Consider the following 277,698-nt stretch of genomic DNA (forward strand, 5'->3'; position numbering starts at 1 on the left):
CTGTATTGAAGTGTAATGATATGTGATGAAAGATGTTGCATGAGCGAGTGAGCTTGGAGATTGCATGATACTACTCATTGCATTACGAGTACTTGGGTTTGCTATGACTTTCATTTAACATCATTTTTCAATTTTAACGGTAGAAGCTTGAATCAAGGATAAAAATGTAACACACATTGACAGTCCTCATCATACATACTACCTAAATGTGGTACAATCTTCCACTGGAGAAGAAGCACGTGCAATTGTGTAACGAGGGGGTAAAGAAATGTAACGAAAAGTAATAAGGGGTTCGTGTTGTGTCATCTATTTAACAGACCACACCACCAAGATATATAGATCTTCTCGAATCTGATACGTGTCAGAAGGAGATGAGGATTTCCTGGAGTTTGGGGGCTGTTGGAATTGTCAGTGAGTGATTGGATGAGGCTTCGCTGGCTCTTTGATTATTGTAAGATTACAAAGTAGGTGAATTGTGATATTGATGGTTAAGTAGAGAAATGACGCTCCGCTGGCTCTCCGAGGGCCATTGCCATGGAGGCCGACTATTTAGAACGGGATCCTTGGGAATATCTGAGAGGTGTATGTATATATTATATGAGATATTTCCATAACGTTAGACATTACCGAATTTCGAATTCAACAAGCTGTTTAATCATGGTATACGGAGTTGTACGTTGCTCGAATACTAATATAGTAGCTATGTCCCTTTCAGCCATAGCCTTCATACCTCTCTTTACCTACCTAGGTAGTACTTTTTGTACTGAAAACGGACTCATTGTTGTGTCTTTCAAGCGAATAGAGTAGCCGTACAGTCAACGCCAACACATTTGCCAGGGTGAATAGTAACATAAAGGTATTGATAGTAAAATTCCAAGTAATGGACTGTATAGAATAGAATAATAGGAATTCATTAAACGCTATTTAAAACTTAACAAAGTTTTATATAAATCTGTCTGACTGTATAGGTTGTTGGCTACTTATTAGCACATCATATCAAAGTTATCCCTCACGTTGACCTGCCATCTCCTTGAAATCTTATGTAATCTCCTAATTGAGTCAAGCGCCACTATTTTCTAGAATCTAACCTATTGGGAAAGCGAGAAATTGATAGTATCGAAACCTCAACTCATCAAATCCTCCATTCCATCAACTTCAACTATACATATTCACGAAATTACCAACCCCCAGCGTCAAAAGATAGATCTCATATCTGTCGCACAACACTTAATTTTGATCTGCCAATATTCGCACATCGATATCGACGAGATATTCTATACTTTTATCATCATATAAGTATCGGCAATACTTGGTCAAATCTGTTCCGAGGGAATTGAATCGCGTCATTACCAACCGCTTTTTGCGCGTATTGGCCATCTGCCATTAACCCTTTTAATGCATGCAGTCGCACATTGATCTTTTACAAAGAGATGGTGGTTGGCAGAAGGAAGGAGAGGTAGATTAATACAGTCACACGATGTCTCGCGCATCTGGGGCGAGTTTCGCACAATTCTTTCCATCGGCTCCTCGAGCTGCGAAAGACAAAGCAAAGGAGAGGGAAAAGTCAAAGGCACAGCAGGCAGATTCGCCTACCACCCTTTCTGTCACTGATACCCAAATTAATGCGAAAGCCTTAACTGACAATGCTTCTATTACACGTCTTTCAGAAGATATATCAATTCCAATTGCGGATCCTCCTACCCTGACGACAGAAGATAACGAATCTGTACAAGGCGATATTTTGAATGGTGTAGGCTCAGCCAGCTCACATTCAAGCTCTGGATCATCCCTTTTCAGTGTCAACAATCAGCTTTACAACAGCATGCAAGCATCTGCTGGCTCTCGAAATATCAACGATTTAACACCATTGACAAATGCCGACTCATCACCCAATGGTGTTGCAAGTCCTGGCAATGCCAAGGCTGATATGCCTGTCACCGCTACAACTCGCGCCGCTCTTGATAATACAAAATCTCGGCATGCCGTTGCTATACCCAATTCTGCCCCGGCAGAGCATACTTCCACCGAGCCACGAGTCCTCGCTCGAGACCCAGCACGAGGCGTAAAGGGGAAAAAATGCACATATGATCCCTTCCACGATCCTCATATACATTCGACGAAAGAGAAACATAATCGCCGCCCACATTATAAGGAGTTTGGTTTGGTACGTATACAATCTGCTGCGGGGGGTGTCATCTTTTGCGTGTGAGAACGTCTGGCTAATAGCTTTTCAGAAAGATGACGCTCCCCCAGCGGATCCGCGGTTAGCGAAAGGAAGCAGATTGTCGTATATCAATACCGATTATCATAATGCGTTATCGCGACTCAACCATTCGCCGTTTATGCTGCCAAAGTACAAATATAATCCCAAAACTCATTATGGACCTGGCCCACCAACGGAAATTGTTGTTACTGGATATGATCCATTAATAAATTTTATGAAGGTCACTAATGTTTTTACTCATTATGGACAAATCGCAGAGAGCAGTAATAAACTACATCCAGAGACAGGAAGTTGTTTGGGCTTTGGCACATTTCGATATCGAGATACTAAAAGGAAGGATGGTACAATTTTGACAGCGGCAGAGGCTGCCAAGAAAGCCGTCATGAGAGGTAGCAGTGTGGTAGGGCTGGGACCGAGAATCAAGGTTCAATTCGATCCGCAGGGAAAACGCAGTACTCGCATGCTTGAGAATGCTTTGGAAAAGTCGAAACCCGAACCTTTACCTTTACCGCCCAAGGAGCCACCACCTCCCCCTAAGCCTGAAGTTGTCAAATCCTCAGGACCCCCGCCAAGTGCCCCCAAAGGACCTGCTGCCCTCTCTGGCAGGCCACAGTTTAGACCAGGCAGCATAGTACAAGCTGCGATTCCTACGAAACCGCGCCAGCAGACATTGATCGAGGATGAACCAATTGCGCAACAACTCGAGGATGAGCCCTATATTTTTATTTCGAAAGATTATGTTCCTGTTATTCCAGCGACAATCCTCCATCTGAAAAAGCGGCTTAAGAACCATTTCCTGGAGGACGTGAGAGTTGATAGAACAGGTTATTATGTGGTCTTTGCGCTTAGTGACGAGGGGAGATTTGAGGCAGACAGGTGTTACAATTCTTGCAATGGCACTGCGCTGTTCTCATATGAAATGATTATGAAGTTATACTTATGGGGCACTGGAGGTCGACGACATGAACATCGCGATCGCGCATCCGAAAGAGGTCATCACCGTCGCACTCGAAGTCCTGACCCGCGCTTGACTGAGCAGAAAAGGAGGAAGGAGATTGAGGAGATCAGGAAGGAAGAAGAGGCTGATCTTGAGGACGAGAAGCGAGAACGGGCAAAGAACTTCGATCCTGCACGCGAAGCTATTGAAGTCATCAAACGAGAGTTAATGACACATTTAATGGACAAGGTGAAGGAGCGGATAGCAAATCCTTGTCTGCGAAATTTTATGGATCCAACTAATCATGTAGCAAAACGACGCAAGTTGAATATCCATGATCCTAATGCCAAGACGTCCTTCATCGACGACGAGGAAGATCAGGATAATAGTAACGCTATTGCTACACCCAACTCACGGATTGAGGACCGCAATTCCCTAACTGCAGGGAAGGTTAATGTTACTGCTCTACCTAGGATTCGAAAAAGGGCGAAGGCGGAAAAGAATCGCAACGTTGGATTTACTGATCCCTTCGCCAGGCCCACCCGGAAAGCTTACGTCCGACCCATGCATTTCCTCATTGGTAGGGAGGATGAAGATTCCGATGATGACAATGAAGCTCGTTCCAGGACAAGAGGTACTGAAGAGGTTGAGTCACACCCGAGAAGTCGTGTGGGTACTGACGATGAAGCTTCTGATGATGATACGGATTCCATGAGCCGAAATGTGAAGGAGAGGTCCCAGTCATTGGACACTCGAGATGGGGAGTCTGCAAGTGAAGTCAATTTCTCTGAACCTGCCGTATCAACGAAGAAGAGAAAACTTGATTTGCATATGGAAGCTGCGAAAAAGCGACAGAAGAAAACCGACGAGGAACTCTTTGGTGTGCCTGTGGCGAAGATTGAGCCCCTTTCAGAAACTCCCACTGAGGCAGGTATTTCTGAGCTTGACGGATTCCAAAAGACAGAATCCGAGACAGAAGCTGCTTTGGCTGCTGTGGCGGCTAGAAAGAAGGCAGCAAAATCGGCAAAGAGGAAGAAGTCCAAGAAACAGATTTTCGAAGAAAGGGAGGCTCTTAAAAGACAACAACTGGGTACTACGGAAGATGAGATTATTCCAGAAGAAGTTGATGAGGAGTCTGAATTCGAGGAAAACATTGTCGATACAGCTCCCGTGGTAACATCTGTCAAATGGGGCATCTCTAGTGATGCACCCTATCCCACTGTCGACGATGACTTTGATAATATTCTTGATATTGACGGGCTACAAAATATCCTCAAGGATGACGAAGACGCTGGACCCGCACTCAAAATTTTCAAGACGGATTTCAAACTTAGCGATCCTGCTACCTGGGCATGGAGACAAGGGCAAATCAAGTCACTTAATCGTAATGGATACAAAGGCATTGTTAAAGATGAGACAACTATACCTGGATACTACGTGGAGACTTCGACTGGCTGTGCTCGTACTGAAGGTACGAAGAAGATCCTGAATTCCGAAAAGTCTCTCTATCTTCCTCATCGTATCAAAGTTCAAAGGGCACGTGAGGAACGTGAAGCACAAGCGAAACGAGCCGGTAAAGATGTTGTCGCAGAAGCAGCAGAGGCAGCTAAGATTGCGGCAGAGAAGTTACTTGCCCGTACATCTGGTCGTGCCACCCGTGTCAACAATCGTCGTTATGTGGCCGATCTCAATGATCAGAAGAAGACTCTTGGTGGTGATACTGATGTCTTGCGTTTCAATCAACTCAAGAAACGTAAGAAGCCTGTCAAGTTCGCTCGTTCTGCTATTCACAATTGGGGTCTATATGCCATGGAGAACATAGCGATGAATGATATGATCATTGAGTATGTCGGTGAGAAGGTTCGACAACAAGTTGCAGATCTTAGAGAAAATAGATATCTCAAGAGTGGTATTGGAAGTAGTTATCTGTTTAGAATCGATGAAAACACGGTCATCGATGCAACAAAGAAAGGTGGTATCGCAAGATTCATCAATCATAGTTGTATGCCCAACTGTACTGCGAAGATCATCACGGTGGAGAAGAGTAAGAGAATTGTCATTTATGCGCTGCGTGATATCGCACAGAGTGAGTTTATATTATGCCCAAAATTTTCAAATGATTTTACTAACATCCCGTTCTAGATGAGGAACTCACCTACGATTACAAATTCGAGCGTGAGATTGGTAGTACAGATCGTATTCCATGTCTCTGTGGTACACCGGCGTGTAAAGGATTTCTTAACTAATTCAATTACTTTCTTTTCATTCCTTAACATCATACACTTTTTTCAACATTCGGCATTTTTGAGAGCCGGGGTTCGTGATTATACAATAAATTGGCTCAACTTGATCATTACGGGAGTCATTCATCTGTGCTTTCGGCATACAATCATGGGGATGGGAAAGGTTGGGGGTTATCAAAAAACAACATGTACTCTTTTCAACATATTGAGTCGTTTGGCGTTAATTCTGGTCTGTTTTTCTTTTCTTAACTTTGACTCTTTTGATTCGCAAAGTTTTTTCGCATGAAGAAAGATAATGAATGGCATTTTCCTCTTCGTTTGTAATTGATGGCGGAAACCTGATACGATATGATAGCAATGAAAGGATGAGAAGATGGGCATAAGTCAGAGGTCGGAGATGAGAAGTCGGAGAAAAGACTTGCGAAGCGGAGTGGAAAGATGCCAGAATGGGGATCTGGTATCTCTTGTATTTATTGTAAGATTAGATTTTTTGCTCCCTTAACTTAGAAGGGGCGAAGGCGCAATCATCGGTCATTGAGGGAGAGAGACAGAGAGAGAGAATGGGGGTGGAATTAAGAATGAGAGGGGGTTCATCCGATTTGGGTGATTGCCTGTGATTAAGTCAGCGGGCTACGAGCGAGTGAGCGAGTGAGCGAGCGGGTGAATGGATGAGTGATGAATAAATAAATGGGCGAAGTGGATAGGAGGGGTGTCAAAATAGATGGGAGTTTTATATCGAGAGATTTTTTCAATTGAAATTGAAATTGAGATTGAGATTGAGATTGAAATTCAAAATTTTGAATCCAGATCTTTGATGTGATGTTTGTTTGATATTGTGATTCATTATGTTTATTTTGACTCGAGGTTTATCGACCGACCATCTTTGTGGAAAGTGAAGAGAGTTCGGTTTTAGTGACTACCTAGGTAGGTTATGTGTCCCGCGATCTTAACTCTTTGTTACATGATTGGGAGTAAGTGTAATCCAGAATCCAGAGTATCATCTGTATGATGGTTGCGTGCGAAGTGCATTAGATATCACGAATAATACCAATACTGACACACCATGATTAAACAATGATACTCATGCAAAATCAAGACTCTTCGATATATATCTAAAGACCTTAAGCTCAAGCTCAAGCTCGACAGTAAATGCCTGCCGCCTGTTCGATTTTACTTTCTAAGATATCTATTTCCCATCCACACCCCAAGCATGACATTGACCATTGAATCATTTGACGCTTCAACTACGGCTACCTGTCTAATCAAGCGAGGCAAGCGAGGCAAGCATATCAAGCAGAACCCTAATTTTTCATCTCCACATCACTTTCCTCATCCTCTTCGCCATCCTCTTCACTGCCAGATTCCTCATCTTCCATATCCTCATCCTCGTCTTCTTCATCTCCATCTTCGTCATCTTCTGGGGCTGCTAAGCCGTAATCATCTTCGAAGCTTGCGAGGGTGCGGACTTGTGTTTTGAAGTTTAGGGATTGGAAGTTCTTTACTATTGCCTTTTTGATGGGGATGTTTGTTAGTATTTTTGTGTGTATGGTTTGAGGATTGGTTGAAGGAGAAACAAGTGAGTAAGGTAGGGGTGGGGGGGGTATGTGGAATGATGGGAGTACGTCGAGAAGCGAGAAGGGAAAAAACATACCTCTTCCATAATCGGTGCACAAGTAACCATAACATTACTCATTCCCGGCTCAAAAGCCTTCAACAAAACTTCCCTCATAACTTCTCTAATCTCCTCTCTTCCCACATCCCTAACCTTTCTCAACAATTCCTCGTTATGATTCTCAGGTAATCCCTTCATAACTCCTTTGACAAATTTGTCTTGCCCAGCTTGATCCATTGTGATTTGTGTATTGACAACTTCAACGACTATATCACTAACAGCCGCTTCTAATGCTGAATCTTCCATTTTCTTCTCTCCTGAAATATATTCCTCGAGGATTTTCTTACCAGCGGCAAAAGCGCGGAAGGCATCTGGAGAACGATAGACACTGAATTGAACAAATCCGGTATCAAGATCATTATGAAATGAAGATCCATATCCCAAACCTGTTCCACGGATAGCTGTCCACAAGGGACCTTCGACAGCGCGTAGGAAAGATAGAGCGACGCGGAGTGCAGGGAGTTGAGGATCAGTGTAAGAACTTGGGCCACGAGAATTTGTTAGTAGGAAGGAAGAATCGCTGGTAGGCATTGGGATGATGATAGCTCCTGCTTGGCCAAGATTTTGTCCATCATGGGAAAGAAGTGTGTGTTGTTTGCGGATAGGAAGGATATCAGTTTCGGGGGTAGGGTTATCGAGGGAAGAAATGAGTGGGTTCCAAGCTTGTACTGGGGATGGAAGCTTATTAATATCTGCAACGACGAGGGCCCGGATGTTGTTGAATTTGAAAATAGATTTGCGAAGAGATTCGAGCCAGCCGATGACAGTCTCTGGTTCTTTTTTGAGAAGCTTCTTGAGACGCTTCATGTATACTGACTTGACAAGAGTAGTCCTTGCTTTCATGCTCGATTCGTTGGACATGTGAAGCATACCATCAGCAGTGTAAAGCATACCATTACCATCGCGCTTGTTGTCGGGAATATCGGCGAGGATCTTGGTAACTGCAGTGCTGAGACGTGTAGCATCAAAAATACTATCGAACATCATGGTGCGGATCCATTCGATGGCTGTTTCGTACTTTTCTCGCTCAACTCGGAATTGAATCATAAGACCTTCTGCGTCACCAAGACTAGAGCCCCCTCTCATTTCGTATCTGATAGTGTCATGCTCTAATTCTGTGACGACTTGCTCAAATTCTACTGTCTTTCCGTCGCGAAGAATAGGTGTATCGAAGAAATTGTCGATGAATAAACTGAGCAGTGGCCTATGCTCCAAAGGGATCTCTGAAGTGCCAAAATGCATTGATAAGTGAACGAAGTTTGTTGGAACATGCTCAAATTGTAAGAACAGTGGAGATTCAGATGCTTGCGAATCAATGACCTTTTGAATTTCATTGGTAGGCGCGCCCAATTTCTTGGCCAAACCAGATCTAGCGGTGGTTGATTTGTGAAAGTGGATTGAATCGGTTCCAGGAACGGAAAACTTCTGTAGAAGTGAAGCAGGTATTTCGGCATCATTCTTTGCAATTGCTGCCTTGAGCTTTTCGGCCAATTTTTTGAGCCCTTCTGGCCCTAACTTTTCCTTTCGCTCTGCAACTCTGGCCTCCTCTTCTTTCTTGATTCTCTTCGACATCTCTTCAGAAGGAGTTCCGAGTAAAGAAACGTGAGGTGCATCGACGATCCATTTCTTCAAAAAATCTTTCCATTGTTGCTCACTCCACTTATCAAGTGTATCGAATTCTGCGTGTGATTTCAAATCCTTCAAAGTAGAACCATCTCTGTTACCGAAAAGGAAGTCATTGATGATGGCTTCAGCATAGAAACGCTGAGAGCTTTCGGCTTCGAAGTTGCATTGTCTGCGTTCTCTTTCCAGACAATTTTTCATGTATGTCATATCAAGGGGTTTCTCTAGGGCCTCTCTAAGAAGTTCAAACAGACGCTTCTCTACGAATGCAAGCTTTTCGGTTTCTACTCCAGTAGGTTGAAACCAAATCACCGAATTTGGTCTCGCATCCCACCAATATGAAATTGAACTCGCAAGCTCTTCTTTCTCAACCATGATATTTTCAAGAATCGAAACAGAAGATCCAGCGAGATATGCAAGGATAACATTAAGAGCACCTGTTTCGACAGCATCTTTGCAATCAGGGCCAAACATACCAACCCAAATTTCTCCCATTGACTCATCTTCCTCTGGGAAGTACACAGTCTCTACTATGGTTTTAGTAAGCGGTGGTGGTTGAGCAGAATCCACCCATGGCCTATAGGGATTAGAATGTTATTTACTGATGGTCGAACTTGAACACACTTACCTCTTGAATGGAGCAGTTGGAGATGGAATATCATCCAAGATACCTTCCTCAAAAGTGTCTAATATTTCAAGCAATTCCTTCTGGTCGATTTCACCAATCAAAACGAGACAAAGGTTTTTAGGTTGGTACATCTCCTTGTGGAATGCACGAATTCTCTCTGGGGTTAAGATGCGCAAGTTTTCCATCAAACCACCGGTCTCATAACGAAATCCGATGTTTTCTGGATAAAGAAGTTGCCTAGCACGGAGGTCCATGATATCGGAACCAGTGTTTTGAACTCCTTGCATTTCTGAATATACAACACCTGCATCGTTACCTTCACCATCAACATGATGGACTTCAGTGTAACAGCCTTCTTCGGTAAGTGTTGGTAAGATCAAGTGCTCAAGATAAACAGGAAGGATTTGAGAAAACCCTTCCCATCCTGCTGTCTCTAATGTATAGGCAGTATGATCCGTAGCAGTCCATGCGTTAGTATTAGAGTAAGCTCTAGTGGCAAGTTTATCGAGTAAGCCTTTATACCGGTAGCTTTTTGATCCCATAAAGCAAAGATGCTCCAAGGTATGTGGTGATCCAGAATCATCGAAAATTTCAGTAGCCAATGCAAAATATCCATTAACTTGAGGTCCCTTCTGGTCAACCACAACAACATTCATGCCAGTACGTTCCGAGACATATTGGGTAATGTTCGTAGGGGCGTAATCAGTTTTGAAATTCTGCACCGTACGGAAATAAGTTTTCTTCGTTTGACTTGGCATTTTTATGAAGGAGTTGGGTTTCCAAAAGTTGAGGAGCTCTTTGCGAGAAGAGTACCTGGAGTATTGTTAGATTGAGGTTGATCGAACAAATTTCAACATCCATAAAAAGTCATGTGTCAAGTTTAAAGAAAAAGGCGTGAGATGTATTTAGAAAAGAACGAAAAGAGAACTACAAATTTTCGCCTCGGAGTGGTTCAATGATTGTAGAATCTAGCTATAGTCTGCACCACACAAATGACAAAGTCTTTGGAAACCACTAGAGTTTCAAAGCCGGACTACAGTGAATGAGAGGATGTGTAGAATCAATTGGAATAGCGCAGTAAAGCATACCAGGACGAATCCACCGCTTGGTAAAGCACAACAGCAAATAAAGGAATGATAGCAATTGCCATGTACCAAAATTGGCGGGGGAAATTGTACCCCGCCATGAGAATGATTGAGACAGAAAGAACAACAAAGATACTATTCTAAAGAGGACAAAGATCTCTTGGAAAAAGATTTAAAGAATAGGGGGAACAATGTGATTAGAGAAAGAAATCTGATACTCTTGGCAAGTATTGTCGTACCTTTGTTGGGTATTTTGGGATCCTAGCCTGGTCCAACGGGAAAACTGGCGAATTGAGGTCGCCAGGGAAGACGAGAAGTAGCCTCCAACTAGATAGAGAGGCAAATAATGAATGTATCGCCTCTTATTTAGATATGTCGTTGAAACTTATGATTTTCTTCGCAAAATAGAGGAAGGCCGAGATATTGGTGAAAAGGTACAGAGATGAATAGGTTGAACGATGAACAATATAAATAAAATATAAAGTTAATAGCCTTACAACGAAGGAATGAATAGACGCCCTAGATAATTATCATTGGGTGATAACCCACCCTTACCGCATCAGCTTAACCGCGCGCTTGATAGCATAATTCTTAGTCATCGGATGACTATGCCATAGTGCCATAGCTTCTGGTTCCACCTTGTCATAATCTCATTGACCATGTTCTAGGAAAAATAATAGTGATGTTCAGATAACTACCAGGTACCTACATGAGTTTCACATCCTCAAGTCTTCGTCGTCTCAGAACTTACTAGAAATAACGGCTCTGTGCTGGTTGAAATATCCGACACGTTAAGATTGCCAGCAATTGAAATTCAATCTCCAAAGACTTTGACAACATGGCATCGACATTAGGAGTTGATCAACTTAGTAAAACTCTCATTGGTTTTGCGTCAAATGGTGAATTTCCTGATGAGGAAGTCTCTGCATCTGCGCTTGGGAATGACGCTCTTCCACTAGCTATAGAAGCTTTGGGTGAGGCTAAATTATCTCTCGAGGTGTGTCTCCAAAACTTCCCAGCTTTGTTACTCACTATCTACCACTATTCTTTTCACTGACCATGTCTCATACAGACTGAAGTTCGTCAAATCAGTAGGGATTCCGCTGCTGATATAGATAAATGGATACAACATGCCCAGGCTCTCCAGGACGATATCGACAAGTCAAGGAAATTGGCGAATGAAGTCGTTCAACAAGCAGAAGCGGACGAATCTCGAGTTACCGATGTACGCAATCATGAAAATCACGTTGAACTTTTAGTGAAAGAGATTGAGTTTAATGCACACTTACTGGAATGTGCACAATCCATAAAGCGCGCGAACGATTCCCTGGACAAAGTTGTGGAACAAGCGGACAGACAAGAAATACATGAAGCTTTGAAGTCACTCGATGTTGCGGGTCATCAAATTGCGGATATTCCAGCGGAAACCACTGTAAGAGCGGTCCGGCTCCTGGATACACGATATTATGAGTTGAAGGATTCTTTGAATGATCAGCTCAGTGAGATCCGGAAATCATTGATATATATTCAACCCAAAGAAGCTTCAATTACGATCCACAAGAAAATCGACGGTATTTCAACATCTTTAGATGATGTTGCAATTGGGTTGGAGAGATTTCAAGAGCTTGACGAGTTTGGCAAAAATTTATGGGAGCAATTGTCTGAAACAATTATACGACCTCGTACTGGCCTGGAATTATCACCTTCTGTTTCCCAAATATGTATTGAGAATAACACTTTGCGTATTACCGAAGATCGTGCAGATACTAGCATAAAATCTTTGTTCAAGGATATCTTAGACATCATTCGCTTTTTGGACGAGAACTTGCCCAAGACAATGGTCGAAGCCTTATCTAAGGCTATGATGCCTGATCTAACTGAAATAATAATCGGAACATGGCTAGAGTCATCTGTACCAACATCCTTAGACGATATGGTCGATTACCAAAAGGCGTTAGGTCGTACAGGTGAATTTGCCGATAATTTGGGAGCATTAGGATGGCCAGGAGCAGAGAGATTCCATGAATGGGTTGCTAGTGCCGCAAGAATTTGGTTGACTAAGAAGCGAGAAACATCACTGGACCGAGTTCGTAATGCTTTAGCCCTTGGTATGTTCACCTCACTTCACCTCTTCATCTCCCCATATAGGTCCTACGTTTATCTTCTATGTGTTGATACTAATGACTTCTAATGTTAGGCGTTGGCCAACCTCTTGAAGCTAAACGAGTGGAAATGCGTATGGTGACCAGGGAAGACGGTATGCATGTCACTTCAAATGGTGAGACTGTGAAAGATGAGTGGGGCTGGGGTGAAGAGGACGAAGAGGAAGAAACTCAACCTATAACAAGAAGCCGAGCTTCTTTTGACGAGGAACGAAGGGCAAGCTCACTGTCCATTGCTCCTGATCCAAATATTCTTCAAGTAGATGAAGATGATGCATGGGGTTGGGGTGATGATAATGAAGTTGCTGTCGGAACGCCTATCGATGAACTCCCCGACACACAGAGGACCCTAAGGACTCCTCTTAGTCCTACTAGTCCTACCACGTTACATGATCCAGCAGAGATGCGAAACGTCACTCTCTCAGAAAAGTATTGGACATCTTCTATTCCTTTGACAATATTTAACCATGTTGTCACTATCTATGAAGATGGCGCCAAATTGATGCAGCCAGAGTACGTACATGTCACCTTTAACCCAAGTCAAATTCCTGCAGATCACTCATCAACATTGCACAGATGCGACTCTCTTCCTGTATCACCTGCAGCTGGTGCTTTGTCCAAGATTCCTACCTTGATTTTAGCAATGTATCGTGCGGTATCTCCATGTTACTATGTCGACGATCCGAAAGGAAATATGTAAGTCCTGAGTTTGGTGTTGCACTCTCCATATTACCATCTCGCTGATGTTATCTAGGTTTGCTTACAACGATGCTACATGGTTGGTTGATAAATTGAAAAGTTTCTCGGAAGAATGGCATCTACGAAAAGACATACCCCCTCGAGCTTTGAATCTCGTCAATATTGATTCAGAGATTGGACCTCTTGAAAGTTTTGGAAAGAGAGCTTATAAAAACGAGATGGATACACAGAGGACAATCTTACACGATTTACTTGGTGGTATGTATACATAGATACTACTTTGTGCAATTGTTAACATTACTTAGGTTCTCAAAATTTTGTATACAACGACAGCGAGAACGCAATTCGTGCTGTTATCGGTCATATTAATCAACAATCTGCCTCGTGGAAAGAAATACTTCCATCTTCAACTTGGGCATCGGCTGTTGGTACATTGGTCAACACGGTAGCTACTAAAATTATCACCGATATTTTTGAACTCACAGATTTGGGAGTGGATGACGCTGAAAGAATAGCAGCGCTAATTCAACAAGTTGAGGCTCTAGAATCTTTATTCAAAGAAAATGAAATTGGAACTTATGCAGGGAATTGGATAAAAATGCAATTCCTGAGTGAAGTTCTACAGAGTAATTTGAAGGATATCAGATATCTTTGGTTTGAAAGTCATCTTTGCTTGTACTTTTCGAAAGATGAGGTGCGAGATTTGATTGAGTTGAGTTTTGAGGATAATCAGAATTCGAGATCGTTGATTAAGGATATTAAGGAGAAGCCATTACCGGATGTTAATCGTGTGTGAGGAATAGGGACTGAATTGGAGGTAAAGTCAAAATGGATGGGGAAGACGAGCAGGACCCAAGCCAGCTTGTATATACCCTCGATACTACGTTTCGAGCTGGATGCCTAAGGAAAACTACGAATAGCTAGATCACAATATACTTCGCTATTTCTATCATCCTGAACTTTTTAGATTGAGTAAAAATGTATGAATGGAATTCCGACTAATTACCTAGTATCCCTATCTCTATTTCTCTAGATAAGTCTAGACCATAAGATTGCGCCCTTGAATGATAATCTCTACTTGTGAGTAAGCGGTGGATTAGATGTCCCTTTTCCTGTTCGTGATTCTCGAAAGACTTATGGGTTGTGGGTTTCATTTATGGTGGTGTCCACGGGTATGTACGACATTTGATTAGGCAATTTCTTCCCAAGCCTTTTATTATCGTATTCCGGCTCACCAATTCTCAAATGCATGAGGTTGAATGACTGGGTGAGAGGTATGATAAGTGAAATGGGTATGACAGGTTATAACAAGTCAACCGTCTCAGCCTCTTTATGCAGAAGATTTGACGCGTGATGTGATGTGATGTGATTAAGTTTTACCTCGGCAATGAACGCCGAATTCGAGGAAGACTCATGGATCGGAAATATTGGATGAGGGATTTTGTTTGCGATATCTTTTCGGAGGGGGAGGTGTTGTATACTATTCTAGGTGAAGTAATGTAGTATATACGGATAAATAGATGGAGCATCCCTCGACTTTCCTGTTAAGGTTACCTACGTATAAAGTTTATTTAACATTGCGATATCGTGAATCCAACACTTCTCGTAGCGAACAGACTCTACAGTAACAAAGTACCAAAATAGCGAATCTTCAAATAAGTAAAATAGATAGATAGACAAATACCCTTCCATCTCAATCCTCAATTCTCATTCCTCACTTCTCGTTCTCGCTCTCGTTCTCGCTCACCCACCGCATCGAGGCACCATTTCGCAGCTCGCATAACACATCTCGCATACCTCGCACTCTCATCTCGCTCTCGCACTTTTCGATCGAACCCCTGAAGCACAAACCACGTGCACAACAATAGTGCCAGTCTTCGTATTCTCTAGATCATCATTCGCTTGTTCGTAAAGAATTATGGAGACGCTTATGGAGTACGACAATGCAGGCGTATTCGATACCTACGTCGTATTAGAATGGGTGTACGATATACGTAAAGCGTATTTGACGGATTGGAGGTATGTTTTTGGACTAGCGTGCCGTTAGTTAGGGCTGAGCTGAACGTGTTTGATTGCCGGTGACATTTATGAATGGCTTTGGAGGGGTCGTTCAACAGTGCGTTACGCTGTGCTGCGCTGCGTGGTTTTGTGTTAAGGGGAAGGGGATGTGTTGAGTTTAATTGAGGCTTGGCTTTGATGTATTTATATGTACCGGTAGATATGGATGGGTGGGTTGGTGGATAAGGGTTTGAGTTTTATATTGGTAGATGGCAGGGAATGTAACATCAAAGGTATTTTTATTTTATAGAAATATCATGCGGTTTGTCTTTTGATTTTTTGTTTTTTCATTGCAGAGATTGGATTTAACTATTTATTTATCCATTTGTCTTTCTTTGAGCGTTCAACATACTCTACTTGGAGCATTGGGATCTCATATTCTTATATACATACCTATGTATTTGAATACATCTCATCTCGAGCCCACCAATCACCTAGATATTCTATCGACGATGGACGACTCTTCGCTCAGGGAACTACAGGGTCTTGATCTCGAATACCAAAGCCAAGTCATCTCATCTATACCTCTCAATCTTGCCTTCACGAGTTTTCTAATCGAAAATTTATTTGCCTGGTTTTGGATGATTGGGATTCAATATTTCCTTTTTAAAGTGTTGTATCAACATCAACCTCAAAATCGATCTCGACATCGAAGTGAAAAATCCCTCCGACCCTCACGCTCCTCACATTGCGAAAATACCACATCAGAAACCCAAGCACCTTCTCCCAGCGAATCATACCTCCTCATTACACTCTTCTGGCTCCTTCATTCTCTCCTCAATACCCTTTTGATATCTCTCCTAAATACTTTCGTATCCCTCCTCTCCACCCCCGAAACCACACACACTTATCTCGAATGGCGTTCTACAATCTACAACCTTCACTACTGGGCCTTTAGCACCGGCGACGAATCTTCTATTTACAGGTTTGCAAAGCTTCTCGTGCTGGAAGTGATATTTTCCTGGTTGCTTTCACAAGTATCTCAATGGGTGATGGAGACGATAATTCCGTTTTTGAGGGAGCTACGCGGAGATTATGATTTTCGAGGAGTGTTGAGAAGCGTGGGAAGAAGGACGAGGGAGATTTACAAGTTCATGCTTGATGTAGATTGGAGTCATGATTTTGAGTTTTCTCAATCATCGAATGCTCAAGTGCTAAATGGTGGTGACGCATCGACATCGCCCGATGAAAACCACATACAACAAAAAGAACAAATCATCGAGCTATCGCGTCAACGAAGCGAATGTCTGAGTACAGAGAAGGGCACTCAGGAACGAAAATTAGATTGGAAGTTGATTATTGATGCGTCGGCGCTGAATGAGATGAAGGAGATGTTGGGGCCGGCGGGGGGTTTTGGAGAGTTGGGGTTTAGTGTGGCGAGGGATAGGGTGTGTTTGGGGGCGGTGAGTAGGGGGTCAAGTTTTATGGTTACGTTTGGGTTGGAGGGGGTGGAGGGGGGTGATTGTGCGGGGGATGGGAGTAAGAGGAGGGGTGGGAGTGGTGATAGGGGGAGTGAAGGAAAGAGAGAGGAGAAGAGAGAGAGGAGGAGGGGAACGGAGATTAGGAGGAATGATGGAAGGATATGAATTTAGAAAGTCGAATTAACCAAATGAATTTAAAAGTTTGATACAGTTATCGAAGATTCTTACTTTGCTTCCCGAGTCGATAAGATATCAAGCCCACTAGGTACTTAATCGATGCCGACCATTTCTAAGGTTGTCCAGAACGACTTCCAGCCTGCCCCGCCCTCCTCATAGAAAAGCTCGCCAAAATTCCTTGAATCTCTTCCCCTCTTAATCCCTATACGATAACCCCCTTTACAGATTCTACAACATTATTAGATCTAATAGCAAGTGCCAACAGACCTCTTTTTTGAGTAAATTAAAAACATCACTCCTCAATATTGATAACTTGAAATTATATCCAGCACTTAAAATCTATGTCAAGAAGTAGAAAACCAGTACCATGATATTTCAATCCTCTATCCTATTTCATTCTCTCACATTTCATCTTCCATAAATGTTAATTACTACTACACAAAATACAGATTATCCACCATCCCAAACCCATTTTTCACTCTTCTTTTCCATTCACACTCTGTCTTGGCTATTTCGAATTTCATCTCTTTACACAAGTCATCTCGTCATAGCTCTATTCTCGAAGATTAGTATTTCGGATATAGAGAATCTCGTATGTATAATCACTTTATCTTCTTATATTCCTCTTTTCTAGATATACGGACTGAATGCTTTTTTTGTACGTGTTATATATAGAAAGGAAATCCTGCTTTTGGACTTGATCATACGATTGTGGTTGAAACATAAGTGGTTTGTTTCGGAGCGTAGCGAAAGAAACTTATGCGTCGGATTTTACGGAATTTTTATATGGCGTAATATATATCATACTTTCTATACCCAGAAATCCAATTTATATATAATCATATAATCTATATATAATTATATCTTTTATTACAGGTTTAATAAAAAATTAAAAGAATAAAAAATTGAAAAAATAAAGAATAAAGTTTATCTTTAATTCTTTAATACTAAAGACTTACTAATAACTTACTAATAACTTACTAATAACTTACTAATAACTTACTAATAACTTACTAATAACTTACTAATAACTTACTAATAACTTACTAATAACTTACTAAAAGCTTACTAAAAGCTTACTAAAAGCTTACTAAAAGCTTACTATTAGCTTATTATTATTAGTATTATTATTATTATTATTATTATTATTATATTATTATTATTATTATTATTATTATTATTATTATTATTATTATTATTATTATTATTATTATTATTATTATTATTATTATTATTATTATTATTATTATTATTATTATTATTATTATTATTATTAATTATTATTATTATTATTATTATTATTATTATTATTATTATTATTATTATTATTATTATTATTATTATATTATTATTATTATTATTATTATTATTATTATTATTATTATTATATTATTATTATTATTATTATTATTATTATTATTATTATTAATTATTATTATTATTATTATTATTATTATTATTATTATTTATTATTATTATTATTATTATTATTCTAATTCTAATTCTAATTCTAATTCTAATTCTAATTCTAATTCTAATTCTAATCTTGATATAATAATACATAATATATATAGAGGTTAATTCTTAAACTCTTAAGTCTTATAACATTAAAATTTAAATGATTTAAATGATCTAAATGATTTAAATGATTTAAATGATTTAAATGATTTAAATGATCTAAATGATTTAAATGATTTAAATGATTTAAATAATCTAAATAATCTAAATAATCTAAATAATCTAAATAATCTAAATAATCTAAATAATCTAAATAATCTAAATAATCTAAATAATCTAAATAAGAATATAGAAAAAATTATAAAAGAAAATTTCTATTATTTCTCTTATTTCTCTCATTTCTATTATTTCTCTTCTTTTTATTATTCCTATTATTTCTCTTATTTCTATTATTTAGATTATTTCTTTTATTTCTATTATTTCTCTTATAAAAATAAATGAATAAGAATAATAAGAATAATAAGAATAATAAGAATAATAAGAATAATAAGAATAATAAGAATAATAAGAATAATAAGAATAATAAGAATAATAAGAATAATAAGAATAATAAGAATAATAAGAATAATAAGAATAATAAGAATAATAAGAATAATAAGAATAATAAGAATAATAAGAATAATAAAATATTAGGCGCTCCGAAACACTGGCGAGCTAGCTCGCCCCGAAATTTGGTATTGAGGAGTTGATCACCTGCAGCATCAGATTATCGAGGTGATTTTTTTGTGTTGGCGATGCATCGGTGTTCTTTCTTCACGTTTGTTTTAAAAGAGACTGATATGGCAAACGTATAGGTATGAGTTTCGAAATTTTGCTTTAGTAGAAAGAGCTAGATGTATAACCTTAAATCAAGCTCGAAAAGACTAAACTGGGAGGTCGTTACTTACCTGAAGACGATTAGTCGAAGGAACATGGAGATATATAAGATTGTATGATTGATGTTTGTCGAGAGGTGGAGGTTTTTTGTTATGATGGATTTGTCGAAAATAGAGTGACAAATCGTGGTATTCAGTGTACTTTATATTGCGAAGATACAAATGATGGAAAGAGGAGAATGAAGATGTGGACTCGATATTCCGTTATTGGCTGACTGGTTTTTAGGGGTCATGATGTATGCGGGAGCGGGGCTAAACTTTGGCGTGGTAGAATGATACTACTTGATTGATGTTTATTATTGTATCATCTAATCATGACTCTCTTATCCTCCTTGTGACGGTAAATCTTCATGGGAAGAAACAACTTGAAAATCAGTTTGACAATAGAGCTGTTTCTCCCTACCCACACTCCCACATCCTATGCCTTCAAAGTTCCCCTAAATTGCCATTTTAGTACCAACTTTAGGAATTCGCAACAATTATCCACTCATCGCATAGCATGCTGGTTATTCACATAGCTAGAATTCTACTTCATTGCTTCTCGAAGAGATGATGTTGAGTTTTTCTTTTTTTTCTTTAGCGTTACAGCCTATTACTAAGTAGCCATACCCTCTTTCAAGATCTATCCTCTAATTTTCTCCCGGCTTGTATCTATTCTTCCCTTCAGACAGAAAATATTTTTCTCAAGATTCAACACAGCTAAGTCCTTTAGCTATCATGAATTACTTTGGAACAATGGATTACGCACATGACCTTTGTTCAGTGGTTACTGGACCTGGTCGATATGGAAGCTCAGTTGACCCAAGTACTGTATTCATTGCGATACCGAGTGTACTTTTCTCAGTATACTGTCCAGCGTGTTGCTTTGGCATGATATAGAAATACCTTTTCTCAAACGAGTCTCGGGCTATATCTTACCGGAAAAGAACTTGATATTCGTTTGTTTGTCTTTTTTTTCCATTGCTAGAGCAATTGAGATACCTTGTTTGGAAAGAAGATCTACCGGGACCACGTATCGTTCATCTAGGACGTCGATTACTCCAACTACAAAATGGGAAATCAGGTTTTAGAGACGAAGCACCTAGTACCATTCACATGGCATATGTATTTTACGAAGCATATATGGTGGTATTGGAAGAGTACAAGCAGGTCTTTGATGGGAGTGTTGGATTTATTTCTCAGATATGGTTTGATTTCGATATCGATACTCTTCATCTCGATGGTGGTCCGACTACGAAACATTCACAAGTAGAGATGAATAGTGTGAGCTGGTCTTCTGATTTTCAGAAAGTCAAATGTCTTGCTGTATTCAGTTATTCAGTAGAAACACATGGATTCCCTCATCATATCAGGAATTTCTCCATGCGTGACTTCGCGTCTAGAGATTGGTTGTACTAAATGCTAGTTCGTGGTAGTATTACCAATGTTATCCTCATCATTAGGCACCATCCCTTGACTGTCTATGATAATCTCACGCTTATCGACTTACAAAACACTGTCGTATCATTGGCCATACGTGAGAGTCCATACGATCCCACTATCGAGAGGACACTACAACGAAAACAACAATTCTTCCGCAATCGATATTGTCCTCGTAGTATCAAGCTAGGACCAAGCTTAGCAAACATTGGAAGTTGGAATGAATACTGTAAGACAGCAAGAAGCTGCTGCAAACGGCGGTGTAGCTCCTTTTGAGATGCCCATAGTTGAATGCAAAACCATGAAGACGAAGGCGATGGACATGAATTTGAAGGAAGTAGTAGCACAATATCAAGTGAAGAAAAATGAATATGAAAGGAAGAGAAGAGAAAAGGGGGAGAATAGAAAGGGGAGAGATGCTTAAGGGAATATTTCTGCCTTCTAGACTGATGGGAATTGGAAATTAAGTGGCTTGAAAACATGAAGATTTGTGATATGGCTAGAACTTTGCAAAATCACATTGGCCAGTGAGCCATCTTGTTCAATTTCAAAGTTAATTTTTGTCGTCAGGGTTGGGAATCGGATTTGGAACGTCTGATTGTGTGATTCTTAGGGAAGAGGTATCGAGAGAAAGTTTTCCTTTTCTTACCTTCTTAGAATTGTGGTTTTTGTTCATCTGAGATGGGAATATTTTCATTCACTTTTCCATCGACTAGCCAAAGATCTTTTGTAGCTTGACAACCACAGCAATACGATATACAATTACATATCCATGACTTTCTAGTGCTATCCATACTTGGCTCTTAATCCCACATTCATGAGGTTTTTACTTGAAATGAAAGTGCATTGACATTACTCGTATCATCTTCCAGCGTAGGAGAGAAGGCAGTCCCAAGAAATTTTTAGACATAGTCCGAGGAATACGTCGTTCGAGAAAGAATATGGCGTGAATATTCAACACCGATGATAATGCCTTGAGTCTGTCAGTAGAATACTTATTTAGTGAGCCAAGATTACTTAGAATCTATTCTCTTGTTCGGAATTAACAGTCATGAAAGCTCTCGAAATCCGGGCAATCAAGTAGCGAAAGAATCAATGGGACCCAGACAAAGATGAGCTAAACGGTGGATCACAGTTAAGCATGATCTTGGCAGGCACGATGTTTTCTTGGAGAAACAAGCAGTCGGTAATTTACCGGTACCGGTACTGGTTTGCCGAAGATTATGATCTGTCGAGGAAGGAGAGGGGGCAGGCTGTGCTTAAGCGAATATTCGAACATTGGTGGGACGGTTCGATTAATATATTTAGGTTCGGGTGTGAAGATAAAGGTATGAGTTGTGTCATGCGGAAGCTTTAGAAATGGGTAGTGAACCGATTCAATAATTGACAAATTGTATGGGGTTTGTTTTTTTGTGGATTTATAGTGTGGTGTTTCCTGTCGATCAGTACCTGGAGGGATTGAAGAAAGTCCGCATTCCGGACAGCTTTTGGTGATGTTGAAGAAGGAGTGAAGGTTGTTTCTCTGTACTCCGTATATTTGTGATGGGTGGTTTGTATCTTGATTGCTTGAGTTCTACTCCGCATACTACTGTTTCGAATTGAGATACTGGTTCATTGAAAATCCATAGTATTTAATGCGGAGTTTATGATGTTCCAGCTTCTCCGAGGACACAATTGCTTTGTTCTAACTATAGTCGGTGCTTTGGACGAACCGCCCATTCAGCACAGGTGTAACCCTGTATTCCAACGATTTTGAGTTTTAACCACAAACATGTATCTGGGATTGTCAGAATTGCGTATTCGAAGCATAATTTCTATAATTTTACATTTATAATTTGTGCCTAAAATAAGGTTAAAAGAATTTAAGGTTAAAAGTTAAAGCCAGAAATCCACTGTGATGCCAAGCGAATTTATGGGTGTGAAATTTTGATACGAGCCTCATTCATTTCACGTGTTTCTATAGCTCATCTGAAATGGTCGATCGCATATCGTATTCGGAAAAGGCCAAGAGATTTATATACAACGTTGGACGATTGTAGTAAAGATGCGATTGCCAAGATTGCTGAGTACTTTACATTGTCATTGTGAATGTCACAGAATGTGGATAACCAGAGATGAATAGTTGCTTGGAGAGAAGTTACGGGAATGGAAAAAGCCCGGCCTGGGTAAATACCGAAATTGAAGCTCTTGGATGAAAGAATTGAGGCAATGCAAGAAGATGTTGCTGTGAATTTTCTGGGTGGATATACTTCTTGTGCGGATTGAATGCATCGAGTGATGATAGCAAAATAGTATATAAGTATCGACGATGTTCTCTCTTTCAATTCATCATCAGCATCATCAGCATCAGCATCAGCTTCCACATTCATTCATTCATCCATTCATTCATTCCAAATCACCACAATCGTTAAGATCAGCAATCTGATTCAAGATGTACTTCTCCAACGCAAAATTCCTTTCTATCCTCGCTGCCGCTGCAGCAGTCAAGGGTGCTCCCATTGAGGAGAACACTATTCAAGCTCGTGCCGTCGTTGATCATGACTCTATCAATCCATGGCCAGAAAACGTACCTGGTAACGCCTTGGGTAACACTTTGAAGAGATTCGAGCCATTCCTTCACATTGCTCATGGTTGTCAACCATACAGTGCGGTTGATGGTTATGGAAATACCAGGTATGAAAACTACTTTTTCCTTTCCCTTCTGATATCGCTTTACTAACACATTCTGTAGTGGTGGACTCCAAGATACTGGCAATGTCTCAGCCGGTTGCCGTGATCAGAGCAAGGGTCAAACCTATGTCAGAGGTGGCTGGTCTGGAGGTCGCTATGGTATCATATACGCCTGGTGTAAGTATCTCCCCCATTCTCCCCCACTCATTTCACACCTTCTAACCCTTTTCAGATTTCCCCAAGGATCAACCAGCGGCTGGAAACGTCGTCGGAGGCCATCGTCACGACTGGGAGTACATCGTCGTCTGGGTCAACAACCCTTCCGTCGCCAACCCCACCTTGATCGGTGCCGCCGCATCTGGTCACGGAAGTGTGAAGAAGACGACCAATCCCCAACGCCAGGGTGATAGATTGAAGGTCGAATACTATGTCTCTTTCCCAACCAATCACGAGTTGCAGTTCACCGACACATTGGGCAGAGATTTGCCAATGATGTGGTACGACTTCTTGCCAGCTGTTAGCAAGACAGCTTTACAGAACACCAGCTTCGGAAAGGCCGACTGTCCTTTCAATGACCACAACTTCGCCAACAACCTCGCCAAGGCTGCAATCTAGATCAGTGTAGGCAATAGTATTTCCCGTAATCCGTATACGGGTTAGATAATGGTACGTATCGATTTTTCTTCGAAATGTGCACGTACGTGGTATGGAATTCGATACCACTGATAAGATACGGGAATACGGATCTCTGATTGGCACGGAACAAGCCGAAATACGCGAATTTGAGGTTATTCCCAGATTTCAATAATATCCAATTATATATTCAATTGAATTATTATTAATTGATAATAAACTATATATTATTGAATATTTTGATTTTTTTAAATGTGAATATCAATACTTTTTACAAATTCGATTGTTTTGAGAGGTTTAGAGATAATTAAGTAGTATTTTTTTTTTAATATTTAGGCTTTATTAGATTTAGTTTTCATTTTTAGGTTTTTGTATTTCAGTTTTTTTGTATATCTTTGTAGATATCTGTTTTAAGTAATATCTACGGCAGTGAGTATTCAACTGTCTAATATACACTATCTATTATATCAAAAGCTTCATACACGCCACCGTTTTACTATAGTATACTATTGCCTACACTGATCTAGGTGTTTTTCATGTCAGAAATTCTTAGGTGCATTGTTCAGGGACTTTCTTTTTCTGATTTTCTTGATGTTTTGAAGTGGGAGTACGAGTCATGCATTCAATGGGAAGGCTTTGGAGGATGAGATGGGTTGGGCTCCGGTTTATGTTTTCTATTGTATCTCTTTCTTGAGTCTTAAAAAGAATCTGTAATGAAATTAGTATACTTCTGCAAGTACTACTCTGTCCAAAGTCTCCAGCTTGACCCTGAAGCCAAAATTGGATGACCACGTGGACCGGAGCTTTAGTACCGCGCAGGGTAAGCTTTAAATAAACTACCGCTTTAGGGCTGAGATTTATTGTGAGCTCAATCGAGTGTTAAAGAGCATGAGATCAGGGGTACACGTGACCTACATTCCTCCTGCTCACATCAGATGGCATGGTTCTGGATGTCATACTATCCCAAAGGAAACCAAAAGGTTTTCATCTTTTTCCCCTCTTCAAAATCACCTTTCTACCTAGTAGTTTATTGCGACGTGTAAGTAGATATACACGTGATGCTGTAGCGCTAGCGCGTGTTGAGTGCATGTAACCTTACTCGTCTTTCTCGACCCCAGAAAAGTATTAACAATGCAACTACCACCCTTCAATCATGAAACCTGATACCAAAATATGTATTATTCTACATGATATTAGAAAATGATACTCATATCGCTCTCTAATCAATTTGTCCAAATGGCCAAGTCACACATAAAGACAGTCAACTCGAGGTCTCGAGCCACAGGAGTAAATTATGAGTTGCCTCTTGAGATATGCTTAGTTGGCAATATGTCCTCACCCAGCAGATGATGAAAGTCAGTAGCATGCCTATTCTTTCTCAATTCAGCCATACTATGCAAAGTGCAAGGATTACATGCATTATGTGTCCTACCTTGACATAAAGCGCCACCAAACATTCGCAGAGCGTTTGTCTTTTCGTTTGAAGGTTATTGTTACACACAGCGGGGAATTGCTATGACAATTCCGCTAGACTCTTATGCTTCAAATTTGTTGTTGGTTTCTTCTAATTATAAAGTCGGGCTGTAGCGCGGTCGTAGAGCTCGGGATATATTTTACTGGCATCTTAAAATGGTGCTTCGCAGAATCACACAAACTCGCACAGAATCGCATCAAATCTCACAGTCAGTCTTGTTTATACTTCGATCATGCCAAAAAAATCGATGCCTCCCAACCCTGGTTTGCCTACGCAACGTATCTTAAGGTCAAATGTCAATGCTCATGCTGTATATTGCATGCACTGCGACGCTGAATATGAGATCTTGGTTCCGAAATGTCCAAATTGCGCACTACCTCAATACGAGAGTTCTATCCGTCCTCGAAGACCTGCGAATTACTACGATGACGACTTTGATGACGGGGCCACGTTCACTTGTTTCATGAAACTGCCGCTCGAGATTAGGGTTATGATTTGGCAAGCATCTTTACCTGGGCCACGGATTGTGCTTCTTCGCCCGACCCGGTTTATTGGATGGAAAAAGACATGGTACTTTGGGTCGCATGAAGTTCCAGATGTCCCAGACTATGTTTTTGAATCATGGAGTCCAATCACAGCCTTGTATGTCTGTCGTGAGTCATTCAATGTTGCGTCTACGAGATATACCCAGGCTTTCGCTTCGCTAGAGTCACCCTTCAAAACTTGGTTCAACTTTGACATCGACACCTTGTATATTCGTCACAGGGAAGTTTTTCCTTATAAAATACCTGGGATCGAGAATTTAAAACACTTAGCTGTATTTGCCAATCCTCTTCCGGTAACTGCCCTTGATAAGGATTACGACACGGAAGCGTGGTGGGACTTTCTAGACTCTGTCGTCCTTGAAGTGTTTCTTGATGGTTACCTAGTTGACGCAGGAAATCTTGAGGAACTTACACTCGTCACTCGCCGTTACCCATTTAATGCACGTGCCTATGCACCTGATGGATATGACGATCTCTCATTCATTGACCTTCAAGATATCGACGCTTCTCTAAATTTCTACAAAAGCCCGTACGAACCGAAGCTTGAGGAGTCTTTTCAATCCACACAACAAGAATATGCTGCGCAGCTTCGAAGCCTAGCATCGATCAAATTTGATGCTTTGGGGGAATACCGTAATACGAACTATGAAGCACCAAAGTACGAGATGCCGGTCATCAGAAACATGATCGTTACAACTACATCAGTGAAAGCAAAGCTTGAACGAGCCAAAGTAGCATTCGAAGTGAAGAAGGCCGACTACATGAAGAGTAATAAATTGCTTGCAATATAAGGGTATACCAAGCATTCGCAGGTGACACAGTCTCTTGCTCCCCTCAATGACGGTTTTGCTTTGGTATCAGGAGCGGGGGATCTTTCACACTTCATTTCTCTCCAATTTATTGGAAATATTGTTATTTCATTTCCGGACCTGGGATTTCTCATTTACTGTTTTATTATGGGTATTTTGCTCTTTGACGTTGAATCTGAATGTTCAGGCTACATGCCCAACGTTACTTGGTTTTCTTTTGCATCCCTGTAGTGTTATTTGAGCATCCGTTTTTGATGGTCTATTTTTTTGGAAATTATGTGACGGCTGGACGTTTATCATTCTCAAAATTTTCTTTGGAGTCTTCAGCGCAAGTGTCTGTTATTACAATTTCGATGCCCTTCTTCTAAATGTATCAGGTATTCTAAAAGTCTAATGACCAGCCTACTTTGAATTTTTGTGCTTAATAATGTGATGCATGCCAAAATCCATAAACTGCTGCTTCAAATCTCGTTGAGGACTTCGCTGTCTAGCTCCAATGGGTCACCGAGTAATTTGAAGTCGGTATCCGTCAATTTGAATGCTCCATTCGCTTACCCGTCATTGCTACTCCATGCATATAATGGCGTTTTCTTTACCTGTATTTTCAGTGGGAGTTGTGTTACACTGAGCGGGGATGTGATCACGGCTTGTGCCGTATTTTCTTTTGGTTGCATCAATACCTTTATGGCATGTCAATCATTTTGCTTCTTCCAGTGAGTCCAAACACCATGTCAAACGCATAGGTAGAGAAATGACTAGTCATCTTACATTTTGGACACTACTAATGCTTTTTGTCGAATTTTCAGAACAATTTTTTCCTTTCTACTTTGGTTCCGAAGAACATATCTGAGGGGCACCTTCGTGTTGTAGTCAATGTTTCCTGGTGATTCTTTCTTTCCCTCTGTTCAAACACTTCAACAAAACGAGCTGCTTTTACCAATTGGGAAGAACATATCCATAGGCACCTTCGTATCTCATTCAAGACTGTCCTTTCGTTTAATCTTTCTTCATTTGATTCAATCCCCCAAGACAGGTTATATTCTACGAACTCCTTATACCATGGCTCATAGTCAATATCCACACGGTGTTATCGAATCTGCTAGTAAGCAATCTGGCCTTCGGTCAAACTGCTCCCCTGCTTCAATATACTGTGTTCATTGCGATGCTCAATACAACCCCTCAGACTTGGAATGCCCCAAGTGCGACTTAGAATGTATACCACCATCGCTTACGACTCGCAGTCATCGACCTAGAGAGTATTATGATATTGTACAAACAGAACCAGCCGAATCTGAGTCATTTCCGCACTTCAATAAACTTCCCTTGGAGATCAGGATTAAAATATGGCGGCAGGCATCTTTAGCGCCATGTATATATCATATCTACGACTCTCGAAAATTTCGTGCTTCTCCGTTGTGTATACCAATATTGTCCGCCTGCCGAGAGTCCTACGATGCCGTACATGCGCAGTATGGAGGAGTTTCCATCATCAATCGAGAATTCTCTTTTTCTTCTGAATGCATGCACAATTGCGACATATTGTACTTTGACAATATATTTGCCGAAAATTCGAGTCGTTTTGATCGATTAGACATATTTTTACTTCAGCGCCAAATTGGAGAAATCAAACATTTAGCTGTTTGCACATTCGCCTTGAAACGAAATGCGTTTAGACCTTTCTCAGATACAGAGTACCAAATATACTTTGCTCTTTGGAAAACCAATATTGAGGTACTTACCATAGTACATCGTCGACATGGCGAGAAGTACTGCCCTACTTTGACCTTCATTGAAGTTCAAGACATTGACCTCTCTCTCGAATTCTATCAACAACCCTACAATCCAGCAAACGAAAACACCTTCAATCTCGTGCAAAATAATTATAAGAAACAACTTGAGAGCTATTTTCCGATAAATAGAGAGGGTCTATTCGAGTTTGGCCGTGAGCATTCGCAACGAGAAAAGCTTCCAGTCAAAGATTTCCAAAGACCTCTCATCTTTCGACAAAAGATTGCCACCACGATGGCAATGGAAAGGAGGCTGAACAGAGCAAAAGCACAATTCGAAAAGAGCAAGTCTGAATACTTGAGGCAAGCTGCCCAAGAGATATCACTGGCGGAATAAATGTAAGTTCTCAATCTCTGGAGTAGTCTAATGCGTCATATGTCTTGGACATTCTGACTTCTGTTCAGGAGTATAAATTCGTCAATCTACATACCGCACACCGAAGTCTTGGGAATATGGTTAGAGGTTCATCAAGTGGTGCTGCTCATCGAGTAAGCCATCATCGCATATGAGTAGAGAAGGACAGGAATAAAAGGGGTGTGGATGTATTTGGTGTTTTAATCTCTTTAAAAAGTGGTATTGTGTGTGGTCTTTCATTACGAGGAAAAATTTGTTGTTCTTCTGCAGGGTATTGTCTGTTTTGGTTTTTATCTTTGGCTTTTCGGCTATTCTTTTGCAAGAGATATCGGGTTCCAGTTCGAGAGTTGAAAGTGTGTCTAAGAGTGGGCTGCACATTGCGACAAGATGGGAGGATGGTCTTCATACCACGTTTCAACATTCAAGGATTCTTCTTTTACAGACGCTGAGTTTAACGACACAGTAAATTCTGCATTTCTATTTTGCTTGTTTTTTTGCAGATCCAAAATCTCCACCACCTCTCACCATGTCGGTTTTGCACAATTATTAAGGGCTAGCGAGACACTGTGCATTGAAGTGACAGTTCTAGCCTAACATAGGTTACCTTTTTTTCAAGGATCATGATGATTATTTTTAGCACTCCTATAGAAATTGCAAATTTGATACCAACACTGGCAAATTCATTATCATTAATATCAAATCAACATTTAAAGATTCTTCACAATTCTCCTCCACAACGGCACCTTCTTACCCACCTCACTCCCCTCTCCATCCTCCAAGCTTTCAAATCCTCCCGCTTCCGTAGGATCTAAATCATCTCTCCTCCCCTCATCCAAATCAATCTCTCTCAAATCCCAAATTTTTGTCCGAAACCAGAGTTTATACCCCACCCAAATCAATGGAAAAAGTGCCAACAAAATATACGCATCGACAAAGTCCCCCGCACTAAAAGGACTCAAAGTTGTCCACCCTTGCACCAATGCCAAAAAGATATTTGCCGCCAATCCAAAATACGCATTATACGGATACGCGAAAGAGACAAACGGTAGATCAGAAATCCTCCTTCCTTGCGCTTTCCACGCCGAGCGAAAACGGATATGAATGAATGAGATTGAGCCCCAAACAAGAAACGTCGAGACGCCGGAAAGGTTAACGATATAATTGTAAGCGGCTCCCGCCCCGGAAGAAACATTCATCATACTCAACGCGCCGAAAAGATTCGTGAAGACAATCGCGTAGATGGGAACTCCTCTCTGATCCGTGAATCTCAAGATTCTCGGCGCGTGTCCTTCCTGCGCGAGGAATAATATCGTTCGAGAACCTATGTAGATAGAACTATTCACCGCGCTCAAGCACGTCGCGAGAATAAACGCATTGATGAGATGAACGCCTCCTTCCCACCCTGCATTTTGTATCGCAACCGTCATGGGACTTCTGAGGGCTTTCGATCCGGCACTTGCCAATCCCTCTGCATTCCACGGACAGGTCATTCCGAAAAACAGGGCAGAGCCCATATAGATAAAGATAATGCGCCAAAACACCTGTCGAATCGCAAGAGGAACCGCATGTTTCGGATTGCGCGTCTCGGCCGCCGCAACGGCAATCGATTCACAGCCCGCGTAAAAAGTAGAGCAAAACACAAAGACCTTTGCGACTCCTCGAAACCCGTCTGCAAACGCCCCCGGATCATGCCAGTACTGGAACCCCAACGTGTGATCCTGACCCTTCAAACCCCCCGCCGCATAAATAATGGAGAAAATAAAAAATGCAACCAAACCCCCCAATTTCAACAACGCGAGCCAGAATTCCGCTTCGCCGAATGCGGCTACACCTAACAACTGGAAGGCGAGAAAGGCAAACCAGAAAATGAGGAAATAGCCCCAGAGAGGAACTTTGTCGCTCCAGAAGATGAAAATGGAGGAGAGGGTGTTGTATTCATTTGCGAGTACGGCAGCCCAGATGATGAAATAGTTCCAGCCGACGGCGACGCTGAAGGCGGGGTCGAAAAAACGTGATGTGAGGGATATGAAGGAGCCGGACGAGGGATAGAGAGTGGTGAGTTCTCCGAGGGATTGCATGATGGAGAAGGCGATGAGACCAATGACTCCGAAGCCGATGAGGAGGGATGCTGGACCACCGGATGCGAGGGCACCACCTGCGCCGACGAGGAGACCGGGTCCGATGATTCCTGGGGTGTGTTAGATTGATGATATAGAAGGTGTTGGGGGGGGGATGTAGTTACCTGCTAATGCCATCATACTTAAATGACGAGTTTGGAGACCTCGAGAAAGCCCACTATTGGGGTCAATGGGAAGGATATCATTTCCCACATCATCGGATGTATTCTGAATATGATCCTTTCTATCTGGAAGTGACATTTTTGAATATCTCACAGATGAGTATTCTATTCTACAATACCCCAACAAAGTATATTTGGGGGCGAAAAGGTAACCCCGCGTAATACAAATCAATGAGAATCTACAAAGTGAAAATCATTTCGATTTCAGCGGTCATTGGGATGTGGTATATAAACATGATCACTCTACGGGATGTCTGTGGTCGATTTTCACCACAATTGGATAAAAAAATGATGCCATACTAGCCCAATCTTTACAATCGCTTGAAGTAAAAATTATGGGACTAATGACTAAAATTGGAAAGGATCTTTTCTATCTTGACTTATTTAACATTTTAAAAACAAGAAAGAGCCGTAACATGGCCATGATAGCGTTTAAAAGGGCGTATATGAAATTGGACACGAGAATTGCTATGCGCTATGCAGAGATTTCTTCTAAAGTAGACAAATTTGCAAAAGTCTAGACATAGGTAATTACATGCATCAAATAAACAGAATTGTTTTCACGTGATTATCTTTCCAAAATTCCAAAGACTGTTGTGCAAATCAAAAATCTTATATCAAGTATAAATCCACTTGGTTATTATAATGGGTATATAAACTAATTTTCGGGTCTTGTAACACCTCTTCCCCTATTCACTTGAACCATTTTATCTTCACCAGCACTAACAATTCCAACATCCTTATCCCAATTAACATCGAAAACCTTCACTCCCTCACCACCAACTGTCTTAGTCGTCTTATCTTTCCTACTTTCTCTTTCAATGATATAAACTGCCTCTCCAACAACACCAAGTCCTTCATCTTTCGTTCCTTGTCTTGTACTTCTAAGATCCCATACCCTACAGGTTCCATCATGACCTGCTGATACTAATCCATAGTTGCTATCAGGATCCGCAAATATTGATGAAACGAAGTTGGTATGTCCACGAAGTGTCATGGCTTGTGTTGTAGCAGCCGAAGCTCTAGGATCAATGAGAGCGATGTGACGTGCGGTTGTACCTGCTGCTATTATTTGATGACCAATTCCTGGTAGAGCGCTTAATGAGAGTATGGGATTCAACAGAGTTCTCGTATCGACAATGCTAGAAGTGGTGATATCGAGTGTTTTGATGGTATGATCTTGAGAAGCTGAATATGCAACGGTAGGATCCTGAGGGTTGAAAATGACGGCAGTTGCAGGCCCATTGTGACAATCCATGAGAGATAGAGGACCGCGTTGAGGAGTGGATGTGGAAGTTGTAATTTTGCGACGTTTGGAAGATGGTCCAGAAATAAGGCTGGTATTTACTTCAGGTGCCGAAGATTTGTGTGAAGTCCAGAAACCAATTTGTCCATCTGCTGAAGCAGATAAAATGCGATTTGATGGTCCATGAACTGCGATTGAATCAATGCTACCGGTATGGCCATATAATTCCATAGTTGGCTTCAGTTGCGCTGAGAAATGATCCTCCGATTCAGAATAATTCCATATCCTTATTGTGCGATCCAAACCTGCCGACGCAATTTGTCTGGCCGAGAGCCATTTCGCAGCTTTTACTCCAGAAGTGTGTCCACCAACACTGGCAGGCGCAGATGTTGCAATGGCCTGACCTGACTTGTTCCAAACTCTGAGAAGTCCATCGTAAGAACCTGACAATATGCGCTCCTGTCCTTCGACGATTGAGTTTTTACCCCAAGTTCCTACAGCAGAACTACCAGATAAAACATCAACACTGCTAACCCAATCATCATGCTCGAAACTTGCTTCATAAAGCGGAGGAATCAAACTTCGGACATATTGTAAGTTTAATGTGGTTTCGGAGGATAATCCATTCGCAGTAAGATATTCATCGAGGGTCGTTCGCAAGAATGTGCCGTTGATCAGGAAATCGAATGGTATCGGCGAAGAGGTATCGAGCATCGCCTCGGAATTGAGAATTTGTGAAAGTCCATATCTTCGTACATCTATTTGATCGTTAGTTTTGAAAAAGACTTCAAGAAGACCTGAGGGAAACTTGGAGTAAAACTTACTGGTAGGAACGAGCAATTGCTGTTTTCCTTCAGGTAATTCAATATCTGGGGATGTGGTACTGAAATGCACTTGAACCTGTCCTTGCGCCATGTTTGCGACTGGAAAGTGTAAATAGTTGTAGATTGGAAAAGAATTGATGATTTCTTTGCAGGAAGTTTCTTGCACATGAAGCATTTCGAGATGGATTTTTTTTCCGGCCGTGCATTGATACCATCAATGCAGTTTGGTGGTCCACGCGTGTTCGAGGCGTCGCGGGGATTTTACCAATTTGATTAAGTCACGAAATGTGAACTGGGTACACTTTTTCGATCAAGCATCGTTTGTGTATGCGTTGATTTCATACAAACTTCATGAGTCTGTCATGCAGGATGGTATGAGCTCTTCAAGAAGGCAAATACTCATCATCGTTTACATCAGCATCAATGATTGTCGTTGGTCAAATATTTACTAGCTCTTGCGAGGCGGCAAGGGCACAGAATGTCAAGACCTTTTAGATTCACAAGCGTTGACATCGAAGCACAAGAATACTGAAGATCTTTGGAAACAATGGAAAGGGAATACTCAAGTTGCATCATCCATGCCATGTTCAATAGCTCACGCAAGTGCACTCCAGTCTCGCGATTTCAAAGTTGTCGATCGGTTCTGCCAATGATCGGGGTCTGAAAACCCTCATGTCACAATCTTGAGCTTTCTGAATCTATTGTCAAGTCATTACAATGGAATTGTATGGACTTGCAGCTCAATAGGTGTTTTTCAACAAGATATTGGCTAGTTATGTTGGAGAGAAATCACACGTTCACAAGGGTACAACATCAGGTCTATATCCCTTCTACAACATGACATTCACTCAATATGTTGACAAACCATCGCCGTACGAGGTCGGCAGGTATAAAGAGGTATTCAAGCTCTGTTAATCCGATCTCTCGTTTTCTTTCCTCATACGTGTGTTGATCCATCGACTAAGTGTAAACCTCCATACTTCCCAATGATGCCTTTACTTTCTATCCGCGCTGATGCTCTGCTCTGCTCAACCAGAGATTTATCAACCCTATAAGAATATCTGCTCATTGAGTTCAGACTTGATAACTTGGACAGAACAACAACTTTGAGTTCTCACACGATCTTTATTTTCCACAGAAAATCTCCTATGTACTCACATGCCCTAAAAGTTCAGATGAGTTTACTCTCATACTTCATGTATTAGAATCTAGACTACTAAGTCTAGAATCTCTCTCAAAATTGTATTTACTGATCCACGATTCCTGGAGTCTTCAAGTACCAAAAAATGCCCAAACATTAAAGTAATAATATCATCGGAGAATCAGCCCCTACCCTGAGATCTAAACTTCCGCTTCCCACAATAGAATCTACCTTTCATCTTCCCGCTATATAATCTAACCCACATCATGTATCACATTCTCCCACTATACAATCTATCACAGAATTCAACGGATATGAGAGTAGTTAATTGTAATTTTTGGAATCTACTAAAGGCCTACTAGTCGCTGCATGGATTGACGGGACACTTCACAATTTTAGAATTTTTTCAACAAATTCATTCTTCAAATGTTTGATATCAAATTTCATCTTTTGATTGTTCCATTTCTAATGGATAATTGTGACAATTCCTAAGATATACGAATTGAAATATCAGACGATCTCCACGAGCCAGCTTTTTGTAGTGGTGTCCCGTCAGTCTGTATACCCACTAGTGGCCGTGCAAGTGGCCGGGGGGTTTTTGATATTTAGAAATCACTTTTCGGTGCAGTGAATATTCATTATAGATTAGGTACATTTGAATGAATATTGAAGCTATGATTTTACACAATGCGACACCTCTCGAATGAAATTCGACATTGAGCGTCTAAAAATGAAACCCACACATATACAGAACATCCAAATCAACGAACAAATAACAAACATTCCATATACACACGCAGATACATCTAAACCACAAATCAGGAAAGATCATCTTCTAGAGGCTTCTCCCCCTTCGCCTTCAACTGTGCAGAAACTTCATCGACATCTTTCCAAACTCTTAATATATTACCGCCGACAACCTTTGCAGCATCTTTGTCGCTGACTCCTTGTTTGAGAAGCTCGGCTACTAAGTCTGGAAACTTGCTTACGTCGTCTAGTCCCTTTGGTGTGTCGGGGATACCGTCGAAATCACTACCGAAGCCTACGTGGTCATAGCCGATGAGATCACCGATATGCATGACATGTCTGGCTACATGTTCTAAAGTTGAGTTGTTGGGATAGAAATCTGGAAGTCCGTTTGTATTGGACGAGTTTGCAACGCATGATACGAAGTCTGGCGAGAAATTGACCATGACGAGGGAATTTGTTTTCTTGACAAGTTGTAGGACATCGTCAGGTACATTTCGTGGATGAGGACATACTGCGTAGGCGGATGAATGACTGAAGATTACTGGGGCAAGACTACCTGACCAGTCGGCTTCCCAGCCGAGCACAGCACGCATTGTGTCTTGACTAGTATGCGATAGATCGACAATCATTCCTAATCTATTCATCTCATGGATAAGCTGACGACCAGCGGGGGAAACACCTCTCCAGTGAGGTTTGGATTTCTCGATACCACCCTCTGGGAGCTCAACCAGTGCCGCATCTGCGTAGCGATTGTGACAGTTGTGTGTCAAGGTTGCGTAGCGAACTCCAAGGGTATAGTATTGGCGGAGATTAGATAGGGAGTTTCCAATTTGGTGCAGACCTTCAATGATATATGGTGATATGAGTTGGCCGTTTTGGAAAGCAGTCAAGGCAGTGCTACTGTCTCCTGGAGGTGCAAAATGAGAGGGGTAGGCAGCTTGGAGACGAGCGAGAAGGTCAAGTTGTGTCAAAGTGAAGTCAACGGCTATGTTAGAAAGTTAGTTCAAGGCTTACAATCAATCTGAGAGAAAACCAATCTGCGGAAGAAGTCGCGGAAGACGTCATTGATAATCGTAGAACAATATTGTATAGAGAGAGCAAGATGTAATGAGGGAAGTATAAAGAGTGCAAAATGAATCAAAACACCAACGGAATATCACTAACAGGAGTCATAATTTGGGGTAGAAAAATCACTCCAGTTTGAGGGACATGGAGCAAAGGCACTCCAAAAAGCACCTCCATTCTTTCCCGCTTTCAATCGAGGAAGATCCACGTGATAAGCCATCCCACCATTCTCAAACTTATTGGTAAACTTGTCATCATAGATCCGATTTTTATAAGCAGATCTTATGAAGATTGCAAGATCATTGTGTCCATCTATATTGTGTTAGTTGAAGTGATGAAGAGTTATGATCTATGTTATCCGAGATTCCGAGATGGTCATACCTATAAGGGGTGTTTCAGTCAAGATTCTATCCACTCTCTCGTCAATTGTCTTTGGCTCTTGATTTCCAAAAGGCCAATGATGATTCAATATATCATCAACAAAACCATCAGGTATGATGAGCATAGTAAGTATGAGCAGAGAGCATAGTCCCAGAACCACTGCCATTAGATCACTGAATTGTCTCTTCCCCCGGCCATTGGTTGGTTCCAAGCAGGCATTTCGACTTTCTCTTGAGTCTTTGATTTCTGGTGATGATCTATCTCTTGGTAATAGAGGATCTTGTTCTGTATGAGGCATAATTATACAATAGCAAGAGTCAAAATGGAAAAGTTGGTGCCGGTGACAAATGAATGAGATTCATCAATGTACCCAAGTACCAACAGTCTCAAGTCCGGGTCCACCAGTCTTGAGATAAGGAATCGAATGGATGAGATGATCACATGATCAAATGATATCAAATCGTATCGTCCACCAGTCCATCTTCATTCCCCCAGTTTGTGCCAGACTCCAACACCCTCGCTCGTACTTACGTATCCATTCTCGAGCTACCCTCTGAGCCACTCACTCCGTACTCAGTCCAGTCAGTCGGTCCAGTCAGTCAGTCCATGAACGTGATTAATTACTAGGTTGGCATGAATGCGCTAAGCCCCTTTAATGGATTACCGGAAATTCCCTGATTTAGCTATTTTTGGGAATGATTTACACCTGAGATTTAAGGTTTGCTACTGGGAGGTTTTCATGTAAGACCCTGCACGTCAGTTACTAATTAAAGTAGGAACGAAAATCCAAGGAATGGAAGTGAAGACTGGAAAAGTTTAAGTGTTTTTTAATATTTACTCGTATATTAAAATTGTCGAAGGGCCCTAGTAGGTATATATAGATATATAGCATTGAACCTACTAGGTATGAATAAGGAGTAATCGAGTAAATGTCATTTTTATATAATACATATAATACATACGTACGTATAATACAAACAATACAATATCATCTCATCGTCTCATGATTTACAACTCTCTCCCAAACTCCTTTTTTTCTATGCTGTCTATACATGTCTTTGTTTACCTACTCATCACACTCACACAATCCCCATTTCATTCAATAAACTCTCCAACTGAATCATATCCAACGCCTTTGCTGATAGCTTCACCCATCTCAACATTCTGAAACCCCCGGGTAAACGAGATCAACGGTCAACCTCGTTCCAAAGGGCCCTTGCACAACCAAAAATCCGCAATCCTTCCTTCGATTTCCCTGCCCAGCTTTTTCGACTTCGTCCATCATAAACTTCTCCAGTTCTCCAACCAATCTGTCATTCGTTCAACAATCCCTCTTCCTTTCCGCAAGAAGGATTTTCTCTTCTTTGTTTTGTCTGTCGAAAGTTCTGAACCTTTCGAGGATCAACGAATACATTAATCCCTATTATTGAAGTCACGAATCAACGATAAGAGTACATAATAATGGCGCCCAATTTTGCGGATTCCTTTTGGTCGGGAGATTATGCTGGAGGTAAGGGGCTTGACTGTTTCTGCAGAATGTGTCCATCCGTTCCTGCATTCATGTACTAATTCAACTACATCAAAATAGGTCTTGGTGTTCTATTCGGCAAACTGCAGCAAGGTGTCGCCGAAAACCAACAAGTTCTTACCATTGCGCGAATGCGTGCGGAAGCCGAAGATGTCTATGGGATGAAACTAGGAGATATTGGAGCAGCAACGGACAAAATAACAGGCGGTTTCGGGAGAGATGATGGAGCAAGTGTTAGAAAGGTATTGATACTCAGGAGATTTTCCTTCGTTTTTTCGAGGGGCTGGTTGACTGACGCAAGATAGGCATACGATGGAGTACGGACGGAAATGGAAGAAGCTGCAAAAAATCACCGCAAAATCGCACAAAGCATTCGAGATCTAGTCGTCGCCCCTTTTTCGCGCTGGTGTGATGCACACGAAAATCGAGTTCAAAATTCACAGGATGACCTCCAGGCCCGCATAAAACTTCACGACAAACAAGCAGAGCTGGTCAAGAAGTTGCGTAGTCATTACTTTAATAAGTGTCGGTTGGTTGAAGATATTGAAGAGGAAAATAAACTTGCTTTCCAGGATCCAGAAACCAGTCCGAAGGCCAAGATTCCAGAGATTAAGGTTGGCGATAAGGACGATGAAGAGGATGACCAGTCTTTAGAGATTGGTGATGAAATCTACAATTCGGAACAAGTCAAGAAGATTTTGACACACCTTTTACAAACAATCAAATTGGTCGATACAAAAGTTCCAATCTTGGGCACATATCAAAATACAACATGCGGTGCAGATATAGTGGAATACTTTCAGAAATTCATGGGAGCAACAAGTGTCAGTCACGCTGAACGTATTGGACAGGATTTGGTATCGCATGGCTTTTTACGATTGATCGGAAATGTTGGAAATGTTTTCGCAAATAGTTCCAAGATGTTTTACCAATGGCGACCAAAGGGTTTCCAATTGACAGGAATCCCCGAAAAGAAGCCCCAAGTTGGCCGCACTTTCTCTGTCGCATCCAATTCCGATTTTGCAGATTCTCCTGTTGTTGGTTCGGTCTCTGAATATTTAGCGGGCTGGAATCCTTTGAACAATCAACATCCAAACGAAACACCAGGCGATCGTCTTCGTAGGGAAGCCGCAGAAGCAGATGAGAGGTACAAGCAAGGTGTTAGAAAATTGGATCATTTGCGATGTCAATTGGAGGAGGCTATCTTCGAGCATTTGAGATATTTGGAACGTTGTGAGCTTGACAGACTCAAGGCTATCAAGACCATTATTCTCGACTTTTCCGGAACGATTAGCAATGTCATTCCTAGCCTGCAATCGACAGTCGATAAGATGATGCTTTACCAAGAAACTGTACAACCTCTTGGAGATTTGCGATATCTTCTCGAAAACTATCGCACTGGTGGTTTCGCGCCAAAGGTTATCGTTTACGAGAATTATTACAACTCTGCAGATGAACAAACTTTTGGTGTTGATCTGGAAGCCCGGGCTCGCGGGGACAGAAAGAGAGTACCTGTCATCATTACCACTATTCTCACCTTCCTCGATAACAGATATCCTGATCTTGAAGGCGATCCAGCTAGGAGAAGTGTTTGGTTGGTTGATGTTCCCCTTCATCAAACTCACCGAGTACGAGATGTTCTCAATACCGGTAAACCATTTCCCATTGAAACTTTGGAGCCATATGAAATTCCTATTATTGCAAGCGTTCTTAAACTGTATTTACTGGAATTACCAGGTAAGCCCAGCCCTGCTGATCATTTTATGAAATGTCTCACCTAACTCCTGGTCATAGATTCTTTAGTGTCATCTCATGTTTACGAAATTATGAAAACGATCTACTCAACGCCAGCATCCGAATCTACCGACTCGGCTCGAATCTCAGTTCTACAAAATACCCTCAGTCAACTTAGGTTGGCCAACATTGCTACCTTGGATGCCCTCATGACCCATTTCACTAGATTAATTGAACTCACTTCCGCTGATGAGACTTATATTTCCGAACTCGCAACCATCCTTGCTCCATGCATCCTTCGACCAAAGACTGAAACCTCAATGACCATGGAAGAAAAGTATTCATACCGTTTGATTCGCGATCTCTTTGCTCACAAAGACGCCATCTTCTCTGAACTTAAGCGAGCTTCATCCCTCAATTCTGCGTCAAACATTGATACTAGAAGACCTAGAGCTATCAGCACCGACGAAAGCAACAGACGAGCCAACATGGAAGCCAGACAAAAGGCAATTATTGCAGCTGGTGGAGCAAGAAGTCGCGCCACTAGTCCTGCGCCAAGCCCACGTGGTCACCGTAGAGATAGAAGTTCAGGACCACCCGCAGCTGAGACTCGATTCCCGGTACAAACATCACCCACAGCTACAACCGATTCAACTAGAAATTCCCGAGGAAGCGTGAGACAAAGTCTTGAAGTTCCATCGTCAGCCGAAGCTAGTCCAGTTGTCGAACCAAAACCTTCACCTTTGTCACCATTGGCCAATGGAGCAGAAACTGGCACCCCCAGTGTTACAAGTGCTACATATATGCCTGGGTCTGGAGATGGATTGGAGGAACCCACTGTAGAAAAGAGGACTAGTCTTTCAAATGTGTCTAGTCTTCCAAACGTGGAAAAGAGAAACAGTTTAGGACGAAGTGGTCAAGTTTCGAGGAATAGCATAGGAAGAAAACCCTATGGAAATGTTGCAAGAATGAGCAAGAACTTCGATATGGTAGCAGCGGGTAACAGAGATAGTGTAGGAAGTATTGGCGAGGTGCCAGAACCTGCTCCGGAACAAAAGGTTGGGGTTAGTCTTGAGGATAAACCTATGGATGATTAGAAATGGTCACTTTGGAAGGGAGGTATAAGAAAGGCAGGAAGGGAAAGAAGGATGGAAGGATGGATGAGCACAAGCATGAATGTTAAATGAAAGAAAATCATGTACGATAATACGGTATGATATTTGCGACTGGCTGATTCTTTGCCGATAAAGCGAAGCGGGATGGTCTTTTGATACCCTTCCCTTAAGAGGTTGTTTTTTTATCGAAATGTTTTGGCGAGATAAATAGAAAAGAATGCGGTTATGAATCTGTATGTGTCTTATATTGTGTGGTTGAATTTGTATGACTGAGATAAGTGTGAAGTGTGATGTGAGGTTTTCATTTCTTGGATTTTTCGGCTGATGAGTTTCTTACCTCCTAACTTCACTCCCTTCACTCTTCATTTGCTGTACTTCACTTCATTTCACTTTCTCGAGTGAGAAGACTAGCGTTGAAATTTTGAACGCACATTTGGGGATTTGGGTAATTGATTTAATTTGTTTTGTTTTGTTTTTAAGATCGTTAGTTTTAAATTCCAACCTCTCGTCCATTATCAAATCTCTACTTCCAATCAAACAATCTAATACATACAAATCGAGAATTACGCCAATATTACCATAACATAACAGTAAATTTCTTGTTACTCGATAGCAAATTACAATTACAATTTCGCAATGTCATCCGACTCGTGGGAAACCCGCGACTTTGTCGGGGGGAAAATCCTCGACCAATTATTCGACGATTGGAAGAGGAGCTTCGAAATGTTGAAGCTGGAATATCTATTCGGAGGAAAAGCAACGTTGGAGATTAAGATGACAGTCGAGCTGCCAGATCACATGAGCAAACACATGTGTAAGTTATTTCATCTCCTATGAATTTCTATCTATGCGATGAATGCTAACATGTTGTGCTTTTAGGGGGAGAACCACATGGGGACATGGATTTTGAGCAAGAAAGCGAGGAGGATGGCAATGTGCATGGCGATGCAATTGCACATCCAGTCCGAGGAGAGAGCAATTTGCATGTCGAAGCAAATGCTCCGACAACAAAAGGAAAAGAACAAGATGTTAGCAATGCGCATAGTGGAGCACTTGCTTCCATGACACCACAATCTCGCAATATGCATATCGAAGCAATTGTTCGGCCTGCACCAAAGACATCAAAGGGAAATAGCAATTTGCATAGCGAAGCAGTTGCTTCGACACCACAACAAAATCGCAATTTAAACATCGCGCCAAAAATTGGGCCCGCACCAAAGACAGTCCAGAATAATAGCAACATGCAGAACAGAGCACCCCCTTCGATATCACAAAGCTCTCGCAATTCAAACGTCACACCAACTGCTCGCACCACATCAAACAACATGCGTAGCACAGCAATTGCCCCGACCACACAAAACTCTCGCAATCCAAACATCACATCGAATGTTCGGCCCACACCAAAGATAATCCAAAATAATAGCAATATTCATAACGGAGCAATTGCTCCGACAAACCAGAGACCGGCAAACAATCAAAACCTCGCACCAGGACGAACCCATAAATCCTCGTCCTCCGCAAGAACTACCCAAAATCCGCCAAGTTCTACAACCCTCGGATCTTCAGCAAATTTCAACCTGCCTTCACGCTCTGAACTTCGGCAACCTGAGCAAGATCGTTTCAATAGTGCTCATGAAGAAAGTCACCGGCGTTTTCGGGACCGGGAGAATAGAGAATATGAAAATGCAAAAAGTGGAAGCAAGAGATCAAGGGATAGTGATGCGGAAAATGAACGCCGCAAATATCGACGCGGACATTATTCATCTCGGAGAAATTGATGAAGGGGTTATCGGGTGAGCAAGGGAATTTAATGTACTATATAGCAAGTTTAGTAGATAGAAAGATTCGGCAGATAGCAAGATTAGTACATAGCAATTCAGTCAAAGTATGTTAGATAGCAAGATTTCGTTAGCAAACTAATACGATGAAGATCTTGAAGGATATATCATACCATACCATGATCAATAAGAAGCTTTTACTGATGAACCGTTGTAATTGTGATTGCGATTGTGTCCTGTATGCGTGATTATGGTGAAATGTATACCGAAGGAGACATTTTGGATTGGATGTGTCTGTTAATCAGAGAATGGTCGTTGTGTGATGACTTCCTGGTGAAATTTGACATCAAGACGATAAGTTCAACACCCTTTTGCACTTTCAGTAAATTGTACCTTCCAAAAGAGAAGTGTTGTGACAGGAGTGAAGATGCACGTGATTGCATACCAACGCACTCTCTGTGTTGCATATAACTCTTGTAACCGCTGAATCTGACATAGTATGTACACCAATACCACGAGATGAATCATACCACGATAACTCCATAGTCATAATCGTGGTGTTATCAGCAGAGCGGATGACTGATAAGTATTTCTTCGGACTGTGGTTGGGTGGTATTTCATAGTGCTGACCGGATAAAATGCCCTGGTGCGACAAGCGGAGCTGATATGCTCATATATACATATCCACTTTCCAAACAAACCTCAATTCTACTCGCCACATCGTCATCTTCACTATAATTTGTTCCACTATGGCGAACAAAATGTATCAATACAAGCCGTTAACTGAACATGATTCGATTCGACTTTTATTTCTACCACCTTCCGCTGATAGCGCCGCCGATGTCCATTGCACTTTACTTACAACCACATTAAGCAAATTGGAAAACGATCCGTTTCATGTATATACAGCCCTATCTTATGTTTGGGGTGATCCGGAAAAGAAGAAAGTGATATACATCGATAACGAGATTATTGGGATCACGACTAACCTGGATTCCGCCCTGCGTGAGATTCGTGACCCTTTGAGGGAACAATATTTATGGATAGACGCAATTTGCATCGACCAGGCGAATTCTCCCGAGAAAAGTAAGCAAGTGATGCAAATGGCAAAGGTTTATCAGATCGCTCGAAACACGATTATTTATCTTGGTGAGTCTACCGAATCATCAACACTGCTTCTGGGAGCAATTTCACGTGCCTACAAACAGAAGGCAGGATATATAAGGGCAAGGGCAAGACAAATGTTAAATTTTTTGTTCAATGACATCGCTACTTATACGAAAGAGCATTATGAAAAGTTGGAGAAACTCTTCTTAGAACTATTGGAGCGACCTTGGTTCACAAGAGTCTGGGTTTTTCAAGAGTTGCTCTTTTCAGTGGACCCATGGGTGCAGTGCGGACGACAGCATGTCAGTTGGGGACACCTCTACCAGGCTACTGAAGCGATAGCAGTCGCAGGCTTCGCTGCCTTCCAGAAATCGGAGGCATACCGTGTATTCGCTGCGATGAATAAAGAACGAAGCAATTTCAAGTCAGCTAGAAGACCCTCCAAGATTTTGGCAGAGAATTTGATCAATCTTTTGACGGCCAGAAGAGGACTGGGAGTTTCTGATCCTCGCGATATGGTCTTAGATTTTATCATATAAAGAAAACTGCAACCATTCTCTTGGACTACCTTCATGGGTACCTAACTGGACATTGAAAGGGTTTCCGCATCCTCACCGACGTCTGCGAGAAATGGAACATATGTGGGGTAGTCCTATGCCCCCTGATCTGTCTGAAGAACAAGTGCACACTTCTCCCACCTTATACACGTGGATGAACACATCTTTCGCATGCCCTGGTTGGCGGGCAGGCAATATTACAAAGGTTTCCAGTGATATCACTCTACATCAAGCTGACTGGAAGTTGCCAAGAGAACATCTTCGTCGTCTATTTCAAGAAGGCAGTTCACGCGAAAAGCTCTGGATTCATGCACTGAATTCATTGTATCGTCACTGGTGTGATATCTTGGGACCGCTTTATAGTGATGCCAACGTCATGAAATCAAACCCCGAAGACTCTACACAGCGTCGCCCACAACCACTCATTGATATGTTCACAGCGCAATCACAGAGTCTCAGAATGAAAAAAATTGACGAGATTGCCCAGACTCTCTCTCCACACAACATATTTACAAAGATGAATGGAGATTTTCTCGAGAGCAACGGGGAGAATGCGAGCCTGCTTGCTTCTACCATGAGTGTTATCATATGGGCTCATACTGTTATTTTTGAACGTGGAATAGCTGAAATCGCCTTTTCAGAGGTTCTTTACGACAGAAAGTTTGCCACATTTGAAGATGGAACTCTAGTTTTAGTGCCAGTAACAGCTATGATAGGAGATGTTGTTTGTTGGCTCCGTCCCGATCTAACCACCCCTTTTGTTCTTCGGGAAAAAGCTGAGCCACCTGCAGTTTCGGAAAACACGATTAAAGATCTTGATCGCCCAAGTTTGAGAGATTCTGAGCCTGCGTATTCCAAATATACCTTCGTGGGCGAATGTCACATCGACACTCCGATCTACAGTACCGTTTAGAAATCAACCCTATCACCTCCCCCGAAACCTCGTTCAACACAAGACGATTATTTCGGAAGGAACCCTGGTTTTAGCAACCACCATAGGCTTGAGACGTTTCTCATAAGCTAATCAATCTATCCGAGCGTTCGGGAAGAATACATTGATTATAAATATCATTGTAAAATCCCACACTGGGGATTAAAATCAATGTCCACGTTAACGTTGAAGTGTTATATCGAAATTCAGAATAAAGATTGTGAAGATTGCTACGTGGTAAGCAGATTTAATACGGCTACAATAATATTGTCGAATGAAACTCGCCAATTTCAACTATCATACTCCTAGCTTCATACCTAGATAGGTATTTCATGCACTCCGAGGTCAGTCCAGAAATTCACTCCGAAGTTGTGAGGGCAGAGATTAAAAGAAATACGGGGTGAGTTTAGTGGATACATCGCTTTTTCGCTCTGAATAACAGGGGCTATGCACTACACTATGGATACAAACACCCTCTCATCCCTTATTCATGTCTGTGCAGATATTGATCGAACGCCTTTTGGTAGGCCAAGAATTTACCAATCGGTTTACTAATCCACAATTGAAATAACTCATCAACTTCCATCTAGACTATATCGCCGTACTCTCATTAATTGCAAGTTAATTGAGATTTGCCGAAGGTCAGTCTTTAAGCGGAAGCGAGAATAGAGAACCGACTATACTGTTGATTGGTTTCGTCATACGTGCAATACAGCTAGATGAATGACCCCCACTTTTAGGTGAATGACTTCAAATTAGCAATTTTGACTAGCTCAGGGGCATATAGTCTTGAAAGTTCTCGACCAGCTCTCGAAAAGCTTCTGGAAACAACCATCCTCTACAATTCAAATAACTCCTACTACCAAACCTCAAACATGGCAACCTCAAAAGTCCCTCGGAAAATCCTTTTCCTGACAAATAGCGAGTATGGCCAAAGTAACGTCGTACTCGCAACCGCCTACGAGCTTATCCTTAACAACGTAGAAGTTCACATTGCCTCCTTTGAAGCCCCCGCTATTGCAAAGGAAGTTTCTGATATCATCGATTATGGAAACTTCCGTTCACCAATTCGAACCCGCGTCGATGAATTGAATGCTGGTGATTATGGACCAATTCCTCCTGGTAGTATCAAAGCAGTTTTTCATCCGATAGATAGTCCAGGAATGGTGGAGAAACTCGCGTTAGTTGCGCCGGATCAGGAAGCTATGCGTCATGGGGTGGGATTCCGAGAGGCGTGGAGAATTTATGCGAAGATTCCGAGTATTTTGTCTTCTTATACTCCTGATGAGTATGTGAAGGGAGTTCATTCTTGTGTTAAGATTGTTGAGAAGGTTAATCCGAATGGGATTGTGGTAGAAAAGCTTTGTGCGCAGGCTTTTGATGCTTGTGCTATTTTGGGAAAGAAACCTATGAGTATTACTCCAAATAGTTTTAAGGATACGTTAGCTCAAGCTCAACCGAATGGGTTTGCACTATGGGGTATAGCTGCGTAAGTTTATCCTCTTTCCTTCGTGATCTACCATCTAATATTTTTGATTAGCGATTGTTCTGGCTATAATTTTCCACTTCCATGGTATCTTATTCCATTGAACATTGTACTAATGATACGTCTGATTATCATTGTCGTCACATCTCCAAATATCAAAGCTATCGAAGCTGGGCGCAAAAAGGCAAATATTCCAGGCCAATATCCATTCTTTGTTCCATACTCCAAAGATGTTCACTACTTGCTTCCTACGGGACGAGAATTTGATCTTCAACTGCCACACATTCCCGAAAATGTAACGACCTGTGGACCCCTCACTATACCCTCCTATCCACTCTCTCAAACTGATCCAGGACTCTTAGAGTGGTTAGAGAAAAAACCTACCGTTCTTATCAATCTCGGGTCACACGTATACGGAAGCAAAGAATTCAACCGCAACATTGCCACCGGAATTCGTATTCTCCTCTCTAGAAATCCCTCCATCCAAGTCCTCTGGAAACTCAAGCCCACAACACCAGGACCCGATCCCGCCATTGCCGAAATTCTCGCACCAATTGCCTCGCAAGTAAAGCTCGTACCTTGGCTCAAAGCAGAGCCAATATCTATTCTTCGCTCGGGTTACATCATCGCATCTGTTCATCACGGCGGTGCGAATTCATATTACGAAAGTATTGAAACTGGGACTCCGCAATTGCTATTGCCTTGTTGGTTCGATACCTATGATTATACGGAGAAGGTGGAGTTTTTCGGTGTTGGTGTTTGGGGAAGTAAGGGTTGCGCACCTGGTGTTGAGGGAGAGGAACTAGGAAATGCGTTGATTAGAGTTACGGAGGATAATTCTATTAAGCAGAAAGCAAAGGAAATCGGAGAGTTGGTTAGTAAAAAGTACGGAGGTCGAAGAGATGCTGCGAGGAAGATATTGGAGTTGGTTGAGGGAGAATTTGGTTTGCAGAACAAGTTGTGATATATTTGGTTGGAAATTAATTCGAGCAGTTGTTCTGGAGATTGGAAAGGATAGGTGGAGGGGAGGGAATGAAAGTGTGGATTAAGAGAAGTCGTAATTACCATGTTTGCGTTCCAGGCGAATGTCATGCATGGTATTTACTACATGGTCTTCCAAAGAAGGCGAATTCCTGAAGAGATATTTTGGATTTTGGATTTGATTGTAAAATATTTAGGATACCTTTGAATAGCAAGATTTACAGAAATACTCCTATCGTTCAATCTATAAGCAATATACTATACTTCTCTTCCATCCATCATTACAGCACAAGCCGCCCCAGCCCATTAAAAGAAAGTGCAAATCGTATTCCCAAACCGATAATCTATCTCATCGTAACGATCTCATCTCGTACAACACAACACACATCGTACCGTATCCATTGCTCATCTCATCATCTATCACCCATACATGATTCCCTCCCAGCCCAACCCAACCCAGCAGCGAACCCAAACTTACCTCAAAACATCACCACAGAATCATACAAATCCAATTTTTCACATCGATATCCATCATCTGATGTTCTCAAGTAGGTAGGTGTCCAAACACGAAGCTTACATACCTTCATGCATATCCATACCTAGGTACGCATATCTGCAGATCCCCTCATGTAATCCGATACGAGGCGGAGATCTCGTTTGTTACCCGTTACTTGAGAGGTTTATGTTTAACCTGATGGCTGTTAGTTAGGGTTATTAGGTTAGTGATTATTAGTGTGAGGGATACGTTACGCAAGTAAGTAGATAGATAGGTATATAAATAAATACATAAATAAATAATCAATAAACCAGGCCAGGATAAGGATAAGAATATGCCACGCGGAGAATTAATAATCTTCACGATACGAAATGGTGGCACATATCTAGATACTAGATACCTGATTTTCGTATTTCCAAATCGGTTGGTGAGTGTACAACCACAACACCCCGGTTCTGTACGATGCGGGATCGAAAGAGGTAAGATTACATTCTAGCGATTTTTGTGGAAGGGTTCACCAGTTGGATGCACAGAGAGGTACAGGTACATAAGCTTAAAGAGTATCTAGTATGGTTAAAATACCTAGTATGCTTTTTTGTATTCTCCGGTTGCTTTGGGGTGGAGGGTGGAATACGAAGGAGATGGATGGATGGATGGATGGCATGGGGTTGGAATGGTGGCTCGTAATGGTGATGGTCACACATGTCATGCATATACATACACGAGTGAGGTACTGTGACGTTGGAGAGTAGGGAGGGGGTACTGGGAGTGCAAGTAAGCGAGAAAGAGAGAAGGGACGAAAGAATTGTTTGGGATAGCTGGAGTGGCGGGAAATATTGAGTGAGGATTTTTGTGGTATAAAGTCTCTGATGGATGGTGTGGAAGTAGTTTTTTATTCTCATTCTCATCATCTTCATCTTCATCTTCATCAATTTTGCATACACCCATTAGATTTCTAGACAGACTTAAAGACAACAAACAAACAAACAAACATCATGGTTTCAATCCGCAACTTCGCTTTAGCGATATCGAGCATTCTCGCTTTCGCTTCCGCAGCTCCAACGATCGAGTCCAGACAGGATACCTGGGTTCCGGGTACTTTGAACAATACTCGAGAGTTTTATCTTCACATGACGGTTACGGATGGTGATTATACGCATAATGGATGGGTTTGTAAGTAGCTTTCTATTTCTTTCTTCTTCCCTTCATTGGGTTCCACCTCTACCATTCCTTCACTCCGTCTTTCTCCACATACAACTCACACCCCCCCCAGTAGAAGCCTGGCACACGGGCGCCGGCATGGCCGATCCCGTTTTCGTCGACTCTTCCAATAACACCGGATCCCGCATGTATTTCAATTCCTCGCAGCTGCAATTCGACGTGTCTCCGTATCCATTCAGCATGAATGCTTTTCCCTCCGACACCAACTATGCACGGTGGGAACCGGTGACGATTACGTCGGGATATGGAAGTGGAAAGTTTGTTAATGAAGGGAGTGCGGGGTTTCAGGTGGATGAGGAGGAGGCGGATGGGTGGGTGGTTTGTGAGTGGTTTCATGGGTTGAATGCGCCGCAGCTTTTTCAGATGATCAAGTATTTTGATGCGCCGAATCCGTATGATGTGCCCAGTAGTTGTGCGAGGGTTTTGTTGTTTCCGGTTTGGATTTAGAGGGGTTTGAGAGAGGGGGGGGAGGGGAAGGGAAGGGAAGGGAAGAGATGAGATGATAGAGAGATAGTTGCTTGGTGGATGGGTTGGTATTGTGAGAAAGAGAAGGATTTGGTAGTATGATGAGCTTTGGAAGAGGTTAATGTGGTGATGGGTTGGATAGATTAGATAGGGTTGTTGAGGGATTGATAGAAGAGAGCGATGTGTGTCACATGATTTAGAAGTAATTATACCTAATTTGTTGAGCTGGAAGTGTTATTGAGTATTTTCTTGCGAATAATTTACCACGGCTCCTAATTCGATATCTCGAATCTCAACCTCATGATTCCCATACCCCGAAATTCAAACCCTGATCACACTCCCTCTACAAACTCTACTTCCCAAGCATACACACAACCCCACCAACACATCTATTTCGGAATATCGCCCTCCCGATACTCGGCACAAAATATCGTATACTCTTCTTCGGAAAATCGACCGCGTAGATACAGGGCATAAGCCAAATCACCTTTTGTCTTGAGAGACACTTGTTTGTATTCCAGGAGCTCGGCGTCGAATCTGGTATCGCCTTCTGAAGCCTCCTAGGACATATGTTAGTCAAGTAATACAGGACTGGGTGAGGAGTGTGGTATGTTCTTCGGAATACAGGCGGGGTGCGAAGTAGGGAGATTGACACTTACGATTATAGTAACAGACTTAGTGGGGGGAGGTAAGAAAACAGGTTTCGCTTTTACAAGAGCAGCTTCCAATTCGGCCGTGAAGCTGAGTTCAGGAACGGGCATGGAGGCAGCGGGATATATTGCAGGAGTATCATGCAATTCATGTGCATATGAAGGCGGAGGTGAGGTCGGGGTAGATTCAATGACTTGCGGAGATGGAAGTAGTTGTCATGGTAATCTTACAAGATCTTGCTTTGGTGCGGCGAGTTGCTTTGATGTGGTGACTTGCTTGGCAGGGACGGCTGGTTTGTCCACGGAGGTGTCGAAGAATTCTAAGCAAAAATTGGCGTATGATTCGGCTGAAATTCTGTTTCTTTTGTATAGAGCCAGGGCAATATCTTCCCTTGGCTTTTTTAAGACAGGCTAGTCTGTATTCTAGTAGTTCAGTATCGAGGTGTGTTTTGTTGAACTATAGGTTGAGATAGAGTTAGCTAAGTGGTCATACCATGGTAAGTATATTTCACAGCTGAGGAGAGCGGAAGGCCAAATCTTTACCAATTTCTTCTTGACTGTGGACTTTGGAGTATTCTCCAGTCTTTCGACTTCCATGCTTGCTGCATATAGGATCGGGAAATACTTCTTTTCGAACTCTAATGGCTTCAAATTGACTGCACCAAATGATCGTCAGTTGAGTAAAGGAACCCACGTCGAAGTGTGACTTACAAAAACCCATCACCATCTTACGAGTAATCATGTCAATGTCTTTGGGATGTAAGCCAATTAACATTTTGTGAGCAGTGTTAATGCGTTGCTGCGTGATAATTTCTCCTTTGTCGTCTTTTTCGCCAACGGCCCAATTTTCAAAGGCTTTGAGAGTGAACATTTTGAATGAGAAAGACAACTCGATGCGAAGTTGTTGCTGGATAGCGGTCAGTTCTAAGAGACCAGTGTAAAGTCTAATGATGTACTGTATCTCAGACTCAGAGTCTTGTTGTTGTCCTAAAAGAGATCAAGTTCAGGTTGAGGTGTAGCAAACTCAAGAATTTCCCAAAATCTCATTGCAATATAACAGTTTTAAATGAATCTTTGGTGCACTTTCAAGCGTTCCACAGATAATAATTCCAAGTGAGGGGTCCTCATCACTCCAGGTGAATTTGGTAGGGAAAATCTCGTAAAGACTGCAAATGCCGACCAGTAATTTCTGATAGTTGACGGAGGCGCAGAGTAATGGATGTTCGGTAATTACTCCTGACTTCACTTTAACGAATTCACTCAGAACTCACTTCCTAATTACATTACACTTCAGTCCAAAAGAAGTTAAGAAACTCGGTAACCTTACCGCCTTTCAATTGAAATTTTCTTTTCCTTTTTAAAGCTCGCACTTTTGAATATTCTCGTTTTCAAACCATCAACAACAACCACCACCACCACCACCACTACCAATAAACCATCATTCAAACACACTTCCACATCAATCTCTCTTTAAAAATCAAAATCTATAATCAAAAGCAATAATTTGCAACATACAATATGATAACATTAGATGTTGCCGCTGCCTCAGCAGCAATTGAAGCAAAGGTCATCGCCGACTTGCGCGATGAAATCGCAAAGGCTATGGCGAGTGCAAATGGTGATATCAATGCACAATCGGAGCAATTTAGCAACTTATTTAATGCACGTTGTAAGTATTCCTTTTTCTTTCACCATCTTTCATTATTTTTGCATCGCTTTAGAGGAATTATTCATGGCGACTAACATGTTTTTGCAGGGCCTGCCGAGAATCCAGATGAATTCTTACAGCAATTTGTCAAATTCAGCTTTGGCAAAGCTCCAAGCAATATTTCGCAAGATAAGGGCAAGGGAAAGGCGGATGATGAAGCAGTCGCTTCACCAGCCCCCGCAATAAATGAGTATGTTACTCCGCGGGCGGTCCTCCAAACAGCAAATGACACCATCAAAGTCGAAGATGGAGATGTCATCGCGCCAACACCACCCAATCCCTCCCCCTCAGCAATCTCAGCAATCGACCGCCGCCCAATCCCCGGGCTGTATTTACCAGCAATGTCGGCCCAGCAACCTTCGCAGCCCATTTTCGCAATTTCCCGCCTTGCCACATACTGCAGGCAAATTGACACACGCAATGTTCCATCATACGGACGCATCTTAAAGCAACACAATGCATTCCCTCATTGCGGGGGTCGCGGCATCACCAAGCCCATCGGGGAGCAAAAAAGCGTCAACTACATTATTGACATGCACCCCGAGATGCAACTCCAGTTTTGTTTTTTGCAATTGAAGCGTGTGGATGCTCCCAAGGCATGCATTCTGTGGCCTCAGCCATATGGTGGAGTTGACACAAGCAATGTGGATGCATGCACAGAGTTCGCAAAAGTTGAGCAATTCTTAGACTGGCTGCAGGATCAAATCCTTCCCGCACACCTCAACATCCGCGATGCATACATCAAATTCACAAATGATCGTGCACATCTTGATGGTGCCAACACAGCAAATAATGTAGCAATGAGAGACATGGGCGCAAGACAAAATGCGTCTGCGGGTTCATCCAGAGCAATGAATAGCGAGAAGCGTTCGCGGGATGATCGCAGTGAGGGGTTTTATCCGGATAGGAAGAAGAGAAGTTATTGAGGAGGTGATGCAAGGATACATGGGGGTTGGATTGGATAGAGGGAGGTTTTTAATACAGCAAGGGAATACAAAATAGAGAAATGATACACAGCAAAGAAAGAAAGAATATGGTAGTAGAGAGGGGAGGGGTAGTGCAAGGATACTATATAGTCAGGTTCATCAAAAAGCAAAGTTAGTTAGCAATAATTCCACAACAAAATGACAAGCTTGAAATGAAACACTTATACATATCTGCTGCCTCATTGAAAACCATGCCGTGAAATTGAAGTCTTCATGATTTTTCCGTCCTCCTATCCGCTCTCACATACACCAGTATCAGACATGTTTGTATTATCTTGAAATTTATATAGAAACCCCACTCCACATGTTAAATGAATGAAATCCAAAGAGTGTCTGAAGTCGCGGTGCTGAAGGCGAAATGATACTGGGTTCATCATACATTTGTTTCATGGCGCGTAGGATAAAAGAAACTCATTCTCTTCCTCAACTTGTAGGGCTAGCAGAACTGAGATCTTAGCACCTATAAATGCGATATAGCATGCCTGTATAATTGCCTCAAAATAATGATCCAGATGGACAGAATGTTGGCTTGCGCAACGCGTCAAAATTGCTGCGGTTGTGTATCACGTGAAATTGCTGCGGTTGTGTATCACGTGATGCAACCACAAACTTTGACGACCGCATTACCATTTTTCATTGGGAAAGCAAACAGACAACCGTTACAACGTCGCAATCCAATGAGTCGGCTCTGTCCCGTACTACTTACATCAACTGGTTGGCTTACGCCTAGTCCATCGTTTTTTATGAAGAAAGACAGTTCTCCAGGTCTCCGAGGAAGCTTTATCTGTTGAAACGAATTCAAGCATTCATGATCTCAAAGATGCTCAATCATTTAACTGCAGTTCGTAGCACCCAACATCATTACTTTTTTCTTTCAAGAGAACGCTAAACGCCTCGATTGTTTCTAGAATCTTAGTGCTCTATTCATTCTACCTCTATTACAAAATGCTTTAATATGATCTGCAAAGGAATTATTCATATAATATTCCTGTACTGTTGCCTTCGCCATTGAGCTTCCACATCATCTAATCTTCTAAAAATTTCACCCCTTCGATCCATTGATCTTCTACCTCCAGTAAAACTATTGACCGATTCTTTCCTCCTCATCGATCCACTACTAGAATCATCTCTATACCAAGACTTTCCATTATTAAGCGCATGGACTTCTTCTTCTCTTTCTTGTGCATTTTGCGCAACATCAAGTTCAGGATTCTGTGTTGGGTCGTTATCTGGATCTCCATCCTGTCCAGGATTTGCCATTTCGTACTCCATCAGCTTGATCAATCTGAAGAAAAGTACTGCCAGTCCCGCGCCCAGAAGTGGTCCAACCCAGTAGATCCAATGTTCTCTTGGAAAGTTCCAGACAATGGCTGATGGACCAAAACTACGAGCTGGATTTAAAGATGCTCCAGTAAATGGAACCGCTACCATGTGAGCAACAAAAAGAGCAAGCCCGATTCCGATAGGAGCAACGAATGTAGCTTTGTGTTTCTCAACAGCTAACATTATGATCGTAAAGATCAAAGCGGCTGTAGTAATGGCTTCGATGACGAATCCTTGAGCCATAGAAGTACCACTTCCAAGTGTGGTGGCAACTTCAAGTTGCTTTGGAAAAATCTCTTGCACGAGAATGGCAGCTAAACACGAAGCGCCAAGTTGTGTGATGACGAGAAGAACAGCACGAATTGGTGAGACTGCTTTAAGTATGGCAAGTGCCAAAGTTACCTATCATTGTTAGCTTAAAAATTACTCAATTGTCATGTTATACTTACGGCTGGATTGAACAATCCTCCACTGATACGAAAGAATATCCACGCAGTAACCATAAGACTGGCTCCGAAAGTTGCGGATATGTAAAATAAGACTTCAAGATCTGGTGGCTCACGCCCTTGAAGTTTTGCAACTTCAATACCTGCGTATCCAAAGAAAAGAAAAAGTGTCGTTCCAATTAACTCTCCAATCACAGCGACGATATCTAATACAGTTAATGAAAAATTCCAAATATAACTGTGTATTTACTTACGATTCTTCCAATCACTATTCATCCATTTCATCCATTTCGTTGCCGGTCTTCTTTTCTTGTATCTTTGAATTCTATCCTGTGTCTGCAAATTTTGCATCCATGGTCGACTTCTACTAGCTCTCTTGTTTTGTGCCATGTTATCTCCATTGGTTAAACTGACACACCCATCCTCACTCGTTCTGTAAGGATGTAAATCAGGGTATATTTCATCGACGACGGGATAATGTCTTGGGATATCGTGTGATTGCTTAGGAAATTCGAAATCTTGCATCGGGATTGGCGCAGGAGTGTTTCGCTGTACCACTCTTCTTGGTGGTGGGAAACTACGATATCGACTGTCATCTAGACGGATTTGAATTTCTTCATCATGAGCTGATAGAGGACTCGCTCGTAATGGTTGGGGATGATCGCTCATCAGCGGGCTTCTCATAGTCATTATGTTTATATCGATATATTATAAGTATTATAAGTCGGGAAAATAACCTTTGAATGGGAGATTAGAACACGTTATATGACTTCCGGACATTGATATGGTTTCCGAGTGTGTCACTTTTCTCCGTTCTCTTTCTGCGGCATAAGCATTGTCCACTCCATCTTCAAAGCTTGAAAGTTTCTTTTTCCCTATCTGAATCTTCATTCTTGGCATACCTAGTTAGGTACATCTCGGCTTCTGAAAGTCCAGGTTTCATCAATCGAAGAGACTTCTCAACGTTGAGTAAGGAAAGTTCATGCAAAGCCATGTCTATAAGGTACTTCCCTTAAGAAGTATTTACGCAAAACGTAAATGACGATGATGTCTGAAGAATCGGAAAGGCTTTTGCGGGGTTGAGGGATATCGGCAACGATGGATGTTTGAGAGAGAGGCCAAGCGGGACGAGAGAATCTGATACAAAAATGACGAGATTTCGCACAGACATCCGGAGCAAAACCTCAATCGTATTCTTTAACAATGGGAATCTCCATTGCGGTTCTCCATCGGGTGCTATTGTGCGGGAAACGTCTTTTATCATGTAAGCTGCTCGTCGTACTAAGAAGTACATTTCATTTAAGTTATCATGGGAATATCTCAAGAGGAATGGAAGTCCACATGTGTCGTCAACCATGAAACAATCAGCTAAGCTTTCCTAATCTACATACGCTTATTTTACGAACCGCTGCCGCTAATGCACAGGCGATGATTTCTTGTGGGTGGACGTCATTGTCTGTGCGGAACCTGGGTGATCGACTGATGTGAAACATCGTTTGATCGTTCCGAGGAGACGATGAGAGATTTAGATTGCCGACGTGATGTTATTTTGGATCAGAAATTCATAGCATATCGGCACATCGAGAATTTTCTAATAATAGTCTATGTCTACCGGTAACGGGTGTGTTTGGCAAAGAGGGTTAAGAATAGACTAGTAGCATTAAGTCTAGATTCTTACCCTGACGATTCGATTGTTGAGCAGGGCATGTGAGTCCCGATTAAATATTGCGGTCGGAATCAATGGTATCAAGGTGTCTAGAAGTACGAACTGCAGTCCAACAATGAAGATTATGAAATCCCTAAAATAAGTAGAATATTTAATTCATCTGAGATATTGGATTTGATTAGAAGATTGAACTATTTTCAAACTTCTAATTGCCTTTAGATATTCAAACCCTTATATTGTTGAACTACAATCCGGACAGTCGGAATATTAGATACCGTAAGCTGCGGTTTGGAGTTTGACACGCAGCTAGAACTATATTACATGAAGTTTGATGTAGTATCTGATCGACAACGAACAGTTTTTGATTATTGTTCGGGAGCTTGAATTTATTCAGAATGCTAGATTCATTCGAGATTGGAAACTCTCCAATAACTCATAGGTCTTCAGACTTTGCCTTCGTTTCAGACACCGAAAGCTGTTCAAACATGGAAGGAAAATGATTGAATAGGTATTGAATTTTGAAATCTCAAATTTTATTCTACTATTTTTGACCATGACACCTCATTAAAAACAAAATTACACCATAATTGTATCTCCAGCACCATCCATGGCTCCATTCTCAATGAATCCAAGACCATCCATTTCCCGCAGCGTGTATTCTAAAAGATAACTCTCGTCAAGCAATTCTTCCATTCTCTTGTAATGTCTATCCGTATAAACTTTCAAAGCATCAATGACCTCCTTCAGACTCTTTTGACCTTGTGCCCCCTTAACTTTAAGATTCGATAAGCGAGAAGCGGGATAACTTTTGACGAGAACATGTAAGATTCTTTGTGCGACAGATGCTGTTCTAGCGTTGGTGTTCCAATCACGGACTCTGAGAAGTAGGTTGAAGATTTGAGCATCTGTTAAGGAGGCTAGGACGGTATCAACAGCTTTGAGACCTGAGATACTTCCTTCTTCGTGAGTACCGGTAACGACGGTTGTGAAGATGGAAAGTAATCGTGCGGGATGATTGAGTGTAAGTGCAAGAATGATAGCTTCCCTGTAGCTACCAGCATGTATGAAGTTTTGTAACTCCTGCTCTTGCTCCACGAATTGAGTATTGGCCGCTTCCCTAGCAGCTATTGTTGCTGAGGTTGTGTCCTTCCAAAATGTGACAGTGGAATCTCCACTTCCTGATACTATCATGTTTGTTTTAGGGTGGACAGTGAGTGCCCAAACTCTATCTTCGTGATTATCTAACGTGCATTCTGACTCTCCGTTTGTTGCACTCCAAACCTTGACAAGACCATCTCCACCAGCCGTGGCTATTTGAACATGTTTCCTATTTCTGTCTTCTGGTGCTGGTAATTTCAACCATGCCACTTTGAGAACAGAATTAGTATGCCCTTCAAATGTTCGTAAGCAGCTGTAGTCGGAAAGATTCCATATCTTGACAGTTTTGTCTCCACTTCCAGTAAGAATTAAACCTTTTCCGGAAGCTGGACCGGACTCTCCTTGAAGAGTTGGGGTGTCTTTTGGCGCGAACTTTACAGACCAAACACCACGACGATGACCACGTAATACACCTTGTACTTCTAATTCTTTGGTCGACCAAATTTTGACGGTTTTGTCTTGAGATGCCGATGCGAATAATTCAGAGTTGTGGTTAATGTCTAATGCGTTGATATCTTTGTCGTGGGCTTTTTTGGTTAATGAAGCTCTTGGTGCTTTGCCAGTCGCTGTCTGAGCTTGAATGTCCCACCGCTTAATAGTCTGGTCTTGAGAACCGGTCAACAAAAAGCTTGGTGGATGGTCCAAAGGTGACTTGTAAGCCGGTGAAGATTCTGGTGGCGGAGTATGAGGAAGTGCAATAGCACCAAGAGATTCGGCATGTCCAGTAAAAGTTGTATGACAAGTATATGAATCGTTTTCGGCATCGATACGCCAAAGTCTAGCAGTATTATCTTTAGCACCAGTGGCAATCCAGTGGCCTGACCAGTCAATATCTAAACAGATGATGATGTCTTCATGTCCCTTAAGTTGAGCGACATCGGCACCAAAATATGCGGCTGATTTTCTAGAGTCGTTTTCTGAACCTTGGTTCAAGGAGACGATACGAATTTCTTCCGAATTGGTAGCTAAAGCAAGGAGGGATTTATCAGGTAAAAGAAATCCTAAATCGATGATCTCGTCATGAGTTCCAGAGATTCGCTGGACTTGGGGCAGAGCCGGAATGGTGATAGTGGAATCCGCGTTTTCCATGGGAGCTTTTGAGTGAAGGATTAAGGTATGATCTGCTTGGATTGACAGAATGAAAGGAAGGTCGTGGTATGAGAGCGCATCTACAATGGCATCTGCCTCTGCACCACTTTTTTGTGGTTTTGTGACCTCCCTACCATTTTCCGTTTGCCAAACTCTAATGGTTCCATTTGATCCTCCAGTATATGTGAACTTCCCGGCCTCAATAAATCCGGCAGTTTCCACTTCCTCAAGTACGGGTATAACTTTTCTAATCTTCCACGTCTTCGCATCCCACCACATTATTGTCTTATCCCGACTTCCGGTAAGGAGCGCATTTTCTTCTGGTGAATAATCTAAAGCTCGAACATCCGATACGTGTGAATCTAAAACCGAGGCACAATTCCTCTTGTAAAGATCCCAAATACGGACTTTACCATCTTGACTACCAGATGCAAGGCGGAACCCTCTCGCTGCTTCGTTCCCACCGTTGTCATCATCTGCTTGACTTTTTCGGCTCCCGTTCTTTCGGTTTCTTGCTGAAATGCCCAATTCCTCATCCCTACCGCTCGCAACCAATTCGAAGAAGTGTAAAGCGGATATAAGTACATTGGGGCCTCGAAATGTATGTGTGACGTAACCTCCGGCGATATCCCAAACTTTCACTACTCCATCTGCAGCTCCGGTTGCTAGCAGAGTACTCGTCTGGTCTACAGCTAAGACTACTACTGGGGTAGAATGCGGTTTAAGCGTTCGCAGAAGTTCGTAGTTGAGAGAAACATCAGAGGCAGGTGAAGGTCGTAGGGAGTAGATTCGCATAGACAATGATCTCGAACATATGATGAGATGGGAAGCAGACGGCGTGAGACTTAATGTAGAGATGACCTCTCCATCTCCTTCTATCCTAGCCAATTCCCTCCCTGTATTCAAATCTGTCAATAATGCATCCTCCCCGAGTGTTGTAGCAAGTATGCGACCCGTTTGGTCAAGTGCAACACTTCCTCCGGTGTAAATTGGCTGTATAGTATGCTCAGGTTCGAATGTCGTTTGGTAAGGGGTCTTGGTTGCCATGATGCGCCACAAGCTTGGTATCTCAATGTATGGCTTTATTATAATATTTGGCTTTCTTACAGCGTGCGATTTTGTTATATTTCCTGACTTTATTATAATGCCTGGCGCTCCTAGAATCAATTGGAGGTGAAAATGTTGATGACCAAAATATTTTTATTTTCACTTGAATCAAAAATATTTTGATGTTGACAGGGGTCGACGATAAGCTCAATCTTAGCGTTCTATATCACGTGTAGACGTGTATTCCTTCTCCATTGCGATCATAAACCTTTCTTTGAAGAGAAGAGTAAAACACTTGAATAATTTCATCGAACTCATCAGACCATGACTGTATGGTACAGAAATAGCTACTTGTAACCATCACAGTAGGAATACGATGCGTTGGTGCATGATATAGAGCATCTACAATCAGCAACCATGGGCAGGCTAGAATCATTGACTGCTTGGGCATTGGTACGTTAATGCCTTTCCCTTATTAGTCGCAGGCGGCCAAGTCTTTTCCTATACATCCAATTTATTATAGCTGTTGGAAATCTCGAATTTGTCAAAACGCTCGACACCCATGAAGCTTCATACTCACACATTCTAGGGTCGAACACCATATGAAGATCAAGTAATCTGGCCAACTCCACCAGATATTTCTGAGAGTGCTGGCTACACACAGATATATGATGAACATGGCCATCCAAGAAATCCAGAGACTAAACGGAGGGAACGAGAAAACATTCGTGCAGCTAATGAAGTGATGCAAGTCACGGGTATTGTTGAAGATTTAAATGCTGTGAGAGAAGCTGCAATATTACATAACTCGAAGAAAATCGAAGAGACAATTAGAGGTCTAAGGATATTGGAAGCTGGTCGTGCTACACTACATGCTGGTGTCTGGGGTGCTATTGGGTTCAGGCGAAGAGTTTTGGTATGTCGATATATCAATTGAATAAAGTGTCATGCTTACACGTTGAAGCTCTACAGATCGTATTCTGAAATTGGAATCCTAGCGTTGATCCAGCACGAGAGAACGAGGAGATCTGTCGCAAACCTATTTTTTTCCGGGCTTCCCACGGTCATAGCATATCATGTATCAGACTGGGTAGGCTGCTTCTTGGAAGTTCTTCTAGATCAAATGTTTGATGAAGATGAAAGAAGACTCACCTCTCGAGAAGTATGGGTCAAGTTTATTGCCGAGAAATGGTGAGTATCTATACAAACACCTAAATACTGACGCGACTGATGATTTGTAGCCTCAACTTAAGCTTTCGTTATATCACATTACACTTAAGAATGTTTGCTATGTTGCATCAGTTTGGATTGGTCGAATATAACCAATTCTTACCTCCATTGATGTCGTTGATTCCATTCTCAAAAGCATCACTACTTCAAGCACCACCTCCACCTTCAAGAAACATAGGTTCAATTATTTCATGGGCATTAGCTTTGCTTCGTTCCACAACCCCAATTGTGGCAGTATTATTTCATGGAAAGTTCAAATACATCGTTTCGCGACTCTTGTATCGACCTATATTCAAATCTCTACCTCGACCAAAAGGAGATAGTATGTTTGCTGGATTTGGAGTCGAAGCACCAATACTGGAATTTGACACCCCGGACGACCCCGAAGAGAGTCGCCCAGTTCGAGGCGGAGAGGAAGATACTTTACGAGCCCTTGAAGGCTTACCGGCGTTGGATAGAACAACACCTCGACCTCGGCGCCATACTAATGCCTCGGTGAGTGTTGATCCTGGTGAGGATGAAGACCCGCGACCGACACTAATCAGCTTTGACGTTGATTCTACATCTACATCAGCCGAACCAACGGTCGGTCATGGGGCATGGTCGGCTGAGCTACGAAGTACAAATGTTCCAGGAGAACCAAAAGTTGTCAAATATCGCAAGACTGGACTTACCATGCTTCCAACAATACTTGCCGCAGAAGGATTTAGAGAATTGGCTGCTTCCATTCTTATAACGCCACTTGAGGCTATAATGCTGCGATTTGTCGGTAGAGCATACGGGAATAAAGTTGGTATCAGTCTGGGCAACTTCTACGAAATAGGCGTCCAGATGCCTAGCTTGAAGCATTTGATCTCTTCATGGGCTTTCCAATTCATCGCAACGGGAATTGTATGGGCTGGATTCACATTTATTATTGAGTATGTCGCAGATATGAAGAAATCAGAGCAACAAAGATCAACTTCCATAGAAGCAGACTCTGACTGAGATAATTCACCTGGTTTTAATATTGACGCTGGGAACTTTCACATAGCTGTCGTTCTTTGAACTGTGTAATCGGACCGAGAGCATCCCCGCGAACATTCGATTGTTGGTTCCACAACTCAAAAGCTCTGGAGGTTGGGGACTGGAGACTGGAGTATTGGGGCAGCTGCATTGTTTCACTCTTATGGGCTAGGTTGTCGCGTGGAAGACAAACTTTCGCTCTTGAAAACTGGATATCAGGGGTGATCCAGCATGTGGAGTTGCGGAATCATGATCTTCTGACTCGAATACGATTAACGCCTTGACAGATGCAAGAAGATAAGTTGGTACGGTCAGGGAATACAATCAACAACGATTTGAGCGTGGTTCGAGTTTTATGGATCCAAATATGTTAGATTCGGCCTCTTTGTGGGTAGTAGGAGTTTTCCAGTTTGGCTTGATGCCAGGATAGATTAGCTTCCTCTGGTCATTAGGAATTTGGAAGTGACGAGGCAATACTTGCGATGGCCAGAGTTTATTCCAGGAATGCATAGCATAATAAAATTGACTTTTGGAAGACACGAAGAACAATTGATTGATCTGGGTTTGTAGAACTAATGTTTATTTTCCGGAAAGACGCGTCCAAATCAGATGTGAAAGCTTGAGTAAGCCATCCGAAAAGCTTTCAACGGCTTGTCTAGTGTCAAGACTTTGGACATATGCTTGACTCGTTATAAGCAAAACAACAAGACCATACGAAGTGCGGAACAAGGAAGCTTGGGTTCAATAAGCTTTCACTGAAAAAAGTGGTTGATCTAGAGTGAGCATGGTTACTCTAAGCCGAAATCCACCCGCTGGGATATTGTGGTTATGCGGAAACGACGACTGATATGGGATTATTCTTTTCCAACATGATTTTTGTGTCTGCTCATCTCTGTGATGTACGACTAATTGTACTAGACAGTTTTATCGCCACTTGGCTATTTAAAAGTCTACCAGAGCGACGGAACTCCCGAACACTTCAACCAAACAATCATTGCATGGGTGTCAGTCTTTATAAAAACTTTTCTCGTCCTATCCGGAGAAGATTTTCGACAACAGAGCTACTTGGATAAAGTCCGTGCAATCAACAATTATCTTCGGCGTTTTTGTGGATGCTGTACTAGGATATCATGCATCCGATTAATGAATTTATCTTCCATTTAGGGCGAGAATTTGAGCGACTAACGAATCATGTTACTAATGATTCACAAGGGATGAATACTTATGCGATTTATCTCAACTAGTTTGGTACTTTCTCGTCTTTTACTCCAATCAGAATAACGGAAAAAGATGAACTACCGGTGAACCGCCAGACGCCGGTCGAGGCATCCCTCTACGCATGCGTGGCATGGTTGCATGCTTAAAAATCTGACGTCAAATTGGTTTACGAAGTACTCTTTTATCCCATCAACCGCGTAAATACAGCAAAACCTCTCTATAAGGATACCGGTTTTTGTAGTCTTTTTTAAGGATATATAGAGGTATCCTTATATAGAGGTATTCGACTAATCCCGACCTAGTAGTAATTAGCTTCCGATTAGTCCCGATCGGGTCATATTCCGTGACAATTTCGGATTTTTTTCTAATATGACTAAATTCTCTATATAATATTATATTACACCTCAAATCCTAACGATATTATTGGCCCAATAAGGATATATGTGATCCTGGGACCGAGAAATATAAGGATATCCTAATAAAGAGGTTTTAAGGATATAGGCCTTTTTTAGCCCTAAAAATTTTTGGGACCGAAAAATATATCCTTATAAAGAGGTTATCCTTATAGGGGGGATCCTTATAGAGAGGTTTTGCTGTACTTCTGTTCAATCATAATTGTTCAAGCACAAGTTGTGCAATGAAGTATTGCCGAAATTCTACCAACCCACCAGTTTGAAAATCTCCACTCTCCGCCTCTCCAGACCCCAACAGACTCCATGGGAGGGGAAGTCATGAAATTTCTTGTGGGGAATCGAGGGGATTCTGCAAGATCTAGTGTGAATCGGAGACCCCAGGGGCAAAATTTTATTCAGGAATTTTAAGAATCTAGTCCTATGATCCAAGTGGCTGAACCGGTCTAGCGCCTGTTTTGGTAACTCGTTCAAAACTTTCAGACTTTCACTACCCTAAGATTGCGGAAAGAACCCAACGTCAACATGACATCCTTCTACCACCTTTCCTTAATAGGTAAAAGTAACAGGTAAGCTCTCAACTGACAAGTTGGAAACTTTAATCCTCAAAGGGAATGTTATTCGGTTGCGACTTTGGGATAAGATGGCTATTGAGATGCCCCGGGTCTTCAAATCATATATCTTCGCTCATTCCCCTCATTCTGCATTTACCCGTTTTCTATACCTTTCTAATTTCTCTTCGCGCCTTTCTATTTTTCTGAAAGGGTATTCTCAAATTTATCTGAGTGGACAGTTCCCTCATAACTCCCTTTCTTCTTCCACCGGATATTTTTTAAACACATCATAATATAATTCACAGTCATGTCAGATCTCCCCACAAAGGAGGTCGCCAATAATGAAGACGTCAGCTCTTCTCATTATAACACACCTGCTAAGATGAGTGAAGAAAATGTATCAGATTTCGGTAACGAGAAGGGTGCAGCTCAAGCTCGTCCAGGTCATATCGGCCGAAGGGTCTCAGAGTGGGAGGCTCTCCAAATCGCTGCTGCAGGTGACATGGAAACCATTGATAACGAAGTACAAGATTTGGAAGCAGAGGTTACAGCTCGAGGCAAATCTCGTTCCGACGTATTCCAGTTGAAGTTCAAGGACCCTAGACATTACACCTGGTATGTATTTTTTGTGCAAGAGATTCAAGAAAATTTCTAACTGGTATTGTGCAGGTTGTTAGTCGCTTTTGCCTCTATGGGAGGTCTTCTTTCCGGTATCGATCAATCTTTAATCTCGGGAGCAAATCTATACATGCCAGCTTCGCTTGGCCTCAACACAAGACAAGTTAGTTTGGTCAGTTCTGGCGTACCATTAGGTGCCGTCGGTGGTGCATTGATGCTTGGACCATTGAACGAAGCCGTCGGACGAAAACAAGCTATCGTATGGTCTCTATTCCTCTACACAATCGGAGCAGCACTCGAAGCCGGTGCCGTCAACTTTGGCATGATGATGGCTGGACGTGTTATTCTTGGTCTTGGTGTTGGTCTCGAAGGTGGAACTGTCCCCGTCTACGTCGCAGAATCCGTCGCACCCAAATATCGTGGAAACTTGGTCTCGCTGTACCAATTCATGATTGCGCTAGGAGAAGTTCTCGGTTACGTCGTCGCTGCTATTTTCGTCGGGGTTAAATCTGGTGGTTGGAGATACATGTTGGGATCTTCCCTCGTTTTCTCCACAATCATGCTTGTTGGTATTCTCTTCATGCCCGAATCACCCCGTTTCCTTATGCACAAGGGACGTACTGCGGATGCTTGGGGCGTCTGGAGTCGTATTCGTGGTACAGATGAAGCTGCTCGTAAGGAATTTTTCGTCATGAAACATTCTGTCGATTCTGAGCGTGAGATGGAAGGTGCTCGTAAGAGATTCGCATGGCTCGACTTCATCACTGTTCCTCGTGCTCGTCGTGCGATTATTTACGCAAACGTCATGATTTTCCTGGGACAATTCACTGGTATCAACGCTATTCAATACTACATGGCCACACTTATGCAACAAGTTGGATTCAACGATAAGGAAGCTGTTTTCATGTCGCTTGTTGGAGGTGGAGCCCTTCTCATCGGTACCATCCCCGCCATTCTCTACATGGAGAAATTTGGTCGTCGTTTCTGGGCTATTGCTATGCTTCCCGGTTTCTTCATCGGTCTTGTCATTATCGGTTGCTCATACCTCATTCCTTTGACCAACAAAGCGGGTTCCCAAGGTACATATATCACCGGTCTTATTCTCTACGAAGGTTTCTTCGGTTCCTACGCCTGTCTCACTTGGGTCATTCCTTCCGAAGTCTACCCTACTTACCTCCGTTCTTACGGAATGGAAACTTCGGATACCATGCTCTTCCTCTGTTCTTTCCTCGTTACATACTTCTTTGCTGAAATGCAAAAGGCCATGTCGAATATTGGTTTGACATTGGGTTTCTATGGTGGTATTGCAGTAGTGGGTTGGTTTTACCAGGTGCTTTTCATGCCTGAGACTAAGAACAAGACGCTTGAGGAGATTGATGTTATTTTCAGTCAACCTACTAGTCAGTTGGTCAAGGAGAACTTGAGAAGTTCGATGGTCACTGCTAATGACTTTATTCATGGACGATGGGGTAAAGTCTTCTCTCCTGTTTCTGAGAGTGATGTCTTCAGAAAGGAGAATGGGCATAAGTCTGATGAGGGCGGAATGGGAAATGTTAAGCATGAGGAGTTGATGCAACCTGAGTCTTTGTAGGTGATGGATTGGTATGGTCGTTGCAAATATGACAAACTTGTCACACGGGGATGATTTAATGCTTTATGGAATGATTTAAAGGGAGGATATTTGTTGGATCATGATTTAATGGCATGAGATGAGATGATTGTATAAAAAAGTCGGATGAACGCATGGTTGGATATGAAGGAAAGGTTATATTCGGATGAGTAATGATTGATATGTAATAGAAATGATATCCCTTGATTTTAATAATACATGATACCTTTTCAACATTAGCTTCCCATGCTATTGTGTTTCTGTGCCATTTACAGTGTAAAGTCGCATGAATGGATGTGTAGTGTAACATTCGAACCACAACCTGATGATAATGGAAGTCCAGCTGTAAGGAGACATTTGAATTAAAGTCAGACGATCAAGAAAAAGGGTTATGGCAATTAACAGCTGATAGTTGAGATTCTTCAAACGTCTAAACGCAATCAAAAATTTGAAAATAATTCAATCTTCTAATCGAATTCAATATCTTAATGTGTCTGATAGTCCGAACTGCGGACTAATAATATGAAGATTTATAACAGAAAAAAGTACTCTTTAAAAAAATACTATCTACTCAGCATATATAGAAAAGATACTTCATACCTCTTGCATTATGTTTAGATCCTAGTCGCAAATCCCTCTCTCGTTCAATCTCTGAATTCCCAGACCAACCATAATACATGGATACACATAGCTTCCACCCAACGAACCTCCTCGACCATTTAGCAAATAAGGTTCTGTCGGGTAGAGGTCACTAATCTCAGAAATTTCTCACATCTTTCTTTTTTTACACATATACATCATCTGGCCTATTATTCTATCTAGTACAATTTCTCATCCTCAAATATACTTCCCAGACGATCACTTTTTCACAATAGGCTTGGAATCAGATCAAATTAATTAGCCCACCATCACATGCGCAGTATCATACTCAAAAATCGAATGATTTGGAACAAATATATATTTACAATGATTTTTCTAATAACCCAAGATTAATAGCTTAAAGTTACAGTCCAATTCCCCCCCTCCACATTCTCCACCACATACCTCCCACTCGTCGCATTGCCCGCGGCGATTTGCCGCGTCATGGCGACTTCTTCTCCATCTCTACTCTGCAAACTCATTGTTGCCGTTTGATTCGTATATGGCACGCTTATGGAACCCGTTGTTCCCTTTGGAGTCGTAATCTCAATACTGTCCAATCTCCCCGAGCTTCCTGACGCTTTAACTGCAAAGCTACCGAGATCCGTCTGGAATCCCGCTTCGATATCCGTCAATCCTCCAAGATTGGGCGCCACACTCCAAGCTTTTCCCGCTGCCTCTGTAACTCTCAATCCCGCTCCATGGAATGTCAGAGCAGAAGTTGGTCCCGTGCTCCAGCCATGCGCATGAGATACTCGCGGATCATTCGTATACGGCGCATAGTGTAAAGTACCATCCGTAGAGTATCCTTCTATAAACGTACTGTTCGTCATACGTGGATCGTCCAGCATGAAATCTCCCCACATGAATTTGATTAAATCGACAGCGCGATCGGCTCTTCCAGCCATATAGTGTGCTTGGATTTCGAAACTGGTGACGAAGGGGGATACGACATTACCGCCGCCTTCGGGAGCGGGAGCACCGTATTTACCCCAGCGTGCAGCTAGGGAATCGGAGACTTGGAGGGCTCGGGCGGGAGTGGAAACAAGGCCGGAGAAGATAGCCCATGCATTTCCGTCTTGTGGATAGAGTGTTGTTAATGGAAGTGTATCATTGTCTCTAAACAGATTTGTTGTGTTATCCCATAGCGCAACATTTGCGGCCGATTTGATACCAGCGGCGTATTCTGGCCATTTTGAAGTGGAAGGTGAAGAGTCATTAAGTACTTTTGCGAGTTTCGTACCCAGATTGAGAGTATAGTAAAGAATAGAATTTGCCTCGATATTATGACCACCCATACCAACTCGTAACCAATCAGGGTTATCTGGAGGAAGATTGGCCATTTGTGTCTCATCGATAAGACTTAAGGAGAAATTCATTCCCAATGTGAATTGTCCCCAATGTTCTTTCAAATACTCCTCGTCGCCGGTAAATAAATAATAATCGTGAATATCGATCAGTGAATGGAGGTGATAGGTAAAACTCCAGGTTGAGATAACTGTGGTAAATGGAATACCGGCATATGGTAGTGCACCTGAGGAATTTTGAAGTACAAGTAACGAATCAAGAGAATTCTTGATGGTTGGCATATCGTTAGTTGAAACGAAGACCGAGGGACCAGAAATTGCTATATCTCCAGGCCATACGAGACGATCTCTCTTGGCGCCATCAGTAAGAACACTGGTACCATCTGATAGTTACTTGTCAGTATTATTCTCGTAACACGGAAAGAAGAACTTACTCGCAATGGTGTAATTGTTCCACCATGTTACAGGTTCTGTGATGGTGCTATTTGAAGTGATCACGCCTAGATGTACTAGAGAGTCCCCAGTTGTAGGATCAATAGTACACATATCATTAGTATAGGCTCCAGCGTACCATACTCGATTGACCTGATCGTCATTGCAGTGAAAGTAACCTGTGTAGGCTCTGAGTTCGTTTTCTGCTTTATGAGGTAAAGCAGTGTATTGTATAGTCAGATTTGAGACTTCAACAGACCCGGTGGTATTGTGATAGACATTTAGATATCTAAATCCACCTCGTTGTTGTTTCTTTTCCGCTTGATAAAAGCCACCACTGGTGACTGGATACCACAAAGCTTCATCGATTCCTCCATCGGCTGTAGCATCACATCCTTTATCGCTGATCCACAGTGAACTTTCAGTAAAACTGATTCCAATGAATTGATCGCCATCTCCATCGATGGTGCCAACATTGAAGGAGACGATACCAGCGATATTCTTTCCAAAATCGTAGGTGATAGCCGAAGAGGGACCGAATGTCGCTGGATTTGAGGATCCAGTAGCGGTCAATGCTTCTGCATTGGTAACTGAGCCATTGATATTGTATACTGATACTGGTGATAGCGTTCGAGAATTTGGCGTAAGAATGTATTCTTCATATGGTATAGCTTTAGTTGATACCACACACAAGCCAAGAAGACTGACAGAAAAATATGAGAAAATCATCGTGGGTATTTTCGACATGAATCTAAACGGAGATGTATAAAGAACCCATGAGAACTTTGGCCAAGATTGAAGACCAAAGGCTTCCTGCGTAGAGACAATCAGCATCTGGTACACTTCCTTCATCGTAGCTATATATATTTCCAAATTGACCAAAAATATGTCATCTCGTTTTCAATTCTCGCAGAATTCGGTATAGCAACGGACGAAAGTATGATTTAGTTCATCTTATTCAATGGAGATGCCGTTTAGATTTTTTTACCAAGGCAATTGTGTGGGGCTATACCGCCTTCTTTTCGCCCATATGAATGGGATGGCGAGGATGGCTCGATGGGTGCCATTGCGAAGGCTCGCGGAGAAGCTCGTATAGAGGCTCGTAAAGCCCGCTTAACCCAATTAGATCGTTTAGCTCGCTTGACCAGAATCTTCCCCGCAGTGACATCTAAAATGCGGGGAATTGATGGGGCCGGCTCAAGGTCGGCTCGAGGTCGGCATATATTCTCAAAATTTATGGTAAATAGTAATCTTACCATAGGACTACGAGTAATCGTTTCCCGTCAGATGGTAAAGAGTGTAGGTACAAAAGAAGGAGCTAGACTGAAATAAGCATGCAATGTATGATCAGATCGGGTCTAGGGCCCTAAGGGGTATGGCTGGCACAATGGCAGTCAAGTCCAATGTAATAAAATCCATCTTTCTACCATGTACTCGGTATTGCAATTGCACTCGGTATTTTAAGAAACGAACACTAGGCAAAATCAAGGCTTAGTACCTATCAATTTATAAGCCTACGAGTGGAATGATGATGTAATGTTTGATTTGTTAGACCAAGAGCAATCTTCAGGAAGGCTAATCGATATTTGATACAAATTTCCATTATGCTGATTTGTTTTCTCTTATAAGTCTTTGAGGATCGAATAATCATTGAATTTTGGAAAGGGATGATTCTGATTTTGTTTCGATTCTGGACAGGTAAACAGGCGAATTTGCGAGGCATCAGCACGGCATTAATTACGACAAGAGCGAGTATATTGACATGCAGCTTAGTTTGATTGTCCAAGAATTACGGGTGAAATCACATGTGGACAGCAAACTAGTCTAGGGTTTAGCACCATCTGACTGGTTACTTTGGAATCGGAATGACCCGAGCATCTTCTTGTTTTCAAAATCAGATTCATGCATTGAAGAGTGTGGTAATGTATTTACTGTTGAGAGGACTTTTGGTTGTCTAGTTTGATTATGAAGAATAAGAATTTTATTGCATCTAGGAAATCTAGACAATGTATCACTATCTCCTTTCCAATACTTTCGATTGTTTGTCTTAATTATAAATCAAAAAAATCTATTATGTGTAAGAAATCTAGAGAATATTTTACTACCCTTTCCTCTATTTGGTGCTTTCAATTGCCTGATGTGATCATAAAGCAGTTGACGTACTGCATCTACGGAATAATGCCATTATTCTTTTTACCCTAGCTTCATCACAAGTTATCTTTCCATTCAACTTCACATCTCCCAGTACTTTTGTATCTTAACGAAAAAAACGAAGTGACATTTTATACCCGCTCGAGCCGCTATCATAATTAATGTACATACGTATGCCCAAAATACCCAATCCTCCATGTTCAAATCATTGCGTGCCTGTTTTATATCACAATTGCCAAGTCAGGCCTGTCCATCTTCTCATCATCCATGTTTGGGTAGTAAGGCACGATAGCATCGGCTGATAATACATAAGCGCTGTTGTAAAGCGTCCAATAAGCTAATGGCATCGTCAGCATCAATTTAGTAAATATATGAGAATGTAAGAAGAGTGACTCACGTTGTCTAACTTTGCGTGCTGGGTGGAACAGACCAGCCCAGACGTAGTTGAGAACAAGACCTGGTCCAATTGCCATTCTGATAGCCTCAATGGCTTCAACGATACGATCGATAACGTGAGGACTGGTCTCGAATAGGTTGGGGTATAGTAAGTTGAGAAGATGAAGCATTGCATCTTCGCAGCCAAGACCAACAACGCCCAATGCTACGTGCTTGACAACAGAGGCGGCAGTCTGTCTGTGAACTTGATCACGATCGATCAATGCATCTTCGAGTAAAGGCGTAATAGCATAAACATAATCTTTGGCCATCTCACCAATATATTCGAAGAGGAAAGAAAGTGATTTCAGAACACCATTCTGAACATTGAGTTCGGGAACACGATATTCATTCATCAAAGCTGGGAGAACTGTGAATGGAGCACAAGTTTCTGCAACAATACCAATTGCTACAGCAGTACAGACACGAGATTGACGTTCTTGAACTCGGAGATTGTTTAGAAGAGTAGCGAGAACATCCTGAGGTCCAATAGCTTTGGCGATGAAACCGAATGTGTTATTGGCAGCACGACGAATACCTTTCTTATGGGCCTTGAGCATGTCTAGAAGTTCGAAACAGATTCTCATCCATTCTCTAGCATTAACACTCTCAGGTCCACGATCAGCGATACGACCAACCAAATCAATGGTGTTTTCTTGTACCTTCTCGTGTCGATTTCGTAGAATTGGTGTAAGTCGAGGAAGTAAGTCCTTGATTGGAGGTTGCATTTGATTGATACCGACCACAGTGACAATAGAACGCAAGGCACCAAGGATAGAACCGAGAACTTCTGGATATTCTTCACCGAGATATTCGTAAAGAACGATACCTAGCTTTCCCATCAAAGCATCTTCACCACATTGCTTCATAACCATTGCAATACGAGAGATCAAATCCGCCGCTTGTTGTCGAACAGTCGCAGATTTGTTGTTTAATCGCCACAAAATGGTACTGACAATTTGGGGGAGGTATGGTTTACATCTCGTACCAAGAGCGTTAACCACAGTTCCAAATCCATTCAACATGACGATATCCTCGACACTCTGTTCCTGGAAAGAGTGCAAAATACCATCGATAAGTCGTTCTTCAAGTCTCTCACCAATGTCTGCAGCACCGAGACTTGCAATAACTTTCTCAATAGTCTCCACAGTCATTTTACGATATGCTTCACTTTCATCCTTCAAGTTATTGACGATGCGCTCCACAATCTCGCCGACACCGACTTTTTGGCCGAGATCAACAGTAGTCTCAACCACTTGTCTATAGTTACGCTTGTCCAATGCCATTCTTCGAACCCAGAAGCTCTTGAAAAACTCATCTAACACATTCTCCTTCAGGTATCCTGCTGTTACACCATCGGTACCAGCGCATTGTGAAACAACTTTGAGTACTACTTTTTTCATTTCCTCATCGGGAGATGAGAATTCTCTCAAAAGAATCTCCATGATTTGTCCCGTGTAGTAGTTGGCGTATTCTTCGTCCATCAAAGGGATGATGTATCCAACGGCCTTCAAGAAACCTGCAAGACCTTTTCCACGTTGTTTCTAGTTGTGTGTTAGTAAATTGTTATTTAATTGTTTGGCAATAAAAGAAAGGGTTTGTACTAACCCTAGCACCTGTCCATAATGGATTGAGGATATCATCGAAGCTTTCAATACCATATGGATTTGCTGCCTCTGCTAAAGCCGCAATTGCCAAACTGGTAACAGTTCGAACTTTTGTTTGATCGTCATTAAGATTACCGCCGATACAATCAACCAAACCTTTTAGATGAGGAAGTACAGCACAACCCATTAAGATAGGAATCTGTTGAACAATCTTTACACCAGTATGTCTTGCTTGCCACGATTTCTTACTTCTACAAACTGCTCGTAAGAAAGGAAGAAGTGCAGGAATACCAAGTGCAGAAGCGACGACAGCAAATGCTCTAGCAGTTGTGTTTCGTACATATTCATCAACATGATCAATATCTGGTCGCATAGTACTGATCATGTGAGCTAAACCGGCAGCTTTACTGAGATTGGAAATAATTTCTCGACCTTCCACTCGGGCGTAGTAATCTTGATCGATAAGCAATGGTTCGATGACGACCAAAATCTTGTGAACATAAGGCCTGACAAGATCATCAAGTTTGTAGAGGATACGATCAATAACCTTGACCAACAAATGGCGCTCTTGATCCTCCAATGTCTTTTCCATGAGCGATGGAAGAATTTGGTTGAATAATGGTCCAGCGCCAAATTGCCTTGCGTTATCCGTAAGTTGACGCAAAGCAGTCTTTCGCATAGGTGGAGTTCCATTCTTGACTTTGAGTAGAAGCCTCATGATCTTCCTTTCTTTAAGCTCTTCGACACTCATAGAATTTTCGTCACTACCATCTGTGAGCTTTCCGAAATATGCCATGTCCTCCGCCTTGAAGAATTGCAAATCTCCCACGCCGGGTATTTCTGTTGGGAGTTGTTTTGCTAATTGTCTTCCACTTTCTGGATCTTGCATCATAAACCCACCAGTAGGCAATGGAGTAGACATGACCTTTTGCGCAATAGTTCGTATTGGGGCGTAACCTGGCGGAGGTTCTAAGATTTTGTAGCCTTCAGATGGTAACATCATATCGAGCTCCTCATCTGAAAGTGGAGCATTTCTCGATGATATATCAGTTCCGAATGTAGTTGGTATAGATGGACCGCCCATTTGTGATGGATGCATTGGTGTTACTAATCCTTGATTGCCCATGGGGGTGGCAGCAGGTGCTTGATCCCATCTAGACCTTCTCCTAGGAGTTTCGTCAACCGCGGCGCCTCCAACAGCTGGTGTTTGATCCCATCTCGAACGTTTGGTTTTACCCTCCGCTGATGGTGGAGCCATGCTAGTATCTTCCTCAGTGCCAACATCCCATCTCTTCTTTCTTTTGCGTCCACTTGCGACAGCTTCCGTGGAACCAGCTTCGTCGTTTTCCTTATCACCAGGAGAACCACTACTTTCCTTGATCAGCGTTGCAGTATGGTGAATGACTTCGCCATTCGCCTTCTTTTCCTCAATGGCTTTCCTGACTCTCTCTTCCTCACGCTCAAGTTCTCTTCTAGCCATGACATCTCTGTAGCTTTCAGCATTTCCATCAGCTCTTGTAGGTGTCAAGACTCGATCGTGTCGACGTTTTTGATAATCAGTTTCGCGATCGGAAATTCGTGCACTTTTCTCTCTCCCTAAGAGAATATCTTCCTCCTCGACCCCATTACCCTGCGCGAATTCGTTCATCTGTTCCTTGGAAGCTGTGTATTGGCCTACCAATCTTCGGCTGGTATCAGCTTCCTCCATTTCATCATCATCATCACCATCTGCCACTGCGATGGAAGTATTATAACCTGCGAATTTATCACCGCCATCGCGCTCATAAAGACTGGTATCGAAGCTTTCTGTTAAGGAGGCCTTGGTGGAAACATCAGTTCGCTGACTTGATGGATCAAATGTCTTCGATCCCTTCTTACCAGCAGAGGCAGCATTCCTCTCAGCCTGTAGCTTCCTGATCGTCTCGAAGTCGGTGTCGGACATGTTGGCGCGTTGTAGTGCTGCGCATTGGTGTTTGGATGGGATAATTTTGTATTGATTTTGTAATCGAGAAGGTACCTGGTAGCTTTGATAGCCAGCACTAGTTCGTGTTACAAGCCACCCGCCACACGAGGCTAAAGCTTGATGCATGTATCACGTGATATACGATTGCCCGGTTTTAGTAGATGTCTTTCCAGCAGTGCAACTGCTCACTCATTATCTGCTCAATGGAATAATTATTAATGGCTTTGTAACATTCCTTACACATTTAAAGTAAATATACCTACCTACTGTTTGTTCCACGGAGTTCTCACAATAAAATTTGATTTGTCCAGGTCGAGAAGTGTAATGCCAATAGACAGACAATTGAAAAGGGGAATGTGTCAAAGAATCACGCCAAAATCACAAGATATTCAAGATGGTATCAACTCACAAAACAAAAACTCCTAGAAGTTTTGTGGTATGCAATATCGCTCAATTTCAATTTTCGTGTCATACAATCACCTACCCCAAACTCCCAGTTGTCTTCAATCCTTAACCTTGGACCTTGAAAGTGCGTCCGGTAGCTGTCTTTCTCTCTTTCTCTTCGTTCTCTGGGCGTGCTCTTCTCAGAACTACTAATCGTCAGTAATGTGCAACGTCCACTCTTCAGAAATAAGAGCCCACCTTGCAAGAAGTCTGCGGTACGTGTACGCATTCTAGAGTGAATGTATGCCTAGGAGAGGTTAACACTGAATCATGTATTGGTCGTGTTTCATGCAAATACCTTTGATGCTTTGATATGGTAATGGAAGTAATCACGGAAGGTTTGGATGTGGGAAATAACTTCATCTCTTCGTTGAAGTGTGAGGTGGCGTGGGAATAAAACTGTATGAGTTAGCAGGGTGAAATAGAAGCTCACGATACCACAGAAGAGTATTTGAGCTTACCAAATGTAACATATCCAATATCTCCACTGCCATTATCCTTTACTCCTGGAACTCCTTGAAGTTCCAATGGCGGGTCGGTTCTGAACAATACTTGAGGAGCGTTTTGAATAGCTCTCCTTCGGGCATCTACGAACTCTTGAATAAAGACCCTTCCGAATACTCTATCTGTCTCTTCGCGGAATACTGTACTGAAGATAACAGTAACTCTGTCGTGACTGGCCTTGATATAAATCGCTTCTTCATCACGGTAATGAATCGCCATAACATCTCCACCTTCTCTGACACCCTGGGGAGCTTCCTCGGATGTGAATTTCGATGCTTCCTCCTGTAATTTGTGGAATTCCGTGAAGGCATGCTCGAATGGCGCAGCCATGGCATTTCGTTTCAATAAGGATATACGTCTAATCAAATCATCTCGGGCTTCTGGAAAATATATTGCATCAGCATATGCCATACATAGTGACTAGAATTCATACCCTTCTCTTCTGGCAGACTTTCCAAATCCACTTGCACCGAGAAATTGTAACCACTTTCCGGCGCAACAACGTATGGACCATATTCACGCTCAAGAACCTGCTGAGCGCCATATCGTACAAGTTCATCGTAGCATTTGACTTGTATGGAAACGAGAATTTTTGTCTTTGCTTCAGGGGTCGAGATGTGGAAAGTAACACCGTCGAAATCGGCTACAGTCTGGTCAATGTTCACCGGTGGTGCTCTGATTTGAATTAGTTTTGGCTGAGCGTCAGGATACAGGTTTACACAAACCCTGAGAATCTCTCCGTGAGTACGGATTGAATGAGTACATTTTGGTAATCGAGGAGAAGCATTATGGTGGTGTGTGAGAGACTTGAATTTCCCGTTGTGATGTTTCCAGTACTACTAATGCACTATGGGGAATTAAGCTGCTGCTCTCCTGTTGTGTTGTTGTAGCTCAGGTTGCTGACGACGTGGGGCGGGTGGCTTAGCTTTGGGTTTTAAAGCGGCATTATATCTTTGGACGCTCTCGCGTAAAAGCGTTTCATTCTGCGGCCGCTTTTAATCCCGTCAAACCCATGCTTATCGGTAGCACTAAGGAATTTTATCGCATAGGTTAGAAAAAAAGTTCTGGTTCTCAAACTGCATATGAGTACTTTTGCGCCAGTTGATAAATATGGTTAAATCTTACTTGTGAGTCCTCAAAATGATAAATACCAATGAGCAATTATTGACCTACTTACTTCTAGGAAATACGAGCATTCGAAATCATTCGGTCTTGTCAATTCGAGTACTTCAAATGTTGTTTGGTCAACAGATGGAGCCGGCGTCTCGAGTCGAAATACAGGTTCGGGAAGAGCTATAGTGGCTGCCAATGAGGAGGTATTATGCTGGGAAATAAAGACCGGAGCTCTTTTGAGTCGATGGAGAGACAATGAATGTAAATCTCAAGTTTCAGCCATTGCCCAGAGTAAAACAGACATAGACATTTTCGCCGTCGGATACGAGGATGGTAGTATACGACTATGGGACTCGAAAATTGCGACTATTCTAGTCAAGTTCAACGGGCACAAGTCTGCGATTACTACACTAGCATTCGATAAATCCGGAGTCCGACTAGCTAGTGGTTCGAGAGATACAGATGTCATTGTATGGGACCTGGTTGCTGAGGTCGGCTTGTTCAAATTGAGAGGACACAAGGATCAGATAACCGGACTCCAATTCATTCAACCCAGCGCGCCACAAGAATCTGGTGAAGACGAAGAAGTAGTTGATGTGGAGGACAGTTCATCTGAGGGATTCCTTCTCACCACTGGCAAGGATGCACTCATCAAACTCTGGGATATGACATCTCAGCACTGTATCGAAACCCATGTCGCTCAAACAAATGGAGAATGCTGGGCTTTAGGGACTTCACCGGATGGTAGTGGGTGTATCACGGCTGGAAACGATGGGGAAATGAAAGTGTGGTCTATTGATACAGCCGGTCTATACAAATTATCGAAACAGGTGAACGGTGCAGTTGAAGCTCGATATCTCCAGGGTAGAGGAATTTTACATCGACAGGGAAAAGATAGGGCACTCGAAATCAGTTTCCACCCACGCTTAGATTACTTTTCGGTTCATGGTTCGGAAAAGTCGGTTGAAATATGGAGGATACGATCAGAAGAGGAAGTAAAAAAAAGTTTAGCAAGAAAGCGCAGGAGAAGAAGAGAAAAGTTGGCCGCAACTGAGAAGTCAGCTATGGAAGTTGACGAAGTGGATGAAAAGGTCGAAGACATTTCAACTGCTGATATCACAGACTTTTTCGTCCCATACGTCATTGTTAGAACGGGAGGTAGAGTTCGATCCATTGATTGGGTACGCATCAAAGGCACCAAATCGATACAATTGCTTATAGCAACTTCGAACAATCAACTGGAGGTCTACACAGTAGTCACGAAAGAGAAGAGTAAGAAATCTAAGAGCGAAGAAATGCCGGATTACTCAAGAACACTATCAGTCGAAATGCCAGGTCACAGAGCAGATATAAGAGCGTTGGCACTGAGTTCCGATGACAAAATGCTGGCATCAGTATCCAATGGTGGTATCAAAATCTGGAACGTTCGCAAGGGAACTTGTATACGAAGTTTTGAATGTGGCTATGCTCTATGCTGTGCATTTTTGCCGGGAGATAAAATTCTAGTGGTTGGAACAAAATCTGGGGAACTGGAGTTATTTGATGTAACTGCGACTGCAATGATCGAGAGTATCAAAGCACATGAAGGTGCCATTTGGAGTTTACAAGTACACCCAGATGGACGTTCTGTGGTATCCGGAAGTGCAGATAAGTCAGCTAAATTCTGGAACTTTGAGGTGATTCAGGAGGAGATCCCCGGAACCACACGAAAAACCCCAAAATTACGACTCGTCCATACCAGAACATTGAAAGTATCAGATGATATCTTGAGCTTGAGATTTTCACCAGATGCACGTTTGTTGGCTGTGGCCCTCCTGGACAATACCGTCAAGGTTTTCTTCGTCGATTCTCTAAAGCTCTTCCTAAATTTGTATGGTCACAAGTTGCCCGTGCTTAACATGGATATTTCTTTTGATAGCAAGCTCATTGTTACTTGCTCTGCTGACAAGAATATACGCCTTTGGGGTCTCGATTTCGGAGATTGTCATAAAGCTTTCTTTGGACATCAAGACAGTATTTTACAAGTCGCATTTATTCCACATAGTCAAGATGGCAATGGACATCATTTCTTCAGTACTAGTAAAGACAAAATGATCAAGTACTGGGATGGAGACAAATTCGAACAAATCCAAAGATTAGATGGTCATCACGGTGAAATCTGGGCTTTGGCGGTCAGTCGAACAGGTGACTTCTTTGTCAGTGCAAGTCACGATAAAAGTATTCGAGTGTGGGAACAAACTGACGAGCAAATATTCCTCGAGGAAGAGAAGGAGAAGGAGTTGGAAGAGTTATATGAATCAACTTTGACAACATCTCTGAATCCTGATAAGAACGAGGAAGATGATGATAATGAAGTTGGAGCCGCCGGAAAACAAACAACCGAGACTCTCATGGCTGGAGAAAAGATTGTCGAAGCTCTTGAGATCGGTACTGCCGATCTGGAACTAATGGCTGAATATGAACTCGCGAAAGCCACTAATCCTAATACCGCTCCTCCAGCCCGCAACCTCCTTTTCATGGCTCTCGGTAATATCAGTGCCGAAAGACATGTTCTCAATACTCTCCAGAAAATCAAAGCCGCAGCTCTTCACGACGCATTGCTCGTTCTTCCATTCTCTACTCTCCCCATGCTCTTCACATTCTTAAATATTTTTGCCCAAAAAGAGATGAACATACCACTTACATGTCGAATATTATTCTTCATGTTAAAGACACATCAAAAACAGATTGTTTCAAGTAAAACTATGAGGACTATGTTAGATGGTGTTAAGGAGAACTTGAGAAAGAGTTTGAAGAGACAGAAGGATGAGATGGGATTTAATTTGGCAGCTTTGAAGATTACTGGAGAGAGAGTCAAGGATATGGGGTCTAAGGATTATGTGGATGAGGAGACTTGGGAGGAGGACGATGGATCGAGTAAGAAAAAGAGAGGATTTGTTCAAGTTTCTTAAGATGTTTGAATTTAATTGTGGCAATTCGTGGGTGTAGATTTAGGCGGACATCAAAAATGTAAGATGTACAAATTATGGTCAAAATGGTAGTGTGGTGGGAAAATTCGATGGCACTTATTTGCATAACCATTAACTGTAGAAAAGAATGAGATGCGTTATACCAATCCAGATTGCAGCCAAGTAGTAATTCCCTAAGTTTTATGTTCGCAATTTTCAAAGCAAATGAACCAAAATACGCATTTCAAAGAAGCCCGAAAAAGAAGGCATATCTCGAGTTGAACTTTGTGAGAATGTCTAGTTGCTTCGATCAGTATCGACTGGAGTTTTGAACTTGTACCCCCTTATTGTACGTAGATACTTGTGTGTTAAAGCATATTTGTTCTATTCAATTCTGGAAATTGAGATCTTATTGTTCTATTTCATCTTAGACTTTCTTATTTATTCCAGAGTATCTATCACCAGTGGATGAACGAACTGACGGGACACTGCAAAAAGTGGACTTGTGAATATTTCTTTACATGTCGATTTTTGTATTCCGAAAATCATCAAAATCATTTATTAGAGATGGAATAATCGTTGTACGAATTCCAATAACAAAAAATTGAAGGATGGATTTATTAAAAATTTCGAAAGCTGAGAAGTGTTCTGTCAATACATGCACCTATTGATGTATCTTCATTACTATAAACTCGAAGGAGATAGCTCTCTGTCAGTCTTCATCCCTCTGGATGTTTCGATGAAGTGTTTCTTTGAACTTCGAATGATCTAGATTCATAATGATTGTTACGAGAGGATGCGTGCCAAAATGTCTTTCTTTTCCTTTCAAAGCCTAACACATAGATCTAATTTTTGCGTTTCAAAGCAAAACGTAAAGAAAAAGCAGAATCAAAAAATGGTAGCAGTCCGTGAATTCCATATTCTGAATAATATAAAGAAAAGAGGTATTATTTAATACCTTTCTCGTGTACAACAACTCCAACACGTCATTTCACCCCAAACGAAAATGTCATCTTCACCCCCTTCCCGTACTCCAGTCCTACGTCTCCGTCCGCTGTCCGAATCTGAGAATCCCTCTCGAGATTCCATACACGCCAACGTCGCCAGGGATGTCGCAAGATATTACAAGAAAGCAGGATCGGCATCGAGTCCGATCTCTTTCGATATTGGACCAGCGTATCACCCACGATTCAACCACCGGAATTCCTGGGAACTAGAGTCTCCTAAGAGATCCGAACCCAATTCACCAATCGAGCCATTTTTGGCTTCTCCCCATGAAAGTCGCCCTTCCTCTCCGGTGGGATCGACGGGTAGCATGGTTACTCACACTTCCTCTCAGACGGACGACTCATCCACAGAATCTGGAGACGCTGCACCGAGAAACGAGGATTCAATCAAAGAGCGAGACGAAGCAACTGAACGCTGCTCCAATCTCCTTGAACAACTCTTGATGGAAAAGTCAAAAAGCTTAATCTTAGAAAAGGAAAGAGATGACGCAATTCTCAGTGCGGCAGAAACCAAGACGAAGTACGAAATCATAGAGAAGGAAAACGATGATACCAAGCGCAAATTATGGGAGATGCGGTATCAGCTGACCAAATTGGAGAAGAGGAAGACGGGACTTTTCGCCGGCGAGAAAATAGCGTTGGTGCAGGCGGAGAGAGATCAAGCTATTTTGCAAGCAGAGGCGAGTTTGAAATTGCAGAAGCAAGCGGAGAAGGAAAAGTATGAGGGAAAGCAACTTATCGTTGAAGTTGCAGAGTGGCAGAGCGAAAAAGTGGAGGAGATCAATGAAGCGAGACGAGTCGCAGCCAAGAGATTTGAAGATATGGAGTTGGCAGAAAGAGAAAGAGATGAGGCATTGCAGCTTGCATCTGAGAGATTGAGTCGAATGAATGACGCGCAGCGAAATGCATTGGTGAGATTGAGAGAGATGCAGCTGGCGCAGAAGGAAAGAGATGATGCCCGACAACATGCAGCAGAGAGCTTGGGGAAATGGATTTGCTTGGAACAGAAATATGAAGAAGAAAAGCATGAGGTCCATTTACTACGAACGGAGATAGAGAGGATGAAAGAGGAGAAGAAGAGGCGAGGTTACTGGACATATTTCCTTGGTGCATTGTTCGATTGAGAGTATTTTGGGCAACGGTGCTCATGCTTTACTTTTTTTTCGAGTCTTGTTGCATAGGTATCTCAAGGCTTTTTCACATTCATTTAGCGAGAATTTCATCACACTCTTCTCTCAATACGCACGCAATAGAATGATTTTGTTACATTTGTCATAATTCAATAAATGTTTTGACGTTTCTTTAGTGGTGAAATCCAGTATCAAAATGTATCTGTTAAGTCAATGTGATGCGATTGTCCAAGACAATAATTCTAGAATCTCAAAGAGATTTCATGTATGATCCTGTCCTCTCACGAAGCTACGTAGATATGTCTAGAACATTTCTTCTTGAACGTTCTTCTGATTCTCCATATAATCCTCAAGATTCTACAATGCACTTCTCAATAATTTGAAACAATAACACAACATCTATTCAAAACTATAATGAGACATCATAGATTTAAACTCCTATAAAGACCCTCGATGAGTTCCCATTGTTTCTTACTGCATACTTCTCAGCACTCTCTACCAAACATACATACATCAAAGAATAATCACAATGCCAGTCACAAACCCAGTCCCAGTCTCGGACTCAACCCAACCTCCCACAACAACTTTGGAATCAACTTCAACTTCGTCATTGACAGTCGTACCAGCAACATACACAGAGAACTCGGTAGCTCAGTTGTCAACTAGGATACCACTTGTACCTCGACGATGGCGATCCCTGGATTCGACTACAGGTAACATCAACAATGGCCGTAATTTAGAGAAAGAGAGATTAGAGAAGATTGATTTTCTTCTTCGAGAAATCTATTACGTAGAGCAAGAATTGAAGGGCGCGGAAACAAGAATATTGAAGCTTCGAGATGAGCTGTATGCGTTGGATGAAATAGAATGGAGTGTTCAACGTATTGAAGATTTCTTAAGGAAACTGGAATGGATAAAGGAAGAGAGAAAAGAGGTCCAAGGAGAAGGGAACGAAGAAGCTGGAAGCGATGGATCTTTTAAAGGGGAAGTAGAAAGAGATACTAGTAGTTGAATAGCTGGAAAGGATGATTAGGAAGTAGACATACATTTCGAGGTAGAATAATGAGATAGAATTGCAGTCAAAGAATCTACTTGTGCTACATGCTATACCATCTTTGTTCCCAATGGTTGAAAGGACACAGTTATCAAAATTCAATTGACGCAGTGACAATCAACTGCCCTCGGTCACATGGTATTTTACTTTCAGAACGAATTGCAGATCTCGCAGGTATCAGGAATAGGATACCGAATATCATACGGTGTATTTCGATGATTACAAAAACTGACCTCTGATTGTTCGATTCAGGGTGTCAAATAGTCCTTCTAGCCTACAGTCCAACTACCAAGAACGTTGAATATCCAATCCTTTCTGAACAATAAAATCATTTCGTGCATTGAGATAATCTTAATGTTTGAATTGATCCGAAAGAATGAATTTATGACATCGATAGATGTACTTTCAAAATCCTCAAAATAGAATCCTATTAGACTACAGTCTGGACTATTGGAAGCACTGGAAATTTATGTAAAGCCAAGACTATTAGAAACCTCGAGTTGGTATTTCTATAGAAGTTTAACAAAATAAGAATAATATACAATGATCATATCCAGCGCCCCCTTCCATACATGGACAACCCAACCCATCACCATAGTCAATCATCTCCAAGCCCCTCTCCGCATGTCACAATCCCCATCATACAATCTAACAACCTCCTTATCTCTCATCTCAACCCCTCTAAGAAGGAATCTTGAATCCACCCCAATTCAAACGCGAAAATGCACCCAGAGGATCATATTTCTCCCTAATCGTGATCATCTTCTCCACATTTTCCGCTGGCATGGTAGAAAATGGATCTTGCCATCCTCCAGCATCACCCATATAGATGAAATCTGTTTCGTCGCTGGAGACATTGTTTGCAATAGCAAAGTTATGGATTTCTCCCATGACTTTTTGAATCCATGTTGTCATGCGGAGATCGTCTTGTGCTAAATCCCAGCCGGTGCTCATTTGCCACCCTTTTTAATGTTAGTATCTCTTCAAATCGAATAGGGATTTTTACAAAAAAGAGAAGTGACTCACAGATTTCAGATTCAGTGTCATCTCTTCCCCATACGTTGCCAATACCGTTGGTTTTTGCGATAGTGTTGGCGCTTTTAGGATCAAGATTTGTGACGAAAGTTGGGTAGAAACCAACAACATCTTTAACATCTTCGACTGCAGCTTTCCACATTTGCCACATTTGATAGAGAACAGTTCCATTTGGTTTCATGGAATGAACAGCAAATTCGACTCTGGAGTTATACATTAGCAGTGATCATTTCATGACAGATTGTGTGAAACTTACCGGAACATTTGCAGAGGGGAGTCGAGTTGTGCTGCAAAAGTAGCCATTGAAGAAACATTATTTATAGATTGTAATGCCGGGATTGCGGTAAAGTTTTCGAATCTAGATGGTGGACTTTCGGTTCCAGCTTGAACACCTAGAAGGGATGCTGACATAGCTCCTGTAGTGGCATTGTAGGTAGTAGTAATAACTGCTCCAGCTGCAATCGAAGGATCGTTATTGGCAGCCAAATCACAGGTAGCTTGAAGGAAAGCTTCAATTCCACTTTCGTCGAATACTTGGATCGTAGTGCTGACGAGAGGGATATCGAATGTGTTGAGTGTGAATTTGGTGACGACACCGAAATTATTGGCACCACCTTTCAATGCCCAGAAAAGATCGGGGTTGCAATCTGCGGATGCTTTGACTTGAGTACCATTTCCAAGAACAACATCATAGTTCACAACGTTATCCATTGCATATCCATACTTGTTGTTGAAGTAATGGACACCACCGATAAGAGTAAGACCAGGAACACCAATGGTTTTCAGACGACCCCCAATGACAATACGACCATAAGGTTCGAGATAAGAGTAGACATCATACCATCTATTACCTGGACCAACATCCACAGTGGTATTATCGGCGGAAATCTGAAGGTCATTAAGGCCCGCAAGAGCTACCATTACACCAGCATTGATATTGTTGGCTCCAGGGAACTATGAAATCGTCAGCGGAAGACTCCTAACCTCAAATGTACTAAGAACTTACATTCATATGACCCCCACCACGAATAGCAAATTGAGCATCACAAGTACTGATAATTCCTACTCCCGCTGCCACTTGATCGGCATTGATAGGACTGAAGATACAAGCCGGGTCCGCATTAGTTCTGATATCCCATGCCTCAAGGTTGTAGTAAGTGTAGTTTGAGGTGTTTGGAAAGTAGAGGTACTCCGGATAACTAGATGAGAGTTGAGAGCATGCACATGCTGAAGCTTCCGAATAGGTAAAGGTTCCGTAATCGGTCGTTACAGTTGTCCCTGCAAGGGAGGTTGAAACATTAGAAGCTGCGTAAACAGCTCCTACGAAAGTAGATCCTGCGAGTAGCAAGGAAAACATGATGAAGAGAGAAAAAACCGATTAAAGAAAGTGATAGACTGAAAGATAAAGTTGTAAGCTGTTGTGATGAATGAGGAAGCCGAATAGAAGTTTCTTATATATTTCCTTCTGAAGACATGCATATTTCTTTCCAGAACGAGTTTTCCATCTAATATTACCCAGAGCCACCTTCCAAGGCACAAATTATGGCTATGTACTAGACTGACAGGATGTTCTACTCAGATCTTCTACTCAAATTGCTAAGATGCGAATACCCTCGCATTCTCGCATTCTCACATTGAGGCGCATTACGTTCAAGTTAGCAAATAAGAAGAATCACGAACCGTCAATCTAAAGTGATGAACAGAATAAAGAGAACAAACCCCAGAAAATGGACCATAATTGACTAGTTGATATGCATCGTATTCGGACTGACGCATGGAAGATCACTAGTCAGGGGAATATCGGAGGATTCGCACATTTGGGTATGGTCCGAGCTGACCGACCTTTGACGTCGACGTCCGATCATTTGAGATATATCTGGGGATGACTACCATCTTGCCAGCTGAAAGTTTCGATATTGCATGTGTCAGTTTGATTATAACTTTATAATCAATTTTGATGTAACGTGGAAGATTCAATGGTAATGCCACAAGGAAATAGTTAGTCAGACAAGCGTCGGGTTATGCATAGTCTACCGAAGAGTATTCTACTTTTGACATAACTATCACATCAAGAATAGAATAAAACATGTCATTATGTATAGTTTAATAGAAATCCATGGTCCTATTAGTTGTGACATTTCTGGATATAGTACTAAGTCATAAGTTTATATCGGCTTGAGAAGTATACTTCACTCGCTTCAATGCAGACGGCACCCCATCATTTCCTATCCTTTTGGTTTTCTTTTGATGTTCTTTAACCTATGACATGGAAAGATCACTATGATCTGATACCAGGTATTGTTACCATGTAACAGCACAATTGATATGCTCATCATACCACAACCCTATTACCAGATAACAAACGAACAATCCGCATCTAGACCATCACATCCCAAAATCCAATCCTAAGCGTACCAAAATCCCAAAGTCTTGGTAAACTCATCGAGCAGGCGGAATAAACCCATCAAAGCACAACAAGGAGTTCCCAGTGCGTGCCGTGGTACACAAGCAGATATAAGATCTTACAAGATAATATACCCAGATTGATCTCTTCCCTCTCACCATCATAGCTTTAAACTTCAGGTTATCTTCTCATTCGGATAAGGTTATCATGAGAAATCTCGGGTAACCTATAGTATTAAGCTAACCTAGATGAAAGATTCGCTCGAATACCTACCTATAGATAGTATAAAGGGGCAGCCAACATCTCGCTGCACGTATACATCCGAATCTTAAGAGAAAACCTTTAGTTCTTCTTTTTATCAATCATAACTACCTGGGTAGATAATCATCTTTTCTATTACCACAACACAACACAACACCCCCTTTTCCGTACCTGAAGATTTCCACTCTATAATAATAACAAAAACTCAAGATTTGGTGTATACAGTTCACAACTCTATCTACCTACCTACCTACCTACCTACCTACCTATCTCCACATATCAAATCCCCGAATAGATTCCTCCCAGAGATCTCCTCTCGTCCGAAAGCTTCAAGTTATTATCCAACCCCCATCCAATCATTCTCATCATTGGAAATACTCACTTCACTTCATGTCAGATATCGTATACGTATTTCTTCAGAGTTGAGAGTCGAAGATTTATATATCATAACATCACTTACATCCAATAAGAATCTATTCGGCCTCCACGGCAGTGGCTCCCGGAGGGCCAGCGGAGCGTCAGTTGGAGATGAATGAATATAGAGTATCAAGTATCAAATAGTGTTTGTTGATTTGGATATCGTTCAATTAGAATTATCTATCTCATCCTACTCCATCCCATTCCATTCCATTCCATTGCACCCCTTCCTCTTTGATTTCTATACACAAATTTTATCGTCGTTACAATATCTCATTTCATTGCATCCAATACACCCATCATGAAAATGACATTCAAACGCCTTCCAATAACCCAACTACCCATCGCCAATCTATGAAGAAAAAACCCCCCTCATTCTCACTTCTCCTTTCTCCTATCATCTCTACCACAACCTCTCCCTACCACCTCTCTCAAAATCAAACCCTCTCCCACCATCCCTTGCCAACCTCTCACTCGCTCTCCTTCTCCACGGACTAGCCGTCGCCGTACTAACTCTATGCAACTCCGCATATTCAATGTCTTTATTCATATCCTCTTCATTCAATTCCTCTAATCCCTCGACAATAAATGTCTCATCCATTTCTCCTATACCTTCCATGGTTTCCAATGCGCCAAATGCACTCATGTCAATGTTATTTGATTGTAAGCCAGCCCATGGTTCGGAGCCGTTATTCCCCATTGCGAGATCCATGTCCATACCAATATCAAAATTCATAACCGCATTGGCATTATTGAATGGTGACAAAGCAGATATACATGAGCCAGCAATAGTTGCTAATGGCGTCGAAGGATGATTTGAGAGGAAATCCATGTTGTTGGATGAAGAGGTGTTAAACTCTAAACCCAAATCCATATCTGTATTGTTGAGTAATTCCTCATCAAAGGAAGCCAATAAATCATCATCGTTAAGGAAAGCCGGTGTTTGATGTGTTGAAAAGGAAGGGATTGATTGGGCTTGTGGTTGATAAGTTTGAGTTTGAGTTTGCGAATTTGGCGAAGAACTTGTTGAATAAACCCCATAATGGGTTTTAAATTTCTCCAAAAGTTGGCTATCATCCGCAGCCGTATTTGGCACATTCAAAATCTCTCTTGCTTTAGCCCTGAACAACTCATCGGATGGAACGCGCCCTTGTGCCTTTTCCGTCTTGACCAGATCTAGTAATGCTTCTTCCAGTTCTCTCGAGCAAAACACCTGTGCGGGCATCTTATATCGTTGTTTAAGACTTTTGATGTATCCATTTGCGGTTTTTCCTCTCAATTTCACAATCTTTTCACTTTCATCCATATTGGCAAGATTGACTTCGAACTCTGTTGTATCGCATGCCTTGATGTCTTTTCCTGGATTTAGATAAGGTGGGCAAAAGCCTGTGCCACCCAAAGAAACCTTCCAGGAGAGATTTCCCGTCGGAAGACCTGGTCCGGATTCTTGTGGTGAGAGACCAGCATCGCGTTTGAATCGCATTAGCCATTCGGCATTGTCTGCTGCGGTTTGATTCCATGGGTCATCGTCATCATAAATCACCCAGCGAGCTTGGTTTTGAAGTTCGGCGTCTGTTGGTACCTACTGAATGTTAATACACCAAAAGAGAATATCAAGGATTAAGGTGAGCTTACATGTTGATTTGGATTGTTTGGTGACATACATCTTGCCACAAATCTGGAAAGCTCTCGGACTAACCGAATATAACAATTTGCATCGTTGAGAAAATATTTTAAAGGTTGTGCAGGGTTAGAGTTTGCCGACGGCTGGTTGGATGCTGTGAGTGTATGAATAGGCTGATTGTACTTAGTGTTTGGTGAAGCTCCTTTACTTCCTTTACTTCCTGGACGACTACGAGTTTCATAGTTCTCCAATTCCCAATGTAATGTTCGTGATGGAGACGATGTAGCTTGCCCAGGAGAATTAATGGCTGTTGGGAACATAATGGAAGGTTTGTTTTCTGCAGCTGGCGCAAGTCCGTTTCTGGTCTTGAATATGTGAAGATACAATGGATCGTCGGCCCAAGTTTGATTCCATTGATCATCACTTCCATAAACGATAAGTCTAGCATGTCGTTGAAGATCAGAATCTGCAGGCTTTATACCCAACGCAGCTTGAAGTTGCACATAATCTTTCATCTCTGCTTCGAGTCTTGCGTAGTTGTGTATGGCATGATCAATGGAAGTTTCATCCTTTGATCTTACTCCTTCGTTAGCCATTTCAGAACTCCTAGGCAAGCCCGCACGTCTTCTAAAATCAGCGAGCCAGGAGGTTGAGTTCTTTATCAAATATTTGAACCAAGAAACAGCACCTTTGCAAGGTAATGTAGCTGTTAATTCGGCTTCATCAATAATTCTGCATGCTTCAACTTGTAACTCAGAATCCGTAGCAGTTAGACCAAGCATTTGTCTTGAATCGACGTAACTTCGTAGGGCTTGTTCCTTTGGACATTGATGAATTGATGATGTTGCACCAATTAATGAATGTTGAGCTGTTTCGAATGGTTTCTCTCGAGTCATTTCAAGTGTATCTTGTTCATCTGCTTCGTAGTTATCCGAACCAGAGAACAAGATCAGATCTCGTAACCAAGATCTATCGGGATATTGTGGTGGATCCGAGACAGCATCCAGATTGCGAATTATTTGACGAGCTATACCGAGTAATTCTTCATCTGTAGGAGTTATGCCTTGTACAACTTTATCATTGACGTATTGTGTGAGGCCACTCTTGACCAAATTTTCTGGTGTACGATCTTCGTTGTAAGGATCCTGGGAGGCTTCGAAAGGTCGTACGGTCATTCGCTCTTCATGAATAAGATCTATTGTAAAGTCAGTGATTACGAATGGAGAGATTAGAAAAGGGAAAATAAACTTACAGGGAGGAATTCCGTTTTCAACAATGTTAAGAATTTGTGGTTCAAAACCCCAGTCACCTTTCCAGTCAACCATACTTTTACCACTTTTGAAATGTTCTGCCAGATGATCCACTCTAGCAGTCCAAGAATCCATTACAATTCCACAGAAACCACATCTAGAACGTATTTCCGGTGTGATAGCTTTCCAACTTTCCATACTCCAACTAGCAAATTTTACATCATGAACAAGGTTGAGATGTTGACGTAGGTGATCTTTCCGGTAGAATGTCCTTTCTCCAATTGGCTTTTCAGCACAACTTGAATGGTTATGTGATTCTGCATGAGCGGCGGATGGGTTCGGATGATCACAATACACGCAACCTGGACGTTCGAATTCTTTGTTGTACTGTATGGGTCCATTGGGACAACAGATCCACCTCTCTAGTGATAAATGTAGTGATTTTTCATGCCTCTGCCAATCATGTTTTGTCTTGAAAGATTCAGTACAGAAGGTACACTGAAAGGTTCTCGCGGGACCTGGAGCTATGACCTTTGCTGCTTTGGGTGCTTGTCGACGACGACGACGTCTACCCTTATTTCCGAAAGAGCCAAAAGAACCAAATGACCCACGAGATTTATGAGAGTATGCCGATGCAAATGAACCAGCACTAGAATGAGAAGTGCCCAAACTACTCGCCGATGACACATTGTAAAGGGATCGATTCGATCCATCATCAGCGTAACTTGTGTATGGACTGTCCATACCAGAGCTAAAACTAGAAGCAGTGACGGCCTTTGCAATAGCTGTTTGAGAAGCAGGTTCGTGTTCGGGTGGAGAGTGTTCCCAACGTTCCAAAGGATTCATATGTTCCAAGGCAGGAGTAGCTTTCCTTGGAATGTCCATGGCATTTGCATAATTACCCACGGTTGGTGGAGTGACAGTTGGCCTAGTCTTTCCTCTACGACGTGCATTGGCAAGCCAATTTGTGATTTGCGTTTTGTTCAATCCCGTTTTGGACATTAGTATCTCCCTCTCTGAATCAGTTGGATACGGATGACGATGATGTGACCCCAACCAGTCCTTAAGAATTCGTACCGACTGTCTTGAAAATCTCGCACCAACTTTGGGACTGTTGTCTCCAACATCCGACTTAAGATTTTCTGTCGAAGTTTGAAGAGCTGGCAGATCTGTTGAAGAGTTGTTTTGAGATACAGAGTGAGAGCTGTATCCTTCAAATGGTGATGTAGGTGATGTGAGAGGATTGCTTTGAGGTTGCTCTTTTGCCACTTTCCAAGAATCACCGCAATATACCAAACTGCAAAGTCGATCTGATACGAAGCAACTTTGACAAGCGAGACTTTCTCCATCTCCTACTACTGTGCATGGCTGATCCAATAATTTGCAGTACTCACACTGCTTGACTGGGGGTGTAGATGCATCTTCTAAGATGCCAAAATTGCCTTGGCCATCAACCGCATAATCAATCTTGCCCGAGGCACGATAATCATATAATTTTTTACTCCTGATGTTGAGATCTTGTGTCAAGCTGCATGTTCTTGCAAGAGCCACACAACAGGTGCAAGAGCCCTTACGGAAACCCTCTTTGATAACTTTGCAATGTGTATTTTCCTGTCGACATCGTGAACAAGGTTTGATAGGCTCGGACATGCCATCAATCCATCTTGGAAAGTCTTGAAAATCGTGTGCTTCAAGTGTGGTAGTGTCAAGTGCCGGTGTGACCACCCCAGTGTCCAAATCTTGAGAGACTTGTTCTTCTGGAGCCGAGAAATGTTGTAGGCAAGTAAAGGAATTCTCATCCCCTTCAGGATCTGCAAAGGCTAGGTCGATGTCATAAGGACCTGCACTTGAAACAGTAGTGAGATGACTAATATCATAATCGAATTGATCAGTAGTCGGAGGGGTGGCCGCATGAGTGGCATCATCAAAATTGAAGAACTCATCCATCTCGTCAATTGTGGTCATCTAGAGGGCGTGAGGGCCGTTCGGATGAAAGTGTAATGATATGTAAGACTCAATTGAGTAGGTGGAACGCGGGGAATGTACTCTGATAGAGAAACAACCCACTATCCTGTGCAGAACTGTCTAGGTGCTTGATTGAGTCAGGCAAACGAAAATGAAGATATTGATAAGAAAGAGTCCAAGAAAGGGCGTCGAAAAGTAAAGATGATTAATCCTTGGGTATATATTGTTCACAAGATGACAGATAGATGTAAGAGTAAAAGAATGAAAGAACGAATTATCGAATAGAAAACACATCCCAAAGATGATACAATAGTCAGTCACCTTACCCCCCTCCTCTCCTCTGGAACAGTCATCTTCATGGATGAATTGGTTATCCAGGCTCGCCAGGTTATCGTCAATCCTTGTCGGAAAATGTCGATAACACGCCCTTTGACAACCACATCTGTTCTTAGTCAGTCGAGTCAGTCCACAAAAATGGTGCATTACTTACCAAACCCCACACAGCATTGTAAAGATTGTGGTAAAACTCCGATTGGATTGTGAATTCTTATTAGTATTGGGATGAATTTGCCTAGGTAGGTAGGTAGTCGAGGTAGGATACAAAGTTACCTAGGCACTTTGTATACGAAGTAGTAAAGTACTCAGCGACTCAGCAAACTCAGCGAGCTACGAGACTATCTAGGTATAAGTAATGAGGAAGAAGATGGAAAGCTTTTTCCTCTTCTCCCTTTCCAGCTTTTCCATCGCTTAATTATTCTTTTCAGTCTATGTGTATAAGTAGGAGTCTATCTGTATAGATAGTAATAGTAAATTGTAAATGAATTATATAAATTCAAAAACATAATAAGAAATATTGGCTTTATTATTCAAATCATATGTAAAAAATACATTTCATATAATGTTTTCCGAAAATCAATCAGTAAGTTCACTAGGTTATTAAAAGTATTTATTATAAATAGTCAAAATCCGCCTCTTATTTTCTATACGAATAGGAGGAAGTTCAAATCTTAGGTATCTACTTTCTATATCTACTTAACATCCGCAAAATCATTCCATCAATCCATAAATCCAAACATGTTACTTATCATAACTCCCAGTGTCTGAACTTCATATCAAACCCCAGGGAAATAATTCATTCGTTGAATGCATTGAATGATTGAAAGCATCAAGAACTAATCAACAATCATCCATCGGTATAAATATTCACTACCCCATATAATATCGGTACTTATTCTCACCACCCACCCATCCATCCCCCATTCCAGCAAATCAGTAAATCAGCACTAAGCCAACCGACTCACCAATAGATCCAACACGCCGACATCGCACTTCCCCATTCATCCCCATCCCCATTCCATCCCATCCATCCCATGATTCCCATCCATAAACTCAAAGCCAGCCAACAAGCCAGCCTAAAATCTGCACAAATATATCTGCCGACGAGAGCTCGCGAGCGAGCAATGGTTATTATTAATACGGGAAACACACATACATATATATATACATACACATATACATACAATACCCCATACTTCCCCCCTCTCGACATTCAGATGCAGCAGGCAGCAGCATATCAAAATAAAAATAAACTTTTCCTACTATAGTCCTGACTCCTTAGCGATTACTTACTTACTTACTTACTTACTTACTCAATATTATTTTAAATAAATACCGACCTTAAATTTAAACGAATTCTTTACTAAAATTCATAATTATTCAGCATTTTCAAAATTTAATATCAAACGAATTAATATAAATTTTCTTTTTGATTCTTTTTTTGATAAAATTAAAATCTATTATATAATATATTTAGATTTTAAATCTTCAAATATAATATTAAAGAAATAATAATCAAAAAGAAATTAGATTCAAAAAATAAAATTTTGGATCTTGATTTAAAAAATTAAAGTCTGAAAATTCATAAATTCTATTTCTATATCATTAATTCTTTTATTTTTTTTAAAAAAAAATAATTCAAAAGAGAAATAAAATTATTTATTTTTAAAAAGAGATATACAAAATTTAATTAAATATCTAACTAATAATAAAATCTAATATCTGTATTTTTTTGCTTAATTTGATATAGAATTTTAAAATAAATAATTTGTAGTAATTTTTGATATATTATATACTAATTAAATTAATATTAGTAGTTCTTTAAAATAATATATACTAAGCTTTCTTTCTATCTTATCCTATTACTCTCGAGTAGTCGAGCTACTTACTATACTCTACTCGTAAATCATATTATAAATCACATTATAAATTATATCATAAATCATAAATCAAATTATATATAAATAAAAGAAACAAAATAACGAAAACAAGCCGTTAGATATAATATTACCTAGCTACCCTTCTATCTTAATCTAAGTACCCAGCTCACCTAGCTTACTCAGCTCGTAATAATAATAGTTATAATAATAATAATAGTAATAATAATAATAATAATAATAATAGTAATAATAATAATAATAATAATAGTAATAACAATAACAATAATAATAACAATAATAACAAGAATTCACTAATCGATTCCTATTATTTAGACTTCTAGTTTAGACTTCTAGTTTAGACTTCTAGTTTAGACTTCTAGTTTAGCTTTATATACTTTACTTCATATACTTCACTTTATATACTTCACTTTATACACTTTAGCTTCATACTTTAGCTTCATACTTTAGCTTCATATACTTCACTTTATATACTTCACTTCATATACTTCACAATTCAATTCAATTCAATTCAATTCAATTCAATTCAATTCAATTCAATTCAATTCAATTCAATTCAATTCAATTCAATTCAATTCAATTCAATTCAATTCATCTCACTCTTCCTCTCACTCTTCCTCTTCCTCTCATCTCCTCTCCTCTACTCTAGACTCTCTCGATATGAATTTTTTTTTATTTTTTTTTTATTTTTATAAAATCTCATTGTTACTAATTACTACCTACCCTACTACCTAGTACATACTACCTACCCTACTACATACTACATAGATACACATAAACAATAATTTCACTCCCTCCCCCCATACATGCATGTATCAAGATCCAAGATCAAAGATCAAAGATCAAACATCAAACATCAAACATCATTTCCCATATATGTAATCATAATCATAATCATATGTGAGCGATTCATGCCATCATGTCATCATGCCATAGGTATGCATGCAACCCGCCAGCCGCCAGTACGTACATAGGTACCTAATAAATATACCATGTAAGTAGGTAAATTCCTCCACGTCAAAATTCGTACAAGGAAAGGGAATTCAAATAGCCACCGGCGCGGGATACTTATAGTGCGGTTTAAAATACAAAGGGGTGCTCCATGCGGAGGTGACTCGAAAGAAAGAAAATGAAAATGGTCGAATGGTTTGTGCTGCGTAATTATATTAATGCCGGGAGATTTCTCCATCTCCTTTGATATATCCCCGCCATTACTCCAATCGCAACCTCCCATCGCAAGTCCCGTGTTTCTCTCACAAATTTGGGTATCATCTTCTTCTTTCACCTCTTCGACCTTCTCCACCAACGACTCCCCCAAAGCTTAATGGGTCTACAGTTCTGAATCCACTGTCTCGCTCCGCCCGCTCCCCGCGCTCCCCACGCTCCCTCCTCTCCCTCTTGCTCTTCGACCTCCTCGGTGGGTCATGTTCTTCAATGACGACGACTTCATCACTACCCCCACCACTTGAACTCGGACTTCTCTCCCTACTCCTCCTCACTTCTCTCCTCTCTTCCACAATTACCCTCTCCACAGGTGGTGGAGGCCTCCTCGTTTCCTGTCGCACTTCCTCCCTCACCACTCTCACCGGAGCCGGGCTGCGACTGCGTTGACGCCTAATCTCCACTTTCTCCGTGGTGCTCACTCTTCGACTATGCGGTCTCGAACTCCTGTGCGAATTGTGTGATCTCCGCCGGACATTCTCACGGAACGTCACATCTTCGGTAACTGTAGATTGCGCCGATCGACGACGTCCCAATGTGCAACATGTATATAAGAGCCAGAGAAGTAGTAGAAAGCCTCCCACCGAACCCAAAACTATGCCGACGATTGTGCCAGGCGAAGGAGAATTGTTTTGTTGTCCGTAGGTAGTAGGAATTATACTTGGGTTACTACTCGTAGTTTGTCGCGAGATTAGGCGAGTCAAGAGTTTTGCCAGATTGGAAGGAGAAGAAGATGACTGAACATGTCCTGGTTGGAAAACTGTAGAGATTGGCTGTAAAATGGTCGTCGTCCTCGAGGTTAACGAAGCCGAATGCGAAACATGCCTTGAGGATAGTGAAATTCCCGAGAATTGAGAAATGGGAATGGGGGCCATATTTGATGATGAACCTGCGAGCGAGATGACGCTCGAGGCGTAGAGGAGGCTTCTGGAATTTATTCCCCAACTATGCGCCGGAAGTGTGATGTGTTTTCATATGCTGCGTGTTGATATCCTGATTGATTGTTTACGACTGAGCTGTTTAACGATGCTGGTCTAAGCTTGACGGGGTGATACGATACGATTAATTTAATTCAAGTGGAGGGGTGATGCTGGAATTTGATAAGCTGATTCTGGAAGATGGAATTATGAGGTGGGTGAGTGAATACAAGAGGAACGAATGGAGGAACGAGGAACGAGGAATGATTGACTGGAGATGTCCAAAATGAAGATATATTATGTGAAGGAAAGAAAAAGGGAGGGGAGATGGGTAGGTAGGGAGAAAGGAAAGAATATCGAGAAAGTTGGAAACCCAGTCGTATGAGCTAAAAGTAGATTTATCCCATTCCGAGGATTCCTTCAAACTATCCCATCCATCCATCCCATTCATCCATCCATACATACCGAGCATAATGGTACCTATCAATGAACGCTCATACATCCGTTTTCTATACCTACCCTACCTAGTCGTTCTAATCGCTTGCGCGTAGTTCTCTACTTTTGGCTTGCGCAATCTAGAACAACATGAACAAGAACTCTCTGGGGAAATAGAGACAAGGCAGACTTTTCCGCTTTTCTGGTAACCTTACGATTCATGATTTGTGAGTGGTTGAAAATGCAGATGGCTGGTAGTCTCTTCATGATATCGCGCTTGATTAGGTAGGTATCGTGCTATCGTTGGTGCGATGAAAATTGGAAAATTGAATTCGTTGACTTGGTAAAAAGAAAGAGGCTGGCATGGGATTCTCTCATATCGAGGGGTCGAGGGTCGAGGGTTGAGGGCGCTTGTGCATGTGAAGATATACAGTAGAACTATCGTAGGTACCTAGCTCGCGACCTCGAGAAAAAGCCGGACACCAACCCTGCAAAAATAAAAGAGAATCTAGAAATAATCTTTTTCAAAATTCAATATAAATTTCTCTATATTTTATAATATTCTAAAAATTAAAGCTTTAGAATCTTTCTTTAATAAATTATTAATATATATAATTTCAATCAAAAAGTTAAATCTGTTGTTTTGATATTAAATTTTGATTAAGGTATAGAATTTTGGTGGACGGCTTTTTCTCGAGGTCGCGAGCCTAGGTAGTTATGTATCTAGGACTCTCTCTGCTCTGTACATCCACATCCACATCCGGACTTCGTACTAAATTCGTAGTCCTCTGTGCACTGAAATTGATTCACCTTGCAGTTGCCCCTTCGCCGACGTATCACAATGTGTATGGGCTCCACCAAATAATTAAAGTACCATGGCCATGGTTATGGTTATGGACGAATAGAATAAGACATAACAATTCCTAACAAGATCATAATCACATCCCTTCTCACATCCCTTCTCTTTACATATTACATTTGCACTTCTCAACAAACACTCATCTCCCTATCTTCGATATTGGCATCACATTCTCCTCCTGTTGAATGATGAGGCGTGTGTATCGTCTCTCATATCATAAGATGTACTCGAATGAATCGCTGGTACGAGGATAGTTGGTTGGTATTATGATCTTGTGCTAAGCCACCATCAAAGGCCAAGTTTGCGACAGTAAATGTATTATCTTATCGAAATATGAAAAGCCCAGAAACTCCGAATACCAAGCATTTCATTTCATTTCATTTCTTTGTTTCTTTTTCTTTTCATTCTCATCTTCATTTAATACTCAAATCCATATCCAAGGTAATCTCGACAACCTCAATAAATTCGTTTTCATCTCCTTTTCCTTTCAATCGGTGTTCCTGCCATCATATCCCAATATACCTACGGATTCGTCGGCCGAACCATCTCCATATCCGTTGAATACGAAGTCAAACATACTTTGGATCTTCATTAATTAATTTAGCCATCTGGTATGACGTTGATCTGGAATTATTAGATCGTACCAAGCGCCACCATCTAACAGATCTGTCTTAATAGTACAAAGACTTTCCATTCTACTAGGTATCTACGAGTACAAGAAGACTTCACATCACGATCCGTCAGTCTCCGAGAATTACCATACCAACACCACCAACGTCGCATTCCATCTACCAAAACTCAATCAAAAATGTCGAAGAAATACGAAGAAGGTCCTCCACCTCCAGCATATGGCTCGGATGGTCCTAGTCAAAACTCTGCACCCATCCCCCCTCAAGCAGCATATATGCATCCTTCTCCCTCGCCTCATCCTCAATATCAACAGCAGCCATATCAACAACCTTACCAACAACCATACCCGCAAGGTCAATACCCTCAACAAGGATACCCACCACAAGGAGGATACTATGCGCCAGGTCCGCAGATGGGATATCAGCAACAACCTCCATATGGATACCAACAACAACCTTATGGATATCAACAGGGATATGGCCAACAGCAGAGAGGTTCCTCTAGCGATGGCTTTTTGGGGGCTTGTTTAGGAGCTATGGCTTGTTGTTGTTGTTTGGATTTATTGTTTTAGAGGAAGATTGTATGCAGAGAATGGGAAAGGGATCCAGTGGGACGGTTAGGTTGTTTACGTTTGGCAGTAGATGGATTGAGGAGGCGGGCATACTGCAACTCGGATTCGACAATGGAAACGAAGTGGAAATATACGATTGGGAGTATCTCGAGGACCAAGCAGGCATATTCGACATTCGCTATTTGAAAATTGAATGGGAGGTCTGTATAACTACATAATCGGCGTATTGGGCTCTGGCTGGACCTGTCTTGGAAGAATTCTGTATGCAATGGGTACAAGGGATTCAGGTGTCTGGATGAGGCTATTTATCAAATACAAAGGAGTTATGGGTGGCTATAGTCCGTCTGGGCAATGAAGGACATAGGTTCTCGATTTTATATCTTTCTTAATCAAACACTTTACCCAATTCCTAGAAAAGATATTTCCATTCCCAGATATTCTGCCTCCACGGCAGTGGCTCCCGGAGGGCCAGCGGAGCGTCATTCTCTTCATGAATATAATTGTAATTAACTTTTAATTAAATGAACAATTATGTTGCTATTATGGGGGCAAGCCCCCAAACCCCCATAGCTCGCTGCGCTCGAAAATACCTACCGTATATGACTTCTGTTGTATCGACTTGTATGGAGATGGAGAGTAACTCTTGCATACATACTACCTAGGTCCACACATACATATATACCTGCCTAGATAAATAGATACGACCCGTGGACTATCTAGTCCGATAATTCTGTTGCTATCGCACATCAATCTCATAAATTGGGACACTATTGGATTTGGTAAATCCAATTAAAACATTCTAATAAAATATTTATCGTAGATGGTTCCTCGTATTTCCTTGTATATAATCCTAAAGCAAGTAAGCAAACCTTATAAATCTATAAATATATTATAATCCAATTTTCCTGCGGAGATATGGAGAGATGGGACTTTTAAGAATTCCACTTCTGGTCCCTGCCAAGTCTGCTTTAGCTTGCTTTGCCCAATGAGAAATCTCGTCGACCACTTTAAACAGCTCAGTTTGAAGATCTTCCATTATCACATACATAATTACTTGAACTGTGCCGCACCACAGCCTTGTGCTGAGGTATTTCAATTCCATTCTTTACATTACATCAGTTGTCATGAATCCTTCGATAATAATCAAATCCTGATTTCGAAAACTTCATCTTAATGTTTATATCACAACTCTTTCGTTTTTTCCCAACCTTTTAATATCCAATATTCATCTCACTGTCGTTCTCGCGCTTCGAATTCGTTGTGACACGCAGCATACATCAAGTGAATCATTTAGGCAGTATTCTGGCCCCACCTTCAACAAGTATTCCTTCTGTTTTCTTGGCTACTACATATAATCTCGCTTTTATCCAAGGTCGGAAAAGTTACTACAATCATATCGCACATGATGGCCGATGTTGAAGAGCCACAGTTTACCACCCTCGCGCAACGTATTGCTGCATTGAAGCAACAACAAGCGGGGGACTCTGCCCCTCCGAATAATAGTTTGATAGTAGCCAAACGACCTCCACCACCTCCTATTCCCAATTCCGATAGACCTCCTCTTCCTACAAGACCAAAGACTGCCAACAATCCTCCAATTGTCACATATGGTTCTTTTGTTGGCCAGAAACCATTCAATGAGCCTCTTGGCACAAAAGCCAACTCGAATCCAGTCAATGGCAATGCCCCAGTTAATAATTCCAAGAGTCCTGCTCTCCCAGCTCGAAATGCACCTCCTCCATTACCCACGAGAAAAGCCTCGACTCCAAATCTGCCACCAAGAAGAGCATCTACTTCTACACAATTGGCAAGGAGAGATTCGGGGGACTCAACCATTTCACAAATGTCTACGGTCTCGGCCATGTCATTGAATAGTTATGGCAGACCTGCATCTTCAATCACATCTATAGGATCAAAAGATGGGAGAATGTTACCTCCCCCCTTGGATATGGCAAAACTTCCACCTCTACCACCTTCAAGAAGAGAGTTACAAGAGAAGGCAAGGTTAGAGCAGAAGGCTAAATTCCCTCTCGTTTCTGTAAGTATTTCTAGTACTATCTCTAGTCTTGGTTTTGGGCGGGCGATCTCATCATCAGAATTTGTTCCATTTCAGGTTGGACGTAGAATTCCAGGCATATTCATCTCAACTTTCCTCCTAGCTCCAAACCCCTTTATAATTACAAATTTAACACTTTTAAAAAACAGACCAAGTCAGCTCCAGTTATTCTCAAACAACCTCCAGTCGTTGAACGTGAATTGCCACCCAAACTGCCATCAAGATCAAATGGCCCACCTAAAATGCCTCCTAGACCCATTGCAAATGTAGAAGATGAGAATTCAGTCTCTCTACCACCGCGAAGATTACCACCTCCATCCCATACTCGTTCTGTTCTATCCCTAGGATTTGGTAACAAATCTACCGAAACACCAAACCCATCACCAGGACCAACACCTACATACAATAGGCCCCCCGGTCCTGCTGTTCAAGAATTGAATGCCAATAATTTTGATCGTATTATTCTCTCCGGAAAATTTGCTCTTGTGGACTTTTATGCTCCATATTGCAAGTATTGTGTCGAATTGGATCCACATTATAAACAGCTTGCCGAGGATTTTGCATTTGCTTCTGACAGAATTGTGATTGCAAAAGTTGATGTTGATGCACATAAATCTTTCTTGGCAAGATATGGTATTGAAGGATATCCGACCATCATGTTCTTTGACGGAAGTGGAGATGATCCGGAAAAGTACCAATATATGAGAGAAACGGACGCCATGACAAAGTTCTTGACTGAAAAGACTGGAATATCACCATCTGATGCACCAAAACCTGGGGGAGGAGCACCACCACCTATTAACCTTCGATCCAAGCCAACGTCGGCTCAAGTAAAAGCTGTAAGTGTTGCTCCAACTACATTATCTTCTCCATCACAGGGCTGCCTTTTATGTCGAGACTTTTCTGGTCCGGATCAAATTGCATCAAAATATTCAAGGGAATTCCTTCCAAGGTCCCCTGATAATACAGGATATCTTGCTGATGTTCTTTGTCGTCCTTTCAGCTCGCCCACTGATAAAGCTCGTGCTATCTTCGTTTGGCTTCATCATAACATCGCTTATGACACTGGAGCTTTTTTCGGGAACCGAGTCAAAAATGTTACACCTGCCGATACTATTAAAACTGGATTAGCTGTCTGTGGTGGATATGCTGGTCTTTTCACGGCTATTGCACTTAAAGCAGGACTCGAAGCTATCATGGTAACTGGTCATGGAAAAGGATTTGGTTATACACCTCTTAAACCAGGAGAATCGTGTCCACCGCCTAATCCTGGTGGTCATGCCTGGAATGCAGTACGTATCGATGGAGGGGAATGGAAGCTAATTGATCCTTGTTGGGGTTCCGGACAATTAGGAGAGAATCAAATGTACAACAAAAATTTGATCTCATCCTACTTCACCATGTCGAATGAAGAATTTGGCCTCAAGCATTTTCCAGCCAATAAGTCACATTTCTTTAGGAAGGATAGGAGAGCTTTAACGTGGGAAGAATATTTCATTGGAAATATTGGTGGTGAACCATTACAGATTTTTGGTTCTGTAGAAGATTGTCATGGTATCTCACAAACTTCAATTACTCCACCTCAAAAATACATACAAGCCTCACCCACATCCAACGATATGATGCGATTTCAATTCTCAAAAGTCTGTGAACATTTTGACTTTGAACGAAATGGTCTCGGTAAACCTTATTGTCTAGTTTTGAAGATAGGAGGAGTGGATGGAAGAAATGATGATATGGTAGCATTTGATTTTGACGGGTTTTGGTGGTGGGTCGATGTGGGAGTTGGGGAATTGGGAGTGAGAGGTCAGACGATTAGTTTGTATGCGGTTACGGTGGTTGATGGAGAGGATGCGAGGGGAATGACGAAGAGAGGGTATGAGGGGAAGAAGGGGAAGTGTGCGATGGCATTCGCGGGGGTTGCGGCGTGGGAGTTGATTTGAATTGATTTTGTTGATGATGAGGTGGGTAGGGGTAGGGATGGGGATAGAGGTAGGAGGTTATATGATGAGCAGGTGAACTGGACTAGTAAGCTTTGGATAAGTTTACTTATTAGCGATTATTATCTTTTGTTTTTGTTTTTGTTTTTCTTCTTCTTCTTCTTTTTCTTCTTCTTCTTCTTCTTCTTCTTCTTCTTCTTCTTCTTCTTCTTCATTCGGCTCAGCTTGGCTCAGCTAGTCTTGCAGGTGGGTTGTGGCGTTATGGGATCGGGTATGGAAAGGTATACATACATACATACATACATAGGTACATCCATAGGTACATCCATCCATACATATGATGGACCAATCGAGATAAGATTATAGCGTTCTCTTTACTTACCTATCAATCTTCGAATCCTGTAGATAGATAGGTACTCAATGCAGTATAGCGTGATGCGCGAATATATATATCTAGAGAGAGAGAGAGGTGTATAGGTGTATAGGTGTATATATATATATTATTTCATTCTTAATATTATTTCATTCTTGATATTATTTCATTCTTAATATTATTTATATTGATATATCTATTTTAAAGTTCTTTTATTATTTAATTATTTATTTATTTATATACTCATATAGATTCTTTTACGTAGTACTGGATATATATCAGAGGGAGGGGAGGGGAGGAAAGGAGATAAGAGGGTTAGTTTTAGGGGGGTTGTTTATATAAAGTATATGGAGTGTATGGAGTGTATGGAGTGTATGGAGTGTATGGAGTGTATGGAGTGTATGGAGTGTATGGAGTGTATGGAGTGTATGGAGTGTATGGAGTGTATGGAGTGTATAGAGTATATGGAGTGTATGGAGTGTATGGAGTGTTGTATAGTATAGGTAGCCTAATCCTAATTCTGATCCTGATCTGATCTGATTATAAGATTAAAATTAAGATTAAGATTATATACCTAGGTGAACAGATGTAAATGTAGATGTAAATGTAAATGTAAATGCAGATGTAAATGTAAATGTAATGCTTGGAAATAAATGTATGGATGTGTGTGCGCTTTTGTGGTGTTTGATTTGTAATGAGGGATGGATGTGGGATGGGGGATGTGGGATGTGGGATGAGGGATCTGTAATGTTGTGTAACAGCAAGCTTGAATAGATGGGATGTTTTAGTGGTTTTATGGGATGGGATGGGATGGGATAGGTTGAGGGAAGAGAAGGGGGAAGAGAAGGAAAATTGGAAAATCTGGATTGGGTGTGGTTTGGATGTGGTGTGAGAGTGAGGGGAGAGTGAGGGGAGATTGAGGGGGAGAGTGAGGGGGAGAGTGAGGGGGAGAGTGAGGGGGAGAGTGAGGGGGAGAGTGAGGGGGAGAGTGAGGGGGAGAGTGAGGGGGAGAGTGAGGGGGAGGGATGGGATAGGATGGAATGGGATGGTATTGGATTGGATGGTGATTGGATAGTAATTGGATGGGATAGGATTGATACAAGATATGAGGTGTAAGGTGTAAGGTGTGAGGTATAAGATGATTGGATAATAAATAGCATAAGCGAAATCAAGAAGCAGATCGAATGAGGGGTAGAAGCGGAGTAAGGCATACAAGAAGAGGGAAAATTTATATATATATAATGTGCTGAGTAGTGCTTCTGCTTTTACTTGCTATGAATATCTAGATATTTAACTCTTCTGATTTTGGAATTTTGTGAGATAACCTTACGATTTGTGAGATATTTGGAAGTAAGTTGGTGAGTTGGTGAGTTGGTGAGATTTGTAGTTTGTTTTAGTGTTGGTGATGTTGTTATTGTTATTCTTATTCTTATTTGTTTTTCTAGATATAAGTTTATCGAATTGAATCAATATCCAGAACATATCAACATCTCGAACGAAACAAGAACTAGAACAAAACGAAACAAAAATACCAAGGAAAATGAAACCATCATCATCATCTATTCTTCTCATCGCAGTCTTCGCAGGAATAACAACTGCAGGACCGATTGCATACGGAGTTTGTCAGAGTGGGTGTGCGGCGGTGGTGATGGCTTGTTATGGGGCGGGGGGAGCGACGGTATGAATTTTATATCTTTTCTTGTTTTTTTGATTTGGATGGAGATGGAGATGGAGATGTGATTCAGATGTATAACATAGGTATTTAATATATATACACATGCTAATGTGAGAACATAAACACAGTGGGGAGCGACGGCGGCAGCGACGGCGCCGGCGACTATCGTGGCGTGTAATACGGCGTTTGGGGTTTGCAGCGCGAAGTGTGCGGTGTTGTTGGCGGCGCCTATTCCTTGAGTTTGATGAGGTGGGAAGGGAGGGAGGAGATGGAGTTGATGCAGATTGAGTTGATGGAGATGGAGTTGATGGAGGGGAAAATACAAATGCGAGATTGTGGTGATGAGCTTATGATGTGGAGACCTCTCTATTATGGTGCTTCACTTCTGATAGGTACTAGGTACTTACTTGCAATTGGGGATTTTTGACGATTAATTGCGTATACGAGTGGAATTGGGAAGGGTCGAGATTGGATTCTGAGGATATTAAGTTTTGGAGCTTGGGAAAGTGATGGTGATGGTGATGGTAATAATGATGGAAATGGAGATTGAGATGGAATGGTTTTCTGTTCTTTACTTGAGTAATGATGATTGATGATTGATACTTTTGAGATACTTGATGTCGATGTTATGTGACTGTTCACTGACTGAGTAAGTTATGTGTGTTTTGTTCACTTAAGCATTATACCCGATTTCATAACGTATGTCCAAAACGTGACTTTTTTTAATCTAATCAACTTTTTGCTAAATCCAATATAAAAATAATTCAATTACTTTCAATTCAATCAATATAATTCCAAATTGGAAAAACTCTATATAGAAATATAGATCTCAATTGATAAAATCAAGAAATAAAATATGAATAGAATTAATCAAAAATTGATTGAATTGAAGATGGTTGAATGAAAATTCAATTTTCGAAAGTTTAAAAACCTGAAAACTATTTCAAAAATCATAATTTCATTCAATCACTTCCAATTCAATCAATTTTTGATCAATTCTATTCAGATTTTATTTATCGATTCTTTCAATTGATATCTATATTATGATACAGAGTTTTTTCAATTTGAAGCTATACTGATTGAGTTGAATTTTTCAGTTTTTGGAATTTCGATTAGGTGATATTGAAAAAGTGCTTTTTCTTTTGGACACACGTTATGAAATCGGGTGTAGGGGGTATGAATGAAAAGCATTCGGAAGTGAGGGTTCGGATCTCCATGCAGGGGATAGAGTTTTCTTCATTCTTCATTCCTGATTCTCACTTCTTTGACTTTGCTCATGGCGATTTTGGAATGATGTTACGGAGCTTTGGTATCTGGTCTTGTATGTTATCTCGCTTTGACACTTGATAAATTTCATGTTGGATATCGTACACCAGATCCTGATGGAGAGTTAGGTGGAAGGTAAGGCATACGATGAGATCAGATGACTAATTTGTAAGAGTTGTCAGACTTTGAGGGCTTGAGGTTTGCGATTTTTGAATAATAGAAGATGAGAAATAGAGTTTTCGATATTCTGGGACGGTAGCTCAAATGATTACTTAGGTAGAGGTGCTCAAAATTACAGACGAAGTTCCCGATCATTTGGACTGTATTTTAAAAATCAAGGGCTTGCCTCCTTGATGATAGGTATGGATATGAAGTTTAATGAAGGGAGGGATATGAGGATTGGAATGAGGTATGAGTACTGGATACTGGAGTTTGAAGTGTAAAGTATAAAGTTTAATGAAAGAAAGGGATATTTTATTAATGATTTCGAAGAGAATCTCTATCTAGACGAAAAAACAGACGAAAATTGAGTATTCTTTCAAAGGACTTTTTTAATAGATTATAAATTCATTTCAAATTAAATATTAAAATTTGAAAAAAGTATATGAAGATTCGAGTCTCTTATATATTGAAATTTAATATTTTTTTTATTTAATATTATATTAAAAAGAGATTTCAGTTATTAAATTTCTTTTAAGAGTATATTCGAATCGATTTATTTCGACTTATTTTAATTATTAAATCTAAATTATTGAGTAAATAAACTTAAATAATAGGTTTATCGAACGTTCGAGATTTTGAAATAAATTATTAGAGATTATTTGATAAATAAATATATTTATTAAATGCTCGAGATTATAAAATAAATTCTAATAATTTATTTAATAAATAATTTTTAGAATAATAAATCCTCTCAAAATTCTTATATATTTATCAAATAAATCGTGATATAGTTTTTTATAGTATTAGAAAGATTATTTTAATAAATCTTTAACAAATTTTCATTTTCATCTACTTCTATTATTTTTATCTACTTCTACTACTTTTTAATATTATTAAAGTATATTTCAATATCATTTAAATATATTAGCCTAAACCTTGCTATTTTGACATTATTAGATATTTCATTAAATAAATAAGAAATCTATTCGAACGCATCCTAAATAGTAATCAATTTCTACTTGTTATTTTGCTAATGTAGAGAGAGTATTTCATTCTCTTTTTAAATCCCGTGACATCGCTCCCCGCAATTCGCTGGTAAGCAGGCCCGCAGGGTAAATCCCTACAATAATAACCCCGCATTTACTAGCAATCATTATCTCAGCCTTGTAGTACATATGAACGAAAAGTACCTACTAGGTAGGGAGGTAGGTATCGTTTGATCCTACCTATCAAAAACATCGACACGGAATCTCATCTAATGCGAGAAAGAATTTTTCACAACAGGATTTATTTGTGAAGCGGATCTCTGATAGGGTATTTGGAAAATAGATTTATTTAAAACCATATCGCATATCGAATATTGATACGGAAGAGAAGATTACAGATAAGGAAGGATAGGGATAAGGAAAGAGATTCTTGAAGGGTTGATATTGCGACTACGACTACGACTGCCACTGCGACTGGCAAGATTCAACCTTCTCTCTCTTGATGAGATCTATCCACTCTCCTTGAATTGAAACATCGATAACCTCTTTGGAATCGCAGAGAAAATGTCGGAGGAGGTGCAAAATGTTGGTATTCTTCGTCTGCCTTCAGAGGTTCAATCAGGAATCTTGGTGCATGTAAGTCCTTCAATTTGTTTTCTACTTTGAATGCTTGACAGTCATTTGCTTTCCAAATACATTTCAATGTGCGATCATCGATGCGACGATGCTAACACTTCTATCCTAGTTGGACACCCCAGAATTGCTTCAGTTGTCCGTTGTTTCAAAGCATTTCCGCGACCTAGCCGCCGAAGAGCTATATCGAACCTTTCATATTGTTTTTCCAGATCTCGATGAAGAAGAGGACTCAAATATCGATAGTCTTGCGTCCGGGCTGGACACATTCGTTACGAGCGATTATGATTATTCGAAATATCTGAGACATATTGTTCTGGAACCTTTGAATGGGAGTTTGAAGGGGCAATTCGCATATCGTTCTTATCTTTATGATACTAGCTGTGGGAAATTCATGAATACCCTCTTATTATTGACTTTACGGAAAGCTAAAGCTCTTGAGGCATTCAAGTAGGTTGATTGTTTTATCCTCTTGGTAACAATGTGCACTTGCTAATGTATGAATCTTAGATGGGACCTTCGTGTGCAGTTGAGTGGGCAGGTCTTTAAAGAATTACATCGTATAAGCTCTCTACAACATTTACATGTTCGAATGCCAGCTGTACAGACCTCCGTCACCAATGCGAATCCATCTTTGACCTACAACGTTTCAACGCCGATTGTCATTCCAGCTTTTCAAAACACCCAGACTGACTCTGCAGTTTACGATATTACAACCCATCCATATTCATCTTTTACGGCGAATAAATCTAAACATAATGGCGGAAAAGGATATACTCCAATTGTCAATGGAAAATCTCCAATATTTTCAGCCTTCAAAAACTTGCAAAGTCTGGCAATTCTTGATATGGATAACTTGGATGATCTATCTGAAATTGGAAAATGTTTACGGAACTCATCAACAACTCTTAATTCCCTCAAGTTATCATTCTCGGAGGTCTTTGCGTCTAGATCTAAAAAACCACCCGTGTCAGCTCCTGTCGAAGATGACGATGAAACTGAAACCGAAGATGAGTTTGGTCAATTGACATCAGTTCCTAATCCATTTTCGCTTACACCTGATCCATTGAAAGGAACTACGGTCACAGAGGAAAAGAAAGCACAGGAAGCTGCGTTGGGAAAGATCTTTAGTATCGATTCCAATTCAAAAGGCAATACGGAAACGTGTCAGAAGGAAGACGATTCAGAGATTGAAGCGGAGGGAAACAAGAAAAATTCTGCTTCCTTGGCTGCCTTTGTAAAATTGATGCAAAAATCGGCGAAAATCATTGCTGAAATCGCAACTTCCGACGCGGAAAGGGAACAATTCGTCGAGAAATTGATTAAGAAGAGTACGCAGGCTTACATTGACGGCTTGAAAAATGGGATTGAATCTTCTGATAAGTCAGAGGCTAGTAATGTGGAAGGCAGCAATGCGGAAAGTAGCAACACACCAGTCATTACTACAAATGAAAATGTTGAAAAGGATGCCAATGTGGAGAGTACTGATTCATCAGCTACAACGACTCCTGGAGAGGAAGAAACTACAGATGATACCGAATCTGATGATCAACCTAGTTTATTTGACGAATCTAGAACGCCAACACAAGCACCTAAATCCAAAGAGATTATAGATCCTGACGATATCGATATAGAGGAACCTGATTCAAAAGAGCTTATGATAGATTCCGAAATTGTTGACGATGTCACTACTGAACCCGAGACGAACTCAGATTTGGGAGATGACTCTACTGAGAAAGTTGAACCACCTCTTAAAGCAGTCGAGACAAGTAGCAACGAAGATGGAAAGGAGATTGAGGCTCCTAGTGTCAATCTCGACAACGAGATGAAAGATTACGTTCGAAAAAGTCGTGGTCTTGCCCTCGAGGATTTGTCACTCTATCAAATACCCATGAAAAATTCCGTCATCTCAAAAGCCATTGACATTAGAGTTTTGAAAAGCATTACTCTACTTAGTGTTGGATCTCAAACAACATTTTGGAATATGGTAGCACGCGAAAATAAAGTCGCTCCACTTCCACTTCATGAAATTTACGTCGATACTGTCACTGTACATTTTCTTGAAGCTGCTGGTCAACTTGCCAAAATAACCGAACTTTGTTTGCTCGAACGATCTAATAGAACCAAAGTCGATACTGAGTCTAAGATTATAGTCACGATTGAACAAATCAGGAAATTGGTTCTTAGGAAACATGCTCAACATTTAAAGGTTCTGTCGTTGCATCTGGAGGGGATTCCTCATCAACAGAGTCCTTTTGCGTGGGATTTAGATGCTAAGACGGCGATTTTACTTTGTAGGAAGGGGAAGAATTTAGAAGAATTGGCGGCCTCTTTTGATGTCAATATTTTGGTATGTTATCTCAGTGCTTTTCTTTTATTGTTCCTATGGTATTTGAACATTCGAATATTCCTTTTCTTGTCATTCTAGCAATATCTTTTTGCTGGTTCATTTGAATGAATGCTGGATCAGGCAAATTTGTCTAATTGCACATGACATGCATCGATTCCCATTCTTGCACGTGTCAATCATCCATTTCATTCAACGCATCCACACATTACTAACACTAAATCAGCACATCATCAATCAAAACCTTTCCGCCCTCACATCCCTTCGCGCTCTCCACGCAACTGAATTCCGCTCAGAAGATACATGTCAGTTGGTTCGAAACGAACTTCGAAGATTCACCATGGATAGCGTGGCTCATACCCCAGAGTGTAAATTGGAGTATCTAGCTTTCAAAGGAAGCGTGAGCAAGATTGAGAGAATCAAGAAGAAGGTCGTCAAGCCTGAGATCCTGAGCTTTGTGGAATTGTATATGCAGAGTGGGAAGGGCATGGGCAGTGATAGTGACAGTGAGAGTGAGAGTGAGAGGTTCTTTTCCGGTGGTGATTGCTTGTCCAGAGGTTTGAAGATGCAGAGTTTGGATGGCTTGAAGTTTCATGATATTCCTGGAGTGAGGATCTTTGAGAAGGATGTTCTTTGGAAGAGACTTTAGGGGATGGGGGATAGGATGGGGGACAGGGGGGGGGTGGATGCGGAGTTTGATCTTTTTCGGTTTGGTCTGGTCTGGTGGGTGGGTGGGTTACGCAGGGCGTAAATTGGTGATTAATTAGAATTTTACATGGGGGATTCGTTCATGCTTTCTTTCTTTCTGTCTTTCTATTTTATTTCTTCCACGCGATATCCCCCGAGCGAAAATAGGAATGGGATATTGAGGGGACCTCGTATCATATCACAGGTGGGGATATGTATAGCTTAGCTTAGCTTAGCTTAGCTCAGCTCGGGTTTCCATACATAGCAATGGAAATGATGAAAATTTATATTTTAATTATGGAGGGAATGAAGTATTCCACAAGAAAAATGAACGACCATTAAAATTCCCATATCATATACTCACTCACTCACTCACTCACTCACACAATTCCAATTATTCATTTATTCTCCATTGCGATAAACCTCCCCCCTCCCCCCAACACACCCCCCTCTCCCCTACAATTTCGCCCTCTCCCTCTCCCTCTCCCCCTCGCCCTCCTCCCTCCCCCTCCTCGCCACCCCCACAAACTTCCAACACAACTCCCCCATCGGCCACCTCGCCCGCGCATGCACCTCGGCCATCGCACTACTCGCCTGCCTCACGGCCCAGCGCGCCGCAATCCCCTGATAAATACACGTATTCCTAAAGAAACCAAACGCGACGCCCCACGACAAATCGGGCTCGGGATCCCAGCCCGCCGTGTCCCGATACCAGGAGAGGAGTTCGGATTGCGCGGGCAGACCGGGGATGTCCTCGTCGCGAAATTGCGGGAGCGAGGCGAATTTTTTTTCGTGTCGCACGCTGTGTGGGGAGAGGAGGTTGACGAGATCGGAGAGGGGGTGGCCGATGGTGGACATTTCCCAGCTAGAAGGGGGGAGGGGATGTTAGTTTGGGGGTTTATTTATTTTTATTACTTTATGCTCACATGCATCGAAAATTATACGAAGAGAGGGGGAAAAAATACATACTCCAGAATCCCAATCACCCTCGGTTCCGTCTTGTGAAAAACGAGATTATCAATTTTATAATCGCCATGCACCAATGTTCCTCGATCTTGTGGCTGATATTTCTTGTCTCTAAAAAATCCCAAGATCTCGTCAATATGTGGAATCTGACCCACGGGTTTCTTGGTCTCGATATCCACCGTCGAAGCTTGCGCGGCGCTGATGGTCCCAAACGTTTTAATCTGGCGATCGTAGAATCCGTTTGCTTTGCCAAAACTCGTCAGGCCGGCTTCGGATATATCCACTCGATGGAGTTTGGCTAGAGTACGGATAGCATCGTGCCACCTATTTATTCATTAAACACCACATTAGCATTTCCCTCTCCCATAACTTCAATTGTCGAATAAGAAAAAGCCAGAACAAGAAGAAGAAGTAAAAAACAACAACACACATCTCTCTCCTCTCCACCTCTCTCACTCCCGGCATCCCAGGATCCTCAATAATCCTCCCATCCAAAAATTCCATAATATAAAACGGTGTACCAATCACCCCCTCATCCTCACACAAACAATACGTTTTCGGGACCGGCACATCCGTCTTCCCCAACGCATGAATGACGCGGTATTCGCGCTCAACCTGATGCGCCGTTTTCGAGACGAGTTTTCCCGGGGGTTTCTTGCGCATCACGTATTTGTACCCATTGGAAGACTGCAGTTGGTATGTAGGATTTGATTGTCCGAATCCGAACTTTGATGAGATGAAATGAATTAGCATCTATCGAGTATCGAATATCGAATATCGAATATCAGGTACCGCAAAGTTCACGAGTTGCAATGAGGAGGGAGATAGAAGAGAACAGCATACGCACTTGTGTAATCTCAATCGGGGTGGTGATTTCTGGAACATGCGTCTCGATATATTTCTCCAGAGCCGGGAGATCAATTGGTTGTCTGACGGGTCCGGCCATGGTGAATAGACGGTCGTTTTGAGATGGGATGGTGTGGAGGATAGATAGGATATGGGTGGAAACATTTTGGAGAGCTGGATGTTGTATTTATGAGACAAGATTGAGGTCGGACAGTTTTGCCTCGGCCTCGGTTCAACAGGGATGTGGAATGACGCTAACCCCCGCGGAGGCGGGGAAAGCTTAAGGTTATTGAAGATACCGACTACTCGTAGCTCAGCCTACTCAGGAGAATAGTCAAGACTATAAGGAAAGGCTAATGCTAGTGCCAATTCTATAGATATCAATACATCCCTCATATTCTCAATCACCAACCAAATTCAAGCTTTAAATCACCAATCCTCAACATTGTCATTGATCTAATCGATTTACATAACATTACCCAGTTTCCAATACCTAGGTACCTAGGTAGGTAATCAAGAATAGATTTGCGACTCTTGATTCAATCTACCACGATTCAATCTACCACATGCTCAATAATATCACCAATCCAACATGACAAATTGTATAGTAAAATAATAACTTTGAGATGAGACCATTTATACATGTATTTAGGTATATTCAATTCCTAATTCTTCTTATTGAAAATCCCCGCCAAACTAGTTGCTCGCTGTGTAAAGATAAATGCTCAAACATCATTTCCACCCACACTTCTAATCGCTTTTCCCCCCTATTCACATCTCCTCATTCTACCACTAAATAATACAATAATACGAAAACACAAAAAGGGAAGCCGACCTCGAATTAATCGGGACACCCATTCCCCTCCTTCCTCTGTCCACAATCGTGGAAAACTCCAATTCCATTCCGTCATCCAACCCAAACTCCATCCAAACCCCTCTATAAATACATTTGGAAGAAAACTAACAAACGAGATCTGACAAAAAAAATATCAAACTTTCCATGTTGGAATGACCACGAGGTTCATGATATGCAGATAAAAGGCAAAGGCAAGACATGCTCGAAATCAGGGTACTTATAATATAATACAGAAATGCAAATGCAGGAGAATGGGATATGAAGGAAAAAATAAAAATAAAATAGATGTTCATGGTATCATCCTGAAAGTCAAAATCAAACAAGGCAAATAAATGATGGGAATCCATACGCGATGAGGCAACCGAGATATATAAAAAATCATCCAGTTATTTCTGCAGCTCTCCTTTTCTTGGATGGTTGGACTTTAAAAGTTCAAACTAGGTTGAACACCCTTCCCCATCGTGATCTGGCTTAAACTCAACGTCCTTGCATCACCATTCCCAGTGTCGACAGTCAGTCTTGAACTGCCGCTTCCGTAACCCTTTCCAGTCCCAAAAACTTCATCTCCAAAGTTCTGACCTCCTAATTCTTCTTTAGGGGTTTGAAAAAATTCGGAACCTGCTGCGTATGCGTCATCATCACTTTCCACGCCAAAGCCTTCAGATGTGCCTTTGGACGATGATGTGGTATCAAGAATAGGGCCACCTCCAGTAGCAGAGTCAGGGGTGGGGTATGATGTGGATGCTATCGAAGGATAAGAAGCCATTTGTCGTTGTAAGGTGAGGACAATGCTTTCAAGTTGTTCGCGAGCTGATTGTTCCGCCAAGAACATATTTGTTAAATTGTTGTAGTGCTCCATTGTTAAATGGGCATCTTTTTGAATGGTAGGAGAGCTAGATGGAAGACCTCGAATAGTAGTCGAGGTTGAAAGAGGTCGACCAGTGGTGTGGGAGCTGCTTAAGTGCACACGTTCATCTGTCGTTGCGGCATATGGAGCTTGCATTGTATCATCAAAATCAGGGTGGTAAGAATTATGAGACGATGATGTTGGGCGGTGAGGATTATTATTCGAGAGTCGGCTCTGAGCTCCAAATTCGTGCCAATGTCGATGCCGGGGTAAGCCTGGTAAAGTCGTTTCTGAATTATCAGTTGGAGGACGACGAGCAGAAGAGCTGCGATCTCTCTTGCATCCTTTGGGGGGATCTTGAAGTGTGACATTGTCTCCATTTTCGTTTAGTCGCCGATGAATCTGAAATACCGTCTTCTCCATTTCGACCAATCTAGACTCGATACGATCAACTCTTGTTGCCAGGTCGGCAGCCTGGGTGATCTTCATGCCACTCAATCCACTCAGATGACCAAAATTGAAAGGCTGTGGCTGGTCCTGAGAATCTATTAATCGTGGACTTTCCGGTTCATTTATTGACCTAGGCTCCTCCACTTCCGCTTTGTCTGATGATAATGGAGATAATGGCCCTGGATCGTAGCTGGCTCTCCAATAACGAATTTCATCGCTCCGACGTCTATCGATTCCTCCCGCAATTCTTGCGGCTTCACGCAATTGACCAAGAGACCTTGAACGCCTGTTTGGGTGACTGCTAATTGTAACTGCCATTCCAATTGAACCAGGAAGCGCCTCGTCAGAGGGAGCTTTACTGCTTTTAGCTTGAGCACTTGCAGGTCGTGGCGAGAGCCCTGTCCAATTCACATATCCTGGTGTTTTATCTGGAGTGTATAGTCTCCCCGTTGTAAGCCTCGTTCTTGTCGTTGTGCTTTGTGTTTGTGTGGATATACGGTTTGGGTCCCGCTCTGTGTTAAGCTGTTCCTTCAAGCTGGTATCTACGAAAGGAGAATGCGATCGGAGGGCTCGATTAAACTCATTGATCGGCATGGAAGTAGATCGTTTGGGTGAGGTCGCGGTGTTCAGTGGACTTCGGCTGAGCGCAGATGGGTCCTACAAATTATTAGACAAGAGTAACGTAACGCAACATGCCTCTACTCACGCTGCGGTGATGCTGTTCACTCTGCAGAGCACCAACGCCCTGCTTTTTATTTGCAGCATCCTTCTTTTTCTTGCCAAATATTTTGCCAAACACTCCTTTGAAAGTCGACTTCTTTCGCGCCGGCTTCGAGAGTACTGACCCTGATGGTCTGCCAACAGGCGATGAGCTCCTTGGAACGCTGTAATCCTCTGTCCTACGTGAGGGGGCATTATATGACGGCCGATCGGATGGTAAAGGGGTGGTTCCTATTCGCCTGGGCGGTTCGATATAACTGCCAGTCCCCATCTCTCCATGTGCCAGAGCACTATCGCGGCCAGAAATGGCGGACCCCCTCATAACTTTTTCGATTCCATCAGAATTGAGAGATCCAAGAGGCGTTGCTATACCAGTTCCTGGAGAGCGAATGGGAAATTCGTCGTCGTCCTGGATGGGGATAGGAGCAGAAATCTTTCCACGAATGGTCGAAGCGGTATTTGTTCGACCTGAAGTTTCCGTCTTCCAGGTCCCGGCCTTTGTAAATTTACTCATTTTACTGAGAGCCGGATATTAGAACGGGTCCTTCAGTCTGCCTGTATTCATAAGTGGGTCGAGGATGAAGGATAAATCTATTGTGACAGTGGATTGTTTGATAGATGTGGAACGACTCCTAGGCATATTCGCAAGTTCCGAACGACGAGAAGTTTGAAGAGTCTCAGTGGTTTCCCCAGTCGAATTAGATGTTAAAATTTCATCATGGCTCCTCAGGGTTGAATGTACGGCAGTCGAGTATAAATGTGAGTATATATATTATCTCTCTGCCCTCTCTCTCTCTCTCACTCTTTTAAGCAACTCCGTACTATTCAATGAAATGGGTCAATGGGTCCCTTTACCCAGGGAACTTTATCGATCCAGGGCGCATCACACGTATCATATATTCTGCGACAGAAGTAAGCTACTGACAAGGAGCGACCATGAAACAAGATAAATGACAAGAAGGAAAATTGAAAGGACGGGGAGATCGATTCAAGAATAGAACTAAAAGATTCAAACCAAACCCACAATGGTAAGGTTGAATGGAATGATCGTTTTCATCCCTGTTGAGGCGGCTGTATGGAGCATTGAAGCATTGAAGCATTGAAGCATTGAAGCATGCATTGAAGTGGGAGGGAGGGAGGAGGTGGGTTGAAAAGATTGGTAATAATACGAATATCTTCCAGTATCTCGCAGTATCTGAGCCAGCATCTCCCAGCGTTTCTTAGTATTTTGTAGATTTTTTTATTACATTTTTTAGCATTTCTTTGCATTTCTTCGCCTTCTTCGCATCTCCTGTAAAATGTATTGACAAGAACAAGGAAGAAGATATTGTACCAACCTACTCGAGAAGCGACTGCACGAAATAGTAAGGGTAGTATGAATAGTATGAATAGTATGAATAGTATGAATAGTATGAATAGCTTGAATAGTGTGCTTAAAGCTAGGAACCTAGGAAGGTATGAGTTGTTGTCTGCAATGCACAAGAATTTTACCCCACGAAGGCTTGAAGCTCGAATGCTCAACTCGAGAGGGGTTTGGTTAATTAATCAATCAATCATATCAATTATATCAATCACATCATACATATATCCATATATCCATACATACACATTCATCCTACTTCCTACATACATATCTCCATCCATCCATACATACTCATCGCCCATCAACTGGAATTCAACATTTTAACTACTCAAGACGAACACAGTTAGACAAGTACATGTCAAAAGTGGAAATCCGAAAAAGGGAGAATCATGTACCGAAGAAGAAGACGAAGAAGAAGCAGAAAACAAGCTAAAAAGATCTTTAAAGAAATAAGAAACCAGCTAATAATAATAATCTCAATGAATCAAATCAATCACCGAATCACCATAATCTTCCGCGGTATAGCTTTACCTACCTAGGTCGAACCAAACCATGCGAAAATTCCTTTTTCTTTCCGTTGATGAACGAACTCACAACATCATCCGAAAAGAGTTAACGTCCCCCGGGAGAGAAAGGATAGCAATCCTTATTCGTGCTTGGTGCCGCGAATCCACTGTGTTTGCTTTTGAGCCTTTCTATCTTTGAATGAGGGAGAGAGGAGAATACTTGTGATTGATGGATGATGAGTGATGGATGATGGATGCGGATGGCGGGTGGAGCATTGGTGATAGTCTATTCATGCAGGGTGTGTTGGAGGTTAAGTGGTTATGGATGTAGCAACCTTATCATGGTTAGTATGACTGGTATGGATGTTATGGATGTTAATCATATTATGAATATGTTCTGTAAGTGGAAGTGGAAGTACCAAGCAAGTACTACTCGACTAAATTAAAATTCAACCCCTTCATCCAAAGCGAGATACTTAGTATTATTACTATCGTCCCTATGTAAATCCTGTCTATGCCAATCCTGTAAATCCTGTAAATCTCTTTACATAGCGACGAACTACTTACTTACTCTCAGGTAATAAAATATTGAAGTTACTCACACATATACTCATACTCACACTCCATAAAACAAAATCACACCTCCTATTCCACCCTCCAAAATCACAATCACAATCACAATCAACAAACCTACATCTTCACCAAACTCTATATACATACATACATGCTTCCCTCTACCTAGATATCCCAAGATACTATTCGCAGCACAAACTCAAAGCACAAAGACCACACTATCTCAGATAACGGTTAAGTTGAACATGCACCTCACTGCACCTGCACCTCACCCATCCATCCATTATCCCTCCCACCTTGCATAGTATACCTTACATAGTATACTATGCTCTAGATATACTCTCAAAAGATCCTCCTTCTTCCCACCCCATGGGATACATAAGACAGCGCCAAGCAGTCCTCCATACTCCATACAGATAGCTACCTACCTACCTACGAGCCTACCTACCTATAAAGCAGTATGTATCGCATAAATATCCAGGGGATGCGTTCGAGCTCGTATCTCCAACCGACGAATGAATGAATAAACCCTTTCAATTCTCAATTCTCAATCCTAAATTCTCAATTCTAAATCCTGCAGCAAACAGACAGACTCAAGATAATCTTTTATCTCTTATAAAAAAATACAAGCAGAGTTACGAATTACAATTACAGTATGTCCTCTGTATATAGGTAGTAAGATTACACATTCAAGAAAATCCTATAACTACATAGCATAAAATACTATACCATACCACACCATACCAACAATCCTCCCTCCATTCATGCTACTGCATACTGGTATATCTCTCAAATCTCGACTTGATGTATCCATATCCATATCCATATCCATATCCATCTAGCATACCTACCGATACCGATACCGTACAACCCAAGGTTACTGAAGAGAATAATGGATAGATATACTAGCTACCTAGCCTAGGTATATATATATTTACCCGAATTTACATACTCACAATACCTACACATACGATACATGACATCTTCCTATTCTTCCCATTCTCCAAAGCAAACAACACAAACCCCAATGATCCGCGGCCCCAGCGGCATAGCACAGAAAATGAATTACCACCTACTCCATACCTAGAAAACATACACACACTATCAAAACCGATCAATAGCGCCAGTCCAGTATCGCTCATAAAAATAAAAAAATAAAAAAACCCCTCCTAGCTCCTAGCTCCTAGCTCCTAGCTCCTAATCAACCGCAACCGCGACAAAAAGGTTCTCAAGAGTGGGTTGCCTCGGTGCTTAGCTACCTCCGTTACATATTACATTGCATACTGTACATCTAGATCTATCCCCCAAACGAGCAAGTCCGAAAATGCAAAAACGGGAACTCAATCTCCAATTCGCGATTAGCTTTTTCCTGCACGCACGCACGCGGCATAAATCTATCTTTCGTAAACTTTTTAGCCTGCCTGCGCGCGCTTCGAAGGAGGATATCATATCATATCATTATTATCATATCATGTCATGTCAAACATTGCATTCGACACTAAAAGTTCAACCCCCCGTATGCATCCCCACAATTTTCTCAATCGTTGGAGATGCGATAGGTCATGTCGTCTTCATACTTTCCATGCAATATACAGATGTGACAGCTAACGCCGCCATCCATAATCAAAATTTGGGGGTCTTTGACTCTTTGACAAGAGAGAAAAAAAACGGGTTGATTATCAAGTCTTTTTGGAGATGGCACCAGTGGATTTCGTGAAAAGGTTCTCGGTACGAAGCACACCTTGGGATCCGTGCCACTGCCAAACTCTACATGAAACTACAGGGGGTCCTTGAGATCGAGTTCGTCATTCGTCTGATGCACACCCTCTTCTCGAAAGGGAAAGATCAAAATCGCGTGGCACGACAGCGATGGTGTTTATGGACACTTTTGTGGGTCGTCAGCAAAGACCAAAAAGAAATGCGAGGAGCGAAAAGCTTCCGAGGCACATCCTCCAAGCTCCATGCGTAACTGCACTGCATAATTTCGTTCATGGATCTCAAACTTTGGGACGGGAACTAGAGTGCCATTGAAGGCGTAACGGTTTTTGGATTTTTCGACCGAAATCCTAATTGATTGATGGTCATTACGAGTTCAACTCCGCTACGGATGGGTATCGTAAGTCGGCATTTTCTTCCAGAAAGTCCATCCATCGTTTGAGAAATTTACTACCTCTGCATCGATCATACATCAATTGTCAGCATATGGTCTCAACCAGATTGGATCAAGGAAATAAATATATACAGAGTATAAGAAGGTGAAAAGGAGGTCTGAACTTACCTCGAGACAGTTTCCGAATCACCAATGATTGTCAGTGAGCGTCGTGGTCGGGTCATAGCGACTAGATTTTGCAGGTTATATCAGTTGCATGATCATGATTTCCTCATTATTACTTGTGCATAGATATTTGGAAGTGCAAATGCTTAGCATTCGTTGTGTGAGGTCGATTATCAAACATGCTATAGCCCAAGAACCGTTTGATTTGGTTTGCGGGAGATCTGCTTTAACAGTGATCATGCTGGGATGCGGGAGCGGGTGTTTAACGAAATTCATGCAAAGAAGGGTTCAATGGTTCTAGAAGTAGAGAACAGATGAAGAAATTCATGCAAAAGGGAGGACGTACCGTTCAATCTGCGCCTCTCTCCTAAAAATCCCACTTCGCGTTCGCTGTTACTTCGAACGAGGGAAACAATGATTGCTTCTTTTTCCCTTCCTTGAAACCCATCAACACTGCCCAGTTCGATGCCGGGAAAGGCCTCCTTCATCGACCGAGACATTAATGCGAGCTTTTTGGGTTAGTATTACTTCAGAGGAAAGATTATGAGGCACAAAAAAACTGCTATCATTCTCACCTGAGCGTTGTATGGCGTTACAACTGCAATATCCTCTGGCTTCAACCCAGCATCGACAAGATTCTGGACATGTCGTCTCACGAGAACCGCTTCCATTTCGTTACTTTTACTTTCACCTAACATTCCCTTGCCGGCTTTCTTATCAACACTCTCCTCTTCGCTCTTTTCCGGGAAGTCACCACCCTGAGTGTCGAAGAATATCAGGGGCTCAATAGTATCCTCTGTTTCTTCAACATCATAAGGTAGTTCTGTGAGAAGTCTTGCCTTAACTGCTTCAGCTGCGACAAGTTTTGATTCATATAACTCGTCCGAGGGAAATCTCATGATCTTTTCATGCATGCGGTATTGTGTAGTAAGCATGACTTTGATTCCAGTGCCATGTAATTTTAGTAATCGGTCAAACAGAGTGGTCTCCAAAGTCATCCCCTTAATGATACCCTCTGTCTCTGTGTCTTGTGATTTCGTTTTAGTCTTGGAATTTAGTGATTTGATTGTTGGGGGCAACTGGAGATGATCTCCGGCAAGAACAACTTTACTAGCTGATAGCAAAGGTACCCAACATTGAGCTTCCAAAGCTTGACTATAGCATAAGAAGTTAGTAATCATCTTCTAAAGGGGAATCGCTGAGAAAAACGAGAGACGATCAGAAAAAGAGAAAAACATGACATAGATGATTGGAATTGGATGCCGCAAATTCAGAGAAAACATTACACTCTTACCTCGCTTCATCAATGATCACAACGTCAAATTTCTCATCCCTCAGTTGAAATCCTCCAGCACCATGCAAGGTTGCAAGTACGACTTTTGAACTGCCCACTAAAGTATTGACACATTTCCTTTCCCGTTCTCGAAACTCTTTACGAAGTTCCTTGAGATCGCCATATATAGCTTTTCGTTCTCTGCCACTCTTGGTCTTTTTTATTGAAGCTTGTTTGGTATCCATTTCTTTTCGTACATCTTGCACAATCGCAGCCGCTTCTGAAGTCTGTGTAAGGACATCAAGAGAATGATTGACAACTGATGGCAAAAGTCTCGCTGGATGACCCAGGCGTACAATAGGTACCTTATGTGGTGCAAGTCGCTCAACAATATTATCCACGGATATATTGGATGGCCCACACACCAAGACTCTGAGATTCTGCTTGAGCATCTGCAGAATAAGTTCAATCAAGGTATGGGTTTTACCAGTCTATCAACTGTTAGCAAGTTTCTCGAGCGACGTGATTCCTCTATCTATTATTCTTGACATTTTGATAACGATCCGTTGAAACTGATTGTATTTTGCATGATTCAAAAAATTGCAACCACAGTGCCATCATCCATTAATGTGGAGATATTTGATAGTACTTTGAAATGACCCGCTGAATGCCAGAAAAGAAATCTAGGATACTCACTCCAGGTGGCCCATGAATCAAAGCCATCTCTCTCGAAGCAAGTGCAAACTTAATGGCATGCTTTTGACTATCATTTAAACTTGGATCCAGCCACTCAATTCCCGTATCCCCCAGGTTTTCTGGAACTGGTGAAGGTGATGACAATCCAAATAAAACCCTCACGAAATTCGAATATTCCGCTTCTTGCATCTTCCCCAATTTTCCCATGGTACCATTCATTCTAAGTTACCAATTAGCAACCCACCCTATTCTCCTCTCACTCAATCGGCTATCAATCCAACAGATCAAATCAACATAGAATAAACAAACCTTTTGTACGTGACATCATTTGCGAGCTTGACCACCCAACACCTTTTCATACCCCCAACATTCTCCTCGCCCTTCCCATTCTCATCCAGCGCAACCCACACCGCACTCCTCCCTACTTTCGTCACCACACCTCTACTCCCCTTCTCCTCTAACTCTTTGACTTCCCTCTTCTTTGCACTACCACTGGGCTGTTCACTAACCGCCACAATATCGCCAACCCGTATCCCATGTTCTTGTAATTCACCTTCTCCCGAGCCCCCACTACCACCTTTACCTTTGGCTCCAGAGCCAGAACTAGAAGTTGCCGGATCGGGACCCAACTCAACAACGGTTTTTCCTCCCAATCCCGTTCTTTGAGATATCAAAACGAGATTTGTAATAGCAAGACCAGCTCGTTGAAGGGAAGTGGGTGAGGTTCCAGTTATGAGGGTCGAAGTTTCGGACAGCTCGGATTGAAGTTCTTGGTCCAAGAGGTGGAGTTGAGTTGTACAGAAGGATGGAACATCTACTGGTTTTAGAGTAAGAGCCATGATTTTACTCGAAATTGTTGACAGGTGGGTGTGTAGAGGAATTCTGTTTGCGAGGTGTAGAGGTTGGGTAACTAGCACGTGTAGTGGGTATCTCCTGTTTAGGTAAGGGAAGTGGCTACCAGGTAAGTTTTTATCTCGACCCTTTCCTGTTTGAGAGTGTCAAAGAATGATTCGAGAATTCGACGACAAACAGAATAAAAATTGTTGTTCATTATCGAGACCAAAAGTCTCAGGGGATGAGAGGGGGTTGAGGTTGAGGACTTTAAATTTCAAAATTGTGGTTGCGTCAAGTCACACGTGACTTTGAGATGTTATCGATAGATATGCTGTTGATACCTACCTACCTAGGTATGCACTCAAAATTATCACCTACCGGTACACATTTTCTTCCGTCACTCGTTTGCACACTCACTGGGATCGTGTGATGTTTCATCAGAGTATTTCGCCTTTTCATGGTAATTAATAACGGAGGAGAGTTTCCTCAAATCAGTGATTTTTGACCTACTTCGGAGAGCAATTATCCCGTTCCATCTCGTTATGACACAACTTCCCTTTTCTCTTCATTAATCCTTGGATTCTTGACAATATAAAGTATTACAAGAATCACCAGCGTGACTCTATTATGATATTGATTTCTAATTCTCGATCTTTCCCGTCGTTCGTCACATGCCCCGCCCAATCAAAGCTCCCGAGGTCATTCTTCATATCAAAAAGTCTCCGAGTCGGGCGGACTTTTCTCCTTCGATAGTCTCCACCTAGAAAATAAGTCCCCTTTTAATTCCCTCTGTTTTCAATATCAGTATATATTGTGGTAAATCTACTTCTTTGCGGTCCATCTTTTCTATTCCGAGTCAACTCTACTCTCTATACTTTCTCCGTTCCTAAACAAAGATGGAATCTAAATTCGCCACCAAGGTTCCAGCAACAATGCGTGCACTCGCTCTCTCCAAGTTTGGAAAACCAGATACATACGACATAGCAACCATTCCAACTCCGAAAATCACGCATGAAAATGATATATTGATCAAAGTGGAAGCGGCTAGTGTCAATCCTATCGATGTCAAGATGGCTGGCGGGTATGCAAAGATGATGTTCGATGTTAAGTACGTACTTTCTCTACCGTGACATAGATGGATGAAGGAAGTCAATCCTATGATGAGGAATGTGAGAATGAGACTATATCAGGTAATCATAGTCCACGCTATGTCTGAGATATTCTCATGCGCACGAGATGGTCATTTTATCCAGCCTTGCGAATGATTCACACCCTTCAAGATCTCCTGGAATGTGTATTGTCATGAAATTCAGGAGAACGGATGTAATTCTGCTGCAATTCCAGGCGATCTTGCATCGACTTTCGCTTTCTCTGTGTTATCTCTACTTTTTTCTGATATTTTCCAGGTTCCCCTACTTGATGGGCTACGATGTATCGGGTACTGTTGTCTCCACTGGTTCTTCCGTCACCCACGTCAAGCCTGGCGACGCAGTCTACTCTCGCGTACCTGAACGTCATCGTGGAACCATTGGTATGCGCTGTCTCTTTTTTCGTTTTCCGGTCGTTGGACCCCCCTCTTCCCAGCTTTGAAAAGTACTCCGGTGTTTAATTAACATAATTGACTTCCTATTTAAGCACAATACTGTCTCTCGACTTCTGCAGCTGTAGCTCAAAAGCCATCATCCCTTTCTCATTCCGAAGCTGCCGCTGTGCCACTCGCAGCACTGACAGCCTATCAATCTGTACTCCGAGCAGACAGTCAGTTGCCAGGCGGATTAAAAGGTAAGACTGTACTTATCCCTGCTGGTATGAGTGGAACGGGTAGTATCGCTGTTCAGCTCGCCAAGAATGTGTTTGGAGCCGGGAGGGTCATCACCACTTTGAGTACAGGAAAGATAGGTAGAGCAGAGGAATTGTTAGGGAAGGGAATTGAAACAGTAGATTATACGAAAGAAGATGTCGTCAAGGCAATAGGGAAAGAGAGTGTAGATTTTCTCTTCGACACAACATCCTGCTCACTTTCTCTTGGTTCTCTTGTTAAAAAGGGGGGAGTCATAGTCTCCATTTCTATGATACCCGGTGGCACCAATACTATCGAGCGTATGAGTCGCCATACTGCTGGGGTATCTGAAGGAGGTGTCAAGGTCAAATTAAGTTGGTGGATGGTCAAAATTATGGATTTCTTAGATTGGAGTTTAAGAAAGTGGGCCAGTTGGAACGGGAGAAGCTATAGCTATCTGATGATGGAACCAAGTCGGGAGGACTTGGAAAGGCTAGGAGAGTTGGTTAAAGAAGGAAAGCTCAGACCGATTGTAGGCTCTGAAGTTAAGCTTGAGGACATTGATGGTATTAGAAAAGGTTGTCAAGAGGTTTTTGCTGGGAAGGGTGGAATTGGGAAATTTGTTATTACTCCTTGAAAGGTTGTCGGCACTTGAGGAGTAGATCAATAATGCACTATGAGCTTCGTTATTTGAAGAATAGCTCGAATCACAACAAGATATTTGAACTCGTCCCATCGCTCTTAAAAGTACATATCTCATCATGTCTTTCCGTCTCTGAAGATCTATCATCTTATTATGCGCTCAACAGTTTCACCGAGACAATGGGGCGTGTCAGAAACAATGTCTGCTTTGGGCAATTCGCCAATCCCAGACGCACATCACTTATGAAGAATGTGTATTTTTGAAAGACCAAATTTTGATAAAACACTTAGAAATTGCGAATTGGGAATTCTTTGGGGGAAGCGGGGGGGAAGGGGGGTTAATGAGATTTAGGGGTATGTGGATGGAAGTTTTTGAGATAGAAAGATCAAAATCGTATCGAATTCAGAGTGCTTATATCTGATATGATTCTTACAAAATGTATAGGTGTAAATGAGGAAGTTTTGGGAAGAAGTTATGAATGGAAAAGAAAAAAATTGACTATGATCATCATACATACTATACTGTATGTAAGAGTTCTGGCCCCTGCTCAATGTATATATAACGCTTTTCCAACTAAAATATATAATTATTCAGCTTTTTATATTTTAGTTTATTTATAAATATATAAAATAAAATTGAATATAGTATTATAAAAAGATTTAGAATTATTCAAATTATACAAAAAAATATATCATTTATTTTTAAATATTTTTTTAATAATATTTTAAAAAGATTAAAATTGGAAATTCAAAAAAGTTTGAAAAATTCGCTTATTTTGTATAGGAAAAATATTATATGTTAAAATTTTTGGAAAAATTTGATTTCAATATTATATAACTATTCAACAAAAATAGTGAAAAATATTTCAAATAATTTTTTATATTTCAATTCTGATTATTTATTGATTCTAATTTTTTGAAAAAGAAAATATAAAGATTTGAATGAAATAATCGATATAATAATTTGTATAAAAAAACCTCATTTTCGCAGGGATTTTATCACATTTGTCACAGGAATGCGGTGAGCAGGGGCCAGAACTCTTATATACACTCTGTACATGAAAAAGTAAAAAGTATCAGTTCGCACAACCAACAACATGAAAAAAATGATGCGTTCGCCGGGAATCGAACCCGGGGCCCATCGAAGTTGTGATCGCACTCTTCTGATGAGAGAAGGGACAGATGGCAACGATGGATTTTACCACTAAACCACAAACGCTGTTATTTGATTGGTTGATGTTCCTCTCAATGATCTTTGAGTATATATTAATGTGTGCGGATGTGTAATTGGATGAAAAAATGGAATCAAAACTCTTTCTTTGTTTGGTGGGGGCCATGAGGTGGATATAAGAAGTGGGGTTGGAGAGGGGGCGGGGCTTTGTTTTAGCGACCTCGGGAGTGAAATTGATGGGTTGGCGTGTTTGGGAGATTTTTTACTTTGGGGATTATGTTAGTGGATGGAGGATGTAGGTTTTCTATGATATGGAGTGAGTAGATGAGAGGGAAAGATGGGTTTCGGTCTCGAGAATTTGATGGGTTTGTTTATGGGTGATTGGTGAGATGGAGCTGTTCATGCGATGCTGCTAATTTATTTTGCGGGTCTGAAGTTTGGTTGTATGAATGAGGTGAGCGTGAGGAGTAATCAATTGTGTAAGTCTCATTCTGCAAATTATTCCAGGTAGTATAGTATCAGGAACCATCATCTCAGTATTCCCGTCAATGTTGAATGATTACGTCTGAACCTCCCCAAAAGAACCGATGCAGTCAAAACTGGGATTGTTCTTCTTGGAAAAGAACCTGAAGTGTGAGCTGAATTTCTGGTGGTGGTTTTCTGGTCTTATACTCACGTATAGGATCTCTTCTTTTGTGGGAGGATTAATGCCGTGCCTGGAATTGATTCTTCTATTCCGATGGGGGCCGTTACGTATGGAATTGCAACTATGGAAGAATATCGAGATTCCGGACGTATGCAATCCGGTGCATCTGTATTGAGCAGTCGATCCAGCGCGTTTGCAGAATTTTGTTGCTAGGGTTTCTAGTCTCAGAAAGGAGGTAAGTATTGTTTTGTCTGGAAATGAGCGGGATATGTTTATTGAGCTTACGTTCGAAAGGAAGCTTTTGTGACGAAGATTTACCTTTCAAGTAGACTTCATGTAAATATCTCCTCGCTCTTATTCTAATATTTCTCGAGCTACTTCTCCCCCTTCTCCCCCTCCATTCGTGCCGCCTCATGTGCTTTCCTCCATGCTTTGCGCCGCGCTCCTTCAAGGAGCTCTCGTCTCTCATCCGAATCATCAGAGTTCCACCACTTTTCCTCCCAATCAAGCAACTTTCCAGGAAAGAACTCCTTTACAAGAGCGTTACCTCGCCCGCGATGCTTTTGCTCAAATTCCATTATCGTCCACATCACTTTCGGCTCTGCAAAGACTTCCGGAATAACCTGGTCTTCATTTCCACTGCTAACGAGCTCGATGGGTAGACCATGCGCTGCGGGAGTCCGCGGTACGCTCGCGACTATCAAGTTTTGCGCCATACCCAATCCACCGACGGCGAGCAGATACCATGAGTCTGTTTTGATGCCACAGCATGTGATTAACAATACCAACCAGAAGACAGCTAGGATAGAAGTATAGATACGCGTGGATAGTAAATCAGGGGCCTTTCCAGTAGCTAGATCTTCCATGTCTAAGCCATGCTGAGTACCCAGAATTACTATCACGTGTTTATTTCCATTGCCTATCGTCACAGCTACATCCTTCTCTCTGGTTGCCGCGGACCATTTTTCTTGACGCCATTGGGGTAGGGAGGCGGAAAGGTAGGCTAGTAATGCTCCGATGGCAGTGGCAAGAAATATTCCCCAGTTGGAGTGAAGACCCCACGGGATTGCCGCGATACCTAATTGTAGCAGTGAAACAAAGAGACCACTCCACCAGGCCCAATCACGAGATGGTAGACCTGGAACCGCACCATCAATCCATTTAAAAACAGCAATACACAGCGCGGCATCGGATCGACCCAACGTCACAGTGGGTTCAGTAGACTTCTGAATCGCTGATGAACCCGAAGAAATAGCTTTAGTATGACTATTCTCCTCATCACAACGCACACGCGGACGCAGAAGTCGCTCCTTAACATCGCCAGGCATCCAGAAATTATAATCCTTGATGAATCTCCCCAGCAGCCATGACTTGTTCTCGCGACAGTATCCATTCTTCAGATTAATTACCTTCAGCGAGATCTCTGGTGGACAGCGCACTAACAGCTTGTTTTCGCCAACAGCGACTACAACGGCGGAAACGGCATATGCAACCCAACCGAAGGAGAAAGCGATAGGTGTGAATGTCCTACCGGTGAGACAGGCCAGAGCGAGGAGAATAACGTCACCGCCGACGATGAGGAGGACGGAGAAGACATCGCCGGGATTCTTCCACTGCTCGAGAAATTGCGTGTTGATATCGTCTGGAACATCCGACATTGCAGGAGAGAATCAATTGTTATCGAAAGGGGTGCGGATACAGGTGATTGCAGTTCCAATGAGACAAATGGTGTAGAGGTAGTATAAAGCTGTGTCGAAAAGTATCCAGTTACACAGCATAGTAAGCGTATGTTGAAATTCTCACTGAAGCAGGATTATGATTGATCTTGACCAATCAGATATCTTGCACTCTCTGATTCGAGGTAGAAAGTCGTTTTCACCAATCAACTTATTATTATTCTAGAGCCCGCTTTGGCTCATCAAGTTCTGATTTGCTAAATTTGGTCCCAAAGTTTTGCAGGGGAGCATTGAAGCTCATTGAAACACCAAAAGACCAAGCTCATAAATCTAAGCAGATGGATATAACGGCCCATCAGGCTCGTAGGAGACCGGTAGTTGATAAGATCCGGCCCCATAGTTCGGATTTTGCGGGGCTATAAGACTATTTCTGTTGCGGACTGGACGACTTTGTCCGGAAGCCCTGTACGGCACACAGTACATGTTATAGAACCTCGGATCGCTCTTCCCTTTATGCCTCATTTGGACATACATGACGCGATAACCAAACACAATCCGTACCTGGTATTTCAACACTGGTTCGCTATTACTCCACGGATTAGGTATCATGAGGCCCTCAACATTGCATTTTATGAGCTTGATATGTACTGCTTTCAGCCAATCCCCGTAACTATAAGTCATGGGCATCGAGCCTTGCTGTAAGATCTTGTAGGGTGTCGGTGTTGTGCTGGTTCGCGGGGTACGGTTCTCGTCGACGATGCAGGATAGGACTCGCAAGTGGTGGATGTGTCCTTGTTTAAGTAGATCGTCTAGTGGCGCATTCTCTTCTTTTTCGATATACGCCTCATCTTGATGATCCTCTTCATCTGAATCATCGTCGTTCTCATTCACTTTGTTCATAAGAGAGACGAAATTTTTCAACAAATCGTAATTGAACTCAAAGTTTCGCCACACAAGGTCAGAAGCCATAGGGGGTATGGAGCCCTAATATGAGGAAGCTTGTTAGTTATCTCTGATAGAATGCACCACAAAACTTATAACATGATGGGATGCAGTTACCTTGGATCCAAACCATTTTATTTTCCTTTCCCTGGGGTAATCGCTTAACCATCCACGCAAGGGTTCTACTCCATAACTATGCCTAAATAGCTGATACCTCTGGTCTACCCACACATTGTCATCTGCCGACCATTTCTTCAATCGCTCTTGTGCACGATAACCGACGTTGAAGATTGAGCGACTAGATACAGGAAGTTTCCATCCTGTCGATGGATTCCAAGCACCATTTGCAACGATTTGCCATTTCTTTTCACTCCTGGAATATTTGAAGAAGAGGAAGTACATTCACCCTGTATAATTAGAAAGAGGTTTAGCAACTTCGACCGCTGTGCTCATATCACCAACCTTCCCTACAAAGACGGCCTGAATACTTCCAGGCCGGCTCCATGGTCCAGCGAGGTCGCCGTTGTGAACACATCGCCCTGAATAATTCATGAGCTTGAGCATAGAGACTGTTCTTTTCACACCTTTCCGGCCAGCAGTCGCAACCGGTCTCGAGCCTATTAACATGGGCTTATGGTTCACAGGAATCATGGTCGCATTTATGATATGTGGCTGAGAATGGGTCATGAAGTTGATATTGTGGCTCGTACTGTAAGAGCCTGGCGATGTGACATAGAACGGGGAGTGATCAACATGATGACCAACCCATTCCCACCTACCTCCGAAATCCATCTCTGGAGGCTGATTGGTCGTGGAAGCAACCTTCGCTTCATCGTGAGGGAACCGTGGAATTATTCCAGATGTGGTATCCAACGGGATGTCGCTACCAGTAACTCCGCCAATAGATAGCCACCCCCATGAGCCAATACTTGGTGTCGCTCCTGTCTTCCGGGCCAAATCATTGAACATGAAAGAAGGATCGTGGTTCTTTTTGAATGGGTCGATTACTAGGTTAAATATCCCCATGATGCTGTAGACAACGTCAATAGACTTAGTCGATGTTCGCATAAACATGCTCCTCCACACGCCTGTGTACTTTATCGCCAGAGGGGAGTTTAAGAATGCTGCCCGTAGCGCTAGTCTTGGTGCACTACCGGCCTTGAGCGTCATTCCATCGAGAACGCTAATTTCTGGACAGCCTAACGGCTTGATTTGAGAAAAATTCACATCAGCCATGTCGATTAGGTCTTTGAGAGGAATGAGGCAGCAAACGTCCCCAGGCGAGATTCTTGGCGCGGGTCTTGCGGCTATCACCGGTTGAAACTTCCACTCGACGGGTGGTACTTTGGAAATATACGTCACATTTCTCTTAGAGTTTGGCCACAACACGCAAACAAAGGTCTTCCTGTTAAGGATCGCTTCTTGAAGGGTCCAAGCTCTTTCCATCCACGGGCTAACTTGATCGGTGTGCTTAACACAGCCAGCTCCGCCGACCATAACAATGACATTGTTCGCGTGCCGGTAGATATCGGCCATCATTGATATCTGAAACTTCGTCTCGTTGTCCTTCCTATCCGGTTGGTCGATACAGCAAAGATCGAGCCATATGTAATTGGAACCTTGCATCTTGGCAGCATTTGCCATTTGGTCCAGGCCAATCCAACTAAGATTCACCAGTCTTAGTCCTGTTCCGTCATACAGAGGATCAAATTCTACCCCAAACAAGTCCGTGTCAATCATAGCGTTCATTTGAAGTTCAACCTCAGGGGAAGGATTCCAGACATGGCTGATTGCTGTGTACTTGATGCGAGACATAGGAAGATTTTTGAGCTTGCGTGCTGCATTATGTCCAAATCTTATGTCGGGAAATTCAACGATATTCAGAACTGGAAGGCTCAGCGTGAGACCCTTGACTTCAATAAGACGAAATGCGCCCTCTGTGCGATTTCTTCCTCCTTTGAAATTGTCATAATTTAGTGGGGTTGCTGGTACTTTAGTACCCTGCGGGAAAGTGAAGAGTGTAATGTGTTGTGCCATAGCACCGAGCTCATGAGAAGAATCGGGCGAAAATATAAATATTTTAATGTTCGTACGTTGAACAAGAGTCACAAATTACACTGACCGCGAGTGAGCTTTCTTTGAACAAAATAGCCTCAAAGTAAACTCAAGTAAGAAGCGAGAATTGACTTCTGTGTAGCACTAAAGATTAATCGCCAACCACAGAATAAGTTGACAGTGTCTCTTTAAGTTTCTTTCAAAAATACTGAGTTGAATGTAGAAAGCTGCAGCTATCTAAAATAAGAAAACGCCGTTGTATAGAAGTAAATCAATTGGTGGTATATGTCAATCAATAGGTAGTCATAAGTCTGACATGCATCTGCAGGTAGGATTGATCGAAGGTGGTGGGGTCTGAGTATAGCTGAAATACGACCCATATCTGTCAATGCTAGTCCATAAAACATATAGCCGCAAATGACGAAAGCTACCGTTGTATGGAAGTAAATCAATAGGCAGTTTTGAATCTGACATGCATCTGCAGCGTTGGATAGCTGTCCACTACGGAGTGCTGATTGCCGATACACAGGCAAACAGTGGATAGGAAGAAGATTTAAAAGAGTTCCAAAATCCTGCAAATGAATTGAAAATTAACCATCATATTAGTCGAGTGTCGGCTAGATCTTCAATTCTTTATCTCGGGATACCAACGTTTCCCGTGGCGACTGCTATTGCGCATCGTGTTTTTACCATGACTTCCTCCAGTCCATTCTGGGAGAACATCTTCCTTTCTGTTCGAGCGGCGTCTAGATTATTCGCAGCAAGTAGTACTGGTAAGTTCTGTGAGAATTACAGATTTCGTCGGACTGATAGCTGATCATTATACTTGAGTAGGCCTCATCATTTCCGTTATAGTCTTGTACTATCTTTCCAAATCCAACGCCGATGGGTTGGACCTCGAGCCGTTCAAAGATCCCACTTTTGTGGCCATTCTGCTCGTAGCTCATTTCTGTGGCTACTTGAAGCTCCCTGATATCAGTCTGGCCAGCGATAGTCCAGAAGCGTCTCGTCCGAAAACATCTGGCACAAACTTTGTCTTTTGCGGGGCGATTTTGTATCTACTCCATACCCTCCGCCTCAACTTAGTAGATTTAGACCCATTTCACAACCCAGCACTCCTTATAGGTCTCGTATTTGCTTATACGAAGGGCTATCTGAGATTTCCCGAAAGCAGTTCAGCTGAGGAGAATCCAGAAGTGTCTGAGTTCAAGAAGTCTCTACCGGCCATCGAAGCAGTGGCTACACGTTTAGCACCCTACGTCAAAAGCGAGTCTTCTAAATTTGTAAAACTTTTTAGCTTGTCTTGAAAATCTTACTGGATCTAACTCTAGCAGTTGGCTCGTTGGTGGTTTTACTAACGTATAGTTCCATCCATTATGGACTCGCACTTCCCTTGCGACCATGGATCCATGTCTCCCTCCTTGCAGGCATAGCCACCATTGGCTTCTTTGCACCAACTGCAAAGTTTTATGGTCCATTTCGCTTCGGTTATCTAGAATACTCAGAACACATCTCTCGATTGTATAAACTCCTCGACTGGTGGTGCTGTGTTGCACTCTTCCTATTTCCCTACTTGACATCTTTCCATGGGGATATACCCGATTTCATAACGTGTGTCCAAAACGTGACTTTTTTTGATCTAATCAACTTTTTGCTAAATCTGATACGAAAACAATTCAATTGCTTCCAATTCAATCAATATAACTCCAAATTGAAAAAACTTTGTATCATAATATAGATCTCAATTGATAGAATCTACAAATAAAATTTGAATAGAATCGATCAAAAGCTTATTGAATTGAAGGTGGTTGAATGAATTTCAATTTTCGAAAGTTTAAAAACCTGAAAACTATTTTAAAAATCATAATTTCATTCAATCACTTCCAATTCAATGAATTCTTGATTAATTCTATTCAAATTTTATTTATAGATTTTATCAATTGAGATCTATATTATGATACAAAGTTTTTTCAATTTGGAGTTATATTGATTGAATTACATTTTCCAATTTTCCAATTTCGATTAGGTGATATTGAAAAAGGTGCTTTTTCTTTTGGACACACGTTATGAAATCGGGTGTATGTTCTATTTAATGCTCCTGCCAATTGTGAGTCTCAGTACCGTCGCTATGTTAGTAGCTGCATGGATCTATGTATATGTCGAATATCGCAAACAGCTGCTTGCTGTTACGCACGCAGTTGCAGCTGATCTCTCTCGCATCACTATCGCCGCCTCTTCTACAAGTGAATTTGCGTCAAAAGTATCCGAGTACGATAAACAGTTATTTGAGGCTGCGAAAACCGCCAAACGCGACTCCTTGAAAGCCACAGCAATTCGAATCACAGACTTCTTTGTATGCGGAACTACTGCCTGGGCCTCATTTGCAGAGATTACAGAGGGAGCGCGACGAATAACAAGCAAGACCAATGCTATCGTAGAAGCAGCAACCAATGTGGAGGACGCAGAGAAACCGGACCATGCTCCTGGAGATGACGATGGTGAAGATGAAGAGGACGAAAGCCAGACGCAAAAACTCTCGCGCGAATTACGAGAACACGCAGAGGTAACTTCAGCAAAGGTGGAAGATGTGTTATTAAGAGTCGAAGCTGCCCAGGCAAAGGTCCGCGAGTGCGATAACGCTCGAAAGCAAGACATTGCTGCACGTGCCATTGCCGAAAAATACGCAACGGCTGCCAGTGATGCGGTAGTAAGGCTAGATATAAGTTTGACAGACTCTCTAAATGAGTCTCTGGCAGTAGTAGCTGCGGCAGAGAGAGCACGAATATTGGCTGATCAAGCTATCACTTCTGCGACATATGGAGAGATGGCGACAGCTAGAGGAACTGCAGCTTCTGTAAGAACTGAGGCTTTCACTGCTGAGCTTTCGGTGGAGAGAGGTCGTAGGGCCATGGATACCGCCCGTGCGATCCTTCTCGGATGGCTACAAGGAAAGTAGAACAGAGAACCACCAGGGAAAACATTCTTTGAACGTATATAGTTACGATAGGGAAAAGACTAGATGGAGAACAAGCCGTTGCAGTCATAGTGCCTGGGGATAGTCGCGTTGAATTGTAGATAATGTACGTACGTGCGTAAACTTTGGGGAAATTTTTTGAATCTGATATCTAATTAATAATGGTATTGTGATTGATCAAAAGTTGTCAGATCACAGGATTAAACATAATTATCCGAAATTGCACCAGGCGACCCAATCACCCGCACAAGAGCTCTTCGACTTCCGAGATCCACGGGCTCTCGTTGTAGATTCTAAGGAACAATTGAGTCCTTTTAATTCAGTTCTTGCAGGTAGTCTGCAACAGAAACAAGATGATTCGACAAGCGTGTGCGCCGGAGATCGAACCTAGAGATTGAATGTAGGGTATCCGAACGAAATTGTAATATAAGGATAGGGGCGAAGAAGAGAAGACAAACAATTATTCACCTCCCTCATGACGATACTGGCTCTGCAAGCTGATAGCTTTATATACCTCCCTGCTCTGTTGAATTCTTCTATAAACCTAGGCTACCTAGTCAGAGGGAATATGATATTTTCCCCGTATATGTTGCTAAAGCGCTGGAGAGAAAAGTAGTAAATCGTGTGATTGGGAATTGAGACTAAATATCCCGTCGAATAATGAGAATTAGGGAATTTGATGAAGGCATTTGCTGATATCTAAAGAAGGTTGTTATGTTACGAGCATGTTCGGCGAGAATGTCACCATTCGTAATATTGGTGCCGAATGCATCGATCTATGAAAAGCTAGGCTGAAAATGTCTCCATAACAATAAATGAACTAACTCTCGTCCTCAGTGTCTTTGTCCTCAGTTTCTTAGTCCTTCCTCTTTAACTCCTGAAAATCAGACAATAATAATCGTCGTGAAGACTCCGGCAAACCCGATCGATCCAGTAACATATTGAACGCCTCATCTCCAGGGTCGCGAAACCACAACTGAGTACCTTTTAAGTATGGCTTGATAGAAACTTCCTTCAAAAGAGTATTGATGGCGCTTTCTGTCACTATCGCATCAGGTTTGCCAGGTTTGCTTGACAGAACTGCTATAAGTGCCGTTGGCGTGCATTCTGGGATGAATTCTAGCATTCCCTTTTCATCCAGTCCAGGGCTGCTCAATCGTTTCAACAGTTGATGTAAGATAATCTGGTACTCTGTGTTTTCATCGGAAAGTTGAGAACAGATGCTGCCAAAACAGGAGGCACTGAGTATCAAATCTGGTCGTGCTTCTAACGTAAGCTGAGCGAGAGAGGACCCATGTACCATGGAACGCCGAACGGCACGATCCGTCAAACTTGCGTGAAAAATACGTCGTAGAAGTATATCGAACAACTGACAATGCAGTCCCTCGTCAGCTGCAAAATATTTGAAAGAAACTGTCTCGAGCAGTTTTTCCGTGATTGTAGTTTTTGGCTGTAACTCCAAGACCTTCAATATAGTACTTATTGTGTTGTCCGAGCCACGATTTTCCTTGTATAGAGTTTCAATGACCTCAGCAGAGATTGTTATCGAAGGTCTTTTTTCCATAAGGATATCGAATTTTTGTTTATCGCTTAATGCGGCCACCAGAGCTTTCTCTGACAAAGGTGCGTTTGGCCAACGATCAAGCACTTGTTCCATGATCCACGCCCGAGATTCACAGGCTTGGTAGACAGTTTCATTCGATAATTCCAATGATTCTAGCGCTTTAGATAGCAAGTTGACTATAATCGGTGATATGTGATCAATGTAGCGGAGATAATGATTACCTAGAGCTGCCCGTAATATATCATCTGTAATTTCCACAAGGTTGCTCGAACATAAGATCTCGTCTACTACCTGATCCGCGGCATCTGAATGTATGTTTCCCACCAACTGCCAGGTCAATCTAATACTCGGGTTACAGGAAAGTAGAAGTTTAAGTCCGCTAAGGCTTGGTTGTTGGTAACTTCCTATGGCTACGGTAAATAACTCCTGACCGATAGCCACTTCGGGGCAGTATCTTAGGAGAACTGCCATGAAATCGCTCGCCATAAACTCGCCAAAATCTAGATAATAATTGTCATATGCCTTCTCAAAATCTGAAATAGAGAAATTTCGAATAGTGGGGTCGTGTTGGAGCAGGGTTTTGATCACATCGTCCTCCTCTCTAAGCCAATAATTTCCAATTGTCCATAATATCGTTTCGTCCGATATTTTCAAAGCCGGGGCTTTTTGGAGCAAGAACTCGATAAAAGGAATTTTGTTTGTATCGTTTTGCATTGCGGCCCTCAGGGCCAGTTCGGATATCAAAGATGAAGGATCTGATGAGTTCAAATCTTCGACAATGTATTGGGCTAATTCAGAAGGCTTGTTTCCATCATATTTTTGAAGAGCAATTAGCAACGACCGGGATTTTACCAAATCGGGATTTAGCGGAAGTAATAAATCGAGACACAATCGAGTATTGGACCAAGATTCAGTCTCAGAAGTGAAAAGACATTCGAGGGTGTCGGTTGTTACGGATAATGAAGAATTTCGTTCGAGAAGCAGTTTGAGGATCCGAGGTCCTCCACTGAATATTAATCTTAATAACATGTCCGAATACTGGAAATCCGATGAATAGTCGAGCAACAAGTTTAATACTCGGCTGTTGGCCTGCGAATCGAGCTTATGATATATTCCCCTTACCTCATTCCCTTTCCCCAGAGCCACTTCCAGTAAAGGTTCTACAGTTGGCAAACTAGTATGCTGTAAGAACAAACGAAGAATATCTGGTCGCTGAGCTCTAATAGCCGCGCAAAGTGGTGATTGTTCAAATTTATCGGTTAATATTTTTGCTCCATGAGAAAGTAAATAAGAGACGAGCTCCATATGATTGCCAATGCATGCATGTGAAAGCCCTGGTCCGAGAAGATCATCTGTGAGATTTATATCCCAACCTTTGCACAAATAGCTTTCTACTGTCTCTCGGAGGTCATACTGACAGGCTAGGAAAAAAGCTGTTGGCTCCGAACCAATAAATAACGATCCTTGGCCTCCGGTTAATATATGGGTAAAAGAATCTTGGCTTGCAGGTTCGTAGTAGTTCATTGAATATGCCCATGCTTCGAAAGGGGTTACTTTCCCGTGCGTCTTAGAAGACCAGAATTCGGATAATATCTCCACAAGCGGCGATTTCTGTCTCAAACTACCCGCCTGAGAACAATGAATCATCCAAGACTCAGTCCCATAAGATTTGAAGTTGTATTTCTGACCGCCTCTGACCCGGCGCCGGCCTCTCACATAATAGTCTGACGGACTGCGACGTCCACTTTGGTCATTTAAGTAAGAGACACAATCAGCGGCAATTATAGCATTTGCATGTTGAAACTCATATTCTACCAAGGTCTGAAGAAACTCTTTCACAGAAAAGTGAATTATTCTAAAATTTCGGGTCTCTGGATCCAACTCAATGAATGTGGAACATAAATCCAGAATGTCTTTTGCAGATAGCTTTAATGTGGCCTTGTAGTTAATTGCCGAAAGAAACGCAGAGGCCTTAAAGATTTCATCGTGATATCCGTACAGGAGAAAGCAAAATATCTTTTGAATGATACCTATTCTCTCACGGTTTTGTCCCTGAAGCAGGGAATTGTACAGCTTTTCATAGGCTTCTTTGAGATCTGAAGGTACCGTTTTCAAATCTTCAACAAACGTGGCGGGGTTTTTAGCCTTCATTCCCATGATATACTTCAGGGACAGGTGCACCCAGAGGAACCTGACTTGTTAATAAAACCTGTACCAACGGGAAAGATTCTAGAGATTCTTACATTCCGTCTGATCTTTCCTCTAAGATTGACTCCATGTCACGCTTTATATCCTCCGGGATTGGTTTAGAAAGCGTGTCCTCTACATCCTGCACACGACTTGTAATGAACTTCTTAATGTCTTCATAATTGTTCCTTGCAACAACGATTTCAGCGCGATGAGGAAAAGTTTTATGTAAGAGATCGTGTATGTTGACGTGATCTCGGCTCGATATAAAAATCTTTGCCACTGCACCCTGTAACCCATCAAGTATTTGTTTCAAAGAGACTAATAAGTCCGATCGAACATCATCATCCTCAAGCTCGTCAAAACCATCGATTATGATATTCGTCTGTCGAAATTCGCTAATGATATCAGTAAGCAGCGTGATGCAATCCTCTTTATGGAGACTAGAGATATCTCGAAGCATGTCATATTTTGCAACAACGGGCTGCAGCAGGAGCTCATTATCCTGAATTGCGAGCTGTTTGAGTAGGGATCTCAAAATCGTCTCTGCGGATTTGGTATGTTCCACCCGACGGGTATTATTGATATAGAAGAATGCTGTACGCTCCTGGTCATTCGTGCAGATTTTGAGTAAATGAGATATGATGATAAACCTAAATTATCTGTCAGAGATTTCTGCACGTATCAAATGCGAAAATTTGGAGTGGCTACACCAAATTAGACTTTCCTGCACCCATTTTGCCACGGAGCCAAAAAAGTCTCGATTTCTGGGACTGCCGCCATTTTTTCCAATCCGAGTGATCAAGGATCCATTCCCCAGTCCCACCCAGGGGTTTATATTCCTGATGATGATCCATGTGCAATATTGGCGAAACCCAATTCAAGACACTCGAGTATCTATCTCTATCAATGTTCAAAGCCACATCCAAAACCTGTTGCATCTGACTGCCGATCTGGGCAATTGGCTTTGAGACTTTGAGATTGATGTCTTCGAGTAGTTCGAGTAGCACCTTTCTGTCACTACTATGCAATATTGCCTCAACTTCTGCCGACTTTTTCTGGATCGTACTCGACATTTCTTTGAGTTTGTTAGGCACTAGACTTTGTATGCCATGTGTAATTTTGCCTTGCTTCCAGAAATTGTAGATAGCCATTTGGTAGAGAATGACTGCTGTGTATAATGACACTATCTTGCTTTTGACTGCCTCATCAACCTCATCTGGGGTTCCAGACATGTTGAGATACAAGTTTTCAATCAGAGCATACCGGGTTATCAAATTCGCAATTGGCTCTTGATCAATTGCCATGTCCCTGATTTCATTGTATACGACAGCTCTCTGTTCCGAGTCAGTTAATAATTGCAAGATACATAGACAATCATACGTACTTCGACGAAGAATTGCACGAATCCCCAAACTAACGCTGCAGCTTTGGTAGGATCGAGAGCAGCCAGCTGGTTGCCGGGGTCCTTGAAAACTTTCACCCATTGAACGATGCGTTTTATGACATCTCGAAAATAAAAACTTTCATGGCCTGAACCTTCCTTGTATTTCCACTGTCTTCCTAGAACTTTCTCCTGGAGTGAGACCAAGTGCTCGGATATGGCGTCAGCTAAGCTCGTGGATTTTTTGTTTTCGGTGCCACTCTTATTCAAAATGTTTTGGTTGTTGCCTTGACACTCCAGAATCGCTTCATCATATTCACTTTTGTGAGCTTTCCAGTCTGCGGACTGCTGGGCTTTGTCCAATGCTTCTTGCCATAGGTCGAGCTTAGCTTGCAATTTAGGCGGCCTAACTTCGTTTGCAGTTGTGTCATTTCGGTCAATCTGATCTTGTTTTTTGGTAGCAGCAGTGGAGCTGGCAAGGGTATGAACTTTTTTCTGTGATGGCTCAGGCTTCTTCTTATCACTTGATCTGAATTTTTCCTTAAAGCTCCTTGCGAAGCGATGTCTGAAATTGGGCTTGATAAGTTTATCGTCGGGATTCATTCTAGCAATGATTTTGTAGTAATCTTCAGGATTTTTCCGTCACCGAAAATCAAGACTGTCGACACGATTAACAAGTGTTTGCAGTTTCATTTCATTGAGAATCCAGCTGAACGAGGTCAGGCAAGGAATCACCTGCTGACACGTTGATGCACCAGTCTTTACCTGATAAGGCAGTAAAGAGGTTTGAGCTGTACTTTCAGAATGGTCAACGGGAGCATGGATTACAACAATTATCCACGGTTTGGGATCGTTGCATATTTTCGCCTAATCAACCAATAGGTTAATATAACAGATCCGGGCTGAAGATATATGGACTGCTGCGCCAGGGAAATACACCCATCGTTATCGTAGAAATACCGATATTGGAATCCAAGGTAGCCATTTTATATGGCCTTTGTGTTAAGCCTTGCAACATGCTCTTCGACGCAGGCTTTCCTTTGCTTCCGTTCTCCTTATCCACAACGACGATGATGCTCACCACGCGATCGACAAGAAGCACCTGGATGCTCGACACAGCTTAGGGTATACTCAAGGTAATATCTCTGCATTCCGCCAGAGAAAGAATGTGGTGAGACCAAAGAGGCCGTGTAATAGCAAACTTGCCACATTGGCGTCGTGGGTAGAATTCGCGAGTGCATTTCTTCATGAATATATATAAAGAATCATTAGAACATATAAGATGAATATCGAGATCGACTTGAGAAAAAAATGATGATAAAGGATAGAAAGTTGCATTGTAATGGATAAAATTTAAAAGACTGACGATGTAGTTGGACATTCGCCAGTTCTGCCTTGTAATTCAGGAGTAAAGCTTGCTGAACGTGATGACACACTCGAGAGCTTCACGTGAGCTTCAAAGCTTCGTGGACTGACGTCTGCAGCAATTCAATCATTCAATTCAATCATTATCGAATACCCAATCGTTGATTTGTCCATCATCTCCCCGAAAAAAGAAACTTCGTTCATAGTGTTCAAACCTCCAAAATCCATCCAATCAAACCCCACCTATTTCAGTACAAGACCTGTCCGACCAATAAACGCTCGCGTAATTGTAAGCAATGGTCATCAATTGACGTCCAACATACCTAGTAGCTTCTAGTATCAATAGGTAGCCAACTTTATAGTACGGGAGTGAAAGTATATAAAGGACTTGTATTACTGCATTATCAACATCAATTCAATACTTCACAGTTAAGCTTCATCTTTTCGTCGATAAATACTCTCAAGAAACAACTCGAAAAGCTCCACTTCAACGATCTCGAAATCAACAACATTGAACTTTCAGAACTTCGATAAATAATATCAAACAAAATTCCAAGTAAAATGGCTCCATCAACATGTTGCAAGAAGGGCGAGAATGCTGGCAATGGTTGTGTTTGTGGTATGTTCCTATCTATCTATTTTTATTCCTCTCTCATTTTCCCCTTCACCTCTTCCCCACCTTCCCCATCACGATATTCATCCTCACAATACATCTCGTGAAAAATCACATGCAATAAATCAAATCACACAACTAACATTTCCTCCAGCAACCCAAGCAAAGTGTTCCTGCGGCGAAAAGAAAGCTCTTGAATGCACCTGCGCTAAATCCGAGAGTGAGAATAAGGTCGAGGGTGCCAGATGTTCTTGCCGTATGTATTATCCTCTCGAAAACATTTTCTCAGCATCACAACTAACAATCCCTCAGGTGCCCGTGCAGCCGGAGCTTGTACCTGCGAGCGTTCCGCTGAGGAAAACAAGGTTCCTTCTGGAGATCTCTGTTCATGTGGTGCTAGACCTGCTGGTATGTTTCTCCTCATCTTCCCTCTTTAAACGAGGAATGGAATGATATGTGAATTTGAGTACTGATGGAAATAGATGCATGCACCTGTGAGAAAGCCACAGATGGTGGATTACTTCCTACCGAGACGGATTTCACTACTAAGGCTTAGGAGGTAGATGGAGATGGAGTGCTGGATGAATGGTGAACTCGGAGTGGCGTTTGTGGGTTGAGGGAATATGTTGCATTGGGTTGGCGTTTGAGTGTGTGGTCTGGATGATGTGGATTGGGGATTATGGATTGAATTGGACTGGACTGGACTGGACTGGGTTAGGGGCATACGTATCCAAGCATATATAAATAATCACAAGATCTTGAGAGTGTAATCAAAGAATCAAGTGCAATGCGGAGTGTGAAGTGTGGAGTGGTTATGGACTATGAAGTCAAGAGGGACTTCCTTGGATGGGTATAGAATGGGTGGGGATTGAGTATGAAGAAACGGAGATGGAATTGTAAAGCTACGAAAATGAAAGGGAAGTCGTGAATGGAAGATTGAAGAGGGTATGGTTGAGGAATGGAGGGACAAGGGGGTGTTCAAGATGCTGATTATAGATGTCGTGAAGAGCCAGTAAACAATATTAAAGCCACAGAAATCGCGAGGTGGTAAGATGGAAAAACGTATTAGATATCCTACTGCGTAGACGGTATTGGGACGTTTGAAGGGAGGTTAATGAGATTATGCATCGGGAAAAGGAGTCAGAATATAAGCTCCAGTCTCACAAGCGAAGAAGAGTTCAGCCTTTCAATGAAAATCTAGTTCCTCGTATATCTCAATCATATCAACACATGGAAGATTCTATTGATGTAATATATGACTCAGTATGAGGTGTTCAAGATCTTGAATAATCGAGGGATTTTCGGCTGTCAAATAGGATTGATTCCCCGCAAACTCCGACTATAGTATACTGTCTAGGTACTTGAAGAAGAACACGGTGAGACGATTCACAAGGTAGAATGACCATTCTTTCTACGTAGTACTTCAAACATCAAAAGAATGATGTTATTGGCAACCCCACCTCCAACCCCATAAACCAGGGGCTCAATGTCCGGCTCTTGCTCGGCTATTGATGGGGACCAACGTCCCAAGAAACCGATTATATGGTACGACAGTCATTCATGGGGCAAGCATTGCATTCAAATTGATCGGCGGCTTGAAACTTCATGCCAGCAATGCAGTACAGCGCAAATCATCTGGAATTCCTTGATTTTGTTCCCACCGTTTGTACGCCCTATTTATACAGAGAGGATGGTGCAGTTCCCATAAGTCGGAAGTTTCAGAGGAGTCATACAGGTTCGATACAACCGAGAAAGTCTCGACGTACAAGCGTCAGGTTCGTTCCACTTACTATCGTAAGGATGGAGATGTTGGATCCACTGATACTTCTTTTGGGCAGCCTTATGACTGACTATGTGATGTTTAGCTCCGATCGAAATCCGGTCACGTTTTGCAGGAAACAAACATCGGAATCGTGGCTCACGTGTTATTCTTGATATTTATAGGGATGCAAATTGTCCAAATCCGAGTCATGTCCGTACTACCTGCTTGTGTTGGGCACTTCTGGCTGTGATGTAAGACCGCATAGCTGTCAATACCGAGGTCTTTTGATACGGAAAAGCAGAATTTTCTCATGTTGGGTACTCGAGAACTGGTACTCGAGCAATTTTGAAGACAAAAACTTTGGATATATGGTTATTACACGCTTGGAAAGTTACCTTGAAGCTAGTATTCAACTCGATCTCCGTTGCATCACGCGTCACTCTTTTCCTCGTACCCAACACGAAAAGAGGGGTTGGATATCTGTTGAGCTTATGTAAGTACAGTATGTAAGGTACTCCAGATCTTACCTCCGATGCGAGGACAGATGCCTCGGGAGCTGAAGTGAGGCAAGGAACGAACTCTTTGGCGGATATATTGAGATCGTATTGTACCAATAGAGTAAAGACGATATCCATTCGATTGATACCCAACTTGGAAAAGAAATCTTCATTGCTTCATAATCGGAAGACGCGGTGGAGGGGTCTTTTACATATCAAGATCTTATCAATGTATTTACTCCACCAGGTCTCGCAAATCTCATCGAATGATCAAAATAAGGCATTCTCGACATTGTAATATATGAAAGTGGTTGGTTGGCTTGAGGTTGGTACTCAGCTGGTCCAAGCTCAAGACACGTCCCTTCACCGCCAGCAAGTTGTGTGTTATGCAGTTTGCATTTGACCCTAAACTTGCATCGAATCCTATCGAACCACTTGATCTCTCTCGTTCCATCACATCCACATCAAACATATCCATTTATACCTCCTCCCGCCTTTTCAACTAACCTGCAGTACATATCTGTCATTCATATTTGTGTATTCGTTGTTACCCCTCATTTCGATATCTATCTATTCATCTCATCATGCCTTTCATGTCCAAATCTTCCTCTCCTTCGACCTTTGCGTCTTTCCCAAAAATGACGGATATTCAGTTGCCTATTCGTGTGGCCCAGTGTGTTGGAATCACTGCTGCAGGTGCTCTGGCTGGTGCCAACCTCAGCATTTCCTTCATTGCCGTTCCGAGAATACTCGAATCTCCACCGCACCTTTTACTCAAACAATGGAACAACATGTTTCAACAAGGAAAGGCGTTCTTCCCAATCGCTTCGTTGATTCCAACAGGATCGTTCCTCTTCCTCGCATACAAACAGACCGATAAACTTAAGATGAAGTTGTTTGGTGCTGCCGGCGCGTTGGCTCTTGGAATGATCCCTTATACAGTTTTGTTCATGTTGTATACAAACTCAAAGTTGTTAGGAAAGGTGGATGAAGCACAAGTCGGCTATGCCAATCAATCTGGAGGAGATTGGGATGATCTTTCATCTGGGTCTGGTCGCAAGCACAAGAAATCATCCAAGGACCGCGAGAGAAGCGATAGGAGTTACAAGAAGAGTTCTTCCAGCAGGAGAAAGGAGGCATCCGATGAAGATGAGGATGTTCGAACTGCTCACGAGCTGGTTGATCGTTGGGCATTGTTGAATTTGGGAAGAGGTGCTATGATGTTGGCTAGTGCGGCTATCGCTACTTGGACTGTGGTTAGATATTCCAAGAACTAGAGGGATTTACGAATTTCTACGATGAGGCACCTACGATAGACGGTTTCGCGGATGATGATTATACACGGATATGGATATGGATACGGATGGGAGGGCGGTGGTTTTGGGTTTTAACGACTTACATGATACAATCGGATGATACGAAATATGATATGGCATGCGTTCAATGAGAAAGTGGCTTTATGAATTGGAAAAAAATGATGGATAGTGTATAGGAAACGAGGAGGATATGTTGGACCTTTGAATTTATATGGGAGTTAAAAATCGCGATTAGAAACGCAACTCAACCATTGTTATAGACCATTGGTGCAGATCAAAATACCAAAAAAATAATCATTTTTCAGCCTCAATTTTATTGCTTGGACAACCTTGGAAATCACAGATTAATAATAAAAGTCACACAGAGGATGCAAGAAGATACCCAATAGGTATGATTATGGAAACTCAATTGTCCCGCAATATCGACAGCAACAGCAATACTGTCGACGACAATAATCACATTATTTACTTGACCCCTCACATTTTTGACTCATTCATATGCATTTTTTGCACAACATTTTTATTCTGCTATTATGCATTTCTTCCCGGAGGTTCTAGCCCGATATTTCAAAGATTTCGTGTTTCTCTTTGTCATATTGGAACTGGCTGTACCTTGGAAGACACCAGCCATTAATTCGCACCGCCACATATGACGCCGGAGCTTTTTAAGCGGGGGATTTACAGGGCAGTCTGGGCAGTGTCGTCATTCCCCTCATAATCTCATAGCGCTTTGTGACGATTGATGTACGCAAAAGGTGGAATTCGATGGAAAATCATTGAAGAATCGCATCCTACCAAGTTTTCCAGTACCAAGTATTGACGTCGAGCTAGACGATCCAGAATTATTGGAATACATACCGAGTAGATATATATATAAGAATTGAAGCTGTCAAGTTTCTCTCCTTCTTCTCTCCATATACAAATACATCCCTTGGAAAAGTTTAATGCCCTTACTTTACATATCAATTGAATTACTACGTCGTTGTTTCCTCCCTCTATACACATTATACACATACCATTCTTCGTGATAAGATACCTACCCAAACTACAATACACAACACAACGCACGATACATACATACATAATGCTCGCCTCAAGAACAGCATCAAGAGCTGCGGCTCGCACCATTCGTGCACCCATTAGACAACAAGCTAGACAAACTCGATTTGTTTCGACGACACAAGCTGAAGGTGCAAAGGCAGGTGGTGCTTCGGGCTTTGCAGCGGGTATTGCAGGTGGTGCCGTGGTTTTGGTTGTAAGTATTTTGTTTTTCTTTGCTATAAGTATCAACCTACCTTTGAACGCCATACTAACTCCATAACCTAGGGATGCTATACATACTACCAATTTTCCGGTGCCAAAACCGTCGTCAACGCTTACTCTTCTACGAAATCTCAGTTCCAAAAGGCTACCTCAGCACTTTCTGAAAAAGCTCCCGAACCAAATCAAGCTATCAAATGGCTCCGCAATGCCACTTCTTCTTATGCCGCCTTTATCCCTGGTGCACAATCATTCCTCGATAGTGCATTTAACGATATTGAGAAAGTGCAAGAAAAACATGGCAAGGAAGTCGATGAGATTGTCAACAAAACCTATTCTGAATTGAAGAATATCAGTAACAAAGGAGGACTTGATATGCAAACTGCGGTGCAGAGTTATAATGTATTGACAAAGGCTTTGGGCGAGATTGCTGAGTTAGGGAAGGACTCTCTAGGAGACATTATGGATAATCACCCACAAATCAAGAAACAGGTAGGGAGCAACTTGGATCAGTTGAAGAGTATGGCTGAGAATTACGGACCGGATGCCAAGAAAGAATTGGATGACACTTATAAGAAAGTTTCTGAGATTCTCTCCGGAGGATTGGGTGCCGGGTCGATTGAAAAAGTTCGTAAATTGATCCAAGAGAAGAGCGAGAAGGTTCAGAAGCTTGGAGAACAAGCTTGGAATAAGGGAATGGAGGAGTGGAAACCGTATTTGGAGAAGAACCCTAAGGTTAAGGAGATTGTCGAGAAGAACACCGATGCCTTGAAGTCTGGTAACGTCAAGGAAATCTTCGATCAAGTCAAGAGAGCTGTTGAGTCTGGAAACACAGATGATCTTCAGAAATATGTCAAAGATGCAGGAGAGAAGGCAAAGAACAGTGGATTGGGACAAAATGTTCAACAGTATGCTCAACAAGCTGCTAAGATGGCAGGAATCCCCGGATCAGAAAAGTTGTGGGAGAAATTACAACGTTTGCAAGATGTAGCAAAGGATCATGGGGATGAGTTGGAGGGCTTGGTAAAGAGTGCTTATGACGATATTAGTAAGGTTGTTGAGAAGAAGGTTGCGGAAGCGGAGAAGTTGAAGGGAAAGGTTGAGAAGGATGTCAAGAAATAAAGGGGGAGTTTTCATTTGGGATCAACGGGTGAAGCATGGTTTATGAGTTATGCTGGCTGGCTTGTAATATAGTTTGGGGCGTGGATTGCATGGGATTGGGCTGGGCTGGGCACGACATTGGGATGGAGAACAGAACAAAATGATACGAAACGAAAATAAAATAAAAGTAATTAATGATGCCTATTATGTTTTCCTGACTTGGTAGTAGAGATGGTCGATGTGATATCAAGCAAAAAGCTGGAAGTCTTGAATACCTGTGATCGGGGCCGGTGCCCACTCAGGGAGAGGTGTGATGTGAGTGGCTTAGAAGTTGCCCCTCATTCTTGAAAGTAGCCTTGCATAATAGCCTTGCATATTAGCCTTGCAGATTAAAGTTTAGCCTTATGATCCGTGCTTAAGCTTTTCTCGTATCAACTAATCAAACCACATTTCTCATCATCATTATTACATCACGAAGAATTGATCATCAATCGTCAATCATCTGCATCTTATATTTATCAATGCCGTTAATATTTCAACAAATCAATGACTTTGTTGGAAAAATATTCTGGGAATGATGGAGGAACACGAATTGACAAGTTCTCTTGTTATTACAAGTTATGATGTTCAGACACCAAAAGAAAGAGTACGTGATCAGTCCTATCAATGTGTCTCCGGATTGCCGTCCGATAATGCGAGACTTTTGACTTTATGAAGTCTTTTTGCTGCTGTGATGACTTGCGCATAGTATCATGATACTCCATGGGGGTTGAAGCTCAAGTTCAGTCGTATGGTCATTTCAGTGTAGTGAGACAATCAATAAAAACTACATCTCAATGGGAAAGATGCTACTTTTGTCACGTCTTTGCAGGTCAGTCAAATAACTGCTTTATATCATACTTACCAGTTATAGTTCTCTTCGAGTGGTCTTGATAGCAAGTCCCTTGATGATATTCAGACCGCTATCCACAAACTCCCGAGCGATGCTAAGACGACTTCTTTAGAAGGTATGCCTCGGCCAGCAACTTGGAGAATGAATTTAGTGGCCTTGTCGCAAAAGTATAATGTACGTTTACTGGATATCTACTGAATTCCTGATGCTCATCTAACTACAGATGTACTTTGTGGCATATCTGGATACGATACACATCACAAGGCCTCGGACACTCAAACAAATTCTGCCCGGTTTACCAGACATGGTTCTTCGATTACCAAAGTCGAGGGATGCAGGTTCTGGATACGTTTACCAATCTCGCCCACATTGTGTTAACAATATGATTATTGGCAATCTGGGCAACAAAGAGATATTGTTGTTTTGTTGCGATGATGGGGATGTAACGGCATATTATACGGACCTTCTAGCAAAAGAGCTTCAACAAACGGTTGAAAGTACAGCTTCGTCAATTCCAATCGGTAGCACGCAACCGTGAGTATTAAATTCAATGTCTATGTTAATCTGTTTCTTACTCATTTCAGATTTTTTCTCGAGAATGTCGGGATAAGTGCTTGGGGTATTGCTATTCATCAAAAATCGCGCCTGATTGCAGTAAGCTCTAATAAACAAGAAGTCACTGTTTTTGTTCACGGCACATCTAGTAGTGAGCCTTGCGATTGCGCTGTGATGGGTTCCACATACGATGTTGCCACCGACCCCCTGACATTTGGAGTTAAGGCTAAGTCCCAAAGAGGCTTTCCTCAGGACTGTTGTTCCAAAGGTTTCGGTTACAAGACGAATGGACCTTTTACAAACACTTCATTTCCCTTGAGATATTCTAAACAGCTTGAAAGACATGATGGGCGCTCCGTAAAACAAGGCCCATATCTACCAGGAACACCATGTCCCCGTAATTTTAGAATCATACTTAAGCCAGCCGGACCTAGTCACAACATTCCTGCTATTGCATTTAACGATGTCGACGAAACTGGCTTGGCTAAATCGATTATAGCTACTGATATTCTGGGCAGCCTGTGGCAGTTAGAAATATGGGAGGAGAACTCTAAATTGATCGGCTTACCTCTTGCCCCTGATCCGGGACCCAGATTAACTCAAATGTAAGTACTTCTATGCAGTTTCAAGCGTTTCAATAGCTCGGACTGTAGGCGGGCACTGTGAGACTCTTCCTGTCAACTCAGTTGGATTTCATATTATTTAAGAGATTCATATCATTTGAAACACTGTATTCAGTTCGAAGGTTGAATTTCTTGAACATGGAAAGCCCACATTTAGTCTGCTAGTCTGTATTGTTACAATCTTCCCTTATCAAGTATGGTTTCTAACAAACTTATTAGGGGCTGGGGAATCATGCCTATACCACTGCGATATTTCAAGCACTTTCAAAGTTTTGAAGATGCTTTGGGTGAAGAGGATTTAAATAGTGTTTGGTTTGAGTCCGTACAGAATTTGCTTGGCTATAGGGTTTGTCTGAATCTTGCTCAAAGAATGAAGCGCTTGGAGATATCTAACCCAATTTTGCAAAATGGTGAAGCGGTTTTGAACTCGGAAGATGACACAGGCTACGAATCGATGATCAGCGACTCGCCACCAGGTCAATTAGGGGGGTTGATTCGACACATGTATCCCACTACGCAATCGATACGATCTGCACAACCCAGTAACTTTATGAAACATATAAGCGATATGGCAATTTGTCACATTGATCCTACAGCTCACACAAGTGATGAAGTTGTCGTCCTTCGAACTTGGATGGACAGCATTGAACTCGTGCCTTCTTCGATACGTATTCCTGCAACTATATGTACGAATTGCTTTGAAGGTCATCAAACGCCGACTATTTTCAACGAGACTTTCAATAATATTACTCGAATCAATATGATGGCGTTAATACCGGAACTATCGCTTGTTATTGTTGCTTCTCAAATTGGTCGAGCAGCTCTTCTGACGCTGTCGAAAGTGCAAGTCGATTCCAATACGGATCCCATTCCAACCTTTCGTATCGAATGTCTTCTTCCACCTGGCACTGAGGATACCAATATTTACAGCGGCTATCAAGGGTCCAATGCTCCACTCCTTGGATTGGCCGTGTCTCCGATTCAGAATGGTCACGGGATTGAATTGAACGCTGGAGAGAATCCAAAACGCTGGAGACTCATCATGCAGGGTTATGATCATATTGTCTGGAATTATGAGTTGACTAGGGACGAGAATAATAATTTGCAAGTCTTTTAATATTTGACGTGTTGTTTATATTGGTGCTCTTGGGGGCTGGTTTATCTCACATGGATGGTGTAAAGGATTTTTAAAAGGATGCCAATTTACTTTGAGTAGTATTGGTTAAAAAGTTGTTGGTGAGCTCTCAAGGGCTATGTATTATATTTTGACTGGCGCGGATTAGGATGTATAATATTCAAGGGTGAAATTTGGTATGGGTTACTTGATAGGTAGGGTAAGCTTGAAATTTTGCGAGAACTAGGGACATCTAATGGAGGAAGTTTGGGAGTGACATTGAGAGATTATCGATATCGTTTAACAGCTGAGTTCTCGGGTTTGGGTTTGATCAGCTTTTCGGAGGTCTTGATCAAGATTGGTAATTAATTGATACATACCTACATACATAATGTTTATCTACTAGATCGATTCGGTCACAAGTCCATCAAATGGGAGATTATTCAGTTGAGATAGAGATAGATATATGATATGTGATTCTCTAGTGGAAATAATATAGATGGATGAATAACTAGGTACCTAGGTAGGTCGATGGAAATGTTTTATGTTTTATGTAATATACGAGTAGTGTATAGCTCTAGTTTCGTAAATAAGTATCGTTCTAGCGGAGATTAATCAACTCGACTTGATGTATTTTTCTTTGAATAGATACCTAGTGGATCTAGTGGATCAAGTGGAAGAAAGTGAAAGAAAGTGAAAGGAAAAGTTCAAGTCCATGCCTCTGAATATTCTAGGGATATTATTTATTATTTAGATAAGGATTTCTTCTTTTTTTTATTTAATTAGTGTATTGTATTTATTTGAGTAGGTGGGTAATTGTTATATTTTATTATACTTTTATGTTTTTATGTTTTTAGGTTTTTGATTATTTTCTGTTGGATTTAGTAGGGTTTGTTATTAAGTATGTGGTTTTTTTTCTAGATAAAGTGTTAAGGTTTTTTGATTGTTTTGATTTGTTTTGTTTTATCTTATACTTTATATTTAGTTCTTAATGTTTAGTTTACTTGTTTTGTTTTCTTAATATTCTGGGATATATAGTTTAAAGTATTCGATTTAAAATATATAGATTCTATCTGATGATATAATATAACATTATATTATTTGTTGGTTTGAGAGAGATACGGAAGACGTGGTTCCCACTATGTGTAGGCCCCTAAATGTCTATTTGTATTCAATCTAAGGAGCTAGCTAAATGAGGGAAATAGTAGGCCTTATATAGGCACTACTGAAAGAGCTAGTCTCCTTCGCTTTCGCCTAATACCTTTAATACAGTTGCCATTGTATGGAAGTCATTCCTTTGAAGTGAATTCCTTTGAGTGAATTCCCTTGTCCACACATTATTGTTTTTATTTGAATTCGTAATCTTATCGTTTGATTTCTTTCTTTTCTAGAAGGTCTAAAATTCAGCCCCGCTCTTACTTGTTTGTTTGTATATTTTCCTCTTGATTTTGAAAGATCTTATATTTATCTTTGAGGAGGAATATATATCTTATTGTTTTTTATATATTATTATTTTTTCTTTTTTACTTATTATTCTTCGTTTATTATTCTTCTTTAATAAATAAGTAAGTAAGTTTTCTCTCTCTCTACTATTCAGTATTACTACCTTCACCCCGCTTGTTTTTACCATCCGTCGCACTAAGTATCTAATATATTCTCCCCCGATAGGAAAGAATCCACTACTCCTTTCATACTAGCGACTCGCTCGCTCTCCTCATGTTTGCTCAAAGTTGAGGGGTTGGCGTGTCTCTTGTGTCTTTAGATTCTATGGTTTTGGTTTTGCTATTTTTCTTTTCATTTCAGCTGTTATGTTTCTTTTTAGTAGTAAATAGATGAATGTTATTTTTGTTCTAGCTCGTCTTTATTATTTTTCAACACCATCAATTCTTCCATTTTCAACTTCCCCTAACCGATCCTTTCACTACCTTACCTTCCCATCTAGCATATGTCTCTCGTCAACAATAACAACTTCTTACTTCTTCACCTCTAGCGTCTTGGCTCTATTCCACTGCCATCTTCCTTCTTACAATTCCTCAGATTACCCCGCTTCGAATATACGTTCTTTTCTTTTCTTTTCTCTGAAAGTTTCTTGTTTGATATTACTCTATCTACACTTCTCAATTTTATTCCAGCCTCTCTATTTCATGCTTCGATCCTCTTGCTTTCGTGATAGCTCAACTCTGCTTCTCTTTTCTCTCCCTCAAGTTACTCCTCCGCATCTTCTCTCATGCAGAGTTGCTGTCATGATGGATTCCTCACCTTATCTCACATTCTGCGTTTAGATATAGCCTAAGGGTATCGTCATCCGTTCTATTCCGAGTCCCCTTCCTGATCAAAATCTTTGGGTTTCTCTGACCCCGCATCTTCAGTCGCTAATTTCCATTCCTCTAAGTATATTTTTTTCGAGATCACATTCACTCCGATAGCGAAATCCATGTTCCTCCTCCCAGCAGATTTTGTGGATCGCTTATTCTCTTGGCAATATTCTCATATCCGCAAGCTGAGCTTGCGCTTTACGACGTCGACTTCAGAGCTTGGAGCCCTTCCTAATCCGAAAATTGTAGGCTGCGATCTCGGAGCGAATATGTTGTTTCTGTTTATTCGCAAATACTTCTCTAACAAGATGTCCTCTGGTTTTCCCGTCAAAGGAGATCAAGAAGCATTCAACATCGCTGTTTTCAACTCAAAATCTTTAAACCGCGAGGAGGAGGAAGATATCACCATTATTTGGAACTTCGTCAGCTCGGTGTACTGCCAGAAATGTCAAGTTTAAATCATCTCCAACGCAGATTTAGACTTTATGTCAATTAAACTTCTGATTTGAGACAAACGAATGATAGCTCCAAGATTCCGTATGCAGTTACAGATTCATGGGTCTCTAGAATCACCTGAGTAGGTCATTACCATGGACTATTTCAGACGAATTGTATTTTCTTCACCAGCATAACTTCACAGATGGGGTTTTTTTCAGTTGTTCGACTTTCTGTTTTTCTAATTAGAAAACGACTTTGAGGCCTCTATTTACATATTCACACCATCCTGCCATTATCAAATGCCAAGTCAACAACAACTCCATTGTCAGGAGCTAAAGAAATACCACTCTTCATCCACAAATAACAGCAAAACTATCACCACCTCTGCACAAATCAACCCCTGTTCCAAGCCCCCGCCCCCGGCTTCCACTCCTATCATGCATAGTCCCCGGACACCACACCACCATGATCTCCCCAAAGCCCTGGAAGCCCTCCCAGGGAGCAAGACCAAACTTGTTGTGGTCGAGAACAGATGGGCCCCCTCCTATTTTCACGTATCGGTATTCTTAACATGCTCTTTTAATTGACGCGTCCAGAAGGATGAGATTTGAATACACCTATGGAAGGCTTAAGGAGCAGTGCGACCGGGGTTCTTAAGCACAACTCCACGAAAGCACCACCACATATTTGAAAAGATATTCGGGAACGCATGCTTCAAACTCATGATTTACCAATCGCATGCTGAATGGATGGGAAGTCGCCACCGCGATGGTGGCCAACCATTTTTTCTTGCGAGCCGCTGAGGAAGAGTCATGTGAAGACTCATAAAAGTACTCCACTCCCGACAGGAACGCATTTTGGTTTCTTGAAGCCCTTTTTCGATCGAGTGGCGTGTCTCGCCTTGTGTGGGCGGATTGAACGTAGTAATATCTCTCGTTACAGGACTCGGAGGCCGGAGATTTTTCGATTATCTTCACAGATCTTCGACAAAGCTGCCTTAGCCTGACGCGAGGCTCTCTCAGGGAGTCAGGTCCCGAGAAGAAGAGCCGATTAGGCATAAGGTGCTTGGTTGTTGAAGAGATAACTTCAAGCCAGGTCGTACTCGTAACCGCAGCAGATCTCCAGTTCTGGGGAACTCGAGAAGAAAGGGATTCAATACCAGTGCTTATTGAGGAGCCAAGATGATAAGAAAGGGAATGGGATGTTATTTAGAATAGCTGCGAAGCTGGAGTGTTTGAACTTGAGGGAAAAAGAACTCGGCGGTTTACTATCATGCTTGGGACGGTCGATAGCAGTCCAACTGTATTGACTTTGCGGTGAGGTGGAAGACATCTCCCCTAGGATTTTGCATGGGCGTATCTATCTTACTTTGCGAAACCGAGTAATAGGCTGGTGTTAGGGCCAAAAAACAAACTGATTCGATATTCTGTGTGTGGAGAACAATCAGACGGAGAAAATCCAAGGAAAAAGAAAGAATGACGATGACAGTAGTAGGACTTGCAACGCAGACAAGTCCTACTGCTGTCATCGCCGTTCTTTCTTTTTCCTTGAGTTTTCTACATCTGACAGTGTTCTGCTGTGAGAATAAGAATTCCCGAAAGATTGGTTGATTTGATCGCTACCGTGTCCGCTTCCTGGAACACTCCTTGGAGTAATGAACGTGTATCCATTTGGAGGTTCTGCTCGGGCCAGAAGTCAGGTTTGATTTGGTCGCACGTTCTGCTTTGACTTGGCACCAGCATTCTCAAGAATCCACCACCAGATCCTCTATGATTCTGCCCGACCAGCAGAGCAAGAAACATATGGCACCTCGCCAGTAGTGGATCTGAGATTTGTTTGGTAATACCGCGTCAACTTTCGTCAATCCAAATTTGCCCAATTGATCAGAGAGGGACTTGCAGTTCGCCGTGGTATGATCTAGTTTTACGACATCTCGGTCCCGTTGCGATTCCCTTTTAGAGCGGGAAAGCTCTTATTAGTAACAGCAAAAGTTGCGACATGGTCAGTTGTGACTTTAGACAAACTTAGTAACTGAACCAAATAGATTATCGTTGCAATGCAGTCGAAGACACCACCGACTGATCGCTCAACCGAGGAGAAAGGAGAGCAGACACATGGGTCCGTCATGATCTTGGCCCACTTGCTGGAAAGAGTACGCAGACCAGATTTTTGTTCGTACCGTTCAGTAAAGCTCTACTTAGAGTAGAGGCCGCAAAAGATAAAATCTGGTTCTCTCCAAACACTCTGTGACAAGCTGCTTTTGAGAGTGAGAAGGATGGGTTTCTCAAAACTCGATCAGATCATCTTGGTTTTCGTTGCTGTGCGGGATACTGATGAGTATCAGCGAGAGACGGACGAGCCACTGAGAAAGACTACGCGCGACGCAGTCTGTTCAAGACTGAGATTAAACGATTGACAGAACTTGAAGTATCTGTCGAGTCCGGTGCGCTCTCGACGTCCCTTGAAAATCCGCGGGAAGGAATGGTTGATTAAGCCTAAGGTGCTTGGTTATTGACGCCATCATTGGTGATCTGGCCAGCAGATGCTTGTTGCTGGTGTTGGTATCCAGCGCTGTAGGCGCTTCTTTGGACTAGAATGAGCTGATACGGCGAGTTATCTTGATTGGCGTCGACTGTCTCTTTGATGATTTGCTGGCTGCTTGGGTGGACTTTTGAGAAAATCATGAAAATTGACTGGTTTTCACATTAGTACAGTATGGAGACCTCCCAATTGCACAGGAAGTTCATGCCTCTCTCAAAATCTGCCTTGTATGATACCAAATCAGAGACAGTGCTGCTCGACAGCGCTCCCAACACTCCAATCCACCAACTACAGATTCTTCTCCCTCCAAGTCCCTTGCGAACGACTGTTCCGAAGATGTTAGCAACCACTTCAAAGATATCGGGAATAGCAGGAACAATAACGTACCAACTCAATCCCCTTCACACAGCAGAGATAGCGCCCGCTTATCAACCTCAAGATATGACTTCACTCACAAAATCACGTCGAAAGGTGCACGCCCGAGGGCGGCTAGAGGAAACAATGTGTATTACTATAGAAAGCTACCTAAAGAGACAAGATCCTCCGCATATTATGCATTCCGCCTTGACCTTTGGCATTCTTGAAGTTTGACTTTTCCACGCTTTCTTGTTTCTCAACGCCAAGAAGCTCGCTTTCTTTGTGCGATGCTTTGGTAAGGAACCGCGGATTTAGGTTTGTCATCATATCTCTTTTCTCAACAAATGACACAAAGAATAAGAAGCCATCTATCGTCCAAACCAATTCACGAACTGTTTTATACACAGGAAAACAAGCATATTCCAACGAGGAAGAGCGAGAAGAATCTGGGTACGATTTCAACGACCCAGATCAACAGCCACCTGATAAGTATTGACACGATCAATATTCGTCATGTAGCTATAGTTCTGGCCCGTTGAAGTCATATCCAGCTCCTTCTCGTTCTTCCTCATCCGAATTTGCTCGTTTCTCTCTGTTCATAAGCAAGATTTCTACTTGTGGCAATGTTAGAACTTTGTCCGTTTTTTAACAATCAAATGCGAGTTTTGTGATGAGTTATGCGGAAAATTGGACATACCGCTGAGTTGTTTAACGACATTTTCTGGGCGTAGTTGGTGTGGCATTGACCGTGCTAATTGCTTTTTTGGAGTCCTCAATCGACAGCGAGGCTCAGTGAAAAATGCTCGGCCCTATCTAAATCAATAAATTGCAACACGAGAAGGGATTGTGATACTTACTTGTCCTCGTCAGAACTTCTTTGCCTTCACCCTTTGCCATCTGCGCCTAGGCGAGAGTTGTCTGGCTAAGTTTGCGCCGCTTTGGAGATGTAAAGGGTAAAGGCCTATCTGATTGTTGGCAAGTGGCGGCTAGTTCGTTCCATTCCGGCGAGACTCGACCGACGGTCTTGTCGCGAATCATCTTGACGTTGCAGCTCATCTTTAGAGCAGACACCACAGAAACCATGCTTTGTTAATATCTTTACTATCTTTATGCTTGTGGCTACGGCAGGGAAAAGATGGTCCCGAGTTGTTTTGGGATCGTCCCCAGAACAAATGACTCCAACACAAATATAGTTTAACGTCATTTCGGACCGCAGTCATACCAAGTAATCGCCGATCTCCGAGTAGCGTGGTGATGACCATTGCAATAAGTACAATCGAAGGGGATCCGAGGTGGACTTGATAGTCGACTCCAGGAGGGAACACACATGTGGAGGAGTGCATAGCACCTCTGCGGGAGACACACACTTATGGTGGAGTGTATATCTCCCCGTCCCTCCTGAAGTTTACTATTGGCATGAAGCCACAAGACGAAAGCAAAAGCAGAAGCAGGAACAACTTAGGCTTGCTGCTGTTGGAAGACAAGGGAGGCAATCCCCTGCCCTTGTCTTGTAACAAGTTGCCCAGCTCTCTCCGCTGTGCCTGGAACCATGACACAGCAGCCCGTTTGAAAAGGTATTCGGAAACGGTCGTCCTTGACTGGGGACTGATAGCATCGCAGGTTGCTAGGCTGGAGAGGCCCGGACAGAACAACCATGCATTTGGTTAATAGCCATTTCAATAGCGTGGCCCAGTTGCTGGAAAGAGGAGAGTTTTCTCCACTTAGTTGGAGCAGTTGGAGCGGCAAGCAGCATACCCCTGCATTTGGTTGATGCTGCTTGCCGACTCCGCAGAGTAAATGCTTCATCAGATCACCCAAATAATGACCATTGAGTGTGGTGATACCCACCCAGCAAGGTCAGACATGGACCAGTTGCTGGAAAGAAAGAGGAAACAACCTTATTCTTGGGTGTTGCTGTGCTAATGCGCATGGGTCTGTTGCCGCAGTACACACCCTGCATCTCAGTGAGAGCACGCTGTTGATCTCCTTCCTCGGCGAAGAGGAAGGAGCAGCGGTCTGTTGCCACAGTATACGCCCTGCATCTCAGTGAGAGCACGCTGTTGATCTCCTTCCTCGGCGAAGAGGAAGGAGCAGCGGCCATGACATTCCAGAGATGGGGTCAAGGACCAACAGTAACGAATCTGTGATTTGCCGGTTGATCCTGAGAGCATCATGATTGCTCATGTATGCCACGATGCTTTTGCAAGGTTGGAAGCAGTTATAGACACGAAAGATGTAACATGAATCTGTATACATTCCTGTAGACGGGAAGAACGTGGAAGATGGTGAGTACTGCTGGTATGCAGGTGTTGGAAGTGTGGAGACAACGTAGTGAATGTTTTGCCGTCGGCACTTGTTCTTCTTCCCTTCCTGGAATGTCATTGAGATGACCACTGCTACTTGTAAAATCTCAGCCTTGTCCATCAAACAGCAAGTAGACCTGAAAGACCTGACTTTGCTATGAAGAGCAAGAGGATGAAGATCGAAGACTTCAAAGGTAGGAGAAGTTTCGATAACAAACAGCGAAGAATGCATCATGGACACCGTGCACTGTGATTGCAGGTGCTGTCTAGGTCCATGATAGGATATTGTCTTCGAAGTTCGGGGTCCTGAGGACCTGAAAGGTAGGTCTTGACAAGAGCAGACAGACCATAAGCCGAAGCCTTATCGATGTGGTCCGCGTGTCAGGTGAAAAATTGGTAAAAAACTGTAAGTGACATTAGCAATTGCGACAAGGCACAACGTGACGGAAGAACTTACCAAGTTTCAGTATTCTGCAAACTTCACTGACCAGCAGCTCGCAACCATAACACAAATCTCATTCTGACCATACGAGCTACTGTAAGTCATGTTAGAAGCTAGCAAAATGATGGAACATAAATAGGAATAAGTACCACATTGTGATGTCTTGCGAGCTTTACCGATGCAGCGGCTGGCAGCAAGAACATCGAAGTGATTGAATGAATAGGAGAAGCTTCTGCGAGTTGCATTAGCAGCTGCCATAAGAAATAACTTGAAGGGATATTTACCACGATCTGAGGTCTTACAAGCATGACCGGCCAGCGGCTATCGTCATGAGCAACAGATTATCGTTCCATGAGGAGGAAAGTGACCTAGGATATACTTGCCGGCGTTAGTGCCTGTTATTTAGCTGAAGATTAAAGGAAGAAATTACCAAGCTTTGTGTTTGCTAGATCGCCAGCAGTAGCAGCGGAAGGTCGACTGGCATGAAAGACTGGCGGTTTTCAAGGTTTTTTGCTTCTTCGTGACTCTCTGGGTGTTCTGATTGATAATCTTCTCAAAGTCAGTAAGTGTTATATAAGTTGAGTGAGGCTTAGTGTGTCTTGAGCAGAAAGAGAGAAGATAAAGAATCAGAACAACAGCAAATCTGATAACAGATGTATTTCAGTTGACAGCAAAAGACTGGCACTGACAACGGCAACAGACGGTTCCTCATCTGGTAACTAGAAATAGGGAAGAAGGATCTTGTGAGGGAAAGGGTTGAGGTGAATGCACAACAAAGCAGCTCAATCAGCTTTCTGTTGAAGAACTTAGACAGACTTACAACTCAACCACAACAAGGAGAACAGAATCTCTTTAAAGTTGATAAGTAGGTCAAGGAGAAGGGAATGATGGAAGAATAAAAGAAATACTTACAGCTAACGGTCTTGGTCTTGGGTTTGGCTACTTTGCAAGCTTGTTGTCGCAGATCTGTATGGTCTTTGTAACTTCTTAGATAGCAAGCATTCCTTGGAACAAAAGTTAAGACTTCAAAGAATACAGGTATTAACTTATAAGTGCTACTGGCAAGATAGACAGAGTTGATGATTTGTATAAAGAAGTTTGTCAAAAAAGTTGTTGTTCGATTTCTACTGACAATTACAAGTTCGGAGTAGAGATATTACAGCAGGCTAGGTAAGCAACAAGATCACGTCTTTGTTATTATTCTTGAAACACTTGGAAAACTCTGCTCGGGTAATACCCCAATCAACATCTCGAGAAAGTCAAATTTAATAATAATATTGAATATTGATTGTGCGATATATTACCTTGCTCGGATCCCTGTCTGTCTATGCCTGAGGCGGAGAGTCTAGACTCGCTTTTGGTCGGGTCATTCTGCTAGAAGAGCAGTCAAGTTTCATAAGGCTGAGTAGACCATGAGCAGATCATGAGGAACTAGAAAAGGAAATATCTTGACCCCCAGAAGTCCCATCCATCCAGGAAATATTGGAAAAGAAAGGTCAAAAACTACTCATTCTTTGTATATAAAAAGATACTTGAGATAAGTTGGAAATTGTTTTGTGAAAATATTGATGGCTGCTTGAGGACTGAGGGAGGGAAAATATTTCGATGCCGGGTACTTCCATTGTTTACTACCATCCGAACTCGACCCAGGCTAAGATGAAAATATGGGTAACAAGTCGCATTGACCCTGGGTACTTTCAACATTGAACTTCAATCCTGTACAGATATCTCCTCAACTAATCGCTTTCGTCCTAATTTCATTTGGTCAATCGTTCTATATCTTTCCATACCGAGCCAGTCAATCATCTACCCACGCAAGATAGCCTTTCCTCTCATACCGAATTTCATCTCAGCTCCCCAGCTTTAGACTCTCTGCCGAAACGTCAATCACTTACCATATACCTGCGAAAATCTCAAAGTCTATCCTGCTAAGGCGACCGCGCCAATGGCGCCTCGGAGACCAATTGAACGGAAATCTTCACTTGCAAAACGCTCTCAAATAAGGCACTCTGGCTACGGAAGAGGTGCTTTTGGAGCCAGCCCTTTGAACCCAAGATCGAGGGCTTCAAACAAAGAGACAAATGAAGATAGAATCGAAAATATTTCTGAGGCGAATTCGTCAACAACTACGATTGCTTCAACAATCAAAGCGCTTTCTTTGAAGTCAACGCGCTCGAAAGCGTCCACAGCCGTTTCATTTGGATCTTCCTCAGTCTCTGGTACCGCAATCGAAGGTTCTCCTGGGCCAACCCGAGAGGAAAAGGCAGCACGAAAAAAAGCAGTGAAAGCAGCGCGGAAAGAAAACAAAAAAGCCGATCCAAATTTCGCGTACCTTCCCAAAGGTTTAAACAACAAGATCAGAAATAAGGATCCCTTGAAGGCCAAGATCAGAAGACTGTTCAAACCTAAGAAGAAAAATGTCAACAAACCAATCGATCGAAGTCAACCAGTTGCAACTCCGAAACTCCGTTATAGAACCGATCAGCCCACACCAGCACCAGAGAGGTATGTTCCACCAATCGCGCCGGCAAGGAAGCTGGATGCAAAAATTGAGCTGGACAAGACGGGGGCATGCTTGGGCGGCGAGTTTCAGGTCCTCACAATAACACAAGAGGAACGTGACAAGCACGTCGAACAGGCGCAATTCCAGCATGAGCTTAGAAAGGCAACCGAACAGAGACTACGGCTAGAAGGCAGGGCACAGGTGAATGATCCAAAGATTGGCCGAGCGCCCCCAATAGCCCGTCGAGCGCTCATTGAGCCTGCGCTTTCAAAGCAAACCAGGAGGAACAGATCTGAATTGATGCCCATTGGCGTTAATGAACCTCCCACTCTTATTGAGAAGGTTCCCCCAGAAATTCTACCAGCGAAACAGACGCAGGCGTACATACAGAACGATCATTTGGGGGAATTTACGCAGAATCCCCATCAACTGAATGATAGCGCCCAAACTTCATTGGAGAATTTGACGGGGCAAACTACACCGTGCTCATCAACAGAGGTCTTGCCGTACAAAACTCGTCACCGAAGCAATCTCAGCTCCTCTAGAAGGCCACATCGAAAGCAATCGGTAACATTTAATGAGTCCGTTACACAATTTACCATTCCAGAAACAGATTATGATACGTCAGACATTACAGAGATAGCCAGCGACGAGACTATTCGCAATGTCGCCTTGACTGGAACTGTTGCTGATCATAATCAACCATCAGAGCCACAGGTTGATCTAACAAAATCATGGAGCTCGGCTGGAAATAACTCGGGGGAAAAATCCAAAAGATCGGGTATTCATACTGAAGATGAGCTCCAAGCGATGCTTATTGCCGGTTTGAGAGAAGAAGGAAATCCGGACCTCAGAGAGAAAGGTGTTGCACCGCAAGGCAATTGTACCATCTCACAGAGAGGTGGTACCCGGGCAATTGAAAGCTCTAGAAACATTGTTCAAGTCCATTCCGATATTTCAGAAACATTAGACGATACATCCAAAGCTCTTAGAGAAGATAGCGTAAAGAAGGAAATCTTGGGTGTTCGAAATTCGCGTGTGAAGAATTTCCTTAAACACGCTAGCTCAACTCCCGAATTTCGTCCTGCCTCTTATGATACAATCACAAATTTCCTACTTGCTTCGAATACGCCGGCGCCGCCAATTCCCACCAAGTCACCATTGAGAAAGTTATCTCAGCCAAATTTGCTTCCTGTCAATAATACGTTAAATGCGTCGAATTCACACGATTTCATTGCACATAATCAATCACCATTTGCGAAATATCGCATTGAGTTAAAGCAACTGACCGAGGCGCATGAGGAGAAGATGGAGTTCTTGAAGAAGAAGAAACAAGAACATCGCAAGAAATATGGTGATCTCAAGGTAAGTTTGACGTTGATGTTTGCAGATGAAACTAAAATATAGCCGCCGCTGCTGACTAACAATGTCTCACTTGCAGAATCAGGATGATCCTGGCGAATCCACAGCGAAGCCACAGTCCAAGTTAAGATCCAGAATCTCTAACCTGTTCAAATCGTTAGAAAAGTTAGCAGGAGCAACTGAGGAGGAAGGAATTCTTGATAACGTTGTTACATCTTTTGTAAGTTTTCGTTCGATTCTTTGAGAATTCAAGCCCTTGTTGATTTACCCTTCAAATCAATCCTTCTGGCTCCCTGCACGCACTATCCATTGTCTGGGAATCATCTTGCATGCTCAAAGGGGCCCAGTACAACAGGTTAACAGCTCAACAATTACTGACTTTATCTGTTCATAGGAGGATCCAGGTGAAGATTGGGTTTATGATCCCTTGGGTTTAATTGCCGGTCAATACATTGCTCCCCTCGATTATCATCGTTGCGGGTACAACACACCAGGTTTCAATCACGCGTTAAGGGAGGAACAAGAAGATCATACTGAGACGGGTGCATTGTCAATTACTCCTGATCAGGTTACGCCACAGGAGGAGCACAACCCCGATCTTGTAACAAGCACAAGCAGCGGCTATACTTCGGATTCAAGGTCTGAGAGTGAGGATACACCAAAGGCCGACGGTGAAAAGTCAACCTCAAAACCATACTGCGAGGCTCTTACCCCTTTGCAAAACATTGATTACGAGTACAGTTATACTGAACCAACACCTGAATTCCTTGCTACCGAGTCGGACGAGGCTGCGGAAAAGCGTAGGCAGAGGGAAATTGAAGCATCGGTGCGAGCCAACAAAGCGGTCTTGCTAGCACATGAAGCTGCACTACGAGATTTTGATAACTCTCCACTTGCAGCTGGATTCCATAGTACAAGAAACTCCAGCAGCGGAAGTAGTACAACGGACGACGCGACACACGGTGCAAATACTTCTTCTCACGTGACTACGAACGCACCGCCGGTTACTCAAGAAGAACGTGGCTCAAATTTACCAAAATTTCAAAGAAAAGAATTCACAGCTTCGGAAGGTGCGAAGAAACCTAAATTCCAAGAGCCAACTTATTTGCTTTCTCGCGGTTACTCAGGCGAATCCTCAACGCAAGAACCAGAGAATTTACTTCCGACAGCGAGAACTTTACAACAACCCCCACAAACAACCACCGGCCCCTCTTTACGAAATAATCATTTCGGCGGTGCTTCTGAACTGCGCGAATCTCGCGGTTCTTTTGGGTTCAAGAGTCAAAATTCGTCCACACGCAGTCCTCACATTTCAAAAACTACAGAAACACTGAAATCTAGTGAAACTACCCGAGGCTCAAGCAAACAATTCACTACCCCTCAACAAGCTGAGCCGGTACTAAATCGTCATTCACGACGTGTCTCATCGACTTCTTCTATTAGTAGGCAATATTTTAGGGAAGAATCCGACAAGTGGATCAATTCTGATACGCTCGCTGAAAACGCTGCCGAAGATAGTGATCTGGAGGATACTTATCGTGCTTACTTCCAAAGCTCAAGGCCTGAGATATTTTCTCAAGATCTCACATTTACAGACGACGCTCAAGCTGCTGCTAACCTCGAGCGGGCACAAGCACGCAGGGAAGAGCGAAGGGAAGCTCGTAAAGCTCTTCAAGAATCTTTAGCTCATACAGCTCAATCTGAAGAGGATCAAAAGAGAAAGTCAGAGAAGGAAGCAGAAAATCAAGCCAATTTTGAGCGTTCGCTCACGCTTCGTCGACCAGATCATAATCCAGTCGGTACCGCTCGTCTCAGATACTTGCTCTTGAGTGGCAGAGATCGAAACAGTCTTGAAGAGCAAGAATTTGTAACCCTTTGCGCGACGCGCTATCCAGACGGTAATCTTCGTCAAGAACCGAGATCAGAAGAAGTTCAAGCTGCAGAGTCTGAACTCCCTATTCCGCGTTTATCACTTAATCGTCGTCCAGACTATATTTCCGACGTTACCACTTCTAATCTTTCAACATTTGGTACTTTCAGACAACTGCGAGCTCCTGCTTCAATCAATCCTGTCAAGAAATTGCACACTCTCGCTACCTCTGACTCTGTTGAACACGATAAATTGCGCGTGGATAGACTTCAAAGTGATCGCAACATCTCCACCGGCTCTCCAGTTTCCAGAGGCGCCAGTAACTTTGGTTTCAATTCGCCTATCAACGCTCCCAAACAAGATTCGACAGCTCAAGCAATTCAAGTGGCTTATCGCTCCCAGATATCTCAACCTAGAAGTCTTCAGAAAGAGTTCCAAACACCGCCTCCTTCGTCACAAAGCTATAGAGCTCAATCGCCTCTTTCTGCATTGAAACCCCCGCAGAACTGGTCGCGAGACAATTCATCCGCCACCCAAGAACCGCTTACAAACTCGCGTCCTGGACAGATCTCCTCCTCTTCCCGTCAAACAACTCCTACACCACGCGATTTGCCAAAGACATCAGTCGTAAGAAAAAAATCGGCTTTTATCCTACGTAATAGCTCCCAAATATCTGCAGACAGACAAGGAAACTCTTCTGCATCTCGTCTTCCAGTTCCAGGAACGAACGTTGCACCTGGAAATCCAAATATACCTCCTTCGCAGCTTTCTTTTTTAGACGTTAGCCTCGTAGCTTTAGGAGCCCATTTTGCCGAAATGGACAAGCTCCAAGTCAGAAACTCCGAACCAGTTTCGGTCAAGACAAAAGCTATCGAGGATGCACGGCTCATGCAAGCTTCAGTTATTGAAGCAGCAACTAAATCAGGAAAGGAACCACCAAAATATGCGTTGATAGAATTAATCGGAAAGGGAAGTTTTGGACGTGTTTATAAAGGGTATGATATTTTTTCGTTCCTGGTTGCTTGATCAATATGCTAATACACCGAATAGAAAGGACATGGTATCAGCTGCTATTGTGGCTGTGAAGATCATCGACATTGAGGAGAGCGATACGATAAACCCAAAGAATGCCAATTCTTATGCCGAATTCTTGAAAGAAATTACCGCTCTAAAGACTCTGAGTGAAAACAAAGCTCGGAATATCAATCACGTCATCGAAGCATTACCAGTTGGACAAGCCATGTGGATGATTACTGAATACTGTGGTGGAGGAAGTGTTGCTACTCTTATGAAGCCTACTGCTCCTGGAGGTTTACAAGAAAAATGGATCATACCGATACTTCGCGAGGTCGCCGAGGCTATCAAATGGGTACACGAGGCTGGCATCATACATCGAGATATCAAGTGTGCCAATGTTCTTATTACTGAAGAAGGTGCAGTTCAACTTTGCGACTTTGGTGTTGCTGGAACCATGGAAACAAAGGTTGACAAGAGATCTACCGTCATTGGCACACCGCATTGGATGGCACCAGAATTATTTGACGCCGTCCCCAGCTATGGTAAAGAAGTTGATATATGGGCTTTCGGCTGCATGGCTTATGAGATCTCCACTGGTCTTCCGCCTAATGCCATGAGTCGACTTCCATTCGATCGACTTGGCTCTCTTATTAAACAGCATGCTCCACGACTTGAAGGAGGTGATTATTCTGACGAACTAAGAGACCTCGTTGCCTTCTGCTTGGAAGAGTTCCCAAGTGAACGTCCTTCCATTGACCGAGTTCAGAATCATCATTACATTCTCAACACTAGTTCAAAATATCCAATGTCCTCACTTTCTCATCTTGTCAGGGCATTCAAGCTGTGGGAAGATCATGGGGGAAGCAGGAAATCTCTATTCATGTTAGGTGGAGCGCAAGCACCATCAGAGTTTTCCTCAACGGCATTGTCCGATGATGAGTGGAACTTTAGTACAACTGCTGCATTCGAACAAGAAGTTAGACGCAAATCAACAGCTCAAGATGTTTACGATGTGTATGGCTCAGGTGTTGAGTTTGATCCTGGCTTCCCTCAAGAGACTGCCCGTCCGCCACCTCAAAAAGGACGACGCCGTCCCCCACCAGAGGCCCTAGCACCATCTCGTGGTCCCTTAGAAAAGATCTTTGATCCAAACACACTAACAAGCTATGAGGATAATGTTCGCAATCATTATGGCCGGCCGTACCTTCCGCCAACTTCAGAATTACCACCTGTTCCATCTCGTTCTGACTTACCTTTACGTGATGATACAGCGCAAACATCGATCAGGGATACTATGATTGATCTTGGAGGGCATGATGCCGAAACAGGTATATCTGTATTCCCGGATATGGATACTATCAAAGCAGGAAGACGTGTACGAGAGGAACCCGATGAAGATTATATGACCACATTGCCCGATTTCAGTCGACCAGCACTTAGCGATCCAGCTGATATAAATCCGAATCGACGTACGCGAGAATGGAAATTTCCAACAATGGTACCGCCGGCGTCAGCAGATCCAGAGGTATCTAGGTTTCCCCCTTCAACTTATGAAGTTCCCAAACCAGCATTCACTCCAGGCATCGGTGGTCGTCCTGGTTTGATTCATCATCCAACTGAGCCTCTAGGTGGATTCAGTGGTGGACTTCCACCTGCAGAAGTCCACAGTGGTATGCCTCGTTTATCCTTCCGCGAATCTCTCATCGATCTAGATATGAGCATGCTGGACCCGGTACCAGCTTTCAATCCTGATTTTGGTCGACCATCAACAGCAGATTCTGATGCTATTTCCATTCTAAGCCATTCTGGACAAGCATTGACGTCTTCTACAGTAAATCCATTTGAACTCGAACGTCATGCTTCACTTTCTCAACCTACCCCTCATTCCCGTGAACCTTCTCTTTATACTCCTTCTCACTCCCGCGAACCCTCTTTATTCGTGCCTTCCCACGAGCGCGAGCCTTCTCTTTACGCCCCATCTCACGAGCGCGAGCCTTCTCTTTACGCCCCATCTCATGAGCGCGAACCTTCGATCTACGTTACAGAAGAAATGGGAACATTCTCAGCTTCTGCTACGCCTCCTCGTCCGGAAAGTACATCACGTTCACTTCGCGCAGATCGTCCACCTCGTCTTCGTACTGGTAATGCTCTTCGCGACATTGCCGATATATCAGACTTTTCGGATTCAGCTGCTGAGAGTACGATGGGTTACAACACAGATGCCAATGATACAGACTCAGACTACGCAACCGCTTCGACCCAGCCACCTCCAACGTCTGCTCCTTCACGCGATCCAAATGCCACATATACCATGGCACATTTCCCAAATCTACCCAATGCTCCTTCAGTTCGTGCTTTGACAGGCGAAGCAGCGCATGAAGAAATGGTTTTTGAAATGTCAAGAATGTTACGTGGTTTGACTGGACAACTCGAAGCTTTTCGCGATGTTTATGGTTCTGAAGATCTGGCTCGGAGATCTAACCAGAGACGTGAACGAAGAGATAATGGGGAAAATGGTGTTTAGGTTTCCGTTCTATTTCACAAAATACCAGGAAATGTTTGTATAATATGTAGGATGGGCATACCCTCCAATTTTTTTATTGCATAGTATGGAGAATCGGCATGTCTCTTGTGGACTGGTGCTGAGCTACTTTTGTTTTTTTGTCATTTTGTCATTTTCATTTTCTGTTCACTAAAAGGCGCACTCATCAACTGTTACTGGGAGGATTTGAGTTTCTATCACACGACAAGGATTAAAAAGACACAGAGATGCATTCGATGCATTTCATGATTTGACATACCAAATGATAAGATACCTTAAGCATGGTGCGAATACTCAAAATTGGTGCTGGACAGGAGAAAAATTCTGATGGACTACTTTCTTAAAAAAAAACTCGAGAAATGAAGGATACGGATAGATAGTTAAATAAAATTAAGCATTAAAAAAATGCTACCATTGTGATGGTGACGCGAATCCTGGTTTAGAACCTTTAAATTAATGGTTTACTGAAGTGGTCGTTATTGAACACAATGTGAGCTCTTCATATTCTCTGGTTCTCTGTGTCTGTATTCATATCCAACCCAGTTTCGCCGCAAATGTTAGAAAACTCCAGCATCTTCCAGGCCCGCATCTACAACATCCTCGACCGTTTTTAAGAACGCAATCCATCCACTCCATGCATCATCCACGCACTATCCAGTCTGAAATTTTCTCCCTAACCCTCATTCCCATCTCAAACCCCTCTCCCTCATTCTTTCTCTCATGTCTGTTCTGCTCCCCGAATTTCCATCCTCCGCCCTATTGTTCCGCAGAAAAGTACCCAGTTCACTCATCATCCCGGGCAATCTACTCTGACCCAATATTCTCCCACGATATCCATAACCGTTTGAATCTTCACCTGTTGTACCTCTCCAGGATTGCGAGATGTGGAGTTTTTGATTCTGGGGGTTCGAATTGGAGTGAGAGGAAGAAGGGGGATAATGAGGAGCAAGGCGCGAACCGGTTAAAAAATGAAAAGTATTGTGTGGCCCGGTGTCTGGAATTGCTAACACATCAACATCTCCAACAGGTCTAGGGATCCAAGCCATCGGGATCCATTCCTCTTCTCTGGGGGTGAGATTCTGTCGTCGCTCGCTCCACATATTTTCGGGATGCTCGATTGCGTTTTTATCTTTTACTGTTTCGGTCTCGATCTCATACGCCCATTCTGTACTCTTGATGTCCTCGACTCCACAAATGCGGATTATTTTCCATCTGTTTGGAACTTTCGGAGATGAAAGATGATAAGATGTCGGAGAGAATGGAAAATGTGGAGGAAAAAGCGACAGGACAGGAGGTGGAGAATAGAATGAGCAGAAGGTAGGCAGGTATGGAGGATATGGTGCAGAGTATATTGATGGAATCGATGGAAGTAACTTTGACTCAGACAACCTCTCTACTACTTCGCTCCTCTCGTTCTCTTTCTTCAGAGAACTCATAATCACAAGCACACCCTTCCCAGCAGGAACAGTATCATGAAGATCTGGGTCTTCGCAGAAAGGACACCGAAACGGGACTTTGAGGTTCAATTTTTGTGGGGAAAGCAGGGAACGCGTATGGGTTGTGAGAGGCAGGTATATAAGAGGATTCGATAGGACGGGACCGTGGGCTATGTGGTGACAGCTGTGTGTGTATGTGTTTTGGATATCCATGATTGTGCTCTTGAGTAATGATATCGGTTTGGGAGTGTATATGTTTTGATGAAATGACGAGATATCAGGGGCTTTTTTGTGATTATAGGATATTAGAGACTGTGAGGGTGGCTTGCTAAGAGCTCTGATGTCTGTTGGTAAAAGATTTGGGGGAGTTGGAGTATATAGGTCATACTCATTTGTGCCCTATATATATACACCTGGACATTTTTTCGAACTCCTAATAAATGGTGATTAGGAGTGGGATTTGTCTAGGGTATGTAGATGATAAATGTGTTTTGACCTAATGATTCACAAGTTAAAAGATAGGGTATATTCACCGCGTATTTTTTGAATACTGCAGATTAGCTTTGAGAACATTGCAACTGTTTTCAATTGTGAAGCGCAATCTAGAATTAGCTTTTCGAGAACTAACCTGAAGATCATAGCCATCAAACCCATACGCATAATTTTGCTTTAGTGGCTTGATGAAAGAGATGAGAGGAGAGGAGACTGCTGGGGTCGATTTCAAATGGGAGGGTTCTTGAACACGATGGTATAGGATAGGTGACTTGGTCAAAATGGATGCTGATGAATCAATCATATGTATCTCACGAAAAGATGCGGTAAGTGATACCTAGGTAGCAGCTAGAAACAATGCAGCTAGCATTAACTAAGGAACTGCAGGGGTACGAGATATGCAACAAATTCCATTTATCATTTAGTTTCGCTTTTAGTCAAGCATTAAGAAGGTGCCATTGCGTAGGTGCTAAGATCAACCAAGAACATACAGGGGGCTTGCGATCTGCAACAAATATCAATAAAGTGTGCGCCAAGAAGAGATCAACACTAAATTCAGCCAACTAATAAAGACTTTCTGATTGAAAGAACTAGAAATAATACAAAGTTTCTGCGGTATGTAATAAAATCGACATACTTGATATTTAAGGAGGTTAAAATCATTGATCCAAGCTGTATGCAGAGTGTGCCAACACGCCATGAATCTAGCATCTAGCGCGGAGTATGAACTGCCGTTTATCTTGATCTAAGATCAATAAATGGGTGTCTAAAATCATGTTGGCAGGAAATTTCGATATCACATTTAATGAGATGTAGTAAGCAAGCAATGAGTCGCGATGATATCAGAATTGCTCTACCTCTCTCTTGGCACTGACTGAAAAATTCTTCGGCTAATAATCACCCCTTTCTTTCCTCTCATACAACACATACTGTAACTTGTCATTGTAAGCAAAAGAATCACCTCGGAAAACAAAAAGTTGTTGCGGTTTGTCGTTAGATTTATTTTCGAATATTAATGGATTTGGACCAATCAATAAGATCTCGTTCATTCCTGATCGAAAGATCAAAATTTAAAGTATCACATGCTTTTGTTGACTGGTCGTCGCTCGATATATGGGCTGAGAGAAGAATATCAAAGTTTGAGAAACTTTCATACATTCTGAAATCTCAAAGTTCTGCGGAAATTTTGACATTCTCTTTTATGTACCTAGGATGAGATACATGAGGTGAGTCAATAGTAGAACATGTTCCGCTGCCACGGAACAAATTATTTGATGTTTTCGACTTCATGGAGACGTCACAATTGGTGCCATTACAGAGCCCAAAATTTTGCATTAGACGCTCCTACTGGAGCTGCCGTATGCCGATGCAAAATCACTTCTAATGTATCGTCCAAATCAGGCATTCCGACGCAGAATCTCTATAAAGCTCTGCAGGGCTTGGTACGGGGATCTAAAGACCGTGAACCTGTATCGCTGAACGAGATGGTATCGATGAAAAATCATTCATTGATACTTTAGATGATGCAAATCTGTAGCTCTGCATATCTCTTCTCCCACCCTTTCCTCTCACATGATCATACTATTAGCTTGAAATGCTTTTTCTCCCAGGCTAATGATAATTACGCGAATCCGTGAACGCCCAACAAATTAGGTTCAATCGATAATCCGTTCGATTCTCATTTCATAACTGCAGTGAATCTATTCACAGCCTTCCCGTGAATCAGGTGTGGTTCAAAGCACCGATATCGGATTTAATCATCTGTGTACCCACTTGCGGTCTCGAGGGAATGATGACTTCTCCTGAAATTTACTACAATGCTGCAGGATATAGAGGGAAGTGAATATTATTGATTACATACCCCGAAAGACTAATGCAGCCTTGGGCCTTCTACGTTTTTTTAAGCATTCTTGCGTATCATCAATTACCCAATAGCTTCAATCACGCAATCAACAGTCAGTGGATGCGTATTCGATATTTATTTGCGATGACTTACACAGTTTTCATGCTGACAGAACGCGGATGATGCAGATCTAGTCTAGTGACAGGTAAATATCCAGTGGAGAAGCTGATCAGTCAGTCATTCAATTACGGGAGTCATTCCTTCGGAGAAGATTCAACATCTAAGGCCACACACCACGGGTCAATCAATGCATCTTCATGAAAGAAAAAATGTTTTGTTGAAATTTCAAACTAAACAAATTCTACTGCCATGGCCACAAAAATGATACCAACATTTGTCAACAGTTTTATCTCCTTTTCCTGCTGTATTGCGTTGTAAAAAGAAGAACTTCGACTACCGCTTATCACTAGCAATTGGAACGGGGAAGTACGGTATCAATCTCGCGGCTCTCAAATTCTTAGTCTTGGTCTCTGTAAAAGGCATGCTACCTTGTTTTAATTTTCACAGAATGTAGCCTGGACTTTGCTGGCAGGTGGTAAAGTCGCACTTTTCATTGTTTTAGTCTGTCTTATGTCCACTCTGGAGAGTGATCTCTCGAGCTTGAGTGTATCAACTCTAGCGTTGGAATCCTCCACTATTATTAGCTTCTCATCACTGAACTATGGCATGGATCTCATGTTGATCAGTGTGAGATTCGTATGGAGAGCTGTTGCTCAGACGCACCGTCGTGGCTAGTTGTAACTCATGATCTAGATAGAACGGCTACTTCAATATGATGAGCGGCTTCGACGAACCTGGGGGCCGGCCCGGCCGGGGCCACATTGTTTTACCGTATGGATGCTGCCATAGTGTGCCTCGAAAGAATCGAGAAGCTGCCGAAAGAGTTTGGACGAGGATAGAAGCCCCGGAGGAAATTATTGTACACATCCTTGATGGAAATATACACTTCAGATATCTATTCTGAAAACTAAATGTTAAAGAATACTGAGTTCTTATGCAGAATGGGAGTGTTCTTACTTCACATCTCCCTAGCTCTTTCGATTCATTTCTAGCTTAATCAGCCCCGGGCTTTGAATTTATCTGTCACGCAGTGCGGATTTTAGAATTTCATTAATTCAATATTTTCAATTGAGCTTTTAAGTTGCAGAAACAGATAATGCTAGTCACAAACGATACCTAAGACTTTCCCTTACCTCCTAAGCTGGCTCAATCACATACACACCTGATACTCTTTACGCTTCTGGACTTCACATCCTCATGAACATGATTCGAACCCACCATAACTAGTGAGAAGCAAAATCAGAGATCGATATCAAAAATCACCCCACCTTCATCAAAAAGAAACGGGATTCAATTATACACAAATATTTTAAAAAGAAGTTAGCCCATTCCAGACTTTCAGAAAGGAGCAAGATAGGCTGCGACTTGGCACTCTCAAATGCTCATTGGATGATATTTTCGAAGCTTGGAATACTTGTCTAGGACTGAAAGAAATTTTAAAACGACATAGGAGTTCATAACTCTCTCCGGAGGCCAGGTACCTCGTCGGGAAAAGTAAAACGACTGTGATCACAATACTCAAATGACACTTTCCTCATTCACTACTCTCACGACCTTTCTAGGTTTACATAGTATAGATCATTCGGGGAGAAGAAGCAGTCTTGAAGGTTGAGATTCTTAGGGTTAAGTATAAACTGGGACAATTCTCGAGATTGACTTAGGGTTTCAAAGAACGTAAACCATTTTGCAAGGAGGCTGCGCAGCGGCTACCTGCGAAACAGGTTATTGGCCCCATCATCTGTCTGCAGAACAGATTTTTGAAAATTCATATAGATAAAATGCATCCTATCTGCAGACAATCCGCCTCTCCAAATGAAGAGATAATTCGGAATTTTATTCACTTTCTTATAGCTGTCCCTAGATCATGAGTGAACCAAGCTTCGATATAATGAAATTATATTAATTCTTATATCAATCATATCAATATTGTGCAACATTAATACAAGTAGATTATCTGCAGATGATTTATCGATAATCTACACAAAGTAGATTGTTTTAAAAGCTTTGTAGATAGTCTGCAGAACAAGTAGGATCTTAAATACACTATCTGTAGAATTGACTATCTGTAGATTACCTGCAAATACAGATTATTTCTGTGTAGCCTGTTTCCAAGTCAGAGATCTCCTTACTCAACATGATTGCTTCTGCACGGCATAACAACAAATTGAGGGCAGTTCAAGTGAGATTTGAAGTGGAGAAATAACATGTTGAATATCAGTGAATCAAATCAAATCCAGAAAGAGGTAGGTCAGATGAATAGGACTAGCTTCTCTTTCCAGCATCAATTCCAGGCACCTTTTCATCTCGACTTTGAACATTGGGGCCTCTATAATTCTCGCACTCATTCATAAAGACCGAACCATAAATTTCTTGCATAAATTTCTTGCACGATTGATACAAATCAATGATAGACTTGAACATCTAACTGATAGTGAATTTGATCACATTACTAACTGCCCAAGACATATTCAGGAAGACCTCACCCTGTGGTGGCAAAGTTAATACCTTGGTACCAAAAGAAATTTAATATAAATCCCTATGCAAATTTCTATTTTGTACATACATTAAGAGTTCTGGAACCTACTTACCGCACCGCATATGGTTTAGTAATAAAATTCCTACAGAAATGAGGGTTTCCTATACAAATTCAAAACTCAATAGCTTTTTCAATTTAAAAGATTTGATTCTAAGAGTTTGATAATATACATCGAATATTATAAATTATTTGAAAAAACATATAATTTATTTTTTATTATTTTTATTAAAGGATTAAAAGAAGTTGAAATTTAAAAAAATTCTAACTTGTAATACTTTTCCCATACAAAATAAATAAAAAATCTGAAAATTTGAAAACTTTATAATTTTTATCTTTAAAACCTTATAAATTTATCAATAAATTAAAGAAAAATAAACTATCTGTCTTTCTTATAATTCAAATAAATTCCAAAAAATGTATTAGATTTTTTTAGTATTTTCTATAAAATATAATATTAAAAAGTTAAATAATTGAATTTTTTAGTGGGAAACTCGATATATATAAAATAAGTAGATTCTAGAACTCTTATAATATTAATATTTTATTTATTAGTAATAAAGCATTCATTTTGTTAGTAATAAATATAATATGTTCATGATGAAAACTATTTATTTTTGAATTTTTCTTAAAAAAAAAACAAGAGATCTAAGAGACCTTAGGTTTTTCGAATATTAGAGTTGTAAGAAAAATGAACGGAAGGATATATACGTAGAGGCTAGAAGGAGTAAAGGGGTAAAGGAGCAAGCGTAGAAGCTAGAAGAGGGGGAGTAAGTATATGAGCTAAAGAATAAATGAAAGGCATTAATTGTGACGCTTTGCCTTAGAAGAACTGTAAGAGCAGGATATAATTTGTTCTTAGAATCTATAACTACAAAATCAAAAGCAAAACACTTATCGAACACATCTATATATCAACTATATATATATAATTATACACATACACACATACACACATAAACAATTACAACTATAATTAAATATTAATCTATAATACTATCCCCCCCTTCAAAAAAGCTTGTCTTTAAGCTTTATAATTACTTATTTTAATTATTAAATTAGCAATCACAAAATAATATTATTATTATTTAATTATAATAATATAATAAACAAATATATATATAAGTTTTTCTTTTTTGTAACAAAAAAGCATATACAAAACAAAGAAAACTATTCTATAGTTTAATAATTAATCGAATTCTTTAAAATATATAAATCAATTGAATTTCTTTTTTCTTTTAAATCTTTTTTTAATCAATCAATTCTCTTATATCTTTTAATTAATATACCTTTGATTTTAAGAAGAAAATATAATAACAAAAGCAAACTATTATTGATATAGATTCAATAATAAAAGAATATATATACAATAATAAATTGTTTATAGTTTTTTTTGTATTTACTTTATTAACTTATTCTTTTACTTAGCTTACAAAGAAAAAAGCAGCTATTTTTTCTATTATATAAAACAAATAGTTTATTAAAAAAAAGAAATCCCTTTATAGAAATAATTATAACTCTAATAAAGTGAATAATAAATTGAATTCTGATAAAAAATATAAATAAGATTTTTTGTTTGTTTATTTTCAGTATATAATCAGTTTATTTAATAAATATAATTATAATTGCTGTAAATAATAATTTTAAGGATGAAATTGATTTTCGATTTACTTATTAGATATATTCATTTCATTATATTCTCAAACAGAATTTGAAAAAAGAATATAATTTTTTGATTAATTATATTAACAATTACAAAAGGAAATTTACTGACAAATTGGCTATAGCAATATATTATTTTAATAATATCGAAAATAATAGGTATAAAATCATTAAGAAAGAGATAATAAAGATCTTATATCAAAATCAATCTAATTACAAATTTGATATATGTCACGGATCGGCATCCAATCGCAGTTGCGATCGCTCACGTGCGTATGTGTGTATATGTACGATTATGTGTATATAGTTGATATATAGGTATACTCAACAAGCACTTTATTTTCGATTTTGTAGTTGTAGATTTTAAGGACAAATTGTATCCTACTCTTGCAATTCTTTTAAGGCAAGATATTATATTATCTATAACTCTTATACGATTATATAGCTATCTAATAACTGTCCAAATAATATCTTATAATTATAATACCTTTTTGAATGAATTGTATATTGATATTATTTATAGGAAGAAGATTTATTCCAATTAAGATTTAATGAAAATATTTTCCCCAAAATATATCGAGTTATAAGTACTGTTATTATATTCAATCTATTTATCTCAAGAGGATTTCATTGTTCTTTCTTTATAGTTAGCTGAGCTTTTTTAATCGATAATAGTTAATTTCAACAAAATAATGAATATAATTCCTTTGATTCAAATATAAATACTAATAGATATAAAAAGGGCAAATAATTAGAAAACGATTTCTTAATCAAGGAATTAACTTTTGAGGGTAATATATCGATATATATTTGTTTATTTCAGGAAGAACGATTATTGATTTTTGCAGATTATAGAGTTTTGTAAAACGAAATAGCAAAGCTTAAAGAAGAATTGCTATAATGTAATTCTAATACTGTTTGCCTATCTCAACCTTTTTAATCCTGATAGTAACATTATATAGATTCCTCAGAGGATTGTGGAGTTTGAATTCCTAATGTTTTAGTTACTTCTATTGAGAGGGCATCTTCTATTATTGAAAAAAAGAAGAATAAGAGAAAACCTCGATTGCGAAATTAGTCTTTGCAACAATTTTTTCCGAACGCCGATAGTAGATTCCTTTTAATCCTAATTACTTTATCAATTAATTTACAAATTTAATAAATATCTCTTTCTTGTTTTTTTATTGTTATAGTAGAATATTTGTATATTCTAAAGTTTATTAATCTTTTATTTAAACTTAAGAATGATATAAAATCGAAAACAAGCCTTTAATAGTTATTAGTTACAGAATGATTTGAACTTTATAAAAACTTGCTTACTTTAGAATTGTAATAACAATTTTATGTAATAGAATAGATTAAAGGAGAAGTGCAAGAATACGTATTCTTGTTATATATACAAGTCTCTTGTTTGATAGATTAGTAATTGATCAATTAGCTTATAGCTATTTACAAGAATCTGGCTAAGGCTAATTATATCTGTATTGAGTATAAATATTAGATTATGCTGAATAATATATAATATAAAAATTTCCTGGTATGATATTACAAATTTAGGTTATTAGCTATATAAACAGGAATTATCAATCCAATAATTCTCTTTTACAATCTGAAAAAAAAGATCTTCGATTTCCTTTGATAAATTATTGATCTTTATATTCAATAATATTATATTGTAAAAGATTTAGTTAATAAGTTTATTGAAATTAATAAATTCAAAGTTATATTTTGAAAATATAATTATAATAAAATTATTAAAAAGACTTTTTTTAAAAAATTATTTAGTAAAACCCCTTTATTGACTCCTCCCAGAACTGCTTTTTATTTATTGAATAATCCAAACCTATTTATTCAAATCTTATATCCCTTTTGTATTTCTATTAGCTATATAGAAACCTTTAAATCCAATAGTACTCCATCTTTAGAAAACAACTTCAATTATAGTATACCTACTCCTATATTGAAAACAAATTGTAATCTTATTCCTTATACAGAAAATATAAATATTATAATCGAAATTTAAGAGATTAAAGAAAATAAAGAGTTCTATAATATAAAAAAAAATATCAAGAAAAATATCAATCCAAATATATAAGCAAAAATTATCGAATCCGCTTATATTACTGAAAATCAGTATTTAAATTAAAATACTTAAATAGAAGTTCCTTTCTAAATATAATCTAGAATATAAAATTCCTCGATTTAATAAAATTAATAAAAAATAATTTTATAAATCTATTATATATACTTTCGAGAAATAAATATTTATATTATATCCAAACACTTATAGATTTTGAAATGAATAATTATACTTTTATTAATAGAATATTTCTTTTATTATTATTTTTTATATTTAAACTTTATTTTATATTATTCGAATTATTAATTGAAATCAAAAGCTATAATAGTATAAAAAGCAAAACTATTATTTATTTAATCTTTTTTAATTTTATAATTGATATTTAATAACAATTCTATTTACTATTTTTCATTATCAATTTAAGTTTATATAATGTAATTCTAGATTATAAATAATTAGTAAAGATTCGAATCAAAATCGATTATTTTAAATAATATCTTGAATAGCCTTTTGAGTATTCTTTTATTATTTTTTTATCAAAAAATATATTTTTAATTAGAAATAGCTTATAATAATCTAGAATTGATTATTTAAAGCAAAAAAATATTGATAATTGAAATACCTGATTGAAAGAGATATATTATTGTATTGATAACGGATAATAGGAAATAGTATTGATTATACTTATAATATTTATTATATTTTCTTAGAAGCTTAATATAGTAATTCTCAGTACAATTAAACCTTTAATTTCAATTAATCTAGGAAAGAAATCTATTTTCGATTAAGCTTATATTCAATCCATTTATGAATCTCTTTTATTATATATTTCCGATATATGTGATATATATGTGTTTAAGTCGACTCAATTCCAGCTTATTTGCAAAAGGAGTAAAAACTATGAGATCTTTACAGTTACCTGCGAAGAGATCGAACAAACACGAAGAATACATCAAGCACATTCTCGAACGACTTGAATTTGCTGGACTATAAGCGAATCTCAAGAAATGTAAATTCAATATCAAATATATTAAATATTTAGGTTTTATCATTTCCATTAATAAAGTATAAATTGATTTAGAGAAAATCGAAGTAGTTACTATTTAGACTTACTTTATTATTATAAAAAATATCCAATCGTTTTTAGATTTTTGTAATTTTTATTGTTGATTTATTAAAGATTATAATATAATAATAAAACCTTTTTACAAACTTATAAAAGTAAATATCAAACTCTATTTCAATAAAATCTATTAGAATATATTCGATATATTTAAAAATAGATTTATTTCTATTCTTCTTCTACAATATTATAATTATATATTATTTTGTATATTAGAAACTGATATATTTAATAATATAATCGTTAATATACTTTTTTAAAAGTATAATAATAAATAGTTATTAATTGTTTATTTTTCGAAAATAATAATTACTATTGAATTGAATTATAAAGTTTATAATAAAGAAATACTCGCAATTATCAAATCCCTAAACTATTGGAAAACTAAACTTACTAGATTCTTATATTAGATTAAGGTATATATCAATTATAAAGCTTTCAAATATTTTATATCTATTAAACAACTAAATATTCAATAAGTATATTAAACAAAACTATTTACCAATTATAATTTTATTATTATATATTGTATTAGAAAGAATAATCCATTTGTAGATATATTTATTTATTATATTAACAAATTAAATTAATAAAATAATATTGAGAAAAAAAATCGATTATAGTAGTTTATAAAAGATAATCAGATAAATATTAGGATTATATATAAATTTTTTCGATAAGAATTAGATATTATTACAAATCTCGATGTAAGTATAATATCTCTACTTTTTGATATAATCAATTATATTATCAAAACAAATAGATTCTATTCGAATTTAGAAGCTTTATGTAACTATATAATCAAATTATATAAGTATTTTATTCTCATAAAAGGATTATTGTTTTATAATAATTGTTTATATATTCTGGATATTGATAATTTGCAAATTTATTTGATTTGTAAAGCTTATGATTTAGTCTTTATTATATATTCTGATGTAAAGAAGATTTATACTCTTTTAATTAAATAATATTATTGGAAGAATATGATTCTTATAATCAACCAATGTATATAAAACTGTTATAAATACAAATACAGTTCTGTTTCCAGAAATCGCATTCTCGGTCTACTTTATTTGTTTCTTGTTTTTATAAGAATATAGTAATATATTATTATAAACTATTATAATTTCAATAAAGATAAATATGGTTACAATAATATATTCGTTATTATTGATTGATTGATTAAACAGGTTATTTCGATATTCTGTTATAAATCAATCGATTTAAGAAATTAGATTTATTTGTATTTATATTATATATATAGATATTATAATATTTTAGAATCTATAATTTCTGATTATGGTTTTCAATTTATATTAATCTTTTAGTAAGAATTCAATAATATCTTAGGAATATAAGTCAAATGGTCGATTACTTATTATCTACAAACTAATAATTAGATCGAGATTTATAGTCAATATCTTCAATAATGTTTGTGATTTTTTATAAGCTATTATTAAGATAATTGATTTAAATTCTTATTAATAATGGATTACACTCAGCTTATATTTCTTTATGAATTATTAGGTGGTTAATCCCTATACGAAACTTTGTATAGCTATTTATTTTGCAATCCTTGGGATTGGAAATTCGATTTTATTATATCTGTCAATAATTTGAATATAATTGATATTAGAAAGTATATTAAATGTAATAAACTAGTGTTTGATCGAGTAAAAAAGAATATCTTGTATATACAAGAAAAGATGTTTTAATTAATCAATTCGTATTATTGTTTAGTTGATTTCAATATAGGAGATTATATATGATTTAGTATAAAGAACTTTCTGATATAATAATCTTTGAAAAAACTGGATTATTCAATTTAGGGTAAATTCAAGATCATTGATTGAGCTAGAGATTCCTTTCGATTGGATTTATTATTTATTATGAAAGTCTATTTTGTATTTCTATTTAGTAAACTTTATAAAGTGGTAGACAATTCATTTTCTGAATAAATTATTGAATTATTGTTTTTAATAAATATTATTAGTAATATTGAATAGAAAGTAGAATGTATTCTAGCTATTAAGAAAGCATATTAATAATTTAAATACAGAGTATTATAACTAAACACTAATAATAATCTTATCTAATACTCCGTTTCCAATTTCAAAATTACCCTGTATTTCCTTTACAATTTTTATTTATAAAATCTCTCTTTATCAAAACCTTTTATATATCTATTCAAATAAATTTATCTTTATAAAAATAAAAAGGATAATTATAATTTCATAAATAATAATTAATATATAAATAAGAAAAATCAAAAGAACTTTTTTTATATATCAAAATAATAAAGAAATCATAATCTTATAAATAATAAAAAAGTAATTAAATAAAAACTGAATTACTAAAACAATAAAACAAAGAAAATCTTTTTTTTTGTTTTAATAGTTTTAAAGCAAGTTAGAGAGAAAGTCTTTACAGATATTAATAATTATAATTAAATAAGGTATAAAAACAAAGATTAAATAGTTTAAATCGAAATACTAATTGAGTTTCTAGTTAATAATAACAATAAGAATATATAGAACAACTATAAGCTGAAAGACGAGATAACTTTTAGTTATAATATATATAACAACAAGATCAAGCTTATATTCAGTTACTTATAATTATTTACAAGTTACTAAAAGCTTTATTTTTATCTATATTATAGCAAACTAGTACTATTATTCCAATTCGTTTTCTTATTCTATAGCTTTAGTTATATGATATTCTATATCTTTCCGAATAAGAATAATAGGAAGTATTTTTTTCAAAATATAATTTCTCAATACTTTTTATAAATCAAGCTATCAAAAAAAGAATTAACTTTACTAAAAAACTAGCAAAGTTATAATTTATCTCTATTATATTGCTATATTTAATAACAACTATTTAATATTAAAAAAACATTTCACAAATCTCCTTAAAAAGCAAATATTTATATTTATATTTACTAATAAGATAAAGCAGACAATAAGCTTAACTAAATAATTAATTAGGAATTTAATAGTATATATTATCCCCCTTATTAGAGATATAGTTATATATACAGTTTATATAAATTTAATTGTTTTTCCAAATACATTATTCTTATTATAATATTGTTTTTTTAGTAATCTTTTATTTAAAGATTCTAATTTATCAATATCAATAAAGCTAATATTTTTGTAATAGGATATATCGAATTTGTAATCAGATTGATTTTGATATAAGATTTCCATAATTTCTTTTTTGATAATTTTCTATTTATCATTTTTGATATTACCAAAATAATGTATTATTGTGGCCAATTTGTTAGCAAACTTCTTTTTGTAATTATTAATATAATCAATCAAAAGATTATATTCTTCCTTCAAATTCTGTTTGGGAATATAATGGAATAAATACATCCAATAAGCAAATTGAAGGTCGATTTTATTTTCGAGGATATCATTTTTAATAACTATAATTGTATTTGTTAGATAAGCTGATTATATATTAAAGATAAACAAATGAAAAACCTTATTTATATTTCTTATTAGAATTTAATTCATTATCTATCTTATCAAAATTATAATCATTTTTATAGAGGGATTTCTTTTTCTTGGTAGATTGCTTGTTTTGTATAATAAAAGAAACAACTGCTTTCTTTTTTGTAAATTAAGTAAAAGAACAAATCAGTAAAATAAATATAGAAAAAACTATAAATAATTCATTACTATATATACATTTTCTTATTGCTAAATCTGTATTGATAATAGTTTGCTTTTGTTATTATATCTTTTTCTTGGGATCAAAGATATATTAATTGATAGATATAAGAGGGTTGATTAATTAGAAAAGATTTGAAAGAGAAGGAGAATTCGATTAATCTATATATTTCAAAGAATTCGATTGGTTGTTAGGCTATAGAACGGTTTCCTTTGCTTTGTATATACTATCCTATTGCAAAAAAGAAAAACCTATATATATACTTATTTATTATACTATTTTAATCAAACAATAATAACACTATTTCGAGATTATTGATTTAATAACTAAAACAGATAATTATAAAACTTAAAAGCAAGCTTTTTCAAAAGGAAAAGTAATATCACAAATCAGCATCTAATTATAGTTGCAATTGCTTATATATATATATATATATATATAATTATATATATATAATTGATATATAAATATACTTGATAAGCACTTTGCTTCCGATTCTATAATTATAGATTCTAAGAACAAATTGTACCCTGCTCTTGTAGTTCTTCTAAGGCAAGACATCATAATATATCCCATTACAGAAACATTAATTTTGTTAATATTAACAAACTGGGATTTCTAAATAAAAAGTTATCAAAAAAAATAATATTATAATAAGAATAATGTGTTCGGAAGAATGATTAGATTTGTATAGGCTATATGTGTAGTTATATCTCCGGCAAGGGGGAATGATGTATACTATCAGATTTCTGGTTAATTATTTGATTAAGCTTACTACCTACTTTATTTTATTGATAAGTATAAATATAAGTATTTGTTCTTTAAAAAGACTTATAAAATATTTTTTCAATACTAAATAATTATTACTAAATATAGCAATATAATAAAGGTAAGTTATAATTTTGCTAGTTTTTAGCAAAATTAATTCTTTTTTAATAACTTGATTTATAAAAGAAACTAAAAAACTATATTTCAAAAAAAATACTTTTTGTTATTCTTATTCAAAAGAATATAAAGTATTATGTAATTAAAGTTATAGTGTAAAGAAATGAATTAAAATAATAATATTAATTTATTATAATACAAATAGAAATAAAATTTTTAACAATTTATAAGTAATTATAAGTAATTAAGTATAAACTCAATCTTATTATTATATACATTATAATTAAAAGTTGTTTTATTTTTTAGTTTGTAATTGTTTTATATATATTTATTATTATTATTAACTGGAAATTCGATTAATATTTCAATTTAAATTATTTAGTTTTTGCTTTTATATCTTATCTAATTATAACTATTGATATCTATAGAGACTTTTTCTCTGATTTGCTTTAAAACTATTAAGGTAGGGGAAAAATATTCTTTATTATATTATTTTAATAATTCAATCTTTATTTAATTGCTTTTCCATTACTTATAAGATTATAATTTTTTTATTATTTTGATATATAAAAGAAATTCTTTTTATTTTTTTTATTTATATATTAATTATTATTTATAAAATTATAATTATTTTTTTTATTTTTATAAAAGCAAATTTATTTGAATAAATATGTAAAAGGTTTTAATAGAAAGAGATTTTGTAAATAGAAATTATAAAGAAAATATGGAATAGTTTTGAAATTGAAGGTAAGATATTAAATAAGATTATTATTGGTATTTAATTATAATACTCTATATTTAAGCTATTAGTATATTTTCTTAATAATTAAAATATACTTTATTTTTTATTTAGTATTATTAATAATATTAATTAGAGATAATAATTTAATAGTTTATCCAGAAAATAGATTATTTATTATCTTACAAAATTTACTAAATAAAAATACAGAGTAGACTTTTATAATAGATAATAGATTCAATTAAAAGGAATCTCTAGCCTGACTAATAATCTTGAATCTATCCTGAATTAAGTAATTTAGTTTTTTTGAAGATTATTATATTGGAAAGTTTCTTATATTAAATTATATATAATCTCTTATATCAAAATCAATTAAATAATAATATAAATTAATTGATTGAAATATTTTTTCTTATATATATTAAATATTCTTTTTTGTTTGATTGAATATTAGTTTATTATATTTAATATATTTTCTAGTATTAATTATATTCAAATTATTAATAGGTATAATAAAGTTGAATTTTTAATCTTAAAGATTGTAGAATAAATAATTATATAAAATTTCATATAAGAATTAATCACCTAATAATTTATAAGGAAATATAAATTAAGTATAATTCATTATTAATAGAAATTCAGATTAATTATTTTGATAATAGTTTATAAAGAATTACAAATATTATTAGAAATATTGATTATAAATCTTAATTTAATTATTAATTTGTAAATAATAAGTAATAAATAGCTTAACTTGTATTCTTAAGATATTATTGAATTCTTATTAGAAGATTGATATAAATTAAGAATTATAATTAGAGATTATAGATTTTAGAATACTATAGTATTTATATATATAATATAGATATAGATGGGCCTAATCTCTTAAATCAATTAACTTATAATAGAATATTGAAACAGTTTGTTTAATTAATTAATTAATAATAATAAATATATTATTATAACTGTATTTATTTTTATTGAAATTATAATAATCTATAATAATATATTACTATACTCTTATAGAAATAGGGAATAAATAAAGTAGATTAAAAATATAATTTCTAAAAACAAAACTATATTTGTATTTATAATAATTCTATATATATTAATTAATTATAAAAATTATATTCTTTTAATAATATTATTTGATTAAAAGAGTATAAATCTTCTTCATATTAGAATATGCAATAAAAACTGAATTATAGGCTTTATAAATCAAATAAATTTATAAATTATTAATATTTGGAATATATAAATAATTATTATAAAGCAATAATTCTTTTATAAGAATAAAATATTTATATAATTTGATTATATGATTATATAAAGCTTTTAAACTTAAATAGAATTTATTTACTTTAATAATGTAATTAATTATATCAAAAAGCAGAAATATCATGTTTATATCAAAATTTGTGATAGTATTTGATTTTTATTGGAAAGATTTATATATAATCTTAATATTGATTTGATTATTTTTTATAAATTATTGTAATCAATTCTTTTTCTTAATATTATTTTGTTAATCTAATTTGTTAATATAGTAGATAAGTATATTTATAAATGGATTATTCTTTTTAGTATAATATATAATAATGAAATTATTATCGATAAATAATTCTGTTTAGTATATTTATTAAGTGTTTAATTATTTGATAAATATAAAATACTTGAGAGCTTTATAATTGGTATATACTTTAATTTAATATAGGGATTTAATAAGTTTAGCTTTCTAATAATCTAGAAATTTGATAATTATAAGTATTTCTTTATTGTAAACTTCATAATTCAGTTTAGTAATAATTATTATTTTCAAAAAATAGATAATTAGTAATTATTCATTATTATACTTCTAAAAGAATATATTAATAACTATATTATTGGATGTATTGATTTTTAATATATAGAATAGTATATAATTATAATATTATAAAAAAGAAATAGAAATAAGTTTATCTTTAAATATATTGAATATATTCTAACAGATTTTATTGAAATAAAATTTAACATTTGTTTTTGTAAATTTATAAAAAGATTTTATTATTATACTATAATTTTTAACAAATTGATGATAAAAATTGCAAAAATCTAAAAATAATTAAATATTTTTTATAATAATAAGGTAAATTCAAGTAATAATCATTTTAATTTTCTTTAAATCAATTTATATTCTATTAATAAAAATAATAAAATCTAAATATTTAGTATATTTGATATTGAATTTATATTTTTTGAAATCTACTTATAGTCTAATGGACTTAAATTATTCGAGAATATACTTGATATATTCTTTATGTTTATTTTTGTTTTTTAAATATATTAGTATATTATTGAGATAGGTAATATAAAAGTTATTTAAATAGTTGAATAGGATATTATTTATATATTGTTAATAAATTGTAGAGCTATTTATCAGTTTAAAAGGTAGAACTTTATATTTATAGAAACTATATCGAGTATGGAAAATAATATATTCTTTAGAAGTAGGATCTATATATATATAATAAAACACTTATTGAATATTTAATTTAATACATATTTTTATATTAGTAAATTATGTGAATATCTTATTGATAAGAGATAAAAGATATTTATCTTTGTATATTAAAGAATTTAGTAATTTAAAGTCTATATAGAATCTTAAGTTTTCATTTAGCTTTCTTATAAAGAGAATTAATATTATAAATAATATTTAATTGAATTCTATAAATCTTTTAGTAAGATTTTCAATAATATATTTTTTAATAATTTTAAACTATTCAAGCAATATCTTATACAATAAACTGTATTTAAAAGCTTTCTTGCTTTTTCCTTCAAAAATGATTTTATAATTATATAATCAGAAAGGAGATAGAATATCAAACTTGCATTTGAAAAATACTTAATAATATTACTAATAAATCTTGGAAATTGAAAGTTCTATTTTAATATTTACAATAATATAATAAAAAACAATAATAATTTCTAATTTGAAATTATTTAGAAAAACAACTATAACTACAATTTAATAATTATTATCCTAATTAAATTTACAATTTAAAATAATATTATCGATTTCTTTATAAATAATTGTAAAGATCTTATAATTCTTATTCCTTTTATAAATAAACTAAAATTAAGTTAATTTGAATATATATATATTATATATATTATATATATTAAAGATATGTAATAAAAGAAATTCATAAATAAATTGAATATAAACTTAATTAAAAACTAATTTTTTCTTTAGATTAATTAAAATCAAAGATTCAATTATACTAGAAACTATTATATTAAGTTTTTAAGAAGATATAATAAATATTATAGATATAATTGATATTATCTCCTATTATTCATTATTAATACAATAATATATCTTTTCTAATTGAACATTCCGATTATTAATATCTTTTTATCTCAAGTAATTGATTCTAGATTATTATAAACTATTTCTAATTAAAAATATATTTTTTAATAAAAAAATAATAGAAAAATACTTAAAAGGCTATTCAAAGTATTATTTAAAATAATCAATTTTAACTTAAATCTTTATCAATTATTTACAATCTAAGATTATATTATATAAACCCAAATCAATAATGAGAAATAGTAAATAAAACTATTATTGAATATCAATTATAAAATTAAAAAAGATTAAATAAATAATAGCTTTATTTTTTATATTATTATAGCTTTTGATTTTAATTAATAATTCAAATAATATAAAATAAGATTTAAATATAGAAAATAATAATAAAAGAAATATCCTATCAATAAAAGTATAATTATTTGCTTTGAAATCTATAAATACTTAGATATAATATAAATATTCATTTTTTGAAAATATATATAACAAATTTATAGAATTATCTTTTATTAGTTTTATTAAATCAAGAAATCTTATATTTCGAATTACATTTAAAAAAGAACTTTTATTTAAATGTTTTAATTTAAATATTGGTTTTTAATAGTATAAATAGATTCAATAACTTTTATTTGTATATCTAAATTGATATCCTTCTCAATATTCTTTTTTATATTATAAAACTCTTTATTTTCTTTAATCTCTTAAATTTTAATTATAATATTTATATTACTTATACAAGGAGTAAAACTGTAATTTGCTTTTAATATAGGGATAATAATATTACAATTGAAATTGTTTTCTGAAGATAAGGTATTATTTGACTTAAAGATTTCTATATAGTTAATAAAAATGCAAAGGGGATATAAAATCTAAATAAATAAATTTAAATTATTTAATAAATAGAAAGTGGTTTTGGGAAAGATCGATAAAAGGATTTTGCTAAATGATTTTCTAAAAAGAGTTTTTTTAATTATTCTATTATAATTATATTCCCAAAGTATAACTTCGAGTTTGTTAATCTTAATAAATTTATTAATTAAATCTTCTATAATATAGTATTATTGAATATAAAAATCAATAATTTATTAAAGAAAATTAAAGATTTTTCTTTTCAAATTATAAAAAAGAATTATCAAATCAGTAATTTCTATTTGTATAACTAATAATCTAAACTTATAATATCATATCAAGAAATTTCTATATTATATATTATTTAATATAATCTAGTATTTATATTTAATACAGGTATAATCAGTTTTAATTAAATTTTTATAAATAGTTATAAATTAATTAATTAATTATTAACCTATTAAATAGAGGATTTATATATATAATAAGAATATATATTCTTGCACTTCTTTTTTAGTTTATTCTATTATATAGAATTATTATTATAATTCCGAGATAAGCAAGTTTTTATAAAATTCAAGTTATTTTATAATCAATAACTACTAAAGATTTGTTTTTAGTTTTATATTATTTTTGAATTTAAATAAAAGATTAATAGGCTTTGGAATATATAAATACTTTATTATAATAATAAGAAAACAAAAAAAAAGTATTTATTAAATTTATAGATTAATTAATAAAATAATTAGAATTAAAAGAAATCTATTATTAACATTTGAAAAAGATTATTACAAAAACTAATTTTATGAATAGAATTTTTTCTTATTCTTCTTTTTTCTAATAATAAGAGATACCCTCTTAATAAAGATAATTGGAATATTAGAAATTCGAATTTTGTAATTCTTTAAGGGATTTATATAATATTATTATTAGGGTTGAAAAGATTGAAATAGGTGAATAGTATTAGAATTATACTGTAACAATTTTTCTTTAAACTTTGTTATTTTGTTTTGTAAGGTTTTATAATTTATAAGAATTAATAATTGTTTTTTTTAAGATAAATAAATATATATTGATATATTATCTTTAAAAGTTAATTTCTTAATTAAAGAATTATTTTCTAACTATTTATTTTTTTTATATTTATTAATATTTATATTCAAATTAAAGAAATTATATTTATTATTTTATTGAGATTAATTATTATTAATTAAGAGAGTTCGACTGATTATAAAAAAAGAGTAATAAAATCCTCTTGAAATAAATAAATTGAATATAATAATGATATTTGTAATTTAATATATTTAAAAAAAATATCTTTATTAAATCTTAATTAAAATAAATCTTTTTTTTATAAATAATATCAATATATAATTTATTTAAAAAGATATTATAATTATAAAGTATTATTTGAATAGTTATTAGATGATTATACAATTATATAGGAATTATAGATAATATAACGTTTTATCTTAAAAGAATTACAAAAACAGGGTACAATTTGTTCTTAAAATCTATAATTATAGAATTAGAAATAAAGTATTTATTAAGTATATCTATATATCAACTATATATATATAATTATATATATGCGCGCATGTGTATGTGAGTGATCGCAACTGTAATTGAGTGCCGATCCGTGATATTAATTGAAAGTTCAAAGGGAAAAAGATTTCTACTTCTTGCTACTCAATTACTTTCGATTTGTTCTGTAATTACAAGCTTGATTATTATACTATATTATAACTTAATAAATAATAATACTGAATAACTTTAATATGTATTTTTAATTTCGTTAATTACTAATCAAATTCAATATATTTAGAATTTTTTATAAGAAAACAATTGCCTTAAACTAAAACTTAAAATTAACTCTCCAAATTCAAAATTCAAGAAATTCATTGAGACCCTATTGATTAGAATAAACTTAATCAAATATAGAGATTTAGATCAAATACATTAATATTTTAAAAACGATATTTTTAATGTATGATTGAATATTGAAGATTTTGTTATAATTAATAAAGCGATCACTTCGTCAACCACGGATTCTGCTACTACAGGGTCAGAGAGCATAGCACTTCTTCTAAAGTACCAATTACATTCGTCTTGCATGCTCAGCTTTCTAATTTCTAAACAAAGCTTCATTCTTGAACAACGTTTCACCCTATTTGCTGAATCTTGAGATGAGTTTGAATGAAGAAAGTTGAAACTCGAAGTTTTGCTTAGAAATATACTCGTTGCTGCCTTGAAGTATCAGCTTCGAACCCTTCAAAGGTTGATTTTCCCTCAAACTAGACATACTATGTTCCAACATGTTCCCGTCTCGAATCCCTAAATCAAATTGATTGTCCAGATCCTCAAAGGATAATAACATTGAACGGTCTTGTTATTTCAACTTTTCAAGCTTAAAAGGTGGATTTGATTATGAGATATTTCAACTCTTGCCCAGTAGATCTCATTTTGAGAAGTCTTAAGCTCATTGAAAGTCGAGATCTGCCCAAGACGACAACTTACAGTAGTCTTAATTTTTCCAATCTTGTGGGCTCAAGGAATAACTAAATCATAGACAATTTCAACTCCTGCCCACTACATCTCGTCTCTCGAGAGTTCAAAAGAAGCTGAAAGTTGGGATCTACTCAAGACAACAATTCTCACTAGTCTTGTCCTTTCAACTTTTTGGTCTCAAAAGAGAGATTAATGTACAACAAATTTGGACTATTGCCCATTGGATCTCGTCTTGAGAGTTTGAAAAACAAGAAAAGTACGCTTTTCAATGAGATATTCAGTCTTTCTGGTCCTTCATAATCCTGTTCCCTCCTTCTAAAAGATAAGTTCATCCCTAAACAACTTTTACTGTTCGCTGTTCGGGCTTGCCCCAAAGCTCACAAAGAATTGGTGATGAACTTCTCAACAAAGCTTTCATCTTATCTCAGTTAGGTTTGCAGCCCTGAAAGATGAACTAATTACCCAGACAAGCTACATACTTGCCTGCCAACTCTTGTCCCGAGAATTGTAAGAATCTAATTGTATAATTCTGAACAAGATATTAAACCTTCTCGAAGACTTGATACTCGATCTGGACATTCAAAATACAGATCATCAACAGTCCAACATGAACTATACTCTTTTCGTTCTTATTCATAATTCATCAACATTAGCATGAGCTCAACATTCATCTCTTTCGAATTGTCCAAGTCCCCTATTTTACCCTTTATTTGCCGAGAAATTTTCTAAGACCCCTTTTTTACATTTATATACATGAAATAAATATCTTAAAAATGAACAAAAGGTATTTAAATCCACTAATCTGAAACTAATTTCACTAAAATTCACTTAATAATATATTTCCTCTAATGAATCTCTTTATAGTATTAATTTATATGTTAATTTCTACTTTTGTTAATGAAACCGAGGGTTTAATAACTGATTTCAGATACATATTCATGCATCACATAATAACTTATCAAGGAAAACACTAGTTTTTTCTATTTCTCTCTCCAGATGTAATCATTTCAACATAAAACAAACATCAATGGATATAACTCCAATATTCATTGACAATATTGACAAAACAGTCATAAAGTACATAGAATGAAGCTCAAGTACTAAAAGGTACTACAAGATGCTACATACTTGAACAAACAAGGCAGAAACAAGCACCAGGTAGTCATATTCACCAGATATCATTAACAATCATCACAACAGCCCACAAACAAACTCTTCCAAGCCCCATATTCCCAACAGATGTGCAGCTCAACAGCTCCTTCTCTATCAAGGTTCCCAATGACGCAAGAACAGCTAGTACATCTCTAGTACCCGCTTTAATACCCCTCACCCCGCAATGTCTGAAGCAAAAATATGAGATATCAGCAAGAAAATTTGGATAAACGGCCCCGTGATCTCCACTATTCTTCCTTTTTTTCCTCATATTCACCTCCTTATCGCTCCGATCTCGCCCATTCTCTGAAGCCCTCGAGCATAAAGTAATATCTCTGGAGCTGCCCTCTTTCTTCCAATACAACTTCACAAAATACGGTCAGAATTCCGTGAGTCCCCCAGAGCAACACTTTATCAGAACTTTGTCTAACTTACTTGCTACCTTGGAGAACAGGATACTTACTATTACTACCACTACTCTGGAAAGAGAGAGCTTCAAAGGTATTAGGAACATTTTGTTTCTTCTCGCAGATCGATCAATGTATGTATAGCTACTCTTTAACGAGTGTCCCCCTCCTTTATTACTCCCGGAGACCCTCAATATCCTTCATCTATACCGGTCAAGTAAGCATTAGAGCTTTGAGCACTTCTAACATAATCCCTCCGGATAGCTACACGATCGATTACTGATATCTCAGAGTCTCCATCGTTCATACTTAGAGGCTTCTTCCACACAAGGTATGTATTATGCATTTTTTCCATTCTCTCTCCCTCCTATTGTCTTCCTTGAAACTTTGAAAATAGGAGAGCATAATGCAATTGTAGTCTATGGACCTCATCGCACAATCTAATCACGCACTCACACAAACATTAAACAGTATTTAACGACAGCAGTATTACTTCTCGTTCAGAACTTTGACTCTTCAAGGTTCTTGCATAATAAGGTACCTCTCCCTTTACTTCCTATTCCTCCTCAAAGCCTCTCTCTTTTTGATCGGAACATTAACTAACTATTACACCCCGATCCAGATCACATCTATCAATCTCCCATACCATACGACTCCCAAACTCTCAAATAACACTCCCACGTACTCGAATTCGACGATTTGATTGGATATACAGACTGGTTTTGCAATTTTGAATAATCTTTCGATAAAGCGACTTTCATTCACTGACCTCAAATCGAACCCCTTCACCACGCTACCACCTAACTTTCTGAAACACCACTTCAAATATCGAACTAATCCTCGAAATAAATCCTCCCAACCTTCCTTATTCCTTATTCACAACTACGATTGCAATAATAGCTTCAATATCAACAATAATACACCGGATTTCGTACGAAATAACACTCTGATATCCATGCAAAACAGTTAAACGATAAATCACACACATTTTCGACAACAAACTTTCACATCACTCGCAAAACCCTCAAATCGTCCATCATGTGCTTCAAGTCGTTCTGGGGCTACACCTGTGGCCACTGCAGCTTACCCTGCATTACAAAATGCCCAACTACCGCTCAAAACGAGAATTTTCCCCCATGTTCTATTCCGGCCTTACAAACCATTCCTGCCAACCAATTCTGTCATGCTTGCATGCGTGTGAGTTGGAATATGAGCGTTATAGCCGAGGAGAATGCTCATCGAGAGAGACATGAGCGAGGAGAGTGTAAGTGTGAGGTTATATTTGATAGGGCAGAGAGAGAGCGTCGGGAGAGAGAGCGGGGTGGTGATTTGGGGGCTAGAGATTTCAGGAGAGAGGGAGAGGGAAATGGGAATGGGAATGAGAGAGATGGAAATGGAAGAGCTAGAGCCGGGGGACGAGGAAGAGGCCGAGATACCGGTGCGAATACTGCAGGTACAATCGATAACGCTGGCGATAACAACCACGGAGGACGCGAGGGACAAGGCAGACAACCGGAAGAAATTGGCGGAAATAGCGTTATGATGCAAGGATCAAACATGGAAGCTATGATGAACACTACACCACCAGGTTATCGCAGTCCTCATCCCCGCGATCCAGCCTCTTCCCACCGATACTTCCATGTCGCCAACGTCCACAGAAGAGGTCCATACGACATGAATCCCGTTACGGGTGTTGTACCTGCTCGGCCCATCGAAAATCCACCAATTAGGACAAGTTCATCTCCTATGTACGGAGATATGATGATCATTCCCCCTGATCCAAGAATGTCAAACATGGGTGTCTATCCTCCAGGACATCCCATTCTCGCCAATCACAGAGCTGAAGCCCATGCATTCCACTCTTTCGAGATGCCTCCACCCCCTTCTTCAGGTCCTCCTAGCTATCGGAGTCCCAATTTCGCTCCATCTACTTATAGCGATGGAAATGGTAGCACTATCTACCCTGGAAACCAGTACTCTTGGAGCCCCGATCCGGAGCCTACTGCGCCAATACCAATGCACGGTTCCGAGAGAGGACCAATTGGTGGCATGGATCCTCGATCATACGGTCAATCAGGTCCACCAAGCCAACCTAGATTTCGACACACCCCTACTCCATTTACAGATCCAACCAGCTATCCAATGATATATCCGCAAAATCAAGTCATGGACACTGATGCTCACCGAGAGACCTATAACTACGCAGGCTACTACATGGACCGTCCTCATTTCAATGCCAGCACCAGTGCCAATACTAATGCACGCGGCTCACCCCAAACACGCGCTCAAGGTCCTGCTGGCGTCTCCATGGCCGAACACCAACCATTGGGCGGTTTTGCTCGTGCACCCACATTCTCCCCTCTTTCTCGTGGTGTTTCTAGTCCAAGAAATGTATGGCACGCTTCGGATAACGGTTTACCTCCACTCCCACCACAGGTTCCCTATCTAGGGGACTTGCCTTTGGTAGCTCCTGCTGCTCCGAGACATTTCAATGAGGGTCATCATGGAGCTAGACGCAATGGACGTCATGGGAATGACAATGCTCAACGCAACACTGTTCAAAGAGCTAGAACCACTCAATCTATGGGACAACTTCAAATGCAGATGACTACTACTACCGGTCCAGTTCAAACTGATTCTCAATCGACACAAGCAACTACTCAAGCAAATACTATTCAGGGACAAGCTCAAATGCATTCTCAAGATACACCTGCTACTATGAATATTGCCCTCTTGCGTACGCCAAGAGTCATCAGCAGCATGCCACGACCAAACTCAACAATGTAAAGGGATCAAGCAAGAACAAGGCAAAAATTTCAAGTAAGTTTTCAAATGCAGATAATATTTTGAGGATAGTCATTTATGTCGTGCAATGCTGGAACTATGCTAACTCAGCCTTTCACTTAGAATTTGTACATTGAGAACAAAGGAGAAGAATCTGCGCCGAAATTGCTTGAAACCACTGTACCATCACCGGCATCTTATTTTCCTTTCTCACTTTTCTTTTCGTCGAATCACGACTACCGATCAACTTCTCCGAAGACTGCGAGCATGATTAGCATGGATCTACAAGCGACAAATGTTTTCATGAAAACTTACCCAAATCCATGGTACCAATGATAGCAACCGCGTCAGCAAGCAAATGTCCTCTTGAGATTTGATCAAATCCACCCAAATGAGCGAAACCTGGCGCGCGAATCTTGCATCGGTATGGTCTTTCACTTCCATCACTTACAACGTACACACCCATTTCACCCTTAGGTGCCTCAATTGCGGAATAAGTCTCTCCGGGTGGAACAGTGTATCCCTTGGTGAATAGCAAAAAGTGGTGGATAAGTGCTTCCATGTTCTCCTTCATAGCAGCACGGGGTGGTGGAGAGATCTTGTAGTCCTCTACTCGGATGGGTCCAGCTGGCATCTTATTCAAGCATTGATGAATGATTCGGAGGGATTGTCTGAATTCCTCCATTCTGCAGAGGTATCGATCGTAGCAATCACCATGAACACCAACTGGTACATCGAAGTCGACTTGGTCATATGCATCATAAGGTTGGCTCTTACGGATGTCAAATGGAACACCACTACCTCGAAGCATAACACCAGTGAAACTCAAGTTCAGAGCGTCAGCGGCTGAAACGACACCAACTCCTTTTGTTCTTCCAATCCAAATTCTATTATCGGTAAGTAGTTCCTCAGTTTCGTCGATACGGTCGCCGAATTGAGTGGCCCATTGGTAGATGTCGTCAAGAAGTCCAACTGGAATATCTTGATGGACACCACCTGGACGAACATATGCAGCGTGCAAGCGGGCTCCTGAAACTCGTTCGTAGAATTCCTACGTTGGATATCAGCACCATTACATTTCCTTAGATAGTCAAAATAAATAATAATAAAATTTCCTTACCATAAGCTTCTCACGTTCTTCGAAACCCCACAAGAAAGGTGTAAGAGCACCAACATCCATTGCGTGAGACAAGACCGACATAAGATGATTCAAAATTCTAGTGATTTCAGCAAAAAGCGTTCGAATCCATTTTGCTCTCTCGGGAATTTCAACATTTAGCAACTTCTCAACAGCCAAAGAGAAACATTGCTCATTGGTCATCATAGAAACGTAATCCAATCGATCAAAGTATGGTAAAGCCTGGATGTATGTCTTATATTCGATCAACTTCTCAGTTCCCCGATGCAATAAACCGACATGAGGATCCGACCTCACGATTTCCTCTCCGTTAAGCTCCAAAATTAAACGCAACACACCGTGAGCAGCCGGATGTTGAGGGCCAAAGTTCACGGTATAATGGCGAATCTTCCTCTTCTCCACATTTTCGTCTTCGTGCAGTCTTGAATCGGGAGCCACATCGAGATGATCTGGAGTGTTGTTAAATGCGAAATGTTCGTCGGTAGGAACTAATCTTGTGCCCTCGTATGGCTCTGCGTATCTGCGGGCTGGGAGTGCTGAAAATGCTCTAATTGAGGCTCTTGATGTCGAGGGACGAAGTGTGGTGGGTCGCAACGAGCATCTAGTAGCTGTGCGCCCGGCCTGCCGGAATAGTGATGCGACCATTGTGAACAAAACTGAAGAGATACTGGATGATTTTTACCAGATCTCAATGTTTTGAGAGAGACAATGAGATGAGACTGAGGAGTGGAGAGTGAGGCCGATTTAGCGTTTGCCTCTTTGATTATCTTGATGATGTTCTTGACTTCTTAGCACGGATCTTTTGTTTAGCTTTGCTTATTTAAGATCATCTGATTGGCTGTTAGGGATAGCAAGGGTCGGCGCCGGTTGATCTTTGATGCCGATATCAAAATTTATTTTTTAGTATCTTCAGAATCTTTGCGACAGTGCGACTGAGAGTAGAACGACCCCGCGATCGATTTTTTACTCGGGTTTGGAGAATTATACAAAATGGCACCAAAACAAAAATATACTGCGGCTGATGCCCCACCACCCAGAAGCTTTTCTGAAAGAGAATTGGCAGCTAGAAAGGTACAAAGTCTTCAAATGTACACTGATTTCATTTCTGATTCCGTTCATAGATAGTTGGAATAAACACCGAAACCGTCACCGACATCACATCCACAGATTTCCCAGGTCATTGGCCTAACGAAGATCATGCATGGAACAAACAAAGATTCGCCGAGAACCTCCAAGTGCAATTCCACCAAAACGAACCACTCCTCTCCTCATTCTCCCTCATTGGCATCGATGCCTCAGTCGCCAATGCCTTCCGTCGAATCCTCATTGCTGAAATTCCCACACTCGCTATCGAATACTGTTTCGTCAAAAACAACACTTCTGTAATCCAAGATGAAGTTCTCTGCGCTCGTCTCGGTCTCGTACCATTCAAGGGAGGAAAAGAGGGACTCTTAGATTTCATGAAATGGTTCCAAAAGCCCGAGGAAGAAACCCCCGAAGAAGAACGTCACCTCGGCTCTTTCGATCATAACACCATTCAATTGACCCTGAAAGTCGAATGTACACACAACAAGGAAGCTGCTCCAGGAGAAACAGATCCAAGAAAAAAATACCACAATGCACATGTATATGCGAAGGATATCGAATTTAAGCCATTTGGAAGACAGCTCGAGTATTTCAGCGGCGAGAACACTATCAAGAGTCCTAATCCAGATATTTTGATCGCGAAGATGAGACCCGGTCAAGTCATTGATATCGACATGCATGCGATTAAGGGAATTGGAAGGGATCACGCCAAGTTTTCGCCAGTAGCTACAGCTTCATATCGATTATTGCCAGTGATTGATATTACTCAACCAATCTTGGGCAAAGACGCAAAGAAGTTCAAGAGATGTTTCCCTGACGGCGTTATTGGAATTGAGAAGGTTACTGCAAAGGAGGCAAAGATTAAAGGAAGTGGATATGAAGGACACGAGGGTGAGGACAAGGCAGTGGTTGTAGATGCTATGAGGGATACGGTCAGCAGAGAATGTTTAAGACATGAGGAGTTCCAAGGCAAGGTCAAATTGGGGAGAGTCAGAGATCATTTCATTTTCTCGATCGAGAGCTTGGGACAATGGGATAGTGATGAATTGTTCCTGGAGTCGATTAAGACACTGAGAACAAAGTGTGAAGCATTCAAGACGAGTTTACAAAACATGACGAAGTAATTTGTGGAGATATATAGGGGAGCATTGCAGGAGTTTTAGGAAATATGGCGTTAGTTGGTTCATACGTGGGATAAATGGGTATCTAGATTCTAAAGAGCTTATTATAACCAAAAAATCAATGCCATTTATATGATATCATTCTCTCATAGGTCATAGGAAACTAGATATGCAAGCTATCAGAACTCCTTTTGCCTATGATCCCGCTAAATCCACTTCATTTTCACATCATTCATTCTTCGTCGTGTTTTCCAAGCTAAACTCCGGCTAAGCAGACACACTCTCATTCGCAGCAGCATCTGCCACAAATTCCCTGGAGAATTTCAGTCTGTACTTGAACATGACTGAACCTAATGACGGATCTGTCACTGCAACCTCATCCCCGTCCCCTGTCATTTCTCCCATCTTCCTCGACAAGTTGTGCTCAGTCTTCACGCGCAAGCTCTCCGGGCTCTGCATGTACAAAGACTTATTGTCGGCTGAACGAATTGAAGGCTTCTTGAGCTGTGCTTCTGGTCTATGTGCAAGAGAATCGATGAACTCCTGAAGAGTCAAATTGGGGTCGATGCTCAAATCCCTTGCCAAGTTTCCACACACGGGACAGTCGTCCTTCTTCTCATGCTTGAAGGTGTAGGTGTAAATGCCGTCGTCTCCACTGTACATCATGTAATTTTCTTCCAACCCAAGAGAGGGATTGGTACTGCTTGCGATTTTGAACGCTTCATTACAGCAGCTTGCCGCGATTATTGCGTTAGTTGAGGCGATTGCTGGAATGATATTTTTGACCACTCCTTGTGTCAAAAAATAAGTAACACCCGGGATGTTAAACTCTTGCGCTCTAGTTAGGGCCTTCTTGTAAAGCCAAGTGATGTGTTCTGGATCATCATTATCTAGCTTAGGAAATGGCTTCTCTTGCTCCCATGCCATAATGTGAGCCCACTCGATACAGTGCTCCGGTTGGCGAGGAATTGTAGCTAGCGTACAGAGAGGAACTGCAGCTCTTGGTGCGTGCATATCAAGTTGACACTCGATACAGGAAGTCATGGTCGGTAAGATTACACGGGATTGACCTTTGAATCCTAATGGTACCGTTAACAAATTTGCTCTGAGTGCTTGAAACGTTTCTAATACCTTCGGTACCTCCGTCAATCAATGGCTTCAGACTGTCCGGGTTTTCCATATCAACCATATCGACCAATTTAGAATTAATCCATCGTCGGGCTTCGATACTGTCTAACCCGCATACAACAATGCTGAATTGCATGTAGAATTCCTCATCCTTGTCTTGGATCTTGCAATTATGCGGCACAATCGTGACACCCTTTACTCGTTTCTCCACAAATTTGGCTGCAACTTCAGCCTTGGACTTGCCAACATCGCTATGGCGGAAAAGAAATTGTCGATTCAGATTTGAAACATCGATTGTGTCTGAAGCAGCTTAGTTAGAGTGTTATCTCAGATTAGGTTGAACAAAAAAGTACCCATATCAATCACATGAATCGTCTTGAATCCTGATAGCGCTAGATTCTTCAAGATTTCGCAACCAAGACCTCCCGCTCCACTACTTTCTGTTAGCACTCGGAGCTCTATTCTGTGAACTTCTTAGGCAACCAACATCACCCTGGAGACGTGTTAGCAATATATTCTTTATTTGTTTTCAAGAATATCAAAACGCACAAGATTTTCATGTGATCGAGGAGAGCAGTGCATGCCTCGCTACCATCAAACTCCTCATCAGTAAATGGTCCAGGAGTTCGACGGATATTGTCTAAATAAGTCCTTCAAATTGTTAGTTTAGTAGTAAACAAATCGGAAGGATATACGTACCATCTTGAGAGTGTTTGGGTCGCCATAGTTAGAGAATTTGGGTGTTCAATAATTTCTCGAGTACTTCGCTGCGGTAAAGGAATTTGTTGTAGAAAAGGATAATTGTATGATCAAAACAGCTTGGAACTGTTGGAAATGGAGTGTATTCTTATCGAGGTGCATGAGCTTGTTAGCGCTATCACAAACGCTTTAGCCGCGATTGCCCGCCGTATAGCTAGTAGTTGGACGAAGAACAATAGACTCTGAGAATCAAAAAAATTACTTGAATCTAAAAATCTACTCAGAGTCACCCATTAACTGAATTCGATGCAGCTATGGATGATCTACTCACACCAGTGAGTATAGTCTATAAGAGACAAGAGCAAAAAGATGAAAATGCTCTTATTGAGGTTTCTACCTCTTCAAGTTCACCATTAATCCAGCCAGTCAAAAAGACCCATTCAAATCCTATACACATATCAAGCGCTGAACAAGCATTGGAAACTCTGAAAAACCAGCCCAGCTTTGACGACTTGAAGTCGGCTCTGGAATTTCTTGATAATCAAATAGATTTTAGTATTACTTCTCCAGGTCCCCTGGCTTCTCAGCTAGTTCATGTTTTGGTGTCTGAAGTCACACCCAATTACTGGAGTATTTTTCATGAGTCGGGCGGCAGGGCCAAAAAGAACAAGCAATCTCCTATTTTTAAATTACTGCTTAAATCAATTCGAAGTACAACCGGTATTAATGCTATATTGCTGAATTTAAAGCGACTCACGCAGCAGTCCAAGGAGACTAAGAAGAATATAGGAGGTGAGCTATCCGAAACTTAGGTTTAAATAAGCTATTCATCTGAAGATCTAACGATATATAGGTTCAAGCATCGAAGAGAGTCTAAAGATACAGCTGCAACTTTGTGTTGAGGTTCTTGAAGGGGAAAGCACTGTCGAAAAGCTCTGGAACACTATCACTAGTTCATCTGATGTCGCTATCAAGCAGAGAGTTCTTTTCAACGAGTTCTTGAACTTAATAGGGAGTGGAAAGGTCATTGGTATCACTGCCGAGGCCGAAGCAATCTCTAATGAACTCAGTAAACAGCCAAATGACAAGCATTGGGTCGCCGATGGAGGCTCCTATAGCAGATGGCTGGGCCAAAATATCATCTTCTGGTTGAAAGCCCTGCCAAAAGACTCCGAGCAAGCATGGAAGAGCTGCAACGAGCTCTTTGGGAAGTGTCTTAGGCTTGGTCATATTGGTAAGACTACTCATTGGATTGATTTGATTTCATCGCTCACCGGGGTCCAGATAATATTTCCAAAGAGATTTTAGGCTCTCTACTCTTACAAAAAGAAGAAGATGCAGCAAAATTCTTAAAGCTATATGGATACCTTCCAAGCTTTGAACAACGGAATCTACTTCATACATTTTTAAATCTATTGTCACGGGATAATTTATCATTGGATATCACATCGGAGGACGATGAGAAGTGGTGGCAAGCAAATGAAGTCATCGTATCAGCAGCGGCTAAGCTCATTAGCATGCTAATCGCTGATAATGAGTCGCGGAAAGATCATCTGATAACTTGGTTGACAAACTCCTCGGGGGCTGGTATAGGCGAAGGTGTGGCAATTCGACGTGCTGCAATCGCATCCCTCTCAAAAAGCAAGAAGGATATGGAAAGCATATTGGAAAGAAGTTTGAGCCAGTTTGGTGATAATTTGTATATTAGACATGCGCCTACCTTGCAACAAGAAGGTATGCTTTTTCAAAAAATCAAATGCCATTCCTTTGCTAATATGATTCCAAGTACATGCACAAGTTCTCCTCCTGTCTGCTGGATACGTTTGTAGAATGTCGCCTCTTCGACTTGCGATGATCATGAGGTCGGGTTCTCATTTGAGTGTTGTTTCAAATAGATTAGCTGCATCATCACCTCGAGCACGCTTCTTGGGTATGGTCATTGGAGAAGCCATGTCCAGCTTAGTCGATAAAGGAGATAAAATCATGGATTTCAAGATTGAAGATACGAAAACGTCCGAAGCAAAATGGTACAAGAGTTTGGTAAACGTATCAGATACAATTGGCAATCTCGAGCCTCTCAAGTCGACGTTTGTTCCAAAAATATCGAAAACAACGAAATCTGCAAAGGCCAAGCCAGCGTCAAAGCCAAACCCCCTCAAAGGAAATTCTAAAATCATCTCCATCGAAGAAATTGAAGACGATGACGAAGTAGAATCTGATGACGATGGACTTACTCCTTATGCCAAACCTGATTCCGATGTCGAAGACTCCGATGAAGATCCAACACTTGTCATCAGAAACAAACCAACAGCTCCCGTCTATATTCGTGATCTCATCACCTATCTAAGAGATACTGAAAACTATGATCGTCAAAAACTAGCACTTACCACTGCAGCTTCCTTGATACGGCGTAAAGCCAACTTTGGCGCAGAGGTCAGTTCTCACGCGGAAGAGATCGCAACTCTTCTTGTTGGTTTGCAAGATAAGTATGATATCGAGAACTTCCAAGAAATGCGTTCCCAAGCTATGATCGCCATCCTCATTGCACTACCAGAAAAAATGGGCCAATGGTTTTCGAAGACATTCTTTGATGGCGATTATTCTCTAGCTCAGCGTGCTGCTGTTCTTACCACACTCGGTCTTGGAGCTCGTGAGCTAGGCGGCCATGGTACTGAAGACAAGTCTCTCAACAATGCCACTGGTTCATCTTCATCTTCATCGACTTTTCCTTCAAAAAAGCTCCCAGAAGCAATGCACAGACACTATTCTCCGTCCCCTTCAAAGCCTGCTCTTACTGCTCTTAGCGCAACAGCCAACCCCGTCGAAGCCCTAACCAGCAGCCTGCAAAAAACTTTCCTCGCGCCTCTTGCAGCCCAAACAGCCGACAGCTTAAGCGGTCCAAATATTCTCAAAGTCCGCACTTTTTCCTCGCGCCTCGAGGTCGAGAAAAAGCGCAAAAAGCCTATCTCCAATGCCCTTGCCAAAATCGTCTCTACCTCATTTTTCTTCCCCTTAACCGGTCGCTTTTTTATTCATCTCAGAGCCTACGGTTCAAACTCTTCTTCCAACATCGCTTTCCAACCCTATCTCCTCAGCCTCTTTCTCAAAACCCTTAGTATAATTCTCCACTCTTCCGGACAATCAACACTAAGTCTTCCACAAATGACGAGCGAATTTTGGGATTTATGTCTTGGTTTAAGAATGCAAGCGATGACAGATACGGTAGTGCAAGAAGCGCTATTGTTTTCTTTCATGACGATTTTGGAGATTAATGATGGAGATCTTAGGGGTCTGGCGGAAAGACATGGGAGGGAATTATTGGAGACGAGGGGGTGGGTTGAGGGGGTTTTTAAAGGGATTGGCGCGGGGAGTGAGGAAGATGAAAAGAGGAGATTACTTGCTGCGGGCGTGTTGGTCAGAATTGGGGAGTGTGTGGAGAAGTGGCAGAGGCTTATGGTGGGGGATGTGGTAGGGTTTACATAGACGAATCGGATGAAATGCTGAGAGAAATGACGTCTCCTTGCTTTTGATGCATGAGCTAGACTTTTAAGTCCCCGGCTCGAGCCCGGATAGTCGTGTAGACAAACTTGCAGGAGATGTTGATCAAATTAAGATAAGAAATCGATTGAAGCGAAGGATATAGCTGTAAATTGTTTTGAGAGAACTTCTGCACCAGTGAACTTTCACAACTGGTAAGAAGAATCGATGATACGCTAATTGGATATCCTGAAGCCACAAATGTTGAACTGAATGAGCGACTGCTTTTTCAAAAATACCTTGTTCGATAACATAAATCTTCCAATACCTAGGTAATTATTTGCACTTCTCCCAGGTACGCTGTTAAAACCACGCAGCAATAAAAACAGATTTTTTTACATCTTGTCCCATATCCTTCATATTGGTTGTTGTCCAACATGCATTCTAAATCCCTTTCGCCGTTTAAAGGTTCGCCCTGTCGCCCCTTGCCCTCATAACCCTCCTAGCACTATTCAGCTGCGCCCCTAGATCTTCGTTCCAAATCCACTTGCACCTCTCCACCAATTTCTCCTTCATACTCTCAATATTCACACCTACGCCATCACCCCCTACATCCTCCTCATTCTCGAACTCATAAAGCTCCGCTGCTTCTCTACTTGTCTTCACTACCTTTTGACTTCTCGGCCTCCTAATCTCGTCGTACGCTCTAAACGCATTTTCAATGTCACCCACTCCCTTGCAGTCTCCGAGTAAATTACTCAAAACAAAGGCATCTTCGATAGCTTGCCCCGCACCTGCTCCTTGATGGGGAGTACTTGCATGAGCTGCGTCACCTGAGAGCACAAGCCTACCTTTATAGTAAGTTGGAGCAGGAGGGTGATCGAAGAGAGCCCAGACGTCTGGTTTTTCCATAAGTGATAAAACGTGCTTTGCGTCTTTACCCCAGCCTTTAAAATCAGAGAACATGTCTGACTCTTTCATTGGAATAACCCATTTTTCGTTTTCCCACTTTCCATCCGGTTGCGTTTGAAAAGCTACGACATTCATTGTGGCGCCTTTTTCAATGGGGAATGTTAGGATCTAGAGGGATGTTAGTTTCTATTGAATCAGATGAGGGAAGAATACTTACGTGACTTTTGTGGCCTAGGTACATCTGACTGTTTTTGGCTAAATATTCTCCAACAGCTCCAATGGCCTTTTCCATGGGAATCAGACCTCTATATGCATACTTTCCACTAAATACCGGTAAAGTTGCTTCATGATCATCGCCCAGAACCATGTGTCTCGTCCTCGATTTAATACCATCACACCCAATCACCGCATCCGCCTCTGCAGTCGTTCCATCCTGGAAAGTCATCAATAGCCTACTTCCCTTCTCCTCTACCTTCTCAACTCTCTTTCCAAATTGTGCGATTTCTTTTGGAACCAGTTTAACCAATTCGTCGAGAAAGTGAGCTCTGTGAACAGAAGCTTGTCCATAACCTTCGGCCACAACTTTAGCCAGGAATTCTCCTTCTTTAACTGGTGGTTTTCCTGTTTTGAAATCTTTCCAGCCGTCTTCGGACGTGCCTATCCGGAAATCAAACCAGACATCTCTTTCTTCCGGTGATCCATTGTAGGTTGCGCAATTGCTAAAGCCGCGTTTGATAGCTGGATCTATCAATTCCATTGCTCTGATAGAATTGGGTCCGAATGATACTCCTGCACCCTGTGGAATATGAGCATCAGAGTAAATTATGAAGGAAAACGTGTGATCATACAATTTCCGCAAATGCAGGCGCGGCTTCGTATACTATGCATGGAATGTTTTGTTTTATGAGACCAATTGCCATACATAATCCACCGATACCTCCGCCTGAATAGTTATTAGGTGAACTTTACTTTGATTTTAAGGTTGCAACATACCGCAAATGGCGACATGGAAAGGTTTCTTGGATTGAGTGGATGCTGACATCATAGAGAAAACAACCAGGAACACCTTGGTCTGGTTTATGAGATGGTATATGGTATCGAAAGAAAATTATAGGTAGAATATAACGAGAAGACGACTTGGAGAAGGAGGACTGAGCATAGGAAAGGAAAGCACATCTCAAAGGACGTAGAAGTATATATAGTAGAAACAGACAACTATATCTGGGGTATACTAATGTGGCACATACGACCGCTTACCACTCCAACATCAAGCTAATTGTCATGTATTTCGGAGCGGCTCTTGCCAAGCTCCCCGCATTCAATCATTTATATAATTGATTTATCAATACTTGGGGAAACATACGCCATTCAAACCCCAATTCGGGCCTCGGCATACAAAGACGGTACCAAGTTTATAGTAATACCTTGGCCATGAGAGGTCAAGGTCGGGGAGATAACTCTGTCCCGAAAAAGTCTGAGACTAAAAAGGAACTTGCGTCGGTCATGCAGATGTGGACCAAGCACTGTTCTTGAGTAATCTTGCACGTGATCACGCGCTCTCAGCGCGATCTTCCTCACACGCGAAGTCTTATCGTTATCGCCCCCTCATCGCATCTGGTTCTTTCTATCACTACCTACCTTCATCTCCTCCTCAACATACACTAGAAGACGTTAATTTGCTGGTCCAAATACTATCTTCGTTCGCTCCTTCAAATAATCGACATCATGCCTTTAGGTTGGGAGAGAATCAATGCCAAAAGAACACAACCAAATAATAACATCGTCTTCATCAAACCCCTCTCTGGTGAAGATCAATCCAAATCTCAAGAATTTTTGGAACGAATTGCTGCACAATGTACTCCCATAATGAACAAACACCATCTCGCTGTCGCATCACTAGAAGAGTATCCCCCCAACTTAGAATTCTGGGGTATGATTCCCCCTTCTCAACTCATGCTGCTTATACTAATCAACTATGCAGGTCGCAATTTCAATAACGGAGAAGTCATACAACTTGTACTCAAGTCGCCTTCAACAGGCAGATGGCTGCCGTTCAAATTTGTTCAGATGGTTATGATGCATGAGTTGGCGCATTGTAAACAGATGAATCATTCTGGGGCATTCTGGAAAGTTAGAAATGAATATTCGGCGGAGATGAAGGGGCTATGGGAGAGGGGATATACAGGTGATGGACTTTGGGGACAAGGTGTACTATTGAAAGATGGTGCGTTTATGGGAGATCAGTTGGGTGAGGGAGAGGTATTGCCGGAACACTTATGTGGTGGAACTTTTAAGTCGAGAGGGGGAGGGAAGAAGAGGAAGGCAAAAGCGAAGATCACTTATAAGGAGCAGAAAGAGAGGAGAATTAGAAAGAAATTTGGTGTCAATGGAGTTGCTTGTGAGTCTGGCATCTATATCCTACCAATGCTATTCCTCTTCTTCAATCTCGAAGCACAGTACTAATCCAAACAACCGCAGTAGGAGAAGACGTCGCTACAAAGGTCGCTCTTGAGAAAGGTAAAAAGAATCTTTCCAAGCCTAAAGTAGCGGGTAGTAAACGAGGCCGAGAACTTCGCGCTGCTGCTGCATTGGCTCGTTTCGAAGTGAAAAAAGAAGAGCCAGACATAAAAGACGAAGATCTAGTCACCGATAGTGAAGCAGAAAGTGATGTGGAAGACGAAATGTACATCAAGCCTGAACCAGATGATGCACTTGATCTTGATGGAAGTAGACTTGTGGATCGAAAGGGGAGGGGAATGGTCAAAGTTTGTGAAGATGAGGACAGAGATAATGAGGATGCGAAGAGAGAGTTCGAGGAATTGAGAGGGATGGAGAGTATTGAAAGATACTTTAAACCGGATAGCTCATCAAAGATTAAACAGGAATCGCAAGAAGAAGCGACAAAAAATTGCCCAGGGTCGTCAAAGACAGAAAAGCCGACTAGAAGCAACAATATCGAGACGAATACCCCCACCGCAAAACCCCCTTCGATCAAACCAAGACCGCCCATCGCTATAGTCCCCGAAACCAAATTACAAACACCTCCTCTTAATTCGGCGTCGCCAAGAACCAAGTCTCCACCCCCATCTCCATTTCCATCAACCTGTCCAATTTGCTCCCTAGAAAACCCACCTTATTCCCTCACCTGCACCATTTGCGCCAACGTCCTCCGTCCCAAAGACGTACACAACTCGTGGAAATGCACAAGTGCAGTGTGCAGAAACGGGTCGTACATCAATGCCGGAGATGTCGCTTTCTGTGGTGCTTGCGGAGGAAGGAAAGGGAAAGCGATATGAGAACGCTTGTTTTGGAGTTAGGAGGTGGAATTTTAGATTGCTTTCCTGAGAGCGGGGAGTTAACAATGTATTTATGATGGAGTTCCGGGAGTGTGGGGAGGGGGGGAGAGGTGGGGGAAGGGGGGAATTAATCTGTAATGGGTTTGGTATTTGTATAGAATAGATTAGATGTAAGGTTAAGTTTATCATTTTGGGAAATAATGAAAATGAGAATAGGAAATCAAAATAATTAAAGATGTTAGAGAAATAACATAAACTACCTATCTATCTACTCATTTCGATAAATATTGAGATAGTAGAGAAAAAGCTCACCGGTCGATACTTTATTCTTCTAGGGTTAGTCATGTCACGTTTTTCGAAACTCTACTCCAAACTCCAAACTCCAAATTCCAAACTTCAAAAAAGAACTAAAATTAGATATAGAAATCAAGTCAACGGGATGAAATAACGAAATCAAGTTTGTCTTTTTTTTATTTTATTTTTTTATTACGTATTATGTATTATAAGTATAAGTTTATGAATATGAGTTTATAAATATAAGTTGTAAGCTGTATACTATACATTATATATTATTAATATAAGTTTATGAGTATGAGTTTATAAGTATGAGTTATAAGTATGAGTTATAAGTATGAGTTATAAGTATGAGTTATAAGTATGAGTTATAAGTATGAGTTTATAAATATAAATTTATAAATATAAGTTTTTGAATATAAGTTTTTGAATATGAGTTTATAAGTGTGAGTTCATGAGTGTGAGTTTATAAGTATGAGTTTATAAGTGAATTGTAAGTTATAAGTTGTGAGTGAGTTATAAGTTATGATTTGTAAGTTGTGAGTTATGAATATGAGTTGTGTATTATGAGTTGTGTATTATGAGTTGTGTATTATAAGTTATAAGTTATGAGTTGTAAGTTATGAGTTATAAGTTATGAGTTGTAAGTTATGAGTTGTAAGTTGTATACTATGAATTTATGAGTATTTATGAGTATTTTAGGAAAGAGAGAGGGAGGGGAGGTTTCATGGAATGGATGGGATGGATGGGCTTGGAAACTAGTGTTCATATCATATCATGTTAAATTTATATTGTTTGTCGTTCAGTTGGGCATCTAGCTGTTTTCGTGGATAGATAGATAGATACTATATTATATTATGTTATATTATGTGTAGGTTAGATATAGATGTAAATATGAATATCTAGGTATGTATAATTCATATGATAAGAAGAGAGATGATAAGATGAGATCAAACCAGATATATCCTACCTCTACGTAAGCGAAAAAACGGGCGGAAATTGAGTACCTTTCAAAGGACTTTTTTAATAGATGATAAATTCATTTCAAATTAAATATTGAAATTTGAAAAAAGCAAAAGAAAATTTAAGTCTTCTTTGTATTGATTCTAAATGGTTTTATGATTTAATATTATATTCAAAAGAGATCTTAGTTGTTGAAGGTCTTTCGAATGGTGGTCAATTTCCGCCTGTTTTTTTTGCTTACGTAGATCCTACATACCTAGTGATTTTATAAAGATGATACGGTAAAGATCACTGGCTTTTTGTTTCGAAGTTTTGGGTTTGGGTATGATTCTTTGGTTTGGATGAAGCAGAGAAACCTTGGAATGAGAAGGTTTGTGTAAAATCGATTGGGTAGATAAGTCTAATGGTATTCTACCGAAGATGGAAGTACAACGTTGATGGATGGGATTCAGATGCATGTTGAGCTGTTCTCGCAGTATCGTAACTCATTGGATTTTGTGCACTCGCTCTATATTTTCTCATTCTTTCCCTTTCGTACTTCCTTCCCTCCCTACGCGCTCTCTCTCCTTCTACTAATCGATAACATCATCCCTCAGCGCAAAGAGTTCCGCCATCATTTCTCCCGTCCTACTCCTCACAGCATCATGATACATTCCATTAGTAACCCACTGTTTACATCCCCTCACCAATTTAACTGTTTCTTGCGCTAGCCCAAAATCCACGTACATGTCATCCACATACGTAGCTGAATACATGGGAACTTCATTTCGTGCCAATTGCCATTCATCGTATAGAGGGGGCCATTCTGTGTATTCGGCTAGGATCTTGGCGGCTGGGTAGATGGCGGAAAGTTCGGGGGAGGTTTCGAACATGAAGGGATAAATCATTTCACCGGAGAAGAAGAGCGGCTCGCTGATTAGGGAGGAGGGGGAACGGGGACGCCCGGTGAGCCATTTGAATTCGGAGAGGGACCTTCCTACCTGTAGCAGAAAAGTTAGGGATTAGATGGATGGTGATAGAGGCGATGGAAGAGAACTTACTCGGTCGGCGGCCCAGTCTGAGGCTTTGCCTTGGCAATAGATGGATTCGTGCAAGATAGCGTAGATTACATTGTTATCCATACTATGGGAATATTAATGACCATTTATCAGGAGGAAGTTTGGGAATAGCGAAGAATTTGGTGAGTGTTGGAAGTTTGAAAGGGAAAACTGAAAACTGCTCACCTGACAATATCCTCAATAGCCTTAAGAGTAGGTTTAGTAATGAACGAATACTGATCCAAATCCGAACTCATCCTTAACACGATATCATGAACCAGATCCAAACCTCCATGGAAACCAAACTGAATACCCATAGTTAAGAACATTCTCACAGTCAATGTACCACCAGATGGCATTTGTAGTCCATTCTTAGCGCTAATGTGAATTGCTAGACCTTGAACAACAGCAACATCTTCGGGAAACTTTTGATAGTAGGCCCGGTTTCTCTCAATTACTTTTTGAAAGGTAGCGCGATAGACTCGATCGGCCGAGTGACCAACTGGGGCAAGACCACCGCTGGTGAAAACTTCACGTAGACCTTGGTGGTGAAAAGAGAGATACGTGAGGATGCAAAAACCACCAAATGATTGGCCGAACACGGACCATCTGTATGATGTTAGCGGGTGTTCACTCTGGATTTCAATAACGTGGAATCAGTGGTATGAAAGATGAACTTCGTCTGTGTCGAGAGACAAAGTTCTGAAAGGGGACGGGAAGAAGGAAATGTTTTGGGATAAAAAAAACAATTGGAAATGAGAACTCGGAAGAGAATGAAGAAAATTACATACTTCTTGAGTTCTTCAGGATAATCAGCAGTGAGTATCTTTCTTATAGCCTCACAATCCCTCACAATATTATCAGCTCTGAAATGCTTAAGATAATCGGCTTGACGTTGGGCATCTCCCTGCAAAGCCAAAGTACCAGCTGAAATCGGATTACTCAATCCAGTTCCCCGCTGATCAATATATAACATTTGATAGCCTTTATCGAGAACTACATTGGTAATTGGAGAATCTTGAGGTGGTCTGCATCCAAAACCTGGTCCACCTTGGAGGTAAACAAACCAGGGCTTTTGGGAAGACTTGCGGTTTTCTTCTTCCGTGGGTTTTGTAGCTGGATTCTCATACTTGATTACACTGCGTGCGAATATTCGAATTGAGCCTTTTGATTCATTAGAGTAGCTAGATAGGTAGGCTGGAGTTAGAGTCTTATCTTTCAAAGCAGATACTCGTTGCTGTTTGTTGGGATTATAAGAAATTCTCTGGGGATATCACTCACTCCAAAGGAACCTCGAAAAATAGTTCCGAAACTTTCAGCTTTCCTAGGGATATGTTAGTTTAAATTTCTTGCTTGGTAGTGCTAAGCAGAGATCAATAATAGATTCAGATAGGAAACAGGACAAGTCATGTATTGTTTGTAGATTGAGTCCAATTTGAGCAGATGAGACCAAATTGGTCATGACAGATACAAAAACATGAATATGTGAGTGTTTTCCAAACATAGAGAATCAAAAGGCAGATAATATCTTACCTGGTATCAAATGTGTTTTTGAATCCACAAGCTGAGATGAGGACATTTTGCTAGGTAGTTTTGAGGCTGGTGTTGTCCTTAACAATTTGAAGAGTTGCTTGTTGAGGTTGAGCATAAGAAGTATCTCAAGAAAAGGCAATTCTATAAATTGAAGGGCACAACAAGATCGATCTAAAGAGATCTATAAACTGTTGGATGAGCACACCGCTGACTGAAGTGCGCTTTGCTTAATATGATATCTCAAGCGCAAAGAAAGATAAGCAACAGATGGTGGAGAAGAGTGAGATTGTACACCTATCCATGTATGATACTTGAAGAATATAAAGGAGGATCACCGCTTTTATATGTAGCGAATGTTATCGGGTTGAGATTTTCACAAGTGTCTTGTATGAAGATATAATCTCGATATATAACATATACGGGACTGGACTCCAGGAGGGGAAGCCATGCAAACGTGGGGCCAAGTCGGCCTTCAAGGGTAGATGGCTGGATTGCTGGATTGCCTCTTGCTTGCCTTCTGCACATTAACACGCCTGCGCTATCACACAACACAATCCACCCCACCAAGAAATCAACAAACATCCATCTTTATCAAAGAAGAAAGAGTTGATTGGAATAACCTGGGAAGAATAGGGAAAGCTTAAAGGTATGTGATATTCAATACCTCTCTTTACCTACATAGTAATTCCAGATACATTTGAGATGAAGGAGAGAGTACAGTTTGTAGTATCATGGTTTCGTATGGTTGCTCACTATCATTCAATTGATTGAGAAAATGAAAGTTCGTTTTTTATGGGTCCCGTGCTTGCAAAATCTTCCATTCACTATCCTGTGGTTACATGATACCACATACATACAGGATCAGACACATCCGTACGGCTTCAAAGCTCCTCGGAACTTACATATAAAGCCATTAGAGGATCGATCACATCCAAGCCATCTGAGCTACTACGCACTACCTCTACAGAATCGCTGACTCTCTGTTCTTCAGTCACGTGATACGTGTGCCCCTCCCTCTTGACTTTCTGGTCGACTCTTCAAGATGGCTAAAGACAAGAAATCCAAGTCTGAAGACAAAAAGAAGAAGCTTGCAGAAAAGAAGCAAAAGCAAGAGAAAAAGGCCGACAAGAAAGAAAAGTCGAAAGCTCAAAAATCCAAATCCGCCGACGACAGCGACAATGAATCCATCGATCTCGATTCTGTTCTTGCCGAGTATGCTAAAGCTCAAGAATCGTTCTTGAAGATCACAGAAGTGGTTTGCGAGCCTCCGAAACCAAGAGCTTCTTCGACTCTCATCGCTAGTCCTAATAATGCGAATGAACTATTTTTATTCGGGGGAGAGTATTTCAACGGCGCTTTGGCGACTTTCTTCAATGACTTGTATGTGTATGCGGTTAATAAGGATGAGTGGCATGTAGTGACTAGCCCAAATGCTCCATTGCCAAGATCTGGACATGCGTGGTGTAGAGGTGGAAATGCAGGGGGCATATACATGTTTGGAGGGGAGTTTTCCAGTCCGAAACAGGGAACTTTTTATCACTATAATGTGAGTTCTTTCACGCCATATCATTATACATCATACTTTCAGACTTAAGAACTGGGATACAAATAATTGATATATGAATATATACTAACAATACACAGGATTTCTGGCACCTCAATCCCTCTGAACGTGAATGGACACGTCTAGAAACCAAGGGCAAATCTCCCCCCGCTCGTAGCGGTCACCGCATGACCTACTACAAAAACTACATTATCCTATTCGGCGGTTTCCAAGACACATCGCAAGCGACCAAATATCTCTCCGACCTCTGGATCTACGATACTTCCAACTTCATCTGGCACAATCCCGTCCTTCCCCCCGTGACCCAGAAACCCGACGCCCGATCCTCCTTCACCTTTCTCCCGCACGAGAACGGCGCCGTGTTGTACGGAGGCTATTCCCGTGTCAAAACAAACGTCTCAGGAAAACAGATGAAAGGCGGTGGAATGGCCATGCGCAACGTGCTCAAACCCATGGTCCACCAAGACTGTTTCTATCTCCGCATTACTCAGCCCGCCGATACATCGACCGCCGCTCCTCCCACCGTGCGTTGGGAACGCAGGAAAAAACCAGCCAACACCCCGAATCCTCCACGTGCAGGCGCTACAATGGCTTACCACAAAGGGCGCGGTATTCAATTTGGCGGTGTACACGATGTTGAGGAATCCGAGGAGGGAATCGATAGCGAATTTTTCAATACGCTATTCGCATGGAACATTGAACGAAATCGTTATTTCCCCCTTGCCCTACGTAAGCCACGAGCTCAAAAGAAAAACAATGGGGGAAACGAGCGCGGAGGAGGAAGAAGAGGAAGAGGCCAAGCGAACGAAGAAGAACTCCTACGCAATCTCGCCGCGCTCGAGACGGGCAAATCGCTAGCCGATGCAGATGATATGGAGATTGACACCAGCAAGCCCGAAGATGAAGACGCAGATGCCTTACCCGCTAAGCAGATTCTCATGGAATTCCCCCACGTCAGATTTAATGCACAGTTGGCTGTTCAGGATGATGTTCTCTACATCTACGGAGGTACATATGAGAAAGGCGATCGCGAATTTACGTTTGATGAAATGTACGCGGTCGATCTAGGCAAAATGGATGGCGTAAAAGAGATATTCAGACGAGAGCCCGAGAACTGGCTTGGCAGCGAGGAAGACAGCGAAGACGACGAAGAAGATGAGGACGAAGACGACGAAGACGAAGACGACGAGGAAGATGCCGACGAAGATGGCGATGTCAAAATGGACGATAAAAAACACCTGCACACCGAAAGCACACGCAAATCCAAGCGCAAAGAGAAGGATGCTCTTTCCTCGGAGCTCCCCGATTCATCCCCTGTTACTGCTGCGCCCGAATCCTTCGACGATACACCCGATACCTCGACGACCAGTCCGGACGATCATCTCCCGCATCCTCGTCCGTTTGAAAGCCGTCGCGATTTCTTCCAGCGCACGGGCAATGAATGGCAGGAAGCGTTGATGACGGGACTGCGCTGGAAGGGAATCCAGCCTGAAACGCTCAGTGTTAAGGAGATTAAGACGAAGGCGTTTGAGATGAGTGAGGAGAAGTGGTGGGATTGTAGAGAGGAGATTGTGGCGTTGGAAGATGAGCAGGAGGCGAGTGGGATTGGAGAGGTTGTGGCGTTGGCGGAGAGGGCGGAGGGAGGTGGAGGGGGTGTGGGAAGGAGACGGTAGGTTTGGTGTGATAGGGTGGATGGGTAGATGGATAGGTGGACTATGAGCTAGCAAAATTATGCATATTCTACCATCCTCCTCCTCATGATTTCCAATACCGATCAGAATGTCTGAATCTTTATACTTAAAGATACTCGACACTCAAGACTTGAACTCCTGACTTCCTCTCATTTCCATTTTCCCTGGGTATCCCAATATAAGAACTAAATATACATACGTACAATCACGAAGATATCCATCAAGGTGATCATTCTTCCCACTAACTCGCCTACTTAATTGATCGCCAGATCCCAACCCCAAGCAATCCCAAACTTCTCCCCTCTCCCCTCCCTCCCACATCTTCTCATCCCGTCCAACCCTCCCTAAGCACCATACCTATTAAAACACTCTTCCTTATGTGTCCCCAAACAATCCAACGCACACACCCTCCCTCCACACCTCATACACTTCACTCTCCCCCAATACCCACACACCTCACAGAACACTCTCCCGGGTTTCCTGCGATCCTCCTCCGTCCAGCCCCCTCTCGCCTCCCCATAACTCAACGGCGGCACCTCCAACAACCTCTGCATCTCCTGCACACTCGGCAGATTCGGCACGCGCGAAACAAGCAACGGGTCGTGATCTCGGGGGTGCGGTTTCGGGGGCGGCAAGGCGCACAAAAACGGCGCGAATGTGGATTCGGCTTGCGTGGATATCGCAGGTGTGGAACTCACTGCAGCTGCTGTTTCCGCTTCGGAGTTGATCATCGGTGCGCTCGTGCTCATGGTTCGTAGGGGTGTGGAAATGGCCGGGGCGTTGGGATCTTTTCTTTTGTGGCTGCGCTTGGGGTCGATGATGGGGGGGAGGGGTTCTTTTCTTTTGTGGCTGCGTTTTCCGGTGCTGGTGAAGCCGGGGGCGGGAGGGACTTTGGGGGTGGAGAGGGGAGGGGGAGGGGGTTGCTGGACGGAGGTTGTGGAAGTGGAAGTGGGAAGGGCGGAGAGGGCTTCGAAATCGGAGAGATGGTTTGCGAATGTTTTTTGGGAGGCGAGGATTTTGCGGACCGAGGGGGTGAGTTTGGTTTGGTTTCCTATTTGTGATTTGTATTAGTATTTATTTGAACACATATATATCTCTAACTTCCTCTCCCCTCTTCTCTTCTCTCCCTCTCCCCGAAAGCCCCCGGAAAAATCACATACCTCTCCCTCCTTCCTTCCCCCTCCCGCCCCCGGTAACCGGTATATTAACATCCCTATGATTCTCCCTATCCAGCTGCGCCAACTCTCTCAGAATTTTCGCATCCTGTTTCTTCGTCGTTTCCGCACCCAATCCCGCACCAGCTGGGCCGCGCGCGCGGCGCGCCGAAGGCTGTAATCCTATTTGCGGCGCATTGGATACATCGGGTACATATGCGTAGCCTGGGGCTGGAACGTATTTTGAGGGCGCGATTTCAAGGACGCCGAAATTCATATTTGGGTGTGAGATTTGTAGAGCATGTGAAGAGACGTGAAGGACTAGATGGAAAAAGTTGGTGAGGTTTTGTTTCTAGAGGGCGAGGCGAGGCTGAATATTGTGGATGGTGAGGTTTTGCGAGATGTGGAAGTCATGGAATATAAGGACTTTTTTATTTTATTTTTGGAAAAATTAATGAACACATTTACTAAAGCTGTATTTATTATGCGATCCAGTCAAAATTATATCTCAGCATTACAACTCAAAGCTTTACATTGCTCCAAAGAAGCTTCTTTGAGTTCGCACACACCCCACCACTTAAAATCATTATAAGGTAGGTACTTGGAGATGTTTCTTATTTCCTATAAACCTAGCATTATGCTCGCAGCTCGCAAAGATATTCGTCAAATCAACTCATCGCATCGCATTTCGGATATTATACACGATCTCCTTCCGCTTGCATTCTCTTCCTAGCTTCCCGCACTATGCATTTTCCTCGCAATCGCCTTTCCAATCCCTTCTCGTCCACTGACATTCTCTCTTGACTTATTTCTTCTTCTTTTCCAAATCTGCAAGCTTTTCCTCTAGCGATTGAACATATGTGTGAACTCTCTGTACTGAATTTTGCAGACTCTGTATTGTGCCTTGGTTAGCCTTGTTTCCATCCAATCCACTTCTTATCATTAGATCCTCCCTCTCCCTCCTAGCCCGCAACATCATTCCCTCCAAACCAAATAGCAAAGATCCAAGAGAACTAAAACTCACATAAATATCCTCTGTCAACAACTCATTGCTGACCTTGTATTCCTCGAGAATATAATAGTAAACTCCCGCACCGGCTAATGTTGATCCGAGTAAGAAGCCAGTCAATCTAGAGATCCCCATACAAATTAGCTTTCATCTCCATCTAGCTGTATCATTTTCTATATTCTTTCCCCTCTTTCCCTCACACCCGTTGAGCCCATCGAACCCATCGAACCCGTCGAACCCGTCGAGCCCGCCGAACTTTAGACCCCTCCCCTCCCATGCTTCCCCTCCACACCAAACCAATCTTCCAAACAAGAAAATTCCAAACTCACCCTCCTCTAAAGGCCCCAACCGGCTTCCTAACTGGCAAAGGAGTTTCCGTAATCTGAGCTGCTCTCCTCGCACTCATTGAAAACCCTCTGGTAGCTCCCGTTACTGGTGCGCGAAGCATTCTGCTTGCTGGTGATAAGATGCGCGATGCCATTGTGTTTATAATATTATGTCCCGGGTTCGCAATATCGTGGTTGATAGTGTGAAAACTGATTGTCGATCAAAAATGCCGTCAATTGCTTTGTTACGTCGTGGTGCGGAGTTCTTTAAGCGGCCTCTTTCGTATGTTTTGTTGAAGATCAAGCTTTTGTTTGGAGCTTTCCCCGGCCGACCAACTAACTTCCTGAGGCGCGAATATTTTTTGGCTAAAGCGATGCGGGGTGATTTCACGACACGATTTACAGCACCAATCAATCAAATCACTTCTGGCGTACATTCTAACAGAACCTAAATGAGTACCTAGGTAGGTGGTGTCTCTAATAATAAGTGGTTAAGATAAAAAGATCTACATAGTTCAAACGATAATTTATCACGAGTAAAAATCAGATAATCAAATAAAAAATTCTCATTTTGCTCCAGTATTGCTCCAATGTTATTGCCTTAACAATTTAAAGAACCCCAACCCCAATATCTGTTGCGATTAAGCTACAGATACATGAAACAGAAGAAACCCAAAATTTCTTTTCGAAATCAAATCACAACTCGTCATGGTCCTCAGTAGCAGCTGCGGTCTCAGTGGCCTCAGCAACCTTGCTAGAAACGGTCTCACTAGCCTCCTCAGCTGCGCTCTTGACAGACTCAGTAGCGGCTTCTGCTTGCTTGGCCAAGGACTCAGCGATTGGCTTCTCTGCCTCTGGAGAAGCAGCGGCACTCTCATCATAGGTAACTTCAATCTCGTGTTGGCCATTCTCCTTAACGAACTTGATCAAATCTTCGATGCTACGGCTACCGTTGTAGGTAACTGGGTTCTTCTTGTCACCAGCCTTGTACAACTTGATGGTTGGGAAACCTTGAATCTCATCTGGAACATCGTTAAGAGTAGCATCGACCTTGGCGATGGTAACCTTGTCATTGTGACCGGCATCAGCGTAAAGACCAGCGAGGATATCGTATTTTGGTGCGAGAGCCTTGCAGTGTCCACACCATGGAGCGTAGAACTCAATCAAAACATCCTTCTTGTCATCTAAAACGATGTCATCGTAGTTGTGAGCGACGACGATTTGAACTGGGCCTTCTTGCTTCTCTGGGATTGGCTCAGACTTGATGCTTGGCTCAACCTTTCCGTCAACGTATTGTTGAACGAACTTGCTGATGGAAGCTTCGGTGATCTCAACACTTTGGTCGAAAGGATATTTCTTGTTGTCAACAGTGCTTTGGATAGCGAAAGCGGGGAATTTGTCAGCGTCGAGGTTCAAGTTACCAGCATGAGCTCCGAAAGCCTTTGCGTCAATGGTTGCGAAGCTGATGGCACCACGGTGCTTCTCTGCGACTGGCTTAAGAGCCTCAGCGAGAGTAGTTCTCTCCTCTGGGGTTTCAGCGAAAATGTATGCCAATGGAATTCCAGTGGCCATGTATCCGGCGTATGTTTCTGGGCCAACTTCGCCGATCAAGGGGATAGACGCAGTCTTTGCAAACTTCTCAATAACCTCAGCGTCGAAAGCATCTGGGAAGATAGCTTTGCCCTCATCGAATGACTTGTAAAGAACAACGGATGGGAAGCTAACACCCTCGGCTTTTGCCAAAGCGGCATCATTACTGGCACCGAAGAGGTAGTCGTCACGGAGTTTCTCTGCGACTGTGTTGAAGGTGGCGTTCGAGGTCTTGTCCTCAGCATCGAAGTATGCAACCAAAACTACCTTATCGGCGGTCTTGAAATCCTCCAATGTATCCTTGGTTAAGACGGAGACGGCGGGGAGGGATTGCTTGGTCATGTATGAGACAATCCTAGATGCGTTTGTTAGTTTATTGATATTACTGGCAATGGAATACTTCTACTCACGCTGGGGCCTTTCTTGCTCCAGAATACGGGGAGATGTTTTCTGGGCCACGGAAGACCTTGAGAGTTGGGTAACCCTCAACACCAAAGCTTTGGCAGAGGTCGGCTTCTTCTGTGCAATCAACCTTGGCCAAGGCAATCTTCTTCTCCTTCAATGTTGTAGCAGCTTCTTCATACTCCGGGGCCAATGCTTTGCAGTGACCACACCAAGGTGCGAAAACTAGAGAACAAAAGTGTTAGTCGGTGGTTCATATGAGAGGCAGCTGCATTAGATTGGAGAAACTTACATTCTAGAAGGGCCAGATCATTCTCCTTGATGAAATCTGGGAATGTTTCCTTGGTAAGGGAAGCGACATCAGAAGCCGAAGCAATTGCAGCTGATGCAAAAGCTAAGGCAACACATTGTAGATAACGCATATTGAAGGTATTTCAATTCACGGGCCTATGGTGTCAATGCGTTAGAGGGGGATGCCAATGTGAAAGTGTGAGATGCGCAGGTGTAAATAAGAGTATCCCGATTCAAGGGAACTTTTAGAAACCTCAATGATGAGATGATTGGAAACTTACGTCTGCGTAAAAAAAAAAAAGAGGTGGTTGTTAAAAGAAAGAATGGATTGTGTTGATTCGGGGAAGAAGAGGAGAGGTGTTCCCTTTATTCGATGATTCGGCTACAGTGAATTTATCAGCCTTCCCGCTAGTGATTAAGATAACAGCGTGTCTTTAGTATTTTTGTGTACGATTACGGAGTACAGGTTCACAGATTCACAGAGCGATGTTATGCCGAATATCCCTTATGCGTAGCATGTACCAAGACTAATTTAACCCATACAGAACATCAGGCTGAATCATTTCGACCATTAGAAATCCAAAAATGAATAAAGGACAACATATCATTATCGCTTTTATCTCATCAATCACATATTCTGTCGCCAATATTGAGACTTTGTATTGTATATCAAACATTCAAGATGGATCTGGTCCCCTGTTTTGACCCCGCCTTCAGTGATGATCTGTCGGTAACTATTGATCCGCAAAGCTGGTTAGACTTTCTTCAAGGAGAGGAGTGACATCCACAGGAAGGTACTTTAAACTCCAAAATATACATCTCCAACCTTACCTCATAAACTCTGCTTCCAGTACCCTCATATCAGCACGATTGATACTCGTTGAACCTTTTGTCTGTCCTTGGACCTAGTATGTATGTAAATGTACGTAGATATCGACAGTTATCATATCATGAAATGTCAACCCCAGCTGAAGGAGGCAGGCGAGGCGCGTAAGTCAAGGTAAGGATGGGTTCAGCCCCCTTTTCTTTGCCTCTTTGCCTCTTTGCCTCTTTGCTTCTTCACTTACAAATTACAAATTTGGTTCAAGCCTCTTTCCTATGTCTCTTCTCTTACAGATCCATACTTTTTGTGAAAGTCCACCAGTTATGGATAGGTAGCCGCTGATGGATATGACTCGGGCATTCTGCGTAAGCCAAAAAGCTCGAGTTCAAGTATGCCTTGTGATCTGAAACAATGGAACAGTTCTTCAGATCGGATTACTGATCAGTCTATTCATAGCCACTCTTCATAGCCACTCCAATACACGATATTGGCTCATCCAGCAATGTTGAATTCCGGCGCATATTTGATAGATTAGGAGTAGCGCATTGTCTTCTATCGGAAATCCTGTCGTGAACCTTTGTCAAAGTTTAGACATATCTCACACTAACCACAGATTTCGCAAAGCCTGTGTAGCTTCAATTTGCCATGGAAGCATCAAGAAGTGTTTTATCCATGAGATACACACACTCTCCTGCGTAAAATGCAGATCTCTGTCACAGTTTGACAAATCCCGATTGACAGTGAACTTTCACCGTCTCTATGATACTCATCATGGCAATGTCTTAAAGCTGGTAGAGATGGCCTGTTTGTAAGTACAAAAGGTATAAGATTATCATGCATTTCTCTCCAGCTTTTCTTAAAATGGAGGAATAAAACGGTTCTCATGATAATTATATATCTGACATCGAAACACGAGTAAAATAAGAAGATTGGTGATAAAGAGAAAACGCCAGATCCAAAGATGCCTTGGATGTCTCAGGGATGAAAATGATTTCTAAAAGAACGATATATCATCCAATGTGTCAAAAGCTTATGAGAGGCTCATACATTATGAGCCCAAGAAGATGTATAAGAGAGAACTTCCTGATATTGTCAAATCCTGACTTGATATCAAGATGATATATCTGATACCTACTTCCGAACAGAATTTCCGGATAGTTTCCGGTCAGGGCAAAATGAAGGTGCTGGTGTAATGATGATATGACATGAGGTTGAGATGATGCATATCAACCAATTTTTAATGCTACCTATGGAATTGTAGATTGATATTGAGGACGGTGGACCTATCTTTACTTCAAATCCATTTTTCAAAGAGTCTTGACATTCGAGAGGTAATAAAGTGTTGGGACCAGATTTAGAAGCCGTCATTCCCATTTGATCCTTCCCAATTAAGATTTCCCCCCACTACCTATTCTCGATCTTCATGTACTTTTCCTTCCCCTTTCACTTTTTCAACAGTACCGACTTCCCATCAACGATCAGATGTTTGTTCTCTTCCACCCTTTTGTTTGTTTGTCAAAAGTGCTATCTTCAACTACCTCTTCTTCCCTTCTCATCATCATCTGTAAATCTACAGATTCTCACAGGCTGAGGATTATCTTTTGGTCAGCTTCGAATCACTTTCTGCCACTTCTTTTTAACCTTACCTCATATCTGCACACCATTTCTCTGGATTGTTTCTAGAGTCATTAATTCCTTCATTAAATCTTATTCTCAATCCATTAACAATCATATCCATTGGACATACATCAAATGTATCCACAATGGCAACTGTTCCACCAGGAAAACAGCCAATAAATCGTGAAAGAGGGTTCAGTGGTGTAAGTGCTGGCAGCGGTATCAATGGCTCACTGAGTCCAAGCGGGATCAATCCTATGCGACAGAGGGCAAGTTTTGACAAATCATCAACACGCAATGGATCCTCGATCAGGAGCTTTCAAGATAGCATCAATCAGCCCTCGTTACCAAAAGGCTTTGAGAGTATGCTGAAAACTACAACCGAGACAGGGGATATCGGTTTATTCTCCATCAAGCCATCACGCTTGCCTCAAACTTTCAATGCATTGCCACGACGCAGCAATGGAGGTTACAGAGATATTGATCCGCAGAGATCACGTCCAACTTTTTCGCCGTATGGGATGCCCGCTGTTGATGATAGAAGACGACTACCGTCCTACACAAGAAAGGGTTCCTCGGGAGTCAGACCATCATATGATTCTGCCAGCGTTAACTCGGTCAATTCAAGTAACAGGGGTTTTGAGGATCCCGATTATCGATCTTATTCCATGACCCAAACAGCATCCCAATCACCATATACTCTTTCTAACCAAAGATCCTACGCCAGCCTTCGTAGTCAGCAGGATGGGTCTGCACTTGTCCAACGACCTCGATCGCCATTCGCATATCCAACACGCCTGAAGAGACCCGGGTTCAGACCTTCCTCCCCCGCACTCACTGACGGCGGTGGAATAGACTATAGTCGCCGTGCAGAGATTGATCGAATGCCTCATGTTAGTCGCCCAGTTCTCATTATTAAATCACTGCTTCCAAATTATCTTCTGACTGATATTGTGCAATAGGGAGCGGTCCGAAACGTATCTTCTCCAGCTTCTTTATATGCCCAGAAACGAGTACCGCCACCATTGTCACTACGACCAGACGCGAACCGATCGACTCATTCATTGTTAAGTCAACCTTCGCCAAGGAGGCGTACGCCAAGTCCCAACCTACGACAGGGAAATGGAATGGTTGGACCAGATTGGCAACGCCGCAACGGCCCATCTTCAATTAACACATCTCCAGCTCGAAGTACACTTAGTCTTTCCTCAACTACCAATTTTGCCCCGCCGACTTTGTCTCAATCAGCAACAAATACGCCAGGAAAACCATCACCTCTGTACTATGACTATACGGAAGATTTTGAGGTGGAAACCCAGAATCGGTCAAACTTGGAGCCTCCGCCGCAATTCCAACTGCAAAGGACAATTCACGAGGATCGACCCTTAAGTTCAGCACTTCGGCCTCTTGCAAATAGTCTTCCCTCCAGACTCAATGCAAATAATAACCATCATCTTCGTGCATCATCATCGGCCTCAACCATAATTCGACATCCTATGAGGAAGAAAAGTGCAGAAAGTGGAAGTGGGATTCCAAATAATGGTGGTCATGTTCGAGCTGCACTTAGTATCAGCGCAAGGGACTGTGAGAACTCTGCGCCATCTAACAGTGTTCTTGATGATGCCAGCTCTATAGATATATCAAGTTTAGGTGCCAATGCTCAAGAGTTGAGCTCACGGGTGTCGAGAGCATTTGGCCTACACCCTTCACCGCAATTTGAAGTCACGATTACCTCAGACTATGAGGAAGTTGAAGTCAAGCAGACCGAGCTTGCAATTAGAGAAGTTGGTAATATGATTCCAAAAGGCGGACTTCAACAACGGAGTTCATCATTACCAACCACAAAAATAGCAGGCGAACTAGAAACTTCTCCATCGATCATCGAGCCACAACAAACCTCTACTAAAGGCGATGCAGGCGAAGGTATTATTCGTACGCCTGGAAAGCAATCTCTTGAAAGTCTTCCGGATAGCACAGAGCTTCAGCAACCATCGGAGGATACAAATGAATGTGACGGTTCGTCCAAATTCAACTCTGCGCGTACAAGCAAAGTCAGATCTAGTGGCATCTCCACCATTGGCAATGGTCTTGATGAATTAGCCGATCTGATTTCGACCGATGATGCTGGTCGATCCAACACCTTTGACAATGAATATACTGGACTACGAAGAACTCCTATGATGTCGCCAACATTGCCTCGAGACTCTTACTTTGATCCTCCCTCGGTGCAGCGTACCAGCCCTCCCTTATCGCTGGTCAAGAAATTGGAGCGAAGTTGTGCTCAAACTGTGGCTACTGATAAAAGCCTCGAAGATGGGCTTCAAGTTCATGAGGGGCGAATCGAAAAGGGCAAGCTACCCGACTATAGGCCACCCGAGTTTCAAAGCCTTGGTGATCAAGCTCCAAGTAAGATCATGCCTAGATCTGAGTCTCCAATGTTAGCACCCAAGCCTATCTCACCAGCAAGGGAGTTGAAATTGAAGAACAGCGTACCACAGCTTATGAAATCTCTCCCCAAAATACCCGACTCTTCAATTCGTGGATTGGCAGTGCCTGGGAGGTCTGCTCTTGCGGATGCTGATATGCCTTTTCATCTCTCGGAATTTTCCCCAAAAAAGAATTTTGGAACAATCGAGGAATATGCAGTGAGCGCATCGTCAATCGACCCACCTAAAATATATTCTTCTATAGAAAAGGAGAAGCTCAAAAAGTCAACGGAGGAAGCTGAATTGATCTCTAGCCCAGTTCATAAACATAAAATTGATCCATCTAGAGAGAGTCATGGCCCTCGCTCTTCGCCCATGAAGTTGAAGCTGAAGGTTAGAAATTCTGTTGCAGAGAAGGCATCATCTTCGGATCTTCGGGCACGAAAACATGAGGAGACTTTCTCATGGGCTAGTTCGCAGGACAGTAATATACCTCCGATTAGCCAAGAAGAACAAAGTGGAGATTTGAAGCCTGCTAAGCTCAAATTGAAACTTATCAGAGCTACAGGCTCAGAAGCTTCCGGAACTGTAAGAGTCCATGACCAATCCAGATCTAGCAACGATCTGCATGTCTCATGTCCGAAAGATCTATTTACGCCTACCAGTGGAATTGACAATATATTCAGGCAAGTTAGTAAGCATCTTCATTCGCGGAGACCTAGTGCGAATAGTGATCAACATTCTGGAGATGTTATTGAGATGATGCCAAGCCAAGTATCGCTGAATTTGTCTTCTCGCTTGAATCTTGGCGTGCCTCATGCTGATCTATCAGGAAACTTGCCGAGCCCCACTGACGCCCGAAGCTTTTTCTCCGATGACAGTTCTCATCGCAATGGTGGTCATGGTTTACGAAAAAGAATTTCAAACTTTCGAGCTCGCGTTGGTGTGCCATACGTAGCTCGTAATGGATCATATTCTTGTGATGACATAGTCTGGAGAGATCAAGTTGGAGGGGTTGGCCAATCGCCTCTAGCTGTCAAGTCCGTCGCTGATCTCAACGCCACGAGGACCAGCTTCATAGATTCACCAAATCCTCGACGTTCAGAGCATAGGCTGCATGGACATCGGTTGCGAGCAAAAGTGTCTGAATGGTTTCGTGGAGCTCGAGCTGCTATCTCGGCTCGTGTCAAATCGCGAAGTACAACCAGTACTGGTAATGAAAGATCAAGGGCTAGTGCATGATTCTCTGGGCATGGCACTGTGTCGCCTTGTTGATATGTAGCTTGTGATACTTGTATTGAGCTTGTCATCCGGTTTTGGAGGAAAGATACTAGTCTGGCTGTTTTTTTCTTTCTTGTTTTTGCTGGTGGCGTTTGGGCGTGTCAAGGCCGAGATTTGCATGGGATGGGAGGGGGTGGAGTTTTAGCTCACTGGTGATAGGAAACAAATTAGACTGAAAGAAAACAGTAATGTTAATGAATATTATATATGATTACGATAGAAAGGCCCTGCATTGGTTTATGTGAGTCGCTGTAGTTTGTATTTTGAGGTGCAGGTACTGGGTAGTAGTGAGGGAGAGCCGAGATAACATCAATTCATAATGTGAAGAAAACGTCTTGTGCAATCTGGATTCATTACGCAATTATTTATTGAAGGCAAAGCCACGGCCGTTGAAGCTAGTCTAGTCTAGTCTAGTCTAGTATGCAGTACTGAAATGAACAGAGGTTAAACCTTAAAGGAAGATGATCCACAAGCTTAAGTCTCGGTAAAAGTTTCCGTGTGGTGTTCTGAGCTAATTATGCTAGGTGGCTAGGTGGCTAGGTGGCTAGGTGGTTAGGTAATCTTGGGGGAAGTTGATCTGCAAGTTAGGAGGTTAGTGGGTTAGGAGGTTAGGAGGTTAGGAGGTTAGGAGGTTAGGAGGTTAGGAGGTTAGGAGGTTAGGAGGTTAGGAGGTTAGGAGGTTAGGAGGTTAGGAGGTTAGGAGGTTAAGAGGTTAGGAGGTTAGGAGGTCACTAGATAATTGTTGTTGGATTAAGGTTTGGGGGGTTGGAGGTTGGGAGGTTGGAGTTGGAGTTAAGGGGTTGGAGTTGAGGGGTTGGATGTTTGAATATGGAATATATGGTGATGGTGTGGTGTTGTGTATTGGGTATGGTGCATTGAATATACATAGCATATAGTATATCTTGGGGGAGAGGGAGGGGAGGGGAGCGGGTAAGTTTGGTTAGGGAAGGGTAGGTGAGATTGTCATTAATTGGTTGATGGGTTGATTGGTTGGTTCAAGTGTTGATTAAAAAGGAGGTGGATTGAATTTGGTTTTGTTGTGCTCTGTTTAGTTTAGTTTAGTTTAGTTTAGTCCAGGTATCTTTATATTGAGTTTGTTTTCGTTTGGTTTGTATTGGTTTGTATTAATACTGGGATTTTAGTTTTTGTTGTTGGGAAGATTGGGTATGAGAAGAATGGGAAGATGGGAGAAGAAGAAAGGAGTTTAACTTATTGAAATCTTGATGTGCTTGCTGGTTTGTTGGTAGTTTGATGGTTAGTGGATGGTTAGTTTGCTGTTTCTTGGTTCTTGGCTGCGTCATAGATGATGGATGATGGATGGACGGAGTAAGCTTTTGGGATTTTGGTATGAGGGGTGAATTTTGTATACTGGGTATGTGATCTTGGATTTGAGAAAGAGGGGGTTGATGGGAGGTGATGGAGGTTAATGGATGGATAGATAGATGGAGTGGTACTGACAGGGTAACTTGTGAGTATCTGTGTATGTACTAAGTGATGGATTGTCCATTGTAGTATAGTGCTCATGAAAAACTTTCCCCTCCTGGACATGGGCCTGCAGAAAAGTTTAGGCGGAGGGGATAGGACATGAATCTGAGAAAGTTGCAAGTTGAAGCGATGCTTGATGATGAAACCCTAGAATACTGATATCTGTCCAAAGTTCTAAACACATAGATGTATTTTATAGCTAACAGGAGCCAAGAAAAAGAAAGGAAGGAGATTGGATGTTGAGTTTTGTTGGGAGTTTAGCTTGTATTTGTATGTGTGTTAGAGGTAAGAGGGGACTGATAGACGTCATTTTTTATTATCTAGTTGTTGTGATGGGATGAAGATCAGTTCTAAGTACCAGTACATAGTTTTGAGCGGGGAAGAGTAGACAGTTATATCTCCCCTTTCCCCAACTCCTGAGTGTTTGGTCCTCTTCCTCCATATTGAGAGAATATAAAATAACATTGATTGCATATACCGAGTTTTTGGGCTTCATATATACTTTATCAACCTATTTCTTCTATCTTTACCACTGTGTCGTCTGTTATATATGAAGATAGCAGTTGGATTATATACATAAGAATTTTCGATCATATCCATTCTTCCTCGATACAATTTAAGATCTACTCATACCTTTCCTGATAGTCTCCTACTCTATCTTGTCTCCCACTATCGCACACATCTACCCACCATCGAAATGACAAATATAGTGCAAATGTACCGACCTATCTTCGGCTCCAAAAAGAATAGGAACCAAGGACTTAGAGTCGACACTACTGTTGTTCACTCAACGCCTACGGATGCCATTACACCTCCATCCTCCGGTACTGTGTCCAATTCTGCGATGTTGATTGCAGATTATCATATAACGAGAGGCACTGCCAGTACAGTCACGCCGCCTGAATCACCGGTATCGCCGCTGGGAGAGTCGATGAACAATAATAGAAATGGAGATTCGAGTTGACAACGAACGAATAGCGTGAATCCTATCGAAGGATATCGGCGAAACCCTCAGCCAGATATGAGAGTGATAGTGGAAGGTGCAGACATTCCAAGCCCGGGTTCAGCAGAGTTTACGGAGCACGTGAGTGAGGTTGTTGAAGAGGAAGAGATTGTTACGGCCAAGAATTGTGCGGATAATTCTGCAGAACACGCTCGTCCAGATAGAACTGAAAGGAGGATGAGCTTTTGGAGGTTCAAAGTGAAAGGAATCCAAAGGGAGACGGACGAAGTGACGCCTCCAGTAAGTGGTGGAGCGATTGATAGCTCCAAGTCTCGTGCGTCTGATGAATCAATTGGTGTTAAAGTTGGATCTGGTGGTGGATTTCCATGGTTTAGACGGATAGGGAGTGGAAAGGGGCAAGAGAAAGAGAAGGCAAAGGCAAAACAAAAGGAAGAGAGCGAAGAAATTGATGAGACGTCATCAACTACGCCTGTCTTCAATTCGCCTTCCTGGAATTCAAATTCGGCGAGCAATGGAAAGTGGAAGGGCAAAGAAAATGAGAATGAGGGAGAGAAGAGGAGAAATAAGAGCGAGGGCGAGGTTGCACTATTCAACAAGGTAAGGGAAGGAGAGGAGGAAGACAAAAAGGGAAAAGGCAGAAGGTGGACACTGCCTCGGATCGGAAGAAAGAATGTTATAGATGCGCAGGAAAAGGAGAGTCCATCGGAACGGTTGGAGAGAGAACAGTTGGAGAGAGAAAGGGAAGAACGGAATATCGCTAACAGGGCAAGATATCCCGATGGCGTTCTTGATTGTGTAAGTTTGTTTTTATTTTTGGTTGCGATTTTTCCATTAGGTAGGTACATTAAGGTTTGCGCAAGAAGAAGCTAATTTGTTTGCTCCTGCTTTCAGTGTAAAGACGAATTCAATGACCAAGGACAATGCGCTGAAGGCCAAATGAATGGGTTTATGTTAACTGCTAAGAATCTCAAGGCCGAAGCCAAGGCCAGGAGACAAAGTGTCACTGCTCGAATAAGACCCTAGAACACGGCACCACCAACAATGAACACGCGCTCTTCTTCACGCTTGACCCATTGAATTATTTTGTTGGCACCTTGAGCCAAACCCGCGCGTGAAGCGTTAGGGCCGGCTACACAGTAGAATTCGAACTGGGGGGTTGTCCAAGCGAGGGAGATACTGTCGCGGGAGACGCAATGGAGTACTTTAAGATGGGAATGTTTCTTGTGGGTTGCGGAGTGTAGGTTTTGATATCGATTCATCAGTCTGATGTTGGTGTTAGTGGTTTGTGGCTATCTACGATGCTTATAATTGATGGCATGTGGCGATACCCTTAATAGCTACTTTGCAGTATTCTATAACACGGTCGCTTTGGCATTTAATAATGATAAGAAATGGACTATTATATCTTACCTTCGACGATTGACGAGGTTGTTGTAATAAGGATCAAATGATGGCATTGTGAATTGAACATTTGCTCGTGACTTGTATAGGAAATGTCGCAAGGGCGTTCCAGGAGCAATATCAGTTGTCTTTGGACGTCCCTGGCGAACGGCAGCTTTGATGATGTTCATACTTCCATTCTTTTCAAGTTGATTGACCACATCGTCGCGCATTTGTTTAAGCTCAAAAAAGCTTTCCTTATCAGCGCTTATGAGTAGCACTGCAACTTCGTCTTCCGTTCTACCCTTTTTGTTTTCGGAGACATCGTCTTTAATAGGTTCGCCATTTTCCACGCTTAGGAAGCTCACATACATGTAGAGATATCCTCGATTGTTGAATCCCGGGAGACATAAAGGAATCCAATTCTCCCCGCCTCCAGCTCGAACCCCACCGGCTTCGAAAAGCATGTTGAATATGAGTTGGAGGTCGCTAGGATGTAACGAATGTCGTTTAGGACGTATCACACTTACAAGCCTACCACCTGCTACAATCAACCCGTAAAGAAGCTTGTCAGTTCGTGCTTTCAACAGAGTATTGTTTATAACATGTCGCTGGGACTTCCGCAATTTCAAACATTCCAATGCAGACAATAATGCAGATGGAGAGCCTTTAGTAAAAGTGTCCGCGAGTGATGATAGTAAGGATTCAGTTCCCTCTAAAGGTCGGCGAAGATCTGTATTTGGTCTGTTTGAGAACAAATGTGTGAGAGTTGGTAAGGTCAGGGTTGATAAAATCTGCATATATAACGCTTCAAGCTGACCCTTCAATTGAGCATCACTCTCGCCAAGTTTACTGATAGCAACAAAATATAAAGGTCCATCGGTTGAGATCACGAATCTTGTGCGGCCTGCAGTAAATCCTGTAAGGGGATCTTTTGAGCCCTCGTAGAATGATATGATCGTTTGAATAATCCCAATGTAGCCATTGATAAGGTTTTGGTCCCCATGGCGACTGTATATAGGTTTTCCGGCGGAGGAGAGAATCAAGTAATGCTTGAGTTTTGACTTCCACTGTATAAGTAATTCCTCTTCGTTGCCGCCCTTGCTATCAACCTCCCCTATTTCGTCGAATTCGCGGTCGAAATGTACAAGAGAATTATCCTCAAACTCCTCTGCCTCGTCAATCGGCTCCCCATGATCCGCTTGTGAATTCAACAATTTCCATGCCGGGCTTTGCGCGTTAAGTCCATCATCAAGTAGACTTGCAAGATCTCCATTCGCCTTTAAGGTTGGCGCATAACTCACAAGGCTTGCATTATCATCATTGTCACTTCCCTCGAGATTCTTTTTCTTGCTTAGTGATGAGACTGATGAAGAAACGCCATGTCCCAATTTCGTTTCCGATACCGATCGGCTGACTGGTGTAGAAAAGGTACCTCTTGTGCCATCGGGGAATGATAATGTCTGTATGTCGACTGACGATAATGCCGTGGTAGGCTGAGACTGCAATACCGGTCGCTTTGGAGCTCCTGAAGTTTTGGGTCGTTCTGGTGTTGTCTGGAGTAGTGGACGTCTAGGGGGCAGAGGAGGCCTTCGCTCTTTTGCATCATCGTTATCTAAGGTATCATCTTTGTTTGCAGCAACCTCGGGGGCCTTTGTGTCGAGTGTTTCCATAGGGGCTTCGGAAGCAGTATCGTAATTCACGCCATCTGAGGCCGTGGATCCATCTTCACCGGTCATCGCACCCGTCGTAGCATGATTGACCGTCGCTTTCGCAGACGGAGATCCTTTATTTGTTGCATGTGCTCGTTCATTGGGAGCTGCATCCGAGAGGTTAGGAGAAGCTCCCATGAGGTCCCTGCGGGGAAGGGGGTATTCCAACTAAACGGTAAACTCACATTAATTTTTATAACTGATTTGTATACAGCATATTCATGCTGGACTTGCAATAATAACTTACCACTATACAAATGGTTGTGAATACTTTTGGATTTCTCGAGATATAACAGGGATATTTAAGGCTGTAGTTTATGCGGGCAGGGCTGGAGCCACTCCACTGAATGATGGAATTTAGCGACAACCTGTCAGCCTTGGGAATTTAGAGAGGCACATTGAATCGACAGATGAAAGAAGCCACGCGTACGTCATGAATTCATGAATTAATTGCAAACAACAACAATCGAAAGATGCAAAGCGTCTTCAAATCTACTTTTGTGAAGTGCCACAAGAATCATGGCCCTTGAGCCAAGCTCTGGCCGTCAGTCGGTGTCTCCTGCGAGCTCAGGAAGAGCATCACCAGTTCCGAGAAAGTGGAGGAACCAGTTGGGGGGAGGTAGAGCTCTCAATTCTCATACTATTGCATACGGCAGAACTGATAGATTGTAACAGATGAACCTCCGAATAAAGATAAAGCATTCCGCAGATATGCATCCGGCGTCGATCGCTCGCTCTCGCTGTTTGACACAGCCTTACAGGAATGGGCGGATTATATTTCTTTCTTGGGGAGGTTATTGAAGGTGTGTGGTCTCAAGAATGTGAATAGAAGAAACATACTGAGACAATAATTATAGTCGTTACAAGCACATCCTACCAATATAGCTACTGTCCCATCCAAAGCAATTGTCGCAAAACGTCTTGCTCAGTGTTTAAATCCTTCGCTGCCTTCAGGTGTACACCAAAAAGCTCTTGAAGTCTACGGATATATATTCTCGATGATAGGGAAAGATGAACTATCTAAGGATTTACCTCTCTATCTACCAGGGTTATCGACCACTCTGTCATTTGCGTCCCTTTCTGTGAGGGGCCCGTTCCTTGAACTTCTAGAAAAACACCTCCTTAAAATTGATGGACGATCACTCCGGCCAGCTTTGAAAGCAATCATACTTGCTTTATTACCTGGTCTTGAGGAAGAAAACAGTGATGAGTTTGAACGTACCTTGAAGCTGCTTGATGGTTTTAAACATTCTGTCAGACCTTCCGGAACCGAGGATTTGGGACAGAACCATAGCAGTGGTGACGAATATTTCTGGCAATGTTTCTTTCTTGCTGCAATAACGAGCAATGGTCGTCGTCTGGGAGCATTGGCCTATCTCAACCGAAATCTCCCAAAACTCGGACAGTCGTCCTCAGAGCAAATTAATTCCTCGTCTAATGGGTCTCATAAGAATGATTCGAATACGAATCAATCTCAATTGGCGGAAATTGTTACCTCGCCTGAACCTGGGCTTCTTCTACGATGTTTCGCTGCTGGTTTAGGGGATGAGCAAATCTTGATTCAACGCGGATTTTTAGATCTCCTGGTTACGCATTTACCTCTACATTCTAATGTTTTGCAACAACGTGTCAAACCGGAAGATCTCGAGCTCCTGGTCACGGCCGCTGCTGGCGTTGTAACTCGACGTGATATGAGTTTGAATAGACGTCTATGGACATGGCTTTTAGGGCCAGAGCCAGTTGGCCATGAAAATGAGAATGGTCCTGAATCACCAACATCGGTTACTGGAGATCCTCTTGGGTCGCATACTTCTTCAAGGACCCAGTACTTCGAAGCTCATGGCTTACATCCACTCACACAAGCTTTGCTTAAGCTGATAAAACGAGAGGCCATAAATCCCATTGCAAAAGCCCGGCCGTTTCGAATATGTCTTTCCTTGATGGATCGATGGGAGATTGGGGGACTTGTCGTTCCTGATATATTCCTACCTGTTGTCAATAGTGTTCGAGACTATAAGAGTAAAGCAGTGAGCAAGGCTGACTTTGCTGAAGTTCTTAGAAGTGCTAGCGTCTTTTTTGATGGTGTTGAAAGTGGTTTGATTTGGGGCGAAATCGTTGGGTTGATTGCACAGGCATTAGCTCCTGGAAATTTGTCTACTGAAGAGCAAATTGATAAATTGTCCCTCGTCACCTTCATAATCAACCATTTCAACGTACGAGAAGAAGAGATGCTGCTGATACACGCCCCATTAACAACTCTGACGATTTTAAATATGCTGGAAGATGCCAAGGAAAGAATTCAGGAGCGTGCAGAGACGGTTGGCGTCAAAAATGAAGTTGAGCAATTAGCATTAAATCTTGTTATGGATTTGATCGATCTCATTCCAGAACGAGCTTTTCAGGTGCGGCCTTCCACCGGTCAGTCGATGGTCAGACATGATGAACACGAGATCAAATCTCTTTCGAATACCGAGATAATACGCAGTATGAAGACATTCTATGTCCAGGAACAAGGCAATTTAGATGCATTTCCACCACCATTTTCAGCTCGTGACCTTAGCGAATTGCTCGTCCGCGAAGGCGGTAGCATAGTTAACGAGAGTCTATCAAGTTCAGTGTCAAGTGCTGATGCTGGTCTCAAAACGAGGCTCCTCGTAATGCTACTTTCAAAAGTATCCAGGGTTGGAAGTCTTGATGTTCCGGGACTGCTAGAGTCTATGCAAAGGAAATTGAGCATGCCATCTCAACTTCCATTTCTCACATTTACCTCAATCGTATCTCTTTGCACCAGTCTTTACTCGAATCATTACATCTCATTGCCACAGCTATCCAATCTCGTAGGTCCTCTCGTTCGATTAGCTTGGTCATATCTTTCTGCTTCTCATCCAAAATATCATGTTGAGACTGTTCGAAGCCTTTGGCAATTACAAACAACACTCACACTTGACAACCACGATATAGAAGCTTCGATATGCAATTTGATGATAGAACATGATCTGAATGGTACATATGCATCTCGAGATGCTGACCCTGGACGGAGCTTCAGCATATTATGGACACACTCACTCCAAGACAATGCCGGTCACCTTGATCGTCGTAGCTCCAACACTGACATCAAGAATACACCTCGACTTTCTGGTATTGGAAATTATGAAGTTATGCTTGCGAAACCTCTTTTCCTGTTGCTTGATGCTCTACTTGATGAACGAACACAACTTTTTATGACTGTTCGGATTTGGCTACAGAGTCTTGTTGGCATTGACAGGTACGTGCGTTTATGTTATTTAAGGATTAATGCTTACTGTGGCTCAGGCTATTTCATCTTTTCGTAGCGAAGTTCTCGAATTATAGTTTCCTTTTTACAAAATTCGAGGATGCTGGGACCACAGCCCATCATAACATGCGTATCTATGCAGATGACGATGATCTCGATCAGTGCTTGTACTATCTTCAAACACTTTCTAACGTATTGCGATGGTCTTCCGATAGCACATGGGCAGCACTTGCTCGCAACAGCATTTCTACTGACAGATCTCATCGCTCTCTATTCCAGATAAGTAAGTTTGAGTTATCATGTATTGGTTCTGTGCTGACAATGCTACAGCTGGTAGAGACGATGAAGTTACACTCCTAGAGTTCTTTCTGCATGTGTGCTTACAAGCCATTTCGGGGACATATGAACCAGAAAACTCGGAACGAAAGCCACACATCCATCAATTCCATCGTACTGCTCTAACTCTTCTACACCAAATACTATTGAGTCCATACTCTTTGTCATTAGGGGAGCTTCAGTTAGAACATGTTCTCATTCAGAGATTAAGCCACTCGTTGACTGGGACCGATCCCTTTATTCAGGTTCTGCTCTTAGATGTTGTCTATGCTGCTCTGAAGATTCGACCTGTTGTCAGCCTGCCGCCGGCATCGCCTACTCTCAAAAAGCGCTCCACTATGACTTCTATAACTCAACATGACGATGCATCTGTTTCTTCGCTTGCAATCGACCAGAGCGAACACACAGGACCTTTCCTACCTCCTCCACCACCATCATTGGTGAAGTGCTTACAGGCAGGGTTCGAGGCCACTTCGAGTAGACCAGTTCTAGATAGTTGGGTTAGCTTTTTGACAGAATGTCTACCGTTTTACTCTGACACAATTTTTCAAATCCTTATACCATTAGTCGAAACACTCTGCTCCCAAATTGGAGAAACTTTTACCAATCTCCAAACCACATTCAAAGACTCAGGTACGGTTTCTGAAGGATCCACGGCTCCAGAATCCACATTGATATCCCTGCTCAATGGCCTCGAGTTCGTACTTGCCAAAGGGCACGATCGATTACTGAAGGATGAAACAAAAGCGCCCATTACTAAAAGTCCTGATCAACCACAAGGATTCTTTGGAAATATGGTTTCTGGTGTCTTCAACTCGGAAACTCCACAAGCAAGAAGCATAACTGCTAACAACCGCCTAACTGTACTACTCTCGTTCCAAGATGCTGTTCGAATCTGCTTCCTCATTTGGTCATGGGGCGGTCAAGATGGAGCTCAGGATAGTGAATCTACTGCCTCCTTCAATTACACATCATTACGCATGCGGAATCGAGCTCGGAGACTGCTTGAGCATCTTTTCACAGCCGAGGCATTAGAATGCTTAGAGACATTGGTTGAGATCGGGCAAAGGTCTTCCAAGGGTAGTGATTCTCGCCCTACGGCTATTTTCAATCTCCTTCATGTTCTTGACGGCTCAAGACCAAAACATACCATTCCTGCAATTTTCAACGCTATATATAGCAGGACGAACCCGAGTGCGCTGGATCCTTCAAGGAAGTCGACCTTGACATCCTCATTAAGCGATACAGACTTGGTGACATTTTTAGTGGACTATGCAAGATCACTGGAGGATGATGCCATGGATGAGATTTGGGTCGACTGTATGACTTTCCTCAAAGATCTATTGGCAAATCCATTTCCACATCGACAGACTCTCCCAAGTCTTCTGGAGTTTGCCGCCATTCTAGGAGTGAAGGTCGATAATACCAATTTCGGAGAACAGCGTCGGATGCGAAGAGAGTTGGGAGTGAGTACAAGTTGATTATTGAAGAGAGTAAAAACTAACATATCTCAGGATCTTTTCCTTCGATTACTTACTGCAATGTTCACAACTAGACCTATGGGCTTCTCGGAGAGTGTAGAAAAGTTGACAGACATTGATCAGCGGCCATCTTCATCTCGCCCCTCATCAAGATCCGATGAAGTAGTTAACATTTTAGCCTCTATCGCGCCAAATTTACCCAAAATACTTGTTGAAAATGATCGAATACTGAATGCAGCGAATGTCATCTCATCGAGTGTCATTGGACCAACCTTCAAGTCCAGATCCTTTCCAGATAACGTTTCGAAAAGCACTCTAGAGCTACTATATCAGCTCTCCAGGTTACCTAACACGCAAAAGTCGTGGAGAAAAGATCTTGGAGATGCATTCAACGATTCTCGCTTCTTCGCAAATAACGTCAGTCTCATTGAAAGTGATTGGCTGCCTTTGCTCAGACAGTGGGCATTGAGCGACAAGGAACGCATGCCGGAGTTATTGTCGCGATTAGTCGCACCTTCTACAGCTGGTATCGTGTTTGGCGTTGGAGCAACTTCGGCGCGCTTTGAGGCAGATAGAAAGTCACAACTCAATCTCCGCCGCATCGCCACCCTGGTTCTGGCTACCATGGATGATAACTTTGTGACTGACCTCCCTATCATGCAAGAGAAGATTGTTGAACTTCTCTCCGCAACTACGACATCGTCTCCCTCTTCTACCACTCGTGCAGATATTTTTCTGCTTCTTCGTGCACTCGTGCTTAAGACTTCGGCCATTCATCTCGCAACACTGTGGCCTATCATCAATGCAGAGCTTCACGTGGCTATTTCATCGGTTGTGGCACCGGATCACAGTACTCCCTCCGACACCTATAATAATTACTCTATCCTACAAGCTTGCAAATTACTAGACACTTTACTTTGCATCGCACCTGACGATTTTCAGCTCCACGAGTGGCTCTTCATAACCGACACCATTGACGCCGTTTACCGTCCCTCTTCTTTCCGACCTGTTTCTTTAGTAGACGAATTGAGTGAAGAATTAGGACTAGCAACAACTACTAATACGGCCGCGTTACTAGAATCATCTTCAGTCGCAGTTTCCCAGGCAGTTAAATATTCTATGAGGAGGCCTTTGTTGGGGAGAACGAAAGGTGGATTTGGAATTAATGATGAAGGTACTTGGGAGAGAAAAGATGAATTAGTCGCGAAGGTCCTGAGGCCATTCTTCAGTCAATTGAGCATTTTTGCATTTGAGAGTACGTATGGAATGGGGGCGACAGATTGGGAGGCTTGTAGACAGGGGTTGTTGAGAGATTTGTTTGATGAGAGGAGTATTGTTAAGGCGTTATGAGATTTGATGGGTTGAGAGGTCTGATTAATCTGGAGATTAGAAGAGGCGGCCATAAAAGGAGTCGAAAGTAGAGAAAATGATTTATAGATGAAAATGGTGGTGTGCGATAAGATATATAGGGGCGTTCAGAATTGTTTTGTTTGTTGGGAAAGGGAGAGTTATGATATGATTTGATGAGTGGGAATTTCCGTTTATGGTTTTATTCAAACAGCTATGTATAATGTAGAAAAAAAGATACAAAACATTGCAACACGTTCATGTTCTATTGTACCTCTTTAGTGAGCCGTGTAATATCATAACAAGTGGAATCTTGAGCTAAGTACCAGAGAGGTGGAATACTCTTATTCTTAATATATTCTTGATTTGGATTCATTGTAATCTTAGCTGTAGTGTTTTGCAGTCCTCGAGTTTAGCGGCCGCCACATCAAGCACTCACGTACAAATCAGCCGTTCCCCTCATCAAATTTCCAACGTCTCCTTGCTTGATCACTCCTTCCCAAACAACCTAGCTCAAATATACTCTTATATCGGTCTCTTTGCAGCCAGCCCATTACCATTATCTTTGATAGGGCATTTGAAGGGTGACCTCCGTAATACTTCATGGCCAAGTAAAATATATCTTGAATAATTCCTCTGACGCAGCGTCAACTATGAATGGCCAAATTTGCAAACTGCGAAAGCTATAAGATTGCACAGTCCATGATATACCCGTATTGCCATTCATCGTTCAAGAATGCTTCTTAAGTTAAAAAACCCCCCTCTCTATTGGCCAGAAGCTGCTCAATCAGGACACTTGTTCCGTCAATGTATAGGGGTGTTGTATTCTGTTTGGTCAAAGTCTCAACGATATGATCGTGTGTTCTTTCTGTCCATCCCGTGATTCAACCTCATTGCTAGCTTCAGTGCTCAAGGAGCGTCGGTGCTGGCATCTAGAGTTTCTCCTCAAGAACGAGGCTATCGCAAATTAGCGACCTTCATGACCGAAGTCGACGACTTTGAGATAATTCGACGATTTCTAAAGCCAAATATGCTCAACTTGTTGACATTACAAGCCGAACTCGCAGGTATCGAAGTGAATTATGAAGCCACCTGCTATATATATGACAGTAGCAGTGATACACAGGAAGAAGGATTCACACAGAGCCTCTATGCACTGCGGGAGTTCGAACAGTTGTCTCCCGGCTCACAACTGCAACTGCTAGATAGAATTAATGATACACTTCACAAGTATAGTAGGTCAGAAATGAGATTCCTAGTACGAATCTGATCATATCTAAATTTGAGATTAGATAGCGCATTATTACAAGTAACTCAAGTTCTCCGGCTAGACAACCCCATAAATATGACCTTGAAAGACTTCACGAATGGTTGAGAGATGAAGATCGGGGTGCACTTGTTTTTTTCATAAACCAGATGAAGAAATATGGGGCAAGCTATCAGGTTCGGATGCCAAAACTAGTACCTCAGATCAAGTGACTCTTATTCAGAGAGAAAGTGGGTTTTCGAGAGGAGTTGTTGTTACTCTAGTCTTTCTTTATGATCTTATATGGAGGCGTTATCGAAATGTAAGCATGCACTTTTTCATCTCCTTGACAAGGCTAAAGGACTGCAGAGAACCAAAAGAGTTGATATTGAACGGAATCAAACGTATTATTCCGAATTCAATGTCAGATCGGCGGCTAAAGTGCTCACTTCGGTTCTTGCTTCCCTTTTCCCGGGAATTGTGATATTAGCATTATACCTCATCGATACCACGTTGAAACGAATAGGCGCTATGCTTTGCTTCACGACGTTCTTTGCGTTCGTCCTGTCGCCATGGCCTCTTTCTAAGCAAGTCACTTATATGATACAGATTTGTCGCTGTAGAAGTTGTATTTATTGGAAGTGCAAGCACCAAATGAATGGCAAGTTGATCGCCACAGACCGTTTTGATGGAATAGAATCTTTTGATAGTGATGATTGTCTGCACTTTCAACTACCTGAAAATAGCCCTATTTGACGGCTGGGGAGACACACACAATGTGTTTACCGCAACACTTCTACAATGAACAATAACAATACAAACTTTCTGATAGCTCTAACTCAATGCTCATTCACCTGCGATTCCCTTGCTTTGGGGAATTTGCAGGTCGAAAGATCGGATAATGCTTAATGTAGAGGGTGGTTTTGCTACCAAATGTAAAACAATAGGGATGAAGCTAGGCGACTTGAAATATAGGTCACCAACAAGCTTCTACAGTGCTGTATAGATTGGAGAGCTCGTCGCTAAGACCAGTCGATCCTTACGGATCAATAAGGCCTAAGCGACATCGATGTAAATGCAATTTTGCCACAATGTAATCTTACTATCCTTCTGGAAAAGTTAGAGCAAAAAAAAATTGGGGGGGGGGGGGAGGGGGGGGACTTGAGCGTGCTCCTATGACGCCAATATCGATGTTGATTTCTACATTTGAGAGTAGGCTACTTTTGATGCTGATGTTCGGCCGGAAACAAGTGCTGGCGTATCTTTCACGGTATGACTGAGGGGTCAAATCGCACGATTCGCATGACTGACATGACTGAATGGTGTGAATCATGTTCTGACTCCCGGGTGTACTCTTGATCGGAAGACTTATCATCATCATCATCAATTCGGAGAAAGAGAATAGTTTCAAGACAAACGGTAGGGAATAGAGGAGCGACGGACGAGCGATCAAAACGTGAACATGCCATGTGGAAGCTACGGGAATGAACTCTGAAAAGACATATTTGCTATCAGACTGCCAGTACAATGACATACTTTTTGAACCTAAGCAATTGTTTTCATGATAGTCCACTGCACTGTACTTCGAGGCGTGCACTTGCAAAATATCAGATTAGCGTCTCCCCCGTTCAAAAACTCGGGGGTAAATAACCACGGTGTAGCTGATGAGCAAGGACTTGAAGATTATTCCCCCATCCTTCTCATTCACCAACTTGATATCTTTTCCTCTTTACTAGTTGCCTAGGTAAAATATGGATGGATATGCTCCGTCCCCTGCGATTACAGCATTCTAGCTAGCTACTCTATCATTTCTGTCCGTTATTCATTTTTCAATTCTCTGCTTTGCTTGTTTTGACGCTTGTCTATAGTTTGTTCGTTCGTAGAGTATATGAAGAATCATGAATGAAGAATGAATAATGAATAATGACACGTACGATCATTTAGGGGTGCTCGATGGGCAGTTACTATATGTATTTCCAGACACTGGGAGTGACTGAACGTCGAGATATTTTTCGGGAAGCTTCAAGCTACTGGAATCGGAAATATGGATGGGGCATATTAGTAGTGTTCATGACAAGATGATGAATTACAGTGCGGTAGCTGGACTAGTGAGTTCGTGGAGAGGAGGTGAGAATTGAGATTGAGATTGAGGTTGAGATTATTCCTGCGACTACTTGGGTACCTATTAGAAGACGAATGCAAGGATTGAAGCACGAGATCACTGCATCTAGAATATTCAAGTCTTGTTCTTTCTATACACTTGTGATTCATATTTCCCAACAGAATTTGTATTGTGTAATCCCACTCCGCTGTTAGGTACCTATGTATTGTGAAGTTACTTTTTTATCGAATAGTATATAAATGTAAAAATAGTAATGGTAATAGTAATATCGATATCAGAATAATAATTGTATCTCTGATGTCCCTAGTACTTAATAAAGTCACCAATTCTCATTCCGCATCTACAATTCTCATGTCCCCCCTCCCAAAAAATGCGAGGTTACACATCTATCTATTCATCGTTAATCATCCAATAGTGACACAACACACTTCCTCAGACCGTTATCATCTGCACACACACCAAAACAGCCGCTTCTCAATTCATACACATGATCCATATTGCAGTCCTAGCAATACCTCACCCCAGAGAAGAGAAAATCTTAGCCACATACCACGTATCACGCATCTCTATATCCCGGGTTCCTTACGCGGTAGGTAGGTACGACATGAACATCGACAACACAAGCGCTTCACCACATATCCAAGACGTCATTTGGAATCACTACATCAGCATCCCGCATTACCATTCTGCATCACGACTTGGTGTGTCGCATTGCATGAATCGTGAAAATACGCCATGTACTACTCTCTTCTGTAGGATGACATACTTCATGTATGTATGTATCTTTACATCATTATGTATGCACATCAATGTGAGAAACGTATATTCAAATCACAACGTTTGTCTGGTGATACTGCAGACTGCAGACTGCAGTTTGCAGAAGCGGTGCCTCGTGATAGATTCTTTGCACCAACGAGAAATGATATGCCATGCTGCGATATGATAGATAGGAAAAACGCAGAAACACACTTGCATTCCGCGCTATCCTCGGATACACCTCCCTTTCTCATCATTGCATTTCTCTCGCTACCATACCTCGGTACGTAGTGCGCAAGTCATATTCACCACCCCATCCCCTACCTTACCATACCATACTCATTCCAGAAGGTGCGTATGTATGTACAGTACAGCACCGTACAGACTCTGAGGACAAACCATTGCATCACATCAGATTCATATCCAACACAAACTCCCATGTACGCACGGAAGCGTACGTGGATGTACAAACAAGCACCAACGAACATGATCATGATCATCCCAAGCGGGAGATTACATTGAAACACTCCAGTAAGTTTACGGTACCTGACGCCGTTACCGGGCGCACTATACAGGACCCCCTATTTCCTCTTTCCTCTTCGGCATCATGATCCTCAGGGTATCGATAGCTACATCGCAGTCAGGACCGATGATTCTCTTCGGGATGTGCATGCAAAAAGTGGAAATGGTTATTCCATGTATCTATCGTAGTCTGTAGATATAAATAGGTGTGTAAATAAACCCCCAAACACCCATCCACCCACCCATAATTCCATCTTTCGCACCCTGGAAACAAACGAAGAAGAGAGTGAACCCCTACATCCTCTCTGTCTCGCCCTGTTCGCTCTGCCGTCGATCCTATCCCAGCAAAGTAGGCTATCTCCCATCCTCGCGTTCATCAAACAAAGGTACCCAGCAAGCGATTATCACACACCATACATGATACCACATCGCCCGGGAAAAGAAAAAGGAATTGTCAATCTTCCAATCTCGTCTATCGTTCTATGTGTTCTTCTCGAAGGCATGATCTTAGACATTTCCCCTATCTTTCTTTCATTTTAAAAACTGACTTGCCCTGTTTGAGAACGAACCCTGGTTTGTATCTTTTTGGGCACTGGAGTAATAAAACAGAAAAAAGTAAATATCTCAAAAAGTAAAAAGATTGTGTTGAGGAATTAGGTAATCAAAGTCCCTGCTTTCATCTCAATAATGATAGGTAGGATTGAAAGATGGGCAGCAGGGTAAAGAATTACCTAAATAATAAGGAAGAACAAGAACATGAACAAGAACATGAACATGAACAAGAACATGAACAAGAACATGAACAAGAACATGAACATGCATGCATTAGCTACATTACGATTCACAAAGTACCTCCTTCGTATACCACTCGGGCTATTCGCCACCCAGCTACTGTCTGTGACTGCGTGCGTAATACGAAATGTATACCTGATATCAACATCCACCAAGGTACCTGCAGGCTACAGAGTAACTAAGTGAATACGACAGCGACATATCGATTGGGCAACAATGACGTCGACGACACTCCATCCCCATTCCTCCTTCCCAGCCTTTCTCCCTCAGGAACAAATCGATTGAATTTCAATCCATGGTCGTGATGTCTCTTGCCCTTGTACCACTTTCCACACGAGACAGGGGAGACCAACAGGTACCGTTACTACCGTATGTACTCTGTACCGCTCCATTCCCTCCCATCCATCATCCATCATCCATCCCCATCCATCCACAATTCCACATCCAAAAATATCCATCTCAAGCGTCCCAAAGCCCCCAAAGCCAAATGCCCCCTCCCCCCCCCTCCAAAAGAAAAAGATATACCAAAAACAGCAATCCGTTCCTTCCCCCGAATTGTCCCTTTCAAGTAATACCCACATCATCCCTCTCCCTCTCCTTCCCATTCGTCCACTGGTCCCTCCCGTCCATGCAAAAATCGCGTGCAAACTTCACCTTGTTCCCAAGCCAACCGAGTCTCCAAGACCCTGAATAAAAAAATCCATCTGCTACACCGCAGATAAGGCTTGGCGAACAGGGGTACCCGACTCCACTTTGTGTACTCTTGTAAATGAAAAAATCGTTGAGTTGAGGGGATTTCAATTTACAGGTCAAGCCATTGATGTCATATGTCTCAGATGTGGGAGCGAATGGGGAAATCTGCCGTTGAAATCATTTTCCTTATCGTTTTTGGACCCCATCTTGATTGATGGTGTTAGTTACCTGGGAGGGAGCTGGGTTATGTATGGATGGATGGATGGATGGATGATGGATGAATGCGATTGAGCAGATAAATGCTGATTTGAGCGCAAACTCATTTGGGGAACTCGATGGATAATCTTTCGGATAAGGAGTCGACGGAGAAGACTCCGTAGATGAGATGATGGATGGACCGACCATTCATTGATGGCGGATACAGCGCTTGTATGTTGCATTCTGCATCGATCTGTCCATCCTTCGCTACCATCTCGCTATCCTCTGCAGAGTGAAGATCGAAGATTTAATATATAATCGTCTAGGGATAACCAATTTTTATGGAGCACACACGCGCACACCATACCATCAATCCAAACTCAAAGTAAGTCAGAAAGTCTCCAAGTCTCAAACGATGATGAGAGAGGAGAGAGAGAGGAGACCAAAAAACATGCTCAGTGGAGAATGAACATCCTTCCTTTGCGGATCTCCAAACAAGAGATCCCTTCATACATAATACCTACATAATACACAATATAACACATAACACGTAAAACACATTTTCCCAAGCGAATCAACAGCATCCAGTTTCCACCATCTCCACCAAGCAATGAGATTATCAACCTCCTACAAATCGTAACATCACAGTGACATTCCCGCGTGCAATCCCATTCCCAACTCCTCATACACTCACTGTACCTCAGGCATCTCCATCTCCATCTCTCTCCAAATATCAGAAACCGTTCACGTTCTAGACACGTGGAGAAACAAATCCAACACCTCGATCTTCCCCAATTTTATCAATTCTTCTCTCACAGAAAATTGGAGAAGGCGTGCGTGGAGCGTGGAGCGTGGATGTGCGATTTTTCTCCAACTCTCCACGTCTCGGTCGTATTCTCGCGGGCGAAATTTGATTTTTCGTTCTTCTAGATTTTCGTTGATCCATTGCTATATATAAATTTTCATTTTCATTATCTTCATATTCATTATCAATTTATAGGTATGTCTAGGTATCTAATTATCTATCTATCTACTCTGTATCTGTCTGTCAATCACGGTCCAGATGTTCACGTGTCGGTATTATATACGAAATTTGTATGTATCTAATCTAATTAGTATGTAACCTCACCTACCAATCAATCAATCAATCAATCAATCGCTAAACATCACAAAGATTGGTATGTAGGTACCTATTCAAACTATGTTTCACAATCCATCCCTTATTTATAATTCATACCTCTATCTCATACCTCTATCTCATACCAAAACCTACACATTACACATTACACTTTATATAAACTTTCTCCTTTCCATCCATCTCATTAATCTATCTCACATTCCTTCCTTCCTTCCTTCCCTACGATATCCTTTCTCCCTCTGCCATCCCCTCTCGAGTAATATATCGACGATAACGGGCCGGTTTCATATCTTCGGAGTCCGGAGCAGCAGGGTCATGTAATAGAGTCAAAATCTTATCTGATACATTATATCGTACATACCTAGGTTTCTCACATGGTATATTATAGATGTGAATCCATGATGATGATATGATGTGTATAGTACAAATTTGATATATATATAGATAGATATATGGGGGTTGAAAATGTAAAGATTTCGGTTAATTGGAAAGTTTTACTTGGGTATCTATCTAGGTAGGTAGGTATAGAACTATATCATCTACTGTATTTGTTTCGTTTGGATAGTAATCTGATCCGGTAGTGTATTCCGTAAATGAGAATGTATATACTCCGTATTTATCTGCGATCACAAGACAAACGCGGTAATTAATGAGAGCGTACTGAATAAATGAAAAGAAAGAGAATGAGAAAGGGCGGTAAAGGTTGATATAATAATAGTATAATAGTTTCAGACATACTTTCCTCGTAAGTAGCTAACCTGTCCGGTTTAGTTGTCTAGATAGATATATTGTATATATATACCCATATATATTCATCTATCTAAACAATTACTTATACCCTTTAAAGCCATTTCCTTAGAACATCTACCTAGGTACATATAAGCGTTTTCTAATCCCATACACATATACATACATACAAACCTGATAATCACATCACCCATTCAATTTCTCATACAAGTCCAGCCATCCAATCCATCCATCCCCAGCACAGCACAGCACCATACACCCCAGCACACCCAACAGCCTAAAAGCAACGAGGCTATATTCGCCTCGCCTCCCCTCATCTCATTTCCCCTCCTCCACCATCTATCCATCCATACCCTACCCTCTCCTCTCGACTACCCTCCCCTACCCAAATACCTCAGCACATCACATCTACCATAAAAAACTGCAGACAGCAGATGACCCTCCCATTCATTCATTCATCCATCCAAACCCCACTACACCCCTTCTCATCAGAGTCATCACCCACCCAATCCAACCACTCACAATCATTTCTCCCATCGAAATCCCCATCTAGAAAGCTTTCGCGTTTCAGAAATTCAGGGGAGGGGGGCGAGGGGGGGATGTACTTCGTATGGATGATTGGAGATGGAGAGGTATTATGTATGTTTACGTCATTGATATTTTTTTGATTCGAGTTGAGTTGAGTTGATTTAATACTGAGATTGATATATTAGAATATACTACGATATACTTACTATATTATATTATATCTAGTAAATTATTAAAAATTATTAAAGAACATTCAACATATATCAAATTAATAATTATTAAATCAATATTAAAAAAATCTATTATTTCTTTAATATATAAATTATATTATATAACTATATAACTATCTAACTATATAACTATCTATCTATCTATTAATCTAAATATACTATAAACATCTAAAAAGAATTCTTCTCTCTTTTCTCTCTTTTAATTTCTCTATTAAAATCCTATAAAACTCTTATAAAATTTCTGTATTCTTATTATAATATATGTTAGGGTTAATCCACTTTACCATTAACCTACAAAAGCATGAAGTATTCCGAATACTTTCGAAATAATGGATCTACTATATAAACCCTATCAGATAATCGCTCCCTAACATTCACCCCCATCTTATACAAACCCACCCAATATACACCAATCAGAAAGGAACTAGTCCTATAAACATAAATCTATAAATATAGAATTATACCAAAAGTGTATACAGCTATAACTAAACCAATTACCGAAATTGAATTCAAAGTATGATTATCCTCATCCAGATTTGCTCAGCAAATAAGAAGCTTAGAATAAGATACCCTTATATTCAGAACACAATATTAGAGTTAATTCATTTTACCACTAACCCATAAAAGCATGAAGTGTTCCGAATGCTTTCAGAACAGTGGATCTACTATATAAACCCTGTCAGGTGGTCGCTCCCTGATAATATATATCTAGAGTATTATATATATATATATTTTATATATAAATCTTTAATCCCTAGTAATCTATTTATTAAAATTTAAAATTTAATATATATATATATAATACCTAATCTCTTTATTATTAATTCTTTCTCTTTCTTATTCTTACTCTATAAATCTCTATATATCTATTTATTTATTTATTTATTTATTTATTCATTTATTCATTTATTTATTTATTCATTTATTCATTTATTCATTTATTCATTTATTCATTTATTCATCCATCCATCCATCTATCTATTTATTTATTTATCTATTTATTTATCTATCTATCTATTTACCTATTTATCTATCTATCTATTTACCTATCTACCTATCTACAAGCTATCTACCTACCCACCTACCCATCTATAGAGTACATATATATACTCCCCTTCCCCCCCTCTCCCCTCCTCTATTCAAAGATGATTAAGATCATCACGATCATCACGATCATCCTCGCATCAAACATCAAACATAAACATCAGACGAACTCCCCCCCATCCCCTCTCTCCCTTATTCAATTGCTCCCCTTCCCTCCATCCCTTTCATCCCTTAAAGTCCTATATACATATACATATACATATATATACATAGGTACATATATACATACATACACTTTCAATCACAATCGTAATCTTACTAAAGGAGATAAATATCCCGTTTAATATATACACATATCCCCTAGAATATATATTTTCGGCGCCCTTACTTAACAGATATCTTAATAATCAATTCGAATATTAGAATACTTAGAATTTAATTATATATTCATTTATACATATTCAATTTTAAATTTAAAATCTTTTCAATATTCTTTCTATTTCGAAACTTTGAAGAAAATAATACATAGTAATTAATTTCTAATCTTTGTTTTTTGAATTCTTTTTTAGAAATCTATAATTTGAAATAAAGATTTCTATTTATAAATAAAATGATTAAAAAAGTATTACAAAAGCCGATTTAATTAATTATATTTCTTTAATATATATTATTCATTATAAAATCCCCGTATTATATTTATATATTTTATAATATTAATTATTCATTCTTATTCTAGACGGAAAAACAAGTATAGCAAACTCATCAAAATCGAGACTTTCTTTAAAACATTATTATTTCAAAATTAAATAATAATTCTAAATAATAAAATAAAATAAACAAATTGAAAATATATTATAAATTATTAGAGATTTAAATTAATCAAGTTTAATTCAAAATCAAAAATGTTGATTATTGATTCAAAAACAGAATTTTGAAAATAATATAATATTTTCGATATACTCGTTTTTCCGTCCAGAGTAAGCCATTTACATCCTTTGCAAAATTGCCACTCAAGTACATCAACAAATATAAAATATTAAAGTTTATGATATTTTATTCGTAATATTAATTTCTATAATCGTAGCGACGGTATGTGTATAAACCTGACCTCGTCCAGGTCAATACCAATCCGACTCCAGGTATTCCAGCGCTCTGTTCACCCCATCCATCTAATCCAATTCCATTGCCACTCCCAAATCCAACCAACCATCCATCCTTCCTAATTCCCCTTTCCCAATAATCGCAATTCAAAATGGGGTATGTCTGAACGAATGAACGAAGAAAAAAATAAAGAAAAACAAACTAATAGTACAACAATACACGGCACGCCCAAATTAAACTTGTAACGTGCCAAATCAAATTCCCACCGCAATGCCCCTGGCAAGATACATGCCGCCAAAGATGAAAACCTTTTCAACGCCATCCATTAAAAGCACATGTTGATCTTTGCTCCTGTCCCAGACAGCACAGATATTGGCCCCCGAAAATCCCAAATGTAACTCTGGTTTGGTGCCTCGAAAAAATAAGAAAAAGAGGACAACCGTGTAGTGATCGAATTAGAAGTGAATATAAGCTTTCGTGGCTGCAATCTCGTCCGCATCGTATATCTAAAAGAGGACTCTCGTTCTCAAAAAAGTTCGCAGATTGATAATCTAGATGTAGACGTTTCAATCGCTAATACCACCGCAAAGGAAAAAGGGTATTGAAATGATGCCTTGAAGCATTAAGACAAATAAAAATTTGCGTCGAAGATTTTGGTTGACCAGTCATCTTTTTGGTCGTCTATTGTCGTAAAATTGGTAATATGAACAAAGCGTAACATGTATAGTAGGGTATTGTACAGGTTAAAAAGACGTAGAATTTATTCATCTGAGTGATGGTCATCGGATCCAGCTTCCGATTTGGCGTCGCCCTTGTGGACTTTCTTATGTCTTCGTAAGTTTGACACAACTGAGAAATGTCTGCCGCAACCTTCAACGTCGCAAGGAAATGCTATTTTTCAATTAGTTCAGGTGGCTTGCACTGGCGGGCGAATGTGAGTAACTTACGCTTCTCCCCAGTGTGACTGTACATGTGTGTTTGTAAAGAACTTGGTCTGGTGAATCTCTTGTCGCAAACCTTGCACTTGTGCTTCTTTTGTGTACTGGTCGATACTTTCGAGCTGAATGAGCCCATCATGGATTGAGGAGGTAAAGGTGGGTTTCCCCCGCCGAGAATGCTGCCGGGTGGAGGTAAAGTTCTCGCGGATACTGATTCCATATCAGAACCGTTCGAATAGTCGGACATGGAAGAATCGACAGAGCCGCCGTAGTATGGGTAGCTGTTTGATGACGAAGAAATCGACGAATGGTTTGAGTGTGTTGATGGGAAACCGTATGAATCGGCAGATCCTCTTCCGATTCGTGTTGGACCAAAAATGTTTCTTGGGGTGGTGTTCTGGCTCATGGCAAGCATATCTCTGGCGCCGTCCATGGTTGGGTCTCGGAGATAGCTGGCATTATCATTGTTTGGCAATCCTCTGTTATGAAAGTCAATAAGGGAGTTCTGACGATGGGACCGCGGGGCATCGGCTGGGACATCGAAGAATGAATTGGAGGATACTGACGGTTGTGAAAGTCGTCTCGAGTTATCTTGTTGCTGGACGGAATATGCTCGAACTGCGGATGGGATGGGTGCCGGCGCATAGCCCGCGCCATCAAATGGCGATGGGGCTGACGTGTAAGCAGTGTGAGCAGGCGATGGTGCGTTGTTGTACCCGACGTCGCTCCCATATCCAGGTGGTAAAGCACGAGTAGGGCTCATCATATCTTGTTGACTGGTGAGTAAATCCTGTTCCACTCCAGAGAAATCCGAAAAGAGGTTACCTGCTGATGCCGCAGTAACTGGCACGCTATACGGTCCCGCTGATACATGGCTACTTATGCGTGCACTCTGCTGCCTTTCCATACCCTCGAGTCCCAAAGTTGGCGTGTAGATGCTGGAACTGGTGTGAGGAGCCGACGTTGGCGCACCCCAGTTCGGTGGGATGAATGTCACTGGTGCTGGATTCGAGTATGGCAAGTTGTGGTTGTAGTGCATACCACTGTCAAAAGGCGATTGTCGGTCCATTGTCATTGTCATCTTTGGTGGACGTATAAGAATACAAAGGTTAAGATACTGGACAAGTAAACAATGGCGCGCGTGGTGGATGGGATATTTGTTGTATGGATAGAAGTGTAGTGTGGTGTAGTGTAGGGTAGGGTAGTGTAGTATCAATAAAGCGTAGATCCGATGTAAGATCCCGTGTAATGGACGTGTTTTAGTGTTGATAAAGAAAGAGTTCTCGAGGTAAGGAAGAGTCGATCAGTAAAGTGTAGTGAGGTGCCAACGGGTGGGATCAGCGTTCTTTATGTGCTTCAGTCTGGGTGAAGAGAAAGCTTAAGGATGGAGGGAAGGAGCAATCAAGGATGATGGTTGGGTGGGGTAATCCTTGAATGGTGTTGAGATGAGTAGTTTCTTTTGGAGAGCAAAGAACGACTAGTCAAGGCGTTCGATAATTGGAGAATTCGTCTGGTGGAGGATGCTTGTTACTTGGATGTAGGAGGGGTGTTGAATAAGAGCGGGGCCCAAGTTGCACTTGAATCTCTTCAGAAATGATCGACGCAAGTTATGTGCCCTTGTTCTTTTTACGTTCCGCTGGGTACTTGCTTGGTACTTGATCTTGCTCCTCGCTGTGTATGTATGTGTGTGTGTGTATGTATGTATGTATGTATGTGTGTGTGTGTGTGTGTTTGCTGCTAGTTGATGTGGAGAGAGAGGGAGAAGCTAACAATATCGTAGGGTAGTTGCGGTGAGCGGGTCAAGTAGCGTCTGTGTTCCTTTTTTTTTTCTTCTTCTCTCTCTTTGTTAGATTAAGCTCATCAGACAAGTCCCACTTGACAAGTTTCGAGAGTCAGAGCAACTGTCAGATCTTCGGCAGTCCTATTGATCTACTAATGGTGTATACGTGGGGAAGATGTCAATTCGAATGAGGTAGTGATATTGCGGTAGTTGCGTGTGCGTTGGTATGGATAGCCCCCGGTGGAAGGGTATGGATATGGATATGGATATGGATATGGATATGGATATGGATATTGATGTGAATATGGATTATTGAATGCGAGAGAGTTATTGACGGGCTGCTGGCTTATTACTCTCTTGGGGTTCTGACTTCCCACCGACTCAGAGCAGGTAGGAGAAGATTGAAAGAGGGTATGATCGGAGGGTTGGGGTTTGGAGAGAAAGGGCTGAGATTTGAAATTTGGAAATGTATTTGCAAAGTTACATGCCCCAAAGCAGGTGAGAGGGTAGGCAGGTAATTCAAGATTATTACTTGGAAATGATAAATAATTGGAGAACGATGGAAAGGAATAGGAAAGAATTCTGGATGATCACCTCGGAAGCAGGGGGGGGATGGATTTTATGTTTGATAGAGAAGAACGAACCCTTTTTTTTATGAGGATGAATGAAAATCATGAATTGAAAATGGAAGGAAGTTATTAATAAAGTTTAGTTAACTCGATCAAGTAGGTACTAGGTGAGAGGTGAGTGTGAGAGTGAGTGAGGTATGGAATGAATCAAAGTGGTTGTAGTAGTAGTTGTAGTAGTCGTAGTAGTCGTAGTAGTTGTAATCGTAGTCGTAATAGTCGTAGTCGTAGTAGTAGTAGTAGTAGTAGTATGTAGAGGAAAACTCAAAGTAAACTTTTTACTCATTCTTCCTTTTTTCATTTCTGTCTTTTCTTTGCTTTTCCTTTTCTTTCCTTCTTTCCTTTCTTCACTTCCTTCCCTTCCCTTCACTTCACCTCACCTCACCTCACTCCTTGGGTTAATGGGTTAAAGTTCGAATTTTTAGTTTACACCTAGTACCGTAGTTCCTTCAGTGTTTTTCCCATGCTCCACTTTTTCATGATGTAAGTATGAGCCGGGATTAATGGTACGGAGCATATTTGACCCATGTACGTAATCCTGGGACGGCCAGTAGGTACCCTTGGATCATTATTCATTATTCATTATTCATTATTCATTATTCATTATTCATTATTCATTATTCATTATTCATTATTCATTATTCATTATTCATTATTCATTATTCATTATTCATTATTCATTATTCATTATTCATTATTCATTCAATCACTCCATCACTCTTCACTCTTCACTCTTCACGCCTCACTCCTCACTCCTCACTCCTCACTCGCCCATTCATTTTCTTTCTTTTCTTTTTAATCCCGAGAAATGTATCAAGCTTCCCTTCCTCAAACTGGCAGAATTATTCCCGGGAATAATGTGGGATTTATGTGGGGGCATCTGGCTAAAGTCAAACATTTCACTGTCCCTAGTACCTACCTAGTACCTACCTAATACCTCTAATACATCCCTAGTCTTCTCGAGAGTCTCAAGAGTCTCAAGTTCAAGGTCTCAAGCTCAAGGTCTGAAGGTCTCAAGAGAAGAGTCGAAAGAAGAGTCAAGAGAAGAGTCTCTCTGTCTCTCCATCTCTCGAATAGTCTCAATCTGTTTATCAAATCCCAAAGAGAATCACACAGTCAATGCGATAAAAGTCAATACTGCCCTATCAATACTATGCCTGCTTTCTTTTGTATATTGAAGAAGGCGATAGTCAGGAGGATAATGGAGCTATCAACTTATCTATCGACATATTCACATGGTGTTACTTGGGATTGCGTAGCGTAGTCTCTTCGAGTAGCGGCGACAAGTATTACTCGAATAGGTCAAGAGAGATGTGGAATTGAGATTGATTTATCCCAGCAGATATACCTACCAATGAGATATATCGATATACACACATACATACATACATACATACATACCACCACGACTACTTGCTACCACGACTAGATAATGCTGAATCATGAAAATGGGTAATGAAATGCTAGGTAGGTAGTGGTATGTAGTCAGTCTCAAATTAGATCAATTGTAATGTAAGTCTTAGATCTTTGTTTTCCTTCCATCATTGACTCGAGTTCTATTAGTCATTCAATATACATCTCATTCAATTGCTATGTGTTATGGTATTATGTACTATGTACTATGTACTATGTACTATGTCGAGACTATGTACTATGTGTTATGTGTTTTCATGTCTTTTCATCTGTTTACTTTCCCCCCCCCCCCTCGAATACATGTCACGTATGGAATGCCCTTGGCTTGATTGACGGGACTCAAATGGGTTTCCTAATTATCGAAACTGGTTCTTCATCATCTAAACTTCTGCTCAATCCAATTCGTGAAGCAAAGGACGAAAAAGAGAAACCTAGCATTCGCATTATTACCATTACTATCATTATTACCTACTATCGTCCTTGACAATTTAGCTTACGGTAGGGATTTTTACGCCCAGCATCATGTGTAGCGTACTCCACTCCCCCTAACGGATGTACCACTTTGATCCCTTTTTCGCAGAAAATCATGATGAAGTGCAATATAAAATGGGAGCAACACTGCAACAGCACAAACCGCTGACAGCCACTTCCGTCAAACGGATGAATCAATGGCGGTTGGGATACTTGTGAGCCCTTCGTGACTGGGATCAACGCAGCTTCGTGGGAAGGGGCAAGATGGAGTATGGAGCGTCAAGAATCATCACGATTCACGATGCACTTAATTTGATTGATCATTCCTGGGTGAAAACTTTCATCATTGTACATATTACGTCGCGGCTGCAATGATAACATTGGTGCTGCTATTTGCTGGCAGTGGTACAGTGCGAGAGTGCGAAGGGGTATGACAAACACGAACTCACTGATTAGATCTACTCGTAGATATGCCTTAGTTCTTCCAAGTCAACTCCACGCAACTCCAGTCCACCCAGGTACGGTCTGTACTACATACATTACATACTACACGCTCTCAAAAACTAATAGACATCTATCGTTCCAATTGTGGGGGGGTGGAAGATTCTGTGTTACATCTGTTTGAATTTTGAGACTGGAAATTCCAGATCCTAGGTTACACACATCTACATGCAGCTAGATACATTCTCAGACTTAGAACACAGATGAGCTGCGCATGGAAAAGAATGAGATGTCTTCTTTCTTTTTCTTTTCTGATTTTCCCTTCCATTCAATTCACAGTAGCTTGCAAATGAAGAACGGTCCGGTACTGTACAATCAATCTCAAACACGGTACTTAAAATTACCTACTCGTAGATATTATTAGTTGCAGGCACGGGCGGAAAAGATTGTCTGTTCACACAAGTTGTGAGAGAAAAGGTAAGGGAGCGTGAAGAAAGTCACATTGTGGAGTACACAATGCTCATACCATTCGGTCATTGGTCCTGGGTCATCAAATCACTCTTCAAGGTTAGGTACATACATACACACATCTCCAATCTGCGAAACCGGAAGATTTAATCACATACTCAATTTCCCTATACCTTGTTTAGACATCATCATATCTCTCCAATGCTCCATCGGTCTCCAAACATCTCGAGAATCTCGTGGGACTCCATTATTATCTTTGAGATCTAATTTCAATGGGTTTCTTTTTTAGAAACTGTAAAAATGGATAATATGGAGACACGCTTTTATTTTCGTAATGACGGCATTGTGACTCTCGAACGAATGAAATGAGTAGCAAATGAAAGTTCTCCTTTTCAGGTTACTCCATCCATCCATCTCACTCCACTTGATATCATTTTAATTCCTGACCCTCTTTCCACTGGTGCTAAAATTTTCATGAATCTGTGATTCCTTCAACGGATGGATTCAACCGTCATTTCACAAGTACGGTGTACTGGGCCTAACACCTCCTTGCTGAGGCTTGCTCTAGCTTCCACTTGGCTTAATGCTCAATGCGCGCAGGAGGATCAGATGGACCCCGAAATCGTCATATCTTACCGGGGTTCGGGGGAAGAGGTTGTCTCTGCAGTCGGTGGCGCCAATAAAGCGTGTCTAAGCACGAAACAATGGGAACGCCATCATTCCTCACGAATCTCGAGTTGATTGCTCAAGGGAATATCAAATCAGAAGCTCTCGGTGACGAAAGCAAATGAGGTTGTTCAATTATGTTATGTTATCATGGCCATGATTAAACGAGTTACGATGAAGGGGTAGTCGCATTTTCCCTTTCCAAGGTGTTGGGCTCATGAAACTAAAAGGTGAGAATACGAGTAAGTGCAAGAAGAAGTAAACATTCTCAATCTCCAATCCCAGTCACCTCAGATATAAATAAAAAGCCACCATCAAGCCACTGAGACCAAGACTAGTTGTCGATGAGTATCTATGCTTGGCAATTTTCATCTTATGGTTGGGGCAAGCGTTTGCTTTGATGCAATTGATCGATAGGGAAACGGAAAGATGCCTCTTTCTCAGCACCCTCGAAAATGGCGTTTGTTTGCCACTGTACCGTACCAGTTGATGTTAGGATAGCATCACCAGTTCAAAGCACCGCCGTTTCTCATCGTCAAAACAATTGAGAGCCTCGGCATGTACAAGTACGTTTCACGGAAGTATGATGTTGGTGTGTGGGGAAATGGGATTGGATTAATGACAAGAATGTGATTTTGACAAAAACTTGGTATCGCGATTCCATACCAACATCTGCAACCACGATGTCATCATTGTGCGATATGACCATCTGCTGCTCCCTTTGGGCTCTCACATCCTCCCTCCGTCAACTTCTGCCAATTGAAATTCGGGCCGCGATGTTTTCGTAATGCATACCCTCCTGTCAATAATGAGGCTGACGACCAAGGGAAAGTAAGTCTGCTAATTCTATCTATTGTTCTTCTGGATCAATCCTCAAACCTAAAGCGAAAACACTGTGAGGACTTTCTTGGGATCATAAGGTTACAATAAGCCTTCCCATCCGGCAAGGCGGGACGAAGATCACGACAGGAGATGGTATGGAGAAATCTGACAGGGTAGGTAGAAACTTTTCCATTTGAATACTTATTGGATAAGATGTATGTATACAAAATGCGACGTACACAAACCCTATCTGGGACATTAATCTCCATTCGATTTATTTACTTTCTTTTTGGTCCCTCCATTGGCACGAATGAAAGTTATCTCCAGAATTCCCCATGAACCCCTCAAGAAAATCCCTCATCTTCCTGTGTCCATCCCAGCCGACAACCGCGGGTTCACGGCCCCCAAACACGTACACAATCGATGCGATCTGAAATATGAAGCATAGGTAATATTGACGGTTCTACCCTTCCGCATTCTTGGGCTGGTCGCTCCAAGTGGTGACCTTGTATGATGTATCAGGAAGAATTTCGAACTCACTACCACTCGTCGCAACGATTTGTAACGGCAAACGATTCATCTCGGTCCATAATGTAGAGTATTATTCAAACGAGATATTAATACATCAAACCGTTTGGTCGGCGATATCACTGACTCGGTAAACTCAGCGCCGAAGATTACACCGAGGCGAAGGGTGAAGGGGTGTCGAGTTTCTCTTCTCCTCACAATGGGTGGACTTTCCATATTCTGCATCGCGAGTCGGGATAGATTTGATGTCAAAAATCAATCAATATTCTCTATTCTTTATTCTACATTCTACTTCCTTGATAAAAAATAATTGTGATGGATCGGTATCCCATCTGCCGTGCGCAAAATTCACACGTATACATTTGTGGGGGATCGATTCCATTACTCCACGCTATTGTGTTCAATCACATCCCTCCATTCCTATTTGCTCTTCCGCCATTTCTTTTCTCACCACCATTTTTCCCAACTTCTCCTCTTTCACGAGATCCAAACGGTATGTGCGTACCGTATTAGAGATTCTGCTACTGGACTGCCGCCCGGATCGACAACAATCCCGGTTTTAGCGCATTGAATGCGCAGTAAGTCAGCACGCCACAATCTATAGAGGGTAAGCCTCAAATACTACTCTATTTGCACTTCGAGATATGGGGGTTCGGAGGGGAGGGGACCCAAGAGGACGTGGATGTGAGATGAGCATTCTTATCGTGTGACTGACTCCCTCTGCTTCTTCTTCCTTATTCATGTCGCTGGGGATGGTATGGAGAACGTGATGTGATGTGATGTGATCTGTTTCCACAGATACAGTCATTCTACATCTGTATACGCAATGCATGCATTCCTTCACCCTCATCGAACGCCCCATGCATGCATCCAGTCGGAAGGACAGGACCTGAGTGGTGAAAAAACTTAACCTGACCGCCTTTTCTCCACAAACCTCGTGCTATTCCCGCAGCCAATCAGATGCAGAGGGAGGTGAATCTCCTTCCTGTGTACGTACGCGCTACGCTTGCAGATAGATGTAGGTGTTCGCTATGGAATGTGTGTGCAGAAACCCTAAATGTTGCTTCTGCTGGTCACTTAGTGGTGAAGTTTGGGGATATGAATGGCCTCGGGCTTGTGGCGTGGAAGACTAATGATGCGCTAGATTGTTCGGGAAGCGGGAATTGGGGTGCGGTGAATTGGATATACCGTAGGTAGGTAGGTAGGTACCTAGACAGACTACTTCACACCACGACTTCAAGACAGCACCACGTAGAAATTTCTCGAACACGATTTAGTGTTGGAACCTTGAGATGGTTTTGCAATTACAGAAGGTTGAATGTTTGTTTCATTGTGAGAGTCTAGTTGCGCGGGAGATGCATCATTTGTTTTGCTTCTCGAATCGCGAGATGGATGGGATTGTTGAGTGAGTGATGCTTGAACCATTATGTAAGCAATGGTATGCGGGGATGAATGCCAGTATCACAAGCATGACAAGCCAGAGGTTTTTTTTTTCTCTCTAGCTTCTTTCGCCTCGCGCCCATGACTCGCTCATTTCACTCAATTATCCTACTCGCTAGCGGTTGTCGAATTAGCCGCAATGACTGTAATCTTTGTTGTTGATTAGAAACGGCCACTATCAGCAGTGAGAGAGCCCTGACCCATGCAGGAATGATTCCGGGGACGGATATGTGGAAGCCGAAAATGAGGCGTTTGGAGGGCGGGAAGTTGGCGGACGAGATGAATGGGGCGGGCGAGTCACGATGGCGAATTGGTTGGGGGTTACATTGAGAATGGGGAGGGGAGGGGAGGGGAGAGAGATGGGTTGGTTGGTATTGGGATTGGGTAAGCTTTATTGATAATTGGTATAATTGGTATAATCATAATCATAATCATAATCATAATCATAATAATCATAATAATAAATTCTAGGTGTGGCTTATTCAATACAGGACTGGTAATTAATCGCCAGCTAATGGGAGTGGGGTGGATGGTACAATCAAATCGTCGACGTGAATAAAGGCCGAACCACTACTCTGGATCGATTAATCAAACCTCTTGGCTAGCTACTCACATCCTTCCAATTTCCCAATCGGTGATAGATATCAAATGCTCTCTCGATTCCGATATCAACTGGAAATAAGACAGGCGCCTCAATCCCAATCGGGTAATACGCAAATTACGCCTCGTTCAAATTACTCTTGGCTGATATACCGGGGATTTTTCTCCTGGTGGCCTGCCTCCCTAGTACCTACAGATACGATTGCAGTGCAGATGTGATCGAGAGTTCTATCGACACACGGCACGGCACGGTAGTTGAGTCGATATCGTACATTGGTTTTGGATTCCAGATGGGACGATGCTAACCATCTCACCCACGTTCACCCAACCTCTTCTCCCAGGATATTTCGATATCATGCAGGAGGCAGCGCCATGGTGAAAACCTTCCCCAAGCTAGCATCCCAATCTCTTTGGACTCTGGAGAGCGCATGTTGAGGATCACCAGATCATGCATCTACACATCACATACATACATTGGCCTGCACACCAAGGTGCAATTGTCAATCTAAAGGATTTGCGTTATCCTGGTGGTAATCATTACCGCGACACATTATCTCCGAAAGTCCATGAGCCATCACCAACAATTTCCTTCGTGTGCCTGCCCCATGTTCATTGTAAGTTACATATCAACGCCAACGCCAACGCCGAGTAGTTCTCTGAACTTATGAAGATCAACAATACCCTGGGACTTTTTGCCCTGCTTTTGAATCGTCCTAACCCAGTTTCCCCGGCCCAATGCCTGTTATCGTCGCCCCATTGTTTATTGTCTCTGAAATTCTCCTTTCCTGCCAATTCACTCAATTGCTTAGCTACTTCAATGGCATTACCATAGCGTCCCCATTTTCAATCCCAAAACTCAAATGCCGAAGAGTGGGCGCCCTGCTTATATGAACTTGGGGGTCTCAGCTTTCTTCCCATTTCCCACCTAGTCCCGTCCCAAATTGTGAATGCATCCTTGCACCCAAGACCACACTTAAGATTTTATGTTTCATGATATTTTTTCCCTCTCTCGAACCCGGCTTTCACAACTGCGCAACCACCCAAGTGGAGCGCGGACCTGGGAATTGATTTTATTTTCCCCTTTTGTTGTTGAGAGGGTGCGCAGGAAAGGGGACGTGCGAAGAGTAGAGGTTAGCCACGAGTCGTTTTGTCGTTAGTCGTTTTGACGGCTGAGCGACTCGTGGCTTCAGCCGTGCGGTTGAGTTAGCTTTCCCCATATTTCCGGAAACCTTGTTGGAGGTTTCCTTTGGGCTCGGAGCAGGGATGGGGGAAAAGGAAAGAGTAATGTCTCATCTCCTGTTCCTGTTGATGATTGCCGCATCGGGAGACGCAGGCGTCGATCGGTCTCTTCTGGGAAGGCGGGTGGATTCCAGAGGGGATGTCTTTGAGCTTAATGGCTGTTGCACCGAGCATTCCGCCGAAACGTGTGTGTGTGTCTTTGGTATTGGACTAACAGTGATACAACCTCGTGACTACGAGATGGATAGTGAGGTTTTGAATGTTGTCATTTACTTTTCATACCAATTTCGTGGTATGGTATGGAATTGATGTGTACATGCATAGGTTGATGTGTACATGCATATCCAGTACTCCATATACATATGGTGGGTATTCATTCTCCATACCCATGTGGAAAGCCAGCATATCAATTTTTGAGTGTCGAGATCTCACAGAAGTGGGAATCCATAAGGGGGAACGACGATGTGTTCCCAGGGTATATGTGACTGGGTTTCCGAGCAACTGGAGATTGGCATGTTGTCACCTCGCCGACTACAGGTCACATCAACAGGGGAGATTCCAAATACTCATATTGTGGGCAATGAGGCTATGTGGATGTACATCTTGTGATGACATCTGTGATGGAGCATCTGGATAATTGCTTCACTTTTGCCAACAAAAAAAGTTGAATAATTTTTCTTGGCCAGTGCACAAGAGTCCAGTAAGATTTTCGTACTTGGGAAATTAAATCACATTACATATGATTAGATGATGCTGTTGGATATGTTCGCCATGCTGAAGCGGAGCTAGTCAAACTCTTTTTTTTCCTTTCTTACGTTGATGGTGGGGAATGGGTGCGAAGCTTCTCAATTGAGATCTTCGCTGCCAAATGAGGGATGGAAAACTTCTAGAAGGTTTATGGAAGGAGATGAGCAATTTCCAAGCTGGAGCTTGCACATGTTCTGTGGGGCAGGTGAAATGCGTGCGTGAGATTCTGCGAAGATCGCACGCGGTATCCCCGACGAGCGATCGGTGCCGCGAGGGTAAAGTTGCCCTTTCTTGCGACGAGACATTGAGAAGGAGCAGGTTTTGGCAGACGGTGACGATGTCTTCATTTGTGGTGTCTTGAATGTCGGTAGGGTTGGGTTGGGTATGACGAGGGATTTTACGTCGCGCGTTATCGGATCAGGTGAGCGTGGGATGGGTATGTGAGAAGGGGTTTTGAAGATTTGTGGTGTGATGGGAGGTGATGGGATGGGAGGGGAGGTGATGGGAGGGGAGGTGATGGTCTGTTGCTTGTGCCCCTTTCCCCTTCCCTTTCTCGTTGCGAACTCTTCTTGGGATGGGTGCTCGGGCTCGCACTTCCCATCTTATTTCCTCCTTCACATCACACCATGATCACCTCGGCCAGTTCCATTCTGAGCTCGCTCGCACGATACTGCACGGCAGCCTGCCAACCTCTTTCGTTCCGCTTACCGTTAGAGGAGGTCGCGGCTGCGGGCATTCTCCATGCATGGTCCGGATTTGCTGCATTGGGCACGTATCTCTCCGGTTGCAATTTTTCAAGATTCGTATTGATGCCGTCCGTTCTCGAAATGAGGGAGATCGCTTGGGTGAATATGAATATCCGGATATTCAAGAACCTTGGAAGTATCATTATATTTGTGTTTCCTAAGAAAGAAGAAAGAAGAATGAAAGAAAGAATGAAAGAAAGTAGTACAATGTATCACATATTTTCCATACAATACAGCACTCCCCAGCAAGTTTGATTCTCCCAAAAACATAGAAGAACGCAGAAGAAACAAAAGGGGCAGCAGAGTTCATCGTACCTCGAGGTCCTCATGCGTGCATCGGAGAGTACCTAGATAGCGTATATCCATTCATTCATTCATTCATGAGAATCTCCTACGGTTAATACTCCTCTTTATTTTTATTATGGTTCATTGAATGTGAATGTTTCTTTTTATATGAGAGATGAGATGAAATGAGAGGGAGATGTGTTGATATGTTGATATATTGATATATTGATGTTGATTGATCCATGGGTTTTTGGATAATGTTATGGGTAATGTTAATGCTGATTCCTTGATTTGTTGTCTTTAGTCTTCTTTCTCTTCTCTTCTGATTCTTTAGTCTTATTCTTTTGTCTTATTCTTTTGTCTTATTCTTTTGTCTTATTCTTTTGTCTTATTCTTTTGTCTTATTCTTTTATCTTATTCTTTTATCTTATTCTTTCATCTCTTTCTTTCATCTCGCTTCTATACTTTTGTTATATTGAAATATGAGAAGATGGGAAAATGGGAAGATGGGAAGATGGGAAGATGGGAAGATGGGAAGATGGGAAGATGGGAAGATGGGAAGATGGAAAGATGGAAGATAGGAAGATGGGAAGATGGGAATATGGGAATATGAGAATATAAGAATAGATATTGATATAGATTTATATTATAAATAAATGATTAAATAAATAAATGAATAAATAAATAAATAAACAATACGCGAGTAAAGTAAGTAAATGAATATCAGATGGTATATATATAGGTACCTAGGTAGCTGGAGGTAGTTGAAATCAGATATTTAGTAGGTATCTAGTAGATATTCAGTAGGTATCTAGTAGGTATTTATTAGATATTTAGTAGGTATTTAGTAAGTATTTAGTAGATATTTAGTAGGTATTTAGTAGATATTTGATAGATATTTGATAGATATTTGATAAATATTTGATAGATATTTGATAGATATTTGATAGATATTTGATAGATATTTGATAGATATTTGATAAATATTTGATAGATATTTGATAGATATTTAATAAGTATTTAGTAGATATTTGATAGATGTTTAGTAAGTATTTAGTAAATATCTATTATAAAAACTTATTATTCGTTTATTCATCTTCATCTAATGATTAGGGGTTAATACTCTCTTCTTGCTTTCTGGCTCTCTGGCTCTCTGGCTCTCTGGCTCTCTGGCTCTCTGGCTCTCTGGCTCTCTGGCTCTCTGGCTCTCTGGCTCTCTGGCTCTCTGGCTCTCTGGCTCTCTGGCTCTCTGGCTCTTTGGTTCTCTGGCTCTCTTTCTATACTCTAGAAACTGTGAGGAGTATTGTAAGGTTATAGATTATTGTTTATAGATGGATATTCTTGATGATTCTTGATTTTTGATTCTTGATTCTTAATTCTTGTATAGGAGGGAGGGGGAATGAGGGGGGATGATCTTTTATATAATATATAATGTATAATATATAATATATGATATGTAATATTGATATGTAATACTAGATGAGTGGGTAGGATATTAGGTGAGTAGATAGAAGATGTATGAAAAGAAGATATATAGAAAACTGAATATATACTATATAGATATTTAAAACTCTTGATTAAATATTAAGAGATGCTTTTTATATATGTATAGATACTCTAATAAGCTGGAGGGGTTAGGTAGGTTAAGTAGTAAGAAGGATTAGATAGTATGAGGGATTTGTATGAGTAGTGTAATAGGATGGAATAGGATGGGATAAGATAGAATGAGATGGGATGGAATGAGATGGGATGTGTATGTTATGATTTATTTGAATTTTTATTGTGATTTAGAGATTAGGGATTGAGTTGTTTAGATTAATTTGGGGAAAGGGGGGAGGGGGGTTTATATATATATATATATATATATGTATATAAGTTATGTATAGGTTATATTTTAGAGAGATGAGATGAGATGAGGAGAGATTAGAAGGGATGAGAAGGGGTGAGAAGGGATGAGATTTTGTTTAGTTTGATTAGGGGAAAAGTGTATATATGTGTATGTGTAAAGATATATATATATATGTATGTGTAGATATATGTATGTATATATGTATATATGTATGTAAAGATATATACATATATATATATATATATATGTATATATGTGTGTTTTTCTTGATATTATTGATATTTATTCATTTGAATTGAGTATTCTTTCTTTCTTTCTTTTTTAGTTGGGTTTTCATAGTTTATATAGAGGGAAAGATGATAATCTATAAGATACTTTATTAAGTATTAAGTATTTAGTATATACCTATCTATTTATATATTCTACTATAAAGAAAGAAGAAGAAGAACTTAATAATCTCACTAATTATATAACTTATTACTTTTTATATAATAGTAATACAAGTACAAATAAATAAACAAATAAATAAACAAATAAACAAACAAATAAACAAATAAATAAATACTCCACTCTTATTTCCTCTTCTCTTTTATAATTTCTTAATTTTTCCACTCGAAGTTTAATTCTTCTTACTTCTTTGAATTTTCTGAGATGGTTTTTATTTATTTATAAAGTTGAATTTATTTTTTAATGTTTAGAGTTTGAAGTTTGAAGTTTGAGATGAGTATCTGAAATGAGTATTTAGATTCTGGATTCTATAATAAGATATACAATTGATTATTTACTACTTATTATAATACTGTTTTAAGAAAGTTTTAGAAGGCTGGAGAGGTGAGTAGATAATTGTAGGTATAGTTATACTCATAGGTAGTTATAGTTAGATATTCGAGACGAATAGTATAATACAATTGTATAGAGATATCTAGATATAAATGATACTTTGTAGATCTATACGATGTTTTGTTTTATTTGAATTTCTTATTAGGTGTTTCTTCTTTGTAGTTTATATATATATATATGTGTATATATATATATATATGTGTGTATTTAAAAGCTCATTGAAAGATACTTATATAATAGATTTACTCCTTTCTTAACCGCACCTCGTTTCCTCCTATTCAGATTTGATTTTATACATTACTAGCTAGATATATGTATATAGGAATCATGAATCAAGTGTACTCTTCTATTTCTCTCTCGTCTGTAGTTTTTTGTCGAAAACGAAAAGGGGAATTTGAAATTTGAAAGACTCAGATTGCTTGAGTTAAGTTTGTGTGATGGCGATGTAATTCAAGACCATATGCGCATGAATAGATCGGATAGAGAAACTATACCCTCTGTCTATGGTGATATCTATCTAGTATTCATTGATCTGATTCATCGAAGCTCATACCTTTCTATGATTATGGTATTCGCTCTTATATATCCAACTTCGTGCGACTCGATGTATTGAAATCCCATTCCTACTTTTCTCTCAAACTCTAGGAGAAACGACGGGATCCTATCGATTTCCTTCCTCTTCGTTCTCTTTCCTTGCTTCGGAAAACACGCTGTTTATCCCCTCCTCCAGTCAAGATGAAAAGGATTGACTAAATAATCTATATATGTAAAAAAGTACCATAATATCATATCAATACCGGTACATGAAGTTTTAATTCTCATTTCCCTCCTTCCTTTTCCTTCTCCAATCAGCTTGGGACTATTAAATCCAATCGATTCTCTTTCTCCTTTCTTCTGCTTTCTCTTCTACAGATCTGATAGATGATTCTCACTTCTCGAACATAGGATGATCTTTACAAGATCAGGAGGGGAGAGAAGGGATTTTAACTATACCGATACTAGGTACCGCTATCCACACATATCGACTCTCAATCTCCTAATGCTTACATCCACGCATTAGCAGCTTTAGATGATATTAAATTCAATTTACTGATTAACTTGCTGAATACTCATTCACAATCTCAACTTTCAATTTCACTTGTTTAGAAATTTTGATTCTTTGTCCCTGAATATTACGAATGAATTTCGAGATAGCGATACCTTGGATATTAGTTCAGATATCTATCTGAACTAGAGATTTGATTCTGATATTTCGATAATTAGCATTCATTATATTAAGATAGGGTTGAAGATAGATATAGATTATAAGATAGGACTAATAATCGAGAGCTTGTATTCGATGGCCTTGAAGTGATTATTATATATTATGTAAAATATAATTGTATGTTCAATATATAGTATTCAAGATTTGTTCGGAGAATGATGTTTAAATGATATATACTACTCTTCTGTATTCTATCTACTTAGTATTAAGATATCATGAAGGCTTAGAGGTTCAACATAGTCAGAGGCGAGAAGTATAAGGAAACTCGAATTTATAATACAGAATGTCTTCTCGTTTTCTCATCTATATATCAAGAATTACATCTTGAATCATGATTCATATCTCCATCTCTATCTCCATTTCCTATAAATTTCTTAATCTACATTTCAAATCCTTTCCTCTCATATACAATCCGTATTTCTCTATCAAAAATACAACTCTATAGAACAAATCTAGACCCAGCTCTTTCACCCCTCTTTCCTCTGTATATCCATCTGAAATTATGAAGTGCATTCTACCAATCAATCTCGTCTACTCGGGTGGCTTTAAAAGAATGAAATTCCGCATAGAGAATAGTTAGTTATTTATATATATTCGACTTAATCTTTTCGTCAAGAACTAGCCTTAAAATGACACAGTATCTCAGCATACCTCGATACTACTTTTAAGATTGAATAATAGATATGAGTATAACCGAGATAGGAGATCCATATATCATTCTCTAAACTTCAAGGCTTAAGGCTCTAGAGAGTTATATATAGAGAGAGAGAGAGAGAGATAATAATACTCTGTATCTTTCCTCTCTCTTTATCTTTCTTTCGGAAAATAATAATGTTTCGGAGCGTAGCGAAAGAAAATTATACGTCGGATTTTACGGAATTTTTGTATAGGGTAAATTGATTATATTTTCTATACTGGAATCCAATTTGAATTCATATGATATCTTTCATATTCAACTATATAAAGAATTGAAAAAAAAAAGCTAGAAATAAAGAATAAGCTTTATTTTCAATCTTTTAATATCAAAAACTTATTAGATATCTAATTTAGCAATATTAAAACTATTCAAAGATAATCCAGTAAAAGATACTCTTTTATCAGCCGCTCCGAAATACTGGCGAGCCGGCTCGCCCCAAATTAAAGAAAAGAAAGACATATTCCGTACTGGTATACTTACACTTGTATCGATAACACATACATCTCCCCCTATCTCATTTTTACATTCCCAACAACCCTCGCAACAATCTAAAGCATGATACTACATCACATGTAGAAAGAAAACTAACAAGTATATATATCATCCCTTATCCACTCATCCCCTATAAACTCCCAAACTTCTCATCCACTCCACTCCACCTCTCAAACCCAGACTCATTTCCAATCATGTCCGCAAACACAAACTGAAGAGAAAAGTCCTCGAACACCTTCTATTTCCCCCTTTTTTCTCCCTTTTCGTCTCTCGCTTTCGCTGCAATATCATCCATCCTGTATACGTAGATATCTCATCAGAGATTTCTCTCACCCTCCTCTTTCTCCATTATCCAAGAATCCCAATTCTCTTACAGCATATGTCATACATCAGCACCATAGTCAACAAAACATCTATAACTACCTATCTATCGAAACAGGCGCTATAAACTATAACAACACCTCGACACTACAATCCAGATTAATTTCATAATCTCATCTCTCACTTCCTTAGCAAGATTCCAATCGTCCGAATCATACCTAGTACCATATCATCTTCACCACCTGGGCAACCCATGATGACACTAATAATAAAATCCTAACAGTCATCACCAACTAGCCGACTAGGTGTCTAATCTCAACATCCTCATATCCGTGTATAAGCAAGTAGATTTTGAGATATTCTACATGTATATACAATACCTATCGATTAAGTCACCCACTTACCTATTTATCCGTCATCTACTTTCCCCTCTGTCTATCATCCTCCCCCTTCCCCTCTCTCTCCTCCCCTCTCCACTAACACAAAACCAACCTCTCCTCTCCTCTTAAACCAAATTGAACAAATCTTACCTAGAAACCAATACTCCCCCTCAAATTCCCCTTTAAATTCCCTTTCAAATTCAAATCCAAGACTCCTTCCCTTGCAGATTCCATCTACACCATCAAGATTTCAAAGCCAAACTATCAAGTTCAAAATATATTTAGTATTAGTATTAGTATTAGTATTAGTATTAGTATAGTATTAGTATAGTATTAGTATTAGTATTAGTATTAGTATTAGTATTAGTATTAGTATTAGTATTAGTATTAGTATTAGTATTAGTATTAGTATTAGTATTAGTATTAGTATTAGGTATTAGTATTAGTATTAGTATTAGTATTAGTATAGTATTAGTATTAGTATCAATATCAATATCAATATCAATATCAATATCTAGATATCTATCTTCATCTCCATCTATCCACCTCCATCTATCCACCTCCATCTATCCACCTCCATCTATCTACTCAAGTATATAATATATACCTATTTTCAAGACTTCTACATTTCATCTCAAATCACATTAATAGAAGTAGATTACTATTAGATTACTATTAAATCAAGCCATTTATAATAAGATATTATATATTATATATCATAGATGCAATACTTATATCATATACCATCTATTATTCCAGCTCAAACCTTCAATCTCAACTCAAACCTCATCTCAAACTCAAATAAAGTATAAGTAAAATACTAGTACAAAGTCTTAACATTTCGATATCCCTTCCTTCCTCCTTCCCTTACTCACTCATGTATTTATTTATAAACTATTAAATCTACATATACATCTTCATAGACATATAACATAGACATATACATATACCATATACATATACATATACATCTTACCTTATACCTATACCTATACATATACATTATACATATAATATAACCTAATCATATACTATCGCTCTACATATACTATACATTTACATTTATTATTATCTTATATTAATATACCAATCTTATAATCATAAACGCTGATTAATAAAGTCGATTTTAACTTCAATATTAAATCTCAAAATCTCAAATCTCAAATCTCAATCTCAAATCTCAAAATCTCAAATCTCAATCTTCAAATCTCAAATCTCAATTTCAATTTCAACAACCTCATCATCATTATCAACAAAAAGCATACCTACATACATACATACTCCCCCTTCCCCCCCCCCCTCCCCCACGCCCCATTTCATTAATAACACATCATAATCGAAATTCACGCTAAAGCTAAATAGGTATTTATATATCTCGCGAGAGACAATCAATCAGTTAAAATCGAAAACAAAATAACCTTATGGTAAACTGTAGGTAGGTAGGTAGGTAGGTAGGTAGTAAACTAATTTGCTTTTCTCGAGTCATATGAAGACTCCTATCGATCCTGCTACTTTTTTGAAACAGTGACAGTGAGAATACTAAAAGAAAAATCGCCAATGGATGGATGCTATGATGCTAAAAGTACAGAAGGTGTAGTATTTTGTGTGACGAGGAAGAAAAACTTCGCTTTGAAAATGAGTTTTGGAATTACATCACATCAGTTTGTGAGTAATGAGTACTAGGGAGATAAGTAAGGACCTGGACAAAGGATCGTGGTGATGATTTCGGTATGTTGATGAACTATCTACCAGGCGCTGACTTCGAAATTTTCCTTGGTGAGGGTTAGCAAGGTCTTGAGTGAAAAAGAAAGGAGTGCAGAATTACCTCTGGGAAGTATGTAGTAACGACAGTACGATCTGCGAATTTCCTACCCGCGAGGGCCTTGAGAGCCTTTCCTGCTGATTCTGGTGTGTCAAACTTCACAAAGATCTTACCAACTCCAGTTGATTGTCTACTGCCACCAGTTGGTCTTGGGACTTTCATTTCCAGAACCTTGCCATATTTCTCGCATTCTTCCTTTACATCTTCGCAGATTTCTAAGGGATTAATCAGTAAATATTCGAATAGATAAATGTTTAAAACTTACCCTCGTAATCTTCATTATCAATGAGTTCTTCAGGAGTAACCATGTTGAGCAATTGTAATACTCTGCCATTTTCGAGATCCTGTGATGTGGTACCAGCAAGCATAGACATAGCATTGACGCTCATCTCCAAACCAGATACTTGGGTGTTACCAATGCTAGCTCTCTGAACTTTGAGATGCTTATCACCAAGCTCCATACCATTAAGACCCTCAACAGCAATATCCGTTGCAGCAGGATCCACATATTCACAAAAAGCGATTCCCTAAACCATGTTAGTATCTGGTTAAGAACATGTAATGGTAAACTTACTCGTGATTCATCTGTATTGCTATCTTTGACCAATACGAAAGCCTTCAACTCTCCAAAAGAAACTAATAGCTCTGTAACTTGCTCATCATTCAAATAGTGAGGAATATTAGTAACACTGATCTTGTTTTGAGTATCAGCTACAACATTAGAAATCACACCTGGCTCGAATGGTGTTTCATCAGTAACTGCTGGTACAATGTAATCTTTTGGGCGACGAATGGAAAGACCTCGGGTATCAGCGGAGCCATTTCCTGTTTCCATATGGTCATTGCCATCCATGGTGATTCCATCCAATGCTAAAGCAACCGTAGCATCAGATTGTGTTTTGAATTCAAGTAAAGCAAATGAGCCATCTTTCGAAACTTGTGCTGAGATTAAAGGATCAGAACCCTCTATAACATTCAATCCATTAAGCTGAAGATTGAAGAAACTAACAATAGTCTCTTCCTTAGTATCAGCAGGAATGTTATGAACGAGGAGACGTTTTGATTGTCTGGAGTTTGAAGGTTTGAGAGCTGCATTAGTGACTTGTCCACTGGGTTGTGCCATGAAAGCTTGTAGCTTGCTTGGATCCATGGGTTGTTGTCGTGGTGCACCTGGAAGTGGGAACATGCCCGAAAGTTTAGCTTGCTCAGCAGTAACATTCTCATATCCTGGCGGTTTGATATCCCATTGTGTCAATCTCCTCTTGCGCTCCAAAACTGATACAACATCCGTCAAATCTGGTGTGGGCTCTCTCTTCTTTGGTGGAGGTGTTGGACTCTTGTCTCGCTTTGCGGCTCGTTGAGCTGCGAATCCTCCGTCGGCATCTCCACGATCTCCCCGATCTCTTCGGTCGCCTCGATCACCACCCCTTCTGCCACCTCCGCCACCACGTCTATCGTCGAATAAATCTCTGTTGTCTCTGCGCGGCGGTCTTTCATCATCGTCCCTTCTAGCATCTCGTCTTGCTGCTCCACGATCTCTATCCCACTCTCTCTCGCCACCACCACCTCTTCTTTCCCTGCCCGAATACCTATCTTCACGTTCCCGCTCTCTGTATTCGCGACTCGTTGAGTAAGAATCCGCACCCCGTGAATCTAATTCTCCATCGCGGCGAGAATTTCTGGAGCCTCGATGTCCTGGAGAGCGCGAGCGTCTTCGATCTCTATCACCACCACGTCGATCATCTCGGGACTTTATTTTCCACATGTTAGATAAATTGACCTTGAAATAATTGATGAAACATTCTTACATGATAATCTCTAGACGAACCATGTCGATCTGTTGATGCTTTCTTGTCAGTAGTAGCTCCATCTTCCCTTTTAGGTTTTGTCGTTGAAGGTGCCATGCCTCTTGATGAATAAGTATCGCCGTTCATATTGTTAATTGCGATCCAGAATATATTTTTCGGGAAAAAAATGAAGACGTGCGATTGTGATTGTGGTTGATAGACAAGCTCAAACCCGAGGCGGAATTTTTGTAGAAGCTGTCGCGAATCTCATTCGAATTTCGCGCTAAGATTAGAAACGTTGTTCCTGTAAAGCGCGCCAAGGTGGATTTCACCCAACCCACATGAAATCACAATCGCTTTTTCACAATGGGGAATTTAAAGATCTCAGAATGGAAGAAGCTTCCAGTGAATTTGGCAGAGCTTTGTATAGATACTACATTACGTTGTGGGCAATCTTTTCGATGGAAGAAAGCTGTAGATGAAGATTATTGGTACGTGACTCTCTTTCTTGTACTGTAGTCGAAAGAAAGGGGGTTAATCTTGAATAGGTCTTGTACACTACATGGTCGTATAATATCTCTCAAACAAGACTCAACTCATCTTCACTATCGTACAATATTTCCTGAGATCAAAGTTCCTTCGAATCATCAGCCTTTAGTGAAGAAGGAAAAGCTTGAAGACGAGGATGACACAGAATCTTTACTTCGGCATTACTTGAACCTTTCACCAAACTTGACTCAGTTGTATGAACAATGGTCTTTGGTCGATCCAAATTTCAAGAAAAGAGCACCTAAGTTTACAGGAGTTCGCATTCTCAAACAAGATGCTTGGGAGGCTTTGGTGGGTTTTATTTGCAGCAGCAACAACAATATTATAAGGATTTCTCAAATGGTATGTTTCTGATCTCAGGACTTCGATGATCTTATTAATCACTCTGGTTTAGGTCAACAATTTGTGTTTACATTATGGTCCCCTAATAGGACATATTGATGATCAACCATTCCATGACTTCCCACAACCCGAAGCCTTAACTGGTTCTGGAGTAGAATCACATCTCCGCGTTCTAGGCTTTGGGTATCGAGCAAAGTACATTGCTCAAACAGCATCAATTGTGGCATCGAAGCCAAAAGGCTGGCTCGAAAATCTTCGCAATCCAGAGACTTTTGACAAGCCCTTTGAAGGGGAACTTCCAGCAGGAGGACGTCCTGGGTATAGAAAAGCACATGAAGAGCTTCTCGAGCTTCAAGGTGTTGGTCCCAAAGTAGCTGACTGCGTTTGCTTGATGGGCTTGGGGTGGGGAGAGGCGGTTCCTGTGGACACGCACGTTTGGCAAATTGCTCAAAGGGACTACAAGTTTGGAAAAGGAAAACATAAGAGTCTTACTAAAGCTACATACGATGCAATTGGTGATCATTTTAGAGCGCTGTGGGGTAAAGAGGCTGGCTGGGCGCACTCGGTCTTGTTCGCGGCGGATTTGAAAGCATTTTCTGATAAACTTGTCAGCAAGGTCGAAGTTAAAGTTGATGAGCTCGAGATCAAGCAGGAGAATGGGGATGTTCTGGAGAAGAAAGTAGCAGTCAAGCGAGAGTATCCACCAGAAGAGATGGATTTGAAAGAAGAAGAAGGGAAAGTGGTGATTAAGTGCGAAGGTGTCACGGAGGAACTCGAAATCAAGGATGAGGTAAAAGTGTTTGAGCCATCGGCAAGAAGTGTCAGAGCGAAGAGGAGGAAATTATAAGCATTCGGAAGCTGTATAATTTGTACAATAAATGTAAACTATATCAAATTGGACACAGATACTTTTCATTAGATTAAGGAACTCTGCTATAGAAATTCAGCACACATAAACACAGTCTAATTATCAACTCGTTGTTTCAGAAGCTCTTGGACATTTCCAAAGTCGTCTTCTAGCTCACGATGGTCTTTCATCTGATATCTTTTTGCGTGTTTGTTTGTTTGTTTGAATATCAATGTCACTTTTTTTCCCCGAAGCTCGGATCATAAAATGACCCCTGTCTCAGCATTGAGCAGCAGCAACCTCCCCACTTCCACATCATTTCCAGACTGGTACTGCCCGCCGACACTATGGGATGGCTAGATTTTTCATCAAAATCCAAGAAGGAAGAAAAAAATGCCACTCGGTCCTCCTTCTCATGGGGCGATAATCTCAATGCGACGGACTGGCAGCATTACACGGATCCGCGAACTTTGATACCGACCATTTTGTTGACCACTACCATTTTGGTTTCCACGCGCTTCTATCGCTCCTATTTACGTCGCATTCCCGAAGCTACGTACATTCGACCCGGATTCTTCAGGAAGAGGAGTTTATTTGGCACGGTCACGAGAGTGGGCGATGCGGATAATTTTCACCTGTTCCACACGCCTGGTGGGAGACTGGCAGGCTGGGGATGGATGCCCGGCCGCAAGAAGTTACCCGAGGGAAAGGATTTGAAGAACAAGACGGTAGGATGCACACGCTTTAGTGTTGGCGTATCAGCTTTTCCACGGGCTAATCCATCCCCCGCAGATCCACGTTCGAATCGCCGGCGTCGACGCACCCGAAGGGGCGCATTTTGGGAAAACGGCGCAGCCCTTTTCCGGCGAAGCGCTGATCTGGCTGCGGGAGTATATTCAAAATCGGCGGGTGCGCGCGTACATCTATAAACGCGACCAGTATGATCGGGTGGTGGCTACGGTGTGGGTGCGGCGATTTCTCGTGCGCAAGGATGTGGGAAGGGAGATGTTGAGGGCGGGCATGGCTACGGTGTATGAGGCGAAGATGGGAGCGGAATTTGGAGACTTTGAGGCACAGTATCGGGCGATTGAAGAAGAGGCCAAGAGGAAGAAATTGGGTATGTGGTCGGGGAAGAAAAAGGATTACGAAAGCCCGAGAGATTACAAGACCCGCACGGCGAATGCAGCGAATATGATGAAATGAATGAGGGAGGGAGGGGAGGGGAGGGAATGAAGGAAGAAGCATGATGGATTATTATAGATACCCCGTATATTGTTTATTCATTGTTTATTGAGAAGATGAATGAATGCGTGAAAATTGAGTCCTGGTATTTCGATTTGAAGAATGGCATGTTATTATTGTTATTGTTATTATCATCATTATTATTAATAGTAGAATGTTGATATAGATGTTGAGATGGATATTGTAGAATGATCTTTTAAAGGGGTAAAATGATTAATGGAATGAATGATTGACGGAACCAAGGGAAAGGTTGAAATAAATACCTAGTAGCTACGGAGTATCGTACATGACATTTAATTTGAAAGGATGATTTATTGGGAAGGGATGAACCTGAACCATCATAAGTTTCTTCATGCGTAGGTCGTAGGTCGTAGGTCGTAGGTAGTAGGTGGGTATCATTCAAGAAGTATTTATCCTCAGGCAAGCCATGTTTGTTACAAGCATTGGAGACTGTTTTGTATACCTACCTAGGTATCTATTGATGTTTGAGAAGTTGGCTCGTTGGGATCTATTTGGTTGCTGGGTAGGAAGAGAAAGGGATTCAGATTCCCGCATTCCATTCCTATGAAGCGAGCCATAGCAACCTGTTACCTGACTAATAATAAGAAGAAAAAGGGAAGAATGTAAGATCGTACTACTGCACAGCATAACATAATGTGTAGGTAGGTAGGTACTAGCAGAAGTGCTGCATGCCTAGCACGTGCCTTGGTAGCAAACATAAACATGATACAGATTTCCACGTGATGTTACGATCTTACCATGGAGTATCGTACAGTATCAGTATCGCACAGTACCTCGATTCATGCTGCCGCAATTAATAAATGTTTCTCTCACGAATTCAATGTTGCATATCGTGATAAATGGTGATGATTTATCATTCTATTCATAGCTCTTGGTATTTACGATGCACCGGTGTATGGA

The 277,698-nt window shown here is 40.6% G+C and overlaps 76 protein-coding genes across 76 annotated transcripts; 44 read left to right on the forward strand and 32 right to left on the reverse strand.

Annotated features, from left to right (window-relative positions):
- Positions 1-1,477: 1,477 nt before the first annotated feature.
- Positions 1,478-5,407, forward strand: EAE98_007583 (uncharacterized protein; the record flags this gene model as incomplete). The annotated part of the gene is made up of 3 exons (XM_038955206.1): positions 1,478-2,164; positions 2,235-5,247; positions 5,304-5,407. 3 exons carry the CDS (start codon positions 1,478-1,480, stop codon positions 5,405-5,407), a joined length of 3,804 nt encoding a protein of 1,267 aa, XP_038808384.1.
- Positions 5,408-6,489: 1,082 nt separating this feature from the next.
- EAE98_007584 (uncharacterized protein) lies at positions 6,490-10,844 on the reverse strand. The gene is made up of 4 exons (XM_038955207.1): positions 10,652-10,844; positions 9,328-10,140; positions 7,056-9,276; positions 6,490-6,912 (listed from the first exon to the last, which is right to left on the reverse strand). Exons 2-4 carry the CDS (start codon positions 10,083-10,085, stop codon positions 6,706-6,708), a joined length of 3,186 nt encoding a protein of 1,061 aa, XP_038808385.1. The 5' UTR covers positions 10,086-10,140; positions 10,652-10,844; the 3' UTR covers positions 6,490-6,705.
- A 406-nt stretch (positions 10,845-11,250) lies between these two features.
- EAE98_007585 (uncharacterized protein) lies at positions 11,251-14,069 on the forward strand (the record flags this gene model as incomplete). The annotated part of the gene is made up of 6 exons (XM_038955208.1): positions 11,251-11,409; positions 11,485-12,520; positions 12,610-13,087; positions 13,151-13,270; positions 13,329-13,531; positions 13,579-14,069. The coding sequence occupies 6 exons, from the start codon at positions 11,251-11,253 to the stop codon at positions 14,067-14,069; spliced, it is 2,487 nt and encodes an 828-aa protein (XP_038808386.1).
- Positions 14,070-15,783: 1,714 nt separating this feature from the next.
- EAE98_007586 (uncharacterized protein) lies at positions 15,784-16,917 on the forward strand (the record flags this gene model as incomplete). Its single annotated transcript, XM_038955209.1, has 1 exon — positions 15,784-16,917. One exon carries the CDS (start codon positions 15,784-15,786, stop codon positions 16,915-16,917), a length of 1,134 nt encoding a protein of 377 aa, XP_038808387.1.
- A 3,122-nt stretch (positions 16,918-20,039) lies between these two features.
- EAE98_007587 (uncharacterized protein) lies at positions 20,040-20,720 on the forward strand (the record flags this gene model as incomplete). Its single annotated transcript, XM_038955210.1, has 3 exons — positions 20,040-20,179; positions 20,202-20,260; positions 20,290-20,720. 3 exons carry the CDS (start codon positions 20,040-20,042, stop codon positions 20,718-20,720), a joined length of 630 nt encoding a protein of 209 aa, XP_038808388.1.
- Positions 20,721-23,039: 2,319 nt separating this feature from the next.
- On the forward strand, positions 23,040-24,379 carry EAE98_007588 (uncharacterized protein). Its single transcript, XM_038955211.1, has 3 exons — positions 23,040-23,414; positions 23,473-23,588; positions 23,644-24,379. Exons 1-3 carry the CDS (start codon positions 23,173-23,175, stop codon positions 24,024-24,026), a joined length of 741 nt encoding a protein of 246 aa, XP_038808389.1. The 5' UTR covers positions 23,040-23,172; the 3' UTR covers positions 24,027-24,379.
- Positions 24,380-25,750: 1,371 nt separating this feature from the next.
- Positions 25,751-26,854, forward strand: EAE98_007589 (uncharacterized protein; the record flags this gene model as incomplete). The annotated part of the gene is made up of 1 exon (XM_038955212.1): positions 25,751-26,854. One exon carries the CDS (start codon positions 25,751-25,753, stop codon positions 26,852-26,854), a length of 1,104 nt encoding a protein of 367 aa, XP_038808390.1.
- A 1,077-nt stretch (positions 26,855-27,931) lies between these two features.
- EAE98_007590 (uncharacterized protein) lies at positions 27,932-28,996 on the forward strand (the record flags this gene model as incomplete). Its single annotated transcript, XM_038955213.1, has 1 exon — positions 27,932-28,996. The coding sequence occupies one exon, from the start codon at positions 27,932-27,934 to the stop codon at positions 28,994-28,996; it is 1,065 nt and encodes a 354-aa protein (XP_038808391.1).
- A 725-nt stretch (positions 28,997-29,721) lies between these two features.
- EAE98_007591 (uncharacterized protein) lies at positions 29,722-31,392 on the reverse strand (the record flags this gene model as incomplete). Its single annotated transcript, XM_038955214.1, has 2 exons — positions 29,722-31,202; positions 31,257-31,392. 2 exons carry the CDS (start codon positions 31,390-31,392, stop codon positions 29,722-29,724), a joined length of 1,617 nt encoding a protein of 538 aa, XP_038808392.1.
- A 579-nt stretch (positions 31,393-31,971) lies between these two features.
- On the reverse strand, positions 31,972-33,474 carry EAE98_007592 (uncharacterized protein; the record flags this gene model as incomplete). Its single annotated transcript, XM_038955215.1, has 2 exons — positions 31,972-33,317; positions 33,384-33,474. The coding sequence occupies 2 exons, from the start codon at positions 33,472-33,474 to the stop codon at positions 31,972-31,974; spliced, it is 1,437 nt and encodes a 478-aa protein (XP_038808393.1).
- Positions 33,475-35,342: 1,868 nt separating this feature from the next.
- On the reverse strand, positions 35,343-37,018 carry EAE98_007593 (uncharacterized protein; the record flags this gene model as incomplete). The annotated part of the gene is made up of 3 exons (XM_038955216.1): positions 35,343-36,259; positions 36,439-36,651; positions 36,721-37,018. 3 exons carry the CDS (start codon positions 37,016-37,018, stop codon positions 35,343-35,345), a joined length of 1,428 nt encoding a protein of 475 aa, XP_038808394.1.
- Positions 37,019-38,181: 1,163 nt separating this feature from the next.
- EAE98_007594 (uncharacterized protein) lies at positions 38,182-41,079 on the forward strand (the record flags this gene model as incomplete). Its single annotated transcript, XM_038955217.1, has 4 exons — positions 38,182-38,230; positions 38,309-38,490; positions 38,554-39,985; positions 40,043-41,079. The coding sequence occupies 4 exons, from the start codon at positions 38,182-38,184 to the stop codon at positions 41,077-41,079; spliced, it is 2,700 nt and encodes an 899-aa protein (XP_038808395.1).
- A 541-nt stretch (positions 41,080-41,620) lies between these two features.
- EAE98_007595 (uncharacterized protein) lies at positions 41,621-43,216 on the forward strand. The gene is made up of 2 exons (XM_038955218.1): positions 41,621-41,911; positions 41,977-43,216. The coding sequence occupies exons 1-2, from the start codon at positions 41,734-41,736 to the stop codon at positions 42,873-42,875; spliced, it is 1,077 nt and encodes a 358-aa protein (XP_038808396.1). The 5' UTR covers positions 41,621-41,733; the 3' UTR covers positions 42,876-43,216.
- Positions 43,217-43,636: 420 nt separating this feature from the next.
- EAE98_007596 (uncharacterized protein) lies at positions 43,637-44,521 on the forward strand (the record flags this gene model as incomplete). The annotated part of the gene is made up of 1 exon (XM_038955219.1): positions 43,637-44,521. One exon carries the CDS (start codon positions 43,637-43,639, stop codon positions 44,519-44,521), a length of 885 nt encoding a protein of 294 aa, XP_038808397.1.
- A 91-nt stretch (positions 44,522-44,612) lies between these two features.
- EAE98_007597 (uncharacterized protein) lies at positions 44,613-45,452 on the forward strand (the record flags this gene model as incomplete). The annotated part of the gene is made up of 1 exon (XM_038955220.1): positions 44,613-45,452. The coding sequence occupies one exon, from the start codon at positions 44,613-44,615 to the stop codon at positions 45,450-45,452; it is 840 nt and encodes a 279-aa protein (XP_038808398.1).
- An 893-nt stretch (positions 45,453-46,345) lies between these two features.
- Positions 46,346-47,920, forward strand: EAE98_007598 (uncharacterized protein; the record flags this gene model as incomplete). Its single annotated transcript, XM_038955221.1, has 2 exons — positions 46,346-46,959; positions 47,011-47,920. The coding sequence occupies 2 exons, from the start codon at positions 46,346-46,348 to the stop codon at positions 47,918-47,920; spliced, it is 1,524 nt and encodes a 507-aa protein (XP_038808399.1).
- Positions 47,921-49,428: 1,508 nt separating this feature from the next.
- On the forward strand, positions 49,429-50,101 carry EAE98_007599 (uncharacterized protein; the record flags this gene model as incomplete). The annotated part of the gene is made up of 2 exons (XM_038955222.1): positions 49,429-49,606; positions 49,707-50,101. 2 exons carry the CDS (start codon positions 49,429-49,431, stop codon positions 50,099-50,101), a joined length of 573 nt encoding a protein of 190 aa, XP_038808400.1.
- An 884-nt stretch (positions 50,102-50,985) lies between these two features.
- On the reverse strand, positions 50,986-51,640 carry EAE98_007600 (uncharacterized protein; the record flags this gene model as incomplete). Its single annotated transcript, XM_038955223.1, has 3 exons — positions 50,986-51,180; positions 51,313-51,425; positions 51,502-51,640. 3 exons carry the CDS (start codon positions 51,638-51,640, stop codon positions 50,986-50,988), a joined length of 447 nt encoding a protein of 148 aa, XP_038808401.1.
- A 647-nt stretch (positions 51,641-52,287) lies between these two features.
- Positions 52,288-53,403, forward strand: EAE98_007601 (uncharacterized protein; the record flags this gene model as incomplete). Its single annotated transcript, XM_038955224.1, has 2 exons — positions 52,288-52,438; positions 52,526-53,403. 2 exons carry the CDS (start codon positions 52,288-52,290, stop codon positions 53,401-53,403), a joined length of 1,029 nt encoding a protein of 342 aa, XP_038808402.1.
- Positions 53,404-54,438: 1,035 nt separating this feature from the next.
- Positions 54,439-55,922, reverse strand: EAE98_007602 (uncharacterized protein; the record flags this gene model as incomplete). Its single annotated transcript, XM_038955225.1, has 3 exons — positions 54,439-55,188; positions 55,236-55,438; positions 55,487-55,922. 3 exons carry the CDS (start codon positions 55,920-55,922, stop codon positions 54,439-54,441), a joined length of 1,389 nt encoding a protein of 462 aa, XP_038808403.1.
- Positions 55,923-57,474: 1,552 nt separating this feature from the next.
- On the reverse strand, positions 57,475-60,192 carry EAE98_007603 (uncharacterized protein; the record flags this gene model as incomplete). Its single annotated transcript, XM_038955226.1, has 1 exon — positions 57,475-60,192. The coding sequence occupies one exon, from the start codon at positions 60,190-60,192 to the stop codon at positions 57,475-57,477; it is 2,718 nt and encodes a 905-aa protein (XP_038808404.1).
- A 307-nt stretch (positions 60,193-60,499) lies between these two features.
- On the forward strand, positions 60,500-63,004 carry EAE98_007604 (uncharacterized protein). Its single transcript, XM_038955227.1, has 4 exons — positions 60,500-60,645; positions 60,782-61,108; positions 61,157-61,383; positions 61,434-63,004. The coding sequence occupies exons 1-4, from the start codon at positions 60,610-60,612 to the stop codon at positions 62,407-62,409; spliced, it is 1,566 nt and encodes a 521-aa protein (XP_038808405.1). The 5' UTR covers positions 60,500-60,609; the 3' UTR covers positions 62,410-63,004.
- A 1,912-nt stretch (positions 63,005-64,916) lies between these two features.
- Positions 64,917-66,818, forward strand: EAE98_007605 (uncharacterized protein; the record flags this gene model as incomplete). The annotated part of the gene is made up of 2 exons (XM_038955228.1): positions 64,917-65,224; positions 65,279-66,818. 2 exons carry the CDS (start codon positions 64,917-64,919, stop codon positions 66,816-66,818), a joined length of 1,848 nt encoding a protein of 615 aa, XP_038808406.1.
- Positions 66,819-67,825: 1,007 nt separating this feature from the next.
- EAE98_007606 (uncharacterized protein) lies at positions 67,826-69,943 on the reverse strand (the record flags this gene model as incomplete). Its single annotated transcript, XM_038955229.1, has 2 exons — positions 67,826-69,165; positions 69,217-69,943. The coding sequence occupies 2 exons, from the start codon at positions 69,941-69,943 to the stop codon at positions 67,826-67,828; spliced, it is 2,067 nt and encodes a 688-aa protein (XP_038808407.1).
- A 1,643-nt stretch (positions 69,944-71,586) lies between these two features.
- On the reverse strand, positions 71,587-75,349 carry EAE98_007607 (uncharacterized protein; the record flags this gene model as incomplete). Its single annotated transcript, XM_038955230.1, has 3 exons — positions 71,587-71,702; positions 71,763-73,344; positions 73,409-75,349. 3 exons carry the CDS (start codon positions 75,347-75,349, stop codon positions 71,587-71,589), a joined length of 3,639 nt encoding a protein of 1,212 aa, XP_038808408.1.
- Positions 75,350-75,880: 531 nt separating this feature from the next.
- On the reverse strand, positions 75,881-77,105 carry EAE98_007608 (uncharacterized protein; the record flags this gene model as incomplete). Its single annotated transcript, XM_038955231.1, has 6 exons — positions 75,881-75,960; positions 76,013-76,061; positions 76,113-76,213; positions 76,276-76,698; positions 76,752-76,993; positions 77,044-77,105. The coding sequence occupies 6 exons, from the start codon at positions 77,103-77,105 to the stop codon at positions 75,881-75,883; spliced, it is 957 nt and encodes a 318-aa protein (XP_038808409.1).
- A 323-nt stretch (positions 77,106-77,428) lies between these two features.
- EAE98_007609 (uncharacterized protein) lies at positions 77,429-80,382 on the forward strand (the record flags this gene model as incomplete). Its single annotated transcript, XM_038955232.1, has 2 exons — positions 77,429-77,445; positions 77,502-80,382. 2 exons carry the CDS (start codon positions 77,429-77,431, stop codon positions 80,380-80,382), a joined length of 2,898 nt encoding a protein of 965 aa, XP_038808410.1.
- A 1,003-nt stretch (positions 80,383-81,385) lies between these two features.
- Positions 81,386-82,510, forward strand: EAE98_007610 (uncharacterized protein; the record flags this gene model as incomplete). Its single annotated transcript, XM_038955233.1, has 1 exon — positions 81,386-82,510. One exon carries the CDS (start codon positions 81,386-81,388, stop codon positions 82,508-82,510), a length of 1,125 nt encoding a protein of 374 aa, XP_038808411.1.
- Positions 82,511-83,045: 535 nt separating this feature from the next.
- On the forward strand, positions 83,046-83,528 carry EAE98_007611 (uncharacterized protein; the record flags this gene model as incomplete). Its single annotated transcript, XM_038955234.1, has 1 exon — positions 83,046-83,528. The coding sequence occupies one exon, from the start codon at positions 83,046-83,048 to the stop codon at positions 83,526-83,528; it is 483 nt and encodes a 160-aa protein (XP_038808412.1).
- A 723-nt stretch (positions 83,529-84,251) lies between these two features.
- EAE98_007612 (uncharacterized protein) lies at positions 84,252-85,962 on the reverse strand (the record flags this gene model as incomplete). Its single annotated transcript, XM_038955235.1, has 4 exons — positions 84,252-84,532; positions 84,597-84,808; positions 84,862-85,559; positions 85,612-85,962. 4 exons carry the CDS (start codon positions 85,960-85,962, stop codon positions 84,252-84,254), a joined length of 1,542 nt encoding a protein of 513 aa, XP_038808413.1.
- A 1,874-nt stretch (positions 85,963-87,836) lies between these two features.
- EAE98_007613 (uncharacterized protein) lies at positions 87,837-92,880 on the reverse strand. The gene is made up of 3 exons (XM_038955236.1): positions 90,564-92,880; positions 89,323-90,506; positions 87,837-89,269 (listed from the first exon to the last, which is right to left on the reverse strand). The coding sequence occupies exons 1-3, from the start codon at positions 92,524-92,526 to the stop codon at positions 88,091-88,093; spliced, it is 4,326 nt and encodes a 1,441-aa protein (XP_038808414.1). The 5' UTR covers positions 92,527-92,880; the 3' UTR covers positions 87,837-88,090.
- A 3,148-nt stretch (positions 92,881-96,028) lies between these two features.
- EAE98_007614 (uncharacterized protein) lies at positions 96,029-96,856 on the reverse strand (the record flags this gene model as incomplete). Its single annotated transcript, XM_038955237.1, has 1 exon — positions 96,029-96,856. One exon carries the CDS (start codon positions 96,854-96,856, stop codon positions 96,029-96,031), a length of 828 nt encoding a protein of 275 aa, XP_038808415.1.
- A 2,144-nt stretch (positions 96,857-99,000) lies between these two features.
- Positions 99,001-99,393, forward strand: EAE98_007615 (uncharacterized protein; the record flags this gene model as incomplete). Its single annotated transcript, XM_038955238.1, has 1 exon — positions 99,001-99,393. One exon carries the CDS (start codon positions 99,001-99,003, stop codon positions 99,391-99,393), a length of 393 nt encoding a protein of 130 aa, XP_038808416.1.
- A 1,405-nt stretch (positions 99,394-100,798) lies between these two features.
- EAE98_007616 (uncharacterized protein) lies at positions 100,799-103,392 on the forward strand (the record flags this gene model as incomplete). Its single annotated transcript, XM_038955239.1, has 2 exons — positions 100,799-101,431; positions 101,599-103,392. The coding sequence occupies 2 exons, from the start codon at positions 100,799-100,801 to the stop codon at positions 103,390-103,392; spliced, it is 2,427 nt and encodes an 808-aa protein (XP_038808417.1).
- Positions 103,393-105,032: 1,640 nt separating this feature from the next.
- EAE98_007617 (uncharacterized protein) lies at positions 105,033-106,050 on the forward strand. Its single transcript, XM_038955240.1, has 3 exons — positions 105,033-105,128; positions 105,208-105,440; positions 105,566-106,050. The coding sequence occupies exons 2-3, from the start codon at positions 105,303-105,305 to the stop codon at positions 105,674-105,676; spliced, it is 249 nt and encodes an 82-aa protein (XP_038808418.1). The 5' UTR covers positions 105,033-105,128; positions 105,208-105,302; the 3' UTR covers positions 105,677-106,050.
- A 2,365-nt stretch (positions 106,051-108,415) lies between these two features.
- On the forward strand, positions 108,416-111,480 carry EAE98_007618 (uncharacterized protein; the record flags this gene model as incomplete). Its single annotated transcript, XM_038955241.1, has 4 exons — positions 108,416-108,487; positions 108,597-108,934; positions 108,995-110,834; positions 111,058-111,480. The coding sequence occupies 4 exons, from the start codon at positions 108,416-108,418 to the stop codon at positions 111,478-111,480; spliced, it is 2,673 nt and encodes an 890-aa protein (XP_038808419.1).
- A 494-nt stretch (positions 111,481-111,974) lies between these two features.
- On the reverse strand, positions 111,975-113,430 carry EAE98_007619 (uncharacterized protein; the record flags this gene model as incomplete). The annotated part of the gene is made up of 4 exons (XM_038955242.1): positions 111,975-112,383; positions 112,488-112,808; positions 112,915-113,210; positions 113,332-113,430. The coding sequence occupies 4 exons, from the start codon at positions 113,428-113,430 to the stop codon at positions 111,975-111,977; spliced, it is 1,125 nt and encodes a 374-aa protein (XP_038808420.1).
- A 1,180-nt stretch (positions 113,431-114,610) lies between these two features.
- On the reverse strand, positions 114,611-116,717 carry EAE98_007620 (uncharacterized protein; the record flags this gene model as incomplete). Its single annotated transcript, XM_038955243.1, has 2 exons — positions 114,611-116,140; positions 116,190-116,717. The coding sequence occupies 2 exons, from the start codon at positions 116,715-116,717 to the stop codon at positions 114,611-114,613; spliced, it is 2,058 nt and encodes a 685-aa protein (XP_038808421.1).
- A 3,483-nt stretch (positions 116,718-120,200) lies between these two features.
- EAE98_007621 (uncharacterized protein) lies at positions 120,201-123,952 on the reverse strand. The gene is made up of 7 exons (XM_038955244.1): positions 123,199-123,952; positions 122,890-123,109; positions 122,215-122,684; positions 121,496-122,075; positions 121,267-121,429; positions 120,924-120,984; positions 120,201-120,817 (listed from the first exon to the last, which is right to left on the reverse strand). Exons 1-7 carry the CDS (start codon positions 123,726-123,728, stop codon positions 120,730-120,732), a joined length of 2,112 nt encoding a protein of 703 aa, XP_038808422.1. The 5' UTR covers positions 123,729-123,952; the 3' UTR covers positions 120,201-120,729.
- A 667-nt stretch (positions 123,953-124,619) lies between these two features.
- On the forward strand, positions 124,620-126,140 carry EAE98_007622 (uncharacterized protein; the record flags this gene model as incomplete). Its single annotated transcript, XM_038955245.1, has 3 exons — positions 124,620-124,831; positions 125,130-125,254; positions 125,359-126,140. 3 exons carry the CDS (start codon positions 124,620-124,622, stop codon positions 126,138-126,140), a joined length of 1,119 nt encoding a protein of 372 aa, XP_038808423.1.
- Positions 126,141-128,336: 2,196 nt separating this feature from the next.
- EAE98_007623 (uncharacterized protein) lies at positions 128,337-129,620 on the reverse strand (the record flags this gene model as incomplete). Its single annotated transcript, XM_038955246.1, has 1 exon — positions 128,337-129,620. The coding sequence occupies one exon, from the start codon at positions 129,618-129,620 to the stop codon at positions 128,337-128,339; it is 1,284 nt and encodes a 427-aa protein (XP_038808424.1).
- A 348-nt stretch (positions 129,621-129,968) lies between these two features.
- EAE98_007624 (uncharacterized protein) lies at positions 129,969-132,617 on the reverse strand (the record flags this gene model as incomplete). The annotated part of the gene is made up of 3 exons (XM_038955247.1): positions 129,969-130,622; positions 130,698-130,953; positions 130,987-132,617. The coding sequence occupies 3 exons, from the start codon at positions 132,615-132,617 to the stop codon at positions 129,969-129,971; spliced, it is 2,541 nt and encodes an 846-aa protein (XP_038808425.1).
- Positions 132,618-133,326: 709 nt separating this feature from the next.
- Positions 133,327-135,591, forward strand: EAE98_007625 (uncharacterized protein; the record flags this gene model as incomplete). The annotated part of the gene is made up of 3 exons (XM_038955248.1): positions 133,327-133,408; positions 133,470-133,918; positions 134,812-135,591. The coding sequence occupies 3 exons, from the start codon at positions 133,327-133,329 to the stop codon at positions 135,589-135,591; spliced, it is 1,311 nt and encodes a 436-aa protein (XP_038808426.1).
- An 874-nt stretch (positions 135,592-136,465) lies between these two features.
- EAE98_007626 (uncharacterized protein) lies at positions 136,466-141,347 on the reverse strand (the record flags this gene model as incomplete). Its single annotated transcript, XM_038955249.1, has 4 exons — positions 136,466-139,364; positions 139,417-140,013; positions 140,072-140,697; positions 140,748-141,347. 4 exons carry the CDS (start codon positions 141,345-141,347, stop codon positions 136,466-136,468), a joined length of 4,722 nt encoding a protein of 1,573 aa, XP_038808427.1.
- Positions 141,348-142,670: 1,323 nt separating this feature from the next.
- EAE98_007627 (uncharacterized protein) lies at positions 142,671-143,278 on the forward strand (the record flags this gene model as incomplete). Its single annotated transcript, XM_038955250.1, has 4 exons — positions 142,671-142,728; positions 142,877-142,978; positions 143,035-143,130; positions 143,205-143,278. 4 exons carry the CDS (start codon positions 142,671-142,673, stop codon positions 143,276-143,278), a joined length of 330 nt encoding a protein of 109 aa, XP_038808428.1.
- Positions 143,279-144,336: 1,058 nt separating this feature from the next.
- EAE98_007628 (uncharacterized protein) lies at positions 144,337-144,657 on the forward strand (the record flags this gene model as incomplete). Its single annotated transcript, XM_038955251.1, has 2 exons — positions 144,337-144,497; positions 144,588-144,657. 2 exons carry the CDS (start codon positions 144,337-144,339, stop codon positions 144,655-144,657), a joined length of 231 nt encoding a protein of 76 aa, XP_038808429.1.
- Positions 144,658-145,565: 908 nt separating this feature from the next.
- Positions 145,566-146,258, forward strand: EAE98_007629 (uncharacterized protein; the record flags this gene model as incomplete). The annotated part of the gene is made up of 1 exon (XM_038955252.1): positions 145,566-146,258. The coding sequence occupies one exon, from the start codon at positions 145,566-145,568 to the stop codon at positions 146,256-146,258; it is 693 nt and encodes a 230-aa protein (XP_038808430.1).
- Positions 146,259-147,141: 883 nt separating this feature from the next.
- On the forward strand, positions 147,142-148,875 carry EAE98_007630 (uncharacterized protein). Its single transcript, XM_038955253.1, has 2 exons — positions 147,142-147,552; positions 147,624-148,875. The coding sequence occupies exons 1-2, from the start codon at positions 147,382-147,384 to the stop codon at positions 148,677-148,679; spliced, it is 1,227 nt and encodes a 408-aa protein (XP_038808431.1). The 5' UTR covers positions 147,142-147,381; the 3' UTR covers positions 148,680-148,875.
- Positions 148,876-149,235: 360 nt separating this feature from the next.
- Positions 149,236-151,845, forward strand: EAE98_007631 (uncharacterized protein; the record flags this gene model as incomplete). The annotated part of the gene is made up of 5 exons (XM_038955254.1): positions 149,236-149,304; positions 149,572-149,724; positions 149,774-150,084; positions 150,135-150,710; positions 150,948-151,845. The coding sequence occupies 5 exons, from the start codon at positions 149,236-149,238 to the stop codon at positions 151,843-151,845; spliced, it is 2,007 nt and encodes a 668-aa protein (XP_038808432.1).
- A 5,245-nt stretch (positions 151,846-157,090) lies between these two features.
- EAE98_007632 (uncharacterized protein) lies at positions 157,091-157,279 on the reverse strand (the record flags this gene model as incomplete). Its single annotated transcript, XM_038955255.1, has 1 exon — positions 157,091-157,279. One exon carries the CDS (start codon positions 157,277-157,279, stop codon positions 157,091-157,093), a length of 189 nt encoding a protein of 62 aa, XP_038808433.1.
- A 31-nt stretch (positions 157,280-157,310) lies between these two features.
- On the forward strand, positions 157,311-157,989 carry EAE98_007633 (uncharacterized protein; the record flags this gene model as incomplete). The annotated part of the gene is made up of 2 exons (XM_038955256.1): positions 157,311-157,721; positions 157,849-157,989. 2 exons carry the CDS (start codon positions 157,311-157,313, stop codon positions 157,987-157,989), a joined length of 552 nt encoding a protein of 183 aa, XP_038808434.1.
- A 407-nt stretch (positions 157,990-158,396) lies between these two features.
- On the reverse strand, positions 158,397-158,576 carry EAE98_007634 (uncharacterized protein; the record flags this gene model as incomplete). The annotated part of the gene is made up of 1 exon (XM_038955257.1): positions 158,397-158,576. The coding sequence occupies one exon, from the start codon at positions 158,574-158,576 to the stop codon at positions 158,397-158,399; it is 180 nt and encodes a 59-aa protein (XP_038808435.1).
- Positions 158,577-162,183: 3,607 nt separating this feature from the next.
- Positions 162,184-169,514, forward strand: EAE98_007635 (uncharacterized protein; the record flags this gene model as incomplete). Its single annotated transcript, XM_038955258.1, has 4 exons — positions 162,184-164,106; positions 164,183-164,323; positions 164,498-166,968; positions 167,024-169,514. The coding sequence occupies 4 exons, from the start codon at positions 162,184-162,186 to the stop codon at positions 169,512-169,514; spliced, it is 7,026 nt and encodes a 2,341-aa protein (XP_038808436.1).
- Positions 169,515-170,212: 698 nt separating this feature from the next.
- On the reverse strand, positions 170,213-171,764 carry EAE98_007636 (uncharacterized protein; the record flags this gene model as incomplete). Its single annotated transcript, XM_038955259.1, has 2 exons — positions 170,213-171,367; positions 171,597-171,764. 2 exons carry the CDS (start codon positions 171,762-171,764, stop codon positions 170,213-170,215), a joined length of 1,323 nt encoding a protein of 440 aa, XP_038808437.1.
- A 23,671-nt stretch (positions 171,765-195,435) lies between these two features.
- Positions 195,436-197,184, forward strand: EAE98_007637 (uncharacterized protein; the record flags this gene model as incomplete). The annotated part of the gene is made up of 1 exon (XM_038955260.1): positions 195,436-197,184. One exon carries the CDS (start codon positions 195,436-195,438, stop codon positions 197,182-197,184), a length of 1,749 nt encoding a protein of 582 aa, XP_038808438.1.
- Positions 197,185-197,417: 233 nt separating this feature from the next.
- On the reverse strand, positions 197,418-198,964 carry EAE98_007638 (uncharacterized protein; the record flags this gene model as incomplete). The annotated part of the gene is made up of 3 exons (XM_038955261.1): positions 197,418-197,440; positions 197,497-198,232; positions 198,302-198,964. 3 exons carry the CDS (start codon positions 198,962-198,964, stop codon positions 197,418-197,420), a joined length of 1,422 nt encoding a protein of 473 aa, XP_038808439.1.
- Positions 198,965-199,309: 345 nt separating this feature from the next.
- Positions 199,310-200,529, forward strand: EAE98_007639 (uncharacterized protein; the record flags this gene model as incomplete). Its single annotated transcript, XM_038955262.1, has 2 exons — positions 199,310-199,390; positions 199,441-200,529. 2 exons carry the CDS (start codon positions 199,310-199,312, stop codon positions 200,527-200,529), a joined length of 1,170 nt encoding a protein of 389 aa, XP_038808440.1.
- An 88-nt stretch (positions 200,530-200,617) lies between these two features.
- EAE98_007640 (uncharacterized protein) lies at positions 200,618-202,379 on the reverse strand (the record flags this gene model as incomplete). Its single annotated transcript, XM_038955263.1, has 6 exons — positions 200,618-201,605; positions 201,658-201,954; positions 202,008-202,087; positions 202,142-202,147; positions 202,204-202,305; positions 202,354-202,379. 6 exons carry the CDS (start codon positions 202,377-202,379, stop codon positions 200,794-200,796), a joined length of 1,323 nt encoding a protein of 440 aa, XP_038808441.1. The 3' UTR covers positions 200,618-200,793.
- Positions 202,380-202,667: 288 nt separating this feature from the next.
- On the forward strand, positions 202,668-205,836 carry EAE98_007641 (uncharacterized protein; the record flags this gene model as incomplete). Its single annotated transcript, XM_038955264.1, has 4 exons — positions 202,668-203,145; positions 203,207-203,587; positions 203,638-204,087; positions 204,140-205,836. 4 exons carry the CDS (start codon positions 202,668-202,670, stop codon positions 205,834-205,836), a joined length of 3,006 nt encoding a protein of 1,001 aa, XP_038808442.1.
- Positions 205,837-206,292: 456 nt separating this feature from the next.
- Positions 206,293-207,784, reverse strand: EAE98_007642 (uncharacterized protein; the record flags this gene model as incomplete). The annotated part of the gene is made up of 4 exons (XM_038955265.1): positions 206,293-206,910; positions 206,960-207,538; positions 207,591-207,685; positions 207,736-207,784. 4 exons carry the CDS (start codon positions 207,782-207,784, stop codon positions 206,293-206,295), a joined length of 1,341 nt encoding a protein of 446 aa, XP_038808443.1.
- A 683-nt stretch (positions 207,785-208,467) lies between these two features.
- On the forward strand, positions 208,468-210,038 carry EAE98_007643 (uncharacterized protein; the record flags this gene model as incomplete). The annotated part of the gene is made up of 3 exons (XM_038955266.1): positions 208,468-208,672; positions 208,724-209,140; positions 209,221-210,038. The coding sequence occupies 3 exons, from the start codon at positions 208,468-208,470 to the stop codon at positions 210,036-210,038; spliced, it is 1,440 nt and encodes a 479-aa protein (XP_038808444.1).
- Positions 210,039-211,657: 1,619 nt separating this feature from the next.
- Positions 211,658-214,709, reverse strand: EAE98_007644 (uncharacterized protein). Its single transcript, XM_038955267.1, has 6 exons — positions 213,866-214,709; positions 213,625-213,656; positions 213,124-213,569; positions 212,519-212,941; positions 212,336-212,417; positions 211,658-212,275 (listed from the first exon to the last, which is right to left on the reverse strand). The coding sequence occupies exons 1-6, from the start codon at positions 213,978-213,980 to the stop codon at positions 211,868-211,870; spliced, it is 1,506 nt and encodes a 501-aa protein (XP_038808445.1). The 5' UTR covers positions 213,981-214,709; the 3' UTR covers positions 211,658-211,867.
- A 198-nt stretch (positions 214,710-214,907) lies between these two features.
- On the forward strand, positions 214,908-217,102 carry EAE98_007645 (uncharacterized protein; the record flags this gene model as incomplete). Its single annotated transcript, XM_038955268.1, has 2 exons — positions 214,908-215,411; positions 215,510-217,102. 2 exons carry the CDS (start codon positions 214,908-214,910, stop codon positions 217,100-217,102), a joined length of 2,097 nt encoding a protein of 698 aa, XP_038808446.1.
- Positions 217,103-217,430: 328 nt separating this feature from the next.
- Positions 217,431-218,678, reverse strand: EAE98_007646 (uncharacterized protein). Its single transcript, XM_038955269.1, has 2 exons — positions 218,281-218,678; positions 217,431-218,171 (listed from the first exon to the last, which is right to left on the reverse strand). Exons 1-2 carry the CDS (start codon positions 218,549-218,551, stop codon positions 217,465-217,467), a joined length of 978 nt encoding a protein of 325 aa, XP_038808447.1. The 5' UTR covers positions 218,552-218,678; the 3' UTR covers positions 217,431-217,464.
- Positions 218,679-219,079: 401 nt separating this feature from the next.
- EAE98_007647 (uncharacterized protein) lies at positions 219,080-219,764 on the reverse strand (the record flags this gene model as incomplete). The annotated part of the gene is made up of 3 exons (XM_038955270.1): positions 219,080-219,166; positions 219,299-219,404; positions 219,613-219,764. The coding sequence occupies 3 exons, from the start codon at positions 219,762-219,764 to the stop codon at positions 219,080-219,082; spliced, it is 345 nt and encodes a 114-aa protein (XP_038808448.1).
- A 541-nt stretch (positions 219,765-220,305) lies between these two features.
- On the reverse strand, positions 220,306-222,023 carry EAE98_007648 (uncharacterized protein; the record flags this gene model as incomplete). The annotated part of the gene is made up of 3 exons (XM_038955271.1): positions 220,306-221,554; positions 221,610-221,826; positions 221,894-222,023. 3 exons carry the CDS (start codon positions 222,021-222,023, stop codon positions 220,306-220,308), a joined length of 1,596 nt encoding a protein of 531 aa, XP_038808449.1.
- A 2,455-nt stretch (positions 222,024-224,478) lies between these two features.
- Positions 224,479-228,000, forward strand: EAE98_007649 (uncharacterized protein; the record flags this gene model as incomplete). The annotated part of the gene is made up of 2 exons (XM_038955272.1): positions 224,479-225,225; positions 225,295-228,000. 2 exons carry the CDS (start codon positions 224,479-224,481, stop codon positions 227,998-228,000), a joined length of 3,453 nt encoding a protein of 1,150 aa, XP_038808450.1.
- Positions 228,001-230,239: 2,239 nt separating this feature from the next.
- EAE98_007650 (uncharacterized protein) lies at positions 230,240-231,511 on the forward strand (the record flags this gene model as incomplete). Its single annotated transcript, XM_038955273.1, has 3 exons — positions 230,240-230,451; positions 230,503-231,283; positions 231,380-231,511. 3 exons carry the CDS (start codon positions 230,240-230,242, stop codon positions 231,509-231,511), a joined length of 1,125 nt encoding a protein of 374 aa, XP_038808451.1.
- On the reverse strand, positions 231,508-233,718 carry EAE98_007651 (uncharacterized protein; the record flags this gene model as incomplete). Its single annotated transcript, XM_038955274.1, has 2 exons — positions 231,508-231,751; positions 231,899-233,718. The coding sequence occupies 2 exons, from the start codon at positions 233,716-233,718 to the stop codon at positions 231,508-231,510; spliced, it is 2,064 nt and encodes a 687-aa protein (XP_038808452.1).
- A 269-nt stretch (positions 233,719-233,987) lies between these two features.
- Positions 233,988-240,272, forward strand: EAE98_007652 (uncharacterized protein). The gene is made up of 6 exons (XM_038955275.1): positions 233,988-234,199; positions 234,256-234,383; positions 234,438-236,845; positions 236,893-237,137; positions 237,185-238,656; positions 238,705-240,272. The coding sequence occupies exons 1-6, from the start codon at positions 234,100-234,102 to the stop codon at positions 240,019-240,021; spliced, it is 5,670 nt and encodes a 1,889-aa protein (XP_038808453.1). The 5' UTR covers positions 233,988-234,099; the 3' UTR covers positions 240,022-240,272.
- A 725-nt stretch (positions 240,273-240,997) lies between these two features.
- Positions 240,998-241,922, forward strand: EAE98_007653 (uncharacterized protein; the record flags this gene model as incomplete). Its single annotated transcript, XM_038955276.1, has 4 exons — positions 240,998-241,253; positions 241,435-241,586; positions 241,634-241,821; positions 241,874-241,922. The coding sequence occupies 4 exons, from the start codon at positions 240,998-241,000 to the stop codon at positions 241,920-241,922; spliced, it is 645 nt and encodes a 214-aa protein (XP_038808454.1).
- A 2,259-nt stretch (positions 241,923-244,181) lies between these two features.
- Positions 244,182-244,753, forward strand: EAE98_007654 (uncharacterized protein; the record flags this gene model as incomplete). Its single annotated transcript, XM_038955277.1, has 2 exons — positions 244,182-244,425; positions 244,527-244,753. 2 exons carry the CDS (start codon positions 244,182-244,184, stop codon positions 244,751-244,753), a joined length of 471 nt encoding a protein of 156 aa, XP_038808455.1.
- A 6,309-nt stretch (positions 244,754-251,062) lies between these two features.
- Positions 251,063-254,149, reverse strand: EAE98_007655 (uncharacterized protein). The gene is made up of 2 exons (XM_038955278.1): positions 252,083-254,149; positions 251,063-252,026 (listed from the first exon to the last, which is right to left on the reverse strand). Exons 1-2 carry the CDS (start codon positions 253,152-253,154, stop codon positions 251,896-251,898), a joined length of 1,203 nt encoding a protein of 400 aa, XP_038808456.1. The 5' UTR covers positions 253,155-254,149; the 3' UTR covers positions 251,063-251,895.
- Positions 254,150-271,933: 17,784 nt separating this feature from the next.
- On the reverse strand, positions 271,934-273,944 carry EAE98_007656 (uncharacterized protein; the record flags this gene model as incomplete). Its single annotated transcript, XM_038955279.1, has 6 exons — positions 271,934-271,960; positions 272,014-272,225; positions 272,276-272,537; positions 272,585-273,760; positions 273,819-273,847; positions 273,917-273,944. The coding sequence occupies 6 exons, from the start codon at positions 273,942-273,944 to the stop codon at positions 271,934-271,936; spliced, it is 1,734 nt and encodes a 577-aa protein (XP_038808457.1).
- A 219-nt stretch (positions 273,945-274,163) lies between these two features.
- Positions 274,164-275,535, forward strand: EAE98_007657 (uncharacterized protein; the record flags this gene model as incomplete). The annotated part of the gene is made up of 3 exons (XM_038955280.1): positions 274,164-274,288; positions 274,346-274,688; positions 274,741-275,535. The coding sequence occupies 3 exons, from the start codon at positions 274,164-274,166 to the stop codon at positions 275,533-275,535; spliced, it is 1,263 nt and encodes a 420-aa protein (XP_038808458.1).
- Positions 275,536-275,882: 347 nt separating this feature from the next.
- Positions 275,883-276,738, forward strand: EAE98_007658 (uncharacterized protein; the record flags this gene model as incomplete). The annotated part of the gene is made up of 2 exons (XM_038955281.1): positions 275,883-276,263; positions 276,328-276,738. The coding sequence occupies 2 exons, from the start codon at positions 275,883-275,885 to the stop codon at positions 276,736-276,738; spliced, it is 792 nt and encodes a 263-aa protein (XP_038808459.1).
- Positions 276,739-277,698: the final 960 nt, after the last annotated feature.

This window comes from Botrytis deweyae, assembly GCF_014898535.1.
Source record: "Botrytis deweyae strain B1 chromosome Unknown BDEW_018, whole genome shotgun sequence".
In the NCBI taxonomy this organism is placed as follows: domain Eukaryota; kingdom Fungi; phylum Ascomycota; class Leotiomycetes; order Helotiales; family Sclerotiniaceae; genus Botrytis; species Botrytis deweyae.

Excerpts from the sequence above, each read along its gene's own strand:
- EAE98_007621 (XM_038955244.1), bottom strand. The coding sequence starts at position 123,728 with ATGGCTCTTACTCTAAAACCAGTAGATGTTCCATCCTTCTGTACAACT. Across the intron at positions 123,110-123,198 it reads AATGATGTCACGTACAAAAG|AATGAATGGTACCATGGGAA; the intron begins GTTTGTTTATTC and ends TTGGTAACTTAG. Across the intron at positions 120,818-120,923 it reads GATTCGGAAACTGTCTCGAG|AGGTAGTAAATTTCTCAAAC; the intron begins GTAAGTTCAGAC and ends TGATCGATGCAG.
- EAE98_007613 (XM_038955236.1), bottom strand. The coding sequence starts at position 92,526 with ATGACCACAATTGACGAGATGGATGAGTTCTTCAATTTTGATGATGCC. Across the intron at positions 90,507-90,563 it reads TGAAAACGGAATTCCTCCCT|ATCTTATTCATGAAGAGCGA; the intron begins GTAAGTTTATTT and ends ACTTTACAATAG. Across the intron at positions 89,270-89,322 it reads CAAACAATCCAAATCAACAT|GTACCAACAGACGCCGAACT; the intron begins GTAAGCTCACCT and ends AACATTCAGTAG.
- EAE98_007646 (XM_038955269.1), bottom strand. The coding sequence starts at position 218,551 with ATGAATTTCGGCGTCCTTGAAATCGCGCCCTCAAAATACGTTCCAGCC. Across the intron at positions 218,172-218,280 it reads GGGGAAGGAAGGAGGGAGAG|GAAACCAAACCAAACTCACC; the intron begins GTATGTGATTTT and ends AATCACAAATAG.
- EAE98_007617 (XM_038955240.1), top strand. The coding sequence starts at position 105,303 with ATGAAACCATCATCATCATCTATTCTTCTCATCGCAGTCTTCGCAGGA. Across the intron at positions 105,441-105,565 it reads ATGGGGCGGGGGGAGCGACG|TGGGGAGCGACGGCGGCAGC; the intron begins GTATGAATTTTA and ends ACATAAACACAG.
- EAE98_007644 (XM_038955267.1), bottom strand. The coding sequence starts at position 213,980 with ATGCTCAACCTCAACAAGCAACTCTTCAAATTGTTAAGGACAACACCA. Across the intron at positions 213,657-213,865 it reads AAAAACACATTTGATACCAG|GAAAGCTGAAAGTTTCGGAA; the intron begins GTAAGATATTAT and ends ACATATCCCTAG. Across the intron at positions 212,276-212,335 it reads CAGACTGGGCCGCCGACCGA|GTAGGAAGGTCCCTCTCCGA; the intron begins GTAAGTTCTCTT and ends TTTCTGCTACAG.
- EAE98_007588 (XM_038955211.1), top strand. The coding sequence starts at position 23,173 with ATGTACTTCTCCAACGCAAAATTCCTTTCTATCCTCGCTGCCGCTGCA. Across the intron at positions 23,415-23,472 it reads GATGGTTATGGAAATACCAG|TGGTGGACTCCAAGATACTG; the intron begins GTATGAAAACTA and ends CACATTCTGTAG. Across the intron at positions 23,589-23,643 it reads TGGTATCATATACGCCTGGT|ATTTCCCCAAGGATCAACCA; the intron begins GTAAGTATCTCC and ends AACCCTTTTCAG.
- EAE98_007652 (XM_038955275.1), top strand. The coding sequence starts at position 234,100 with ATGGCCCTTGAGCCAAGCTCTGGCCGTCAGTCGGTGTCTCCTGCGAGC. Across the intron at positions 234,384-234,437 it reads TCTTGGGGAGGTTATTGAAG|TCGTTACAAGCACATCCTAC; the intron begins GTGTGTGGTCTC and ends CAATAATTATAG. Across the intron at positions 236,846-236,892 it reads AGTCTTGTTGGCATTGACAG|GCTATTTCATCTTTTCGTAG; the intron begins GTACGTGCGTTT and ends ACTGTGGCTCAG.
- EAE98_007604 (XM_038955227.1), top strand. The coding sequence starts at position 60,610 with ATGGGCAGGCTAGAATCATTGACTGCTTGGGCATTG. Across the intron at positions 60,646-60,781 it reads CATTGACTGCTTGGGCATTG|GGTCGAACACCATATGAAGA; the intron begins GTACGTTAATGC and ends CACACATTCTAG. Across the intron at positions 61,109-61,156 it reads GGTTCAGGCGAAGAGTTTTG|CTCTACAGATCGTATTCTGA; the intron begins GTATGTCGATAT and ends TACACGTTGAAG.
- EAE98_007584 (XM_038955207.1), bottom strand. The coding sequence starts at position 10,085 with ATGCCAAGTCAAACGAAGAAAACTTATTTCCGTACGGTGCAGAATTTC. Across the intron at positions 9,277-9,327 it reads CCAACTGCTCCATTCAAGAG|GCCATGGGTGGATTCTGCTC; the intron begins GTAAGTGTGTTC and ends TAATCCCTATAG. Across the intron at positions 6,913-7,055 it reads GTGCACCGATTATGGAAGAG|GCAATAGTAAAGAACTTCCA; the intron begins GTATGTTTTTTC and ends CCCATCAAAAAG.
- EAE98_007595 (XM_038955218.1), top strand. The coding sequence starts at position 41,734 with ATGTCATCCGACTCGTGGGAAACCCGCGACTTTGTCGGGGGGAAAATC. Across the intron at positions 41,912-41,976 it reads TCACATGAGCAAACACATGT|GGGGAGAACCACATGGGGAC; the intron begins GTAAGTTATTTC and ends TTGTGCTTTTAG.
- EAE98_007630 (XM_038955253.1), top strand. The coding sequence starts at position 147,382 with ATGCTCGCCTCAAGAACAGCATCAAGAGCTGCGGCTCGCACCATTCGT. Across the intron at positions 147,553-147,623 it reads GTGGTGCCGTGGTTTTGGTT|GGATGCTATACATACTACCA; the intron begins GTAAGTATTTTG and ends TCCATAACCTAG.
- EAE98_007655 (XM_038955278.1), bottom strand. The coding sequence starts at position 253,154 with ATGACAATGACAATGGACCGACAATCGCCTTTTGACAGTGGTATGCAC. Across the intron at positions 252,027-252,082 it reads CAGTCACACTGGGGAGAAGC|CATTTCCTTGCGACGTTGAA; the intron begins GTAAGTTACTCA and ends ATTGAAAAATAG.